This window comes from Pteronotus mesoamericanus, unplaced genomic scaffold (genome assembly GCF_021234165.1).
Source record: "Pteronotus mesoamericanus isolate MK-2021 breed Mesoamerican mustached bat unplaced genomic scaffold, CSHL_Meso_final contig_74, whole genome shotgun sequence".
Classification (NCBI taxonomy): domain Eukaryota; kingdom Metazoa; phylum Chordata; class Mammalia; order Chiroptera; family Mormoopidae; genus Pteronotus; species Pteronotus mesoamericanus.
In genome coordinates this window covers 43273282-43553929 of record NW_026555247.1, presented here as the reverse complement: position 1 = coordinate 43553929, position 280648 = coordinate 43273282, and the positions used below count along the sequence as shown (strand labels likewise).

Below are 280648 nucleotides of genomic sequence, written 5' to 3'. Positions count from 1 at the left end.
CAAATCAAATTTTTGAAGCTCTTGTGTCCCGAGCTCATTGGTCAGGTCCAGCGGTATGGCCCGCACGGGGGTCCTGACCGGACCTCAGCAAAGAGCATTGCTGTCACTGTCTGTGGCATATATTGTGTTTCTCGTAGGAAATCTACTCCGGAGGGACTGCCCCTCAGACTCGGCAGAGGGCCGCTCCTCCTCTCTCCCGGCCCCTGCGCTCCCGCCCCCGCCTCCCCGGCAGGGCAGGTGCCCGGCAGGGCTGACTGTCCCGGGCTGGCACCCCAGCGCTTAAGCGGGAGGCAGGCTGCTGTCCAGCCCTGTGGGGAGGGACGAGGGGCATGCGAGGACAATCTGGCCCTGGCACAGCGCCACGCTGCACTCGGCCAGGAGGTACAGGGTTCGTTACAAGCGACTCTAAAACTGAAAACGCCCCGGAGCAGACAAGGCCCAGAGACACTTCGGTTCCTCGATAAACTCGGGAAACTCGCCATTTTCTGCCCGGGAAGGGGTTCGCTCTTCATCTCCGGGAGCGTGAGATTTCTGAGAATTTGCAGTTTTTTCATTGTCTTGCACATTTCTGTAGTTGTTAAGAAATTTGTTATTTTCTCCTGACAGTTTCCAAGAACTTTAGCAGGTACGTGGGGAGAGGAGATGTCCTCTCTGTCACCTCTCAAAGGAATGCACATTAGAATCCGAAAGATCAGGTCGCAGAATCGCTGGGATTCCAACGCTCCGTTTGCCGTCTGCCAAGAAGTCCGTCCCCCCGGGCGGCACACGCACCTGAAGAAGGAGCGTTAGATCCGCCTGCGGCCCCAGCGGCTTGCAGTCGCAATGCAAAAGGTTAGCGTCGAATTTTTCTGTATAAACAGTAAGGATATTTTATTATGTTGCAAATAGTGAAGGTACTACGTATTGCTATCGATGAAGTCACACAAACAACCGATGGAGAATTGGTCTTCCGTTAGAACTCAAAGACTCAACTCCCAATTTGTTCCAAATGCCAGAAATGTTACACAAATCTTTTCACTTGTTTTTCCAATGATAGTTAGAAATGCCCGGGGCCTGCACCAAAGTTCCCTACGAAACAGAGTCCGCCTGTGCGCCAGGGCCGGGGCCACTTGCTGAAATGACTCTCCAAGTCGGTGTTTCGCATGAGCGTGGCTGCCGGCCCTCGGGGTCGCACAGCTCCTTGGGCGCCTCAAACGTGGCCTTTGCCCGCCACCCGCCGTCCTTCGTCACTAAGGAGGCGGCACTAGTCCTGCGGGCCTCTGAGCAGCGAAATTGCAGGCAAAACGCGTGACGTTCTGCTTTGCGACGGTGGAGACGCCCTCCTCCTCCTCCTCCTCCTCCCCCCCCCCCCCCCCCCTCCGCGCGCGGAGAATTGCGCGTCTCAGCATAACATGGAGAGGGCGTGCCCACCCACGCGAGAGCCACGCTGATGGTCGTGGTCGCCGCGCACCCGGTGGCCGCGTGTCCTGTGTGCATCGGAGCCGCAGCTGCAAAGCCGCGCGGTCCGAGTGGAGACACGCAGGGAGGCCTGGCGAGAAGCCCAGCTGGGGCTCCCGGCCTGGGCCGTGGCTCGCTGCCTCCAGAGGGCGCCATGGAGTCACTGCGCGCCCGCGGGGGCCGTTGCTGCTTGGTTCTTCAATCTGCCTCCTGCTCCGCGCCGGTGAGAAGCGTCAGGATCGGCTCACAGCTGTCCATCCAGGAGGTTTTCCTCTCTTCTGTGCACGCAAAATGTCAGTTATTCGATGTGAAGCTTCACAGCCACCCACTGCATGTATTTAGGTAAATAAATGACGCTCTTAAAATGAAATCGTAGTAACTTTAATATGGGTAGGTAGAATTTTGTGATATACTTGTTTCCATAGAAAAAAATAAATCCGTTCTCAAGAAATGGGGAGATAGTGCAAGTGCCTTAGAAACAGAAGCACTAAGATGGCCAGTCTGACCCTGGCCGGCGGCTCAGTGGGTTGGAACGTCATCTGGTACACAAAAAAGTTTAGGGTCCGATCCCTGCTCAGGGCACGTGCCTAGGCTGCGAGTTGGATCCCTGGTTGGAGTGCGTGTAGGAGGCAACCGATCAATGTTTCCCTCTCACATCAATGGTTCTCTCTCTCTCTCTCTCTCTCTCTCTCATCGATAAACATATCCTCGGGTAAGAACTGGGGGAGAAAAAAAAAAGATGGCCGACCAGGAAGAGGCGAGGGCCTGGTGAAAAGCTCAGCAGGACCCGCGCCGCGCTCTCAGGCTCGTAGAGCTCCTCAGGGCCCCGGGGAGAGGGGCGGGCGCGGACTCGGGGAGCGGGGCAGGTGTACGCCTTCCCGCACATCCCGGTCACCTCCGTGACCTTCCCCAACCCTCCGTGGTCAAACCTCGTAGCCCCCTCCCTCGCGTTCTTTGCCCCCCACCCCTCTCCCCAGGAGCCCGGCAGAGCTCCCTGCGATGGAATTCGGGTCAAGCGTTCACTTCGCCTGCTGCGTGAAGGCATCAGGGAGACCCTGCAGAGCCACTTGGGGGTCCCGGGACCCACGGTCCTTCCAGGAGAACAGAGCAGGTGCACAAGTAAAGCTCAGTGTCTCCACATGTGTGAGAGACGCCACAATGTGACCGCGGATGACGGCGCCCAGCGCGGCCCCCAGCTACCACGGACTCCGCGGGGAGAGGGGCCGCTCGGCTCCTGCCCTCGTGGCGCTACCTCGCCTCCCACTCAGGTCCCCCACCCTCCACTTCTCACAGCGACTCTCCTACACGTGCGTCCCAGAAGGTCCTGTGTGTGCGAAATATCGTGACGACAGAGAAGTCAGTGGAGGTGCCACTGGGTATACATTCAGAGTCATTCTGGCCACCGAAAGACTGGCCCTGGGGACACCCCCATAAGGCTGTGCTCACAGATCCCTGCCCCGCGAGCCTGCTGTTGCTTGCACCTGGCAGGCTGCTGACGCTCACTGGAAACGGGCACAGGGGACTTTATTCTGACAAATTATCTTCACCTCACAGATGATGACAGACTCACCGGAGTGCAGATTGTATAGCTTTACTGAAATAGGCACCTGGCAGCAAAGCCACTGTAAAATCAAACAACTGTTCTAAGCAAAGGTACATGGCAAATAAAAAAATCACCTCCAGTTTATTTCTAACACAGTTCCCAAACAACACAGAGACTTTGAGGATGCTATTCGTTCAGATTAAACTCACCAACTGGCAAACATCAGGGCCTGGCGTTATTACAGCAGTCAATCAAATAGAAATCTCTGCAGAATAAAATCAATATGCATCATTATAAATTGTTTTTTAGTTATAAGCAATGGTCTAAGATATTTCTCTATTCATAATGCATTTCATAAAAAAATTCAATAACACGGCATCCATATTTTCTAATCAATCACTGCAACTGAGGGCTTCGGATTAATACTTCAAGCTGTCAGACGTGCCTTGGTGGAAGTCGCAGTTTGTCTGAGCACATTACATGAAATGCCGCACCGCAGTGCCTTCTAAAATGCTTTGTGAAAGGCAGTAATGAAGAAGGGGCGACTGTATGCTCAAGCGGTTTATCCTGAAAACAGCCTGATACTGGCTGGTTCATATACTCGATGTCTGTAATCAGGTCCCATCCACATAGTGTGCCTGTAATTTGTTTTCTCGAGAAATAGACTGGAGGACACTCATTTTTATTGTTAGGAGAACGCAATGCGTTGGAAAATATTTAGGTGGTATAATCAGAACACAAAGATCTTTTCTCAGTGATGTAAAAGCACAGTGGGCAGTGTTGCTTGGTTGCCACTGACCGTCCGGTGGCAAGAGCAGAGCATGCGCACCCGCGATCTCTTGGAGGAGGCACCCTCGGCGGCGAGGGCGGAGGAGGTGCGTGTTACTAGGCAGAAGCCTGGAGGCAGCCTGCACATGTAGACGATCCACCTGTGTCTCGTACTTAAACGCGGTGCTCAGGTCTCTGTGAAGTTCAGGTTTTCGCAGTTCTTCCAATGAGCACGGGCCGATCGCCAGCGTCTGAGTGAGTTCACGGCGAGTGGCCGAGAAGCAGCGTGAAAGGGCACAGGTGCAAGTCGGGGGTGGGGACAGACACAAGCAACGGGGAAGCCTCCACGACCTCCCCTCACTTGGCACGTAACACAAGGACACCGTTAGTGTTTGTTCAGATGCTAAAACTCTTCATGACAATTGCGTTACCTTTTGAAGTCAGAGAGCCGTGTGACTCACCCTGGGAGACTGGGAGGAGGACTTCTCTCCCGGCTGGCCTCACCTTAGCTGCTGACTGCTCTGTTCTTCCACGAAGAAGGGCTCGAGCACCCACTGAACAGGAGTGTGGGGATCCACCCAGACCCACATCGAAGCGATTGCCCCGTTTAACTGCAGACACAGAGCCGGAGAGAGCAGGAGAGGACAGGAGCTGGGAGGCAAGCGGCCTCGGGGGCGGGCGGGAGGCGCTCCCGCAGGGGGGGTCTCAGAATCCTGGGTGCTGGCACCCCCCCAACTGACAGCCCCCGACGATGCAGAGCTTCTTTGCTCTTACTTGGTTTAGAGTCAGGAATCTAGAACATACCAAAGCTGGCAGTTTCCAGTTGCCATTCTGCCAAGGTCGCTGTTCATGAAACCCATCACCCCCACGAAGCCTGGACCGTCTCGGAGGTCGCATGGGCAGCGGCCACACCCACGCAGTTCAACGCCAGGTTAAACATTCCCGGATGCTCAGGACATGGATTTAATGCCCATTTAGCCATGGCGATTCGCGAAGCAGAAACAGGAAGTCTTCTAAATTCATTTACAGGGAGCTCTGGCTCTCGGCCTTGGCCCCGGGACAGGGCAGCTGCCGCGGCTGCTGCAGGACCCGGATACACGGCTGTGCACGTGCCAGGCAGGCCCGCTGCCGACAGCGGCCAGGGAACGCGGCTCTTCGAGGGGCGCAGCTGCAGCAACCTCCTCAGCCTCCCTTCTAGGGAGAGAATCCTTTCTCAAATAAACTGAGTGCTGGTGCCGCACGGGAAATAAATCTTCACTCAGCAACTGATCACTGTGTCTGAGTTTGTACAGAAACATCCAGTTCGAGAAACGTCAAGCCTGAGGCCATCTGATGGGATGCGGTTTATCTTTGCGCGTGTTCCTAGGTGTTCCCGACGGAGGGGGCCCCCATGCACGGAGAGGGGACAAAACACGTCGGCCGGCGTCACACACGGGGCAGGCTGTTCTGAAAACAGCGAGTCAGCCTCCGTGTGCCAGCAACCTCTTCCGAGGCCCCCAGGCCCCCTCCTGGCCCCACGGGCCCCTCTCAGGCCCACACACCCGCCCCCACACTCCTCCGGAGCGTCTCCCGCTCCCTGCCAACACTGTTCCTCTTTGCAGACCTACACGCGTTTTCTTGCCCAAAGAGCCCTGGACGCCCCATGGCGCCGTGTGCGCTCAGCTCTGTGTACATGGCGAGAACCATGCTCCCGCGAGGAGAGCCAACAGGGACGCTTCGTCAGACTCCCCAGTGCGTGAAAGCACGCAGGGCCGGCGCACCCCAGCCCAGGAGCCCTGGGTTCACAGGTCGACACTTGAGGTTGGGACGGTTCAAAAGAGCGACCTGAGAAAGACCGCGTGGAGGCTCCTCCCGCGGGCGGCATGGAGCTCGTAGGCCGTGGAAAGATCTGACCTAACTTCTCTTGTGCATTCGTAACGGCTACAGATCAGTCCAGAAGACAACGCACACATCACACGGCCATGGAAACCCACTCCCGGCAACGCCTGTGGGCACCCCTTCTCGCTCCGTGTGACCTTGCTCCCTGACGGTCAAGCCACGTCCTGGTGCCTCTACTGAATTACACGTAAACTAGCCTAGTCTCTGTCACTAAAATAACGTGCCTTTTCATCTACCAGCCCCACAACCAGAGTAATGAAACTCTTTTTGAGTGGTATCGAATATCCTTTGAAGGGTCTGTGAATCACTCTCTGTGGCCCTCGTGATTTTTCAATGAATAGAAAGTGCAGCTCTTACCCGCGAGCTGTGTCATGAGCTGCGTTCGGCTGTGTCTTCGGGGAGCCGGCCAGGTGCTCGGGGCACAGCGCCCAGAGACATAAAGGTGGATTCAGAGACATGTTCTTGCTGGTTGACCTCGGAGCTTTGGTGATTTTTTATTATTATTGTTGTTGTTATTCTTCTAATAATAATTATTATTATTTTGAGGGTCTGAGTGCCTTGAGGGAATGCAGGGGTAAAAGAATTAGAAATTTTAATTTTATCTTTTTTAAAGAAAAGGTCCATTATTTTTCTAATTTAATCTTTACCACAACCCTACCTGCTGATATTATTACCCACAGTTTTAAAAGTAGAAGCGATCATTCCTGAAGGTTTTGGACGGCAGGCGGCCGCCAGCCCGGCTGCCGGCCCTGGGCCCTGCCGCCTCCGCGGCCTGCAAAGCCGGGGGCGAGGCTGAGCTCATCGAAGTGTTGGGCCAACTACTGACTCGGAATGGAATGAAAGACACCATATGAATTATTCCCTAACTGGACAATTCAGTATTTATTACAATTATCATCATTGTTGTTGTTGCTAACATTTGGATTGAGGACTAACGTTCCAAAACATTTCAATCCGGGGACAGGCAGCCTACAGGAGTATAAAATAATATAAAGGGTTATGAATATGTAATCTGTTTAATACATTCAAAATTCAATGAAAACACACTATAGTAAGTCCATTTTTGTCTCTGATCATCCAAAGATGAGAAAGCAGTTCCTCAAAGACACGTGTGGCGGGACAGCCACTGAGCCCGCAGCCATGGCGGAGGGCTCTTTTCAAAGAGAGGAGAGCAGAGAGCCCGCTCACAGCTGCTCCGGGGGTGAGACCCTCCCGTGTGTGAGGCGTCACACACTGTGGCGATGTGGGCCCCGCGCCCAAAGCGGCTCAGGAGCAGGTTCAGCACGTGGTGGTCTTGCCACAGAGGACACAGCCGGCGTGTGCGCGTGTGTTGTAAGAGCAGGTGCATCTGAATTGGGTGCTGCGCCCCAGACACTCCCCACGGCGGGAAAGGACACCTCTCCTGCCTGCCAGGCCCCACGACGCCCTCGCTGCCTCGCACAGATCCGGCAGCGATTGGTGGCGTGATTGTACTGTTACACAATAGATTAAGGAATGCAGCTTGGGCAGCCTAAAAGGAGGGAGGACTCATGGGCCACATGTGGTGACTGCTGCGGGGAGGGGGACATACGGGGACTAAATGGTAATGAAAAAATATAAGAAAGATTAAAAATTTTTCTTCAAAATAATTTATGCATAGAATTATGACATTTTAGTAGCTTGGAGAAATAACTGAAATTTCCTATCACCAGTGAGCTCATAATTGAACAATTATCCCAAAGCAGAGAGCTTCAGAGCGTGAGGTTCCCTGGCAAAGCGCTAAGGGCATTTACAGGGATGAAGAGTGGGTGAAATTAGTTTAATTATCTCTACAAGAACTTTCATAATTGATTGCTTGAAAGGTGAATGTGCATGTCCCGTGGTTGGCTATCAGCGCATCGAGAAGGCACAAGGGACGAGAGCTCAGCCTACGATGGCGATCTGCGGCCTCGCCTCCCGGGGAGTCCGAGCGTCCATTTCCCGGGCGGTGTTTCTCGGCGCCCACCCGACGGTTAGAGAGCCCACCCCCGCCTCACGTCCGTAGACCAGCAGCAAGCTCGGCGCCTACAAAGCTCCTCCTAGATCAAGGCCGGACATGGTGCAGCTTATGACTGTGCTTTTAAATTTACCAAATGTTGGCAAGTGTACAGTAGGGGAAACATAGAATGTAAAAAACATTTCTCCCCAAAACATACCATCCTTATAAACATTGCTAAGGAGAACCCCTGCTATTTCAGAGTTTCGGGTGGTAGTTACGATTTCCTAGTAAAGAGCAGAAAACTAGGATTGTTACAGCTCAAAGCAATTTCCAATAAACGCCATCACCCATTAGTCTTCTTAAAATGAAGATTCCGAAGACGTCTTGTGTTAAATGAACAGGGCCAATGAGCCAATGTGAGCAACTCCCCGGACTGGAGAAGAAGGCAAAGCAGGCCCCCGGGGCAGGCACGCGTGTCTTTAGAGAACTAGGGAGAGCGGCCGCAGCGTGCACGGAGCGCCCCCGCGCGCGCGGCCCTCGCGGGGCGCCGTTTCCGAGCCTTCCCGCCCGGCAGGCGACCGGCCGGCCCCCTGACCGCTGATGGAGAGTGCCAGGAGAGCGCCGTTCAGGCTCACTGAGGAGCATCGTGTTTCAAAAACTACAGTTACATTTTCATTTTAACACCGTAAATACTCTTAAGACCCTCCCAGGAAATGTCCCCTGTCTAGACAGTCCCTGACCTTTATCAGGCAAAAAGGCAAAGTTAGAACATGTACCTTTTTGAAACAGCATTACTGAGATATAATTTACACACCATAAAGTTCATCCTTTAAACTGTTTAATTCCACGGGTTCTCGTATATGTAAAAGAAATTACATTTATAGAATATTACCGCAATCTAATTTCGGGACAATGAGAAAAGCTGATGTCAAGCAAAGGAAGACTCTGTTCCTAGAAAGATGTATTGTTTTGGCTTCAGTTACCCTATAGTGGTCACAGACCGCCCTGTCTTCCTCCCCCAGTAACTGCAGGCCGAAGCAGCCGGGGGTCGCAAGGGTCCGGTTGCGAGGCTCGGCTGAGGTCGCCCAGGAGCCGGCAAGAGCGCCCCGCCCCGCCCCGCCCCGCCCCGCCCCGCCCCGCCCGCGCCGCCCCGCCCCGCCCCGCGCCGCCCCGCCCCGCCCCGCCCGCCCCGCGCCGCCCCGCCCCACGCCGCCCCGCCCCGCGCCGCCGGGAGCACGCGGGCCGCGCTCGGGAGGGCCAATTGCACTGTCTAATAACGCACACGGGGTTTCTAGGACGCCCACTCGCTTCATCTTTTCTAATCATTTTCTAATCTGTTCGTTCTTACCCCGTGACGCTTTGTGCTTGTTTTATCAAACCTTTTCTTAACCGGAAGTCTTCGAACATTTAAAATACGATCTTTCGAAAGTGTCAGTCAGAAGATTAATTTGCGTCTGCTTCTCCCAGCTTCCCTCCTTGCCGTGGGATTTCCTGTGTATCCTTTAATATTTGTCTGTGAACTCGCTCTGGGGCTGTCCATGAGCCTAACTATAGTTTTTAATCTTCGTAGTGATTTTTTTGGAGTTCACCATTCTAAATAAGTGTTTATGTTGCCCTACTGGCTTTGAGTTTGCCAGCAGACCTGACTTGCAACTTATGTCAAAAGGCATTCTTTAGATAGAAAGAAAAAAGCATAGGTCATAAACTCAGGTTTACGTAACATGGAGGAGAGCACTGAAGAAGACTACGTGAAGGTCCGATAAAGGCTGTCATTGTTTTATTTTTAACTGATCTAACAAATAATACTTTATTCAAAATAATAATACCCACAACATCCTTGACTATGGAAGCTTATGTATGCATCTTATGTGTGCTTATACATAAACAAAATGAGTGTTAATACAATGGACAAAGAGAGGAATTGAGTATTTGGCTATTATAATTACTCACACGACCCGTAAGATAGGTGCAAATCTATACTGAAATCTCCAGGGCAACCACTAAAAACTTTAAAATAACTATAACATGTGTTGAGAGAAAAATGGGATCATATCAATCACTCAATTGGAACTATGAAGGCAAAAAGAGAGTGGAAAACAAAAATAGGAACATAGAACAAGGGACAGTAACTATATTAATAATTAATTTAAAGATTGGTGGTCTAGATGAACCAATTAAAAGGCAGAGATTGTCAGAATGGATCAAAAAACAAGACAACTATATGTTGCCTACAAGAAACCGGCTTTATATACAAAGACACGTACCGATTAAAAATAAATAGATGGGGAAAACACATTGTATCAACACTAATCAAAAGAAGGCAAGGGTAGTTAGACTAATTTCAGACTGAGCAGCCTTCAAGGCAAGGAAAACTATCAGGCGTAAAAGGGGGCTTTATATAATAATGAGGAGGTCAGTCCTCCAAGAAGACATAACAACCCTTAATGTGCATGCACCTAACAACAAAGCATCGAATGACGTGAGGCAACACTAATATATTTGCAGAGAGGAATAGGAGATTCCAACCACCGTATTTCAGAAATGTTTCTATCCGGAGGCAGAAAATCGTTAAGGACGTGGCTGAACTAAACAGCACATCAGCTGGATACGGTGGACGCCTACAGGTAGATTAGGGGGACAGTCCCAACCACAGCGGGGTACACGTTCTCCTCAAACTCACACGGAACAGCCACCGAGAAGGACCACACACATCTGGGCCCCAAAACACATCTCCCTAAAGTTAAAAAAGTAGAAATCATACAACGTCTGCTGTCAGACCGCAATGAAAATAACCTAAAAACCAATCACAAAAAAAATGACTGGAAAACCCCCAAAAACATGAAGATTGAACAACACGTATCTAAATAATATGAGTCGAGTGAAAACCTCAAAGGAATTCAAAAATATTTTGAGCTGAATAAAAATGAAAAACAACTTACCAAAATTTAGAGAATGAAGTAAAAGCAGTATTGAGAGGAACATTTATAGCATGGAATACATTAACTAGAAAAACAAAGATCTAAAAAATCAATAATCTAAGCTTCAACCCTAGGAAACCAGAAAGACAAGAGCAAACTACGTATAAAGTGAGCAGAAGAGGAATAAGGGTAGAGGAAAAATCAGTGAAATGGAAAACATAAAATCAGGAGAGAAAACCAGTGAAGCCAAAACGGTGGTTTCTTGAGCAGCTCCGTGTGACCCCAGCTCACGCCTCTTTAACGTAAAGATACTGTCACAAGGGGCAGGCCCGGGACCCCTGAAGGACTCGAGACCGGCTCTGGCCGCTCGGCCATAACCTCTTCTCCTCGCTCTCGGGGATCGGGGTGCGGTGCAGCGCAGAGGTGGGTCCCCCACCCCGAGAACAGGCGCTGTCGCCGCTTCCCCTCACAGGCGCCAAGCAGCTGCGTGGGGGAGCGGCCAGGAGGGAGGCGCAGCCCCAGGGACGGACACCCGGCAGCAGCGAGGCGGCAGGCAAGCAGCCGGGCCGGTGTCGGGGGGTGGCGCCCAAGGGGAGTCACTGGCCACGAGAGGCAGGCGGCACACAAGATGACCGAAAATGTCAGAAAATACCGTACATATAAGATATCAATAAATGTGTGGCAGTAAGACCCAGGTGTTCAGCGTTTGAAAAGGGAGCGACAAACGTGGGGAGACAAGAACCCGCACTGGGGTATTGAAACGAAGCTGGTGCTGCTGGTGCGACCCCCCGGCCTCAGCACAGAGAGGACAGCGGCGGCCCGGTCGCCCGAGCGGCGCACGGCAGGGAGCGACAGGCAGGCAGAGAGGCAGGGAGTCGGGCGTTTTCACTGGTATGTGCACGGATATCTGCGCATTATTTTCACATGTCTCATCCCCCTGCTGTGCCCTGAGGCGGCCCGAGGGCAGGGACGCCCGGGGCCTGAGTCCACCGAGGGGACGGCTCCTAAGCGAGGGTCCCCGCTCACACGGCTGACTGCAAGGCCGGCCCCGAAGGCGCCAGCGGGGGGCGTGTCGGCGGGCACAGCGGCCGGCCCGGGCCCCGCGGCCGCTCCGAGCGGAGGCAGCGTCGGAAGGGGCGACGCCCGCGAGGAACGTCAGCCTATTAAATAAAAGAGGAAACTGCGAGTCCGTACTTATAGGGAAAAAGGAGTAATTAAAAATTTCATGAGAAATGGGACGTTTCGATAGTTTGTAAGTACCCGCCATACACTTAGTAATTACGAAAGTAATTTCAGCCTGGAGACTGGAGGCCGCGGCGGGAGCGCAGCGAGCACCCCCAGCTCGGCGCAGGAGCGAGGCTCGCGCTGCGTGTGGGAGGGCAGGGCAGGGCAGGGGGCCCGACAAAGCCGCGAACCGGAAAGCAGCCCCAGCTGAGAGACGCGCTGCAACACGCCTGTCCCCTCCTCCTCCGACAGCAGTCACCTGGGACAGACACTTCTGCTTCGTTTACCGGGTAAACTAGGTGCCTCAGCTGATCTCTGGCAGGGGGGCTTTCCACAGAGTGAAGAGAACACAGACATCCTTGTCACATTGTCACGCGTGAGCCTGGGGCCCAGGCCAGTCTGGGGAAGCAGCGCTTTGGCCTCTTTGGAACCTGTCCCCGCCAGTCCCGTTTGACCCTTGGCTTCGGGGCCTTTCTCGGAAGCCATCCCGCGCGCATCTTGTCTGCCTGTTTGCTTGCTGTTTGCTGGCTTCGCCCCGTTCCCCATGGTCCCTTACTCAGTGTCCCAGCAGGCCAAGCCGGGCACCTGCTGAATGTCTGGTTTCCAAGGTTCCCAGCCACAAACCTCTCCCACTGATGTCCGCAGGCAAGCGTGCGCGGGCACCGCTCACTGGCACGCGCTTCTCTCCGGGAAGCGCAGGCAGCCCGGGCGGGTGGGCGCCCTCGCGGGCAGGCACGGCCAGGACTCGCTGCCGCAACATGCCGCCACCAGGACTCCTGCCGGCTGCGCCGAGTCTCCTGCTCAGCCGCCTCGCCCTGCGAACTCCTGGGGTTCTGCCAGGGTCTTTGGCAGGACCAGGAGGTGGCAATGATAAGGACCAGGGTCCTGTCCCCGTTCCTCTGCTCTGGGCGACTCCCTGCAGAGCTGGGCATGTGTTTTGCATTTACTTACTTGAGCCTGAGGCCATGACAGCCGGAGGTGAGGACCCGCCGAGGCACACACCCGCACGGGTACCGGGGGGCGGGAGCAGGTACGGCCCTGCCTCGGAAGGCCCTGTCCCTGATGCGGGCGGCCCTGAGTCCACAAGGCCTCATGGCGGCAGGACGGCAGGTCCCTCCCCGGCCACGAGGGGCCCCTCCGGCCGAGGCTGAGAGGGGTAAGAAATACGGGAGGAGGATTTTTAACCTTTAATATCTTTGGCCATTCAACTCACAGGAAAAAGATCATGATGTGGAACTCCCCTTTCTTTGGCCTTAGACTTTCAAAGGGCTACGGAGAAGCCCATTTCTCCATCCTTCGTTTCCACTGCATCCGACCAGACAGGCGTGCACGGACCTGTTTCCGAGCCCACGCGTGGCAGGGCTCCGAGGGACGGGGTCTCAGCCCAGCAGGACGGACGGTGCAACGTGACGAGCTGGGGAGGGAGTGTGGTATAACAGCCAAGAGCCGCACGGCAGAAATTCAGGGCTCTCTGCTGTCGCTCCGTGGATTGTCACTAGTTTGGAGACCGAAACGTGGCCCGCGGGGAACGGGGACGTCTGTGTAGAGGCACGGACAAGAGCACGCGAGCCTCGTTCACCGCCAGGAAGGAAGGGCGCCATCGCATGGCGGCGTGGGCCCAAAGAGGGCGGCGGGGCAGGGGATCCTTGTTTCAGCACGAACACCCCCTCGAGGTAAACAGAACCACAGTGCGTGCGACGGCCTTGAGTTTTTAATGCAGAGCAATATTTTAAAGAGGACCCAGAAGGGTTGCCTGTTCGTTTGTTCTGTTGCTCGAGAAATATAATTTTAATTTTTAGAAGGGTTTAAATTTCCCTGAGGAGCGCTGCCACCGGCTGTTAACACCACCTGGCCACGCGTGATGAATCTCTAGGCCCCTTCCCTGCACACGCCGGTGGCTTTCTTGCCTCTTTGCAGGATGTGGAACTTGCTCAAGCTTTTGTGGAGGATCAAAAATTGTCACCTACTTTGCAGCACAATACTTCTATTTACACTGAGTCACCAGACTCAGGATTACAGACAGTTAATGAGAAATGTAGATGCTCAATTAGTTGCTGCGATTTGAGCTGGTGACAGGATGAAGGGAAGGTGCTCACCCCGAGGGACGCTGGCCGGGACCTTGGAAGTCAAGGGACAGAGATTACGGCTGCCTGAGTCTCCGGCAGCTCAGGAAACTCACGAGTCCTGAGCCACCAGCCAGGACCCCCGCCCGTCAGCCGCCGCAGAGTCAGGACGCCCAGCTCCCGGGGCCGCGGGTTCTCCATCGTAACCGGAACAGGACCGCGCTGGACACAATCGTCCGCCTCTCACACCGGGGCCTCTCGTCTGCCGTCCGCTGGAGCCGCGCTGTTCGCAGGGCCCAGCGTCGGCGTTTTCATGCGCGTCTGGGGTGATGGGCAAATCAGAGACGACCGTTTCAGGACTCTGCCTGGGGTTCGAGACACAAAGGCATCTGAATCCAGGGCGCAGTTAATCAAAACTAAAGGTTCAAATTAAAATATTAACATACATTTCCAGGATGGAAACTGATGACAAGGTGAAAAAAAGGGGGGACTCTATTCCCACAGGGACCCGAACAAGCTTGACGTCGTCGGTAGGAACTCGGAGGCGCTGCGTGGGCTGGGGACGGAGGTCAGACCAAGAGTTGGTGGGAAGGGAACTGGCAGTCAAACGTCACCAGCATCCCGCGCTCTCGCCAGCGTCCGCCACCAGCGAAGCGAGGAGCCTCCCACCAGGGGGCCGCGGGGGCCGGCCGGGCATCGCGCCTGCTCCGGCAGCACTGCGAGCCTCCCTTTGCCACCGGGGAAGCAAGAGTCCAATGGGGAGGGTGGTGAGGACGGAAAATCAAACGGAAGACGTTTTCATCTGGTTCCCATGCCCTCGCCACTCAGTTCCAAATTAGGAAGACACTCACAGAAGCAGATTTTAACCCAAGAACGTGTCAGGAGTGGATAAGGTTTTAGAAGCTCAGCTGTTCAGGAAATTTAGTATAAAAGCACGTTTTCTGCTCGGGGAAGCAGCTTAATCGTTTGGTCAAACTGTAGTTGTTTTTAATCGACAGAGCTCGGCACTGAGGAAGGGAGAAACCAGGGAACCCGACGCGCCCCTCAGAGATCCTCATCGGAAGCGGAGCGGCGGCTGCAGCTGGTGTCAGCGGCGGCTGCACCGTGTTAATGGGAGAAGGGCACATAACTTAATAACCGAGGCAGCCTCTTAACACGGACTTCGTGACGGCAAAGCCATGCCTAACAACCGGGCTCCACTTCCTTGGTGATAAATGAATCAATATGTTCTATTTTTATGGCAGGGCCAGTGCAGCGGAGGGGGCCCCCGGCTGCCCTTCTAGAGCAAAGGGGACTGAATCCGAAGGGCAAGGTCTGGCGTCGGCTTCCATAGTAACGCGGGGGGCGCCTGCCGGGCCAGCGACGGGGACGGCCCCTCCCGGGAGAGCGGCCTCATCCCTTAGGCCTCGTCCGCCTGCAGCAGGGCCACGCCCGGCGCCGCTCGCACGTCCTCATTCCTCAGTCCCTGAAGCGGATGTCAAACGCCTGCCCAACCTTCAACTGCCCCAAAACTTGAGAAATAGAAGTAAGTTAGAGGCAGACTTTTTATTTTAAGGGAAAACACTTTTTTCCCCCTCTCAGATCATCTTAGAATCGGCTCACAGTTTCCTTTGACTTAATGTAACCGTCTCCATTTTCGTTCTTTTGGGAGCAAATAAACACTTTATTTACTCCCTCTCCGCGGGTGATGTTTACTTAGAGGGCCTTTGTAACTTCCGACACAGCTCGTGTAAACAAAATGACGTCCTGAATCATTCCTACGAGCGCACAAGGATCCCAAAACCCAGGCGCTTCCGAACCCTCGCTCTGGCGTCTCGCCCAGCGTTACCGGACACGGCTTCCAGTCGCCAGGGCAGCTGCCGGCGCTCACGCGGCCCCGGAGGCCCCCGCCTCTCCCAGACACAGCGCCCAAGGGCGCCGCGCATCCCTTCGCCGGAGGCTCTGCGAGAAGGCGCCGGCCCCGCCGCTGCGGTTCAGCTGCTGCGGAAGCAGCGAGGGCCGAACGCACCTTGTGCGACCTGGCGGCTCGCCGACTTCGCCGCGTGGTTCAGACATTGCAGCGCGGACCCCGCTCTGCCCTGCGTGCGCGGGGCGGCATCGGACTGCGTGTGCACACGGCTCCCGCGGCTCGCATTCCGTGACTGTGAATGCGTGGCCTACGCGGCCGTTTGAGAAATAAGGCCTCAATGAAACCAAACTCCCGAATAAACACCAGCGCCTCCCTCCCCGGGGGGAGGCCTGACCCAGCGCGGGCACAGAGGGCGCCTCCTGAGGCCGCCCGGAGGGGGCTGCGGGGACAGGTGGGAGATATAAGACCGACGGGGCGGGGGGGCGGGGGGGGGCTCTTGTTCCCATTTACTTTAACCCCCCCCATCTCCTCCTCCCGCCGCCGCAGTACCAGGCCCCGGGGGATACACGGGGGCCGCGCGCTGTAGAAGCCACTTAGCCGAAACACTTCGCGCAATATTCTCCCGAATGTTCTCAGTTCAGTTATCATTTCTCAGATGGATGAATAATGGAACGAATATTCCACTCGGTCGCACGGGAGGCACAAACTAATGCGTCAAACGACCGTTTCCTCTTCGTGTACTTTTCTCTCCAAGCTTCCTTCTTGGCTCCCGAAAAGGGCTGTTCCTATGGAAACAGTAATGTGCTGGTTTGCCCTGAGAGCGGTACATACGGAAAAATGACGGTATGCAAAAAAAGTCTTTCAGTTTTCTGATCTTTTATCCCCAAAATATATATGTAGTTATCTACTTTTATCCATATCAGGAAATTAGACAAAAATAAAATCCAAAGTAACGCCGCTCTTTAAATTAGGCTCAAATATTTTTAAAAGTTCTTTTTCTTAGTGCAATAGAAATTTTGATCCGTGTTTTATTTGTTAGATCATCCATCCGTTCAACAAATATTTATCAAAGGCCTACCCTCTGGCAGAGACGTAGAGCCATCGTTCTGCAGTGCATCTGTCTTCTGTCAGATACAATGAGGCTCTGACAAGGAATGTTCAACGTGTGCTTATAATTCTTCTGTCCTTAAGGAATTAGAATAATAAGAGCATCTTTTAAATTTTTACATTTTTCAGAAGGATAATTTTAAAAGCTTAATCACTGAAAAATGAAAGAAATTACTGCATTAAAACTGAGCTGATGGCCAGTCGCTTACAACCGCCCCCCGCCCCGGCAGGCCTCGGGGGCCCTGCGGTGGCAGAGACGAGCGGAACCTGGCCGCCCGAGACGAGGCTGGGGCCGCCTGGTCCCGTGACATGCAAACGAGCGAAGGGTGATGTCCACACAGAAGTGTATTTGGAATTGCACTTCTTAATAAGTCAGTCTGAGGTCAGTACTCGGAAGTGAGCCTCCATTATTCCTGTATTTTTAATGGTCTATACATGTTCAACCTGCTTCCCCCATATCTGTGTTTACAGATGTCTCACTCACAAGTTTATGGATGGCAGCGCTGTGACTTAAATCGTGGAAGGCCTTGTTTGGACATCCGTCACTGCCGTGCCACGTACTAGATGCTACATGCGTGCATCTGTGTATATGTGCACGTACATCTGTCATAGCCACACACTCTCACGCACACACGTGCGTGTAACCCGCACCTCCATGGAAGCAGGTCCCCCTGGGGACCACTGCACCCACAGAACGTTCTCCTAACCTGAACGTGCGTGTCCTGCCAAGCTGCAGGCGGAGGAAACCCAAGGCTTTGGGAGGGGCAAGGTCATGAGGGTGGAGCCCTCCTCCGTGAGGCTGGTGTCCTCACAGCAGACACCCAGAGAGCTCTCTGGCCCCGCCTTCCTGTGTGGCCCCAACACGCACATGCCCAGCGATGGGATCCCTCCAGGGGACGGTTGTGCTGAGAGCCATGGAAACATGGGCCAAGGCGGCAGGCAAAGCCCGACAAAGGCTGAATGGGAGGCAGCGCTTCCAGAAGAAAGTGGACGTCGGAAAATCAATGAACTTTAGGCCCCGCAAGGCGAAGAACAGACATGCTGGCGCCAGCTTCCCGAGCAAACGCCGATGCTGGTCAGAGAGCAGGCCCCGAGCTACAGGTGTCAGAGGCCAAGCGGCGTCAACAGGAACACAGGAGGCGGGGTCAGGGGCTTGGAGGTACCTTGTCGCCAAAGGCTCACGTTGCTTTCAAAGGCACAAACGTCATTTAGAAATGAATTTTGTGGACATAGGACCATGATCTTCTCACCGGTACTCAAGCTCATGCAAAGCTGCCTTCACCAGACATAGTCTCAGAGTCCGCAGAGGCGCTGAGAAGCCGAACAGACGCCAGTGTGTCAGAGGCAACGTGCTGTTCCGTCACCTCTGCATCCTTCCTCCGGCCACCCCCCACCCTGTGCAGGCCACGGCTTGCCGTGACACCCCACCCCTGGCATGAGGCATTGGGGGCAAGGCCCCCAGGTTCCAGCCTCGTCTTCTCCCAGCTCTTCCCCACGCTGCTACCAGACCAGTTGCCCTAAAACGCATGTTTTACCTCATCACTTCATTGCTTCAAACCTTTCGATGATGCCGATTACCCATAAGATAAACTTCCACCTCTTCTTGGTGATGTACCAGGTGCATCCCCTGAATCACGCTGTGCTTTGGGGTGTCACCTGTCCCCACTGACCCGTGAGGCCGTCCCTGCGCTGAGTTCTTCACACGAGGAGCATCTCACCCCCTCATGCCTTGGTGATGCTGGGGGCTGACCGCTGACTTTCCAGCATGTTGGAGCCTCTGGTCCAGAGAGGAAGTGTGGGGAGAGGTTCTCAGATGCCCTACGAGAGACATCCGCTCACCACCTGGAGTGCAGACAGGGACCCGGAACTGCTGGCGGGCACATTCCGCAGCATTGCCGCTGACGGAGAAGGGCTGATGATGTCCCCTACCCTGCCCGGTACATCCTGTGGCTTCTTTAAAGAGACGACCTTCATCAACATCAGTGTAACAAAAACTTGTTTACACAGGTAAGACACCGGCGCGACTTCCTCCAAACCTGGAGGAGGCTGAGCTCAAATGTGAGCAGCGTCGGCGTGTCTTCAGCCTCAACACCCTCCGGTGGCAGCTGCGTCCGCCGTACCATTCTCTGAACTCTCCATCAGCCGGCAGGTTTCCAACATGCAAGACACGGAGCGTGGCCCGAAATTTCTGGTTGCCAGAAAGGGCCTCGCGTTCCGAGAAATGACCCCAAATCGCCGACTGCATCGGCAACCAGATCTCAGAAAAGAAAATGTAGATTCTCGCTGGAAGCCTCCGTTTGCTCCCTGAATGCGGAGGTGAGAACCACGCGGGGACTCCGTGGGTCGAGGGCGGACTGCACGAGAGGGGTGGGGGAGGGGCCGTTTGGCGCCCGAGTGTTCGCAGTCACAGGGACATGTCCGTGGAGAATTAGCAAGATGAACACGTCGCTTTTGAGAGGAGAAAGGACGGAGCAAAGCAGGAAGGCAGCGCTGCCTTCACAAGATCATTCTCTCATGGGCCATGCCAGCCTTTTAAATTATAAATCAAATAATTAATTAAAGAAACAAAGACATGGCCTAGCTTATCATTAATCCTCATTCCATTCCCACACTGACTCTATTACTTTGTTCCTTTTTCCCCTCATAAATAGAAGACATTACCACCATTATAGGCAATTATTTCTTTTTTCGATTCCTCTGATAACCGAAGAAATAGCCCAGGCTTTCAGAGCTCGACGGACTTGCTTTTGGAGCTGAATGAACCACAGCAAGTCATTGAGTCTCTAGTCTAATTGTCCGTCTCTACGTCCTCGGCGCAACGACTCGAAAAGCCTGCCTGGGGCACAATGGATGCGCCGTAATGGCCTCCCTCCCACCAACACGCTCCGGTGGCGGGTCCGCAGTGAGGCCCGGGGAGGTGCCTGTGCACCAATGCGCATTCGCTAGCACTCAGGGCCGTGGCCGTGGTCTCCATGGTGACTCACCCACTGCCCCCTTCCCAGCCACCTCGCTCTCTGCCTCTGGCTCCCACAGGGTCCTTTCTGGGGTCGCTGGTCTTCCTGTGCTGCCCCGGTGCCTGGGCGTTTTCTGCTCGGAGGTCTGTGAGCGCACTGCCCCTCTGCGCACGCCGTGCCCAGCTCTGCGTCCCTGCGGCTCCCGACCGCCAAGTCCCCGCCCAGGCCCCGCTCCTGCCCCGGGCGCTCTCAGGTCCCTCCCACCGGCGCGTTCCCCTCGGCCGCTGCGCCTGGCGTGTGCTTCTCGCGCCTGCTGAACGCGGGCCAGGAAAGCAGGCCCGTGAGCAAAGCCCAGGCAGCGTCTGCTCCTGGGCGGCCGAAGGGCTACGGGTGGAGTCTTCACTTTCAAAGGGATGGAAGATATAAAGATAGGAGTAGGAAGTTATGACGTGCTGACATCAGAATGTTCGGATTCCAGGGCCTGCGGGTGACGCCCTGCCCACACGATGTCACACCTCCAGGTCCTGTCTGCGCGGCCTCCCTGCCGCCCACACAGAGCAGAGCCGAGTGGAGGCTGCAGAGGTTAACACCTGTCGCTTCCCAGGAAGAATCTGGGGCCTCTGCTCGCGGACAGGCCCAGAGCCCAGTGCCCTTGAGGCGCCGGGGAGCGGGGACCAAGTGAGGCTGCGTCCCCTGAGCGGGGACAGGCCGGCATCGTGCCCCCAGAGCAGGGGCAGTGCCAGAGGGTGACAGAAACGGCACCTCCCTGAGGGACCCTGAGATGCCCGCGAGTCCAGGCGACACCCAGCCTTCGCGCATGACGCAACCGATGGCAGCCAGGAGACACGGGGCCCCTTCGAGTTGTCGCTTTACTCTGAATGAGAGAACTCGCTCAGACCTGTCCAGATGGATACTTCGCGAAGGCGATCCCTTGTGTTTACGTTGGCCGTGCGCACCGCACGAGGCATTCCCTCGCCTACCGGCGCTGGCGGGCTGACGCCTCTGGACCCCCTGCGACCCAGAGGCGTCTGTCTCCACGTCTTTGCACGATCGCATCTGTCTCGCTCAGAAAGCGGGGACACAGCCCGTCTGCACGGCGGTCAAGTGGTCACTCCAGCACAACGCGTTCAAGCTCACGCGCCTGCTGACAGCCGTGCCAGGTCTGAGGCGCGCGCCTTCTTATCTTACCCGGGAAGCTGCAGAGGGTTTGTCGGCCGGAGCACCGAGAGGCTGCTGTGCCCGGCCGCCGCCCCGGGACCGCACTGGTAAGCAACCCGCTCTTCCCTCTTCAGGTTCACATTCAGGAAAACACACTGAGAACGGTCTTGCCTTCCTCATACATCATACGTGCAGGCGACTTTGATCCATGACAACTGACTTTGCTCCCTTTCCCTGGCCCTGGAAAACTTTCTCTCGAAGAGAAAGGCTTCTTTTGGTGTGTTTTTTGAGAATCTCTCTTCAGGAGTGAAGCCTTTATCCGCCCCAAAACAATGCACATCACACAACGGAAACCACAACAAGGGGCCGGCGGGGCCGGCTTGTGCACCGGGGCCTCGAATCACGAAGGCACTCCCAGATTTTAGGAATCTTAAAATGTGAAAAAATCAGCATACAAAAAATGATGAACTATGGTAATAGTTATTACCACTTATTACGTGGCAGGCACTTCTCTGAGTCCATTGTATTTATGAACCCATTTAATCATGATAAAATACAAACCCGTGGACTAGGTAGTACCATTATCCCTGTTTTAGAAAACAGGGAACAAAGAGTGTTTAAGTTAACGAGGGGTACTGTGTGCTCAGACCAATAGTCCCGCTCATTTTTGCAGCCACACAGAGCATAATACTGTTAATAAAAATGGTAAGATCTCTGAATAGTCAAAAAAAAAGAAAAAATAATAGTCTTTCAGTATAACCTCCCAGCACGATTGTCAGACACAGAACATCCAGTTAAATCTGATTTTCAGTCCAGCAAAGAATACTTTTCAGGACAGGTGGGCCCCAAACACCATGGGACACACTCATGCCCCCCAAAATTACTCATTTTCTGAAACTCAGTGTAACGGGCATCGTGTGTTTTCCCTTCCAACCTCGCACACCCGCCCCCAGGGCAGGGCAGAGCTCTCCTCCACAGCCTGCAGGCCTCGCTGCCCTGAGCGGCTGAGGAAGAGCCCCGCACAGTCTGAGCATGCTCGGCCCGTTGCGTATTTTTACAAAAATACATACAGGACTCTTCACGTGCCAGATGCCTTATGTTTATTATTAATCGTCCTCAAAACAGCCTGACGAAGACAGTGCGTGCTCGCGTGGGGTCACTGAAGAGGAAAGCTGAACGATCTCTCAAGACAAGCGGCGGAATACACACGCCCACCGGCTCCCACTGGCTGCAGAGGCCGGCTGTGCACAGTGGAGCCACAGCTCGGGGCTCCCGCTTCCGTCTGGACGGCTCTGAACCCCCGTTCCCAGATGCAGAAGTTGCCCCTGCGCCGGCTCTCCTGAAACAGCGGGGGTGTTGCCAACGTGTGCGGGGCCTGCCTTCCCTCTAATCCCTGACCGGCAGGGGCGCGGTCTCACCGGCCAGCGCCCGGCTGCCTCAGCCCCCACAGGGCGCCGGCCCGCTGACTGTAAACTAGCCGTCCACGCTGGTTCCACGTTCTTCTGGGAGGCCCCGTGGACAGATCAATAGCTGTGAGTTTTCTTCATCGAATAGGGATAAATCCATGAAGCAAAAACATTCACTTTCAGATGAAAGAAAATGGATAGATTTTTGCTCCCAAGCTGTTGACTTGGAGCCAGCCATGGCAGAGAGTAACCTGTGGTTCAGGTTATATGCTGGTTATCTCCCAGACATTTGGCACTTCAAAATTATGTTGTTTGCTTAAATATTCATTGTTTGGGGATTTAAGATTAAAATCAATGAGTTTTAGATGCTTTATTTTAGCTGGGTTTTCATGAAGCCATTGGACGGTATGCTCTGAGAGATCCTCCTAAAACACAGCTCAGATCGGACCGAAACCCTTTGTGACTTTCCATTGGCCAAATTTAAAAGGCCGAGCACCTTAGCGCGTGTGACTCGGTCACTGCGTGCAGGCCTCTGCCACCGCCCTCTCCACCGCGGAGGCCCCACGTGCCCTGCCCACCACCTGCCCTGGGAAACCAGCAGAAAGACCCACAGCAAACTCTGAGTTTTAGGGATGGTTGGTGATCTCATCCTTTTGAAACCAAATAAAGCAAAAAATGACTTTTTTCAACCTGAGGCCATAAGCTTGAAATGAATAAATATACCTCAGCCTTCCATTAAAAAAATACATAAAACTTTCTGAATCATGGTCCACTGAAATTCACCCAAGGTGAGGCCAGATGGAGTACAGGTTCCAAAGGCTCGAATAACATATCCCCCCCCCCCCGAAACAGGATCCCTGTAAGGTTTGTAAACTACACCCCCTGCCCCACCCCCCCACCGCCCCCCACACCCCCCGTCTGAGAACGCAGGAGACACGGACAGGCGGGCCGGCGGAGCGCTGCGGACCTGTTAGAGGCCCGTGCAAAATGCAAGACACTTCTCCAAATAGCAGACGATCGGTCCTGGGGGGATGAATTATTCCTTCTTAAGGGCATTGTCCCTGCGCGGATCCCTGCGTGTTCGTGGTTTTCTTCCACGCTGCCCGTCTCCCAGGCTGATCGCTCCTGTTTGTCTTCCTGTCTGTTACGTCGGACCGAACCCTGGCAGTGCCTACCAGCGGGACATCGACCACCCACGGGCCCCAGAAACGTCCCCCCGGGGACTGCAGGGAGGCCCCGAGCCACCGTGGGGCTGAGGCAGCCTTGGGCTGACAGGGAAACACTGGCATCGGCGCCGCCCTGCGGAGGGCGCAGTGGGGAAAGGGCCACTTGTGTCTTCCAAAAACTGGACAGAATTCAACACCCTTTCATGATAAAAACGTTCAACATACTAAGACTAGAAGGACATGAGCTCAGCACAGTAAAAGCCAGCGTGCCAAGCTCCCGGTTACTATCACGCCGGGCAGTGAACGGCTGAAAAGAGCTTCCCCCTAAGATCTGTATCAAGGCGAGGACCCCCTCGGCGCTTCTGCTCAGCACAGCGCGAGGAGCGGCAGCCGCAACCGCTGGGCGAGGGAAAGAAACGCGAGGCGGCAGACCGGAAGGGAGGGGCCCCGGCTCGGGCGCGGCGCCTCCCCTTCGGATTATTTACGGATCCCGCGACAACCGCCCCGCCCACACAACTAAAAAGAGGGTCGATCCCACGCTAACGGCGTTTACCACAATCAGAGCGGGCGCAGGGAGCTGTGGGATGTGATGGGCAAGTTCATTATTTTGATTGTGGTGATGGTTTCGCAAGTGTCTGGACAGGCCCGAACTCATCAAATTGTATGCATTCAGTATGTGCATTTTTGTTTATCAATCGTACCTCGGTGAAGATATGAAAAATAATAGGGAATAACTGATTGAACCTCACCGTGGAAAGAAAAGACAAGCACATTTCCTACATCCACATTTACTGAGAATGAACCCTGAGCTATTATATTATAGGGGCTGGTGATAAAACACTGAAAGTTTTCGCTGAGTGAAAATATTTGTAAAATACACGTATTATAAAGGGACGGTACTAAAATATGCAAAGTTCTCTTAGAGCCCAATAATAAGAAAACAAACCACCCCATTAAGAATGGAGCCAAAGACCTTTACCTAAAAAGATATACAAATAACAATATGAATAAGATGCTCCAACTCAGATGTCAATAAAATGCAAATTAAAACAATGAGATACTACTACAAATTTATTAAAATGGCTGAGTCCCGGAACACTGACGACGCCAAATGCTGGCGAGGTCACGGAGCAAGAGGAATGCGCAGTCATTGCCGGCGGGGACGTAAAACGCTGCAGCCCCTTTGGAAGACAGTTGGGCGGCTTCTTACAAAATTACTTACACCCCTACCCTATGGTTCAGCTCCTTGGGATCTATCCAAGTGCGGCGGAAACTTACGTCCACACAAAAAACCCGCGTGCGGCGTTACCCGTCATCGCCAAGTTCTGGAAGCGATCAAGGGCTGCCAGCAGGTGAACGGGAAAGCGAACGGGTACGTCCAGGCAATGAGACATCGGCAGCCAGAGCAGTGAGCGGTCGCCACACAACGGCCCGAGGCACACGTGCCTGCGGGTCGCTAAGGAGAAGGGGTCACACTGAGAGGCTGCGTCCTGAGTGGCTCCAACTACAAGACCAGCTGGGAAAGGCGGGAGTGTGGCGATGCGACGAGAGGGGCGGCGGCCTGCGGCTGCGGGGGAGGGGCGGAGGGGCGGAGGGGCGGAGGGGCGGAGCCCGGGGCACGGGCAGGGCCGCGAAGGGGCTCTGTACGTCGTGTAACGGTGGATACGTGCGTGTCTACGCATTTGCCAAAATCCACAGACTGCGCAGCGCTGAGGAGCCCCGACGTCAGCGGGGGACGTCAGTCAGCGACGACCAATCGGCGCCGGTTGCCGCCCGCAGGGGGCGCACCGCGCACGAAGGCAGGGGACGATCGCGGAGGCTGGGCGTGGGGGTCACGCGACCAGGTGGACTCTCCGCACAATTTTTTGTAAACATAAAACTTCTCTAATGCATTGTCTCTGAAAATCTTTTTTAATTTTATCGTGTAGAGTGAGAGGTAAGAGAATAAGATAAACACGGGGGTCTCCCGCCGGGGCACGGACGTGGGTTCGGTGCCTCTGCTTGGAGTGAGGGCGCCGCAGGGGAAGCGGCTGCGGCGCGCGCACGGGAGAAAACCCACCCTGCTGCGCGCCTTACGCCGGGTTTCTCTCAATGCGCGAAGGGCAGCTACGGGGATGGTTTAATTACCGCTTGCCTTTCACTTCTCCGATGGAGGCACCGCTGTGACTCAGCGAAAGGATGCATCGTAGCGGGGCCGCCCGATTGCATTATGGGGAAGAGCCAATAAGGGCTGAGCAGAGTCGGCCCATTCATCACTGCATTATCAATTATAGATGAACCAGAGTTCGTGGCATCCTTTATCACCGAGCTGGGTAACTCAGAGAAGTCCCTGGATATTTTAAAAACAAGATCTACTGGACCGGCATTTAAAATTGTCCTAGAGCCACTGATTTGCTATGCAAACACCGTCTTCGCCTTGGCCATGGGGTGAGCCAGATTGATGGATGAAACCTCGCAGAGTTTTGGAATTTTCACTGAATAATTGGATAAAGCTAAACCATTACCCTAATCGAATCAGCATATTTAAGGAAAGTTTTAAACAGAATGTTTCTTAAAGGGAAAAAGCGACTTTATGAGAGAGGGGAGAGAGCACGCGCGTGCGCGGCACCGCTCTGCACAGAGGCGCAGTGACCCAGCACAAGCGAAGCAGTGACGTGTCCCTCCCCCCAGGGCCCAGAGACCCGGCAACGCACCATCTAGGTGGTGCGGGGACAGGCCGAAAGCCTTGATGGCGTTTGTGGCCGCACGCGTTGCCCAGGCAATTGGTCCTACCTCCAGCTCATAATGGCTCCACAAAGATGCGAGGCCTCTAAGGTCCCTCCACCCCCTGCCCCTCGCCCGCTGCTCCTTTCTGCTCATTTTAGGTAGCGACACCCTAAGTCGACTGGTCTGCAAAGATAGTCAATCAGCACGCAGGTTAAGTACTGGGCTTCTTTTTTTCAGTAAAGAGCTAAATCTATTAAACTAGAATGTTTATGAAAGAAGACTTTGCTTGGATTGTAAGTAAAACCTGGTCACCATACTTTGCTGTGTGTCGCACGCACGTTTTTGCCCAAATTCTTGAGGAAAAAAAAAATAAGGATGCGCATTATACATGGGCAGTACCTGGAACATGGGTGTGCCGTATACACAGCAAAATACGGTAGCTACGAGTTGCGACTTTTCTTCTATCCCTCGTTCGCCAGCTCCTGGTGGCCCGCGCTGGAATTTGGTGTTTTCCAAGGCCGGTGGCCATGTGAAGAGCTGGTCACTGAAGCAGTGACCACGCCACTACGCCGGACGCTCTCCCGCTTGGACTCCGGGTGTGGGCTTGGGGGTCACATGAGATGCTGGCAGAACTGTGTCTTGCGCTTAGTCCACTGTTCGAGGGGTTGGCCCACGCGGGAGCTGAGTGATGGGTAGTGCGGCGAGTTCGCGAGCTATGGTCGTGGTCTAACTCCCCGAGCCCGTGAATGTGACTTTATTTGGGGGCGGGGGGGGGGGAGACTTGCGCTGGTATAATTAAGGATCTCAAGGTGAGGTCATCTGGGATTATCCGGGTGGGTCTGAAATCTAGTGACAAGTGTCCTTATAGGAGACACACCTGGAGGAGAGGAGGAGCCGCGTGAAGACAGACGCAGAGGTTCGAGTGAGGTGGCCACGCGCCCAGGGGCACCTGCCTGGAAGGGGCAGGCGGAGTCCCCACCCTGACCTGGAGCCTGGGGAGGGGCTCCGCCCTGCGGATCCTCTGGTTTCAGACTCCTGGCCTCCAGAAGTAAACTGTACTGTTTTACGCCTCCAATTTCTAGCACCAACAGTCACAGGAAGCTGACACACCCAAGCCGTCTGCTACCATCAGTCACACCTCCTTGCAAAGCTCGGCACGGTCAGGTCTCGTGTAAACCTCAAGCCCTGGCCCTTCTGGGGGCTCTCCCACCCACGAGGCTTCAGCAGTCACTTGCCGTCGGCCTTCAGATTCAGCACATTGTTGAAAATGTTTGAGCAGGAAGTTGGATAATGACAAAGGGATCCCATACCAGTGAAGCTCGGACCCCGCGTGGAGAGTCAGCAGGAGTAGAACCTCAGCGGGGCGAGGCGGGAGCCTGACGCAGCTGAAAGAGAAGGAGCACATCCACGGACGCAGCGGGGCTTCCACGCCGCCTCCGTGGCCGATGGAGCCCCCGGACGGAGACTCAATGAGCACCTGAAAGATTCGACCACTGGCTGACGCACAGGGCCCGGCTGACAGTCACAGACGCTGCACCCACACCACCAGAGCGCGCGGGCTTCCCAGAGTTGCTGTGGGGAGCGCACAGGCCCTGCTCTGGCCGGCGACACCCCCCGACTCCCCGCAACAGCCACTCGGTGGGCCTCGCTCTCGCAGGATGGCTCGCCCCAGTGGGCGCAAGGCTCAGCCCCAGCTCGCGTCCCATCCAGACCTTTCCCTGGCGGTGGCGGGGCGCCCGAGCCTGGACCGTGGGCACCAGGGCCAGCCAACAGCTCCCGCCGAGAGCTGGGTGGGGGGGCGTGAGGGTCTGCGAGCGCCTGGCTGCCACGGCGCCCCTGTGTCCCCGTGGCATCGATGCGGGGCCCCTGAGGCTTGCGTTCCATATCGCTGTCCTCTCGGGGAGGGCCTCGCGATGTTCCTTCCTGTGACTCACTGCCCCGGATTTTTCAAGAGCGGATCTAATGGACAGCTCGCTTGGGGACAGGCAGGGGGCTTAGAACCGACTCCAGCTCTGCAGGTCCCCGGCCCCCCATACGCCTGATTCCGGAGTGGAGGGCCTGTCCGCACCGGCCCCCCAACTCCCCAGAGCTGTCTCCCCGCTGCCTGCACTGCTGCGCGTCCGCTCCGGGGATGGCTCTGTTTGTTTACCTGACAGGCTGTGATATGAGCGATGTCCCCTCAGGAATTACCAGCCATTATAGCAGAAAACACTTGGGGACACTCTGAAGGAGGTTGTGTCAGGGAAATGCAGCTCCCAGTGGCCAAGACGGCGGCACTAACAGCCTCCTTCTCATCCCGGTCCAGGGAGGAGCAAGGTCTGTGTGTGTGTGTGTGTGTGTGTGTGTGTGTGTGTCTTTATGCTTTTGTGTGCATCTGTTTACCGACATTTATACAGTCTATGCGTGTAGAGAAACCTATATGCATATACATAGTAAATGTATCCAGCATAATTATTATTAAATATCACTAATGTATATCGATAATAAATATTTAATACATTGATTTGTGTGCTAAATATTTTAATATATTAATATACAATAACTTGATGTGTTTAATAATTAATGCTCACTATATTTTAAATTGTATATTATCGATATATATCTGATGTGTAAAACACACTTAATACATTAATTACATACTTAAACATATATAAAATATGCACACTTGTTTTCAATGTGTAGAAGCTGGGCCGTTAGGGTGTCACAGGTCCTCGGAGGCCGCCCGGACCGTGCCCCGCAGAGGTTCCCAGGGTCCCCCGGGGGCGAGGCCAGGCCGCACCGGGCTCCTTTGCTTTCTAGCCGCACCGCCACGGGCGCAGGTTGCAGCTCCTTCCAGGGCTGTGCAGAGCGGAGCCGGTGCCAGTGGACACACCAGTGTGCGTGGCGGGGAGTCTCAGCACACAGGCAGCCAGCGGCTTGGGGCTCGGGGGTCCCGGGTCGCAGGCAACAGGAGCCGGGCGGGCGTGTCCTGGGGGCAGGTCCGTGCACCTGCCCGGACCCTGAGCTGCAGGTCGCGCCCTGTCCCACTCGGGGGGACGCCCGCCCTCAGGCCGGCGCGTGTGCTCTGATACTGACCCGGGTCTCGGCGGGGCCGACTGGGCGGTGCAGGCACGAGCCAGAAAGAAGCAGCTGCCCACACGAATCCCGTGTTGAACACCCTCCGAAACCTACGGGGACAAATGGATGTGTTGCTCACAGACACTTGGGTACTTTCCGCCTGGACTGTTGCGTTATTGGTCACAGAACGCGGCCGATGTGCCACGCTGTGCCAATTCCTGAGGCCTTTTGGGCGCAGGAAAGTAATATTCACCAATGTAACTGTGAAAACTTCAAATGTAAAAAAGAGTTGGTAAAATATATTAGAATTTCGCAGTTATGCAAACTAGCGTATCCTGGGGGGGTCTGGCCACAGTTTATTTGCATCTTAACATGGTTTTTATTCATACAGTAATTAGGTAGGTGTATGCCTTATGGGTACAAAGAGGAAGTTCTTAAGTGAATGTGGGCTGAATAAATAATATGGATACTCAACAGAGGCTGCTACAAATTTTGTTAAAAATCTAATAATGCTGAGTGCGACTGGAAGGCAATTTAGAAGCCTCGTTACGGCTCGTTGCCTCGGTAGAAACTGGGGCTGTCTTTGTCTTGGACCATCGAATAATGACTACATGCTATTAGAGACAAATTAAATGTTAAGGTGCGTTTGTCAAAGAATGAATAATATAATAAGCCAACATTTAGGGCATCCCTATTCTGCAAGTTTTATTTTTATTCCAATAAATAAACTGTAAAGTCCTCCAATGTTCAGACCGGTGAGAGTTTGGGGAAGAACAACCCTATTTTTCAAGTGATGTGGAGCCCAAAGGCCCTGCGTGACTGGCCCACACACACGGCGAGTTGGCGGCAGGGACGGACAGACGACAGGCTGTCCTTCTACATACACGTGTCTTTTCATCCGCGTCCCGAGGAGGGCCCATCAGTGTCAGGACGTAGCAGGACACGTCGCGGAAGGAGGAGAATCCTGTTCCACCCAACTCAGAAAGGAGCCTGCGGTAGAGGGCGCTTCGCCCAGCACCCAGGCGGAAGCTGTGGCCGCCGCGGCTGGGAGGGCATGGCGTGCCCATGCGGGACCCTCCGGGGAACAGATGCTCCGCCTGGTGGGGGCGGGGGCGACGGGGAGGCTGCGCATGAGTGGGGGCGGAGGGAGGGCGGGAAACCTCTGCACCTTCCACTCAATGGTGCTATGGACGTAAAACGGCTCTTAAAATGTCAAAAATAAAGTCTGCAGTATAATAACTATGCGCAGTGCCAGGCGGGGGCCAGAGGCATGGGGGCCGCATCGTAAGTTCCGTAAATGGGGGTCCACGGTGGGGAGCACCCGAAACTCACGCAAGATGACGGTGAATGTCAACTGCAATGGACACATTTAAAAACCTATGGGAAATAAATTTAAAATAAAGTTTATTTTAAACGTCCACGAGGGGCTAAACTGTGCAGATAATTGGGTGGAGAGCCGTCTTCACTGTCGGGGAGTTGTCTCGCCGAGGATTAGAGTTCTCTTTAGACGACATTCCTTGGCTGCCGCGAGGGTCTCAGCTCCAAAGGCCGGGCCGTTAGCCACTTTCTCAGCCAGGCCGGAGCCCGAGGTGCAGAGGGCGCCCGGGGGCCTCGCCTACCTACCCCCAGGGTGCCCGGCTCAGCCCTTCGCGTTTCTCCGCCGGGTGTCGTTCGTAAGTCCCGGTCCTCAGCCAAGTCCCACCAGGACATGCAGCCCGGGGTGCTCTGCCCGGACGCGAGGGGCACCTGGGTCTCTGTCCTTCGTGGCCTTGGGACCCGGGGGCAGCCGAGCAGGGGCCAAGGGACCGGTCTGGGCTGCAGGGTCAGAGACGGGAGGCAGCCCGGTCAGTCAGCAGCTGCAAGGACACACTATTCCCAGAGCAGAGCTGTGGTGCCCTGAAGACGGCCTTGGGACACTGCGGAGAGCTGGCCGGTGAAGGAAATGTGGTTAGAAAGACCGGAGCGGAGGGAGGGAAGGAGGGAGGGAGGGAGGAGGGAGGGAAGGAGGGAGGGAGGGAGGGGGCAGGGAAGGGAGAGGGAGGGGGAGGGAGGAGGGAGGGAGGAAGAAAGGAGGGAGAAAGGAGGGGGGAGGAAGAAAGGAGGGAGGGAGGAGGGAGGAGGAGGGAAGGAAGGGGGAGGGAGGGAAGGAGGGAAGAGGGAGGGAAGGAGGGAGGGAGGAGGAGGGAGGGAAGGAGGGAGAAAGGAGGGAGGGAGGGAGGGGGGAGGGAGGGAGGGAAGGAGGGAGGATGAAGGAGGGAGAGAAGGAGGGAGGATGTTGCCGCCCGCGGCCCGGCCAGGAAGGGCTCCCACCTGCCCTTCTTCGCACCCTAGAGGGTCAGATGGTACCTTCCTGCTGCAAGAGATGGGGCACCGTATCCCCCTTCCCATTACTTTCATTTCCGACGTAGACAAAGTATTTGCAGACATATAAACAGAAATGGAAACTCCCACCGTACCGCAGCCTGCGACTCTGCTTCCAAATCAGCTTCCTGCTTTTAAAGAGGAACAGACAGGAGGCTCTGCTAATGAGAAAATTATTATTTATTAACTTAATTTGGAGGTGCATTAAAGCACAGAGCGGAACATAAAAATGACCTAGAATTCCTTGCCGGCCGGTCTTTTGAAAATGTCTGCATGACGTGTGGGCTCTAAAAGTACCTGCAGTAGTGCGTGAGCACGCGCGCGCGCACACACACACACGCCCCGGGCTGGACTCTCCAGCTATCTGTTGCGTGCACATGGCTGCCATGCTCTGCTCTTCTGCAGAAGAACAGGGTTCAGCTTCAGCGTTTTCCTGAGCGCACAGCTACAACCAGGAGTCCTGGGGACGTGCCAGCAAAAGAGGTGTGAGCCAATGTAGGGGGCGCACACTAGACTGGGATACTCCAGTTATGTCAAAGGTGCAGCAAATGGGCAAAGTTCGAGTGATTTAGCCGTGTCCCCGCACATTCCCGCCTGTTGGTGACGATCCCCCCTCCGCCGCTCTCCCTCCCCAGACAGGCACGCAAGAGGACCCGAGAGACGAGGTCAGGCGTTCAGAGAGTTGGAAGAGTAGAACAAACACGGATCAAAAGTTAACTGATCATTCAAAATGATTTGTGCATACCAAACACAGGCCCAGGCAGTGGACAGAGCTCCAGCCAGCGAGGTGCGGGGTCGGGGGTGGGGGGCAGGCAGAGGGGCCGGGGGTGCAGGCGGAATCGGACCCGGAAGGACGCGGCTCCCTCTGTGGCCCCTACTTCCCCCACGCGCCCTTGCTAACTGCCACTGCAGGGCATTTTCTCTGCGTTGAAAGCTCTCTCATCCTGACCTGGCTTCGCCACCCAGGGCGCCCTGGCCAGAGGTGGCAGAACGCAGCTGCCTTTGAGAGGAGCGTCGTAAGTTGCACACAACCAGGAAATTTTACAGGCATGCTCGTTCCAAATCAACTAATGGTAGATTGTTCAATAAATAACGTTAGGACAGTAAGTTATTAACATTAAGTTATAGCACTACAGCTTATTATTAAAGTGAACTCATGAATACCAGAATTGTATATACTAATGTTACTTGTTCCCAGATCTGGTTTTTTTCCTTCAAAATTAAAAGCGCCTTTCTTTTGGATTTAATGACGTATCGGCAGCTGAAACCAATCCGACGCGGCACGACAGGTATCAGGTACCAGATGAGAGGCGGGCAACAGGGCTTAAAACCCAAGCTCAACTCTCAACGGACGGATCTTCCATGCAAAAAATAAATCAACAAGCCCTCAAAGGTCAAGAGGAAATAAAGACGAAGTGCCAAGTGCTCATCCTGGCCCACAAACGCCACCGGACCCGGCCTCGCATCCTCGGTGGCTCCCATTTGCGTGAAGCGGCCCCGTTTTCAACGTTCCAGCCACAGTGAAACCCACCCCCGCCCCACAGGGTGGCGTTCAGACCGCCACCTGCGGCTCTCACGCACCTGCCCTCTCGGCACCTGTGGCGGCGCCCTGCCTGCGCCCACCTCGCGCCTCCTCACCAGCTTCGGGAGCGCTCCTTGCCTCGCAGACCTGCGTCCCCCTGCCCTTGTGCCCGCGGGTCTCCGGGCGTTCCCGGTCTCGCTCACCGCGCTGGGACTTCCTGGTCAACGCGCGGTGTTTTCCCAGGAGGCAGGCTATAAGCTCCACGGGGCAGACATCGCTGGGTTCACGCATTACTGTAACCATAGCAACCAGCACTTTGCCCTATATTTCACAAACAGCCGAGATGGAATTAGCTGCGCGTCTTTATGCAGACACGTTGATGTATCAGGGTGTCGCTATGCTAATGCTACGACACTGGGGAGATTGGCCGGATGAGCCTCATGCCCAACCCCAAGGCTTCACGGTTGGTTACTTGCTTTCTTCAGTTCGAGTTGATATTGGAGTAAAATTGGATCCGCCATGAGTGGCCCGTGCGTGAAAGCGGCACTAGAACGTGACATTTCTCAAGGCTTGTGTTCCACCACTTACTTTAGCTTAACATGGCGACTTGTCTGCTGCTGATGCGCGGGACTGGGACCTTCTGGGTTCCGAATCTACTTTAATGGTTTTGAGGATGCATCTTAATGTCGAAAAATGGTGCTGCTGCTGTTTTCAAGGCCATTTATTCAGTAAGAGGGAAAAAGCATTATCTCAAAAATGCCTTAAATCAGACCCTTCCTAATTCTCTTCTTATAGCAGCGCCCCGTTTTCGGCTGGCGCGGCCTCCGCCCACCCCCGGCTCCGAGGGGCGGCGGGTCGCGCTGCGCCGGCTGCAGCGACGGCGGGGTAGCCGGCACCCTGCACGCGTGCCGCATGGCACCCAGCGAGGCCGCGGAGGACTGGAAGTGAAGTCCGATCCGCCGCAACGTGGGGGCCAGTTTCTCACCCCCAACGGCGGGGCTTTGATTGTGGGGCCGTTCGCTGACATGGGCTGGCCCCTGCCTGTGTGTGTATTCCTCTCGTGGCCTTCACTCTTTAAAATTTAAAATCACCAACTTGCTCTGGAGGAAGTCAGAGGAGACTACTTACTGTAAATGATTCGAATCACTGCTGTGAATGACCCGTAGCACACGTTCGTGGGCATGTATGATTTATAGCCTCTCGCCGTGATTAAAATGAATCTGGTGGTCTTCCTGAACTGGTGTTTATGAAACACACTCTAGTAAAAGAGACAAATTATAGCACCTTCCACATTCAGCACAAACCGACTCAACGCGTTCTTCAGTTTGGCAATAACTGCAATAATGTAACTTAAGAACACAGATATTAAATCTTCCAGCATCCTGTGCCTAGAGGGTAATAGCTGTCCTCTCTACGCACAGACTCCCGGCGTTTTATTCTCTCTCTCCCCTTCCTCTGAGCGATGCAACGTCTTGAGAGGCACCGTCAGAAATGCTGCCTCGATAAGCGACTAGGACGCGCCCCGGGCGCTCGCAGTAGATGTCGGAGGGCAGAGCGGCGCCCGCGTGTCAGCGCCTTCCGTGCCCGGGCGGCCGGCCCCCTGCCCCGCGGCCGGCCCCCGCCAGCCGCCCCGCTCGCCCGCGCCGTGCCTGGCAGCGTGAGGGGCGCTGGCACCCACGGGCACCGGCGAGCGTGTCGGGGAGGGACCCCCGCTGCTTCCTGACGGGCCCCCGGCAGAGCTTCCCTCGGAGAGAAACGCACCCTGTGGGCGCCGCGTCTCCGGCCTGGCCTTCCAAAAGGTACGGTCGTGGGGTCCCGGAGTTGGACGTTAATTTAGCTGCGTGAGGTGCAACACCTCTGCTGGGGACAAGGCGCCCAGACAGAGGGCTCCCCGATGGCAGGAGTCACCACCTGCAGAAGTGGCCCGTCTCCCCTTCACTCCCCGGCAACCCCGGTGCCAGAGCGAGTCATGGGTGAGGCACGAAGAAGGGAGTGTTATCTCCCTGCCTCCATCCAAAACCCACCAATTTTAGCCCTGGCTGGCATGGCTCCGTGGACTGAGCGCTGGTCTGCAAAGCAAAAGGTCGCAGGTTCAAACCCCAGTCAGGGCCCAGGCCTGGGAATTGGGGGCCAGATCCCCAGTGGGGGGCGCCCAAGAGGCAGCCACATGTTTTTGTTTCTCTCCCTCTCTTTCTCCCTCCCTTCCCCTCTCTCTAAAAAAATAGATAAAAATCTTTCAAACAAAATCCACCAGTTTGATAGCAGCAGCCATAGGTGCCCTGGGTAGCAAAGGGCAGGCGGAGAGTCCCTTGTCCCTCACCCCATCAACGTGTCAGCGCGCGTCTGAGGTGAACACAGAGATGGCTCCGAACGCACCCGGACGCTGCGCGGGGACTCAGCCCAGGGGCGCAGGACAGAGGAGCAGGTGAACTGAGTCCAGGGCGATCGCAAGGGCTGAGTGAGAACCGAGGCGGGGCAGGCTCTGACCATCAGGGAGGACGCTGCGGCCTGAAGCCTGGAGCCCCCAGATCAAGTCGTTGAAACCTAATCCCAGCACGATGGTGTTGGAAGGCCGGGCCTTTGGAGGTGATGAATTAGGTCCTGAGCGCAGAGCCCCGACGAATGGAAGCAGCATCTTCCTAAAAGAGGCTGCGGAGCACCCCTCCCTCCTGCGCCCAGTGAGGACATGGAAGAGGCCGCCTCTGAGTCAGCAGGTGGGCTCCCAGCAGCCTCCACGCCCACCCCCCTGCAACTCGACTTCAGGTGTCCCCTCCCAGAGGCGGGAGAAATGAGCTCCTGTCCTTGACTAGCCTCCCGGGCGCGCGTGCGCTGCCAGAGCAGCCCGGGCAGACCGTGGCGGAGGGCGGCCGGTCAGAAGGGCCGAGAGAGGTCCCAGCGGAGGCGACGGTGCCGGCGGGTGGGGGCAGGGCGCCGCCCCAGGGAGGGAGGACAGAGGAGGCGCGCCAGCCGCCGTGCAGTCGTGCCCACGGCGCGGCAGCACACGCTGCGGTTGCTCCGTAGAGCCCTCCCTCGAAGTGGGGATCGAATGTTGTCAGCGCTGGAAGTTGTTCCCCTTTTTAAGTAGTGGCGTACAAAGCTCTGTCCGGGAAAACTCCCGCCGTCATTAACTTAACGAGGACGGTTTATGCGACATCCACGTAACCTGGCAGCCAAGGAGAGAGGGCGGGAACACGCATGTGTGAACAATGACGACTCCACTGTACTTGTCAGTGGGGGCGGTAGATGCCACTGAGATGACTGAGCGAGTAGAACAACAAATCTGTATCAAATTCTGCATTAAACTTAAATGGTCCTCTGTGAAAAATACTCAGATTCGGGCAGCCTTCGGGGACGATGCAATGAGTACAGCACAAATGAAACTGTGGCAGAAACATTTCAAAGACCGTTGAGAACCTGCTGAAAGTGCTCCACGTGCTGGGAGGTCTGCGACAAGCAGGACCCCTGAGGATGCTGAACGTGTGCGGGCTGCAGTCAGCCACGATGGGGGCTCAGCCACGGTGCGGGCTCAGCCACGGTGGGGACTCAGCCACGGTGGGGGCTCAGCCACGGTGCAGACTCAGCCGCCTGCAGCCCAGATTTGGCGCCCTGCAACTTCTGGCTTTTCCCAAAACTAAAACCACCTTTAAAGGGGGAGAGATTTCAGACCATCGATGAATGAGATTCAGGAAAATACGACAGGGCAGCTGGTGGCAACAGGGAGAACTGTGTGAGGTCCCACGGTGCCTACTTTGAAGGGGACGGAGGTATCATTGTCCTGTGTACAGTGTTCCTTGTATCTTGCATCTTCTTCAATAAATGTTTCTATTTTTCATCGTACATGGCTGTATACTTTCTGGATAGGCCTTATATTTTACGATATCATTAAATAGTTGTTACACCTACGAAAATGATATTAGAATATGCATTTAAAATGGCTTTTATTGAAGACAATCTTTACTTACCTACCAAGTCTGCTAACTTTTAAAAATATTTTTCACTTAAAGGAAACATAAATGACTTACTAATGTTATTTAAACATAATTACAGTAATTTTGTGTTTGTTTTTGAAGTTATCTTGACAATGGACGACAACTCCTATGGATTAAGACCTTTTCTCTGGCAAATACAGGGAAGACCGCACAGACTTCTCTCTGTGCAGCGAAGGGCGACATGGGGCTGCCTCTTACCGCCTACGCAAACGGGACAGAAAGTGAAAGGAAAATTAAGGTTCTATCCAGTCCTTTGCAGCATCACAAATTTGGACCCAAGGGTTTGCCGTAGACCAGACAATATAAAAAAAGCACTCTTGAACACAAGATAAATTTTATTCAGTATTCCTTAGAATTATGATCATGATAAGAAACTACAGAAAACGTGAAAAGGGGGGGTATAAATCCCGGGACCCTGCTCTGACTCCCCGAAGTCCCTGCCCACGGTCAAGATCCCCATGTGAGGGCCACAAACCTGCCCCACAATTTGATGTATGGAGCTCAGAAGTTTCAACAGTCCAGTCTGAAATAGCATTGTCTGTACACTGGGTAAGTTGTATGTCTCATGCTGTGTACTTCTAGTCTTAGAGCAGGTAAGCTGTGCTGTGGTGAATAAAATATAGACACTTCAATGTGTAGCTGATGTGCTGTTGCAGTTTTTCATTTTGTATTTTGTGTGTTGCTCGTGTCCTGTAGCCTTATTGAAATCACTTCTCACTTCAAGAAGTTTTTTATAGATTCCTTGGGATTTTCTATGCAATTATATCAGCTGCAAATACAAGTCTTCCTTTCTGATCTTATGCCTTTTGTTTCCTTTTCTAGCCACATTGCAGTGGCTACCGACCTACGTTGAATGCGAGCCGATGTCCTCGCCGTTTTCCTGATCTCAGGAGGGAAGCGTTCAGCCTCCTCCCACTGTTACACGCGAGGTCCGCGGTAGGGCTTCTTGTAGAAGCTCCTTATCAATTTGAGAAAGTTCTGCTCTATTCCTAATGTGCTGAAAGTTTTTAATCATGAATAGGTGTTGGACTTGGTCAAATGCTTCCTCTATGTCGGTTATAATCCTATTTTTTAATAGCCGGTTAGTACGGTGGATTACATTGGTTTGTCCACGCGGATCCAGCCTTGCTTTCTGGAATAACCCTACTGGTCATGATGTATAATTCTTTTTAAACCTTGCTGAGTGTTATTTGCCTCTATTTTGTTGAGGATTTCTTGTGTCTTTGTTCACGAAGACATTGGTCTTCAGTGCTCTCTTTTTTCACTTAACATTTTCTATATTAATATATACTAAGAGTACAATTACTCTTGTATGAAATTCTGGTAATTACTTCTGTTTTTAAAAGCAACCTTATACTATAAAAGGTTGGAAATTGCTTGGCTACATAATCACAAATACCTCTTTTACTTTTGTGCAACCACAATTCGATTTGAGAAAAACACTCAGGCATTAGAGAGCGATGGAAAGACACACCCGATCGAAATGCCAGACGCCGGTGACGTGAAAAAGCAAATGCGCTTTTAGAGGAGAAAATAAAACTAGTTCCCTAAAGCGGGGAAAATCAGTTTACCTTCAGACATCTTCCTCGTGACCTTCGCGGCTCTGAGCAGGGCCTGATGACTTAAAAAGAAAACCAAGCGCAAAAAACTAATTTCATATTTGACATTGGTTTTCAGGAGTCAAGGCAACAAATGGATCTTCCCACAGGCACAATAAATAACTCAGGAATATTGTGCCTGTGAGAACTTTGGGGGAATAAAATATTACCTGGTGAGATGAATCGAGGAAAGAGCTCGTAAAAGGAGAGGATTTAAGAACAACCCAGCGTGCAAAGCCAGGTGTAAACTTATACATGGAATTAGGGTTTCTGAAAGATGTTTTCATGCGATAGAAAAACAGTCTAAAGCTGAAGTGTGTTTATCGTTTTAATCACAGCAACTCCAATTCCCTCCGGCTTTTCATAATCTCTGCTTTTATCTTTTGGTGATCAACTATTTAAAATTTAGTAATTCTTCCTATTTCACTTCATTCTGCAGGGGTGGGGGTGATGCCAATTAAATTCAAGTAAAATTAAAGTTATTAATTTTACTTACAAATAACATGCACAGTGATTTAATTTTTCTAAATTTTATTTTCCTTCCCTCCATCCCTTCTTCCTACCTTGTTACTACGTCCGCTCACTGGGGAGATACCCAGAGTGAGACTCAGAAGACGCTAGGGGTGGCTTTTCTTGATAATGAAATTTCGGATGAATGTTTTACTTTCTTTTTTATAATTTCTTGTACTAATTTTGTCATTTTCACAATAACATTAGGCACTTATTCTTTTAAAAACAGAGAAAGGGGGAAGAAGAGAAAAACATTTTTCAAGTATAGGTGTCAATTTTCCACCCACCTGATTCATCTGTGTTTTCTCTGATGTGTCCCAGTAAAAGTCAAACTAATTTAATTCAACAACACTGTATTATGATCCCGTAATTTGGGAAATGCTTTATAAAATGGTGCAATTATGCCTCGCTTCAAAATAGCATACTCATAAACAAGAACACTTTGAGGAACAAATTTTATTTTTAATTCAAGAAAATCGGTCCACATCACAAATCAAGCTAGATTTCATGCGGAATGCAGAGATAGGGCAATTTCAAAGGATTACAATTGTTACTACATGGAATAATGCAGCTTCTCAATGTCTGGTTTTTGTCTTTGCAAGTTCACTGGCATTCATACTAAATTTATACATGACATCCATGCCTGATTGAGAGAGAACGAGACAAATTTTAGAGAAACGATCTTAGAGAATAGCTGTAACAGCATCTGGTGTTACTTTAACAGCAGCGGAGAAACGATCACAGTAGGAAAGTAAAGACACAAGATACATAGATCTTCCTTAGCCAGGCTGCTGTGCTATCCGAAGATATTTAATCGAAAACCTTTAAACCCAGAGTAAGTCACACGTATCTCTTAGAGATAATAATGTAGTTAAAAATTAGCAGCCGCACAGAAAGACATGCACACATTTATTTAAACATTGAGTTCGAAAATTGACATGTAGCAATTTTGAATATTATATTTACCCCTCCGCATTTTGACAGGAATGAAGTGAACGTACTGGCGTTCTTTCCCACCAAGCTATTTTTTGAAGGAAAAAATTACAATAATCTATGAAAACTTTAAACATAAGTTATCATGCTCCTTCACACTCTTGAGAGCTTTGAAATTTCTGTAACTCAGGTCTTATCACCGTTGAACAGATATTTTTTATAAATCTGCTCAGTGTAAACCAGAAACATTCGCAGCGTTTGGGCTCCACTCAGCCAGTTTTCCCCATGGAACCAGGGAGGTTCGGGCTCGCGCAGGGCCGCCCCCAGGCCAGGGAGGGCAGCGGCCTCCTCCACCGCGGCGGCTGGCCCGCGGCGCCCCGTCCCCAGAGAGCGCGGCGTGCGGGCTCACCTCAAGTGCCCTGCTCAGCAGCTGTCGCGTGGAGGCGGCCGCCTGCTCAGGCGAGGCCAGGGCCCTGGGGCTGCCTGTCCCACCTTGGTCTTTCAAACGCAGCGTCGGTTTGGAGAGTGAGCCGTCCTCCCTGTGTGCGAGGACCAAAGACGGCCTTCCCGGGCGCGACTCCCCAGCAGCACGACACCAGCCCCCCGGGGGCCCCGGGCCGGTCGCCTCTGCGCCACACACCTCGCGCCCAGGCACCCCCGTGGCCCCTTCGCAGGGACCGGAGCCCCTGCCGGGAGCCTGGTGACGCAGGGCCGCGCCCCGACAGGCCCGCAGCGCGGGTGCGGCGCCCCCGCGGTGCCTCGGCATCGCGCGCTGTCCTCAGGCTCGACTTTTCCACCTCCAGAGGAGGAAATACTAGAACGCAGCATAATCTAGAAGCAGAGAAAATCACCATTTCGTCATTTTATTCTTCCCAAGACAGCAAGTAACGGTCAGCGTGCTCGGCCACCCTTTCTCCCGACACGTTAAAGCAAACAGGTCATTACAGGAGCAAGTCACTACCGCGTACTCGACGAATAGCTCGACGAATAACCTAATAGGCAACACTTTTTTAACAGCCAAGAAAAATATAAGCCACTTACACATTCAAAACCTGGGAGAGAGCCTCAGCCGGTATAGACCAAAGTTGACAAATTTTAGACGCCCCCGGAAGAGGCAGACACTCCGATATGTGCACCCATGACGGGGCCGCGTGGCCTCTGCGCAGGCGTGCACTGAATCCGTTTAAGCAAGAGCGCGATGGAGCTCCCCGCGCGTCCCTGTCTGCCCGTGACGCGGCCTCAACGCCCGCATTCCAGAACTCGCAGGACCGCGCGGCGGCTGCGGAGGGAGGCGGCGCCTGGGTCAGCTGTCCTCCCCTGCGGGGGGCGGGTGCCCGGCCCTGGGGCTCACTGACATACCAGAGCCACGGCTGCCTTGTCTTGGGCCAGGAGCAACAGCAGTCATCTGAGATCAGAGTGTCACGCTGAGCCACGCAAAGGCATGGCCGGGCCTGAGTCACGCAGCTCAGCTGTCCACTCCCCTCCGACTCCAGGCAAAGTGGGGATTTTCCTGCCAGGAGTGCGGAGTGAGGTGGTCGGGGGTGCGGGGCCGGGGGGCAAGTTACCGCAGAAGTACGGGGGGGGGGGCGGGGGGGGCGGGGGCGCAGGGGACGACCAAGAAAATGGTGTCCCCTCCCCACAGGCGCAGCAGCAACAATTGTGTTAACAGCAAAAACACGTCCCTTGAGCGCACGGAAAGCGGCCTCCGAGCCCCACACAGCGCAGTGGGTCACACCAGGGGAGAGGGACCATCTCCAAGGCGTCTCCGGGGAGCGCAGCCCAGGAAGCCTGTGCCGCCGCGTCGCCGCACTCACCCGTAGGAAGCCGAAACTGGGGCTTGTCCGTGAGCAAGAGCGAGCACTCAAACACTGCGAGCCTGTCTCCCCGCGTGGAGACAAAAGCCCAGACAAAGAGCCGCTGCCTTTGGCAGTGAGGCAGCCAAATCTAAGGAGACGACATCAATTTTCTTTGAAGTTCGCTGAAAAACCAGGTTTTCAGGCAGCATGACTTCAAAGGCACACGCGCTGTTTCTCCCTGAGCCTGGCGGCAGGGAGGAAAGGCGTGTGTCCTTCCCGGAGAAGACAAGGCGACTCTGACCTGCCACGTGAACTGCACCCGGCGCGAGGGATGCCCGCACCCAGGAGGCGCAGGGCGCGCCTCCGCCGCGCCTCTGGGGCTGGAGTCCTGGCAGCACTTCTGGAACGGCTCGTTCCAGAGACGTGGGTTTAGAGCGCTGCAGCCTGTAAGCTATCATGAGGGTCAGAATTTGTTATAGAAGTAAACATGCTAAACTCTGAAGGAAAGGTGTTGAGTCAAAGCACAGCGGGCATGCAGATTTGCATGACACTCCGGGAGCTGGGGTCCGCAGGGCGGTGGTCTCCCCAGCGCTGGGAGGGGCCCGAGGCTGGGCCGGGCCAGTGCCTTGCGCTGACCTGCGTTCAACGTGTCTTAGGAAAAGCAGCATTTTTTTTAACGCTTCCATCTGTGTGTGTGGGAATCTGAAGAGGAAGATCAGGGAACAGCCGCGGTGCGGGGAACGGTCCCATCCCCGCAGGTCCAGGGGCGCCAGGGGGCGTGCGCAGGGGTGAGCTCGCACACAGAAGGTGTCCCTGCGCCGAGACAGCAGCTTCATGCCCCGCAAAGCGCACGAGGTATGGCTCTCGGGCTGCAGCGTGTCGGTCGCCCTGTTTGAATAAAGTGCAAAAGGAGTTCCATGCAAAGGGCTTGTGCTGAACTTTAAAACACTGGCAGGCACAGGCACACAGCGCCTTTCTGGGCCAGCACCCAGCGAGCGCCCAAGCTGTTCAAGGGTTTCCTTCTGCCTGTCTGTCCAGAGACACGGCAAACGCCAGCCCTGTGCTGGCCGAGCGGAGCTCCCCGGAGCCGGCGTGCACGGGCTTACGGTGACCTTGGTTTTGTTCTAACATTGGATATTTCACGTGCAGTCCTAACTGGACACGGTGTACATCGCACAAAATCCTTTTTTTTTTAAAATTGTCTTGCTTTTGTGTCCTCCTAAAATATATCGAAGTGTTACATTCGGAAAACTATCTTCTAATAGAGGATAATTTAATCCTGTCATACATTTGTCTCGCTGCCAGCGTGACTAAGTGTGAATTTGTCATAAAAACTACATCTGAAACTCCAGTGGCGATGGTTTTAACCCCAAATTGACATTTCCAAAGGGAATAATATTTGGGGTAAATGAGCATTAGGCATCATTACAATTAAATAAAAAAGCATTTGTTTGTACGAGACAGGCTATCCTTGGGTGCACCTGTTCCCAAGACTCGTTTTCTTCGAACGTTATCTGAAGCAAACGTTCAGAACCCTGTCCCCGCGTGGCATAGCCTCACCTCGCGTGACTCACTGAATCCTGACTAGAGTTTGGTCCCTCGCTATTACCATCTACACATCCTCCTCACAGACAGTATTTTAAATTCCATTCAAGCCACAGCTAAGGCCTTGGCCAAGACGCCGCACACTTTCGATGCCCAGTTTCATTGTCTAAAACTCGTTCACAGCCCCCGCCATTAGATTAGCTGGGCCTGGCGCTTTCCCGATCGGTTTCTCGGGCCACTCTGCAAGCCCGAGTTCAGAGGGCCGGTCTCACGGGACGGCGCCAGCGGCCAACGCCCCAGGGTCACGGCCGCCACGCCCCGTGGGCCACCCGGGGTCCCTCCAGGGACCTCGCCATCACAGACGGCGCGGGACACCTTCCAAGCCTCGAGCGGCAAATGCGGCCGGTGCGAGGGATGGTGGCCAAGCTGGGCTCCCCCTCGACAGCTGCGCCTCTGCACACACAGCCACTGAATTAAGGTCAGCGACACTTTTCACTGTGCCCACGGCCATTGAGCAAGACACAGAGCTTACAACGTCACCCCTTCTCTTAAAACCAAAGAACAAAAGCACAAATGTTTTCCTACATAAACCTGCTTCAGAAATACAGATCGTAAATATTCCTGAACGTACTAATGCCTCCTCCTTCCTTCTTCTAGACACAACTGCACACACCTCTGGACTGGTACGGAACTGTCATTTCTGAAGCGGTACGACACAATGCAGCGTTTTCTTTCCTTTGGAAATAGAATTTTAACATGAAACAAAATTCGGAAATGATCTCAGACCGAGGCGTTTCCTCAGTGGATCAAAGCAGTTTGTAACGACAGGCGGAGTTCCACCGAGGCGACGCGGAGGGCCGTGCGGGGCGCGCGCAGCCTCGTCTGACCCTCCTCGCGGCCCCCGCGCCGGCCTCGCCACCCAACGCCCCGAGGGGGGCCGCCGCGCCCCGCCTCACACGTGCGTGCAGTTGGTGGACGGCGGGGTGTCGGGCCGACCCTTGTGGTCCCTGCCGTCACTGAGGGGCGACTCGCTGCGCGCGCGGCACTGGAACACTTGGCGGTAGGCCTTTCGGAAGTTTTCGGAGAGGAAGGCGTAGATGATGGGGTTCACCGAGGAGTTGCTGTAGGCCAGGCAGTGCGCCGTCACCCTGAACAGGAAGGAGGCCGGCGTCAGCGGGAAGACCCCAAACTCGGCCCAGAGGCGGATGACGTGGTGCGGCAGCCAGGAGATCCCGAAGACCACGACCACCACCAGCACCGTCTGCGCCGTCTGCGGGGCAGAGAAGGCAGGCCGTCAGCGCCGCCGGGGACCGCCCGCCGGGAGCAGTGCGCCCCACGGGGTCGCGGGCCTAGGCCCGCGGGGTCCGGGAGGCTAGATCCGCGCTCGGTGTCCGCGCCCTTCGGGCCGCGCACTGGCTCTGCGCGGACTTCTCCGGGACCTGCCATGGCCTCCCGCAGGAATCGTTCGGCCACGTACGTGCGTGCGTGTGAAGGCCGGGACCGTGCTTTCCATCACGGCAGTGGAAAGCCCTAGAGAAGCAACCTGGCCACTGTAAAAACTTCAGCGCTGGGATTATTCCCCCTCCCCACCCCCGCAGGCAGTTTAGAGCGCCTGCGCCCCGCCCCCACCCACCGGGCCCCGCCCCCAGCACCTGCCGGAGAAGCGGTGGCCTCCCCAGATGCGTGAATGTTTATTTGTCCTCCTTAAACTTTGGCAAGTTGAGGCGCGGCCCGTCTCAGAGCCACATCGGTTTCCGCCTGCCCAGCAGTAGCCCCTGGCTTGCACCACAACCCTCCTCGGCGCTCGGAACCCAGCAACCCCGCCCCCGGAGGCAGGGCCCCCTGTGGCTGACAGGGTTTCCTCCCAGGGAAGGACCTCGGCAGGGACGAGCCCCCTCCCGCCCCCGTCCCCCTCCGTCCCCCTCCATCACCCCCCCCGCCCCTGCCTGCCCTCTGGCGCCCGCAGCCCCGCTGGGCGCCCTGCACTCCTCCAGCCAGAGCTGGGACAAGCTTCGGGCCACCTGTCCTGTGCTTCGTCCCCGCAGGTTCAGCGCCTGTTGCAAGGTAGCAGCTACGGAGGTGACGTTGTGATGAACTGAAAGCTCCGCCTCCGCGGATGGAGGCAGGAGACGGTGGAGCAGGTGGCCAAGGCTTGGATCCAAGCCAGGCGAGCGCGGGGGCGGAGGGGCAGGAGATGAGAGGGGAGCTCACTGTCCAAAGGTACCGGGGGACGGATGGGCGGTAACCTGGTTGTCCAACCCGGAAACAAGTCCGCCCCGTGGGCCTCGGCTTCCTCGTCTGAGCCTCGGGGCCGCCTGCCCACAGGTGTTCCCAGGTGGCGGTGGGCTTGGCGAAGACACCTCGAGGCACGAAGCAAACTAGCAGTCAGTCGGCTCCCCTGCCTCGGGGCCGTCTGCTGCAACCCGCTCCTCCGTTGCTGAAGGAGACACTGGTCCTTGGGCCACGGACCCAAAAGCCCCCAGGTGTCTTGGAACCTGCCAACAGGGGGCACCGCTGGCTCTTCCTGAGACAGCAGCAGCATCTCCTGCTTCGCCGAATGAACACCCGCTGGAGCGCCGTGGGGGCTCAGACGAGGAAGCTTTTGCCACGTGCTCGGTTCAGGGCAGGAGCAGGCCCAGCGGTGCCCGGGAGGACCCTGCGGCACCAGATGAACAGGGGACGGCGCTGGGCGCCGAGTAGGGGCGCGTCCTGTGGCGCGTCTGTCGCTGCGTGTCTGTAGGCCGTTCAAACCTCGCCTTTCTGTCATTCGCGGCCGCCCTGATCTTCGCAGACCCATGAACAAGATGATTTTTCTCGATCCGCCCGAAGCCTTGAAAAATGCGGCCGCGTCCCAGTGTGCGGCCCAGCGGGGCAGGGCGCGGAACCAGCGCTGACACACACCGCGTCGTTTCTCGGAGGCAGTCCCAGGAGAGTCCGCTGGAACGCTCCCGGCAGAGCGTCCGCAGGCCTCACTGCGGCCTGCGCTTCCCAGGCCCCTCAGCCCCACGGAGCGGGAGTTCCGGCAGCCGGGACACGGGCGGCACCCTGCAGCCCACCCCGCGCCTGGCCCTGCCCTTCCCAGGCCGCCTCCAGGGCAGCCCCGCGACGGGGCTCCCAGGCCTCCAGGCTGCCGGGGAGGGGTACAGGGAGGAAGCCCCCACATGTGGGCGGAACACCGTCCTCACTCGCTGCTGCTTCCCACGCTGCTGGGAGTCAGAGGTCTGGGCCGGATAACGCTGCCCAGGCCCCCCGCTGGGCCAAGGCCGACAGGCGCTCATCACTGCCCAGGGCACGGCTCGCGCAGAGGCCGGGCCTCCGGGCCTCGCCCGCCCCCCGCCCAGCCCCGCGCAGTCGGGGACGATCACCAGGAAGATTCTAAAAGTCTCAGGTGTTCGAAGAACCACTGAGAAAAGGCACAGCAAAAGCAAACAGTCTTGCCCACTTCAAGTTAAAGACCAAGGGGTCCCTCAACGTTTACAACCCCCGGTGCGCCCCAGAAAGACCTGGAAAAGCTGCTTGCTCGCCTTCCCCGTGAAATGCCAGGATGTCCGGAAGGAACGCCCCCTCTGTGGGGGATGAGGAGGATTTCATACAGTTTCTCCCAGGGTTTGTTTTCCATTTCCTAGGGCGTCCGAGACGGGGCGCCCACTGTGTCTGCACGTGCGTGGCGCTCGGGCGTCTGCACGGAGCCCCAGCGGTGAGGTCGCCTCGGAAGCGGCGTCCCGACCCCCGCACGGGCTCACGGGCTTGGGGCTGGCCTGCCGGCTCCCGCTCCCTTTGCGCCTCACGCTGAAGGCTCCTCTCCTCTTCCTCAGACGCTCTTTGCCAAGGCCTCGGAGGCATCTGTTTTTCCTTCAAAGACTTTGCTCAGACTCTGCCTAATGGAACTCGGCCGGGGAGGAAAGAGGGGCTGAAGGAGGAGGAGGATGAAACGCGTTCTGTAACCCTGCGACGGCAGCCCAGCAGCCTGCCGGTGGCTCGGGAGAGCACCTGCAAGGCGGGGACGGGGCGCGACTCCGTCTCTGAGCCGGGCCGACGGGGCCCCAGGGGTGAAAGGGAGACCCTGGGCCGACGGGGTGACCCGGGAGCCTCGCTCAGCCTCCTCCCGCGGCGCCGTCTGCTGCCGTCGGCCGGCCCGAAGGCTCCCAAAGGCCGCCCCGAGCCCGGGTCCTGCCCGCCCAGCCTGCAGCGGAAAGCAGCCGCCGTGCGGGGCAGCGCGCGGGACGCCCCTCAGGGCTCGGTGCTCTCGCTGCTGCCGCTCTGCGGTGGGGCCGCGTCCTCCTACTGCGTGTCCCCCCCGCGCGGGGATAACTGTGCAGGGGTCCCTGTACGGAGCGGGGGATACGGCACAGAGATGGGGACTGGACCGGGCCCTGAGGAGGAGCTGGAGACAGGGAGGCCGAAGGGAGGGCACCGCCGCCGTGGGATCCCGTCGCGCCCCAGCAGACGCTGAGGGTGCACGCGCAGCGGCGCTGCTTCCGGGGCCAGGACCGGCGGGCCCTGAGCCGTCTGGTCTCTGCCTTCAGGGACTCGCCGCCGACCTGGCTCCCTGCCCCGGGCCTCCCCCTCCCTCCTGCCTGCCCCTCCCTCCCAGGCCCCCGTCTCCCCTCCCCCGCACCTCTCTGCTCTCTCTTTCTTACCCACACCCCCCACACACACCACGCTCTGTTTGTTCTATGCAAACAAGGAGGCAATTAAATCTGTCACAACAGACCAGACATCTGTTCGGTGGCTATTAAGGGTCAGAGGCTGTGAGAAAGGAAGAGGCGCCCTGCCTCCTGCTTCCCGGGGCGAAAGCTCCGCCCCCCCCCCCCGCAGGGTAAGACGGGTTCACACGCTCACGTGCAATAGACATACACAGACACGCGCACATCATACGCTCACGGACACACCGCTACACCCGCACACCGCTACACCCACACACACAAATCTAAACGTCATGGTTGCTGAACCAGCTACCAGTCTGTAGGCCTGGTCCCTGTGAGATTAAGCAGATGCTTCTCTCACCGTGTCTCACAAGCCTGGCTCCCAGCCCTTCCGCCACTGTGTTCTTCTCGGGGACTGTCTCGATTTCTCTGCACCCTCTTCAAATACAGGAACGGAAACAGCCACCGCGTGCAAGGCAGGCACGGCTACTTCAACGAAGCTTTACGCCCGCCCTGTCGGCGGGTCCGAGGTCTCCAGCGTCAGACGGGAGCCGTGTGCCGTGTGCGCGGCGTCACCCGTGTGCCTGTTCCGCCAGCGGGTTGGGCCCGCTCTTCGGGGGGAGCTCTGTGAATTACCCTCGGGGGCAAAGCGTAGCAATCCCTCATTTTTAGTGCATCATTTTCTTGCAGATGAGGAGTGTGGCTCAGAGGACACCGAGAGGGGGATGAGGAAGAAACAGGACCGCTCCGGTGCCCCACGCCTCACGGGCTGCAGCAGGAAGGAGCCAGGGGCCTCCACACCACCGTGCGCGCCGCAAGCTTCTGGGGACACCGCCCAGGCGCTGCAGCGAGGGTCTGGGCAGCGGGCGGCGGCCCGGACGCCCCGACAGACGGACCCTGACGGCCTCGTCGTCCTCGCTGCGCCTTCTGCTGCCGGCCGGCGCTCCCGGGCACGGGCTGGTTGTGCGTCAAAGCCCGGCTGCACTGTGTGCTTTTAACCAAGGGGACCACGTGTGGCCTTGCTCTGGCATTGCTCATGGACGAGGAAAGTCGGGAAGAGCTGGCTGTGCTTCCCTTGGACGGGATTTTTACGATTGAAATAGAATTTAAAGACGATTTAATAGAAGTAATTACGATTGAAATAGAATTTCTGCCAATTCTGTGTCATTCATCATCATAAATATTTAGAAGGGAAAAGAAGGTCTCTTAAGATGTTACGGCTGATGTGTCTGGATAAAAATGCGTGGCTGTAACCTCCTCTCCCCACGTCACACTGTGGAATGATCTCATTCTATTTTCTAAAATCAGGAGTTATACGGGTGGTGTCTGAGTCAGAGTTAAATTAACCCTGATTTGTAAAATAGTTTTTCCCTCAAAATGTGACGTGTCCTCAACAGGGGGGTGTGAGATGCTAACACTCCTCGGAAGTTTGTTTGAACTTGGATTCACGGTAAGGAAGGCAGCCAGGAGGGGGGAGCCGCCCCACCCCCGCCCGCCCCTCCCAGCGGCAGGCTTCCCCACCCCCGCCCCCCGCCCCCGCCGGGGTCCACAGCAGCGCGAGCCTGGGGGGCAGAGAAGCGCTTGGGCTGCAGGGCCGACTGCAACCACGTCCCCCTCCTTGTCACAGCCGAGCCAGGGCCCTCTGGGATCCCGCCGCGGACGGGAAATTCGCGGTGAAGTGACTACAGTTTGTGCAAGTTATGGATGCGGCAGCGGGACCGCACAGTCCCGGCTCCGAGTCCGGGAACCGCGCGGGCCCCACCTCCGCGCCCCTCTGCCCCGGTCTGGGCGCCGCAGCGCGGCCCCCCGAGAGCCCGAGGGCTGACTTTGCGTCCCCGCCCTGCGTCAGGCCATCCTCCGCACACTGGGCGGAGGCGAGGAGGACGGCGACAGCGGACAAACTACGCTCCCGCCAGGGACCGAGGCAACGTATGTTTGTGGTCACCGTTACCTTTTTCTTCGATGCCTCCGACTTCTTTGACATGTTCTTCAGCTTCTTGTGCAGATGATTAAGGACCTGAAAGACACAGACCGTGAAAGTCAGTGTCCTCCTGCGCCGCCGCCGCGGTCTCTACCGCACTGACGAGCCTCGGCAGCGCCGTCGTTCACAACGCCATTCAAACCGAAACTCGCAGGAGGCGACCAAGGAACGAGGGCTGCGAACCGAGAGCTGGGCGCAGAGCCTGCCCGCCAGGCGCTCGAGGGCGTGTCCGGAACGAGCCACCCCACGCCCCGCGCGTCCGTGTGGGTCCACCTTCCACCCGGATTTCCCCCAAGTTGCTGCATTTTCACCCATACCGGTCGGACGCCATGTGAAACGCGCACTAAAGCTAGCGGCCGCCCTGCAGCGCACCCTCCTTGGGGACAAACAAAGACGGTGTCGTCAGGGAGGTCTCACGCGGCCGGTGTTTGCTTTCACGTGTCCTTCCTGCTTTCCCTCCACCGCTGTCTTCGCGACAAGCCTCCTTACAGCAAAATTCCACCCCCCAGGCCTCTTTCTGTCACAGGCCACCCGTGGCCACCGTGCAGAGCTTTGAAACATCCTGCACCTGGGGGACTCAGCCTCGATGCGCGGCCGTGAGCAAGGGTGGCCGTGGGTGCCCTGCTGGGTGTCTCCTGGAGAGATGGCAGCCTTGATCTTAGAGAAGCTGCCCTTGCCGCCTCTCGGGGCCGAAGCAGGAGAGAGGCCGTGGAGCATTTGCGCCGGCGAGTTCCCAGCCGGCCAGCAACCGCTGTGCTGACGCACATGCCTCGCCCGCTGCGGGGAAATCTAAGGGGGACACACCTCCGGGGACTGAGGGTTTTGGATCGTGCGTGAGCCGCCCAGGGAGCCTCCGCGAGGACGCGACCCTGTCCCAGCCACGTCTTTGCTTCCCTCTGGCACCACAGTGTGGAGGTAATTTAATCAAATCAGGTTTCCTGCCACAACCTGCCCCGCGCGCAGGAGGCAGGCCTCTGGGTGATCGGTCACATGTGACAGGAACCGCGGGGGCCTGGCGCTGGCTCAGGGCTGTCATTGCGTGTCCCCTACAGCGCTTCGCCTCTCCCGCGGCTCCGGGCCCCACTTGCTACAGCAGCATCTGGGGTCGCCCTGAACACACTGGCAACGGGTCAGGTGGCTGTGATGCCGCCGGAAACCGGGGTGCCGATCAGCGGACGGAAGGCAAAGATAAAGGGGGGCTTTGGCAGAAGCAGGTGCGCAGGGCCGTCAAAGGGGAAGGTAAGCGCAGCGAGCCGGGCAGCCCGCAGGCACGCGCCTGGCCTGGCGGGCTCCTTGGCGGCAGCGAGACACTGGCCACTGAGGACAAGGGACCAGAGCGGAGGATGAAGGGGAGGCGGCCAAGCGAAACCAGAGAGCGGCTCCTGGAGAGGAGCCGGGACAGAGGAGTCCGACGTCCTCTGCCTCCCAGTGCTGTGCGGGGGCCTCCTCACCCCTCAGCAAACCGGGGGGCCGCCTCCCAGGACCCTCAAGCGCCTACGGAGCGCTGGGGGCGGTTCGGGCAGGAGGCGGCGCGTCCGCTTCCCCGAGCTGTTTCGCTCTCTGGCCCACGCTGCGGGCACACATCAACGCGTCACGATGCGTCCCAGCCACTGGCACGGTCGCCAGGAAAAGGGCAGGAGGGCAGGTGTCGTGGTGGGTTCTGAACACATTTCTTTAGAGGGGAGCGGCGGCGTCCCGGCGGCGCGTCTCCGCCGTTCTGCGCACTGAGGGGTGTGGGGGAGGGCGAGGCACAGGCTCAAACCTGAGCCCGGGCAGGGTGGGCGGCAGGTGCACTGGGGGCTGGGGAGGAGCCTGGCAGGGTGCGCGGGTCACGTGTGGCCGCCACCCTGAACTTCACGTTCAAGGAGCAGAACCCCTAACTGGGGCGCTTCCGCCGGGGGGCTGAACCGAAGAACAGCAGCTGGAAATGAGGCATCACCTCCGTCCACGGCAGCCACAAAACGATCCGGCTTCATGAGGCTGACTTCAAAAGACACCTTCAGTTATGCTTAAAAACAAACTCTCCCCATGTTTAAAAGAATCCCCACGATCACGTAGTTACTGAATTTTCAATGACCATTTTCAAACTCTATGCTGCGATAGAAACGTAGCCTCGTTTACCCCTGCGTCAAGAAGACCTAAAAACTTCTGGGAAGTGAACAGGTTACGCTTCCGTTCTGACCTGTGCAATTATGAATGAAGAGGCAAGTATCCAAAGACTCCCTCTAGTCCCTAGCGGCAAGTCCCCAAGGCCCTCACCGGCGGTCCCCTCCCCCGGAGGACGGGGAACCCCACGTTGGAGCCGTCCCGAGCCGTCCGCCAGCCCCCTGGTCGGGTCCGTGGCTGCGTCCCCCAGCCCCCGCCCTCACCGGTGAAGCGGCCAGGACAGCCCCGGCGGGGCAGCCGGCAGGTGAAATGATCCGGGGGCACGTCACACCTCGTGCCAGGCGGCGCGAGTCCCCGCCCCGCGCCAGCGGGAGACGGGGCGACTGAACCAGCCGTGCCCCCAAGAGCTAAGCCAGCCTATTCTTCTAAATTCCCTACCCCTTTCGGGCGCCCATTCTTCCAGATTCCACCCCAAACTATTTATGACCATTCAGAACAGACACACGTCTGCATCGAAAGATCCGGGGAGGGGAGAACAAAACCCAGGTGGCTCATGTAAACCCTGTTGCCAGAAAAACACTCTGAACTGAGCAAGAGAAAGTGCCGGTGGACCCCACCCGGGAGTCCTGGCCCCGCCATCGAGCAGGGAAGGACCAGACGGAGACACACGGGCGGGAGGTGGAACGGGCAGTTTCGCTGATGGCGCTGCGGCGTGGGGACGTGGGGGCTTCACTCCGGCCGCGGGGGATGAGGCGTGCGCTCGCTTCCGCTCACACAGCAACAAGCTGTGTCAGATGTGTGAGACTTCGGGGGGGCGTGAAACCCTCAAAGGCTGTGCTGTGCTGTTGGTAGAGTTTGCAGGGCTGAGTGAAGGGCAGGGGAGAACGGAGTCCCAGTGGGCGGGACAGGTCTCCGGGCTGGGCCCCGGGCGCCGCTCCCCAGTGAGGGAGTGGGACCTGCCACCGGCACCGCCGACACCCTTGACAGAACCTTCCTCAAGGGAACCACAGCCCACCCTCCAGAGCTCTCAGGGGACCCGCCCCGTCGCTGAGAAGCAGCGCTGCTTCTCCGCCCGGCACACAGAGCTGAACTTCTGGGTAAGATAAAATGCCAGGCTCTGTCCCCGGGGCGGTGGCTTCCGGTAGCCACAGAGCCGGGTCCCCGCGGAGCCTCCCACGCCCCGCTGGAAGGAGCCCCCCCGGAGCCACCGCCTCACGTCCCAGCTGAGTGCCCGGCAGGCGGGGGTGACTGTCACCTGGCAAAGGGCCGGCAGCCCGGAGTGGCGGAGCCCCCACTCCGCAGCCACGCGCAGGCTATCCCTGTTGGAGTCGCTAAAGCCCCGCGGCTGTTCCTCCACCTGGGGACAACCTGGGGCTGCGGTGGCCACGGCCGCCACCTGGAGGGGAGGTGGGACCCTGGGAAGCGAAGTGCACTCTCTCCCAGCGCCCCCCAAACTCCAGGCAACTTTCGCTGCGATGGGGAGCGCTCCCTGCAGAGGGCACAGAGACCTGGCGCAGGCGGCGGGGGCGGCTGCGGGGCTCAGAGAGGGCCCATGGGTGCCCGCCGCCCCACCCCGTCCCCCCTGCCGGCGGTGCCCACCTTGGCATAGCAGAAGCAGATGAGCAGCAGCGGCAGCAGGTAGCCGAAGACGAAGGTGCTCACCACGTAGGCCTTCTTGTGGCGCCGGTCGGGCCACTGCTCCCAGCAGAAGGTCTGGTTGCTGGGGCCCAGGTGGAGGAGGCGCTGGTGGTAGGCCACCGGCGAGGCCATGGCGGCCGACAGCGCCCAGATGCAGCCGACGCCCAGCAGCGCGTTGCGGGACACCCGCAGGGAGGCGGAGCGCCGGGCGTGCACGATGGCCACGTAGCGGTCCACCGACATCGCGGCCAGCGTGAAGATGCTGACCAGCATGGAGACGGTGAAGAAGTAGTGGGTGAACTTGCAGGCGAAGGCACCCAGCACCCAGGTGGGCAGCGCGTACACCGTGGCCTGGAAGGGGATGCAGAAGAGCAGGTAGGCCAGGTCGGCGATGCTCAGGTTGAGGATGAACAGGTTGGTGGTGCTGCGCGGCTTGCCGGGCCTGCTGCGCGCCAGCACCGCGATCACCAGGCTGTTGCCCAGCACGCCCAGCGCGAAGATCAGGCCGAACGCCACGAGCGTGATGAAGTTCTCCACGCCGATGCCGAAGAGGGGCGGCGGGTCTGGGGCGGGGGGCTCGGGCCCGCTCGCGTTCCCCTCGCTGAGGTTCCCCGGCGCCAGCTCCATGGCCCTCGGGGGAGCCTGGGGCGCGTAGGGAGGGCTGCCGGCCTGGGACGGGGAGTGTCGCGGGGCGCCGGGGTCCCAGCCGCGAGCGCAGAGTGCGAGGTCCCCAGCCTGAGCCTCCCCGGTGGCGCGCCCGGGGCGGCGGTGCCTGCCGGCAGCGTCTCTGTGCGGGTCCGCCTGAGAGCTGGACCTTCGCGGGCGGAGGCGACGGTCCAGAGAGAGCAGGGGACCCCCGCCCGGACGCTGCTGCCCGCGGCGCGGCCACTGAGCAGGGGAGGAGGGATGCGCCTGGTGCAGCCTCGGCGGCGGAGCGAGCCCCTCGCTACGCCTTACCGGCCCCGATGCCTGCGGCCGAGTCCCTCGCTGCGGCAGTGGCTTCGCGCTACACCTGTTGCTCCGAGCCGCTCCCTTCCCGCGCGCACCCGGCGCTCGGCGCGGCGCGCACGGGGCTCGTCGCGGTTCGTGGAGAGCGCTGCCCGCGCCTCCCAACCGCCCGGCGCCCGGCTGTTCTAAGTGGTCGGCGGGGCGAGCGCTCTTTCTGTGCTTCCCCGCGGGTCGCAGGGGGCTGCTCCGGGCTCCGCGTCGCAACTGAGACCTACCGAGGACACAGCCCGTCTGAAACCCGCGCCTCCTGGGGGCCGCCCCGTCCCCGGAAGTCACCGCGCGCGGAGACGGGCCGATCCTAAAGGATGGGTCGCCGCCCGCCCCCACCCCCTCGCCGCCAGCAGCCGGGCGCTGCGAGGTGCGACCTGTGGGAGTCCAGCGGAGGCGGCGGCCGGGCTGCGGCCCCAGCCTGGCGCGCGCGAGGGAGGGAGGCCCCGGGGCGCGCAGGCCTCCGCGCCGTCAGCACCCGGCGTCCTTCTCCCTCCAGCGAGGCTGCCAGTGGGCGCGCTCCCTGCCCGGTGATGAAGCCCAGGACGCCAGCGATTGGCACCCGATCCGAGTTCTGTGGAATCCCTAATCCCCACCCTCCCCCGCCCACCCCTGGAGGGAAGAGGCAGGACAGGAAGATGAGGAGCCGCTCCGAGTCCCCCTTATAAACAGGCAGGAGGAAGATGAGAGGGGAAGGTGTCGCGGCCACATCACCCAACTTTCGGTCTGTGCTGCCTGACATGGCTCCTCTCGGGACAGACGGAAGCGCTGGCCTGAAACACTGGCTGCGATAGGGGGGCATGTTTAGCTTCCCCGTGTGACGACGCCCACAGGAAGCGGGCTGCTTATGTGGAGCCCGGAGGGCAAACGCTGGCCTTGGTGGTCACCTCCAGTCCCCCAGTCGAGGGCCAGAGCAGGCTCACCTCCTTGCAGTGTTCACAGGGTCTGTCTCTCACTCACCTCCAGGAGCCCCAGCCTGTGTCCCCTGTGCTCCCAACGGCCCCCGGCTCCAAAGGACTCCCTGAGGCACGGGGGGCGGGGGCGAGGGGGGCGTGGAGCGCAAGGCCGGCCGTGTCTGGGCGGCTGGGGCGGGACACCGCAGAGGTGCCGGCGGCTGGAGGGCAGGGCCAGCGCCGTGCCAAGCTCGCGCAGCCCCCGGCCGGGCCTCCTCTGCCCTGGGAGCTGGGGACGTAAGTCATACGCCATTTCCGTTTCATTGTACCTCCCTGGTTCTGCCCTGCCTCACCTCCACGCGGACTTTGATGCAGTTTGTTGAATGCCCTCCCCATACCAGATAGTTTACCCGCATTCATCGTGGACCCTGGGAAGGAAGGAACCGGCCGAGGAGGCCCAGCAGCCAGGCCTCTCCCCCAAGGCGCCCCACGGGGAGCAGCCTGCGCCAAGCGGCCTGCGCTGGGACCTGCAGCCTGAGCGGCCCTTGTAAGAAGCTCCTGGATCCCTATTTCAACCAATGGGACGGAGGCTTTCCCTGTCTGGTTAGAGTTGTGTGGCGCGTCAGCATTTTCCCCAACCCATGGGCGTGTTTTCATTCTGACCAATCAGGACAGCGCTTTTTGGACCAATCAAATTGCAAGGATTTGGAGTCCTCATTTGCATGAGGACAGACTTGTCGGGGACCAGGGGTGGGGACTTCTCCATAGGCGCCCGCTCCCCGCTGGCTGGAGGAGAGCATTTTCCGAAGACTGTTTCCCTCCTGGAGCTGAAACGCCCAAGGTGTCTCGGGGTCCCAGGCAAAGCGGGGCAGGCCGTCTAGCTGGACAGGGGCCCGGCCCAGGGCCACCTCACAGCCCCTCAGCCGTCTGCTTCACAGCTGAGCTGCTCGCGCTGAATAAAGTTTCCTTCTTCACCACGTGCCTAACGCTTGTTGGTGTTGAGTTGGCGCCAACCACCGGCAGCTGACAATTTAACACCCCCGATTCTCTTGCTAGGAACTCACAACAAGATACGGGGGTTTCTTGCAGGGACTTGTCTTATCCGCACACTTTCCCCTACGAGGATGCCACCAAACCTCGTTAAATTGTCCTGCCGCCTGAGCTGCTCTTGCTCCCCGGGGGCCGCCTGGCCTTCGCCTGGCGGTGCCCCCCGCCCCGCCCCTCGCATCGGGCAGTCCCATTGCTCTGACAGTTGTCTGAGACGAGATCGGGGAGAGAGCGGCTCTATGTTGTTATGTTCTTTGCAACAGGGGACACGCAGCCGCCACCCAGCTTAAAGTAATAAAAAATGGTCCCTCGGACCGTGGCTCCTTCCCCGCGCTTCTCCGATCGCACCGCCCCCTGCAGGTAACCTGCGTTGCCTGTGGGTAGTTTCTTTATACATGTATACACATGCATGTCAATATACACCTGCGTGTGTGCCTAAGTAATGAACTGGTTTTTCTTTATTTAGTGTTACACAATGGGTCTCATAATATCTTCTCCCTTAAGGTACAGCATGCCTGGTATTACTTCAGATATGTCGACATGCTTTGCCCTTCAGTGGCCTGCTAGATAATCTGCAATCTTCCTGTGTCCTGTGATTTAGAGTTTATCTCTTGCAAGCAGCGCATAACTGAATTATTTTAAAATCCAATCTGACGATCTCTAATGTTTTTAACAGGAGAGTGTAGTACATTTACATGTACTGTTATCACGGAACCACGTGGGCTTGTTTTAACATGTTATTTTATGCTTTCCGTGTCCTGTGCCCACACTTCTTTTGAAGCCCTCCTGTCTCATACCTGTTGCATTTCTCTTTAAGGTGTCTTCTTGTGTGTTCGTTTCACCCTTAAAATGGGGGGAAGGAAGGAACTTGTTTCGGCGGCGCGGACTCGCGCTCCTCGGCGGGAGCGAGCAGGGCGGCCGCCTGCGCTGACGGCGAAGCCCTTCGAGGCCCCGGCGTCTCGCAAAGGTTGCAGCTCCGTCCCCCGTCGTGACGGTGTCCCCTGTGTGTCACGGGGCGCCTCTCCCAGCCTCGAGCCTCCCAGTCCCTCCTGCCGCGCGGTCCCAGGTTAGTCCCGCGCTTCGCCATGGAGCTCCTCCAGCTGCCGGACGGCCCCCCAGCCCCGTGGCTCGGGGCGGGGGTGGGGGGGACTCCCGCTCGGCGCTGAGCGGCCACGGCTGCCCCTGCAGCCACGGCTGAAACCTCGGGCCCGGCCCCGCCCACGCGTGTCCTCAGCACCCTGTCCGCTCAGACCACGGGCCTCCTCAGGACGCGTGTCTGTGCACGTCATGGTCTCCGCGGGAGGCAGGGACCCGCGGCCCCGCTGCCAGCCTCCCGTGCCCCCGGCCCAGGGGCGGCCGCGCAGGGGCGGCAGAGCACCCGGCCCCGAGCAAGCCGCCGTCCCTGCGGTCACGGCACCTGCGTGCCGGCGTTTCCACCTCAGAGCCAGCAGGACCCTTGCCCTGGGTCCGTCGTTTCTTCTTTGTTGAATTGCTGTGACTTTATTGCAGTGGTCCTAATTTTTCCCTCCTCCGCCCAGCCCGGCCCCCGCTCCCACGGCCCACCCCGCCCCTGCTGTCCGCGGCCGCGGCCGCGGGTCACTCGTCTGTGTTCTTAGAGTTGATCTTCTCGGTGAGGGCATGTGGTGTTTGCCTCTCACCGCCTGGCCGATCTCACGGAGCAGAACGCGCTCCAGGTCCTTCCAGGCTGCGGCGAAGGGTCGCGTCCCTTCCCCTTTCCTTCTGCTGCGCAGTGCTCCGGTGTGTGAACGCGGCAGCTTTTGATCCCCTCCCCTATGGACAGGCACTCAGGCTGCTTCCAGCGCTTGGCGGTCGTGAATAGCGCCGCGGCCGCCGCGCCCTCCTCCCGCCCCATCCTCCTTCCCCCTCGCCTGCCTGAAGCGTTTGAGTGGACGAAGGGCCGGACGTTGCCTGTGACGCTCCCCACTCTTGGGTTGGTGGGTCAAGTCCAGGCCCCCCTGGGGATGTCTCCCCTCACAGGCCCCGTTTCTCGGCCGCGTGAAAGGGCACACCTTGGGACTCGGTGCGAGAGTCCGACCGCCCTGCCGCAGCCGCACGCCCGGCGCCGGGGTCCGCGCCGGTCAGCTTCCCCGGGCTGACGGCCCTGCGTCTGCCCGTGAGGTGCGGACTCCGCGCAGGAGGCGGAATGGAAAAGAAACACCTGGGAGAGAATACCTGTAAAAGAAAACACTTACAATCTTATCTCACGACGTTTACTTACCCACCTCAGACTGAAATCTCCGCTACGCCTGTGGTTCCCTTTGCCTCGGGCACTAGCACGTGGCTCTGCTGAGCGAGCGGGCGGGCGGGCGAGCGAGTGAACGAGCTGGAGTCGGCAGGAACCAGCCGGCAATACCAGCAGTAGCTGTAAAGACTGCCTTAGGTGCCCTGCGGCAGAACACGTGGGCATTATTTTATAAAGGCGACGCTATTTTCCCCGTTTTCCAGGCCCGCGGCTGAGTCTCAGGAGTCGCACCAGCGTGCGCCGCTGTGAGCGCCGGGTGGGATTTGACACGAGACCGGGCCCGCCCTCCGCGGAGCCAGAGGGTCCGTGCTGTCGGCGCCCCCTGGGGACACGCCTGCGTGGGCATCGTCACGGGCAGCGTCCCCCACGGGAAACCCGCCGGGGTCTCCTCGGGGAGAAGGCACCTGAGCGTGTTTTGCCCGCCCGGCACCCCAGCTGAGCCGGGGCTCTGTCCCACCGCGGATCCGTAGCGCCGTCCGTGGATCACTCGGTGTCCTCGCCCGCGTCAGAGGGAGCGTCGGCCTGCCCGCGCGCGCCAGCCGGGAGACGCCCGAGGCCCGGGTGCGCCGGCCTTCCGGGCCGAGGGCGCTGTGCGGGGCGAGGCGCTAGCCCCTGGGTCCACGGGGCCCACGGCTGGGTCCGGCCGGGCCCGAAGCTGCGCTTACCGGTCATGTGGCACGGAATCTCCTGTTTTGCCAGGGAACTTCATTTGTTTCTGCCGCTGAAAAGTGCCTGCTGTCGCTCTGCCTCCTGGGAGATGGGCACGACACCGCTGTCGAGACGCCAGTGCCCGGCTTGACAATTTCAGTGCGTGAAAGGGAAGAGGGCACGCAACCTATGGAGAGATACTTGAAATCAGTGCTTTTTGGTCCGTTCTCCCGGTTCTGTACTTCCAATGCTGAAATGTTCCATTTTCCGTTAATTTCTCTTTACCCAAATGGAAGGTGATCATTATACTATTCTTTACATCTTTAAGAAAACAAGGCGCAAAGGACAGCAAGGCTCCACGGCACAGCATTTGATGAAACCACCAGTACTATTTACTTGGTACCAAGTGAACATTTCCCTGACCAGATTTTTTAGTTACAGTAGAGTGAAGCGGAATTATAATAACAGCTTGCAATGTTTTCCAAGAAACGTGTTAAGAAACCAAGCGGCAGGGGAGAACACATAACATGATGACTTTTTGCAAAAAAGCAGTAGAAGTCATGAGATATTTCCTTGCGTGGGACGGGGGGCGTCTAGAAACGTACACAGAGCGGGCGGCAGGCGGTGATCCGCCCAGGGCTGGGCTGACGGCCTGCGCAGCGGCTGCGGGCGGAGCGTTCCCGCTCACCTGCGCGCTTCCAGACTTTTTGGTATGACGATTGTGTTTATATTTATGGCACCTTACTATTAAAGTAGACAATGGAAACAATCCTTTCTAAGGATTTTCAAATTCATCTTGATTTTCTGTGGCCTTAACAGTGCTGATCTATCCGATTAGTTGGAACAGTGAACTGGAAAATACGCTAGAGGCAGAGAGTGAATCTTTGGAAGGTAAGTCATATGTGAGGGGAGAGAGGAAGACAAAGGGATTTTTCTAAGAATACGGGGGCGGGGGGGGACCCAGAACCGGCGCTTTCTCTTCGACATAGATTAAAAATGAGATTTGGTCCCCTGGCCTCCCGCCTCATCCCTCCAAAGATCTACCAAGAACAAACACCGAAGGACAGGGGCCATGTCCTCCAAGTGGGCAGGACACTCAGCCCGAGGATGAGTGAGAGGGTCCGCCCAACAGCAGGGGGCGGAGGAAATGCCGGTGTGGCAGACAAGGACCCAGGCGGAGCCGATGGCTGTCAAAGGAGGCGGAAGGAAACCTAACTGGGGTTAGATTCCCATTCAGATTTTAAAGGCTTGAAGAAGGAATCTTTTTTCTTATTCTTTTCTGACACATGAAAGATGGAATGTGAGGTCCAGCCAGAGGGCAAATTGTACATGAACCTATGAACTTCTTAATAGAGGGTTTGAAAAATGTATAATTCTTTGTCTTGCCCAGGTCAACTCAATAGTTCAGATTGATCAACAATGTCTTTTCGTCACCACTTGATGGCAACATAGTTAAACTTCAGGGGCAGGGACAGAAATTCACAGGAACAGGAAAACTCTTTCCGACTCCCCCGAAACAATTGCACAATTGCACGTTTCAGCCTTAGCTTTCTCAAAAACCAAGCCACATTCGCGAGCATTCCCGGGAAGACGGAGGCAAGGCTGCCTGCAGAAAAACTGTAATTTGTCTAGCTGCAGTAATTGGATTTTTACTCAAAGCCATATGTAGAGAATCACAGTGGAATGCACTTAAATTAGGTTAAAATATATCTGCAATGTCATTTGCAAAATTAGTAATACACAATAGTCCCCTGACCTGCTGTTAAACGGATTTGGGATGATGTATTTCTAAGCAATTTTCCATTCAAAGTTTTTAACTCTTATCATCCCCTCGGAGCCTCCTTGTGGGCACCTTGGTTGGGACATGGATCTCCGCCCTAGTTTTCCAATGGGGCTTTTCCTAAAAATACACTGTCAAACAACACGCGGCAACTTAAAAAATATATACAATGCAATGGTGTCCTCACAAAACAGCCATCTGTCATTGAGAAATTACTCATCTCTTTAGCTTCAAAACAGACCAAGTTTACAGAAAGCACTGGTAAGAATTCAAAATAGTAGAAAGAAGGTTAAGTTATTGCCCCCAGCCTCCCACTCCCATGGGAAGGTTAAGGTATGGCCCAGACTCTTCCGTCCCAGGGTTACCCTTCCCTTCCTCACATGACGAGGGAGGAAAACCAGGTGACTCCGCCTGGGCAGCTGCAAGAGCAGGTGCAGGAGCAAGGGCAGGGGCGGGGCCCGGAGACCAGGATTCTCCCCGTGGGTGACTTTTTCAGGTCCCACGCTGGCCTCCGAGGAACGGCGTCGGCCTTCTTGGTACAAGTGTATGTTTATGATGCAACTGAGCCGAGAGCAGATGCAGGAGGAGAGGCATCTGGAGCCATCGTCCTTTGCCTCGTAAAGCCTCCTGTCCTCTTGGTTGGGACACAAAACATTACCTCATCCGCGGGCCAACGGGACCGGGTTTCCACATCGAACATGAAATGACATGTTGAGAAACGAGAAACTTGCTGGTTGGGCTTTCATAACAACTTTTACTGTTACTTAATTGTTAATGGTGCTCTTATTAGTTTATTTCCATCTGATTATAATTTTCTGGAACCATCTATTTCAGGTTCCCCTAATAATCTGCAAGGTCCCCTTCAGCCCAATGACTGTTTGTGGCGGACGAGGCGTGGTCGCGGCCGCACCACGGTTTGACGTCCGCGATTCCACTTGGCATAAATGAGTCTCGTGTCAGGCACAGTATCGTGTAAGGGTTCACGCTTTGCGGGGCTGCGCTGGCCAAGTCTGGGATGGAACGGGATGAACCGAGAGCCACTTCGATGGGTGCTCTTCTCGGGCAGTTGGGGAGGGATTTGGCCCCCGCCCCCGCCGTCCCGGGAGAAGAAGGCCTCTCCGTGGCACAGCACGACTGTCGTGTAGCGGGAAAGGCCCCAGATCCGCGGCGCGGCAGAAGGCCTCTTACCGATGCCTCGTTTTACGACGGCGTTGTTGCTGCCGTGGACACCTGTGCAGCCCACGTGGCGCGTGTTCGGTCCTGATACGTCTCCGCAGATGCAGCAGCCGCGAGGGACTCCTCAACACCGCCACCTGTTCCGCATCTCCAAATGGGCAAGAACGCACCTTAGCAACGACTGCCCTCGTGCCAGGAATTCAAGGTAGTAACTAGACTCGTGACCAGATTGTTTTTATCTTAAAGTGTTTCCCTCGGATCTCCAGTCTAAGTGCCTTACTTGGGGATCATCTGAGAGCCTCTAGGTCCCTGTGGCCCAAGCTTCACTGCCCCCGCCCCTGCCCCCGCCCAGCCAAGCCTCCGGCGCCCCGGGTCTGGTTCACTGCAGTAGCTTCAACGCTGATCCCTACGGCGGGCTCAGGGGGGTTCACCGATTTTGACTCTCACGCGACGGAGCCCCGCTGTGTGGCGAGCGCCAAGTCCGGCACCGGGAGTGGACGCTGGATCCCCGTGGGCTGACACCCCCTCGTTTGACTGGGGGCTGGCGGCCTCGTGGGAGACTTCAAAGCAGGCGGCATCTTTGCTGGCCCGTCGCTTTCAAGCTGAAGGAACACATTTCTCCAAAACGTGCAGAGCACTAGAATTAAAATCAACAGACCTCTGCACGTGGGCTGCGTGGATTAGCGCCGTGAATAGTCTGGGAGCGAGCCGAGGCGCCCAGCAATCGAGCTCGGCCACGCAGCCCAGCACGGGACCCCGCGGTCGCCATGGTTTCAGAGGAGCCGGCTGTCACCTGAGGGGCGCGCTCCCAGAATCTAGCGTGCTGCCCACACACAACGGCCTATTCAAGGACGCCGAAGTGAAAGATAATCAGAGGATTATTTCTAAATCCCCTTACAACGGCCTCTTTGCAGTGCGCCCCGGATCGCGCACGCCGCACAGGGCGGGCCCTGTGACGGAACCTCGACACCCCGCGGAGGATTAGAGAAGTGCGCCATCCTAATCAGGCGACGCGGTGCTCGGAAGGGCACGCGAGTCTCTCCGCTCCTCACCGCCGCGCCCAGCAGCCTGCCCTACCGACTCCCAAACACGCCGGGCGCGCGGGGGCGCTGTGCGCTCTGGCCCCGCGGCCGCCGCCTCGCCCCGCCGGCCGCTCGCCCTGCGGGCATCTCCCCGCGCGGCTCAGGGGCTCAGCCGCAGGGCCCCCTGACCACAGGCAGCGCGTCAGGTTTACAGCGTGTGACCCGTGGTCCCCGTCGGCAGCCGACTTCTCTCCATTGCAAGCGCCGCAGAGGGAAAACCTCCGCACCAGCCCCCTCCGGCGGGAGGCAGCGCTCTGCCCAGAGCGCCGGGCGTTCCGCGAGGATCCCCGATGGACACCCTCGTCACGGGGACGAGCTGCGGACGAGGGCGTGACGGCGCAGGCCGGCACCTTCCCTGCACAGCGCGCACCCTGCCAACCGCGGCCCCGAGCGCCCAGGGGCACCGTCCCACCCGCGCGTCCCACCCGCGCTGTTCACCGCCTTCACGGCAACGGGCCACGCGGAGACAGAAGCAACAGCCAGCGAGAAGGGTGAGCGCGACCCTGAGGGGCCGCGGCCGACGCCCCCCGAAACCCGGCTCGGACACCGGGCGCGCCCTGCGACCGCTGCTCATTTGGGCTGTGACCTTTCGCAGCTCGTCTGGCCCCTCGTTTCTCGCTTGCAAAGCTCATTTTGAAAACTACATAGAAACGCACTCGCCGAGGAGCGAGCACGCGGCCTCGGACCCGCGGCGGCGAGAACGGCGGCGAGGGCGTCCCCACAGCGGCCGCCGCCTGCCCTGCTCCTGCGGTCACTGAGGAGGAAGCGGCTGTCCTCGTGGGGGCGCCACAGCGGGACGCGCCCCAGAGGGCCTCCTGGTCGGGGGGAGGCGGCTCGGCCGGGCCGGGCAGCGAGACCGCCGGTCCTGTCCTCCTGCCCCGACGCCTGCTTCTGCTCCCCCGATCGTCCGCGTCTGCTGGTCTCCGCGGGAGGCAGTCCCCTCACACCCAGGCGGCCCTTCTCCGTCCTCGAAGGAAACGGCCCCTGAGAACTCAGGATTCTACCTTCCGATTAGCAGGACACACACAGGGCAGCGAGGCGCCTCCCGCCCAGCCCCCCGAGAGAAGCACCCAGGGCGCCCGGGACAGGGGGCCAGGGTGGGACAGGCCCGCGCCTGCGCTCTGGGGGCTCCGGGGACAGATGCCACCGTCACCACCCCGCTGCCCTCATCGGCCTGTGGGGGAGGAACGGCTCCCCGAAGGGATGGGACCGCAGAGCGGTGACCGTCTAAGGAAGAGCCCGTCTGGTGAAGGACTCACAGGGCGTGAAAAGGGGACCCCGTGCAGCGCATCAGGGAGCAGAGAGCCAGCGTCTTCGGGGTCTCCCGGAAGCAGCGGCGAGGACCCGCCCGTCGCCGCGGCCCGGCAGCCATGCCGGCACTCGCGGCTTTACTTGGCAACGGCAAGGCTCCGCCCCGGAGCGTGAGGAAGCCTCGGCCGGCGCCGACTGGGCTGCAAGCTCCCGCGGCCCCTTCCTCGAGCCTTGGCCCTCGCAGGGCACACAAACTGAGGGCTACAGTCCTGCAGCACCTCAAAAATATTTTTGGTGCCCCTCTGTCAAAAAAAAAATAAGTGTAATTTGGACTCATTCACACTGGACGGTCACTGTTGCGTTGGCTGTTGTCATTTCTTTTGTAGTTGGCCGTCTAAGGGAGAAGAGGCCAGTGCCCCAGACCGAATGGCCCAGCGTGCACATCTGAGAACTCTGTGCAGCCGGCCGGGTGACAGCCGCCGAGCTGGGGGACGCGGTAAGCCCTCCGGTGCCCGGCCGCCCTCTGCTCACGCCGCCGCGGCCCCGCCGCCGACTGCGGTGCAAGCCTTTGCTCCGATGCTCACGCGCGCAAGGCTCGCGCCCACGTCCCCTTCCGGGCCTTCCCGCCCGTGGCGCGGGCCTGTTTTCGGCAGGCTCTCCAGGGGCGAGATAGGGACACGCTGCGAAGCCCGTCACGGCGTCCTCGGTAGTTCAGTCGCCCGGGCCTCCTCGACCCCGGCTCCTCTCTGAACCGTCAGCACCGGACGTCCCAGAAACGGTCCTGCAGTGCTCACTGTTGATTTTATGTTTACAAACATGCGGTCAGGTTTCCTTTGGATAAAGTCGGGAGGCTGGCCCCCGCCCTCACGCCCCGCCGGCCTCGCCGACAACCGGGCCACCGGGCGCGCGTCTCCCGCGCGGCCGCGCCTCCGTCCCCATGCGGCGGGGCCAGGGAGGACCTGAAACCCATTCCTGCAGCAGGAAGCTGCTGAGGGCTCCCACTGCGTTTGACCATGGACCAAAGCTTCCAAACAACGGCGCTGGAACGCCAGCACGCGCCCCGTCAGCCGGCGCCCCCGCCCCCCGCTCCCAACCGCGCTCTGCCCTGGCGTCCGCTGACCTCGGCTGGCCTCCCCGGTGTGAAAATATCCATTGCACAGGGGAATAAAGAGAATTTTTCATAAAAACAGTGACAGTGGCGTCTGCCAGGGCAGGACACACGTCACCGCGCCTCGCGGGTGGGTTCCCACCACGGGCCAGAGAGGGTTAAACAGCGTGTGGAGTGGCCTTTGAGGCTTGGCTTTTATCTGTATTCCCATCACCAGCAGCAGGGAACTGATTGTGGCCTGGCCGTGTCGGCCGTTGGGGGCAGAATAACCTGGCGTCCTAAGGAACTCAAGGCTCGCGTCAGCACCAAAGTCCCCTCCTGCTCCCGGGCGGGCGCCGGGCGCCCGGCCTGCGAGGCCTTCCCGGCGCCTCCTCCGTCCGCTCTGCGAGCCCCGTCGGTCAGGAGCGCCCCGATGTCCCCCCCAAAGGCAGGTCTTGCCGTCACGGTCAGAGGGCCCGCGGCGGAGGAAACACGCACCCCAGTGTGTGAGTCTCCTCCAGCCACGTAAGCTGAACGTGAAGCTGTACCACGGCTCTCAAAGTCGGAAGGAACGGGCGATTGTCTCATTCCAGCCAGCGCCGGGAGGGAACGCACGATAGCCCAGAAAGTCTGTGCGCCTTCCCACGTTCTCTTGTGCAGCAGGGCGCAGGCCGCTGGTGGGGGCGGGGGGCGGCTCATGCCCACGAGGCGAGGCGGCAGCCTGTTGCCGACCAGGGGCCGCGGTGACGGTGTCTCGCCGTCATGCCTGGTACCTCCAGCGAGTTGGCTTAAGGAGGCCATCACCCTTGACCGAGTGGGGGACCCTGCAGTCATGGGCAGCCTTCTGAGCAAAACCTGTGGAAAACCGAGGTGTATTGGGGAAGGGATTCAGCCCCAGATTGTAGCGTGAGGTCCAGGCTGAGTGTCCAATCTGCCGCCCACCCGCAAAATAAATGTGTTTACGGAGGACAGGCAGACCAGCAGGTAGATCGGGAGCTCCATCCCCGACGGGCTCTGCCCCCGCGGAGGGCGGGACGACCCACGCCCCCTGCTGCACCAGCGACGGACTCTCGGGAGGGTTTGGCGGGGGAGCAGCGTCCTGGGAGCCGGCCCTCTGCAGCGCTGAGGCGGCCTTTTCAAGCCGCCATCCCAGCGCCCCACACCCGCTGCCCGAGTGACTCAGGCAGAAGTGAAACAGCCTCCGAAGGCCCCAGCGTTGTCCCAGGATCGCTCTAGAGGCCTGGCTCACGGGCAACGCCGCCGCGTGCTGTGCCCGGGGAGGCCAGCGCCGCGCAGACGGAACGCGCCCGCCGCACACAGCCCTCGGACGCTGGCCCAGGACACGCCTCGCATTCAATCCATTCAACTGCGCCTTCCTCCCAACTCGATCGCCACGCACTCACCTCGTTTCCCGCCTCCGGCCATCGCAGTTCAAGTCGGCCGCCCCGGCGGGAGCCCCGGCCCTTGGCCAGGGGCAGCCAGGAGCACAGGCAGCGGCTCCTCTGTGTGAGATTTCTCCTGGGAGACAAACCCGCAGCCCAAGGCTGATCCCTCGCTGTTTACGGGGCAGCGACTCCATTTACCAGCCACCCGAACACCAGGGGCCTCCTCGCTCCGCCCCCGGGCCGGCGCCGGATCCTGCAGCATGAGCAGCGGCAGGCCTGGACGGTGTGGCACCTTCTGCTAACCCGGGACACGCGCCATGTTCCTGGCACTCAGCAGCCCACGGTGGCATTGCTGGCGCCAAAGACCCCGCCACCGACCCCATCCCAGCTGCCAGGCCCTGAGGCCCACTGGTAGGATGGCGTTTATAGATATACACGTGCACAGGACGGCGCATGGAGTGAGAGAGAGAGGAGAGAGAGACGGAGATGCATCAGAAAATCTCTGGAAGGGCAGGGCTGAGAGAACTCAGTTCCCACAAGAAACGCTCATACGTAGCTGTGAATGGCCTCGTCCAATTGCCCTTGGGTTGTGTGACCTTGGAGCCAGCCTGCGAAGGAAAAGGGAAGAGGGAAAGGGAAGAATAGCTCATCCCCCTATCACTGCCGACGCCCCTGCTGGGATGCGGCGGAGGCCCCTCTGCTCGGAGGACTCGGCCCCGCGAGGCCCGGGCCCGGCGGCCAGCCCCCAGCTCCGTGGACACGGCGCGCTTCCTGCCTTTGGGAGCCACGGCACGGCGGCCGGGCGCGTGCACACGGCACACAGCTTGGCCAGGAGACTGAGGCTTTTCACACCTCCCCCCGGGCTCGCTGGGCCGTAAGAGGTCATAGTCGCCTTGTCACTCGTGTCTGACCCGAACAAGGCGTGGCTCGCGAGGCTGCCACCTGACCGTAATGTGCCAGGCCGGTGGCGATAGCACACGTGCCCTTCGCACCAGTGGTAACTGTTTCCTTTTACATGGAAAAAATGTGCAGGCACAGAGCAAACACCCCTCCGTCTCTCACGCGCCTCAGCATCGTGCACATGGTGTCTCATTTAATTCTCAGGACCCCCCCGAGGGACGAGGAGAGAAATGTTATCATCACCATTTCACAAGTGGCCAAACTGGGGCTCGGAGACTCACTCACACAGCCAGCCAGGCTCAGGGCAAAGGTCAGAGCCGGCCGTCTGGCTCCCTGTCCATGCGTTTCCCAACGTGAACCTGCACGTGTCCGGGATAGGACCCGAGTGTCCGCCTGCAACGGCACACTCCCCCCCCGGGACGCCGCCCCCGCCCCTGGTGGCCTTGGGGCTCCCGCCTGCCATGAGCGGAGTGGCTGGACCCCCCCCCCCCGGCGGTGGCCCTGGTTCCAGACGGCCGCACAGCCCCGGCCGCCCCGGCCGCCCCGCCCGGCGGCCCAGCCTGACTCCCCCGGGCAGCCCTTGCTGCCAACCCCGCCGAGAAGGAGCAGGGGGCACCGTGGAGGGAGGGAAGGCGACCCCTCCCATCGCCGGAGCTGCACCTGAAGGCGCCCCGTCTGGGCCCCCTTCACCCTCTGTCGCTGTTCACGCTGGGTCCCCTCGACTTGCGCCCAGCAAACAATGGGGTCCAGGGGCGGGGTGTTCTTACGACCGACCTTACACATGGAACCGGCCGAGGGGCCGAGGGGCCGTGACACCTGAAAGGGTCACCCAGGGCTTCAGCCTGTGGCCGTGCAGTGGCGCCCGGGTGGCGTGACCGCAGGACAGGGGGCGTGGGGGAACTCGGGGGGTCAGGCGTCGCAGGAAAGACACGCGCGTCCTCCGCAGGCGGCCGCCTCTGAGGGCAGCGGCGGGAGGACCCAGGGCTCGGGGAGGAGAAGGCCTTCCGCCCGAAGGCGCGCCATCCAGGTTGGGGACGCTCTGGCTCCCCGCGCGCATGGGTCCTGTCAGACGTGAGGGCTCAGGACCCCAGGGGGCGGTAACGGTGTGCGGATCTGGAGCGGCGTGGACGGCCTTTGTTGACGCAGACCTGACCCGCACCACGGCCTGCGCTCACCCACGGGGACCCTCACAGCGGCCCGTCTCCCCCGGCAACGCAGACGCACCGTCTGTTCCCCGACCAGTCGAGCCTCTGCAGGGGTCGCTCTGGCGGCCGCCGGACGGTGCCCGAGGCTCCAGCCCAGACGCGCAGGCACGGACGCAGCCCGGTTCCCTCTGCTCCCAGCAACGAGCAGCAGGTGCTTTGAGAGGTGACGCAGGTCAAAGCCGGGAAGACGCCACGTCAGCGGAAACTGCCGCGGCCACCTCTCCTGCGCAGGGCAGCCAGGAGCTCAAACACAGGGTCGTTTCCTCACAGCCGCGGAGGCGGGGCCCACAAAACCCTCCAGGACAGCAGCCGCGTTCCCCGGAGGCCGAGGGCCTTGCAAAGTGTCCCGAGCCCTGGACCCTGTCTCCGGAACGGGTGGCAGTGCAGCCCCAGGACGACGAAGCACCCGGGCCAAGGGGAGGCCCGGGACTAGGCGGCTGGACAGGTAGGCCGGAGGGCCCCGGTCCTGGGGTTCACGAGTGCTTCTCCCCGGTCGCCGGGCAGCAGAGCCAGGCCACGCGCTAGGGACGGGGGGCTCTGACACCCAGGTGCCCCCAGCACCGGGGACCCACACGGGCGCCCGTTTCTCTGTTCTTGGACCCCGCGCCCAAGCGGCAGAGGCTTTGGCCCCACACGACTGGGGTGCCCCCGGTGCCATGAGCACCAAAGAAGGCAAAGGGGGGCGGCGTTAGGCAGCTGCAGGCCCTGCGGAGCACCCCCACAACTGGGCGTGGGGGCGGGGCCCTCCGCAGAGCGTGCGCGGTGCAGGCGCCTCGGTCACCAGGACCAGCAGCTCTGGGGCCGAACGGTGGGAGACGGGCTCCCTCAGCCGGGGTTGCTCAGGCGGACGCCCTCCCTGCCCCGCCCCAGGGCCACGGTTCCCGCGTGCGGCACCCAAGCGCTACCCACCCCGCAGCCGGTGGCCGGGGACCCCGTCGCTCCGTCTCCCTGCCTGCCTGCGGCTCACCCCGCGGTCTCGGTGCCGCCAGCCATCCGCCGCCAGCGCGGCGCTTCCCTTTCTCTGCGGCCCCTCCCGGTCGGTCGTCCCCACGACCCTGTGCCCGTGGCGGGGTGGGCCCTGCCTCCCGCCCCGCTGCCAGCCTGCCGGCCACCGAATCCCGGCCCCAGCCCTTGGGACCAGCAGGGTGGACACTCAGCCAGGGCTGCTGTGCCAGGGCGCCACCCCCGGGGGCTCCCAACGCAGCAGGGAGCCCCTGGGAAGGACACCGACCTGAGCTCGGCCCCCACAGCCCTGTGGGGTTCGGGGACGGCACGGACCGGCGTCGGCAGGAGCGGCACGCGCGACCGCCGTGGTCGCCATCCCCTCCCGCGTGCTCTCTGCGCTCGGTCTCCCCCGTTATTCCAACCTGCAGAGCTAGGGACCCCCACCCCCAAGCTGCCGGGGCTCAGACCCACGCGCTGCAGGCCGCCTCGCGGCTCAGGCAAGGACAGCCGGCTCGGGGACGGCCTGACCCTGCGTGTCCCTCACCTCCTCTCTGTCTCTCCTGCCGCGGCACTGCGCCCCGGAAGCCCCGCAGTCCTCGGCACCCCACGCCCCTGAGCTTGCTCGGCAGCCCCCGCCTGCCCTGCCCCACCCGGCTGTGCACCCCAAGGATCGCATCGGGGGCCCTCGGGTCTCCTCCGGCCTCACGCAGGCTCCCCGCCTGCCCTCTGGGGTTCTGGGGCGCCCGCGCAGGCACACTGGGCGCCGGCCTGGCCGTGCAGCCGGGGCCTGCGAACAGGCGCTCCCACCGGGGGGCGGGGGCACCGGGGGGGCCAGCGCCGGCAGCAGCGGCAACCAGGGCGGCCTCCGAGGCCGGGGCCGGAGCCGCTGGGGCTAAGGCAGAGCAGGGGCCTCGGGTGTCTGGGGAGGGAGGGGACAGGTCTGAGCCCAGGTCCCTGGCACGGGACACCCACCGCTTCCCTCTCGCCCATGCCCACAGCCTGGAGCAAGAAACCCGAAGCCACGTGGCATCGCACACTCTCTCCCGCGTCTCCGGGTGTGCGTGCGGGCCCTCCCGCGCCTGGCGGCCAGCGCCTTCCGGCTCACGGCCCCGCCCCTCCAGCCCCTGCCTCTGTCCTCTCCTGGCTTCGCCTCTGCCCGTGGCCCCCTCTCCGCGGGAGGGAGCCCCGCGCGTGGGTGAGGGCCCACCCTGGCGCCCGCTCCTCTCGCCCGTCTTTCCTGAGAGGGGATGGAATTGAATGTTTACATCGTTGGGACTCACTGCTCTTAGACTCGCCCGCGTTGCGCGTGGCTGATGGATCCCGACTCGGAGGGTGCCTGGCGAGCACACAGGAAGTGGCCTTCGCCGTCCCCATACGCCTGGCCTGGGGGACAGGCTCACAGGTCTTGCCCAGCACCAGGCCACCCCGCACCCGACGGACGCCCAGCAGACACTCCTGGGTAGTGTCAGGTCGGGTCCCTTGACCTGGCCCCTAAGTCAGCAGGTGCCCTAGTGTCTCAGTGGGGGGTCTCACCCACCACCTCCCACTTTTTACCCCCAGGAGGAGGAGGCTGAGACCCAGGGAAAGGTCTCTGACTCCTCGAAGTCTGTGTGCCCATCCAAACCGCGGGCTTCCTTCGGACCACAAGGACGAGGGGCTCCACGCCACCGGCTGCCCTGGGGCGGCGTCCCTGCTCTGGGAACTTCCTGATCTGCCTCCTGGAGCGTCACCCCCGCCCCAGAGGCGGCCCCAGCTCTCCAGCCCAGCACCTGTGCCCTGTCGGTGGTCTGGGGTCCCCGCAGAGCTGATCTCCACGTGGTCCCAAGGGCCAGCCCCTGCAACCCCAGAGCCTGAGCCCAGAGGACTCGGCACTGAACCTGCCGGGCGGTGGATTCGGGCCAGCCGCCTGCGCCCAGGTTCCTGGTCGCTTTGAGGGGAGGTGCCGGGTGAGGACAGGCATCTCGGGCACTTTCCGAGGCTGAGGAGTCGCAGGTCAGCACGGCTGCCCTCCGGCCCCGCCCTCCCGGCCGAACTGCGCGGGGTCCCCGCGTGTCCCGGGCTGCACGTGGCGAGGCCGCTCCGAGGCCGTTCACTGGGTCCTCCCGGCCCCCGCTACACCGGCGGGGCGGCGGGTGGGGCTCGGCGGTGTTTACCTGGAGCAGGAAGCCCGGAGGGGGCGGGGACGGGCGGGGTGTGCGCGGGCCTCGGAGCCGCGCCGTCAGTCACCGCTGCGCGCCAGTGAGGACGAGCCTCCCGCCCGGCGATCCGCGTCCCCGACCCGGAAGGCGGCGCCAAGGCCCCGGGGACCCCGCGCGTGGGGCCCGGGCGGCGGGGAGGCTGCCTGGACCCCGCGCAGCCCCCGGCCTGGGAGCGGCGAGCGCAGCACGGTGGGTGACTCTCCTGGGGTGGCGGCGCTTTGTCTCCGTGCGCGGGGAGCGGGGGCCCGGAGCGGGCGCGCGGCTGCCTTCGCAACGGACTCGGCTCCCTCCCGGACTGGGTGCGGGGAACTGGGCGCAGCCCCGCAGGTGGCGGGGCAGGTGGGGGCAGGTGGCGGCCCCCCGGCCTCTGGCGCTCGATGGCGCGGGTGTAGACGCGCGTCTGGAATCGGCAGGTCCCCGGCCGGGCTCGGGCGGGGGTCGCTCGGGCGGGGGTCGCCCGGGCGCGCTTGACCCGGGGGTGGTGGTGGGGCGGAGTGCGCGGTGGTAGGTGACCAGGGCCGAAGTGGCCGCTCTGGGCTTGCAGAGACAACCCTGGCGACGAGCCGGCAGGACGGCTGGGGGTTCCTAGGAGCCTAAAGGACGCCCTAAGTCTTCACCTGGAGTGGAGCAGACCATCCTCTTCCCCGCACGGCGGGGAAGCCCGGCTTCCCTTTGGGCTGGTTCCGAGGCTGCGACAGCTAGGGACTGGGCTTCCGCCTTTGCTGGGCCGGTGGGGCTCGGCTGCGCTGCCACCTGCGCCCACGTGCGCCCGAGTGCGCCCACCTGCCTGCCTGCGCGCCGGGGCTGGCGCGGCCCCTCCTGGGCGGGAAGGCCCCCTGGACCGCCCGGCCTGGAGGGGCGGCGGAAAAGTGCGGCGAGCCTGCAGCCGGTCGCGGAGCCCAGGAGGCTCCAGGTCTGGGGGATGCAGGGGCGGGCAGCGCCCGGTGTCCGGTAGGGTCTCCTCCTTTTGCCCCGCGTGGGAAGGCGCGGAGGGGGGCGTTGTTAATAGGTGAGGTTTCTTTGGGGAGCTCGGCGGGCCGCCGGCAGGAAATGGGCGCGCGTCTGTTCCTGGTTCTCTGCTCGCAGTTGCGAGGCTGTGCGAGCCGACACCATGTGACCCCTCATCTCTGCGTGCGGAAGTCGCTGGCACAGCTGGGCGCGTGGGGGTGTCAGCGTGGGGGCCTGAGACACCCACGGAGGCTGCAAAGAGTGTTTCAGGGGAAGCGGACTGGGGCGGGGGGGGGGGGGGGCGGGGGGGCGGGGGGTGCTGACTTAAGGCCTGTGGTTTGGCAGAAGATTAGAGCTGCCAAGGCCCGGGAGGCATTTTGCAGATGTGTGGCCCCCACTGGGCTCAGCCCCACACCCCGCCCCGTGGGCCGCCTTTGAGTGGGTGGCCCCCGTGTGCAGAGCGGAGAGTGCTGGGCAGAGGCAGCCCTTCCCCAAGCGTGGGCCGCCCGCGCCAGGAGGAGGCCCCCCCGAGAGCTCCGGTCTCCACCCGCCCCGGGAAGCTGCCCATCACTAGCCCTGCCAGGCGGGTAAACAGACTCTCGGAGCGGGAGCTGCCCTGAGACGTTCTTGTGAAATGGCGACGCCCAGGCACCCCAAGGACTGAGCTGGTCTGAAATGACTTTTTTTTAACTCCAGGTTAGACAAAAGCCGTTCTGTTCCGATACACTTTGAAAGTCTTTCTCAAGTATCACCTTTCTGCCCAAAGATTAGAAAGTGTAAGGAAAGGTCCTGGTGCTGTGACCTGCGAGGAAGTGCCCCTCCGTGGTTTTGAGCGCAGGCCCTGCTGTTTGGTTTGGTCCGTGGGGACCGCGAGCCGAACGGCCTTTCTTGTAAACCGCCTGCCCCTGCCTGAACCGCCAGCTATTCGTGGAAGGCAGGCCGCACTTTCAGGGGTCATTTCTGTCATTCGCTGTCTGTTCATGGAAGGTTACTTTGCTTGCTTTTTACGTCCTCTCTAGACCCTTTAAAAATGTGGCACAGTGTCAGCGATGGCCTGGGTGCCTCTCCCCCCCGGGGTCCAGGTGGCGTGTACCGAGCACCGAGCATGGCCAGGCTCGGCCGCTGTGTTACCGGCCGTGCCTACCCGGGAGGCTCGGCTCTGCTACCAGTACCCGCCTAGACGCTTGTTTCTGCTGATAGGAGACCGCGGCTCAGAGACGCCCGGGGAACACGGCACTCAGTCCCAGGAGCCGGTCGCCAGCCCCCGGTGGCCGCCCTGCACGGCCCCAGGGAACAGGACACAATCCTGCCCCCCGACAGAGCCGCCTTCCTCTTCCCCTTATTAAAATTCCACCGTGACTGAGTTACCACTCCCGAAAATGTGCTTCCTCCTCAGAGAGATTTGGCTACCCTGGCACGGTCACGTGTCTGTGTGAGTCACCCTCGGCTTGCCTTCCTTAGTCGTCAATAAAAGAGAAAAGAAGGCGGTCTGACTTCTTAGTGTAACCTTTAACCAGTCGTCTGGAAGCGGTAAGACAGTTCTGCGGGTCCGTTAGAGCCACGGAGGAAGCGGCCACCGCTGCACGTGGGAGCACCGGGCTGGCTCGGGGGGCACCCTGGGGCCTGGGGGCGCAGCGGGGCCCCGAGCAGCGGGGCCGGGTCTCAGAGTCGCAGAGCCAGGGGACTCCCTGCAAGGAAGGGCCCGCAGGGGAGGCAGCCGACAGCCACGGCTCAGGTGACTGGCCGGAGGGGGCGGAGCCCCCGCTGAGCTTGGCGGCCTCCAGCCGCGCCTCCCTGGCGTTGCAGCCAGACACTAGCTGGCGCCCTGCAGCTGCTGGGAAGGCCTCAGACTCCGTCACTGTTAAGCACCCAACCCTGGGACCTGAATGCTGCTTTGCCCTGAACCCGGCGGCCACCGCTGCGCAGGTGTGAGGCCCTGCTCTGAAAACTAGATCCGCGGTCCGCGGGTGGGTGGGGTCTCTGGAATGTGTGAACAGTTCTAAAACTCGGTGACAGAAGACACGCCCCGCCGTAGGAAGCCGCGTGAGGGACGGGCTGGTCTGGGAGAGAGGCCCAGTGGCTGAGGAGACGGGAGGGGGTGTCCTGCCCACTCGTCATTGGGGAATTGAACGTGGCGGCGTCGGTGAGGTCGCTCTTCATACCCCTCCTCCCGGCAAACGGTGTGGAATTCTGACGCACACCATTGAGAGCAGGAGGGTGAAGCCGCTGGAGAACAATCTGGAAAAGTGGAGACGGCTGAGCGCCCCCCCCCCCCGGGCCTTCCCCGCCAAGGGCGCCCCGGAGGGAGGCGCGGTCCCTGCGCGAGAGGCGCAGGCACGGGACACACACGGGAGCCAACGGGAGATGTTTTCGGTTGAGGTCACTGTGGACGCGCATGCAGTTGCAGGGAGTGAGGCAGAGAGAGCCATGCGGCCTTCCGAGCGCCTTGCGGGATGCGGAGCAGCATCGCAGCCAGGAGTCGAGCCAGGAGTCGCCGCCGCCGCCGCCCACCGGCCCTCCCGCGGTGTCGGGTCGTGCGCACGCATGTCGTCCCGTGTGTGGTTCTGTGCCGGCTAACACCGTGTAGGGTCGTGTGGCCACGCCCAGTCCCGTAGGACAGTTTCATGACAGGGCCCTTCGTGCTGCCCTTGAAAGCCACAGCCAGCTGCCCACTTCCCTCTCCCTGGGCCCTTGGCACCGCCGACTGGTCCCCGTTTTCTGTCATTTCCTTGTTTTGAGAATGCGACACACGCAAATCCTGCAACCTGTAACTGTCTCAGGCTGGCGTTTCTCAGTGAGCGGGCTCCCCGTGCGTGTATCAAGAGCTCGTTTGTTGTCACTGCGGAGCTGTGTTCTGGGGTACAGAGGGACCCCCGCTGTCGCCGTGCACGAGGACATCATCGTTCAGAGTCCCTTACTGTCCCTTTCCCAACCTCGGGGTCTGCCCTGAGAGCCTCCCTTCCGTTCGCGGTCACGGTGACGTCTGTCTTCTCTCTGTGTTCTGCTACAGAATTATCAGTCCTATTGATTTTTTCCCCCCAAGAACTAGCTTTTTGTTTCATTGATTTTTCTGTTTTTTTCTTGTTTCCAATTTCATTGGTTTCTGTTGTTTTCTTCATTATTTCCTCCCTTCCAGTGTCTTTGGATTTAACTTCTCTTTTTTAGTTTCTCACCTTAGAACTTGGATGATCAATTTGAGACCTTTGTTCTGATGTAATCAGTCGGTGCTATAAATGACTTTCTCAGCCCTGCTATAGCGATGCCCACATATTTTAATAATAAAGATTAATAGTAAAGATTTTGATACTAAAAAAGAGAGAAAAGACAGAAGAGTAGGATTATAGGTATAGGAAGTCTGTCCAGGAGGTATCCAGCCATGTACCATGAAAAATAGACACATTGAGTGAAGAAGATACAAGAAACACTGTGCACAGGACGAGGACGCCTCAGTCCCCTTCCGAGGAGGCACCTGGGGGCCTCACACGGTTCTCCAGTCGCCATCAGCTGCCCCATCGTATTTTCCTCATCTCATTGACTGTCTGAAATCGCTTCCCTTTAAAGGTGATTTTAGTTTTGGGAAAAGCCAGAAGTCGCAGGGCACCCAATCTGGGCTGTAGCGGGGCTGAGTCACCTGGGTGATTGGATGTTTCACCCAAAAACTCTGATGCATGTGCAGGCGTGTTGTGATGGAGCTGCCAATCACCCGTGGCCCACAGCTGCGGCCTCTGAATCATCCGAATAGTTTCCATGGAGGGACGTTCAGGCTTCACGCAAACTCTGATGCAGTTCCTTGTTCCGCTCTCTCGGATGCTTCGAATGCGACAGCCACACAGTACGCCTGCTCACTCAACGGCATCTACCGCCCCCGCTGACTAGAGCAGTGACGTTGCCACTGTTCACACATGCACATTCCAGTGCGCTCCCCTTGGCTGCCAGGTGACAGCGATGTCACGCAGACAATTCTCGTTATGTTAACAATGGCTGGACTTTTTCTGGACAGACCTCATGTGTATTATGACGTGGTCTTCAGAAGTTACAGTAAATGATTTAGAACTTCAGGTATCGACAGAGGTCAAATTCCAAAAAAAAAAAAAAATGTTGAGTAGGAAAGAGTAAGTTGCAAAAGAACAAGTAAGGCGTGATTCATTTCTTGAACAAGTGCATGTGTAATAAATATAGAAACCCAGGAAGGCGGGGCAGGGCCCCGGGCTGGATTAGGATGTTCCCTCAGCCAGCGAGCGCTCGGAGCCAGGGCCTTTCATAACACAAAACAGGCGGCTCTTGCAAACCCTCCTGCATTTTAAGAGTTTCAGTATCTGCCAAGGAGAAGCGTCATGTCAAGAAAGCAGCCTCACTTCCTGTGAGAAAACTGTGGCTTCAGGCCCAAGAAGCGCCCCCTCTCCGGGTCGGCGTCACCCCTTTCTCACCCCCAATCGGCTGCTGACCCAGTTTCAAAACCACTGTGTGTCCTGAGGCGGCTGCCCTTCCTCACGTTCCGTAAGCGCAGGGCTCCTGCCGGCCCTGCTCACTGCCTGCGCCTGGCCAGTGCTGGCCTCGCTCTTTTGGGGGTCAGTGACGTGGGCTGTCCCTCCCGGGGCGCTGGCCCCAGGCCCCGCCCTGCCCCCCCGCCAGCGCCGCCTGCAGGCAGGAGCCGAACGCCCAGGCCCGGTGGCCTCCTCCCGCGGAGCCCACGCAGATGCCCGAGGCCACGCGCACACCAGCAGCCTCGGCCGAAAGCAAACCTCAGCCCCTGCTCGGCTGCATCTGCCGTTGGATCCGGGAACGAGAGGCAACCCGCACGCGGCGCTCCCACCGGGATCAGGCGCGGCTGCTGGCGGGGCCCCACCCAGACCCCGGCCGCCCACCGGGCTGTGGGTCGCGGAGGCACTGGCGCTCCCCGGGCGTCTGCCCGTGGCCCACGCACATTTGACCCAGAATTATTATTGAGTGCAGCCTAGGCCCCGCCTGTGGCTCACCTCGCCCTTGGGGTCGGGCCCGGGAATGTGCGTTCTCACGAGCGCCCAGGTCGCCGCCAAGGCCCAGGGCTCTCGGCGGGGGGGTGGGGAGGGGCGCCAAGTGCCCACCGTCCGTCCCGCGCTGCGCAGGTGGTCTGGACGCGTGTCCGTACGTGCACAACAGGCTTGAGCACATCGAGGAATCCTTTATGCTCACTGATCATCTGGGGCCGCATCAGAAAGAACAACTGCTGGAAAGTAGAGTTCTAGGCTGACGATGCATTTTTTACGTATGTGCTTAGTTGAGATACTTTCTGCACCGTTAGCGGAGAACATTTGACTCCCGGCCCTGTTGCGTGCCGGCATGTCTGACGGGGACATTTATGGACACCCATATCCTTCCTCTGGTTTCTCGCAGAGTTGAAAGCCCACATTTTTGCTAAACTAAGGAAGCGTCCCAAACAGCAAATGCACGACTGACTTTTGAAACCCGCTACCCGTGTGCGGGGTGTAGCATCATGCGCGACCAGGACGCAGACATGAAGCAGACGGGGCCTTGCCTGAAAGGGCTTTGGGGTGTGACGAGGGACCTCGAAGGCCACAGACAGGATTCCCGAGGCAGAATGGGGGCTGAGCGCCCCAAGACGTGTGCGGCAAAGCTCTGCGGGGCTCCTGAGGGGCTGCACCCGGCGAGGAGGGAGGCTCTGCTGCTGTTCGGAATCCACGCCGGGCTGGACGGCCTCTTCCACCCTGGACACAGGCGGCCCCCAGCCGCGTGCCCATCCCGGGCCTGTCGGGGCGTCGAGCCTCGGGATGACGTACGTTTCGGAGCCGGGACGGTGCCCAGAGCTTCCGCGCGTCGCTCCGTGCCGCTGTGCGACCGGCCACGCGGCTCTGGGAGGGAGGCGACGATGCGCTACTTTTAAATGTCAAAGCCGATTTTCGAAGAGGCAAGACGGACCGCTGACCTTCCCAGCCCACCTCGTCCATTTCAGGGCCGTGCCGGACAGTGGCTGCCGCGCCAGCGGACACGCGCCCACAGCTGATGGCCCCGGACGTGGGGTTAGCGACGCCAGAGCAAAGCGTGCTGCAGGAACGTGGGACAACTTTCCATGAGGAAGGAGCTGCCTGCCCGAAGCGGCCCCCCATTAACAGAAAACCCACTCGATTTGCATGGGAAGGTTGAACGGGTCCCTGGTGGCATCTCTGTCGGGCTGATGTGCTACTGGCACGTCACCGGGTCTTCAGTCCCTGGGGCTGCGTCTGCTTTCAGGACACCGGCGGCAGAGGGGCTCGGAATGTCCCCGGGCTCCCTCGCAGAGTTGGTTCCTGGCCTCTCTCTGTGTCCACGGGGTCAGCGGGGGCTGGTTCTGCCGCCCCGAGGCCCAGCACCTTGGCGTCCTTTTCTTAGGCTAACCTTTCCGGTCGCTTCCCTGGGGTTCCGCGCCCCCGGCTGGGGCGGTGGGTTTCCTGGCTAATCGCGGACGCTCGGGGTGGCGGTTAGGGATTCCCCGGGGAGAGCAGGTGTGGCGGGGCAGAGAGGTGGGACTTGTTCCTTCCTCGAAGCAGGGGAAGCCCAGCCCAGACCGGGCCGCTGGGCTTTGCGAGAGAGGGGGCCGGCCGGCCCGGGTGTCCGTGCGCGCCCGCACACGGGGGCCCATCCGCGCCGGCAGCCAGGCGGGTGGCCAGGACGGGCTGCTGAGGCCCTGTCTGCCCGCGGGCTGTGCGCTGACCTGGATTCAGTGCTTCTGTTTTAACTTTTGGACGCAGCTCGCAGTCGAGCGGAGGCTCTAAATGAGCACTCGGGAAGGCAGGCAGTCATCCCTGCTGATGCCCTCCCAGCCGGAGGGAGGGGTTCCTACACACTGACCAGTGATGCCCACACCCTGCGCGGCCGCTGCTCGTTGCTCGCAAGTCCCCCTCGGCCTCGGGAGGGCAGCGCCCCGTCTCCCTGCTGAGGCCTCTGCCTGCGCCCTCGACCGCGGGCACCTCGCGTGGCCGTGCACGGGGAGGGCCCCCAAGGGTGCCGTCAGGGCTCGGGCCTCCGCGCCCGCTTGTCTGCCCCCCGTGGAGGTTCCGGTGCCAAGCTCGGGGGAACAGGTCTGCGTGCAGGGGGAACAGGTCTGCGTGCAGGGCCGGGCACCCCCACCCACACCGAGCCCACTTCCTCCCCAGAAGCAGCCTCGCGATCGGCGGGGGAGCCCCACTTCCGTTCTGCGGTGGCCTGCCTTCCTCCTGCACATGGCTTCCGTTTCCAGGGCACGCACTGCCCGAGCCAGCCTCAGGCGCCAGGCTCCTGTGGAGGCTGTGGGGACCGCGCTGCGGCACCGGCTGCACCTGTCCCCGCCCCCGCCCCGCCGGACTCTGCTGGGGGTGACGCCGCCGTCAAGGGCGGGCCTGGAGGCCTCGGGCAGGCCAGCGCTGCGGGGGTGTCTGTGGGAGCAGGGCCTGGCTTCGGTGCGTCTTTTCCCAGTCACTTAGGTGTCTGCTGAGCGCCTGCTGAGACAGTGCCAGCCGCTGCCGCAGGTGCTGGGCACCGGCCACGGACGATCCTGCTGTCTGGTCGTCACGCCTGCTCCCTGAGGGCGGACCGCGGCTCCAGGTCTCGGTCTGGGTTTCCTTTCTCGTGATGCCCTGTCCCCTAAAGCAATTCCAGGCAAAGGAATGTCAGGCTCGGCCTGAGGGTTCTCTCCTCAAAGCCACAGGCTAGGCGACGTGGGCGCAGTTGTCCCCTGGCGTCCTGAGGACACGGAGGAACTGTGTGTGTGTGTCTGTGTGCTTGATCATGTGTGCGCATGTGTACACGTGTGTGAGCGCCCTGCTCCCTCCGCGCTTCAGCACCGAGCACCTGGTGGACACGCTCTCGCGTTCAGCGGGGCCTCCAGCTTCTGGGGCTCTGCCATCAGCGGTCGGACACCAAACAGGCGGCGCTGCCTAGGCCTGGTCAGAAACGCTTGGTTTTTGAAGCTTCTGAGCTTGCGGAGCCGCGTGGTGGGTCCACGCCTGTCCCCGTGGGGGTCAGAGTGCCGTCACTGTTCCAGCCCCCAGCCCGGCCCGGCCCCTGCTTCCTCCAGAAGGACAGCCACCGCGGCTCGGAGACTCCAGGGGACCGTGCGAGGCAGCCGGCTGCTGGTGGCAGCAGGGACGGGAGTCCAGACCTCCCACCCCGAGCCCTCGTTCCCCGTTTCTTCGCACGCTGTGGTCCATCCTGCACTGTCTTTGGACGTGACCGCGCGCCACCTGGATTCTGCGATTGGGGCCGTGTAAGAAATGTGACGGGGGGAACATAAGCAACATGCCACTGTCTTGTCGTTTCCACGTGGTGACAGGCGCCAAGCAAACAGGGTGTGGTGAAGGCAGTCCGTGGAGACGTTTGTGTTTCCGGCCCTGCGCCTTCCTCTCCTGCAAGAGGCGTGCCTGGAGCGTCTTGGTTTTGACGGAGCAATGAAATTACAAGGCCTCGGCCTGGTGGCGATACGTCCTCGCCTCCTGGAGGGACACTGACCTGCTGGGGCCTCGCGGGGGCCACTGGAGCAGCCCACACTCAGGACACAAGCTCGGCCGCAGTCCGGGTCCGTAATACGTGGCATGCGCTCTGGACGTCTGTCACGTCCCTGTGCATGTGAGTGCCATTTTTTCAATAACAGAGTTGTGAAGGGGACCTGACTCCCTGGCGTGTTCCTGTAATGCTTTGTTTTCCGTCACCTGCGAGAGTTCTCACGTTGAAGGGCTCATGGGCGTGGCGTCACCGGCCCTGGGGCCCGAATGGGCTTCGAGTCCACAAGCACAGCTGCGGCCGGGCCGCCGCCAGGCCCACGCTGCCCCCCCGGAACTGCCGTGGGGACTCGGGCCCCACTCCCTCTGACCCGAGTCGTGGCCCCCGCGACCTGAGGGGTGCGGGGGGCAGACTTCCGAAACCTCCGCTCGCGTGGGGGAGGCCCGCGCCGCGGCGTCCCTGCGGCGGGTCCTGCGGCCTCTCAGCATCACGCTGTCTGGGGACCCGTCTGCCACCCTTTTCGTCAGAGAGAAGCGTCGCTTGCTCGCATCCTCTCTGTGTCTGTTCTCCGGAGCAGCAGCGACTCGCCCAGGGCAGCGGTGCTTGTGCGCGGGAAGACACGGTCCGCGGCGGGCGAGCTCTGCGCGCTGCCTGCGGGGCCACGGCGGGGCCGCTGGTTAGAATCTGGAAGGTTTAGTCCAACCAGTCCGGGGCTCCAGGACTCGGCGGCCTCTGTCTTTGTAAACATGGCGTTGGTTTTAGTCGGACTAGTCGGACTGGAGCTCCTCTGGCCCCAGGCCACGTGCTGACAGGCGCCCGAGATGACACCTGCCTGCCCCACCCAGTGACAAAGAGCCGGCAGGCCCGGTGCGAAGGGATTTACAAGTCATTCTGGAGGTGACTGGGGTACACAGAGTCACACACACATTGTTCTGCCCTCAGTCACTGGCCCTGGCCACAAGCAATGCCCAAGAATCCACACTTCCTCTGTCCCGGGGGCCGGTGTCTGGGTCACGTGGCACACCTCGACCTGCGGTGACGGCACCTGCATGGCCACGTGCCCTCTAATTGCCATGTCAGTGTCCTGGGCCGTGTGGCACGCATGGGCCTGCAACAAGGCCACGCATGACTCCCCGTGTGGCTAAGGAGGGACACGCCCTGAGACGGGGGTGCAGGGCGGCCGCCGAAGGTCCAGCCCGGCCAGGGTCCGTCCCCGCTGACTCACGGCGTGTGTCCCGGGCGCTGTGAAACATTAACCAGCTATTTCCACAGCTCCTCCCGGAAGTGGCACTTGCCCTCCGGGTTTCGGGGGTGGGGGGGCCGCCCGGCCCCGCCCGCCCTGCACCGTGGGGCCCGTCGGTCGTGACCGCGGCCTGGGGCACACCGGCTGCCTGTGACTCCGCTTCTACACGGAGCACGTCCTGTCTCCAGCAGAGCTGAGGGCAGCTAAAGCTGTCACCTATCCGGCGCTTAGGGACACTTACTTCAACAGGAGATTCTGACAGTCAGTCTAAGCGAAGCATGAACGAGCCACGGCTCGACCTGCGTCTCTCCTCTAAGAACGTGCTGCTGCAGTTGACACGGCGACAGGAGAGAACACCCCACGCTGGGACCGCGGGAAGGCAAGGGGCTGCCGTAACTTGGGTAACGCCTTCACCTACAAAGTCAGCTGATGCCGGGAGCGGCAAGTTCAAGGGCCCGCAGCCGGATTTCCAACAAACCCCATTTTTCACGCAATTCCGTGATTTTCTTTTAAAATGGCTTTTGATCACTCTAAGGCCGAGTCCTGTGTGCTGTACATCCACTTACATTTTCCAAGCCCATTGAAAACAAAGCGTGGTGATAACTAGGTTAGTGCCTGACACCCCGAAGGAACGACCCCCACCCGCCGGACGCCCAGCTCCTGCTTTCTCCGCAGACCCCCCGAGGGGGCGGAGTCCGGGCCCAGGCGGGAACCTCTCTGCTCACAAGAGCCTGCGGAGCACCGGCCGGGCCGCGTCCTGCGTGGGCGTGAGCGTCTGAAGGGGGCACCGACCGCGGCCTCTGGGGGACGTTCCGGGCTGTCCAGCCTGTCCGGCTGCTCTCACCGCGTCCGGGGGCCTGCGGACCAGGAATCGCAGTGGCGGAAGCGGGTCTGAGGTCGAGGCAACCGCAGGTCCAGTGTCCGGTGAGGGTCCCCTTCCTGGGCCACCAGGAACACCTTCTTGCTGTGTCCCCCCGTGGCCCGGGGTGAGGCCGCAGTCCGGGGTCTCTGTGGTAAGAACGCGGACCCCACCGGTGAGGGCCCCTCCCTCGCGGCCGCGCCCTGGCGAAGGCCCCGCCGCCTCCCCCAGCAGCGCGGGGACGGGTTCCTGCCGATGAGCATGGAGAAGGGGCAGACGCGGACCCACCGCACGGGCTTTCGGGGACTCTGCAGGGCCCGCGCGTCCCCGTGGAGCTGAACCGCCACCAGGAGCTGGTGACAGCACCCTCTGTGGCCTGCCGTGCGTCCTCTCGCCTGAGGCCTGGCCGTGAGTGTCCAGCCGCTTCCTCGTCACACGCACACGCCCTTCGGGCTCCCTCCCACCCTGGGGCCTTGGTGTGGCCCAGCCCTCCCCCGGCCGCGCTCTGTCCCCCCACCCGCCGCAAGTGCCCCCCGTGTCTCCAGCTGCACCTCCCGCTCCTGCCGTGGGTCTTCCTTTCCTCGCCGCTTCCCTGGAGTGGCGGTTTCCAAGGCAGTCAGCTGTCTCCTCCCACAGCCTGGAGCCCGGAGTCCAGATTCCAGGTGTGGGCAGGGCTGTGTGCCTGGCGTTGCAGGGTGACCAGTGCGTCTCTGCCCCTGCTCGCCAGGCACCTGCTGGGGGGAGAGGGACCAGCCGCGCGGAGGTCTCACCCTGCCCTGACCCTCAGCAGCTGCTCTGTGGGCTCCCCGCTCCCCAGCCCAGCGAGGGAGCCCTTGTTACTTGCCCTGCGGGGAAACTGAGGCTCGGGCAGGTGAGTTACCTGCCCCCGGTCTCCGGCTGGAGCTTGGATTGGCACCCAGGTCTCCGCAGCCCTGCGTGCACTTGGAAGAGTTAGAACCCTCTGCAGATGTCGCTGGTTCGAGTGTCTGGCAGCTGCTTCTGCTGCCGCGCCCCCAGCCTCTGCGCCGCCTGCCTGCTCCTGGGGTTTCATCTGCGCCCAGGTCTCCGGGTCTGCGCCACGGAAACAGCGGAAACCTCAGCGCAGGGCGAGCCTGTGACTGGAAACGCAGCCCAGCGGTGAGACAGGAGGGCTCTGCCATCGGTCGGCGACCCCTCGGCACAGCGGGGTAACCGGGTCGGTGTGGGGCCCGCGGTCCAGAGACCGCACCACAGTCTTGCCTGGGATTGAATTCCAGCCCACGCAGCGCGTGCCGTTCAGAGGGCGAACCCACACGCCCTTCCCACTCCCACCTGCTTGTCATCTATTATTTTGCCAGCAGCTCTGGAGACGCCTCCGAGCCGGCCTGGCCCCCATGCACGTTCCACTCTCTCCCTCTGTGTTCCTCCTGCTCCCCGTGTTTGGGTAATTGAGACCCCGGAATGAAACCAGGGTGGCCCCGACCTCCCGGCTCCCCGATGGTTCTCACAGAGTGCGGCGGGCTGCGGGCGCGCGTCTGTGCCAGGCAAGGCAGGGTGGCGGCCTCCTGCAGCCTGACCATAGCACCCTGTGCCGGTGGGAGGCGGTCACACGGAGCCGGCTGCTGTCCCCGCATACGTGGTCTCCTCACGGAGGGGCGGCCCGAACGCGTCCGGCGCTCAGGGCTGATGCTCAGGGGCCATCTCCCCACGGACGAGGCCAGAACCTGCCCACCCCGCGTGGTGCATCAGAAACGCCAGTCACGTCTAACTGGCTTTGCGCACGTTCTAAAGTCCGACCCAGGCCTTGGTGACTTGGGTCTACACTGTGCGACCCACAACCACGAGTTCTCTGAAGGTGGATTAGGGCCCCCCAAGCGTAACCTCAATGTCTGCTGTGCAAGCGCGCGGCGGCGTGGGCCGAGCACGTCGGACGACCGTCTGTGGTCTCTCCCGGGGCCCCTGTGCGTCCGGGGTCAGGCTTCTGCTGCGCTTCCAAGTCCCTTCATCTGGAACATTCTCCCTCCCTCCGCAAGCAGCCCCAAGTGCTTGCAGGTCCCGCGTGGCTCTGGCTTGGCTCAGTCCTTAGCGTTTTGTCTCCTGGAGGAGGAGCGTTGCGGGGGAGGGGTGCTGCCGAACCCCCCGTGGGGACCGAAAAGACGAGGGAGAGGACCAGACCGAGGAGGCAGGTGCCCCGGGGCCAGAGGCCGTGGGCCCGCAACGCTGCCCGGCCGGGAACAGAGATGGTGACGTGACTTTGTGCTCCAAGGGGAAACACCCTCAAAAGTCCCAGCTGTCAGCTTTAATGAAAAGAGGTTGCATGTCTCTCCTGCGCTTCATTTAGAACAGACGAATGCTTGTGTCTCACACAGGGAGGCAGCCCCAAGAAAGTGCGGGGCGTTGCCAGTCTGGGCTCTGCGCGCACCCCGAGCGCTCGCGTTTGCTTAAAGCCGTGCCGGGGCGCCTTCGCTCGGTGCCCACTTCGCAGGAACCAGTCCGGGGCCCGCTCCGGGGTGACGGCTGCGGCTCGCCACGCGTGTCCTCTGGCGGGTCCAGGCCCCACGAGGCGGCGCCGACGTCTGCCCTCCCGTCCTCGCAGCCGCCCCTACCAGGGCCCCGTGGGCCCCCACCTTCCCCCGGGAGACTGCCCCCTCCAGGCGGTTTTGGCCACTTCTAAGTGGACGGAGACGCCGGGTGGGGGAACCGCCTCCTGCACTGGAGCCAGCGGCAGGGCTGCAGACGCCGTCTCTCACTGCGCCGGACGGTCCTGGTTGGCGCCGTGACAGGCGTCCCGCTTCCCCACCCCCTCCCGGCCCCGCCCCCGCCCCCCCCGGGCGGTCACCCCCCTGTTCCCTGTGTCTGCGTGTCCTGGGCATGTTTTTTTTGGCTAACCCCTCACCTCTCGGCCACGGCCCCCTCCCCTCTGAGCTCTGACAGTCTGTTCCCTGCTTCCGCACCTCGGTTTCTATTTGGTTTGTCAGTTTAGGCTGTTTATTAGATTCCACATGTAAGTGAGATCATATGGGGTTTGTCTTTCTCTGACTGGCTTATTTCACTGAGCATAATACAAAACTGGTTTTTTCCCCCCACTCTGCTCACAAAGCACGAGGGGTTCACGTGACCCCCTAGAGCTGGCGTGTACTTGTACATCAGCAACAGAGTTGCGTCTTCGATTCCCCGGGCGCGTCGGCTCGCTGCCGCCTGAGCTGCGGGCAGCACCGCTCTTCCAAACTGCCTCCCCGGTGGGGCTGTCCCGCACACGTCCCCTGCCCGGTGCGGTGGCTGTTTGCGCGCGGAGTGTGACAGCATGAGTCACCCAAGAGGCGGCCAGAACTGCAACAACTGTGGGGAAGTGCAGATAGTCCCGTTTTCTGAAGAGCGCCATCAGGGTTAGAAAATGATTCACTTCAGCGGCCTGTGAAGAGGAGTCATTCTGGGTTCAGCAGAAAGGCGGGACCCACGTGTCCTTCGGAAGAAGGCATCGTGGGAAATGGCCGTCTGTCACGGTCCCGACGCCGGGGTGCCGTGGCCGGCGGTCGGCTCCAAGCAGAGGCGCCGTGGGCCCGGGGTCTGTGCCGGGCACGGATGCACTGAGATGGGCGATGGACCTAGAACAGGTTTTGGCTCAAGCCTTCCGCTTTATGCTGTTTTGGAGAAAAGATACTGTCAGTTTGCTGCTTGTGCGTGGGTTAGAAAATACAAACGGGAAACTCGCTTTTTAAAAAACTTTTCCCTAACTTCCCCGCCCCTGGAAATTCTGCAGATTCTGGGCGCACGTGTCACCTCTCGCTTGCCGGCTCCTTCCTGCCTCTCAGTCGGTCTCGTGACGTGGCACCTGACCGTGAGCCCCGACACCGTGTGTGTGTGTGTGTGTGTGTGTGTGTGTGTGTAGAAACCGCCCCGACACGGCTCGGGAAGGGCTGATTGTTTTTCTCACGAGGAAACACCCTGAAACGTGTCTGTCCCCGAACAGGACAGGGACCGGCCACTCTCGGCCAGCCTGGCCATTTCCACTCCCAAGGCGGGCGCCGCCGATCGAGCTGGGGGTTCTGTTTTCTCTGCTCAGCCCGTCTCCCAGGAGCGCTGCCCTGGCCGAGAAGCCACACAGGAAACCCTAAACGTACCGTCTGGGGCTTAACCCCTTCCTGTTTTCTGTCCTTCTGCAGCTTGATCGGCTCAGGATGGGGAACCACGTGGGGAAGCGAGAGGCCAGCGCCGAGAAGGGCCACAAGGTAAGACACGGGGGCTGCGAAGCCCCCCGCGCACGCCTGTCCGGCGACGACGCGCCGTCCTCTGGGCGGGCACCGCGGCTCCAAGCCCTGGAGGTGCCCGGGCCACGCCCGGTGCGCCGGCGGCCGCCGCAGCTCGCGGACCCCAGAGGCTTGGCCGCCCAGTGCCAGGGCCTCCGCAGCCCTTTCCACACACGACGGCGGGGCGTTTGCAAAGCACAGAGAAATAGGAACAGGGCGAGGGAAGGCCCCGCGAGGCCTCCCCGCCAGCAGAGAGCACCCCCTCGCACTTCCGGCGTAGCGCTGGCCGGTGCCCACCTCGTTCCCCGCCTGGTTCTGACGCTCGGCTGGGCCTCCCGTGCCCGGGGGGTCTGGGAAGGGCGGTGCTCAGCCCTGTGCCCGCTGAGCCGCTCGCAGTGGGCCACACGCCACCAGCACCCGGCCCCCGGTTGCCTCCGTCCCTTCGTCCCCTGCTTCCCTGACACCGAACGGCCCCTTCAGGTGAGGAGCAGACAAGCCTGGCACTGTGCACAACGGGGAGGCCCCTCATGGGGGGGGGGGGCTTATGTGCGTTACCCGGCACGTGAACTCATTGCATGATTGTGTGTGTTACAAGTCAAGATCAAGGTCAGTTTGCAGAACGTCAGGGCGCTGAGGGGGGCCCCTCCCTGCACATGGAAGTGGTTCTGGGGGCCCAGCGCACCAGCCCGGTGGAGCGTCTGCCCCGGAACCCCTGTGCACGGCTCTTGGGCACGTCTCCGGTGAACGGCCGCGACTTGGCCGCGGTGGCCCTCCTCTGACCGCTGCCTGGACTCGATGTCTGTGTCCGCCACGTGGGCAGCTTTCCGTAGTTTGCTTTCAAGCCTTCATCTCAAGCCCGCGAGTGGTCCCGCCGGTTGCTGTTCACGTTCCACCTCAGCTGCGGTCGCAGCGGCGCTACCGCGCTCCCCCACCCCGAGGATTTCGGGCCCCCGGAGACCGGGAAGGGATCTGCGCCTTCATGGAGTCATCACTGATTCGGGGCCCCCCCTCCCATTGAGAGGGGGACCGACTTCAGACACGACGATGCTGGTTCTAGTGAATGTCGGGTGGGGAATGATCAGAATTTTCTAAACTGGTCATCTGGCTGTAGTGCGTCAAACGCTGAGCTGGGACCCGTTCGGTTTCTGGGCGAGCCCGGCCGGGGACAGGGCCTCCCCCGGAGGGTGGGGCCGAGGCTGCCGCTGAGTGACAGCCCCACACCAGGGTTCTAAGTCAGGGCCGGCTCACCACCGGCTCTGCGGACCTCACTGCGGCTGGCAGCTTTCTTCCTGCTGCTGGGCACTGGGGTTGGTCCGCCTTCACCGAAGGGAGATGGTGAGGCAGCCGTGTAGCCTACACTTACACGTCTGTCCTGAAATCTTTTAACTTTCTCATGATTTAAAAACAGATCCAAGACTGGGAGTTGAAAAACGATGGTTCCTGGAAGCAGCTGTCACGTCCGAGCCTCTTCCATGAACTCTTTTGTTAAGTTGATAGCAAACAGTTGCTGCTTTTCCAAGGGAGGGCTCTGTGAGGTCGCGTGGCTGGGCCGCACAGTTAAACGTGACCAGACTAGAGAGCAAGGACGTGCGCACCCGCCCAGTGAGCATTGGAGGAAGGTTCTGGAACACGCCTGGCCTCCGGGAAACTCTGCAGCCTCCCGTGCCCCCATTTCCTGCTCCCCGGAGGGATTGGGGTTTCCCTTGAACGGTCTCTTCACATCTGAACTCTCGGTCACGGAACTCGGTCCCAGCAGGAGCGACCTGGGCCGAGGGAGGTCAGCGCGTCTCATCATTTCTCTCCTTCCCACGGCTGCCGCCGGAGAGGCTTCAGACCGGGAAATGTGAGGAATAAAAACCAGCGCAGTGTATCTTGAATAACTTGAAAATACTTGTGCAATTTCCAAAATAAGTGAAACCAAGTGATGGACAATTAGAAATTCTGAAACCCTGACAAACAGCAATCACTTTGAAAACCTGCCTTCACCGGCAGGACCTGCGTGCCCCGCGCGGCCTGGGCTCGGGCTCCCAGAGGTCCTCCCACCGCGCCTGTCCGCCCTGCGGGACTTCTCTGCGCAGTCAGCTTAAGGAAAAGGGACTTCGCCCTGAAAAACAAGATCCGTGAGCGTGCAGAAATTAGATCCCAGCCTGAGTGTCAGAGCGCCGAGGGCCGTAGGAGTCTGTTGATGCTTCAAGTTAAATTGATTAGTGGCCGTCGCTGTTCCCCGGAGCCCAGCGCGTGCCAGGCGGCGCCGCAGGCCCAGCGCGGCCTCTGCGCGGGGAGCCAGGTGTTCAGGCAGGAAAGCCCCCGCCCTGGACGAGACTCTGCGGCAGCAGCGTCGGACTGATGCCCCTGGACACGAGGCTCCCCGTCTGCAGATGAACGCGGGGCGCTGAGGGAACCCCCCCCTCCCCAGTGGGTAGACTGAGTCCCTCCCTTGACTGGAAGATTCGCTTCCTTCACAGCCACTGGGGCCCCTGCCTGGCATGGCTGACACCCCCGCCCCGCCACACCCTGCTCAGAGTTACTCGCTGCTGGGTCGAGGTCAGCTGGGTCCCGCCACACCCGGCCCAGGCGCAGAGGGCGCGCGCTCCCGTGAGCTCCGTGCCCGCCGTGCGCCCCCTGCTTTTCTCCGGACACCGCCCACCGCTGCGCGCGAGCCGCCCCCCCGCCCCCGCCCACACGCAGGAGCTCACCGGGGAGGGTCTGACTCTGTCCATCCTGATCGCGGGCGTGTCCTCTGGTCCCCTTCTGGGCAGCCTGGCGGTGGCCAGTGTCCAGCGCGTCCCCTCCCCAGGCCAGGTGGCTGCTGGCGGGCTGTACCTGAGGACGCCAGCCCGCGGGCCCCAGGTGGGCACGGTCCATGCCCACCGCCGGGACAAGGGCCCTCCTGTCCCCGCGGCCGGCACCGCTGCTCTCTCCTGCCTCCTGCACCCCCTGAGCGTCCTGCTGGAGCAGGCGCTGTAACCATGGCGACCTCACTGCGCAGGAAGCCAGCGCTGTCGCCATGATGACGTCACGGGAGGGGAAGCCGAATCCCTGAGATACTCGTTTGCTTCCCTCTCCAGCCTCCAGCCTGGGCCTTCCTGTGACGGGGCGTGGCGCCTCTGAGCCCCGAATTCACCCCCAAATTTTCCCTTCCTGGGTTGATTGCAGTGCGTTGGCCGTTGCCAGCGCCGTCTGTATAATTTCCACTTTCTTAGGCAAGTCACGTAAACAAGTTGGCTTGAGAACTCGAGTAATTCTTAGGTTAATCATAGACTATATATTTAAGAGCTGAAGGAACTGAAACGTAGAGGCCTCTCCCTGCAGGCGCGCGCCAACCCCGCCTGCTGCGCGGATGCGCACAGACACCTGCGGCGCAGCGGGCGCGCCTGGGAGGCAGGTGCAGACGGCAGGTGTGCGCGGGCTCGCTGGCCCTGTGGGCGAGCTCGCCGCTCTCTGTTCCTCGTGCGCGCGGGCGCGCGCTCTCTATTTCTCTATTTGTCTATCCATCTCCCTCACACCTCCCCCTGCCAAGAATTCCTCCGGACTCCAGGGGCCCAGCAGGAGACGCCTTCCCACAGGCACCAGGTGCATTGGCGGGGCAGCTGCCCTGTTCCGAGTCCCGCCGCGCAGGCGCTGGCCGCCGCGGGGGTCCAGCAGGAGTTTCTGCTATGGAGGGAATGTTCTGGGTCTGGGATGTCCGCTGCCCAATCATTAGACACACGTGGGCAGGAAGCACAGGGCAGGTGGCTAGTCCAACTGGAGACCCGCATTCTTAATGCTATTTATTTTAAACAATTTAGATTTAAATAGCCGTGTGTTCAAGGGACTGCATAGCCCCACTGGATGCTGGACATTCATCACCCCAAGTCCTAGAGGCCCCTGAGTATTAGCTCCTTCCTGTCAGTGAAATCGGGTCTTTCCCAAAGCCAAACAGTTCCAAGTGCAGAAGTTAGGACAATGTTGCTTTCGGAAGGGGAGGTCCTCCCGCAGCCACAAGCACATGTAAACTATCGTTGGTCTTGCTGAGATTGTCAGTCATGAAACGAGAGAAGGTCTGAGCCTGAAAAGCAGCATTTCTCCCGAAGGTGCCTTTGCCGAGAGGCCACGTTCAGGTTCCTGATGAGGTGAAGGATGGGTCTCACAGATCCAGGGGGCGGGCGTCTGTCAGCACTTGGGGATGAAATTCTTGAGACGGCCGCGCTGGTTATTAAAGTTCAGGTGCCTGGTCTGGGTGTTGACAGAGCGGAGACAAGCTCCAGCCTGAAGCATTTCTCTGGCCCCAGGAGCGAGTTGGAGCAGGTTTCTCCCCCGAGCTCCGCCCTCCGATCGCAGCGGCCACGGAGCGCGGCTCCGGGAGAGGGCGTCTGCGGAGACCAGGGGCAAGACGCAGGCGGGTGTGTCCCAGCGTTTCGAGTGAGGAGCCCGAAAGGCAGGCGCCCGAAGGTTCTGTGCGACTGCTCCCTCTGCTGCTTCTTCACCTTGCCGCGCTGGGACGCACCGTAAAATCTGGTTTTCCTTAAGAAGGTTTTACTCCCACCTTCTCCGAAGTATGGAAAATGTCAGAAGATGGGTAACAGAGAAGGAGGCAGGGATGCTCTGTGGCCTTGGCTGCCCCCGGAGGGCAGGACCCCGTCACCGGCTCGGCACCTGGCCTGTCGCTCAGCAGTCTCAGAGGGCGGCAACCCCCTGCCCATTTTGTGGTGAAGGAGGCACGCGGAGGGGGCGGGACATTCGCGGAGCCGGGCGCATGTTCGGAAAAACGGTTAACGCTCTGATGTACCTTTGTGACTGTCTCTTGTGCAAAATGTGTCTTCCTTCCCAGCTAAACGTCTGGCGCTTCTGCCGCACCTGCATTGCAGGAAGCGGCTCAGCACCATGCACGGGCAGGAGACGGGCTTTTACTCTGTAGCGCTCAGTAGGGCGGCGTGTTCCCTTCTGGTCCGGGCCTGAGCTCCCGCAGCCTAATCCCGTTCTCAGGGACGTACGAGCTCCTCGCGACCTGAGCGGCGCCCTTGCGCCCATCAGCTGTAAGTGCATTTGAATTAAACGGCACGTCACGCAGTCGGCTGCCCCCCTCTCTGTCCCCATGCCCTTCCCAGTGTGACTGTCCTCCTCATCCTTCTTGACCAGCTGTGAGAGCAGTCGCTCCCAGGACTAAACGCCAAGACAGGCGCGGCCCTGGAATAGAAGCTGGTGCGCTTGCGCACAGAACGGGCCTGCCGGTGGCGCTCCTGTGGCTCCAGTGACGTCTGTTGCGTTGGCTTCCGGAGGCCCCTGTGTCCGTTAGCCCCGGGGCTCGCGCGTGTGCACGCGTGTTCGAAGGGCACTGCGGTCCCAGTTAGAGGCTCCATCCCTCTCTAACCCTGTCACGCCGTCCCTGCTCTCAAACTGGTCTTTGAAAAGCGGGGTTTTGATGACCTAGCGTGTACCTGCGTGAAAGCCATGCTCCGGCAAGGACCCCGCCGCCTGCGGTTGCGGGGCTCGCTGCTCCCTGATGCTTCTCTTTGTCTAGACCAGGGAGGGGCTGTCCGTCGGGGGGGCCCGCCCACCCCCACCCCAGGGGGGACATGCGTCCATGTCTGGTGGGCACAGCTGCAGAGTGCCACCAGCCTCCCCTGGGTAAGGACCAAAGATGCTGCTGAACACCCCACCACACACCGGACAGCCTGCGCCCCCAGCCGGGGCTCGCCCAGCCCAGGGCGGCCCCCACCCTGCGCCGAGGGGCCCCGGCCGGGCAGCCGAGCCTGCCTGGCGTGGACGGCCCGTCTGCTCTGACTCCGCACCACGGGAGACGCGCCCGCGAGACGGGCCACCTGACCTGGTCCTGGTGTCCCTGTCTGTCCATGTTCCTTGGTTCGCTCCCCAGAGCTGTCAGCGCGGTGCTAGTGTCTTCTGCTACTCACGCAAAGGCAGCCTAGAGCAAGAACGAGAGAGATCCTGTTTTTCACAGAACAAACCCAGAATGCTGAGCGATGTGCTCAGTGTTATAAAACCTGTTTTTATTACCCGCCCCCCACGCACGCACACAGTGGAAGGAAGACTTGCGATCTGACCCCTGCCTCCCGGGGGCCCCGGGCTCCCTGGATCCTCGCCTTTGGGGAACCCGCTGCCCTGTGAACTGTGGGAAGAGTTCAACACCCATCCCCCGCGGCTGTTAAGTGCAGTCTGGGGTCTTCGGTTTGAGCCAATTAGGCTTCCCTTGAATCTGACCAAAGCAAGTCCTTGTGGGGAGCAGACGCTCACCTGGCAGCACGCGGTGGGGCACACAAATGCCCCTTTGGGGGCCACATTTATGATCCCAGCCACGTCAAGAGGAAGCATTTGAAAGGCAGTGTTTCTCTAAGACATGCAAGAAGTACCCACTCCTGTATTTAAAGGAAATTTAAAAACCCTTCGAAGGCTGGAGCCGACAAATTCCATCCCGCGGTTTCCCGTCCGGGCCGCTGCTGGGCGCCGTGAGCTCCGCTCGCGCCAGGGACGTGCGGGGCCGGGCTGGGCCGGGCTGGGCCGGGGCCCCCTGGGGACCGGGGAGCAAAACGAAGCGCTGGGCGTGCAGCGCATCGCTTAGTTCATAGCGACTGTCGTGCCAGGACTATCGCGCCGCAAGCCCCATCTGTGTGAGGACGTGCTTTTAAACCTGACTCATCACGGCAATGTTCCCTCATTGCATTTTCCCTCCAATTATTACGGAAAAGTCAGGGGACTCTTCTGCAGGTCAGCGCACACGTACGAGGGCTAATGGAGGGAAAATGGGCACAGACAGCGAGAAGGAAAAAACCCTAATGGCTTCAGACGCACTCAGACACCTGCAAGCAGAGACCCAGCGCGGGGATGCGGGGACACGGGGCCCCGTCGCGTCTGCCGGATGCCGGAGCGGCTTGCTGCGTCCCGGAAGCCCTTCTCTCTCTCTCTCTCACGAACATTCCATCGCACTCGACACACGGCATCTGGGTTTTGTCTCTTCTGCGTGGAGGCATTGCATTTACTGAAAACGTGCTCTTCACAGGCATGTTTCGTCTCCGCGGGCGAGCAGCGGTAGCGGGCCTCGGAACACGCTGCTGTGTGGACAGAAACCAGTCCCCGGGTTTCCACGGGCGGCGCGCGCTTCCCCCGCCCCACCCGCCCACCGTGCGCACGCAGGTCGCCGGTGCTGAGAGGGCGCCAGGACCCGAGGCGGCGGGCGCAGCCGGAGGTCCTGCCTGTCCCCTCTACTCTGTCCTGCTCTCAGGTAGAAGAGGTCAGGGGACACACTGTCGCCGTAGGTCTGACGGCGCACGGGGCGGGGTGTGAGCGGCAGGGTGTCTCCCTGTCCGGCCTGAGCCGCGGACCCGGTCCCAGAGGCTGCGGCCACCTGACCAAGCTCCTCCCTTTGCTGCGAACGTCCAGCTTTTACTATGACCCTGAAACACCCTCACCTCCGAGACTCGGCGTGACCTCACCCACCACGAAGAGGGAAGGACGCGGCTCGCTCTCGTAGGAAGAGGCCGTAGGTTGGAAGCGGGGGGCTGATTTCAGATGTGAAAGCACAGAAACTACCTCCGTGTGAATAAAATGGGAGCTAGATTGTATGAATGAATTAGTTCCCAAATAAAACCATTGTTTTGTGCGTAGTGAAGACTATACTGATACCCGCGTAGAACAAATGTGGAACAAATACGCAATGTGAATTTATAGATGAGAAAAGAAACTACGGAGAAATATTTTTCTGTTCCAAGGTTTCCTCTCTTCTAAAGTTAAATAGGAAGACAGGAAAGAACAGACCGAGCCCCCGCGGCTCCCGCTGCGGAGGCAGGTGCTGTGCTGTCTGTCGGAACGGCCCTCAAGCCGGGTAAAGCCGAACAGCTTTCTCCGCGGCCCTGGCGGGGCCCCAGGCACTGTGAGGTTCAGGGACAGAAAGGCGAGAAGGCAAGGTCCCCGTTGTTATCAAGCAGGTGTCTGTGACGACGTCACGTCTCGGGGGAGTCAGGAAGGACACGGGCACAGGGAAGCCACGGAGGGGCTGAGGCCGGTGGCACCGGCCCCCCGACCCCTGCGGCTCCAGGGCCAGGAGGCAGGGGAGGGGCCCGGGCGAGGGACGGCAGGGAGTCTGTGGCTTGTCCTCCTAGGAAGGCTGTGGATGTTTGTCCCCGCGCCCGGGAGGGCCCCGGCTGCACCACGTCCCCCACAACCCCGGGAATTGTTTTCAACTTCGTCAGTGTGTTAAAAACAAAAACAAAAAAAACAAGAAACAACCAGGGCCGGGGTTAGAGCCAGCTCATTTGTCGCATCCAGGACGGTATTCAGCTTCTTCCGTGTGAACGTGTATCCCCTGGGCCGAGCGGAGGCTTGCGTGCTCAGGCCGAGGGAACGGCCAGAGTCCAGGCTCCCCCCCGGAAGCCCCCCGGGGCCCAGGCGTGTCAGACCGTGAAGGCCCCCTGCGAACGCGATCGGTCGTCGGCGTGGTGCGCGTGAGGGCAGAAGCACCGGGAGGCATTCTGTTGATAACACCTACTCTGTTTTGTTCTCCAGGACGGCGAAGCCAACAGAGCGGAGTCTGAAGGAAAGCGGGCCCCTCGCGAGCTCTCCCGGGAGGCCTCAGGAGACAGCGATGTGTTCGGTACGTGACAGCGTGGCGGGGGACACGGCTGGGCACGCCAGCCGTGAGCAGGGGCGCCCCGTCCGGGGAGGCGGGCACGCGGGTCGTCTGTGCCTCTCTCTGTTCTCGGGGTTGAAAGCGTGACTTTTCCTCCACCTGCTCCTCACGGTCCCTTCACCCCAACGCGACCACCCGGGGACTGGGATCCGTGCCCTCCTTGGTTTTGCCTTTTTTGGGTTTATTTTGCACATTTTTTTGTACACAGACACCGGGCGGGGGGAGCCCAGATTTTCCCTTCTTGGCGATGTTTCTCCGACTTGCTTGCTGGTGGGTGGGCGTCAGGAAGCCGGACGGGACCCCCAACGTATTGCGGACGAGGATGTGACGCTGGCCCGCAGCCCGGGACCGGGCGTCTGTTCCCGCTACAGGAGCGACCGGGGAGGGGCGGGGAAGCAGCGCCGCTCTGCCAGGCGGTCCTGTTCCGTGCGGCCAGCGACGTGGCCTGCCCTCCCGTGCGGCCGCCCCGCTCCCCGGACGGAGCGGACGGGGTCTCCTGAGGTCTGACGAGAAGGCGCGCGGCCCCACCTCGGCCTCGTGACAGTCACCCTGGGCGATCCACCCAGGACCCCACGGGCAGGCGAGACTCTGGGCGTGAGTCGCAGGTCCCTGAAGTGGCAGGAGAGGGCGCCGTGAAGCCCGAGGCCCCGCCGTTCCATCCCGGGGAGGCGGAGCCACCCAGACGAGGTCCAGGTCCCCAGGGCCGCCCAGCGGCTCGGCTGCTGCGGGCTGCTCCAGGGAGCCTCTGCCTGGGAACCTCCGAAGGGAAGGTTTCCCTACGCCCTGTCTGTCCTCCCTCCTGTAGCCCAAATGCACACGGATGTAAACGCACCCAAGGGAGGGACAACGTGCAGACGCCCAGCCTCAGGGCTTTAAATGAACAAGAGGGGCTTTTGTGCGCGGTTGGTCGAGCGCACTTACTGCTACAGCAAACCTCGCCTTTATGCCCCTCCCCCTGGCTAGTCGCTTTTAGGGTTGTGCGCAGCCACGCCAGCCCTCCTGTCGCTCTCAGGCGCACACTATGTGTGTGCGCAGATCTGGGGCGTGTCTGCCGGGTTCCGGGAAAGGGCCCGGGCAAAGCCTGGCCCTGAACCGAGGAGCCCGGCGCGGCCCCCCAGGTGCTGTTGCAGGCGGCCCTCGCGCACCTTCTCGAACGGATGCCGGGCGCGGAGCGCCGCCGCGCCGGCCTGGACGCAAAGGCCGGTGGAAGTGCACGTATTTCCGTCGAGTTGCAGACTTGGAGTTATCCCTTCGTGGCAAGAGTAGCCACAAGCGGACGGGGGCCTGCGTGGTGTCCCGCGGCTCCCTGGAGCCCGAGCCCCTCGCCTGTCTGTGGGAGGAGCGCGCCTGCCACGCTCTCGGCTGTCCCTCGCCGTCACCTCCCCACAGGCACAGCTGGTGCAACAGAGGGGAGGGGTCTGACGACACCCTCCCTGCGTCCGACCGGCACCAAGAGGCCCGGAGCCTCAGGGCCCCGCCGCACGGCCGGGCGCTGTCTGCCTTGAACCTGCTCGCCCGCCTTCCGCCAGCTCCCTGGAGCCCAAAGACGCCCCGGGCCGCAGGGGCCGAGCCGCCGAGTTAGAGGCGCTGCCCGCCTCCACTGCGGGATGCTGGAGAGGGCACGCGCCGGTTCTCTTTAAAGTGCCAAGTGTCCCCCACAGGCGACCCCGAACGAAGTCAGCAGCTGACCAAAAAACCAAAAAAAAAGGAAGAGGAAAAAGAAAGGCCTTTCCGTGACCAAACAGAAATGCCCCGCGTGGGACGGGGAGCCGGCCTTGGCGATGTCCGCAGGCCACGGGCCCTCAGCTCCCGTGGGTCGTTTCGTCCTCACGTCAGAGGCATCGGGGCCGGGAGGAAAGAGCAGAGGCCGTCGCCTGCCACCGACTCATTCCTGCCGGTCACACGGCCCCCAGGCTCCGTGTGCTGCTCTGCCGGCCCGAGCGCCCTCTGCGGGCTGAACTGGGGCCCTGGAGAGCCTGCGGGGGCCGGGGGGGGGCCGGGGGGGCGGAGCCCCTGCACCCCCCGCAGGCCGCACAGCAGGACCGGGCCGCGTCCTCCTGGCCCATCGCTGACCTGGCGGCGGGCGCTCCGGCTTTGTTGACTTTTCCATCTCATGGGAAAATCCCGCGGAAGGGCTGGTTTAGATCTAAGCAAAGAAGATGCCGGAGCGCCTTCTGAATCGCTTTCCGTGGCTGATTTTCGGACAGCGACCCCCGAGGGCGGTCTTGCCTGAGTGACCCAAAGAGAAAAAGAATGTTTCCAGGGTGTTGTCCCCACGTTGGAGGAGGGCGTTATGTTGCGGGCAGACTGTCGCTAGGCTTCTCTGAACCGGACACCCCACACGTGACCCACACCGTCCTGGTCGTTGGAAAACCTGGCAGGAAGGACGGTGCCGTCGCCCGCCCTCGCCGAGGTCCCTCCTCCGGGGTCCCTCCTCCGGGGCTCAGCCGAGTTCAGTGCCCTGAGCGGAGCCTCACGTCAGTCGTGCTGACCAAGGATTGAAGTCCCCAAAAGAGGGCGCCCTGCTCTCTCCGGAAGGCCTGTGGCTCCCGCCCCAAGGGACGCTCGGCTCCCGAGTCCGAGCTGCGAGGAGGGCCCTTCGCGCGGGATGAGGCCTGGCCAAGCCCCCAGGGTCGTCGGGGGACGTCTGATCAGGAGGGTGCTGCCTCCCGGCTCCACGGACGGCGCCTCGCAAGGCTCGGTCGTGTGCTCGCTGCCCACGGGGCGAGATCCTGCCAGAAACCATGGGGAGCCCGTCGGCCCGTCTGCAGCCCGACGGCCCTGGGGCTCGAGAGCAGAACTGCCACCCGCGTGACGGCCCCCCGTCCGGGGCCCCCCGGCGCTGCCCCGCCCGGCGCGCCGCCTCCAGTGCCGGCCGCCCCCGAGCCCCGCCAGACCTGCAGCAGCCTGTGCAGACGTTTGACTGTGTGCGTGGGACCTTTTCTCCTTTTGCCGGATTTTCTCTCTGAGGCTCATTTCCCTGACGGTGACGAGGTCCCGGGGGCCTGGGCTGCAGCGTCCGCCATGATGGAGCGACAGGGACGCCCCCTCACCCCCCACCCTGTCCCCTCCTTCTTCTGAGACAACCTCTGTACCCACAAAAGAAGCCACCCAGACCACGTGTCCTGCGGCCACGCGGGCGAGGAGCATGTGCGTGTCCGTGCAAGCGTGCACTATGTGGGCGGGTGTGCACGTGGGGGTGTGTTTGCACACACTTGCTCATCAATGACCCTTCAATGGACAGATCCCGGCAACACCCCATCAGTTACTTTGCTCTTTGATTTACGAGCTGCCGCGGTTGCCCTCGCTCCAGTGTCTCCATAGAAACGGGGTCTGCAGCCAGGGCTGCTGTTTTGGGTTCCGTTGTTCTGACCTGGAAATGTGAGTCCACCTGGCGGTGAGGCACCCCCCCCGCAGCCCCCAAGGGTCGAGGACAGCGCCCGGCTCCTGCCTGAGGCGCCCCGGGCCCGAGTCCTCCAGTGTCCGGCTTCCGCCCGTCCCGTGCCCCTGCCAACGGCGCCGCCCTGCCGGCGTCCCCGGCGACCTCGAGTCCAGGTGGGGACCGGGGAGCGGTGGGCTTCCCTAGGGACGCAGGTGGGGACTCGGCGGGGCGGTGCCCTCGCAGACACCAGAGGTCCTGCGGGCGCCCCGCTGCCTGAGGCCACGTCAGCCCGGCGCAGGGGACGCTGGGCCAGTTGGCTCCTGCCGGGCCCTCTGCGCCGAGGAGACCGAGCTCCACTTTCACATTCTCAAGACCGAGGTGTCTCCAAGGTGGGTCCCGGCCCCGCCCGCCCGCCCGCCCCTGGTCCTGGCCTTCAGCGTGCGGCGTGCACCTCGGGGTCACCGAAGGCCACCAGGGCCACAATGGGACAAGTGAACGACTTCCAGAACAAAGGGACACAGGCCTCGCCGGGGCACAAACAGCAGCTGCGATGGGCGTGGCCGGCGGCCTGTCCCTGCGCCGGGCCAGGACTCCGACGCCCCGCGCCCGCTGGGCCTCGGTCCCGGTTTGAAAGTGCCCGTGTTCCGTTCCCGCGGGAGACGTTGCTCTTTCGAATCCCCCCTGTGGCGCTGCAGCACCGTCCCCCGCCCCCGACGCCACCGCGCCCCACCCCGCAGCCGGGAGGGGCCGGCCCGGGTCTCATTTGCTCCGGTGACGGGCGGGCAGCCCCCACCTCCTCCTCTGGCCCCGAGAGCAGCGCCGTCCGCGCTGGCCACACTGGGGAAGCCTTTATCGGGGCAGAGGGAGCAGCTTCCCGGCCGGCCGCCCCCACAGTCCCGCCCGCCCCGCGGGGGTCGGAGGCCTAGGGCGAGAGTCCGGTCCGTCCGGGCCCAGCCCAGGCCCCTGCCCTGTGTCCCGGCCGCCTCGCCGCCGCCGCATCACTGCGCTCCACGGGCGCCGCTGCTGGGCCCGGGGCCCCTCGCCCAGCACCCAGAGGTTCGGAAGCAGCCGCGCACCTGTGCCGGCAGGCGACCTCCGCCACCTGCACTGCGGGGACAGTGGCCAGAGGGGTGGCGGCGGCTTTCACCACAGACGCTGGGCGCGACGCGGGGCCCGCAGGTGTGACGCGGCCCTTAAGGACATAAAAGGCAGTTCGGAGCTGGTCTCGTCCGTCGCCAGCCAGCGAAACGTGGGCGCAGGGATGTCATTTCCGCACATTCTGATCGGGACGTGTCGTGTTGTGTCCAGGCCGTTCCTACCTCGGGGCTGCGGCGCCGTGATTTTCCAAATTATAGGTCGTTTACTTAAGGAGGCTGCGTCTCTCAGCAGCGACCGTGCCCGGACGGCAGGATCTCACGCACTATCCGATTTCATTAGAAAATTCACCTCTCGTTGAAACTTTTTTTTTTTAATTGCTTTAGGAAATTGTGTCTTAATGTTCTGTTCCTATCTCCTGGGGCCTCTGTTACAGACAAGGCGGGCAGGTGCCAGGCAAGCCCCTGGCAGCCCCGAGAGCTGAGGTTCCCCCGCACGCTGGGCACGAGCGGCACACGGAGGTCGCGTGCTAGGGGCGGGCCGATCCGCGAGCGGCACACGGAGGTCGCGTGCTAGGGGCGGGCCGATCCGCGAGCGGCACACGGAGGTCGCGTGCTAGGGGCGGGCCGATCCGCGAGCGGCACGGAGGTCGCGTGCTAGGGGCGGGCCGATCCGCCTCCACGATCCGCGTCCCTCTCAGTCCACTCCGGGTCCGCGTGGAATCACACGGACACGCCACCACCCCCACGTGACTGCCCAGCCCATTGCGATGCACGTGGAGATGAGAAGCTTCAGCCCCACGACCCCCCGCGCAATGGAGCCGGTTCGTGCTCTGCCGTGGACATTTGTGGAGATTCAGGAAAAGGGACTTGGCAAGGCGCCCCGGCCCTGCAGGGAGTGACGCTGGCCCAGCCCCCGCCGCGCCCCACCCCCTGGGGCCTCCGTGGTGCCGGGCAGGTGACACCGTGCACAGAGCTGCGTCCTTTACCTGCTCAGACACCAGGGCCCCTGGGAAATTCCCCAGGACTTGTAGGGAAGGACGTCAAACTGTCTCTGTGATAGAAGTGAAAAATGTCACAGTGAGACTTGGGAGAGTTGTTTCCTCCATTTGGGAGAACTTGGGAATACACACACATCCATACGTGTGTAAGAATTTATCACGACACATAAACGCTGACTTTCTATGATAATTTCCGTATGAAAGTGATCAGTCTACTCGAGGTTCTTCAACAAAACATGAATATAGGTTACCGTAAGGACCCATTGTGATTAGGTTAGAATTTTCATAAGTGAATCTTTGAAAGTATCTTTCCACTAAATGAAGAGATGGGGAACATTTTCCATGTCTGCCGTCGGGTACCCTATGAAAGGTAAATGGTATCGGATTATATGATCATGAACAATTATTCCAAAACGATTTCCAATAAAGAAAATAATGAACTCACGCAAAAAAAAATAAAATCTAAAAAACTAGTATGCACTTTGCTAAAACAACACATACCTAGAAACAGTTACAGCAGCAGATGAAGAGACTTACAAACATCTTGGACTGTCTCCTTCATTCCCTTATATCTAACTGAGACACCACCTTTCCTCCATCTGAACACTCATGGTTTACTGCCTGAGGTTTTTTCTTAAGTATTTCACAGAATACTCCTTTACATGAAGGGTTTGCGAGTTATTTTTATCTGTACAAGATAGCGGTGGCTGCCGCTGGCTGGTACAGGCCGCGCCTCAGGCTCCCCCTCGGAGCCGGGGCGTCTGAAAAGCAGACATTGTACACAGGCCCAGCCCTGCTCCAGACATTGGACAGCATTGTTCCTGGGGCTTCCAGGGACAGAAAGAGCGGCCGCGCAGATCGGCAGCTGTCCCCAAGAAAAAAACTAAAAGTAACCCTCTCTTTACTAAACGACCCAGGAGCCACCGTAGCGGCGAAGTTTTACGTTGTAGCCCAAGGGTTCTGCCCGCAGAACAGAATGTAGCTAGGCCGTCACTGATGCTGGTAGTTGCCTGGGTAACATGATAAACGTGTCCTCTGAATACCTACAAATGTGTTTAGAGGTGTGATGGTTCGACTTGACACTGCCTTTTGGTGAGGAGGAGGGACACAGCCACACAGAGTTAAAACCGAACGCCGGCTCCTGGTGCCTTGGAGGGCAGTGAGGGCAGGGGCCCTGGACGCGGGCCCTGGGCCGGGCGCAGGCCGGCGGCCCTCCCTTCTTCAATTCGGGGGCACGGCGGGTCGCCGTCGGACGTTCCTGCAGCTGCACGCACGCGCCCCGGAGAGCTCACAGAACGTCCGGCGTCCCCGTTTCACGGGGATTGTTGGGTCCTTATCTCTGCGGCGGCAGCTGCAGCCCGGCCCGGGGGCTGGCGCGGCTGCCATCGGTAGAGATGCCACACCTTTTTGCTGGTCGCAAACAGATAACGTGGGTTCTGTTGCACAACCCTCCTGGTGGGGGGGAGGGGGTTCCCCCCCAAGACTTTGAGTGGCACTTCTTCCAAAATAAATCATCTTGGGTTATGTGATTATCTAGCAACAGACTTCAGAAGTGACAGGGCAGAGGAAAGAGAACACGAGAAAATGCTAACACTTGGTTCTTGGAGTCGTACAGGACACACGTGTCCGTGAAGGGCGCAGAGAGGCGCCTCCTCTGTGTGGCGGGGGTTTCTAGGTCACACGTGATTCTGCATGAGCGCGTCCCTCGCTGCGTGGAGCGGCTTGCCCGGTTGAAGCGGCGTGAGGAGAGCGAGAGGGGAACGCGTGCCAACGCAGGCAAGCGACGCAGGCGCTCCAGCGCCCGCCCAGCTCAGCTCTCTTTATGAGAGGGCGTCGGGCATGCGGCGTTTGTTCTGGGGGCGCGACAGGTGCTCCACGTTCATCTCGGTGTTTCTTCCCCCCTGGTGTCCTGGAGATAAGTGAGCACAGCTGCTCCCCGCCCCCGCTGTCACTCACAGCCCCTCCCCCGCTGTGGGCGTCCTTGTGCGGGAGCAGCTCTTGCCCGGCAGCCCGGCGGGGGGGCCGTTCGCCCACAGCCACCTTCCGAGTCTGGGCCTGGGGCCCCTGCTGAGGCTCCGGCGTGGCCCTGGGGTCTGGATTCGATACAATGCACCCCAGAGGACTGGCTTCCTTTCGGCAAGCACACACGATCTTCTTGTTTAGAAATAACTGTCATTCGCCTTCTTCACGAAGCTAAACCCAACACACCTGTTGGAAGCCACCTCCCAGGCCCAGCCGCGGCGCCTCAGCCATGCAGGTGACGTGGTGCCGCAGCCCCTTGCTCCCGGGCTGCGAGCGTGCGCCCAGCAAACGCTGGCCCCAGACCCCAAAACGTGGCTTCTGGGGGTCTGGCCCCGACGGTCACATCCCAGCCCGCTCAGGCCGCACCGACGCGTCGCTCCTCAGGGCTCCGGTCAGACTGTGGCTCACACAAGGACCGACGGCGAACGGGTCAGGCGGTGCGGGCCTGTGGCCCGTGGCGGGCCAGCTCGGCTCGGCCTGTGGGCGTCGAGTTGCCTGGGGCACATGTTTCAGCTTTGCTGGCAGCACGTCTCTGCCTCAGGAGGAAGTAGGAAGCACGGGACATGGCCCAGGTCCCCGGGCCCCGGGGGAGGACAATGGGCCCGTGCCGGGGGTGGGGGTGGGGTGGGCCCGAGACCATCCAGAGCCAGGACTGGACTCCTCTGCCTGGTCACGCGCCCGGGAAGAGGACCCTGCGCCGGAGAGACACTGGGCCCCACGGGGAGCTTGAGCCTGGGCCGAGCTGTCCTTCCTGGGCAGCTCGTGGGGACCTGGCCGCTGGCAGGCGGCGGCAGCCCGAGCCCTCGGCCAGGAACGGGGTCCTTCCCGGTCCCGCGCAGCCCAGCGAACGCGGGGAAGCTTTCAGGGCGTGACACTTGTAGCAGGTGGGCCTGGGACACCCACGCAGGCCTGAAGCGCGGTCTTGGCTTCCTCCTCTCCCCTAATCAAACCGGCGGCCGCTGCCACGAGGCCCGGTGGGAGGCGCTCAGAACCGCCTGGACGGACCCCAGGGACGGAGGGCCGCACGGAGTCCCAGGGGAGCAAGTGGCCGGGGCTGGGAGCCGGGCCGCCACGGCCTGCGTCCCCGTGGTCGTGGAGAGTCGTGATCCTTGGGACAGAGGGGCTGTGGGGCCCGCCCGAGGTGCGCGTGGAACAGGCCCCGCGTCAACCGCGGGCTCTTTGTGTTTCAGCTCCTCACGGCGACGCCGCCCGGGCCGGGAAGCCAGGCGCAGGGACCGTCATCCCCGCGTGGGGCGCAGGGACTCGGGCCCCACGAGGGGCCCCCGGAGCCGCGGCGCGACCTGCTGTGGGAGGGCGCGAGGGGCGAGCCCTTCGGAGAGAATAAAACTACGTGTTCCCGGCACACAAAGGAGGCCTCAGTGCGAGCCGGGTGGGCCGATAAGACTCGTTTGTGCAGAGGTTCTCGGGAGCTGCTGCGGGAGCCGGGCGGGCGGCCGCGTGCCTCTCATAGATGCAGGATTTCTGCCATAGCAAGGCCCAGCCACGCCGACGCCTTTTGTTTCCCTCCCCCTCCGCGGTGGCCCCGGGCAGGCCCGCCGGGGACAGAGCTGCTCTGCAAACAAGGAGGGTCCTCTTCAGCCCTGGCCCACACGGGCGAATTCCAGGCCCGCGGCCCCTCTGCCGGAGCGGCTGACCGGCCTGGCCGTGGGCTCGCAGGCCCTGCCCCCGAGGGAACGGACAAGCGGGCAGGAGACGGTTTCCGGAGCAGAGGCAGCCGCCCCGCGGGGCCGAGCCCAGGGAGCCAGCGTCCTTGGGAGCAGGCCTGCGCGGGGGGGCCGGGGCAGGGCCAGCAGACGGGCCGCCGCCGCCGTGAGCAGGAGCCCCTCCACCGCGACTGCCTCCAGCAGCCTCTCCCGCGGTCGCCGCCGCCGCCGGTGCCGCCCCCTGCCTGCTGGTGCTGCCGCCGTCGCAGGCTGGCGCAAAGCCACCAAAGTCCCCCGGGGTTTGTTCTCGCCCCCCGACCAGGTAGCTGTGTCTGTGTTGAAGGGCGTGTCCTGCGGCCGGCGGCAGGGTCTGCACGGTGGTGGCACGTCGTCGGTGATGCTTCTGCGACGTCACGCCCCAGCCTCACGCCCCAGCCTCACGCTGTCCCGCGGGCTCCGCGCCAAGATCGGTCTCCATAGACGCTGGGCACCAGGCTTTGATGTGATTGACGCTGATATTAATTCACAAATTAAAACTGCCCCCAGCCTTCCAACAGCGCCGCGCGGCCACAGAGTCCAGCTCCCCGGGCCCCGGGTGTGCGGGGAGAGGCCGCTCTCAGAGCACAAAGGCCCCTCTCTGCGCCTCACAAATGGCCGTGTTCAGGGACACAAAGCCCAACTGTCGAGAAAACGTTCGCGTTCAGCTGCGCCCGGGTTTGGTCAGCGTGTTTAACCCGGTACAATGCGGGGCTGTTTTCCTTTCCATTTGCATTCATTCCTATCAGCCAGAGTCCAAAGCACAGCTGGAAAATCGGGCCGTTTCTGGGGAAACCTGTAAATTAGCTTTGCGTCCCTGCAGAAGCCCGCAGCTCTGTGCTGGCCAGGGTCCCCACGTGGCTGCGACACGGCCAGGCGTTTCGACAGTGTCCCCGCGGGCAGAGGCGACCCCGCGGGCATGGAAGGCACGCGTGTCCTGGGCGCCGGGTTCCAGGGCCGGGCCTGGCTGCGGGGGGCACCGACCCCCTCCCGGGCGAGGCCCTGGGCCGACCGCCGGGCCTGGGCTTTCTCGCCTGCCAGCGCCCTGGTTCTCGGCGGCGGGGGATGGCCCTGCTCTGCAGAGAGGCCAGCAGGCCGACTGCCCAGTGGCTGTCGCTCGCCTGCGCTCACCGGCCGCGTGTCCCTGAAGTCTGGTCCCCGACGCGCGCCTGCCGCTGTCCCCTTCTCTCGGGGGGCGGGGCGAGGCCGGCCGCCCCCGCCTCGCCACCCCTGCCCTCCGCGGCCCCCGCCTCAGGCCCAGGCCTCCCCGCGGCCCCCGGGCCGCCCCGCCGGGCTGACCGCGCCAGGGCCTGTCCCGGGGCCCTCCCCTGCGCCGAGGGACGGCCCCACCCCACCCCACCCCACCCCGGGGCGCTGCGGCGCGGTCTCCTGCCACCCGCTGTCCCTCCAGGGGCCTTGCGGCCCCCGTCCTGCTCTGCATCCCTTCCCATTAGTACGTGGCATGAAATTACATACTATGTCCATTTTCTGTGGCTGTTGCAACAAAGCACAGACCGGGTGGCTAAAGACCGCAGGCGGGAGGGCAGGAGGCGGGGACCACACTGCCAGCAGAACCTCGCTCCCTGCAGCTCCCGGCCCGGGTCCGGCCTCCACCTGCCCGTGCGCCTGGCAAGCCGGGGCGCCCCTTGTCTTGCAGACACGGTCCCCGCGGGCACGCGCCCCGGCCTCTTCCCCGTGTGTCAGAGCCCAGGCCCCGGCCGGCTCTCCGTCGCCCCGACCCTGTCCTCACTCGGCGGCCCTTGCAGGCGGCCCTGCTTCCAGACGAGGTCACGTTCCCGGGGCCCAGGGTTAGGCCGGGGACACCCTGCTGTTTGGGGGGTGTTGTTCATCCCGCACGTACATTTTCACTTGTGTTCCTGCGCCCACAACTCACCTTGTTCACCTCTGTGAACCAAACACCTAGCACCCCACGTTCCACTTCTAGGTGCTCAGTAAACGGCGGGTGAGCGGGCGGGTGAATAACTGGGGGGGTGGGGGGTGGGTGGAGGAGTGGATCAGTGGGCAGTTGGATGGGTGGGTGGTTACAGAGGTGGATGGGTGGGGGGCGGGTCCGTGGGTAGACGCGGAAATGACGGGAGGCCGTCGGGCACACACCAGCGGGCAGTGCTGGACGGTCAGGTGGGCGGACGCTGTCCCTGGGAAGCGTGAGTGAGCCACATACTCCAGGGGCGACGAGGGACGCTTGGAGGGGACGCGAGCGGAGCCGACGGACGCTCGTTCACACCTGGCTCGCACCCGGCCTGCGGATTCCGTGTGTTGCCACTCTCGAGAGAGCTGCTGCCTTTTCCTATAAAAAGCCCAGAGGCGGAGGCCGAGCGAGAGGCCCCGCCCCCGCTCCCAGGGTCCCCGCGGCTGAGCGGCCCGCGGGGCGGCGAGACCAGCGAGCCCTGAGCGAGCATTTCTGAGGCGCGAGGCCCCTGTGGCATCCGGGCGCAGAGTTCTGGGCGCCTGGTTTTTTACAAGACAAAAGGCTGCGGGAAGTGCCCTCTCTACAGAGAACACTAAAAACAGCCTTTGTCCAACGAACGCCCCCAACCTTACGCCCCGGTGGCTCTCAGGTCCTAACCGTCCCCTGTCCTGCGCTCCCTGAACGGAGCGGGGCCAGCACGCGGGGGACCTGGGGCGGGGCCGGTGAGCTCCGCCGGGAAGCCCCGTGGGCCTCACCTAGGGTCCCAGATGTGCAGTGGCAGGGCCTCCCGGGCCTGGGGACAGGGAGCTGCCGTGGGGCGGCCTGGGCGGCCGCGGCGCTGCGCGGCGGGGGACAGCGGCGGGTTTTGTAGGAGGCCGGGGGCCAGCCCGTGAAAGCGGCATTGTCCCGGCGGCTCTGCACGGCCCGCAGTCACATCTCCCCGTTGTTTGCAGGAGAGGCAGATGTGGACCCGAACAATGGGCCCCCCCCGCAGCGCCCAGCGGTGACAGACTCCAAGAGCTCAGCGGACCCGAAGAATGCCTGGCCGGACGCCAACCCAGCTGACCCCGGGGGCCGCCCCCACTTGGTCCGCCTCTTCTCCCGAGATGCCCCCGGGAGGGAGGACAACACCTTCAAAGACAGGCCCTCGGAGTCCGACGAGCTGCAGACCATCCAAGAGGACAGTGCAGCCGCCACCGCCGGGGACCCGGGCGTCATGGCGTCACAGAAGAGACCCTCTCAGAGGCACGGGTCCAAGTACCTGGCCTCCGCGAGCCCCATGGACCACGCCAGGCACGCCTTCCTCCCGCGGCACAGGGACACGGGCATCCTCGACTCCCTGGGGCGCTTCTTTGGAGGTGACAGGGGTGTGCCCAAGCGGGGCTCGGGCAAGGTGAGCTCTGAGGCGTAGGGGAGCACGGTAGCGTGGCCGGCGCAGGAGGGAGAGGCGGCGGCTGCAGCGGCGGCTGCGGCTGCGCCTCCCGCCCGCCCGGGACTCGCTCTGAGCTGGAAGGGCCTTCGTTGTCTTTGCTGGAAACGCTTACAGACCCTTGGGGGCCAGGGGGGCTGCCACCCTTGTTGCCACCAAGCTCACCCTCTTTCTCCCCCTCCTCACAAGGGGTGGCCACCAGGATGTGGCCTGGGATGCGAGGACGCTGTGACTTCTGCTCCCCGGGGCAGCGAGGGTGCAGGGCGGAGCCCCCCGCCCCCGTCTGCGCGGCTCCCCAGTCCTTCGCTTGGGGCTTATGGCTGCTGTGGCTTCTGCCGCCCTCGCCTGGGGCACCGACACCGGGGGCGCGCGTTGCCCCTTGGGCTGAGGGCTGCTCGCCCCGCGTTGCTTCACAACAATAATGCGATTGAAGACTCTGGCGCCGCACGGCCTTTGAGTTCGCCGTGAGCAAATTTTTCTCCTTGTCTGAGTGGGTTAGGGGCGCGGGCCGTGCCTGTGAATCAAAGCTGTAGTATTTTCTGATTCCATTGATTTGAATCTAGAGTCTGCGAAGCTCCGTTGTTGAACTGTTCTGCAGAGACTCACGCGGGACAGGGAAGAGCGCGCCTGCCTTGGGCGCCTTCCCCGCAGCGTGTCCGGCGCTGGTTGCGAGCGGGTCCCGTGGGGCCGTGTGCCCGGACCCCCGGGTGGCATTCCGGCAGGGAACGCGTGGCATGTCACGTGACTCGTTCGCGCGTGGTGGGGCGGGGTCGCGGTGGGCGGAGAGGGGCTTTCAGAGCAGCCCGGCTCCCTGAGCCCACACACGGGTCACGCAAACGCCGCTTGTCCTCTGGCCGCGGCCGTGCTCATTCGGGAGGGCCTGTGGCGGGGGGGGCTACGCAGGGGAGCAGGCTGTGGCCCCCCCAGGGGACAGCGCCCGAGGAGGCCCGGGCCACTCAGGTCAACGAGTTTCTGAAACCTACGTTGGTGTCTGACTGCCAGGCCGCAATGACTGGGGATCATGAAATTGTCGAAGGTGACAGGCGCCCGTTCCGCCTGCCGTGCGGGAGCGACGGCCCGGGGTGTCGGGCGCCGGCGGCATCTTTGCCGCCGCCTGAGGCCCCAGTCCCCGACGGGGCGCGCACCATGACTTCGGGTGGACCGCACTTTATGTCTGTTAAGGGCTTGCAGAACTCATTTTCCGGTCGGTTCCTTCTGCGTCTAGTTACAGCCACCTTCCTTCCCTTTGGGGCCGCGTCCGACCCGGAGTGCGGGTCACCTGACCCGTTTCTAACGCCAGCACCCCCGCGGCTGCCTCGCCGCGCAGCCATGTGGCCTCCAGGCCCCGGTCCCAGGCACGTGGTGCTGCCACCTTTGAGACCTTACGCTCCGCTGAACCCAAGGAGCAGGCCAATGTGTCTAAACGGTGCGCCAAAAAACGGTTAAATGTCTGAGGAGCGTATGTTATAAAATAAGCTTCATGTACATGGCATAGTTTAAGTGAAAATAAAATCGTGAAAGCACTTCTCTGAACCACGGTGACTTTATCTCAGAATGGAGATACACACACGTAGGTCTTTTTTTCCTTTATGGGGATTTCTACCTTCATTGCTTTTAGTCTCCAGTACTTTCAGTGAAAAGATTCCTGTTTCAGACGTTGGCGCCTGCAGGGCACGTAGGCTTTTAGGAATCCAGAAAAACCAAAGCGCTTCCACAGCAGCTTTAAAAATGGACACGATGCCCAAGCGGTTGTTTCAGACTTTTGAAAGGATCCGTGTGCTCAGCACTGACTGTCGAATAAAGGTTTTTAAACGACCCAGCTTTGCCCCCAAGGGCCTCGACGTCATCGGGGGCCGCAGGGTCCCCGCGCGGTGGCCCCTCGCGAGCGCGGCGGGGGCGGGGGGGGCACTCCTGGCGGTGGCTGTTCCGCCCCCCTGGCTGGGGCGCACGGGGAGGGGGGCCGCACGCCCCGGAAGCCTGCAGGGCAGGGCGGGGGGCTGCGGAGGGCCCGGCTCCGCCCTGCGCTCGCTGTGCCGTCTGCCTGGCAGCAGCGCCCGGCCCGCTGTGCCAGAGGGGTCCCTGGACGGGAGCACGAGGCGACGGGGATCCTAAGGCCTGGCCATTGCCGCCCATGGAAGCCTGTGCGCCACTTCATCCCCGCTTCCCCGGGGATCGGCTCGGGTGCCTGGGGGGCCCGCGGGCCGGGCTCCGCCGGGCGCTGTGTCGCCCCCACCCTCCCTGGGCCTGGGCCAGAGCTGCCCCCGGTCCTGGGAATGCACCCCACCCCCACCCCCTGGGGGGCGGGGACTTGACATTCAAGGGAAGTGCCTTATAAATTCCCTGAGGAGGCCGGATCTTTTGAGAGGCATCATGAAAAGGGCATTGATAGAGAACACGCTCCTTTGTCAGAAGGAGGAAGAGGGGGCCGCTGCTGGCGAAGGCCCGGGCCCCCCGGCCGTGGAATCTGGGGCTCGGGAGGGGCGCTGGGCATCTAGGGCAGAGGGCGACGCGCGTGGTCTGCGCGGAGAGGGGGCCCCCCGCGGCCTCGCCCTCCCTGCCGTCCCCGTGGAACCTGCGTTGCCAGCCTCAGTCCTGCAGGCCCAGGCCTCGCCGGCCAAAGCCCGGCGCCGTAGCTCACAAAGTGCTTGTCCCTCTTTGTCCCCACGCGGGAAGGTTTACGGGGTAGCCTAGCAGGACCCGGTTTCCCGGCGGGGCCGCAGGTGCATTCCCCCCTCTCGGCACGCCTCCAAGGGCGTGGGAGCCAGCGCCGGCCCTGATGTGCCCGTTCGACCTGCGTGCTTCCCCTCCGGCGCGGGGGACAGGCGTTCCGTCACTCAGTGCCACTTCCGCACCCGTGACAGGATTGTGCGGGGCGAGCGCCTTGCCGTTCAGTGCCACGCAGTGAACTCATCGTGCCGATGAATCCGTGTTCTGTTTCCCGATTCTCTTGCACTGCCTTTTCATTTCATTTAGCCCCATTTTCGTTCTACAGTAGCTTGCTTCCCTGTTGCTAACATGATACCCTGCTGCGGAAGGTGCCCTGTAACCCTGCGGGGAGGGGGACGTGGGGAGCCGGCAGGGGGGACGCCGCGGGAAGCGTGTCCCACGCCGCCGGGGCGTGGAGCCCCAGAGTCACGCCCCGCGGCCGCGCACCCGCTCCGCGCGGCGGGCGGCCCAGGGGAGCCGGCCTCTGTGTGCAGCGGCCCTGCCACGCGTCCGTTTGCCACGCCATCTTTGTAGAGAAAAGCCAAACGCGGCGGCAGGTGCCTCTGTTCCTGCACCCCAACAAAAGCGTTTGGAGGTGGCCCGCAGGAGTTCCCGATCCGCCCCGCCGATCTGTTACTGATCGGCGGTTTCCCTGGCTCAGCCGCCCCCGTCCCCCGTCCCCTGTCCCCGGTCCTGCCGCCTCCCCACGCCCTGAGCGCCTGGGTCGGAATGCCACGCCCCGGGGCGGGGGTCGCGCTGCTGCGTCCTCCTGCGAGCGAGCGCTGTGAACTGTGTCTGTTGATGGCTGTAAAGGCGGCTGCCTCCTGCTGGCTCTGTCCCAGCGTCACTGTGCGATGGAATTTTGCCTTCAATCTGTGCCTCCCTTTTTAAGCACCTATTAAACATGTTAACAGACCGAGCGTGGCGTACTAATTGCCTGTGACTTTTTTCAGTTGTCCTTTTTGGTGTCCCTCCCTTACTAAGCACAGTTGTCACTGGTGTTTCTGGGTCCGGATCCCTCACGACAGGTGAGTCCGCGGGCCCAGCCCCGCTCCCCCTGGGTGGGGCGCCGCCGCCCCTGCTCCTCCTCTCCTCGGAGGCCTGCGGGCCTCGGTCTGCGCTCCCAGCTCCGCGCCGGCCTCCCGTTAGGACCGTCCCAGCTCTGCGGGCGTCTCCCTCAGACCACGCCCTGCACCCGCAGGGAGCGGCCGCAACAGGCCCTTCCCCGGTCTGCGGCCCACACGCAGCCCGGCCGCCCCGTGCGCACAGGGGGGGGGAGCGCGGTGTGAGAGGACCCGAGGGGAGGGGCCCGCTCTTCCTCAGACGGCTTCCGGCACCTGAGACGAAAGGTAAGCTTGGGGCCACGGCCCACGAGCGCAGAAGCGTGGACGTCAGGAGCCCGACCGGCTGAGTCCCGGGCGCACCCCCCGCTGCGGTCCCATCCGCACGCGGCCCCGTCTCAGGGCGTTTCTCCCCCTCGCAGCCGCCGCCGCCGCCGCCGACGCACCCTTGGGGTGCAGGCGGCTCTGATGGGGCCGGGAGCTCTGGCCGCCCTCCGAGGGCCTGTCGCCTGCAGGAAAGCTGCGCCCAGGGCCCCGTGGGGCTCACAGAGCGCGGGTGGCGCTTGGGGACAGCGGGAGTCTCCCCATGAGGTCTGAGCGGCGTTGTCCCGAGGTTCCCACGATGGCCGCACACGCCCCTAAACGCTCCGAAATCATCCTCCTTCACAGGAAATAGCAAAAGGGGAGAAAAGGCAGAGGCAGCGCCCCCGGAGGGCCCCGCTGGTGAGGGCCCGGCCACGGGCCTGCCGCGCGGGGCTGTCCTTGCCCTCGCCCACCAGCCCTCGTCGGGGACAGGGCCCCGCGCCCGCACCCTCCGGGGACGCTTCCTGCTCTTCCAAGCAGCCGGGCACCTCAGCCACCGAGGAGGCGGAGCCACAGCTGCCCCCGCTCCTGCCCCGCTGGGCCGGTGGCCGCAGGGAGCCCAGTGCTCGGCGCCTCCCCGGAACCCCGGCCCGTCCCCGGGGCCGGGGCCTGAGGCCTGCAGCCCACCGCCCGCCCAGCCCCTCCTGTGAGCCCGGAGCCCCAACGTCCACGTGCGGCCGCCCGGGCGCTCGGCCGCCCCCAGGGCACCAGGGAGCGTCTCCGAGACTTTCCTGCTCGTGAAGCAGGACAGTGTCCTCACCAGAGGAGGAATATGTTACAACGTCCCCCTTGGCCTGTGGCCACGTGAGCAGCGTGGACGTACCTGTCCCCTCTCTGAGGGCTCCTGCCCCCCTGGGGACGGCCAGGCCTTGTCTCGGCAGAGACGCCACAGGCTCAGCCCGTAACCGTCCCCACAGGGAACAGCCTCCCCCTTCGTGCCTGTCCCCAGCATCCCCAGGGCCACGAAGCAGGGCCTCCTGGCCCGAGCCAGCTGCGCGGACTCGCCTCTGGCCCCAAGGGTGGGAATGTGAGGACAGGTCTCTGTGTCACGACTCAGTTTATTTCCGCAAATGACCAGCATCTAACCTGTTTACTAAAAATCCACCTTCTCTGTGGCCAATTCAACACCTCCCTGGAAACCCGTGGCGTTGACGTTGCGCCTGGACCGCAGCGCGGTTCTCCCTCCGCCTCCCTCCTCCCTCCCTCGCTCTCCCTCCCTCGCTCTCGGTCCCCATCCTGCTGTGGTCAGTCTAAAGAGGGGACCTCCAGGCCACCGGCTGTGGTCCTGTAGTAACGTCGCCTCGACCACACCGCTTACGGGTGGCAGGGGCTGGCCCGGAGCTGGTGCAATGGCAGCAAATACAATTTAGGGAGATTTATAACCACGGAGTTCAAGTCCACGCATCGCTCCCGCCGAGGAGTATGAAATCCTATTACAACGAGGGAGAGTGCCCGCGCGAGCCGGGCCCCCCGTGGCTGCCCGGAGTGGGTCAGAGCCCCCGGGGCTCCTGAAATGATGTCCTTACCCCGAGGGGGCCCGAAAGGACGGCCACCGGTCACCCCGCGCTGCAGGCACGGTTTCCCGTGTGCATCCAGCGCGGAGGCCGACACACGTGCTATAAAAGAAAGAAAAGCAAAACTGCAGATAAACCAATGGGACCTCTATTGGTTCCACTTCGGGCTACAAGACGCCCTGCCGGGCCTCCCGCCAGCTCAGGGCTGGCCTCCCCACCCGTCCCGGTGGCCCTGCGGGCCCGACGCGGCCACGGCATCAGCAGCGCAGCCACACACTCGGGCACAGGGCCTCGGGGGAGACGCCGCAGGAAAGATCTCCTCCCTGAATCTGTCCTCCTGTTCCTTCTGACAGCTGCCCGCCCTGGAGTCCTCGGGCTGGAGCTGCCCCTTCTTCTTCCCTGTGGCCCCCGGCCCCCGCTCTCGCGGCCTGTCCAACCCCCCGGGTCCTCTTACGTCCGTCCCCGCCCAGCCCTCCTCACCACGCGGGGCTCGACCCGGCCCGGCCAGGAGGGGACGCGGCTGGAGGACTGGGGGCCCTGCCCTCGCTGCCTCACGGACTCAACTGGCCACTCTGTGTCCCTCCGGCAGGTTCCCTGGCTCAAGCAGGGCCGGAGCCCTCTGCCCGCTCACGCCCGCGGCCAGGCCGGGCTGTGCAACATGTACAAGGTGAGTCGCGCGCCAGCCTGCCAGCCGCTCCGCACGGCCGCCCCGCGGGCCTGTGTCCTCCGCCCCCCGCGGCCCCCACCCACACAGGCGCTGTCTGGGGCGTGGTCCTGTCCGGGGGCACCGTGGTCTTTGTTCCCCGGTGCCTGTAAGTCAGGTCTGGCAAAGCGAGGGGCGGCCCCGGGAAAAGCCAGCAAAGGACAGCTGTGCAGGCGGAGGCAGGCCCCCCGCGGTGGAGCCGCCGCCTCGTCCTCGGCGGGTCCTGCGTGGGTAAGGGCTGGTGGCCAGGCCCGGGCAGCGGGCAGGCTCTGGGGTGAGCTGACGGGTTTCACAAGTCCCTGGTGCCTGGGGAGAGGCGGCGCTGGCCCCGGGGGGCCAAGGGTGACTTGGGAAGGTGGCTCGCACCTGCCCGGGCACACAGGTCCTATGAACACTGGCGTCGGGCGCCCACTAGGGGTGGCTGAGTGGAACTCTCACAAGGACAGGCGGCCTTGGGCTGCTCACCTGAGCTCCCGAGCTCCCTGGGCGGGCGGGCACAGTTGTCTCCGGGCGTGGCGGCCCCGCCTGCTCAGGACGGCAGGGAGGAAGGGGACGGGGACTCGGAGGGGGCCCTAAGCAGCCCCGAGTCAGGCTGCCGCTTGAGCACGGCAGGCGGCCACCTCACGCTCCTGCTGCCGCTGACACCGGCCGGCGACAGCAGACACTGCGCCGCCGGGGCGCCTGGGACGGTTCCGACAGAAAGGGCGGGAAACGCGCACTCGCTGGGGGATGGGGAGCGTGCTTCTGCCGTGACCGACGGGCCCAAGTGGGGGGCAGGCCACGCCTGGGGGCTCGCCTTCAAACGCACTGAAGGCCGTGCCTTGCGCTGCAGGAGGCCTGTGGGGGCCACAACCCGCGTTCCCAACGCACCGTCCGGGGGTCTCTGCGCGACTCTGGGCAGCGAGGGGAGCCCGGGCCCGGCAGGAGGTGGGCGCGTGGTCTGGAGCCCCTGCCAGCTGCAGAGGCCTGTCACCCGCCCCCGGAGCAGCGGCTGTGGGCTGCGGCTTCCTGACAGGGGCTGGTCCGTTCAGCCACAGCGGGGGCGGGGGGGGCGCCCCTCGGCCCCTCGGCCCCTCCCAGGGCCGGGCCTCGCGAGGTTGGACAGGACGCTGCTCGCTGCTCGGGCCACGATTCTCCTGAAATGAGTCTCGGGTGTGGCTGTGCTCGCTTTTCAAAGGGCTCCCCACGGCCCCCCGGTGAGAGTGACCCCGCCCCTCCCCCAGGAGGCTGGCGGCCCGTCAGCCCTGAGACAGTCGGCCGCAGGGAGCCAGGGGGCAGCACGGGCCTCCTGTGGGGACCCCAGGCCTGACGGGCGGGAGGGGCCGGCAGAGGCTGCACGAAGCACCTGGTCATGAAGTCCTGCGTGCGGCCAGCTTGCTGCGTTCACCCGGAGCCACCCGGACGCCCCCTGCCCCGGCCTGTCCTCTAAGAGCAGAGCCCCCGCAGAGGGGTGGGGACGCCGTCCCGGAAGCCCCGGCACGGGGAGGGGAGCGGCCAGGGCACGGCGGGGGCGGGGTATAGGGAACTTCCCCCCGACGCCTCACTGTCTCCTTTCAGCAACTACGGGCCGAGCAGGGCCCCTCGCCTGGCCCCCTTCTCCCCCCCAGACCGACGCCTGCCGCGTCTGTGCTGGACGGGCCGACCCTACGGCTCCGTTTCCCCGGGGACGGGCTTGTAGCACCTTCACTGCCGCCTCCCGGCGTGAGGAAGACCTGGGTGGCAGTGTGCGCGTGTGAGCCGTGCGCACGCACCTGTGAGGGGCGGGGGAGGCAAGACAGAGGTGACGGGAAGCTGGAAGCGAAGAGGCCGCCCGGCGGGGTCCCCAGCCACTGCGGAGGGCGAAGCGTCTGTGAGGCCGCACCCGGACACCCTGCTCCCGGCGGCCCGCTCGGCCGGGCCCTGCTGCCCAGTGCTGCCCCCGCCGGCGTCTCCGCACCAGGCAAGCCGGACGGGCGGCCCCCGGCCTGAGAGCCACAGCCCTGTCTTCGGCAGAGGCGCGGCCGCCACGCACGTTGCACCGCGGGAGGGCGCCCAGGGCCTCCCCCGAGAGGCAGCTCCTGCCTCTTGTGAACGCTCCCCGGCCCCCTGGACTCCTCGCTCTTCCGAGGAAGGGGCCGCGCTCCTTGGGGAGCAGACCTAACAGCTGACCGCACCCCCGGCACCAGGAGCTGGGGTGTCGGGCCGAGGGGCTCTGAACCTAGAATGTCCTTCCCCTGTGGTTCGGAACCCCGAAGGTGACGCCTGCCCGCTGACCTTCCAGGGCATTTGTCCTTGTCTCTGCACCTGCAGACGCACCATGAGGGGTAAGAAGGACCCTCTTCCCAGGAGCGGAGACGGGACGCCACCGCACAAAGGGGCTCCCGCTGCGGGTTCCTCAAGGGCCGCCCCCACGGGACTTCCTGGGTGGCAGGGGACCTGGCAGGGGCCCAGTCCTCACACGGGGCCGTGGCGTGGCCGTGGGGACAGGAGGGCGCACAGGTGGACAAACAAGATAACACTCGAGAAGCGGACAGCATGCTGGAGAAGCAAGAAGTCCGAGGGAGAGATGGGGAGGAAAACCTACAGGGGGACCCCCCCCCGGCAGGCAGGCGGATCCTGCTCACCCCGTGCCCCCACCCGCGCAGCCCTGCGCCGCCCCCTCACCCAGCCCGGCCAGCGCCCCGGGGCCTGGCGGCTGCAGACGGGCCCCCCGCGCGTGGACAAAGCACGCGGAGCCGCGACCTAGGAGCAGCCGTCTGCCCTCCCCGGCACTTCCTGCCTCCCGGGCTCCGGCCGCGGGCCGGGAACAGAGGGGTGGCCTCCGTGCTCCGTGTCTGTCAGACGCTCGTGCCGGGCTCCCCAGAGTCTGCTCTGCCCCCACGGCCACCGCCGTGCCGGGGTCCCGGCCTGTCCGGGGAGGGCGTGTGCGGCCCCGGGGTCCCCCCGAGACACTCTCCGCGGCCGGGCCCCGCAGCCGCTGCCAGGCCCGGGAGGCGAGGGTGCGGGTGGCTGAGGGTGCGGACCGCCGCGTCGTGGGGAGCGGGATGGGGACCCTCAGGTCGCAGGTCGGAGGGCCCCACCAGGGCTGCCCGTGTCCTGGACCCTCCTGCCCCCCGCCCCATGAAGCTGCCTTTCATTTTCCACTATTGGAGAAGAAACGTGTTCCCGGAACAGCCAGCAGGCAACCTAAAATCTCTACCTACGTCGAAGGCTCGCTGGCGGATTTCCCCAGCCACAGAGGGCCGCCCGCGGGCTCTGACACCGCGCGGCCTTCTCTGAAGAATCGGCAAGCGTGCGGCCTCGATTAAACGTACTCGGGCCCCTGATTCAGCCCCAAACGTATGTCTGAGCTCGCCAAGAGCAAACGCAAAGGCAGGCTGCCCGTGCCGCCTGATGGGCTAGCGGCCTCTGCCACTGCCCTCCGCCGAGACGCCTGGGAAGCTCTCGCACCAGAAGAGCTGCAGCCGCTTCCCGTGACACTCAGCGAAACAGGCGCCCAGGAGCCGCCGGGCCAGAGACTTCTCGGAAGGGCCAGGACAGGGCGTCACAGGGTCAGCCTGGGGGCCGGGGGGCCGCAAGATCAACGCCGAGTCCCTCTGGGCCGACTCTGAAGGGAGACATTCATAGCTTGGCTTGCAGGTTGCCTGCGAACTTAAGGTGTTGGAAACAGGAGCCGTTTTCTTGGCCTCTAGTCTGCCCTGGGCAAGGGCCATCGGGACATAAAGACTCACGACCCTTTCCTGCCGGCGGCTTCCAGGAGGCCCGGGGAGCGGCCGTTTGCGCATCAGCGCCAGCCGCGCAGGGGAAACCAAGGCGGCCTGCGAGGTGGAGGAGCTGACCAGCAGGGAGGGAGCCCTTCGCCCCGGCCCTTCCGCCGGAGCGCCCGCTCCCACGCAACCTCTGCAGAAGGAGGGCGGAGCGCGTGGGGCAGGAGAGACCGCACGGCAGTCCGTCCGCCTCACGGCCAGCGGGGCCGCGGCCCTCAACACAGAGGCGCTGCACGCACAGGCACAGCGGCATTATTAGCCCTTTCTCAGGGAAGGGTCGTGTTGCTGATTCCGCGGCGCACTCTGCGCGCCGCCTCCCACTGGCGGCCCAAGGAAGAGACGGCGCGGCCGAGGCCGAGGTCCCCCTGGGGCCCCCTGACCGGCCCCGCCGCGGCCCGGGTCTGCGTTCTCTGAGAGCCACGGGAGCGCGAAAACGTCAAAAGGCAGAGTCCTTTCTCCGCTCACCCTCCACGCCCCTGGTGAGACCATCGCTCTGGAGGACAAGGGTCCTGAACGCCGCTCGGTGGACGTTTGCAAACGGCCGCGTGCCACGCCCGGGTTAACGGGGCAAGGGGCAGGGCTGCGTGTCCGTGGGCTGCTGGGCGGGCGGGCTGGTTTCGGTCGCGTGAACGAAACGGACCGGCGCAAGCGGTACAATCACCTTGTGTCAGGGCGCACTTTCCACTCAGAGCGGGACCTGACCAGCCCCTGGTCTCAATCACATGGAAACGTGTCCTTTAACACGATAACCAGCTCGAAGAGTCCCGTCTTGTGAACCCGACTGCCTGGGCTGCGCGGGACCGTGAGCAGTCAGGGGACAATGGGGACTCCACACGCACACTTAGCGGACGTCCACCGGCCCTCACGTCCTCCCTGCGGACGCGCGTGCTGCCAGGCTGTCTACATTCGAACTCCACACAAAGCGAGGCTGCAGACTCTGAAGAAAACAAGCAGCGTGAGCCCGAAGCGGAGCCGGGCGTCCTCTCTGTCAGCGTTGCCTCCCGCCGCGTGTCCGGCCGCGTGTCCGGCCCGTGGGCCTCCCGCCGGCTGCACGTTTCGGGTTGGGGGCCTGCCTGTCACCGCGCGTGGGATCCCCGAGACCCACCGGGCAGAGCGGCCCGAGGGACCAAGCCCTGGACGGACAGTGAGCGCGTCACCCCGCCCTTCGGTGACAGGAGCCGAGGGACAGTCCCCGGGGCAGGGGCAGGGAGGGTGACAGGCGCACATACCCCGTCCTTTGAAAACGGGCAGAGTCACCTTCTTCCTCTTTTTTAACATGCGTCCTCTGGGGACACGGGGAGATTAAGGAAGTGCCAGAAAGAAAACTGTCACGGCTTCTAGCTGCTGGAGGCCACTATGGAGACACGTTTGAGGGGCTCTGCCGGGAAGCCTCTCGGTAGCGTGCGATTCTGAAGCGGCACTGCGGCCGCGTCTCGGGGCAGGGCGGCCTGAACGGGGCCCCGGGGTCGGGTCCCTGTCTCAGGGCGGGGCGTCTGCAGACGCCCGGTGGCCGGGGCTCGTGGTGACGGGCCACCTCTGCCAACAGAGCCAGGGCCGACCGCGGGTTGGGGGACAAAGCCGGTGTGCGGGACAGCTGCCTTGGTGGCCAGCATGCCAGCGCCCGAGGTCACGGTGCCGAAGGCCGGGGGCTCCGCGCGGGGCCGCCCAGCCAGCCCTGCCAGGGAGGTGACGCGGGCGCCCCGCCCTCCTACCTGAAGGACCAGTTTCCCCGAAACTGGCTCTAAACTTCAGTCAGAGCCCAGGGAACAGATGCAGTTTCTGTTCACACCTGTGGCTGGAGGAAGCCGGGGCGCCCGCCGTGCCCCTGGATGCGCGGCTGTCACGCACCCGTCCTGTGTGGGGGGGGGGGGCAGGGCGCGGGCTCTGGGGGCGGTTGCTGTCGCCCCGCGGCGGCCGCTCAGGGTCACGGGCCTGGTGACTCACTGTTGCTGTCTCTGCCCCTCACCTGCGCCCTCCCAGCCGCTCACGCCCGGGGAGGCCGATCGTGGGCGCGGGGCGGCGAGGGGCCCTGGGCCGGGACGCCCAGGCCTGCGACTCCCTGCGCCTCGTCCTTGACTTTGGGACGGGAAGGTCGGTTTAAATGTCTCTCTGACAAGCAGCAGGGAAAGAGCCAGCGCTCTTCCTTAGCCTTCAGCACACACCCCCCAGCGCAGCAAATACGAAATGTTTCAAGACGCAGCGTTTCCCTTGGAGAGGAAATTGGCTCATCCCCGTGTCTGGGGTCAAATCCGGATGCAGGCGGCTGGTGCAAATGCCGCGCCCGTTCGCACGATGCGGCCACTCCAGCCTAAGAAGGGAGTCTGCGCCCCCTCCGGGGACCCGTGGCCCCCGTATGTGCGGGGGACACGCCGCTCCTGGCGTGGAAGACCTCAGGGCTTGCCGCGAATCGGAAGGCAGGCAGTTCGCGGGCGTCCTGCCGTGTGGGGAGCGGAGCCACGCCGCCCAGACCAAGTGCACGCGCGCCCCCTGCTGGGGAAGGGCGGCGGCGCAGGTGCGGGGAGAACGAATGTCCTAACTCAGGGCCCTGAAACCGCCTCCTGGAAACAGCAAGTGGCCTCACGAACAAGTGAAACGGTTGTCCTCTGCCCCCTGGCCTTCCTCCCAGGATCTTTAAAACTTCCTAGGTCACGTTAATTTACCTGCCACCCAGGAGCCGCTGTGCCAGCCCTCCTGAGGAAAAGCTGTTGGACGGGGAAGCCCGGCGGGTGGAGCATGGAGTGACACCCAGCAGGCCCACGTGCCGGGCGCGGCCGGGACCGCGGCCACGGCGCCCGCGGCCCCCGAGCTGCCGCGGGGCCGGTCGAAACGCCTGAGCACGAACGCAAACGAGGCCGCTGCCGCCGCCGGCAGATTTCCTCTACAGACGTTTACATTTTATTTGACTTCTTCATAAGAGGAGTTGAAAAGCTCTAATTTTTGCCAACGTAGATGAATTTTTCAAATTCCGCTGTCCCAGCCGCAGCCCCACAGGCGGGGACATGCGCGGAGTCGGGGGGGCCCTGCCGCGCGGGCCCCTGTCTCCCACGAGGACCTGCTGCGGGGTGGGCCGCGGCGGCCCGGTCCCTCTGGCCCAGCCTCCGCCTTCCGGGGCAGCCACCCCCGCGCCCCCCTTGGCCTTTTCTCCCCCTGCGGACGAGGAGGCGCCTTCGAGCAGGACAGACGTGGACGAGGAGGCGCCAGCCTTGGCCAGTAACCGCAGGGGGCTCAAAGCTTGGGCTCTTTTCGACCCCAGTGACCACGATTACAGAGTGATTCGCCAGAGACCAGCCAAGTGTCTTTACAACTCACTCCGTGACAAGGTCCGTCCTCCAGCAGGGACCCCCAGTGCAGTGGCATCCGGCAGGGGACCTTGTGTGTCACGCGGGGGCGGAGGATGTGGAGGGACGGACGGAGGGAGCCGAGCCGAGTGGCCCGAGGTTTCAGCGGGGACTCTCCCGGCCGCCCTTTGCCCGCCCGCGCCACCCCTCCAGCCGGGACTGGGGGGCCTCAGGTCCCCTTTGCGCCCGGAGAGCCGCATGCCGCCCTCCATCGTCCCCGCATGTCCTCTTCCTCCGGCACAGCGCCCCCCCACCCGACCCCCGGCTGCCACCGCCTCTCCCTCCCAGGCACCGGGCTCCGGGCTCACGGGGAGGCAGGAGAGGAGCACACCAACCTGCTCCCCATACGTTACGAAATACAACAAAAGCGCCTCACCAGGCAGGCCCTGCTCTGCCCAGAGACCGACCGCCAACCCCGGAGCTGCATTGCACGTGCCTGGACCCGGCCACTCTACGAGGGGACAGGGGACCTACGCCGGGAGGGGACCACTGCCTCCGTGCCGGCTGCCCGTCCTGGGCGGCAGCGACGTGGCGTGCGCGGCACCCCGGGAAGGTTCGGCGCCCGGCGGGCAGGCTGGGCAGGGCAGGAGCGCGGGCGGTGTGGGCGCCCCTTGGCCCGGCGTCGGGGGCCGCGGGACCGTCACAGCCAGGGTGGCTCAGGTCAGGTCAGCAGGGGCCGGGTCACACCAGGGCGCTCGGCACAGTGGCTGAAGGTGGAAACAACCCAAACGTTCGTCCCCAGGTGAGCAGTTCGGCAAAACGTGGCGTGTTCACGCAGCGGCGTGTTATTCAGCCTCGGAAAAGGGAGGGAATTCTGAAAGGGTTAGGGTGCGGACGGGCCGCGAGGACACGACGCGGAGTGAACCGCCAGGCACCACGGGACAAGTACGGTGCCCGTCGCCTCTATGAGGAACTTGGGGAGTCAGATTCCTAGAGACGGGACGTGGCACGCGGTGCCCAGGGGCTGGCGGGGGCAGGGGGCAGGGGCAGAGTGCCGGTTTGGGAAGAGGAGGCGCTGTGGGGTGATAGGTGGAGGCGGCAGATGTGGCACTACCCGCGATGCCGCTGAGCCGTGCGCTCCCGCACGGTGAGAAGGTAAACCCTACATGGCATATGTTTTACCACAAGAATGACTTTAAGGGCGACTCCTGCCCTTGCGTGAAGGCCGCGTCCCGTGACCGCCTGGGCGAGGGCGGGAGCTCGGCTGCGTGAGACGGTCGGAGCCCCGGGTAGAGCCTGAGGACGCGCCCCAGGGGACAGGCCACGCGGGGCCCCCTTCCTCCTCTGGAGCGCTGCTCAGAGGCGGCCCCAGCCGCACGGCGCAGGCCACAGGCCCCCAGCGAGGCTGCTCCCGCCACGTCCTTCACGCGTGAGGAAGCGGCGGAGCCCAGCGCGCCGCATGGCTCCCCACGCCGCACAGGGTCGCGCCCGGACTGGGGGTCTCCCGGTCCCTGCGAGGCGCCACCAGAGAGACGGCTCCGTGGTTCCCTTGTCCCCTGACGCCCATTTATATCCTCTGAGTGTCCCTCCGCGAGTCTCACTGGCTGAAGCTGGGGGTCACGTAGAATTTTTTCTTTTTCCCTCCAGAAGATTAAAATCAAGCAGGAGAGGAGAGATGCTTGTGAAAGCCGAAAGGGCAGCTTGATGCCAAAGGGGTGGGCCAGCCTGGAGGTGCCACGTTGCTCAGGGGACAGAGACGGGTGGGGGCGGGGAGACCGACTGAGAAGGGCAGCTGCCTGGGCGAGAGCGTGGAGCTGGGGGTTGGGGTGCACTAAGCGGAGACCCGCCCCCCGCCTGGGCAGAGCCCATGGCAAGGCCATGCCGTGGCGCCGTGTGCCTGCACAGACAGACCGTGTTCAGTGGCTTCATTTTATTTTTTATTGTATTGTATTGTATTGTATTGTATTGTATGTACTAACCGACAGGAAAAGTGGCTGCCTGTGTGTGCAGCTCTGCAAATTCTGGCGCCACACAAAGGCCCCCCGAGGCCTCCCGCCGGCTTTCGTGCGCTCATGGCGCAGCCCTCTCGCCCCGCCCTTGCCCCGGCCAACGCCACGCTGGGCACCTCACTGGGGCTGACTCTTTTGAAAAACGTGCCCAAACTGAGACAGGACAGGAAGGAACCTTCCTGGAATGTCCTCTTCCACCGAGCACGGGGCCTTGGCGATGCCTCAGAGCAGCCGCCCGTGTGGAAGGAGGGCCCCTCGTCTCGGCTGAGCAGGGGCCGCAGCCCCGCGGGCACCGGGGCGGGTGGCGGTGTATCGATTACGAAAGGGGCTGCTGCGTACGTTTAGGAGCAGGTTTTTTTACAATGACATTTTCATGTAGGATTTAAGTTACTTTTTCTTTAAAAATTGGTGATCAAGATATGCATTATAAAAAACACTCCTCAAAATGCCGGATTTTTCTTTTGTCAGCAACAGCAGGAAATAGGATTGTCAGGTCACGTGGTGAGCACACGAGTAGCGTTGGGAGAGCTCCAGACGGCTCTCCAGAGCGGCCGCACCTGCTGCCCTCCCACCAGCAGCCCCCGAGGGCTCCCGTCGCTCCACGCTCCACGTCCTCCTCACCTCTCCGCGTCATCAGTACTTCTTTTTAATTTATTTATTTTTAGACAGAGGGGAAGGGAGGGAGAGAAACGTCCATGCGTGGCTGCCTCTCGCGCGCCCCCTCCTGGGGACCTGACCTGCAACCCAGGCCTGTGCCCTGACTGGGGATCGAACCGGCGACCCTTTGGTTCCCAGGCCGGGGTTCAGTCCACAGAGCCACACCAGCCGGGGCTGATTTTAAGTTCTTTGTCATATATGTGATCTGTAGATATTTTGTCTTATTCTGTAGCTTGTATAGTCATTCTCTTAATATTAAGTGTCCTCTGCAAAGTGCAGTTTCAATGTTGATCAAGTCCAACATACCAATTTTGTTCACGGGCCGTGTTTCTGGTGTCAGGTCTAAGACCTTGATGCCTACCCCAGGTCATGAAAAATTTTCCCTATTGGTTCCTTCTAAAAGGTACAGTTCCACATTGTAGATAAGAGATCTGGGGTCTGTTTTGGCTTAATTTTTGTTTAAGGCTTGGCTGTGGGTCGCGGTCAATGTATTGAGCACAGGCAACCAATTGTTCTAACGCCGTTCGTTGCGAAGACCAAAACCATTCTCTCTGCGCGGAGCTGACTTTACGCCTCCGTCAAGGACCGAGTGGCTCTGCCTGTGGGGGTGTCCCGGGCCGTGCGCTGCTCCGCTGGCCGGCGCGTCTGCGCCCCCAGCACCGGCTTGATGGCAACAGGCAGAGGAGACCTGAGAACCAAGCGGCGGGACCCCTCCCGCGTCAGCCCCCTTCCCTCCGCTGCCTGGCGGCCTGGGCCCCGGCGCGCTTCCGGGCGGTGCTGGAATCCACGGGCCCCGCCGCACCGGCCTCGCCTGGGAGTGGACGGGAAGCGCAGGACGTCTGTCGGGCAGGCGGGGGGGGGACCTGGCCCCGCCACTGTGCCGACCTGTCCGACCCTCGGCTCTGAGCGTCTCCCCGTTTAGCGACTCTTCTGTGAGGTCTCCCACCAGCACTGCTGGGTCTTAGCATAAAGGTTCCTTCTATGCTTTGCTAGATTTGTACCTGCCCCTTTGCTTCTTTGATGCTGTTCCAACAGCGGTCCTTTAAATCGCCTTTTTCTTACCTGTTCCTCATTAGCGTAGAGCGACGTGATTAACTAAACATCTTTAAGCGCCAGGCCGCCACAGCGGTGAGGCAGGGCGCCCCACAAGCAGGAAATGCTCATCGCGTGGCGCGGTCTGGGCGGAGTTGCCAAGCGCCTTTTCCACGAACGCCCCTGACCCCTGACGCCATGGCTTCGAGGGCCTGGTGCCCTCACCACCGTCACGTGTTCCTAAGGAGGTTTCGATTCCTTTCCCCGTAGAAGATTGGCGGCCCATATGTTCAGTGTAAAAAGCACAAAAACAGGTCGTTTTTCTTTGGGCCCTCAAAGCAGGTGTGTATAATTCCCCCGTGAAACAATATTGTCATCTATGTAACACATCACTAACTATCTCACGACATAAATAAGATGTAAGGAGACCCGCTCGGTGCGACGGAACGTCCACTTCCTTGAAAACCTCTGGGGCGCGTTGAGGCTTTTCTTCGTTTGGCCGCGGGGTCAGTGAATCGAAGAGGACGCGGCCTCTGTGACTCAAAGCACCAAAAAAACGGCACAGAGACACCAGGCGACGCGTACGTTGGGCTCTGTCTTTGAGCTGAAGCCATGAGGATGGTGTCTAGTAAGGAACTGCAGCAGGCCGATGAGACATGTAAAAACGTTTGCCTTCGCGGAAGGTGTCTGAGCGGTTTCCTGGCTCGGCCTTTAGCTCTTCACCCTCGTCCCACACCCCCCGGAGCCGTGAGGTCAGACGGGCATCGGGCACAGAGAAGGCCACGGGGAGGGAGAGGCGCGCTCCGGGGCTCCAGTGGGGAGCAAGTTAGAACAAGAAGGGCTGCCCTCCCCCTGCCGCTGACCACCCCCAGACACACGGGCTCCCACACGCAGCTCAGGGCCCGCGCGTCCCCAGAGCGGGTCGGAACCCCGAGTGCTCCGCCGGCTGCGGGCCGAGGAGCCTGCGCAGCCACGGGGCGAGCCCCGGCCCGAGCCCCGGCCCAAGGGAGCGGGCGCGTCAGACTCCGGCGCCCACCGGGCGCCTAGCTGGAGAAAGCTCGCACAGGACACGGCGCGCCTTGAACAGGGGCTGGAAGGGAGCCCCCAGCAGCTGCAGGCGGCAGGGAGCCCCGGCGGGGGCGGGTGCTATGGGCGAGGGGTCCTGTCTGGAAGTGGGCTCCGTCGGCGGGCCCTGGGGGCCCTGGGCATGAGGAAGGGGCTGGCACAGGGTCCTCGTCTGCGTTCCGAAACTCCCTCTGGCCGGGCAGGGAGAACGCCTGGACGGCTGCGTGAAGCCTGGGTCCCCGGGGGACCGGAGCACAGGGAGCTTCGCGCTGAAGAGTGGGCAGGGCCCTCAAAGTGCCAGGGGGCGGAGCCAGCCTCGCGCACTGGGCTGGGCCCACTCGCGGACTCCTCGTTCCCCGCCGGAGAGGTGGCCATCAGCCGGGGCTAAGGCAGAAAGCCGAGAAGGCCGGCCACCCCGATGGCCTCGGGGCCCGGGGCCTCCGTGGAGCCCACAGGAGGTTGTGCGGGCCGCGCGGAAGGAGAGAGGGTCAGGCAGGGAGGCAGAGGGCCCAGCCGCTCGCCCTGCTGGACAGGGAGCGTCACAGAAGGAGCCCCAGCTGTTTCCTGTCCCCCGTGGGGGAGGGGAATGAGTGCAAGGGCCGTCCTGAAGAAAACCTGCCAGGTCTGAGCTGCGTGGACAGGGACGCGTGGGACAGGCCCGGCCCCAGCCCGGGGGTGATGCGGGAAGACCAGCCGCTGGGGAGGTCGCGGGGGGCGGGCCGTGCCCCTGTCGCTGCGTCGCCCCAGACTGGGCGGGCTCAGTGCCCCTGTGACCGGGGCCACTGGCTTTGAGGGACAGGCTGGTTCACGCGATGGGACCCCACAGCTACCAGTGGGCTAGTCTTGGCGGCCGCGGTTGTTCCCTGCGTCACCCGAGCGTCTGCCCTCACACGCACCAGGAGCTCGGGGAAACGCCGCCTTCCTCTCCGCGCTCGCCCACCAGGTCCGTCTTAGACAGCACCCACCCCCGTGCCCTTCTCGGCCCCCGGCCGTGCTTAGGTGGCACTGGGGACCCGACCTGGACTCTGTGGAGGGAAGAGCTCCCGGCTCGGTGACTCTCACAGACGCAGGTCCTGCCGGTCCCAGCCCCCACCCCCGGCCCAGGCACGGCCGGTGGGGCGGCGGCCACATCCTGGCGCGTGCGGTCCCGACTCGCAGCCATCGGGCGCACCGCGGAGTCCGGGGCAGCGTCGGCCGCGACGCAGGGGGACCGGGAGGCAGCCTGTCCTGAGGCCACCGCGGCCTGTCTTTCAGGACGCCCACCACGTGGCTAGGACCACCCACTACGGCTCCCTGCCTCAGAAGTCGCAGCACGGCCGGTCCCAGGAGGAGAATCCTGTAGTCCACTTCTTCAAAAACATCGTGAGTGCCCTTCCACCGTGCGGGGGGCGGGGGGCGCTGTGCCAGGCACGGGGTGCGTGTCCGACCCTCGCGGCCGCCTCAGCCCTGGGCCCCGGGCCCCCACCGCATCTGCTGCTCACCGGCCTTGTGTGTGACCGCAGAACTCACCCTTCTGCGCCTAAACTACTATGAGCGCTCAGTGTAAAAACACGGGCCGTGCCAAACTACGGAGAGAGTAAAACGCGGGCGTGGGGGTACGGTGTTCTGAGGGCAGTGAAAGCGCCTGTGTGTCCTGCGGGTGGTGGACACGCCTCCCACCTCCCTCGAGGCCTTAGAACACGCAGCTCGGGGGTGCCCGCGGCGCAGGGGCCTGCAGCTCACAGCGCGACGCATGCGCCCGCTGGTGCGCGGCCGTCACAGGGCGCCCGGAGGGTCCGTGGCGGCTTGGCGACTCCCGTGCGCTTCCTCTAGGACCCTGAAGCTGCTTGAAAAAATAGTCTTAAGGGAAAAGCAGAACCACAGCCTCCTAATTATGAGCTTTCTGGGCGGCTGACATGTTAAAATGATACTTCCCACGCAGCCCAGTGAGATTTCGGAGCCACACACCTGAGTGTCAGGGGACACATCACTGCCCCCCGCCCCGAGGGGACTGCGTGCCACCCAAGGCCCCCCTCCGAGCCCTGGTCGCAGGGCCCGGGGCTCGTTTTCCACTCCCTCGCACGCTCCAGAGAGTTCTGGAAGCCCGGAGCAGCGCCGGGTGTTCTCGGAACCTCGGGTCCTGCGGTTCTCCCTGAGCTGGGATGGAGGCGGGGGCGCTGGACGGTGAGGGCGGGGGCGCTGGACGGTGAGGGAGGGGGGACCCTCGCCTGGCAGGTTCCAGATGCTGTCAGTCAGCAGACACAGGCCCTCAGGGGTCCCCCAAAGGGGCCGGGCTGCTCTGAGGGGGGGCCTCCCCGCACTCACCCTCTCCTGTGTCCCTGCAGGTGACGCCCCGCACGCCTCCGCCGTCACAAGGAAAGGTAAGGCCCCTGGGCGTCTCCACTGACGGTCATTTATTGATAGATCTTCCTGAAACCCCCACATGTCCCCAAAAGATGGCTGGCCCCCGGCCCCTGCCTCCATCGCCGTGTTGCCACGCGGCTCCCAGGTCCACACACCGACGCGGGGGTCCCCTCCTACAGGCGCGGGGACAGGGCTCCAGGTCCCAGCTCACCGTCCCCCTGCACCCAGGCCCCACGCCCGCCCAGGAGCTCGGGGCTGCCTCCGCCACCTCGGGGGAGGGGCCCACAAGCTGCCCGCGCCCAGGCCGCGTCGGTCGCGTTTCTCCTTCATAAAAGAGCTTCGCTCCTGCCCGGATCGCAAGGTCACTGTGTCTCTCTCTCCCTCATCCAGGGGCGAGGACTGTCGCTCAGCAGATTTAGCTGGGTAGGTGGCACGCGCGTCCCTGCGCTTCCCCTCTCCGTCCGCGCAGCCTCGGCACCTGTGTTCCCCTCTGTTTCAGCTGCCTAACGTCCGTCCGGCACCTTCTCCCTTCCTTCCTCGCAGCCCAGCTTCCCCCCCCCCCCCCCGCCGCATCCCCCCCTTTTCTCTCCAGGGGAACAGCGAGCGGCGTCCGCAGCGGCTGGCCCGGCCCTCCCGGCATCGGTCGTGCCCCGCCTCCCCCTCGCCGGCCACGGGCACCCCCGGCCAGCGCCCCTCCCCCGCGGCTCCCTCCATCAAGGGAGCCCCGCGCTGAAGAAAAATGCCCGTTTTCTCCCCCAGTCGTGTGGGCCCAGGGCTGACGGTCCATCGTATGACCAGCCCCGTCCGCGACAGTGACTTTTCACTGAGGCAAAGCAAGACTAAGGAGAGAGAAGATGCCGACTTCAGTGACTCAGCTTATCATGCGCTAACTCGCCCCGAAGGTCTGGGCTCTGTGTGTGTTTTTCACTGAGAACTCCAGGTCTGACATGGAGCCCTCTGGGAAAACCGCCTTAGGAAGGTTAGGTGTTTGAACACTGAGAACAATTTTTTTTCAAGATTTGTTTATTTTTAGAGAGGGGAAGGGAGGGAGAAAGAGAGGGAGAGAAACATCCCTGTGTAGTTGCCTCTTGCACACCCCCTCCTGGGGACCTGGTCTGCGACCCAGGCCTGTGCTCTGACTGGGAATCAAACCGGCGACCCTTTGGTCACAGCCTGGCGCTCGGTCCACTGAGCCACACCAGCCAGGGCAACACTGAGATCAAATTTTTAATGAAGATTCTAAAGGGGCAAGTTGTTCACTTTCCAAATGCTACTGAAATTTGGTGTCTGAACCAACTTAAAAAGCCTACAGTGTACTCTAACCCAACATAGATGCCTTAGTTACTGGCAAATAGTAAGTGCTGTCTTTACTTTATAAAAACTATAATTTTCAGAATAAGAGGGAAGAATAACCACTAACCTGCTTCCAGGAACGGCATCCACTTGGGGACACCACACTCTTAACCTCTAGCTCAGTCCGCATCCACGAGAGGCTCCACGACTAGGCGTCACATAAAAGAACGAAAGGGGAAAAATGCAGATAGAAAGAGAAAGGAAGGAAAAATAGAAAGAAAGGGCAGGTGGGAAGACACCGCAGAGGAAGGGTGTAGAAGAGGTTTCCTAAAGCGCCCGTTCACTGCAGCATGTTCTGGCGTTGAATTCGGAGCGGACGCGTTTGCTGGCATTTCAGACAAGGGCGCCAGAGCCTCTTCCCCACCCAGCAACTCTGCGGAGGCCCAGAAGTGCGTCTGGACCCTGACAAACCACCGCGACTTTCTGTGCAGCAGGACGCAGGCGCGAGGCTGAAGAGTGAAGCCCAGTTTTGACCCAGAAGCCTTATTTTAGGAACCGCACAACCTGCCCCTTAGCGTTCCAGGCATGGGCTCCGGGCTTGCGCAAAGTCCCGCCGCACGTGCTGGCGGCTGGGTCCTCACCTTCTTCCCGTCAGTCGCCCCCCGGCCGCACCTCCCAGAGAGGCCTCCGCGCTCCTCCCGTGTCTCACTCCCGTCCTACTAACGCGTGTTAGATTCCTCTCCCCCCAGCAGCCTCCTCCTGCCTTTGCCTGCAGCCCCACTTCCGTCTGGGCCGCACTGCGTTTTCTGATAAATTCTAGGTCGTCCAAAGATACAAATGACCAGGAATTTGAAAGGAGGAAAAGTCAAGTACATTATTAATCTGAAAACCAGTTCTTAAATTTAGTTCCCAGAAGCTCTGTCTCTGGAGGAACACGAGGGATTGCGGTGGCCCTCTGGCACGTCCGTGTGAGGACCGATGGCGTCTGCGTGCCGCGTGTGTCCGCCTTTGGTGCGGGGGCCCCGTCATCGCCCCCCGCCCCTGTGTGCCTCGTGGACAGCGCGGGTCCGTGAAAGCCTCAGGGTCCCAGGGCAGCGCCGGCAGCGCCCTAGGAGGCGGGCTCCCCACCTCGGCCACGCCCCCACCCCGCCCCCGAGCCCCTGGCCAACCTTGCAACCAGCCTTCCCAGGGAAGCAGCCCCGAGCGCCCAGTGTCCGTCCCCAGGCCTGGGCCAGCGAGAGACAGAGCACGCTCCGCTTGTGTCGGGGGCCCCGGGCCGGCTGCCCTGGCCCACCCCAGTGCCGCCCGGGGGACAGAGGCCACCAGGTGGGGGAAGCCACACCCTCCAGAGCTCAGCTCCGGCACCTCCAGCATAGCGGGCCAGATGAGATGCTCCCCAAGCCCCCCCAAAACACACCCGTGAACTTAAGAAGGGCTGTCGGCAGAGGGGAAGAACTCGAGGTTCCCACTGGGAGACGGGGTCCCATGGTCTGCTTAGAACACAGGGGTCTGCCTTGTCTGACAGGCGAAGCAGAGGGGCCCGCAGACCCCGCCCTTCTGGTGGGGACCTGGCCCTGCGGCCTGGGCAGCTGGGGCCGCCCTCCTGGGGACCCCCCAGCCATCCACACGCCAGGTCCTCGCCCCCAGGCTGTCCCCTTACTTTCTCACACGGACGTCCCGGTGAAACTAAGGCATGTTAGAAAAGACAGGACACGGGTGCCCTCCGGTGCCGGCAGCCCTTCACCATTGCTTTGATCGCCAAGCAGGGCGGCCGCCAGGTGGAAAAGCCCTCGACGTCTCAGACGGACCCGCCCGGGCAACGTCCGTCCCATCCCGTGGCCGAGACCGTGGGCGGGGGGCGCTGTGCCCGGGTCCGGACGGGCCCTGCGGGCAGGCGGCCTCCGGGACCCCGTCCAGAGCTGCACTCTCCTCTTGCAGGGCGCCGAGGGGCAGAAGCCCGGCTTTGGCCTCGGGGGCCGCGCGTCCGACTACAGATCGGCTCACAAGGGCTTCAAGGCCCACGGCGCCCAGAGCACGCTTTCCAGAATCTTCAAGCTGGTAACGTAGCCGCCCAGGCCCGGGCCCGTGGGGCGGGCGGGGGGTGGAGACGCCCAGCCCTTCCCCGCCTCTCCCGTCGTCTCGGTGGGCACTGGACTGGGTCCCGGCCCCTCGGGGCCTTGCGAGCAGGTGGGGACACAAGGCCACGGCTGAGCTGGGCGGCGGTGGGGGGCCTGTGGGTGCAGACGCAGCTGGAAGATCAGGCGGCTTCCAAGGCAGCCGCATCGTCACCTGCTGGGCCGTGCGCAGGACAAGGTGACCGGGAGGCGGGAGCAGGGAGGCGGGGGTGGTTGGACCAGGAGAGAGACCCCGGGAACCACAGCAGATGTGTCCCATCGGTCATGGCCCTGCGGCCACACAGACCCGGGGCGCGCTTGCTGGCCGAGAGCCCCCGGCCTGGGCCTGGATGAGCCTCGGTCTCCGGCTCCATAAAAGGGGGTGACGTGCACAGAAAGCGCCGTGACGGTACCAGGTGCCGAGAACAACGTGGCCACGAGGGGCCCGCAGGCCGCTCACAGGAACAGCCACTCCGAGACCCTGGACTCTCAGCGTGTCCCTCTGATCAGCAAAGGCTACTCCCGCGCTGGCCCCCCATGGGGCTGGGGTGGTGACCGTTCCGGGTGGGTGGCCAGAGAAGGCCGGGCTGAGCGGGCGCGTTGCGAAGAGCAAGGGCTTGAGGAGCTGGCCGTGGCCTCGGCCACAGGAGAGACCAGCGGGGGACAGGAGGGGCTCCCCACAGAGGGGCCTGTGGCCCTCCCAAGGGCTGGGTGTTGACTCTGAGCCGCGTATCCGGGTCCGTCCCTGGGTGCAAGCGCCACAGCGTGACCGAGGGTTCCGTGCTGGAGGACCAGCCGCCAGCGTCCGGCAGAGGTCGGCGCTCACAGGGCTGGGGTTGCAGTCCCTGGACTGACCAGTAAGGAAGGGTCCTGTGGGCCCTGCAGCCACCATCCAAGGACTTGGGCACAGAGCCCGAGCTCCAGCGGCACAAGCGTCTCAGGGCTCCCGGGGGGAGCAGGGCTCGGCGAGGCCCCCTGCAGCGGAGACACGATGCCCCCTTCACCGGTGTCAGGGCAGTTTCAGCGCTGACTTGAGGCCCGAAGACGGTTCTGCTCGCCCGGAGGAGGGGACGGGCACCTGGAATCCGCAGCGGCTCGACCTTCGCCCCCGCGGCTCTCCCGACGGAATAACGCCCACGCCGCCGCTCCACTCGCTCTCAGCCAGACACGGTGCCCCCCTCCCCACTGGTGCCCATGGGGCCGGATCAAACGCCAGGCTCACAGTCCCTTTTAGGGACCCAGTTGGTCACCTGCTTCCAGCCCACAGGGCATCATGAGGGCAGGTGCCGCCAGGAGCCGGCTCGTCGGAGGCAACGTGACCAGCACCCCGTCCGGAGGAAAACGTCCACAGGAGACCGTGCGTGGCCTCCTCGGGTGGAAGGCCCACGTCCCCGCAGAACGTCCACAGAGGACGCGAGACGTGGCCGCGCGTCGGGGAGGAACGTGCGCCTGGGCCCGGCTCCCACGCACAGCCCCGCACCTCCCTGCGGCTTCAGGCCGGCGTCGCGCCGGGGGCGGGCGTGAGGGTCGCCGGACTCGGGGCTCCGGGGGTCGCGGTCGATGACGAGGCACCAGACGACTCCTCCGCGGACCTGCTTTCAGAGCCGCCGCCGGGGCGTCCGCTCACGCCCGAAGGGTCTGCTGCAGGGGGCTCCGTGACCACTGCCGCCCGCGCTGAGGCGGGGCCCGGTGCGCTGAGCGCCAGGTGACGCCGGTGGCTCACCTCTGCCCGCGGCGCCCGGGGCTCCGCCCAGCTCAGCCCGGGCAGGCGCTGTCTAACTGGCCTGCGATGAAGACGCCAAGGTTTTACGAGTTAAGGTGGAGCGACTGGGCCCGTTACCCACACGCTCCTTCTTCTGGTCGCCTGCCCTCGAATCAGCGCGAGTCCCGCGTGCGACACGTCGGGGCGGGAACACGCGCGGGCAGACGTTGCACACGGGCATGGGGAGCCCCGCGTCTCGGCCCGGCGGCTGCGTGGAGGATCAGGGCCTCTTCCTGGGTGGCTTCTGTGACAGGGTGACCGGTGACTGCAAGGCGGCCAGGCGATCGCGCGGCCAGAGCCCGTGACCACGGACGGCCGCGGGGACGAGAAAGGCCCCGTTCACGCCGCGCACGCGCATCCTTCCCGGATGCGGGCCCGTAGGTCCGTAAAACCCTCCCTGTGGGCAGCGGTTCAGAAATTCTACAGCTGCTACGTAGTTCACGGGAAGCTTCCATTTGTCAAATTGAAACACGTTTCAATTAAGATGGTTTTCATTAGATGTTGTTACTACCTCAAAATTCATCAACCAGCCTATTGTGGTCGCACGGCTGAGTGACACGGAGCAGCCACAACAGATTAAAAATTCCCCCCAAATCCCCCGGAGACTGAGGGCGCAAGGAGAGACATCTGGGGAGATGGTGGGACTCCGGGCGTGTGGGCGACGGCGTGGCCCCTGCCGTTTCTTCCTCGCTCGCTGCTGAAAATCGGCGGTGGGAGGGAAAAGTGACGGAGCGGCCCGGTCAACGGCTGGCGCCGAAGGTTGGGGACGGGGCGGAGACCGCGCCTCTGCCCCGCCAGCGGAAGCCCCGGCCACGCAGGGTTTCCAACTGCCCATCCTGAGACCCGCCCCTGCGCCTGCGCAGAGCGGCCCACACGACGCACGCAACTGGAGACCTAGGACGTCGCCGGGGACCACGCCCCGCCCCCGCCGACGGTGCAAGCCCAGTCCCGCCCCGCCCCGGATCACGTGGGCCAAGGCGTCGACGTGGCAACTGCTGGGCAGAGCGAGGACGAGACGCAGCGTTGGGGCGGGGCCCCATGCGCCCCTTACGCACTGAGCGACGCTGGGACGGGCGTCCGTCCTTGCGGCGTCCCTGGGCGGCCCTGTCAGAAGAGGAGTTACCTTGGGCCACGCACGAAATACATTGCGATGCGTCATCACAAAACAGTCTTGTGATATTTTAAGTGAATTTACAATTTTGTGTCAGGCAGCGTTCACAGCCGTCCTGGGCCGCGGGTTGGACACCCTGCTCTGGGAGAACGACCCTCCGCCTGCGCTCCAGCTCCCACATCCAAGGGGGCCGCGAACACCTGCCTCTGGGCGGGGCTCTCACGCCCCTAAGAGAACCGGTGGGGCTGATGGGGCTCCCGGTCGGCCCTCAGGCAGTTGTAGGCCAGCGACAGAGAACAAAAGCGACAGGTCCCCCATTCTCAACCTGAACCAGAGCCATGGGGGGCAGCGGAGTCCCCCCCGGAGCGGTCTCGCGGCGGTCGCCGGCACGCTCGCGTTCAGCACAGGCGTGCTCGGTGCGCCCACCGTGGCTCGGCTGCGCTCAGGGGCAAATCACCCTTTCAGGGATTCCTTGGGCGAATCTCCTGGAAGTTCAGGAAAAGGCGAGGCTCTGGCGCACTTTTCCCCGAGGGCCTCTCTGGGGGTCTGCCCGGCTACCCGGCGAAGGCCACAGCCCCGAGGCGGCCGGCTGGCCATGTGCGCTCCGGACACTGCCCGCGGGCCTGGACGGCCGCACCAGGGGAACGCGGACTCCGACGAGGCAGCGTGGGCTCTTGCTCACCGTTGTCTCGGGCACAGCGCCTTTCGCGCACGTCTTGCTTTCTGGGGCTCCCCGTCTACAGGAAGCCTCGGAGAGATCCGGTTTTTATTCATAACTAAAGGCAAAAGGCAAAGGCGAGGGGCTCGAGACTACAACTCGAATGCCAAAAAAAGCGCGTTGCTCCCGTGTCCTCCTCAACGGCGTCTGAGCGGCAAACGGCGCCGCCCAGCGGCTTGTGTCTGGGTGGCCGACTTTTCCTTTTAATTTACGACCGTATTTGTACAGAAAACATGCCCATTCGTGGTTCTGAGACCTGCTCTGTCAGAGTGTGTCGACGGCTCCGCCGGGGCGAGGCAGGTGAGGGCGGACACGCAGGGAAAAGACCCCGGCGACCTTGTGCGGCTGAGCCACTGGTGGGTCCTCCGCCCCAGGCCGCTGCGGGGCTGAGGATGCCCTGGCGCTGTTTGCAGACCGCTTCCCTCCGTTGTCTAGCCAAAAAGAAAAAACGGCACTGCTCACTCAGAGCAGAACGAATCGGAGACTGAGCCCCCCAGGACGCCGGTGGGGTCCAGGAGGTGCCAGCTGAGTCCTGGACACTGGGTCCCCGTGGCTTCTCGTACGGCCCTAGAAGGCTCGGTGCTGGGCAAGGACGGATGTGGGCAGCAGAGGGAGCAGTGCCTTCGCACGGCATCCTGTCCGGCAACGGATGGGGCAGGGAACCCCCGTGGTCTGTGGCCAGGCTTGCGGGAAAGGGGGCCCCGGTGTGGACGGGGCGGGTAGCCCGGCCGCCTGACGCTGTGTTTCCTCTCCGCAGGGGGGCAGAGACAGTCGCTCCGGATCGCCCATGGCCAGACGCTGAAGCCCGCGGCCTGCTCCCGAATCCTGTCCTCGGCTTCCTAACGCGCCCCCTGAGATGTTAACACGGCCCCGCCCGCCCCCCACTTCTAGAAATGACAACCTCTCACCTAACGCCTTGGACGTGTGCGCACAGTAGGGTCAGCTCGCCGCATCCTACTGGCATTTTCCGGCCCACAGCCCCACGGAGAAGCGCAAACACAGAACACTTCAACGCCCCCGCCTTCGCGTCTGAAGACAAAGTGTCCCGGAGTTTCATTCCACGGCAACGCGCTGGGCGTCCCGGAGCCCCATGCCCGGGCCGGGCCGCCACCCACTCACCCTCCGTCCTCGGACTTGCTGCGCCCGCTGACCCTTCCCCGGCTTCCGGCACCGCCGTGCAACGCTGCTGTGGACGCCGGACGTGGGCGGGTGGCGGGACTGGCGACCGCGCCCCTCCGGTTTCCTCCCCGCCCTGCCTCACCTCCTAAGGCCCCTTCCCCTCCCTAACAGGACTAGGCAGCGAGTGGCTTCACCCCGCGGGGGCTTCGGTACGTGAGACGCAGGTGGCAGCTTGGAGGAGAGCAGGGTGGCGGCGCAGAGGGCCCGGCGGGCCACTCCCTCGCCGGGGGGGCCGACCTCGCGCACGGCGGACAGGGGACGGCGGCAGGCGGGCTGGGCCGTGGCCTGGAGCAGGCGAGGACACAGCGGGGACCACAGTGGCCCCTACAAAGCACCTGTTTCGTCACCAGAGCCCGGCTGAGAGCTCGGGGAGACCTGCAGAGAGAGAGAGGACTGTAGGAGGTTTCGGGGTGCCACGCAGTGCCGCCCTGGTTGCTGGAGAGCCGACGGTGGCCGGTGGCACGTTCGGCCGGGCAGTGCGCGCTGCAGACACTAACCCTAACCCTGGGGGGGACCCTGCCTCAGCCGGCCTCCTGGGGGCGGGCGCGGCCGGCTCGGCTAGGGCTGCCCCCGCCCCTGATCCCGCTCCTGAATCTGCCCCCGCCCCCGCCCCTGATCCGCCCCCGCCCCAGCCCCTGATCCGCCCCCGCCCCATCCTACCCCGACCCAGCCCCAGATCCTGCCCCGCCTCTGGTCCTGCCCCTGCCCCAACGCTGCCCCCTGCTGGGCCCAGCTGCCATCTGAGGCTGGAGAGAAGCCGCCCTCTGGAAGGTCCCTCTAACATGAGCTGACGCCCCTGCGCCCCGTAACATGCTGATTCTGCGTTTTGAGTTTTAGTGCCTCTTCTCAGCCTTCCCGGCCCCCCAAGGCCTCCTGCCCCCACTAGAGTGAGGAGGGGGCGTGGCCCCCGTAGGCTCCCTAACCCCCCTAACCCCGACTGTTGAGAGTGGGTTTACCTAACGTCCACTAACACACACAGCCTAGGCGACGAGAGGGCGAGGAGACCCAGCCCCGCCTCCGGCAAACCCAACCCCCACACGCTCGCCCCAGCGGCCTGCCTCTGAGCGGGTGCCGGCGGGGGAGCCCCACGCGGACGACACCCCAGCGCAGCCCCGGCTGTCAGGGGGCACCCACACCGTTCTTGAATAGTGACGTGAATAAACTTTTAATGGTATGCGCATGGTGTCTTCCTGTTATTTGGGTCCGCGGTCATCGCGTCTGCACTAACGTTGGGACAGGCCGCGTGGCCACACAGGGCTCGCTGGGTGCCCGCCAGCAGGGCGGCGCCGCCGCTGGGCTGACAGTGACGAGAGCAGGGGGTCGGGCCACGGTTAGGGCGCCGGCTCCCCGACTCACCAGGGAGGGGATTCCAGTTGTCTCTGAGCCGCCCTCACAGACACTGACCAGTGAGCGCCCGCCCGTGGGAACCTTGGATGGGTTATTTTTGCCACATTTTACCTCCCGGAGACATGGACAACTGATTTTGCCAATTTTTGTTGATAGTTGGTTTTGGTTACAAGACCAGCTGAAATAGATGACTTTTTGTTTTACTTTTGACAAAATCACAGGTTCCATCTCAATGGCAGCCACGAGGGGCTGTGTCCCCATGGGGACCCAGACCTCCTGCCGGACGACCGCCCCCCCGTGGCATGGCCACACTCGGCCGTGGCGGCCCCACCAGTGGGCGGAGGGGCTCCAAGCCCGTGGCGACCCCCTTCCCCTTCACTTCTCTACCCAAGCCCTTCGGGCGGGACATTCGGAAAATCATGCAAGATTATTACATTTTTGAAGTGGTCAGTGCCAGGGCTCAGCTCATCCGGGTCCCGAGTCACCCTGTGTCTCAGACGTGCACAGGATGCGTGGCCCAGCGTTCCGGAACCTTCATCAGGAGAGTACTTTCGATCGTTGAGGCCCTCCACCGTAGAGGGGACAGCTACCATAGCCTGGTCACTTAAGAAAGTCCCCTCCCGCCACCCCCGTGTTTATAAACAATCAGCGCGACTCGCCAGCCCCCAAGCCAACGGGAAGCAAGGTGGGGAGGGCTTCCTGCACCCCCCCCCGAGAAAGTCCAGGGATCAAACCCTGCAGCTCTTCGCCCAAAAGCACACGGCGCACCCCGCACCCGCCCGCCCCGCCTGAGACAGAGTGAGCCGAGGCGAGACGTCCTTCGTTCACTCGCCAGGCGCGTGGCTGTGAAGGCCCCACTTCCGAAGGTTGAAAACGTATCCTCCAGGAGGATCAGACACTGTAAGGGAAACCAGCTCCCTCAGGGCTGCGGGGGAGGCTCACGGCCCCGCCTCTCAACGGGCAGACTCGGGTGACGATTCATTTAATTTCATTTCATGCCACCCTCCAATGCCTTACAAACGAAAAAGCGGATCATACCCTCCGGCACAGAAAATGAGACGCCCTCACACGCTTCAAACCCCGCGCCCCTGAACGCACCGCGGGTGGCGCCGCCGAGCGCGGGTCCGAGCCGCGAAGGGCGCGAGAGGCGACGGCCACCTGCAAGCTGCTCGCACTCGCCCGAGGCCCAAATGAGTCCACGTACAGGAGCTTTGAAATGATACAAAAGCTCTTTTTATTGTTCTGAAAGCCAGCACGGTGGCCTTTGGCATAGCTATCCATTTCTAATACAAAACTGGATTAAATAAATATTATCCAATGTATAAATAGACCATGAAACAATGCTGAAGATAAAAAATTCTTTTGTAAATTAAAAAAATTAAAAATTTTCTTCAGTGGTGAATCGAGAATGGATCACTGTGTCATTTTAGAATTGGTCAAACAGATTACAAATCTCAGCTGAACACGGAAGTCCTCTTGCAGCCAAGCTTCACATGGAGACACGACGGACCAGGACACCCGCGGCGGTTACTGCCCGCTGCTCCGGCCACGGCTGCCCCTCGTGTTTGTTCTTAGCGCTGAAACAGTCTGTTAGTCCCCCGCACGAAATGCCACCGCGGCGCCCACCGGGAAGGGGTGGGTGTGGGGGAGTCTGGCGCCCGCCTGTGACCGAGGAAGTGGGTGCGTGCAGGTCGCCAACGGCCACGTGCGAGGCTTCGTCCGGGGGCCGCCCAAGGCAGAGGACGTGCCCTTACCGGGCTGTACCCCACCAGGTCTGCTCGTTCCTCTTTTTAAGCAGCGAAGGAGATGAAGTTTGACTTTAAAAGGCTGACTGTCACCGGATCAGGTGAAGACACTGAGACCCCCAACAGGTACGCAGGCACTTTTGAAACCCCACTCCAAACGCTCCAGAACCTTACATGCACAGAGGGTAAGGGACGGAGGAAAAGATGTAGATTCACTAGTATCACCTGTATAGTTTCACCTCTGCCTCACTTTCCACAATAGACTTTTAGAAAAAGAACTGGCAGCAACGATCGACCCTGGATTAACTTTTTGGTGGTGGGGGGAGGGGCGGGCCATTGGCTTTAAAATAAACCTCTGGGGGAAAATATGGGAAGAGCAGGCAGGAGATCGCTCTAAAAATCTAACCAGAACTCAGTTCTAGGTATCTTACATGTTTTCTTAAAAAGATGTCCCTTACATACACCCGAGCGATCATTTTTCTGTTAAAATACGTGTATCTGCACGAGCTATATTCTCCAGAGGAGAACCCACATGAAACACAGAAACCCGCTCCACCACGCAGAACCGTGTGTCGGCACCCACCCAGTCACACGTGTCACGTGAGGGCTGGGAAGTAGAGCGCCAGGGTGACTGTGAGACACAGATCCCCACGGCCTGCGAAGCGACCGCGGCAGAGGGGCGTGACCTGCCGTCCTAGTGACCAGCCCCGAGTTAAAGGCTGACACTGGGCAACAGCGACACCTCCCCACGGAAGGGGCCCTGGACTTGCCTGTGGGGACAGGGTTTCCCCGTGAACTCGGGGACACGGGGCTGGAGGCCACAGGGCATTCCCTCCCCTCCATGGACCCAACAGGCCGCGGACTCCCCTCCCACGCCCATCTGAGCGCGGAGGCCGGTGGGTGGGGTGGGAGGCCGGCCGCGCAGGGCGAGGGGCCCGGGGCCCCCATTCTGCAGAGGTGGTTCGTTCTGACCCACTGCTGTTCCGTGGGACAACACTTCTCTGTCACCTACTGGAGCGGACAGTAGGCCCACGGGGCTCTTCCTGGGACGGGGGCATCACAGAGTTTGTGGCGGCGGGGGCGGGGCCCTTTCCTTATCTGGACTTCAGAGAGGGGAAAATGTTGTTAAAAATTGCCTGAACTTCGAGTGAGTTCCTGTGCCGACCTTTCTTTTATTATTATTTTTTTAAAATTTAATTTCACTTCCTAACTTGATGTTTTATTTGTCACTCCAAAACAGGCGTGCTAACGTGAGCTGGTTCTAAAAACACAGCTGGCGCCACGCACAACCCTGGCCCCGGAGAGGGGCCGCCCGCCGCTGGCCCGAAGGCGTGCTCGGCCACTGAGCCAGCAGGGCGCCTGCACCTGCAGGGGCCGCAGGCGCTCGCTCCGAAACCTTGGTTGTCCGGGGCGCTCGCAAAGCAGCAGCTTTTGTAACTAGGAGGTAAATCAGACTCGTACAGTACTAGCTTGTGTTGGCCTGCTCACACACTGGGAAAGCTCTCAACTGGATTAGCGATAGATTTTTTTTCTTTTCTTTTACCAAAATAAAAGCAGGCTTTCGCTTTCCCCGGAGCGGGCCTTGACGGCCACCGGCCACAGAGCTGGGGAGCCGCGCGTCCTGTGCCGACCGGAACCAGACAAGACCCTCAGACACTGTGCCGAGGTGACAGTTAACGCTAAAAACAAAGTAAATAAACTAGCGAGAAGAGAATTTTTTCAAAATTCCAATAGTTGCAACTTTGGGGGTATTTGTACACCAAAATTAATCAACATGTCTAAAATATTTTAATACAAAATTATAAAAGAAAGTGCATTAAAAGCAGAACCTTTAAAACTCTGGCAAAATTACAATGATTCTGAACACACGGACTACAGCCAGGCGTACACGCCAACATTCAAGGAAAACCCCAGGATATATAGTGAGTCCAGCATCACAAGAATAAGTCAAATAAGGCTTTTCTTTTTCCCTTAAAAAAATATACAATACACAAAGCAGTTTGAAAAAAAAAAGTAATATTATTTAACAGTTTTCTGACTTAAATATTTTCACATAACAAAACTTTTTATATCACCATCGATGTTACTTATATACATATCCAAAAGTGAACAAGAACAAACAAATCAGGAGACGTCCTTTCAAAAAAATAAGAGTGAAATGTCTCTTTTCTCAGGAACCTGAAACGAGTTCCCCTCTTCATGTACAAAGTCCATACAGTATTTATAATAAAACTGCTCTCTTCTGAAAGCAGGGAGGCAATGAGAGAAAGTGAAGGCAATCATTTCTCAGGAGAACCCAGCAGCCCCCGCTGTGCGTTACAGCGAGAAAGACGCCCGTCTGCCGGGAGAGCGGACGCAGTGCCGATCGGAGTGCTGGGGGAGGGCGGACCAGCGCGCTCTCCGGAACGGGGCAGACGGGGGGGCGGGGGGGGCGGACGGGGGCTTCTATTTACAAAATACACCGTTCGGCCACACAGAGGCCCTGTACCAGCCTATGTACATGTGCACTTATATGTAGAACATATAAATAACCCCGCAGGGGCGCGCCCAGGACTCCCCGTCTTTGGAATGCTGGGGGGAGGCCGCACCCCTGCCCGCACGGGTGGGTTTGGGGGGGACGCGTGGGATGTGGCACCATTGATGAGGCTCGAGAATTCCCTGAAACACACACACACCGCGATGCGCGAGGAGGGGCCGCGGCTGGTCTGGGTCCACGCCTGCCCACGAGGGAGGCTCCGCCGCAGCAACCGGGCCAGGCGCCCCCGCCGCTCCTGCCTGCAACCTATGGCTTGTGCTTCCCGCTGCGCCCGGCCGGGGGCCCGCGGCGCGCCGCTCGCCAGCGTGGGGTTCGCTCGGCTCCCCGCGACGAGGCCCGGAGGCCGCCTTCCGGTGCCTGGTGACTCGGTGTCCGTGATGGAGAGAGAAGCGGCCCAGCCACCTCTCACGGCATCGTCGCTCCTCCTACCATGGACCGAGAGAGTCCGTTCCCGCTCGCTTCACAACGCACAGGGAGAGGCATGGGGGGCCTCCCTGCGTCCTAACGTTCTTCCGAGCTGCGTGCACCGGCCTGACGTCTGCTTCGAAGCGGTGCTTCTTAGGACGGAAAGCTGAAGGGAAGCCTGGCCTCTTCGCTAACACAAAGAAATCACACTGCGCCGGTGAGCCCGTGCTAACCGGACACAGGGCCGCGGAGCAGAGGGCAAGGCTGCCCATTGTAGTACCTGAGTTCAGTGATTTGAAGACGAGTGAAAACGTTCCCCCCATTTTACCCTCAGTCTCTGAAAGACAATGATTCTTTAGATAATTTTAGAGCTAAAAAACTACTGTGGTAACACGTGTAACATTGAAGCTTCCAAACAAATTCCAAGGGCTCCGCTCCCCGCGACATGGAACTCCGCAGAGGTCGGGGGCGGCGCCGCGTCAGAAGACGTTGGCCAGCGCCTGCCACTCGCCGGCGGCCTCCGGCACCACCTCCTCCAGGGGCAGGCTCTGGCCCAGCTCCTCCGCGCCCTGCTCCTGGGGGCCTGCGGGCTCCTGCAGGGCTCCTGTAGGGGGACAGAGCACAGCGGGGCGCTGAGGCCAGGACGGCGCCCGCGGAGGCGGCCCCCGCCGACCCCCGGCCTGGCGCAGGTGAGCCGGTCTGCGTGGTCTGGGCGGGGGCGGCGGCTGCCTGGCTACGACCGCGGCACTGGGCGCATGCACGCACACCCCGGAGGGTTCTGGGCACACGGTGCTGGCGGTGAGGGAGGGACGAGGACCGCGTAGGGGAAGCTTGTCCTCCTGGCAGGACGGCAGCAGGGGCCCTGGTGCAGCGACCCTGCCCCCCCTCACACGCCCACGCCGCGCCCTCCTGCCGCTCGCCGGACGCCCCGCGCCCCACGGGCCGGTGGTCCAGGGTCCCTCCCGGGCCACCCCTCCAACACTGAGTGAACCGGAGGCAGGGCCGCAGAGGTCACCCAGGTCTGTCACGCGCCACAGCCCGTCCAGCTGGGCCCCTGCAGCCGGAGCCCCCGGCCGCCGTATCCCTGCAGAGCACGGTCTCTCCCCACGGGCCCGGCACGGGCCCCGGACCGCCCGCCGGGAGAGGGCTTCCCCCGTCCCTGTGGACGGGGCGCAGCACGGACCCCTCGGGGCCACCCGTGCGCTGGCCGCTCAGGGACACAGGATGCTGGCCACTCGGGGACGGGGGGCTGACCGGTTGGGGACACGGGGCCAGGGCGCTGACCGCGGGGGACACGGGGCCTCACCTGTGTAGCTGTGTGCCCGCTTCATGTGCAGCTTCATGTTGCTCTTCTGGGAGAAGCCCATGGCGCAGCAGTGGCACCTGTAGGGCCGCTCGCCCGTGTGCTTCTTCATGTGCACCTGCAGCGCGCTCTTCTGGTTGAAGGCCTTCTCGCACAGCGTGCAGCCGAAGGGCCGCTCCCCTGCGGGCGGGGCGGCCGGTCAGGGCCCACGCGGGGCGGCACGGCCGCGGAGCGGATGGCCAGCGCGCGGGCTCCCCGGGGCCGCCATCACGGGCTTGCCGCCTGCGGGGCCCAGAGCCCGCCCCATGGGGACGCAGACGAGCTGCCAGAGGCTGAGGACGGGCCCGAGGGTCCTGGGGGCAGGGGAGCAGGGACGGCTCCCGCCCCGTGTTTCGAACCCGCTGGGGTCGCTGAGGACCGTCAGGCCACGTAATGGACAGCAGGCCTGCACACTGACTTTTACAAGGTGTTACCTGCTTCAGGCCGATTCGGACCCCGAGAAGCCGAGGGAAGAGGCCCCGGGTGGCTTCTGCGGGGCGTGGGCAGGGGAGGCGGGCAGGTTGCAGGGGACGGCAGCGAGGAGACCGGCCCTGCAGAGGCTGAGGGCGCAGGACGGTGGGGTGTGGGGCGGAAGGGGCCTGTGGGGGGTCCCTGGGACGGTCGCGGGGACACGTTTCTGTGTGAGCAGTGACAGATGGGCACGAGGCCGGGATGAACAGCAGACGTCCGCGGAGAGAGCGCGAGGGCCTGGGCGGGACGAAGGAGGGGAGCCCGCGGGGCCGCGGGGCCACCGGGCCTGGCCGCTTCTGCCTTCTGTGCTCACGGGGGAGGGCACAGTGGAGGAGGGCACAGTGGCCGCCGTGGGGATGCGGCGAACGCAGCCCTGGGGCTATAAAGCACACGTGTTGCCGTAAACCAGAGCCCCGCTGCCTCAGCCCCGGGCCGGCCCACGGCGGCTCCTCACCTGTGTGGATGCGGCTGTGCCGCTCCAGCTGGCTCGGTTTGGCGAAGGCCTTCTCACAGGCGTCGCACTTGAACACCCGGGGCTTCTGCGAGCTCAGAGAAGGGCCTGCCTGATGGGTCTGCATGTGCTCCTGTGAGAGGCGACACAGAGGTAAGGGGTGGCCGTGGCTACACGGCACCCCCAGGCTGGCCTGGAGGGGGGAGCAACAGGGAGCCCCAGAGGCCTCCCTGACCGCTGCCCGGAGGCTGTCACGGGGTCGTTCGTGGCGGGGCCTGGGGGAGGCTGGGCTCCGCTCTGGCCCGTCTCGGGGACCCTCGCCTGCGAGGGCCTGGATGCTCAGCAGGGCTGGCCGGTGTCTACGGGCCGACCCCACCGAGGCCGGTCTGGCGTTTCCCACTCAAGGAGACCCGGCTGTGGGCCTGGGGAGGCTGCGCCCCGCTTCCATCACATCGTGTCGCCCCCCCCCCCACCCCGGGTCTCCGCGGAAGCCACGCGGCCGGTCTGCACTCCCCCGCCCCCACCCTGGGCTCTGGGGGGGAAGGGCCTGGCCTGCGAGCCCCGTCCCCCAGGAGCGGGTGGGCCTGCCTGTAGCCCTGCACAGGAGACGCGCCGCCGCTCTCGCGCGCCTCGGTGAGCCCGGCCAGCCCCGTCCGGGGGGCAGGGGCGCGGGCAGACCCGCCGAGCACCCTGCGCTGTGGCCCCGTTCCCCTGTGCTTGCTCCCTCGCCCCGGCTGCCCCTGCTCCGGCCGCGGGGAGGCCGCGGCCCCCCTGAAGTAGGCTTGCCGCTGGGCGCGCGCATGTGTGGATGAGCACGTCCCTGGTTTCTGATACGACACGTCACAGGTTTTTACGTCACAGATCCCCGAAGGCCAGCCAGAGGAAGTGACTTGCAGGTATTAAAAAGCCAGGTTCAGTCCTTCGCGTTGTGCGACGCGTTTCAGGACGTCTGTGAAGAAGCTGCACTTCACGCAGAGTCACACACAGGTCCGGCACAGGCAACGGCCCTGTTTGGCTGCACAGCCACGAGCACCTGCCTCCGCACACAGCAGCGTCGCACCCCAGCCCGCCCTGCGACATCCGAGGTGAGGCGTTCAAATTAAACTACGAAGCGTGACACCCACGTTGCTACCCCGCCACTCACACCCTGGCAGGCCTTCCGGCTGCCGGACCCGGTGTGCTACCATACGTGGTTTAAAACACCCTAAGAAAATTTTTAACCACTTTTGTCCTACTTATCTCTCAGAGGATTTTTCTCTATTAAGCAGTATTACTGTAGTTACAATTTCTCTGTTGTCTGTAATGAGCTAAATAAGCGCTTTATATCCCTCGAAATAACCATGAACTGTGAGTATTGATGCTCTTATTTGAGGAACTAGGAGCTGCAGCTGCAGACGCTGCGTGACCGGCTGACGTCACGGGCCGTGCGGGTGGGTCCCACGGGCGCACGGCCGGCAGGCAGGACCCTCCGCCACCCGCGGGCACCCCCGGCTCGCTGCCACGGCCTTTGGGAGGGGAGCACGTCAGCTGACCAGGACCTCGGGCCCTCCCGGCGGGGCGCTGGCAGGGGCCTCCCTGACTCAGGAAGCGGGGCGGGGCCGGCTGCGGGCCTGCGGGCGGACCCCGGATCCCTGGCCGAGGGCTCCCAGCAAGGGAGCGCGGGGCCGCGGGGCCCACTGGCCCCAGAGGATGACGCTCTTGCCGCAAGGAAGCCGTGCCACCCCCCGGCCAGTCCCTGGGGTGGCCTGGAAACCCTGCTCGAGCTCAGCCCTGTTCTCGCCTCCGCCCCATGCACACCCCACCCTTAAGTCAGTCCCGCCCCCGCGGGCCTTCAGGTCACGTCCAGGCATCTGCAGCTATAAACAACGCTGCCACGAACCACGAACGACCGCGGCTGTCCTGTGCCGATTCCCGGGAGGGCGTCGGGCCGGGCACCTCAAGCACAGGCTCCCCGGCGACGAGGCTGCCCACAGACAGGGGCTGCCCGCCTGTCCCCATCTGCCACTCCGGGGCGTGCCAGGCGCCTCTTGTGGCATCAGACACTGTGGCCTGCACGTGAACGTGCCATCGGCTCATCGGTGACCAAACGCCCTGTAAGTGCACCTGCCTCTGCTGGCCTTTCCTCAAAGCCAAGGAGCGAGCAGGCACAAAGGCGCAGCACCGCCGGCGAGGGCGCCTACCTTGAGGTGGGTGGCGCGCTTGAAGGCCTTGCTGCACGCGGGGCACACGTGGATGCGCTCGCGGCCGTGCGCGTCCTTGCTGTGCTGCAGCAGCAGGGCGGACGAGGCGAAGCTGCGGCCACAGTCCGCGCATGGGTGCAGCCGGCCCTCCTTCTCGGGCGCGCAGCCCGGGGTCAGGTGCGCGGAGACGTCGGTCACCTGGGGCGGACGGGAAATGCCGGACTTTACTCCAGGGCGGGCGCACACGGACCCGGCCCAGTGCCCGCGGGTCCTCTCGGGCAGGGCCAGGGGTCTCAGAGCCCCATCACAACAGGACGGCCCCTGCCATGCAGGGATGCCTGGGGGTCCTGCCCGAGCCGGTTCCCAGGACAGAACCTGCTGCTGGAGGGCGGCCCAGCGGCTTGCCCGGCCCCACGCTGCTGCCTCGTCCGCGCGGGCGGGCTCCCTCCTCTGAGCAACAGGAGCTCACCCCAGCGCCGGCCCGTCGGGTCGGGGCAGTAGGATGGGGGCGTGTGGGGCCCACGGAGTGCCGGCTGCCTCGGCTTGGCTGCACCAGCACAGGGGGCGAAGCTAGAGCAGCCTCTGCTTTGGCTGGAGGTCTCTTTCAACAAACCGCAGCATAAACAACTGTCAGCTTTAGTCTGGATTAAAGGGTTCCCCCCACCTGCGGACCACGCCCCTCAGTAGCCTCTCTGACCCTTTCGCCAGAGGGAGGCACAGCCAGCCGACAGCAAACACCCAAACGCCCCCCACCCACACACACGCCCAGAGGACCCCCAGCTCTGCTTTTATAAACCAGCGGTCAGTTGTACAGATGAAGATTTGTATGTGATGACTTAGCGAAAGGAAACTATAAACAATTATAAAGAAAGCCAAGAGAATTTGTCAATGTTTTCACTATTTCCAGTTTGCCAAATGCTTTTTCACAATACTAGAATAGACAGAAATAGATAAAGTTTAAAGAAAAGTAACAATAAACGACTTCGACAAGGTGCTCTAATATCGGCTGGTGCTCCAACAAGGAACAGAACAAAAAGAAATGAAAGAGCGGGAATGGGGCGCGCGAAGGCGAGGCCGCCCTGCCGTGCGCCCCGGGGCTGCCGTGGGACCCCGGCCGGGCGTGCCTGCATCTATGTGACCGCGTGGTAGAAACAACATGGAGCAAGGTGCGTTCGCGGTGAGTGAAAAAGTCCGAAAACGGCTGCGATGAACAGCCCCCAGCGGCCCACAGGCAGCTCGCTGACCGCCGCCCCGCAGGGCCGGCTCGCCCTCCCCACCCGCACGCTGCCACCGCCGTCCGCGGACGGCCCCTGCTGAGCCAGCCGCTCCCGTGAGTGAGCACACGCAGAGCGCGTCCACGGCGCCGTGAGAGCCACGCATGTCTGAGCCCTGCGCCCTGTGAGCCCGTCGCTGAGATGCGTGTGGTCTTGGGGACCCCGAGAGCAATGCGGCCGTTTCACACACCGAAACCCGGCAGGACCAGGGGAGCCCCCTGCGCCGGCCGGGCTCGCCCCTGCGCAGGGCCTCCCCCACGGCGCGCCCTGTCTGCCGAACCTGCTGCGCGGGAAGCCTGGCGCCGCTTCCCGTCGGCGCCGCGGACCGCCTGCCGTAGGGAAAGAGGGTTGAGAGCCTTCTGTGTGTACAACTACCACTCACTAAACGTGTTGGCTCCCAACACGTGCATTTTGAGAAGCAAGACCAGTCCAATGACAGAAGGGTCATGTACGCGCACGTTTGTGTAAGAGAAATCTAACAACTCTGATAGGAATCAGCAAAGGTATTTCAGGAAAACGTACAGAAAGAACCAAACTCAAGTGAACAGCCCCATGAGATCTGCCTAGGGGGCAGGTATAGGAAGATAGTAACTTAAGACCAGACCCACACATCAGGGTTGCTGCGTCCCACTGTGTGGCGCACACGCCTTGGAAGAACCGCTGGCACCCGCGTCAGGCACGCGTGGCCCGGGGCCCCCCGCAGCGCACGCTGCCCTCCACCGTCCCGCACCCGCCGCCCGAGCTGCACGGCACGCCCAGGCCCTCCCGCCGTCCGTCTGCAGTCCGGGTTTTAACGCCGCCATGACCGGCCGTGAGGGACGCGCCATACCTGGTAGGCGATGTCTTCGCAGGTGGCAGGAGCCGGCTGAGAGGCGTGGCTCACGAGGATGACCTGCGGCGAGCCTGTGCCCCCGGCGCCCGCGAGCGAGGGGTCTGCGAGCAGGGCTGGGAACTGCTGGCCCTGCGGACGGGATCAGTTGTTCAGACGCTGTCAGGCGACAGAGCTGGGGCCGGCTCGGAGGCCGGGTTCTCGTGCAGTCGCTTCGGAAAGCGAGGGGGCGGTGCTCGGAAGGCAGCCACCACATCGGCAGCTCTGCTCGAGGTGTGCCCCCCAAACGGGGACCTGTGTCCCCGACGCCCCGCGCACAGGCGTGTACCGTGGCACTCTCCACAGGGCCGGAAAGGGGGAGCGGCCCCCACGGCCCGGTACCGGGACACACGGAGCGTGGGAGCTGCCCCTGAAACACCACTCAGAGTGGCCGACTGCTGTGCGTTATTTCTCACAACTGCCCGCGGATCTATGATGACCTCAGAGTGAAGTTTAACTAAAAAACGTGAATACAATGTAATTCACTAGTGCGCTGTTGGTCCTTCCATTGCAAACACTGAGGATCTGAACACAAGTGCCCTGATTCAACAGGCAGCTGGAGGCGGCGGCCTCACTGCGCATGTGTGAAGGTGCTGGTTTCTGGGGGGCGTCATCGAGGACCCTCCGTTTCTTTGCCACGTTGGGTCCACCCTGAAGTGGACGTCTCAAGGGCTCTCGCTCGCCCGGGGCAGGCGGGCCCTGTGCCCAGGCCGAGGGGGCGGAGCCCGGCTCCGGCTGCACCCGAGGCTTGAGGATGGGACCAGCGGAGGCTGCCAGCGGCTCATGGAGCCCCCGCTGCAGTCGCCGCGGATGGACTGCAGTCGATGGCAACTTCTCTCATTAACCCTGCCAAGCCTTCTGCGTCCTTGCTCGAAGCATCGCAGGAAATGGGACACTCCCCTGGCAGGGATGTGCCTGGCAGCGCGAGGGACTAACCCTTCACCGAGACCTCGGGGGCTACGCGTGCCGCTCAGGGAGCTTGTCTGCGAAACTGAACCTGCGCGCACGTTAAAACCTGGCACGTCGCCGTGGCCGTTGGGGGGCCGACCTTCAGAAAGTTCACAGCGCGCCAGTACGCGCGGCTCCTTTCTGTGACAGTTCCAAAGCACGTGTCCTTGTGTACACGTGGGACGGTGTGGAAGGGGTTTACCTAAAACATTCACCACGGTTCCCTTCGGGTGGTAGATTTAAAACAAAAAATTTTTTACGTATTTTCTTAACTTTCTCGTTTCCCCCTTTCTGTGTTTAACATGTTACTTTTCTAAAAATCGGAACCGCGCCATTTTGAAGGCAACGTTCAGACGACGCACTTCCGGAAGAACCGGGTCGCGAAGTGCCAGGCGCCCCGCGAGGGCTGCCGACGCACGGGACAGGACAGGCGCGCACACCCACCTGAGAAGCGATGTTGAGCGTGACCGTGTCCAGTCCTCCCGAGAGCAAGCCCTGCGTGTCGGCCAGGGTCAGGGTGACGCTGGCCTCGCCCCCGACTGCCGACGAGGACATGACCAGGCTCTGGGCGGAGATGGCCTGCGGGGACGCGGGGGCCGGGGAGGGGAGGCTGCCGGCGGCCGTGCTCAGCTCTAGGAGAAGGGCCGGGCGAGCACGTCAGCGGCGGGGTGGTGGGCACGGGAGCACGGCTGGTCCCGGGCGCGACCGCGTCACCGTCCGCACTGGCATCGTCTGAGCTTCTGAACGTGCACCACCCCCCGAATCTCTGATTCCGGCTTTACGGCAGCTTTTATAGTCCCTAAGGGTCTCCACACATAAACACTCTCTGCTTCGTTAAGTACAAGGGAGGGAAAAAAAATTGGAGGAGGAGGGGCCCTGTCTTGGGGCCGCCAGAGCGCCGGCCGGCACAGGCGCCATCGCCCCGGGCGTCTGGGTGCAAGCAGAGCGGGACTGCGGCTCTTGAACAACTCTCCCTGGGAAGCCGCTCGAGGGGTGATTTGTTTCAAAACCGAACCTCCTCTGCCGCCTCTGAGAGACATGCGACCGATCACAGAGGGGCAGCGTGAAGGGCCATCGGGCGGAGATCCCAGGCGCCCAGTTCCGTCACGGAGCCGAGGCCTCGTGCCCGGGGAACAACTCGGCCGAGAACCAAGGCGTTCGAAAGCCCAGCTCTGACTCTACCCTTTTATTCCTTAATAGGGAAAACCACCGACCGGCTGGTACCTCCCCCCAGAGAGCGGGTGTCCCCGTCTCGCCCCCTCCAGCCCCACCCGCGTGAACAGCGCCACCCAAGACTGGGCGGGGCCAGCACGGGGCTCTGCTGTCCCTGGCCGGCAGCCCAGGGCCCTGGCTCCCCCACGAGGCCTTCGGGCAAAGCGTCCGCCACGCACCTGAAGAGGCCAGCGCGGCGCTCTGGGCGAGGAGCTGGTCGTTGCTGATGGTCAGGGTGGCGCCGGCAGACTGGCCCCCGACGGCCGGCGCCGACAGCCTGATGGTGCCGTTGAGCTCGCCGCTGCCGCCGGGACTGTGCTGGATCAGGTCCTGACCTTTACAGACGGAGAGCAGCGGTGTGAGAGCGGAGGGTGACGCGGTGACGGACACGGGACAGACGCACGACGCGCGCGCACCGCCACGATCGCAGAAAGAGGTCGGAGCAAGGCCCAGCGGCCCCTTTCCCGCCGTGAGGAGGTTCGTCCCCATTTTTTAAGCTGTGTTTTCAGTGGCTTCTGAAGTGTTCTGCTCTAACTTAGCATTTGGGCACTTGGATCACACACTTTGTTGGCTAAAACTTAAGCTTCACTGAAAACATTTCCAAATGTGGTGGACGGCCAGGTGCAGCCAAGCGTGTGGAATGGAACAAAGCGACACTGCCCCCCTCAACGGGCCCCAGGGCTCGCCCTGCCGGGGGCCCCCACGCCGCAGAGGCCCCGGGAGGCTCTCTGGGCCCCGTGCGCCCGCCACCTGTGCTGGCCACGGTCCTGTCTGCCGCTGCAGCCTCTCAGCCCCTTTAACAGGCGCCGCGGCCCAAGAGGATGGAAACAGGGACGTGAGCGGAACAGGCCTGCTGGCGTGTCAGTGGAGACCAGGCCGGACGCTTCGGAAACAACAGACTAAGACGAGCTGCTTTAAAAAAACTCTGCTGTCAAGCCAGGCACAAGCTGCCGAAAACTGGAAGAAAAGCACTGGGGACAACAGGCGGCTGCCCTGGACCACGGCGCGCCAGGGGCTGCGGGCGCGGGCAGGGCCCGAGACAGGCGCACAGCCCTCTGGGGCAGCAGAGCTGCTCCGCCAGGTCCGGGGCTTCCCGTTGGAGCCTCCGTCTCACGCAGCTTTCCACGAACGACCCACTGAAAGACGCGAGGCCAGAGACCCTCGCCGCCCACGTGCAGGTGACGGGGAGAGGCCAGGGGCCCCGCCTCCCACCCGGGCTCCCGTCTCTCTCGGGCGCCTTAGGGACGGCTAACTGCCGGCACCATGTCACTGAAGGAAGACCTACGAGCGCTAACAAATATGCAGGGCGCCCGGTGGGGGCGAACGACTCGTGGGGGGCCTGACGCGAGCCTCGCCGCTGGGCAGGGGCCACGGGGGGCGGGGGGCGGCGCACAGGGCCCTCCGGCCAATCCCGGCACCCTGCGCTGCCGGGGAGCTTACACCCGGCTCTTTGCTTCTCGGTGCCTGAGCAGAGTTCACGGCTTCCCACCTCACCCAGGCAGCTCCGGGGGAACCAGGAGAGCGGCTCTCCCCCGCCCCCCACGACAAGCCATTTACACCGACGCTGCTCCCTCAGTTTGAGGGAGCACAGAGGGACGCCGAGCCCCCGCTCTGTGCTCCTTGCCGAACGCAAATACGTGAGGACAATCACCGACTGGGAGGATCTATCAGCCTTAATTTCTGTTACCAGATTTGAGCAGTGACATCGTTTTCACTAAACCTGAATTGCTGCCCTGACTTACAAACTCTGTGTACCAGCTCCACACAGAGCTGACCGTGCAGAAAAATACAGGTGAGACTTAAGCTGCAGGCGAAAGGATGCTCGGCTCACGGGGAAGGACTGACCAGAGATGGTGAGAGTGATTTCCTGCGGGGACCCCGAAGCCGACGTGGCGGGCCCAGCGGCCTGTGCCAGGACCTGGCTGAGGCTCGAGTTGTTGATGGTCAGCGTGATCTCGTGGGGGCCGCTGGCAGTAGACACCAGGCCTTGTGACGACATCACCTGAGCGAGGTCTTGAGTCCCTGGTCGTCAACAGAGAACAAGACAAAGCTGGGCTTAAAACACAACATTCACCTTTTCACTTTAAAAGCATTTCAGTACAACTTACTTCAAAATGTGGTAGATCTGAAACAGACCCCGTCACCTGTGAGGCCCGCGTCTATAAAGGCACGGAAGCCCCACGAGGCAGGCGGCCGCGGGAGGCCATCGCCCCCGTGGGTGCCGGGTCTGCGTGTGCGCACGGTGCGCGTCGCTTCCCGCGCAGGCTTTACCGACGGAAGAGGCGGTACTACCGCGTCCTAAACCCACACCCGCAGCTCGGGGCACGAAGCCAGCCCCCGCCCGAGGCCCCGGCGGCCCTTACCGCCGCTGCTGGTGGTCAGCACGGAGTCCTCGGACACCGGGCCGATGGTCAGGTTGGCAGAGGTCACCGTGGGCTGCAGGGACAGGCCTGAGAGGGGCTGGATGACGACGCTGGCGGGCACCGGGCTGTCCGCGGCCGGCAGGGAGGCGCCGTGGGAGGCCGCGCCGGGCTCCGCCGCCAGCGGCTGAGCGAGCAGGCCGGAGTGCTGCAAGGTCTGCTGCAGGACACTGGGGTCGATCTGGAAGGCAGCGCGGGGTCCGTGAGGCGGCCCACCCACCGGCTCGCGGGGCGGCGGTGGGGGGCGAGGGGGCCGCGCGGCGTCGCACCTGCAGCGTGATGTTGTTGATGCCGGACGCGTCGATCCCCGAGATCTGCACGTTGGGCCCCACCACGCTGGCTGCCAGCTGCAGCTGGATGCCCTCCAGGGCGGCCAGACTGCCGTCGCTCAGGGACACGGTCCAGTCGCTGCCGGCTGCCGGGGAGGACGGGGCGGACAGGGCGGACAGGCACCAGGACAGGCGCTTAAGCAGGAGAACCCCGTTTTCAAAGAGGGGTTTCACATGCACAAGTTTCATGTGTGTATCAACAGGGCCCGGTCGGTGACGGGTGTCGCCACCAGCACAGGCGCCTCCTGATTTCGCCGCCACCACACACGCCCTGTGACACGCGACGACCCCCTGACCCCCCAGAAGGCCAGGCTCAGAGCTGCGCTGAGCAGCCCGAGACGTTAAACAAGTCACGGCATCTTGTCAGGCTGTGACCCCACCCGCGTCCCGGAAGAGGAAGACAGACGCCCGCCCCACCAGCACGGCGGCCAGCGCAGCCCTACCTGACACGGAGCCGGGGAGGACGGCCTGGCTCACCAGCCCGGGCTGCAGCAGGCTGGGGTCGAACTGGCCGGTCAGAACCGCGTTGTTCATGATCAGCACGCTGGGGTCGGCGGGGGCCGGGCTCAGCAGGCTGGCAGGCTGCAGCCCCTCAGCCGCGCTGCGGGTCGCCGGCTTCCGGGCCTTCCTGGGGTCGGGCTTGTAGTGGCACTGCATGTGCGTCTTCCTCCGGCCGGACGTGCGGAAGCGCAGCTCGCAGTGCGGACACTTGAAGGGCTTGGCTCCCGTGTGCAGGCGCATGTGCACCTTCAGGCTCCCCTTGGTGGAGAAGGCGTTGCTGCAGACGTGGCAGCTGAAGAGCTTCTGGCCTGCGGAGGGGCTGGGAGTCAGCGTGCGGTCGTGGGCGGCGGAGGCGCGAGCGCGCAGGGCAGCCCCTCCCCACAGGCTGCAGGACATAGCATGGCGGAGGCGGGCTCTTGCGCCACGGCCAACAGTGCCAAGGGCGGGCTGACGTCGCAGGTCTGTGTGTTCCTTCCTGCGAGGCAGGCAGCCTGGAGCCGGCAGAGGCAGAAGCCGCCTGGGAGCCTGAGCGCCTGGCCGCGCGCCCGCCCGCCGTGTGCGGGGAATTGTCACACCCATGCAGGCCCACCCAGGGCCCGAAGACCCTGCGAGCAGGAACGTCCCGGCCTGGCTTCCCTGCACTCCTCCCAAAACCAATGCTGACGCTTCCCAGCGACGGGCAGGCCAGGGCCTGGGGCAGGGGCGCGAGGCCGGGGCATTTGCTCCAGGGGACTCTGCCCCCCCTGTACTCCCCCGACGCCAGGCACGGGGGCCGGCGGGGAGCCCCAGGGCGCGGCCGTCACCAGCGCGGCTGCCCCTGCCCTCGGCAGGCGGCATGCGGCAAGGCCTGGGGGCACAAGGCCAGGCGGGCCGGTGCCCGGGTCCTCGGCAGCTCGCAAGCCCACCCAGGACAGACACCGGAGCTCGGAGGCACGAGAGCAGCAGCGCCCAGCGAGGAGGTTCCGCCGCGCACGCTCCGGTATCTGCCTGCGTGGCCCAGTGCGGCCCCTCGGCAGCTCGGCAGCTCGGCCAGGGCAGTGGGGCGCCAGCCCTCGAGGGAGGCGAGGGGGAGAGACTGGCCATGGAGACTGCACGTTAGCATTTCCTCTATGAGATTTTTCCTCCGCGTGAAAACACCCACTCCCTACAACTGCAACCGGGTCTGCCGAATTCCAGTGCTTGCCAAGCCTCGACAGACCGCCCCTCTCCGGCCTCGCTGAGACTAGGAGGTCGGCTTTTTAAGTCTGAGAACACGAGCCGACGTCCCGCGGGACACCTGGGGCGCATCCCTTCTCCTCACCGTTCCGCAGACTACCTCCCCCCGACAGAAGGGAGAAACCCTCTTACAGCCACTTCCCACGGCCCCGGACTCGCACGCGCTCCGTGACTCCGGCCGCGCGCGCCGCACGCGCAGGCCACCCAGCGGGGGCGGCGCGACTCCCACCTGTGTGCGTCTTCACGTGGCAATCCAGGGTGGACTTCACGGTGAAGCTCTTCCCACACTCATCGCACCTGTAGGGCTTCTCCCCCGTGTGGATCCGCACGTGCCTGGCGGGAAGCATCCGCACGTCAGCGTCCCCCGCCTCGTGGGACACACGGTGACGAGCAGCTTCGTGGTTTTCGATTTACAGCTGCCCACACAAATGACACTCACGGGCACCGTGCACCGAACAAAGTTGGCCAAACAAAACCTTTATGCCTCACTCTCCACAAAAAGACACCACCGACAAACCCAAAAGACAACACAAAATCCGCAAAGCCACCGAGGACAGGGCAGTCCGTCCCTAAAACCAAAGCGTCCTCAAGAACCACGAGGCGAGAACCGTCACAGCCCCAGGGCACCACTGGGCTCCACTTTGTTTTGTTTTGTTTTTTACCCAGACCACAGTCCTAGCAGAAGTGAGCACCAGCAACCTACAGGGCAAGTTTCTAAGTAACACTTAAAAAGAACTTGCAAACTCTAAACCAGCTTGAAGCTTAACTCAGGGAAGTCACCGCCCGCTGGTGGACCCGGCTCAGGGACAGCTCCCCGAGGGTGGCGCCGGGGGCCAGAGGGACAGAGCGGACCCCGCGCGCGCCCACCTGACGAGGTCACTGGGCTTCTTGAAGCTCTTGGGGCAGTAGGAGCAGCAGTTGGCGAACCGGGGCTCTGCCTCCAGCTCGGCCTGCCGGTCCTTCATCTCGCTGACGCGGTCCTTCTCGGCCGCCGACTGCACCAGCACCTGCTCGGACACGGTGGCGCTCTCCTGGGGCTGGATCTTGGCCAGCTGCGCCGTCTCCTCCTCCGTGAAGGTGATGACCTCGGGGCGCGCCTTTCTCGCCGCGCTTCGCTCAGGGTTGTCTTCCTCTTCCTCCGCGCACACGTCTAAGCCAAGTGCAGGAATGGGGCGCGTCAGACTCTAGTTTAAAAACGGGCTTTTACCAGAACACACCGGACAAGCACAGACGGCGGAGCTGCAGGGGAGACGGCAGGGAGACTGCGCCCCCGCTGCACCGGGAGCCCGGGAGGGCCACGGGAGGAAAGCCCGCGGGGGGTGCGTCTCGGGGAGGGCCGCGCGTCGGGGACGCAGGGCCGAGGCCAGCAGCGCCCCGGCCGCAGTGTGCGCGGCGACCTCGGGGAGCCACACCCCCGGCCCCGGCCGCCCACACGGGCGGAAATGGTGGCCATCAACCAGGGAGACACAGCCGCCCAGAGGGACCTCGTCAGCAAACCGGCCAGCAGCCCCAACTGAGAGGACTGAGGAGAGGAAAATATACGTTCTTGAATGTGGACCTATGTACGTGAGCTGGAAGGATACACTTACCCCCGACTAAAACGAGAATGAGCTGCTATTAAAAGGTAATGGGAGGGAGACAGGTGTGGTTGCAGGCAGACCGTTCCTGCCGGGAAGGCTGAAGCCCTTGAAAGGAGCTCAACGGAAGCCCTAGCCAAGCCGACCAGGGCTAAAACCAAGCATGCAGCTTTAAAAAGTAACTGAGCGGTTTCTCTGCGAATACAGGGAGAGAGGCGGAGAAGACAGGAGAAACGGGGGTGTGGTGAGGGGCCTGAGGGAGGGGGCGGGGCGGGGGAGGTGACTCCTGAGGGACACAGCGCTTAGCAGGAATTCCAGAAGAAAACAGTGAACCCCGTTCCACACCAGGTCACCCCCGTCTGGAAGGGCCGAGGGGCAGCAGGCCACATGCAGATGGGGACTGGGCCACCCAGGTTGTCTGACGTGCAACAGGCTTGTGACAAAGCGAGGCCAGGCCCACAGGCCGCACGGTCGCGCGTCAACCACACGCATCAGTGCGGGCGGCGAGCCCAGCCTGTCCAGGGCCGAAGCGCCTGCCGGCCAGCTCCGCGCCGCCCCAGGGAAGGACGGTGCGGCACAGGACGGGGCTCCCGCAGCCGCCGGGGGGCGGGACCCGTGTCTAAGGGCGCCAGACACGCCCGGGCGGACAGCCGGGGAGGGGCGGCGGGCTGCGCTGCCTGCTGCGCGCGGACCCCTACGGCGAGGAGCAGGGGTCTCCGCTGCACGCGTGCGCCCACCCAGCGGGGGTCTGGGCGTTCGGCCGCGGTCACCAGGGAGGGGCCTCCCCGGATCTGTGCTTTGAAGAGTGCGTATCGCTTCCCTAACAAGAGCATGAACTTCATAGCGGACTGCACATTCATCACGCTACGCGAGCATCGGCTGGCACGCCGGGGACCGCCAGGCAGACAGTACCTCCCCCTCCGCCGGCCTCCCCCGGCCCCGATGAGGCGGCGGCGCCCGCCTGGTGCCTCCTCATGTGCTTTCTGCAGTGGACGGGCGTCCGGAAGCTCTGCTCGCAGAACGGACACCTGTGCGGCTTCGAGCTCGTGTGCGTCGCCAGGTGCCTGGTGAGGCTGCCGTTGGTGGTGAACGCCGCGCGGCACACGCCGCAGCTAAACGCCTTCACTCCTAGACAACAGCAATGAGGGACAGACACGCTCCGTTATCTCGATGATGCTCAGTGAGCCACGCGACTCAAGCCTGTTCACCAGCCAAGATCGCGTGTCGGGAGCCAGCAGAGGGGACTCTGACCGTGTCTCACTGTGGCCGCTCGCGAAGTCAAAGCTCCGAGACCTTGTTCTAAACGAGTGTCAGTCCCTCACCCCTGAGCTGGCAACGCGCGTGCGGCTCCACCGCAGAAGCGGCGTCCGCACCTCTGTGCTCGCACTCCCGCAGCGCAGGGCAGGCGGGGCCTTGGGACAGCGGCTCCGCGCTCCCGGCTTTATCCTCAGGTCTCAGCGGGGAGCCCCCGGCCCCCCGAGGACAAGGGCCCCAGCCGTGCGTCCCCCTGAGCGCGCTGCCTGTTCTGCCCAGGGCCGCCCAGACCCCCTGAGCAGCCGCTGATCAAGGCGCCGCCCCAGCAAAGTCGCTCACAGCGCGTGAGCCGCCTCTGCTGCGAGGGCCTCACCCCGGCCACCCGCCAGCGCCCCAGCAGCCAGCACCCTGCAGACTTGCCCCCAAAGCCCCCACCGCCTTGTCTGCTCTCGAGCAACACACCCCTATTTTCAGGTAAAGCCTTACACAAAACACTCGTCAATATTGAACAGATATGTTACTAACACGCTAAATGTACTGCTAAATATAAAAACACATTTAACTGCTAATTATATTGCTGTCAAGTAGCGTGTTAAAAAAACCCTTACAATTAAGAGTATACGTATCTAATTTTAAAATGGCATAAGATTAGAACACAACTTTTCTCAGTAAGCAGGTGAAGACAGGCTCAACACCACCGGCCACTAGAGAAACGCAGCGCGAAGCCAGCGTTAGACACCCGTGCCCACCCCTAGGCACGGCCTTAGCGCAAGGACAGACGTGAGTGTGGACGAGAAGCGTGAGCCCGAAGCCCCCGCCCCTGCGGCCGCTGCGGAGGGCAGTCGGGGAAACTCCAAGGTTTCACAGCGCGGGCACCGGCCCGAGCGGTCCCACCGCCCCACACAGAGACGACTGGCGTCCACACAAACCCCTGGGCAGGCGTCCACGGCAGGGCCAGGCCCGATGGCCCCAACCCGGCCGCCAAGTGGAGACGCGGGCGGCGGCCGCCCCCCAGGCGGTGGGACGCCGTGGGCTACAGGAGGCAGTGGCGCCGAAGCCTGCGCAGACGAGCACAAACAGGGCGCGTGCTGGAGCCAGCGACAAAGGCCACCGGCTGTGGCCCCCCATTCCCCGGAGCTGCCCGAAGGGACGGGCGACAGGCACGGGGGGCAGGCCCGTGCTGCCCGGGGCTGGGCCCGCGGGGGGTGGGGGGACCGTGCTGGGACCGGACGGCGGCCATGGCTGCGAGGGCCGCGCCGCCCCCGCCCCTGCCCCCGCCCCCGCGCGCGGCAGACAATGACCTGTGTGTGTCTTCTCGTGGGCCTTGAGGACCCCGGAGGAGACGAAGCCGCGCCCGCAGAGCTTGCACTGGTAGGGCTTCTCCCCGGTGTGGGACCGCACGTGCTGCTTCAGGTGGCTGGACTTCTTGAAGCCCTTGTGGCAATAGTCACACCTGGAACAAAGGCAGGCACAGGCCCCGTGACCGCACGGCCTCGCGAGAGGCGCCGCCGGAGACGGTCTGCTGCCATCGCCAACCCGCCCCTCTGGAAACTACGCGAAAAACCTGAAAGACAGGAGCAGTAACTCAGTGCGTCGGTGTTAAACCTGATCGATAAGCCCTCTCGTCAATCCTGTAATAATTCCCCGGGAGGCACAGTTGACTAATTACAGAGTCTTTCTTTAGAGATGACGAGAAGAAAGTCTGCTATGTGCTCTTTTCTTTACGAAGTCGTAAGTCCTTCCCCTAAGAGTCGAAATCAGTCCTGAGTCAGATGTCCTGTCTGTTTATGGAAACTTTACAAACAGACTCGACGAGAGTTACTTTGTTTGAATCTATGAACAGGCAACATCACACTTTCCCTCCGTTTCAGAACCCATTAAAATCCCTTCTAAGCATGAAGACAATTATCGATTTCCAACTCTCCCGTCACAGGCGGTGACACCCTCAGGCAGCGGCCGCGCCGACCCCCCCGCGGGCCGTGCGCGGCGCCCACGGGTGCCGTCCGTCCGTGAGGCCTTGCGCCGGCGGCTGCAAGCGCCCGTCTCCGAGCCGGCAGCTGCCACGTGTGCCCTTCCAGCCCAGGCTCGAGCCGCGTCCGACCTGGCGGACCGAGGAGCCGCCGCCTGGAGCTTCTCCCCAGACCCCGACCCTGACGACACCGCACCACGCGCAGGCCTCCCCCAGGGGCAGGGGCTCCGTCCGTGCGCTCGCTCAGTCCGGCCGGGCGGCTGCCCCCACGCTGCCCTCTCTCTCACGTCCTCGCCTTCGATAAACCCTGGAGGCTCTGCCCTCAGACCCAGAGTCGTGAGCCCCCACCGCGACGGCCGCGGCGCCCGCTGGTGGCCGCGTGGGCACGGCCGGCACTCGGCGCCCCCGGGGCCTTGGCCGCGTGCACTTCACGCCCGGGGGACTGCTTGTCTCCACCACAGGGCCGGCGCCGGGGGACGGAGGGCTCCCCCGCGTCGCTCGCTGACAGAGCCCCAGGGGCCCGGCGCGGGACGGCCTCCTGGTAACCGCGAGGGGAGGCGGCTGGGGGCCCGCCATCCAGGACCGCCTGCCGAGGTCCCGGGGGAGTCGCGGCCAACGTTAGACTGATCTTACGTAAAACACCACTGCAAAACCCCAAATGAAACATCAGCAGGCAAGTCCCTGAACGAGTGCAAGGGCCTGAGCAGAGGACCAGGAGAGCCACAGAAACCCTCCAGCCCCCCTGCCCGCCCCCCACCCCGAGTGCACAGGCCCCCGGGCCTCGGACTCCTGCTCTCCTGCATTTCTGAGTCTGCAACTTCACGGGGGCCTCAGGGTAACACGCTGCCAAGAGTAAAGAATCTCGCACGTAAGGACACCGGCTCCACGTGCCAGAGGTCTCATACGAGAAACAAATCCTACGAAAACAGAACAAAGAACTGGCTTGGCCTCTCAAACACCACGCGCTTCATAATAACGGCACCACCTTTCAATTTTCAAGAACCTTAATCAAGACCGCTCATTTGCAGTAAGGTAGCTCACACATTTTTAAAGAGAGCCAATGCTAAACAAACAATAACGTTATTAAAACGTCAGAAACTCAAGACAGTCTCTGCAGAGACAATGCTCACTTCACTTCACCCCCCACACACTCGCGTTCGCCTGCGCAAAGTGCACCCCTTTTATTTTCTGTGAACGTCCCTGCCCCAGCCTGAGCCGAGCAGAGACCCTGCCTGGCTTTGCACCAGGGTGTTCAAGCATCCAGAGCAGCGGGCGGTCCCCTGAGGGGGCGCCGCACACCCTGCTGGGTGCACACGGTGGGGGGTGGGGAGGAGGTGTGTGGACGGATGGATTGGTGGGTGGATGAGTGGAGAGAGAAGGGGGAATGAGCAAATGAACGGAGTTTTAAAAATGTCTTTATAGTCACGTTGTGCCTGGCACACAGGTTGTTTTATATAAATCATAGAAGAGCCTCAGACAAAAAGGCACAACATAAACTCAAGTTGTTTCTGCAAAAACGGCAGTGACTTCGAGAGGTGACAGGAAGCAGCTGCCGCGTAAGTCGCACGTACAGGCCGCGCAGAAGGTGTTGCACCCAAAGCTCGGCTCTGCGGCTTATGGGCTGTAGAAGGCCAGCAAGCTAACGCCTTCTCAGCTCCTGCGCTGGCCAGAGGGGTGACAATGGAACCTACGTCCCCGAGCTTTCGAGAGCGCCAGACTGAAGAGCCGTGCGCGGCTGGCCGGCGGCCGGCCGGCGTCTGTCTACCTGTAGGAGCGCCGACTCTGGTCCTCGCTGTCCTCCGGGAACGGGCGGCGTGGTGCCGGCAGGCCCAGCTCCTCTTGGGGCGGCTCTTGGATCAAAGGAGTTGTCTGAAATTCAACAGAGGTACAAAGCAGGCCGCTTGAGTATCTATGAATAAATACAAAACAGCTAACCACCAGGGGAAAAAACACTCACAAATGCAGATTTACAAGAAACTCCAAGTCGTTCGCTGCAGTCACTGGGCCAGATCACCAACGACAATCATTCCCATCCATCTCTTCAATCCTCACTCATTCCCATGAACTCACTTCAACGCAAAGCGTAACCCAGCCTGGCACTGACCTCCCGTGTTGTTCTGTGCATCTGAACGAGGGATCACGCTTCCGTCTGCCCTTGCTGAGGGCAAGCAGAAGGCCTACCCTCTGAGAGCAGTGCGTCTCCTGGCTCGTCACAAAGGCACGCGGGGACAGAGCGGCCTGGTAGCCTTGCGCCTCCGAAGGGCAGCCCTGCCAGCCACAGCCCCCACCCTGCCCAGGTCCAGCCTGCCAGCCATTGGGAGCCTTTAGAGAGAGAGCAACTGCCTCTCTCTAAATCCTTTCCAATAACTATGGAAATTTTCCCCAAATGGAAAAAAATCAAAATCAAAACCTAAACATCTTCCGGTTAACTGACAAAATTTTAAGATTATGCATTTAAATATTTACTTTTAACACGTCAGCTTTCATTATACTTTCATTCTAACATGTTTCTCCAAGCTTCCTGCATAAAAATGTTTGGTTTTGTGACCAAAGCAACACCCCATTCTTCAGGCGGCAGGACACAGCGTCTGCTGGCCGTCCAGGCATTTAACCGGAAGAAGGTAAAGCCTCGTCACGGTAACGAAGTCTTTCAGAAAAATGTCAGCGTTGTAAGAAAAAAGAATGTCCGCTCCGCTGAACATTTCTGTTTTCACGGGCAACACAGTGACCTGTGGCATAAAGGTCAGCACGCCCTCGTGGGCAGCCCTCCTAACGGACGATGACAAACACAGGAAGGCGCTACGGACGGACCAGCACGCACCGTGGCGACAGGCTCAGAGCTGGGAACCTGCAGCAGGCCCGGCCCGTGGAAGCCTGCGGCCAGGGCCTGGGACTCCAGCGTGCTCGAGTCCTGCAGCTGCTGCACCGGGGGGAGCGTGGCCGGTGGGCTGTAGCTGTCGGCCACGGCGAACCCTGCAACAGACGGAGAGTGTGAGCCCGACTGCGGGGCTGCAGCCACGCTTCATAAACGAAGGCGTTAAAAAGGGCTTTGCTCCTTCCTGAATTACAATCAGCAGGCCTCACCACCAGGCACGGGGACCGTCCGCAGCGCGGCCCTGAGGCGCAGAGGCCCGCAGGCCGCCGCCGACACCCACCCCCCCAGCCCCACCGCCGCCCAGCCCCGGTATGGACAGCGGCTGCCAAAGCCGCTTTCCGGAACACGGGCGCACATCACGAAACAACGCACGCGCACACCACCCACGGGAAAAGCTACTTGGTTGGCAGTCAGCGGTTTCGGGGGCCTCAGAAGCAGCACCCAGGTGTGGGCGCGTCCATCCCGGCACTGACCCTGTGACAAGCTGGCCGGTTCGAAGGGCTGCTGCGCGGGCGCCTGCTCTGCAAACTGGTCCATGTGCCCTGGCAGCGTGTGCTGCGGAGCCACAAACCTGTCTGAGGACAAGAGCACACAGAGAGGCGCAAGTTATTTCTGGTCTGCCGACCCGGGGGCTTCGGGCCGCCTTCACAGGCAGCCTTCCCAGGTTCAGCGGGCGCAGGGCGGCCACTTCCCCGTGCACGATGTGTGGCCGGGCTTCCCCTGGGGGCTCCGGGGTCACCTCACGGCTCTTCCTGGAACTCAGACGTCCCTCTGCAACACTCTAAATGCATTACAGTCAACGCCCACGTGAACCCTTTTTGATGTGTACTACTCCGGGCAACAGGATGATAAAAACTACAAAATGCCGCTCGCGGACTAAATACACGTGGGGCCTCCACAGACCCAAAGAGCACACTGGCCTGCGAAGAGGCCTGCGGGGGCCCAGGCCCGGGCCCGATGCAGCAGCTGGGGTGCTGAGCTCGCTGCCCACAGCCACGTGGGGGACGCGCAGCAGGGCTCTGCCGGAGGAGGAAGCACGCGGGGCTCAGGAGCCCAGGGCCCTGCGGGCAGGCGTGCGCAGCGGGCAGGACCGCGCCGGCCGCCCGAGTGCGCTGCCTCCCACACGGGACGCCTGCGACCTCCCAGCCGGCCCTTCCTGCAGCAGGACGTGCTCCCCGTCGTGGGGGGTCCAACCTCATGGCACCTCTGGGCCACGCTGGAAGACAGGTTGTCTCGGGCCACACATTAAACACACAAACACTAACGAAAATTGATGAGCAAAAAAAAAAAAAGGTGCTAAGGAAATTTACGATTCTGTGTTGGGCCACGTCCACTGCCACCCTGGGCTGCGGGCTGGACACGTCCCTGTCAGTTAAGGAGTAAGAGCAGGTTGCTGAAAAGGCAAGGACTGAAAGGCCCCGTTCTTGTAACTCCACGTGCACGTCGACCCCACCACGCACACAGGGGGCTCGCGCCGGGACTCCATCAGGTGGGGACGCCACAGAGCCTGAGGGGCGTGAGGGCGGGCGGGCCAGCACGCTGACCTCCCGCCCCCGTACCTTCGTCGGCCTCCAGCGGCGGCTCCTCCAACGGCTGGCCCAGCGCCTCGTCCTCCGCGCCCACCACGTGCTGCGGCTCCAGGTCCAGCATGGCCTCGGGGTTCGCGGCGACGGCGTCCGCGGGCGGCGGCAGCTCGGTGCTCCCGACCCCGACCTGCATCTGCGTGGGCACTGGCGCGCCCTGCGGGTCCGCGGCGCCCCCCTCGAGCGCGGAGGCCTGCTGGTGCTGCTGCAGCTGCTGCGCGAGCTCGTAGCTTTGGAAACCAAGCAGACGCGCGGGTTAGACACCGCCAGCGGGGCGTGCACGAGGCGGCGGCGCGGGCTGCGCTTCGCTCATTGAATTATAAAACGAAGCCTGCTAAGTAATCGCTGAACTATTGAACAACGTCCTCCCTCTGCATGTTTCATTCTGAAGTCACAATGGCCATCAGTTGGCAACTGAACAGTGTCAACGACCCCGAAGAAGAGCCGCGCTGCCTTGGAGCCTCGCGGGTCTCGGGGATACGGCGGCAGCAAAGGAGAAAAGGACAGTGCCCCAGGGTTCTGAGGCGAAAAAGATCAAAAGCTGCCCGTTTCAAAAGCTGCCCATGTTTCTAAGTAACCCCCCCCCACCCCAGCTCAAACTCGGCAGTGACCTCCAGTTTCAGAAAGAGGACCGCACGGAATGTGATGGCACCCTCTCAGACCGAGGCCGGCATTGTCCCCCCCGGGCGTGTGGCGAGGGGACCGAGCCCCACCCCCGCCGTGGCTGTGGAGGCCGGACCGCGACGCGCGGCCGCTGCGGCTTCCACAAGACCGTCCCCCAGGCCAGCAACTCGTTCTGCTCTGCAAACCCCGCCAAGTGTGCTTCCATCAAGGTCCCCGATATCCCGTGAGTTCAGCGACTACGTCGACGGCCTTTGAGGTAACTCACAGCCACCTGCTGCAGGCACATTACCCAGGACAGGAGCGGCCTGTCCCGCGAAGACACTGTGCTTGGACCCGCACATGCTGCGCCCCAGGTTTGAGGCCAGAGCCTGATCAACCTGCCAACTCTGAACTCGACTCTTAGTCCCAAACAAAATCTCTTCATTTTCTGCTATCAAAAGCAGTCACTTTTCAAAGGCTTTTACCGAGGAAGGGGACAAGAACACAGTAAGGAACCACGAGGACCTGGAAGACTGCAGCGTCTCCGCCCAGGCCCCTCAGTGAGGAGGTGCGCCCTGCGCGCTGGTGGGGCCCGCGTTCCGTGTCTCTGCGGCGTTTCTTCCGCGGCTGCACCACGGGGGCCTCCCTGAGCTGTTCTCAGTCCAAGCGCTGGGCGCCCGAGCTCCTGCCAGCACCGCTCACTGAGGGGTGCCCTGCGAGGCCCACGGGCAGGTCCCGTGCCCGCACCCTCTGAGGAGCACCAGCTCTGCAGGGTGGCGCGGCCAACCTTCCGAGCGCCACCTCAGTCCCACAGCCATCTGCCTCCTGGGGCGCGGTGGCACCTGTCCCCAGCAGTCGGCGTGACCCTCCCCCAGCAGAGGCCACTCAGCTAAAACAGCTGAGCTGCTTCCCAGAAACCGCGCCGGCCGCTGGGCCCCCCACGGGGCCTCGCTCCGGGCTCCCCGCCTCCCACAGAGGGCGCCGCCCGAAGGGCCGCGCGTCAGGTGGGCGTCGCGGCCAGGGCAGGTGCGCCCAGACAACTCCTGCTCGCAGCTCACCTACCCCCGGGTGGGGGATACACGGGCAGAGACCCCTGAGTTAAAATGCCCTCTAGGAGTAAATGTCCTAAGGGCGGAAGGCAAGCACCCTGTGTGACGAGCCTGTGGCTCTTACTCCTCAAGTCTCCTAGGACGGTCACCTCACCCAGGCTCCCCCGTGCCAGCAAAACCCTGTGCCTCTGCGGAAGGACCCACCGAGCGAGCCCCGGGCCCGGCAGAAAGGCACGTCCGCCGGGGCTCGCCGGGCCCTCGCCGCCAGACGAGCGCCTGCTCGGTGTATGAGTGTGCACGTCCCATTCAGCGGGGGCTCTGCGCGGGAACTGAGCACGTGCGCGTGCAAGGCAACACCCTAGACTAAGTGCTGTTCACGCACGCTAACGACACGCCCGCCACACTGCGGTCACAGTGCTGACTAGTCATCTTTTTTGACATCTTGACACAGTCTAGCACGTCATCTGTTACTACCAGTTTTCAAAGAGCTTACAAAAATTTAGCCCAATACAGATGCCTTCAACATCCACTCACAATTAAAATTAAAATTAAAATTAAAAATGCCCGTGGGCCTCCAACCCGCAGTAACTACCCAGGACTCAAAGACAATCCTCCCTCAGACGGCCCCCACCGCCCCGCGGGCACCCCAGGGCCACACGCACCGGTGGGTTTTCATGTGCTTCTTGCAGTTCAGGGAGGTCTTGAAGGTCTTCTGGCAGTAGGGGCACATGTAGGGCCGCAGGTCATTGTGGATGCCCATGTGCCGCCGCAGGCTGCCTCCCGTGGTGAAGGCCCCGTTGCAGAGCAGACACCGGAAGGACTTCAGCCCCGTGTGCGTCCGGCCGTGGGCTTTGAGCACGCCGGCCGACACGAAGCCTCTCCCGCACTGCGAGCACTTGAAAGGCTTCTCGCCTGTGTGCGACCTGAAAGGGGGCGCGGGTCAGGGAAGGGCGAGCTTCGGACGCCCGGGCGCTCCACGACCCAGGACGCGCTCCGTGGCGTGTCATCGCTCGCTCTCATCGCCCCCACCGCCCCCGCCACCCCCCGCCGCCAGCGAGGGCACCGAGACGCGGCGCTAGCGGCCGCCCGAGGCCGCACGCTGGCCGGCAGCTGAGACCCACCGGAGCCCCGCCGGCCCGGCGTCCTGTACTTTTCTCTGGGCCTGTCTTCTCTTCCCCATTGCTCGCACCGAGCATTAACCCAAACTCTGGGAAACACACCTGAAAAACTAGCGAAGAGCCTAATTCTAATGAAACCAACCACATACTTCTTCGACATGCCCTAGAAATTGCAAATACTTAAATATTACAGGAGTGTAAGTAAAATTGAGCAAGAGTTTCTAGATAAAATATCTTCGTCAAGACAGGAATAAAAACATAAATTACCAAGAAACGCCTGGAGGTCGAACGCGGCCCTGGAAACCCCAGGCGCTCACACGGCCGCCTCCCGCCGGCGCACCGCAGGTTCCCGCCGCCGCGGCCTTACCTGATGTGCTGCTTGAGGTGGCAGGACTTTTTATACGCTCGATGGCAGTAGTAACACTTGTACGGTCGATCTGCTTCACTTACAAAATTATTATTAAAATAGCTTTGGAAAAACTGGTTTCTTGGAATGGGCTGGATAAGACCTGCAAACCCGAAGAAAACCAGGACTCATTCACAGTCAGAGCTACTGAAAAGGTTCCTGTCGAACGAGAGCAGCTCAGCCCGGAAGCGGAAAGCGGAGGAGTTGAGTGCCGCGTCCAGCACGGCTCCCAGGTGCTATTTCAGCCGCGCTGGGAACCGGCCCCTTAGAGGGTGCCTCGGACCTGCTGACGGAGTTAACGGGAGAGAAAGGGTTTTCAGCAGAGAGGCCCTACGGTCAGAGTTCGTTTCCGTGGCTCTAGACCCGATTTTTAATGGGCGCCTACACTGGCTTTCTCTGTGAGCATTTGTGGACATAAAACTGACGGAAGTATATCCAAACTCAAGGCCATCAACATTTAAATCCCCTGTTTGTTCAGTATGAACACATAAGGTACTATAATAAACGCAAAAGAAAAATGATTCTGACATAATCTTTTCTTCTGAAAAACTCAGCATTTCACCACAATTTTATTAAAGAAAGATCTGCAAATAGCAAACCGACTGCCGTAGGGTGGGCTAGACGTGGACAAACGGCGCCCCAGGCTGGCGGGGAGGAGGCCGCCGTCGAGCCCTGGTTCGGGAGGAGCGCCCTTGAACCCCTGGGTAGCTGCAGGAGGCCGCGCGCCCCAGAGGGCACCCGGCCGCCCCCGCCCGGCCCCCAGCAGGCCGCCGTCTGCCGGGACCCCACTCGCCCGCGGTCCCCGGCCCTGCCGGCACCAGTACCCCGTCCCTGCCGGCCCACAGGAGTGCGCAACCCTTCCCCTAAGAGCGACCCCCGCCCCAGCTCTGCCAGCCAGGCAGGGTGTCTGCCCGAGGCGCACAGGGCCGGGGGATTCAGAACCGCGGAGAACCGCCCTCCCGGCCCCCCCGGCCTGTCTTCCTAGGCCGGCGGGTCAGCGCCTCCGCGGTCTCATCCACCCGTCCCCTCCCGCCTGCTTCCACGGCCAGCCCCTCGGGCCGCAGAGAGAAAAAGACAAACGAGAGGACTCGACAGCTCGCCCGGATCACATCACTCAGGGCCTGGACTGAGGTCAACCGACCTGCAGGGCTCTGGAAGCTCCTTCCTTTGTCCAAGAGAATTCCGAGCCCCACCCTGACCCAGGCATCACCCCCACGGCCCACTGGCTGCCAACCTCCTCCCGGTTCACGCGGAGCCGGTGGGGCCGCACACCCCACCCGCACCCCGGCTCGAGGCCGCGCCCCGGGCCCTCTCTGCTGCTCACTAGAGCAGCTGCGCCCCCAGCCCCCAGTCCGTCTGCCGCCAACACACACACTCAGCTGGACGAGGGGGCAGCCACGCCGCACCTCAGCGCCACGCGGCCGTGGCGCAATGGTGCCACAAGCCCAGGTTCCCCCGCGCCCTCTGTGCTGCTCCGGCCACACTCCCCTGGACCTCAGCCCCCGCGGCGGGTGCCCCTCGACTTCTGTGTCCACGAATGACGCGCTCTACTCAGTAAGCTGTGACCCTAAAGCCATCGGCTTACACGCCCTCACTGGCTTCCTCTCTCGCAAACCCCCGCCCCCTGCTACCGCTCTCTGGCAGCCTTCCCACGCGGCCACTCCGTCTGTCCCCTGCCCCCTGTCCCCCGCCTGCGCGCCGGCAGCGGAATCCCTCGTCCAATCCCTCGCCAAGCCACTCAGGCAGCCGCAAGTCCTTCGGCGCCTCTGCCACCATTTCAAAGGCGGCTGGAGGGAGAGCCCAAGGTCCCACGTGTCCTGGGGAAGACCGTGGCCGTGTACACGCGAACAGGGCTCTGTCACAGGCAGGCTCGGGGACCTGCCACGCACCTCGTCGGCAATCCCCTGTCCCTCTCTCATCTTTTCAAGTCGGCACGGCCAGCACGGCCCCAAGGTCCTCCAGACGGCCACCAGGAGTCACCGCGCCAGGGTGCGCGGCAACCTTCACACGCTCGATGGCGGCTCCCACGGCCTGACTGCGCGGTCACGGTGCGGCGCCGAGCCTCCGTGTGCCCCCGGGCACGAGTGTTCTGCGACGGACCCCCAACGATTCCATGCCCTTCTCAAGGGGGGGGGTTCCCTACTTTTAACTATGAAAAGTAGTAGAATAACAGACCTCAATTTTTAGATGCTTTGTTTTTTCATCGCTAATAATTTTATAAACACTCAGTTTTTTAAAAAGTTAGGCCAATTATAAGGTCTCTATCTTTGAAAAAAAAAATTAAGGGTGATTTAAACATACATTAAAGGTCCTAAGGTATGGCTCTATGAGGTCCTCTTTACTAGGCTAGCTCAGTATTTAATGTGGGTTTTTTAAAAGAAAATTACTAATCTCCAAAAAAAGTTATAAATTTCAGTTAATTTATATGCCTGAAACCAAACAAAAGGTATCCTTAAAACTTTATATACTTCCCTCTATAATAAAAGAAGAAACAGCTTGATCTTATCCGTGACATTTGGGGAAAATCCAACTTCGCCTTGGAGAAACATTCATAGATCACAAATAGGGAGAGAACGCAAATATTATAAAATGGCAAATTGATGACAGATATATGTAGCAACATAAATTTGATACACCAGGTTAGACAAATGTGTTAAAGAAAAAATAAATGTACTAATATCAATACGATTAAAACATAAACTTGGGGGATCAAGGTTTAAATTCCAAAGACTGGTTCACTTCAAAGAAAAGAAATTTTAAACATCTCTGCCCAAAAAAATGACATTGTAATTCTACACACACGAGTAACCATACAGAGAGAAAAGCAAGGATGTTTAATAGACGTCCTACACGTCTAGAACTTGAAAACCCAGAAGCAGCTACAGGTCAGAATGTTGGGATCGTGCTGACTCCAATATGTCCCTAGTCTGAGCAACACTTTATTTAAAATTGAGTACAAAACACAGTAAAACAGGCTGCATGTCTAGAGAAACACAAGCCCTGACGCGCAATGAACGAAGGATGCTCAAAGGCCAGCCCAGGCTGGCGCCCGCGGTCACACACAGGGACAGGGGGGCCCTGGGGAGCCCCACAGGCTTCCGCGGGCGGGGTCGGGGGGCGCAGGGACGCGGGGCGGGGCGAGCCGCCCTCGGCACCGGCCTGCCCAGCTCGGAAGGCCAGGCCCCGGCTGCGTGAGCACACGCAGGTTGTACCACCCAAGAGCAACACCGCCAGCGTGAAAGCGCTGTCCCAGCTCTCACGCCTGCAGATGCAGAGGAGTCTCAGGGGGACCGGTTTTAAGCTCTCATGCGGCTGTAAAAGGGTTTAAAACTCTCTGATCACACACAGCCGAGTCTTCTGACAGCGGTTCCTAAACATGCGTGCGCTGAATTCCTTGGTGTAGCACTTCTAACACATTCGGGTACTTTCCAAAGTGACCGTGTTAACGCCTGTGTTCTAACTGCTTGCTCCTCCGCTTTCTGGCTACAGCGGAGGGGGTCCTATCTGTTCCCATCAGGAAGCCCTTCTGCTTTAAGTAACGGGACGGAACCAGGGCGCCTCCGCTCTCACTGGGCCGGGCAGCTGTGGGGAAGCTGCCTGACACCCTCTGCCTCTCCGCCGTGCACCATCCAGTCTGCCCCCAGCGGCTCCACGGCCCCTTCTTTGACAGGCCCCCAGGAGCCGAGAGTCCGAGGGGACAGGCGCAGCAGGCAGGACAGGGAAGGGCAGCGTGGAGGCGCGCGCTTGCCACACCGCACGTTCGGCAGCAGGGCCGCCTCCACGAGTCGTCTCCCCCAGAGGCCCGCGTCCCTCACTCGGTCTCAGACCAGGCGCCCCGGAGGCCAGCGAGTGCGGCAGACGCCGTGTGCACCCTGGAAGAAGCCGGCGGAGGCAGTACGCTGCTTTCACTGAGCTAAGGGTTTACAAACCTAGAGAAATGGCAGGGTGTTCACTTGTTTGCGGCACCCAGGAAAAACTGGTAGTGGGAGGGTAAGCGTCAGGCATGAAGGCTAATTCCAGGGCCCCTAAACACACGTTGATCTGGGCTATCTTTGCAGGAGCCGCGCGGAGCACTGGGACCGCGCAGACTGCAGCGAGGCTGAACCGCGTGCTCAGTGCGACTCGACACCAAGGGCCCCTCCCAGGGGCGGCACCCGGAACAAGCAAACCCCCTGAGAACTGGAGCTCCGAGGAATCTCCAAGTTAAAGCCACACAGACAGCAACCTGTCGCACTCAGGTCAGAACTGTAGGATAAAAATATCGAAGCACAGAGTGCGTGCCACGTAAGGGGCGCCTGCCCGCTGTCCCTTTGCAGGTGCCATCAGGAAGCGCTTCCCAAGTGGGACGCATATCCCAATACCTCCGCTCATGCCCATTTCGCTTCTCACCAAGAACCTAATTTCAGAGTAGTTTAAGGCAGAGCTCGGGTTCAAATTGTAATCACATAACATGCTGGCTCACGAAACACAGCAACGCCTTACAGGCGGCCCACTAAGCCCATGCCCCAAACCACGTAAGGGTGGGGACGGCGCACACGTCCCCCTGGCGAGAACCCGCCGCGAGCACCTCACCTGCATCCGTTATGAGGATCGGCTCCTGCAAGGGAATGTCGGGGACGGGGGCGCTGGCCTTGCCCACTCGGACCTTGGCCGGCTTTCGCTGGTGCCGCATCTTCCTCAACTCCGAGTGCTTGAAGTGGGAAGCTACATGAGTCTTCCTGTGGCCTGAGGTTCGGAATTTTTTGTCACAATGCGGACAAGCAAAGGGTCTGACTCCTAATAAAAACAAAAGTACACCGTAGAATCACTGCAGGGAAATACATCTTGACAATTAACGCCAACACAGACCTCTAGTATTTCACTCTCCATGTGTCATTTCATACCTTCGTTTCCTGGCTATTACAAATTAGTTAATTTTCCTTGGTTGCACACAGTGCATATTATAGATATTAAGGAAAGTAGTAAAAGCATTTCAAATTAAAGGCCACTTTTGCTACTTTCAGGACAAAGTAAAACGTGGAGAGTCAGACCCCCAGCGGTCCCCACGAATGGGAAAGCGCGGAGCTGCTCCCGCACCAGCCGCCTCGGCGCCTGGAGCCGCGGGGCTGGGCCCTGCGGGCGGCTGCGCCGGGTCAGGGGGTGCCCGCCCGGGCCTGGCAGTCAGGACACAGGCCGCTGTTAATCGTAACAGTTGCTGGTGACGATGGTCACAACATCCTCTTAACAACCCTCCACGATCACTGCCCTTTTTGAAAGAAATGTCCTTTTACAATTTTATTGGTAAATGAAAAACCAGATTCTAAAGGAGGACAGAAAACGAAACTGGCTAATTTCAGCTGTTTCAAGCGCTCCTCTGCGTGGTCAGCTCAGCCGAGGACCCCAGCAGCTGGGGAAGCTGCTTCTAACAGTCCTGGGTTCCTGGGGGCGACGGACAAAATGAGTGAAAATCAGGCGGGAGGGTGGGTGGCCCACTTCTGAACTGTCCACTGTCGAACAGTGAGTTTTATGACCTGGGCACCCTCCCTCAATTCAGACGTTGAAAGGAAAACTGGAGTCCCACCGCGGAAGCCTTCCTGCCTTCACGCCGGGACCCAAACCTCGGACCCCAGCGCCGGGCCCAGCCTGCAGGGCGGTGAGACAGAGCCTCCTCACACAGGCCCGCGGTCCAAACGGGGCTGGCGGCGCCCACGTGGTCTCTCCTCGCTCTCGGCTCCCCCCTACCCCCGCCCCGGTTCCTCCCCAGGCCCTAGGCTGACCCCCACGCACCGCCCCCGGGGCGGCCGCAGGACCAGCGCAAGCACGTGGGCGTCCTCCGCCGTGAGGACTCTGCCTCGCCTACCGCCGGCATCCACGCACTTGGGTCAGGGAGGGAGGCGTGGGTCCCGGCGGCGGCGCCAGGGGCGTGGCGCAGACTCCGTGCACCGCGCGACCTGGGCGCCCGCCTCCGCCAACAGGTGCGGAAGTGCGCGCAGGCCCGGCCCCGCCCCGCCCCTGCGCGCCGCGACGTGCGCCCCTGTCCGCGCAGCCGCGCGCGCACGCGGTCCGGCGCGCCCCGCTCGCCCCCGCACCTGTGTGCAGGCGGATGTGCACTTTGAGGCTGCCGGACGTCGAGAAGCTCTTCAGGCAGTACTGGCACTGGAAGGCCTTGATGCCCGTGTGCGTCTTGATGTGCGCGGTCAGCGTGCTCTTCACCGCGAAGGCGCGGAAGCACTGGGGGCACTTGAAGGGCTTCTCGTGCGTGTGGATGCGGATGTGGCGCACCAGGTCGCTGGGCTTCCGGAACTCCTTGGTGCAGTAGGGACAGACGTGCCAGCGGACCCCGTTTTCCTCGCGGATGGAGCCTGCAGCGCAAGGACACAGACGCTGTGAGGCCAGACAGCGAGGGCGCGGGGTCCGACTCGGGTCCCGCTCCCACCGCTCCCGCCACCAAGGGGAGCCGGGCGCGCTCTGCTGCCACCGAAGGTGTGAGGTCACACGGGAAAGGCGGGACTTGCCACCATCGCTGCAGGCAGCGAGCGCGACCACCTGGTGGTCCTGAAGGAAACCCCAGCGGCCCCGAGAGCGCAGGTCGCGGCCTGTCCGAGGCCAGCGCGCTACCCGCGCGGACAGCGGACGAACCGGATCGAGAACTGGTACCGGCACGGGCCGCTGCGGCCAGAACCGGAGCCGGGCATGGCCCAGGGCTCCCGAGTCGCCTCTAGGACAAGAAGAGGAGCGACGCTGTGCTGTCCCAGCCTGTCCGAGACCACCGGTGAGAAGAGTACAAGTGCAGACCCAGCAATGGTAAGTCCGCACGCTGCGAGCGGTACTTCATGAACAGGTGAGACAAGGTAGTGTCCGCGACACAAACGAGGTCATGATTAGAATTAAAAGATTCCTTTGTACCTCTAAGTATTATTCAACTTCGAGTCAGGGATAAAGTAGTCCTATTAGGAAAAGCAAGTAGAATTTATGGAAATACAATAATTAAAGTGATTGAAGTATTAAAAATGTTTAAAACAAAATTCGGCAGAATCACTGTTTAATTTTTTTAAATATTTATTTTCAGAGGGGAAGGGAGAGAGAAAGAGAGGGAGAGAAACATCGATGTGTGGTTGCCTCTCGCTGGACCCACACTGGGGACCGGGCCCGCGACCCAGGCCTGTGCCCTGACCGGAAATCGAACCGGGGACAGTTTGGTTCACAGGCCGGCGCTCAACCCACTGAGCCACACCAGCCAGGGCTATTTTTAAATTAGATTTACTCATGTGAGATGAAATAGACGTGTAATGATATAAAGAATCCACTTAAAATCCTGGCGATGTTACTGACACGCATCGGAAAACCCGAACTCCGGAACTGCATCTGCACAGCAAGTCCTCCCTGGAGGGCGGCAGGTTCCTGGAAACTGCGCCTTAAGGCAAAGTGACGTGTGAGGACGCGGCCTGTGTACTCTAGGCTAATTGATACAAAGCTCCTGCAGCGCTTTTCTGGCCACAGAAACTTCGCCACACTTCCAGCTAAAGATTCAAAACATTCCAACGTTAAACAGTGAAGCACAAGTGAGCTATCGTACATTTTAAAAAAATTGACACAGACGAGGAAGACAATTCTTTTCCACCCTGCTAATTCCCGCCGGGGTTGAGGGCTGTGGGGGTCGCAGGCGGCGGCGACGGGGCGGGGCGGGGGGGACCCCCGCCCACAAGCCAGGCCACCCTGCCCCCACTGCGCGGCCCCGCCCCCAGGCTCGCTCCCCAAATGGGCCGGGTGGGGGTGGACGCGCGCGCCGGGGGCGCACCTTGGCGACACGCAGGGCACGAGCCTGAGAAAACCCACGCAGACAGTGGACCTGGCCAGGAATCCACTTTTTTCATTAACATTATAACAAAATGATGTCATTCCAGGATCTGCAGAGCCAGATAGTTTTAGTAGAAAGGAAAATCTCGCGTTTCCTCCTCGCTGCCAGTAAATACCAGGAATTCTCCTCTGTGCATGTGACCTTAAGCAGAGAAAATGTATTTTCCCTGCACATGATGCTCTTTGCAAGACTAATTAGCATAGGCTAGGAAGAAGAATAATTGTGGAGACAAATGTATTTGAACAAAATATTAAAAAGAAAAACAGGGCTATTTAAAGTTATAGCTTATTCACTATTGCTATAATGGAAAGAAAACTTTCTAAAATAAAAATAAAGGACATTTTTTGAGCAACTATTCCAGAACAGAAGCTAAATTATCTTTCTAATCTCATTGTAGAAAATAATATATCAAAATCACTATTATATGAAAAAGTAATAAACAATAGGTATCCAAACCTGTAAGACAAAAAGAAGTGAAACAATGGAAACAACAACAAAAAAAGAAAAAACCATGAGCCAGGAGGAAGAAAAAACAGTAGGAAACGGGACAAGATTTCAAGAGGAAGACATTTAGTTTATGGTCACATTGCTTGAATTAAGGGAGGCTAAAACTTCAGACTGCTTGAAACTAACAGGTAAAAATTCATTCAGAAAAGTGGAGTTATTCCCGAAAGGTCTTACAACACATCAGAAAAGTAAGGTAATGACAAGGCGAGGGGGAGCTATGAAAGAAAGTCAGATCCTGGGAAATCAGGGTTTTTTCCCCAAACGAAAGTGACACTCTACTTTTAATTGCAAGAGATGATATACTGGGACTGTCCCCAGGTCGCACCTACCAACCTGGCCTGCACGCTTTGTGTGGCCGCCCAGTGTCACAAGGCCAACGGCAGCCAGACCGCGGCCCTCGGACAAACTGAGGACCTGGAGGCCGGGCCCGCGCCCCGGGGGGCCCGCCCTGGCCCGGGCAGCAGCCTTCCTCTTCAACCACGGCAGCCCGTCCCAAAGGAAAAGACACACACAGTGTGGTCGTTGTTCAGCTAGGAAGGCTTTTACTAAAACTCAACATCTAGTCTTAACTTTCAAAAACTCTGAAAACAGGAGGAGGTGAATAAAACAGATCCAATCCACTTAGTAGAAAAATACTCAAAGCAATCCTATTAAAATCCAGAAAAAATTCCACGATCGCTGCCATTAATTTATGGTGTTTAGAGATACTAGCCAATTAAATTATATAATAGATACTGTATCAACAATAAACGGTAACGTTATTATTTACAAATGATCTGATTACGACCTAAAAAAACCCTAAATCTCAGAAAGAGGCCCATGTTTTAATATATGAAGTCAGTATCCTTCATATCTGCAAACTAAATCCAGAAGAAAATTTAAAAACTACTAAAATATGAAAAAAAAAGTGCACGCTCTGTTTTTTGGTAGAAAGTCTAAAAATCATGAAGTCACTAGTTCTCGCTGACTAAATCACCTGCATACAAATACCAGCAGGACTTTTCAGCAGTACAGCTGTGGAAGTTTAGCAGACACTTCTAAAGTACATGTGAAAAAATAAATACGTGAAAACAGTCAAAGGTACACTTTCAAAAAAGTGTAGCAGGAAAAGACTGGGCTCCCTATGTACGAAAGCAAGCATACTGTGACGCTAATGCCATTTAGTACGACGACACGTGAATAAAAACACGGGCAAGCGAAGGAGAATAAAGTCCAGAGAGACCCAGCCAATTGTGAGGGGACAGCGCATGCTATAGGTGGCTCTGCAGTCAGTGGGAAAAATAAGACGTAAACAAACGGTGTTTGTGCAGCTGGCTGCCCATCTGGAAACAAAATACAGCTGAGTCAGAGCCTTACGGAAACTCTGTTACAAACACTGATGCTGGCATAAGACAAAAAAAGGCAGGCGTCCCTAGCAGCCCGGGCCACCGCCTCTGCCTGCTGACCAGCGGCCTGCACTGCGACGCCTTTCGTCAGCTCCTCTAGGTGGTTTAGGACGTCCCTGCCAGCCCCGCCCGCCTCCAAGCAGGTGCCTGGAGCCCCCCGCCCGGGGGCCCGCCTTCCAGGGACCAGGCCCCCGGATCTGGGAGGGGGAACCCGGTAACATCAGCCCTGCCCCTGCCCTGCTTTGTTCACGCAGTTCAGGAGGGCGGTCCCAGCGGCAGAGCAGAGGGCAGCCTGCTCTCTGGGGAGAGGCAGGCAGCTTCCCGCCACCAGCCATGCAGCACCAGGCCGGAGAATGTCACTGTCACTGTCACCCAAGGGCATGATCACAGCTGGGAGGCGGGCGGGGCGAGTGTGAAGACCGGTGGGTTTGCTGAGTAGCTCAGAGGTGCGGCACCTCCACACCTGTCCTTGCGCCGTCGGAACACCTGTACCTGGCAGGCGCACACAGAGTCACCTGTGTGCCCAGGGCCACTGGAAGCCATCTGCTGCGAACAGCCAGAACGTGCCCGGCATCTTCAAGGCGAGCCCCTGCCCTCGTGCAGGCGGTTCTAGCAAGCGCTCCAGTAGCCTGACGCCGAAGTTCTCACAAATGACCTAAGGGGCCCTGCCTGGTGTGGCTCAGTGGGGTTGAGCGTGGCCCTGCGACCTAAGGTCACCAGTTCAATTCCTGGTTAGAGCACCTGCCTGGGTTGCGGACCCAGTCGGGGTAGAGACCTGTGTGAGAGGCAACCAATCGATGTTACTCAATGTTTTTCTCCCTTCTACCTTCCTTCCCCTCTCTCTAAGAGTAAATAACAAACACTTGTTTTAGAAACTGAACTAAAGGGGCCCTTCAGAGAGCAAACCGTAGGGGCCAAGTCTCCCCTGCCCACACCAGCGTCAGGAACGCCAGCTGACCCTTCACAAGGAAGCGGTTTTCGGCGCCGTTCACACCTGCCTTCGGAACACGGCTCTGAGCCTGCCTCGGGGCCCGTGCTGGGGTGCTCTGTACGTGGGGGGTAACCTTCCCTGGTGCAGGTGTGCGACAAGTTGGTTGCATGCCGATTTCAATTATTCTCTATGAGAAAGCTGTAAAAACCTATAGCAGAGTTAATCCTGGCACCTTAATTTGTGTTCTTTGAGAGTTTAACTCAAGACCTTTCTAAAGACCATGGCTGTGGAAAACAATGCATTTTTTAAAAACTGCGGAATATAAACTGTTTGAAAATTTTAACTTTCCTTTATGTGTACAGACACAAAGTATGGGGAAATACAGTAAAACTAATTTTGTGTAAATTGTAATTGCATTTCTTTATTTCAACACCAGTGTGTGTTCTACACATTGAATGATTTTACGAATGGCTGACGGAATGATTTCATAAATTAACTGATTTAAAAGCACCAGTGTTACGCATTTTTTATAAAAAAGTATATTTTTTAAAGTAAAATTTAAAAAAATTGGCCAAATTAAAAAATGTGTCATAAAGAAACACAAAGGGAAAAAGAAATGAAAAGTAGTGCAATTTAATCTATAAAGTCAAAAAAACAAACAAAGAAAAAAACAGATAACAGCACAGAGGTCACCAGAGGTAAAGGGGGCGGGGCAGCCGGGAGGGCGAGGGTGGGGGATAAGGGGTGACGGAAGGAGACTTGGGGTGGGGAACACGCAATACAGGGCACACACGATGTATATGATAGAAGTGTACCCCTAAAACCTATGTAGTCCTATTAACTAATGTCACCCCAATAAATTTTTTAAAAAGAAAAATAAAACTTATTAGAATTGCAAAAACTGGCTCAGTACCGTACCTACGGTATTTAACTTATTCAGAAATTACTCTGTGTGACCTTTACGGACTCAGCAGGCGCGACACTCCACATTAAACTGTGGGAGGAAAGGTTCCCTGGAACGCCATTTTGAGGTCCCTATGCCCAGCACACAAGATGGGGAAGGGATGCCGGGGTACAGGCCACCTGCCGTCCCCAGCGGGAGGGGCTGCTGTCGCCCGGGGCTGCAGGAAGTGGGGTCCGGCCCTGCACCGGGCCGCGCCTCCTCAGGGACCGCAGCATAAGCACAGGCGGCGCTGGCGGGCCGCTGGCGCGAGACCCCGCCCGGTTGCGGGTGCCACCCCCTAACAGGCGCGCTGGGGTGGACGGGTGTCCGAAGCGCAGCGCCCTGGGGCCCGCAAGGCCGTTGTGCCACGGACACAACTGCGAGCGGCGGCCCTCTCCCTGCCACCCGCCTCCCTCGCAACCGGCGAAGCCCTGAAGACCAACTGCTCAGGCCCCGCTGTCCAGCTTCACCTGCAGGGGGCGCAGCCGAGGGAAAGGAGGGCAGGGCCGCTGTGACTGCGATTGAGAAACGATTTCACGGCCACGTGTTAACAGCGAGGAACATGTTCTCAGGAGGGGTGACCGGAGATGAGCGGTCACTCCATGCTGCGCAGCAAGAAAGCCCCTGTCCCCCAGACACCTGGGGGAGGCAGAAGAGTTCTAGTCACTACAGAAATATTTTCATGGGAACACTTCTGTCCAAAAGCCAGGAATCTGTCCCACGCGAGGAAGAAGCGGTCACCCTGCCCCTGTGCGAAGAGCCGGGCTGCGTGGGCAGGGACTCGGAAAGGAACGGAAGTGACTCCCGTTGCTCGGCCGTCAGCAGGGACCCGGGGCTGGGAGAGTGGCACTGCAGCGAGCGCACACCGAAGTGGCTACCTGCCTGCCGGAGCGTGGCAGCGAGGGGAGGGGAGGGGCGGCCGTGGCAGCGCGGCCACCGGAGGCAAGGAGGCCACACGGGTCAGGGACAGCCGCGGTCGAGCCCTCAGGCTGGGTCGGGGGAGACTGGAGTCACGGGGAAAAGGCACCCAAGGGAGAGATAGTTTATCAAACGTGTCCTGTGGTTTTTAATTTTAAATATTAAACAAATTTTATCAGCCGATACCATCAATGTTAAAAAAAAAACCTTCAAAAGAAAAAAAAGGTGTGTTTCTCCAAAAAAAAAAAGCAACGCGCCCTCCGAATGTCTACAGATTAAAGCCCACTGAAATTACCAGGGAGAAACGGCGACTTCTTCTTCATGAGCTTCTTCTCCTTCCTGTCCAGCTTCTCTGGGCTCCCCTGCTCTTTCTCCGGCTCCGCATCCACGGGGTCAGCCGGCTCTCCGGGCACGTCGGGAAGGCCCGGGTCCTGGCCCGGCACAGCGGTCTTGGCGTGGCTGGGGTCGCTGGGGTGTGCTGCAGCTGGAATTGAAGACAGCCCACTGTTTTCTAAGGCTTGCTGAGACAGAAAAAACTCGGAGGTTAGGAGATCCAATGGCCCGAACCTGCTGCCGAGTCAGCCTTACCCACAGGACTCTATGCCGCCGCCTAGAACCGTTAGGTCTGCGCTTCCAAGGAGCCATGTGTAAGCGGCACGCCCATAGTTTTGCGGCTGACACGTCCCTTCTGATATCTGACATCTCACCTCCACCCAAACACAGTATGGCAAGCATTATGTTTCTAAATTAAAGAAATTTAAATGAATTAATTTGACTTTTAAATATGTGACCTCAAACAGCTTTGGAAATCAGTTACGCTGGGTTTACTCTTAAGACATCAGATGTCACGACACCCAACCAGCTTGTCCCCACAAAGGCAGAGAGGCTAGTTTTTACACTAAGGACACACTGAGGAGGAGGAGGAGGAGGAGCGAGACTGTCTGCCTGGGAATGAAGACTGGACGTGAAGCTGGCTGGCCAGAACCAGGAAAGGAAAGGGCTCCCTTCTTCAGCCCTGCCTCCTCCTCCGTCCCCTCCCCCCGCAAAGTGCACGTGATGCGCCATAACACTCGATGCGCCAACAGCGCACCCAGACACGAGCACAGAGCTGACTTCATAGAGTTACGGCACAGCCTCGAGAATGAACGAGACATTTCTTCTGTCAACAGGGACAGGCACAAGGAAGTTCTGCCGACCCCATTCTTTCCAAGTAAACTCACAGAAAAAAAGGATTTTTAACTTTTAAAAAATGTTTAGATTAATCATTGAGAATTCTGCTCTGTCCACAAGTAATTAAATGAGCCTATTTTGTTTCACTGTAACCTGTTCAGCTAGGGTAAGAGTGACGAGCCCCCGCGCGAATCTCCCACTATCAACACAGGCCTCTGGCAGGCGTGGTGGGCGGGGAAGCGCGCCTCACCTGCAGGATGTCCTGGCTGATGCCCACGGTGATGCTGAGCTGCTGGCCGGGCTGCGGGGCCTGGTTGGGCTCGGCCGGCCCGGGCTCTGAGAACTCCAGCAGCTGCTGGATGACGTCTGTCACTGCCTGCGAGCTCTGCTGGCTCGCGCCTGAAGTGGCCTGGGCTTCCGTCTGCTGAAGAGGTAAAGTCTGAAACAGCGTGGCCTGAAATGCAGCAGTGTTTTCATTAATAACATAAAAAAGTAGATTAATGTGCACCTCATTTTTTTTTTTTAAAGAAACCGGCACATCTTCTCTTCTAAGCATTAAAATCTAACCATGTTCCAAACATTTTAAATATAATGTCTCACTAATTTTTATGTTTGGCACAAGACTGGCTCTTAAGAGAACATACTCTGAATTTTCTACTACAACAATTTTAAAGTCTCCTAAGTGTTCGCAGATGCTATCAAGTCAAGACAGGCTGAGCACACTGACCTTAGAGGCTGTTAGCCCATTAGAGTGAAAAGGGAAAAGAAATTACGAAATAAATAAAATGAGAAGAAACTCCTGTGATTAAAAATTCAAAAGCTTTCTGGACAACAGGGGCCCTGGAGGAGCCCAGCAAGGAGCTGCTAAGGCAAGAGCTGGTCCGAGTCCTCAGAAACTCAGGCGTCTGAAACACCACGCCACAGGGACGGTGGGGCCGAGAAACGAGGGCCGATCCTGTGTGGTCCATAAGGGTGGGTTTAGGACCCGGCACGCCTGTCAGAGCCTACGGACACCCAGCGCAGCGAGGGGACTTCGGTTCACGTGGCACGCCAGTGTTCAGTGGCAGGCGGTAACAACGGCACCATTGCCACCCCAAGGTGTCAGCAGTGGGGGAACATGGAGACTTCTGTGTGTTTCCCGCTGAATTTTTCTATAAACCTAACACTGCTCTTAAAAATAAAACCTATTAATAACGGAAATAAAGACCATGGGAGAAATGCTTAGGACAGTTAACCCCTTCTCTTCCTCCATAGAAATATGGCAAGCATTTACCTTCAGGCAAAAAAAAAAAAAAAGTGGGGGGATTGCCTAGAAAAGAAAGAAAAACCAACAAACCACCTGGGGAGAGCTCAGTGCCTTTTGTGGCCCTTGGTTCCCCAGACTAAACACAAAGTGTCTTCGGAGTCTCTTCCATTCTGCCTCCCGGGACCCCGGGCTGGGCAGCCGGTTCCCCTGGCCCAGGTGGCCCCGGAGATGAGCCTGCTCCACCCTGTGTGAGAAGTTCACCCGTGGGTGTGGGCCTGGCTGCGGCCTCGCTCCTAAACACAACAGCGCGAGGACCATAAGGAAATCTCTGAAAGAGGGAGCCGGCGGATGAGACCCCAGGCAGGCAGCTCTGAGGGGAAGAGAACTTTTGAGAAGGAAAATGTCAATAGGTTTTGCAGGAGAGTGAACCAATCCAGAAAAGCATGGCTTGAAAAAGAAACAATCCAATCAGGAATAAGAGCTCCCAGAAATTAAAACTTGTACTATCGAAAAATATCAATTAAGAGAATCAAGATGAAGACAAAGAAACCACCATCAAAAGAAGAGCAAAAAGACCAAGAGTTAGAAAAGCAAGATAGAAAACGAGAGGCACCGCGAGCCGAAGAGCCATCTGGGGAGACAGCGCTGGCCCAAGGCCCCACGCCGCCCACCAGGAGAAAAAGGAGGGGCGTTCTCCCCCACGCTGCATTTTCAAGTGTTTATCCAGAGCATAAATTTTAAAAATTATCTGGATTATCATTCCAGGTTAAGTCACTACATCTGCACATTCAATTTGTATATTGCCAAAAGAAATGGTGGAGACTCAACATTTGGTTGATTTACATACTGAAAACTCCGTTTAAAATACTCAGTCCAAAGTAGAATTTTAAGGCTTAATTATCAGGCCCTAATTATTTTCCAATTTCGGGACTTATTTATGACACCCTCCTGAGGAACAAGCCAAGGAGTCATCTCAGACGGCAAACACTGTGAGAAGAGAAGGGACAAGGCGAGCAGTGGGCGGGAGCCCAGCGCTGGGAGCAGACTCTCAGGAGGCCCCTGGGCTGCACGGGAGGAGGCGCCCACAAAGCGCAGTGAGCGCCCCCGGCCACCCACAGCAGCGGCTACAACACCGCCCCCCGGGGCCAGCCTTGGCCCTGTACTGTCCACTGAATGGTGGGAACGAACAGCAGATGGGGCTGAGCTATGGAACCCTACAAAAAAAGAATAAAAGCGTGTGTTGGAAGTCACAGAATTTTAAATGCACGTACTGAAAAACACAATGTAGTTCCCTAAAATCCAAAATTTCAGAAAAAAATTGTCACTTAAGGGAGAAATATATCTTAAAAGGATAGTTGATTTTTAAATTATAAGGTAGTGATAAAGAATATTCCCTAATAATCACCAAAGAATTGCAAGAATCACAATTTCATAAATTAATAATTTTATTTGTCTTATTTTTAGTAGGTCAGGAGACACTCCATAAATCAGGGTCACCTAACACTATTCTAAAATTTAAACGACTGGGTTTTTTTTCCCTAATTAGAAGGAAGTACGACCTTACAGCCACACAGAAAAGCTTTCACAGCACCTTTGTGGTACTGAATAATATTGTACAGAATACTTAATTTTAAAGGCCATAACGGAGACGGCAGGTTCTGGTGCAACGACGCCTGCCCGCCCGCAGCCCCCGGGCTCACCGTGAGCACGTGCGCCGTCTCCGCCGCGCCAGCGGGGTTCTGCACCCCTCCCATGTGCATCTTGCTGATGTGCGTGTTTAAGCTCCCTAAACTTTTAAATACACAGCTGCATTCTGTACAGTTATAGGTAGGGCCGTTCTTGACCTTAAAGAATAAAAGATAAAAAAAGGGTTTTTATACTTATTAGATAAAACACATTTCAGTTAGGACCCATCAAACTCGACCATTCCATTAAAAACGACAGAAATAATCTAACCCTTTAACACTGCTTGTTGCTTTAAATTAGGTAGCTCTTGTATCAGTGCCCCAGCTCTTTAATTAATGCTGCCAGTACAAGAGTAACTGAAATACACAGTCTCCCCAGCCTGGAACTGGTTCCGGCGTGAACATAGTTCTGTTACTGTAATTAGTAAAAGGAACGTGTCCGATGTGCGTTCTCAGTTTGCTGAAGGGCTACCTACGCCCGCGGCCCAGAAGTCCAACCAGCATTTGCGGGATGGAGCGGACCGGTCAGGAGGATGCTCGCACGGTGGGTGGGCCTGTGACCGCCAGCACCTGTGCCCCTGGGGCCCGGCCCGGAGCGGCTGCGCAGGCAGGAAAGCACGGGGCGCACGGGCTCCTCTCGCCGCCGGCAGCCCGCTGGTGCTGCCCCATGACAGCGGCCGCCTGAAACGCTCCGAGGGAGGCTCCAGCTCTTCCTACCTAGCGCCTCGGAATGACCCACGTGAGGCCTCGGATGCGTCCCAGGACTGAGCACTAGTTGGCAACTCGTCTGTGGAGGTGGCGACAGGCGAGCCCCCGCCTTCCTGAGGGCTCACAGGCCACAACCCTGTGACCACGCACACCGGGGACCCCGCAGCCCCCCCGGTGAGCTCACCTCCGAGTGCACTCTCTGCACGTGGGACTGCAGGTTCCCCTTCTGAGAAAAGGCAGCAGGACAGAAGGCGCAGGCATGCGGCTTTTCACCTGTGTGCTTGATCATGTGCGTCTGCAGCGCCCCCTTCTGGTTAAAGGCTTTCCCGCACTCACTGCACTTGAAGGGTCTTTCACCTAGAGAGGGAGGAAAATGAAGGAACACAATCCCCATGGTACCGACTCCTGTTACCCAGACTCGGGACCCCCAACCATCTCTCCAGCCAGGACCTGCCCTGTGACGGCACCCTCGTATGTCCAGCTGCCTACTCCAGAATCTCAAACTTCACACCCAGGTTAGACTGCAGACTGTGGAAGGGCCGGGATCAAGGCTGGGTCTGGCGGCGCCCAGACCCCCCACCTTTCCCGTAAGCCACCTCGCCCACCCCCCAGAGAGCGCACCCCGCACCTGTGTGTATCCTAATGTGCCGCGTGAGCTGACTTGGCTTCTGAAACGTCTTCCCACAGTGCGGGCATGAGTATGTGAATCCACTCCTGTCCACGTTCCGGTTGTACGACCTGGTGCTGGACATCCTAGTGCAACATGTGGGGCTCAGGAAGTTGTCTCCCTGCGCAACACCCTCAACAGGGGAGCCCCCCTCCAGGTCCAGGGGTCAGCTGGCTGGCCCTGACCTCGCTCTCGCGGGACATCGACCCACTTAAGTGCGCCCGTGCCCCACCCACACGTACACACATGTACCAGCTTTCTGTCTCCAATATCAGAAAAACTCATTTTCCCCACATGTGATGAAAAGAGAAATGCTTTGCGTTGGGGAAGCGGGGCTTCGCTGTGCAATCAGACACCAAGGTCTGCACGGCTGTGACGTGTGCACCCGCCTGAGTCTTGCTACCTCGTCCTGTCCTCACATCAACGACAGGCAATGCTGGGGACCTCCTGCCGGGACACCTCTGCTGAGCACCACCTGGACCTCTCTGCTCCGCCTCCTCGGGACGGCTTGGGGGCTGCTCAACTGCAGCATCTCATGGGCACAACCCTTCGCTGGCTCCCCGCTGCCCTCTCTGGGGCAGGAAATGGCAGCTCCCCGACGTGCAGGTCAAAGCCTGGAGCCGGGCCGACCCTGCCCTCGCCCCAACCCTGACTTCACGGGCACCTCCGAAAGCTGCTGGCTTCACACCAGGCCACGTGCAGAGACGCCCCCTCCCGCTGTGCTGACCCAGGGGTCCGCCCATTCCCACCCTGCCACGCGGCAGTCACGCTGCGCCAGAGTCGCTCTGGGTGGGAACCGTCCAGCTGCTCCCATGGCGACGGGGCACAGTCCCCGTTCCCAGGGAGGCCCTGGCCCCAGCCCCCGCCTGCCCGGGCGGCTCCTGTCGCCCACCGCTGCCACCGCATTCCCCTCCGTGCAGCTGCCTCTGAGACCACTGTCCACCTGGTCCCTGCGTCTTCCCTGCTAAGTGGCAGCTCCACGGGTGCAAGGCTGCCTGTCGGCTCCCCCTCGGTCCCGGGAGATGCAGAGCCCATGCGTCCTATTGTGTGACAGCCCCTCAACATCGTCAGTCGTCTCTCCAAAACCTTTGGAGACACGCTGCACGTGCCTGCGGTAGACCTTTATCAAAACGCAGTGTGTGGAGTGCCTGTGTGGTATTTGGGGGTTGAAAAACCATTGAAATAACAAAGAACCGGGTGGGCGCACGTCTGTCACCAAAGGCACAGAGAAGGGAGTGGGAAAGGCAGGAGCAGGCTCATCGCGCGGAGATGCCCGGCCGCACCTGAGAGACGCCTGTGAGACGTGCCACCTGAGGACTGGGAAGGGGACAGTCTCACGGCTGGGGCGGGGCTCTGGAGGGGGAGCTGGGGCCGGTGGCCGGAAGCCCAGTGCCCCTCGCTGCAGGCCCGGAACGGCAGCAGGCTGGCTGACACCACAGCAGCCGTGGAGACCGCTGTCCGGGCGTGGCTGGCCTGCTGGGACAGGGGCTCAGCGAGTGTGAACGGACCGTCACCGGCAGCTGCCCTGAGCGCCGAGGGCTGGGCAGGAATGTGTATTAATGGCATTGAGAAAAGGATGTATCAGTAAAAATACAGAACCAGGAAGAGGTGAAGTCTGCGCTCTGAAAGGCGCATCACGCTCCGCCGGGAACAAACACGCGTGTTTAAACGCAGGCACGGCTGCCGATGCTGCGGGCTCTGAGGCCGGACGACCAGGGTCTACGCCCCGAGCTGTGAACCCTCGGAAAGGCGCCTTGTCTCTCCTTTTAACTTGGTCCCCCGCACCTGCAAACAGGACATGAAGGGGCCGTGGCCTGACAGGCGGTCTTCCTGAGATATGTTTCTATGGGCGCTGAGCACCGTGTCAGGCACATGTAAGTTCTGGCTGGAACTAGCTACCCACGCAGCCCGACACCCCTTTTTAACGTCTGAGCTCATCCTTCCCACTGCAGACTTGAGCCACACGGGGAAAAGACAAACGGACACCACACGGACCCGCCAACACACTGAACTGGTCGCAGCCGGGCCGGCCCGTCTTTCGCGGACCGCGGACACGTGTCCCAAGCCCGGGCCGAGGCCCCTACCTCATTCTGTGGTGGCTCTTCATGTGCTCCCGCAGCTGCGGCGCCGCCTCACACTCCTTCCCGCAGACCCTGCAGGTGTGGGCGCGGCCCCCCGCCAGCTCCTGCCGGTGCTCCTGCAGGTGGACGGCCAGCTGGCTCTGCAGGGTGAACTCGTCCCCACACTCGGAGCAGATGAGGTTCTGTGGAGGGGACACCACCGTGAGCAGAGCCACACTCGGGACCGCGGCTCCTCGAGAGCCTTGGTCCCGCGGACGGCCAACACGCAGGGTGAATGGATGCAGCTTCCGCCCTCCACAAGGGCGTCCTCGTGCCCACGTACGAAGAGGCACAACTCATGTCTGTGTTGGCAGAAGAGGATAAAACGCCCCGGCGTCTGAGCAGAGTGAGTCGTCGCAGGCTGGCTGTTGGGTGCCTGGCGTCTCGTCCTCGGTGCTGTGAGCACTTGGGGGAACCATGGCTGCTGTGAGGGGCGCCGGGCCTGGTGCCCGCGGGTGGGCGGCCCCCGTGTCTGTGGACCCGGGACGCGAGGACACCGGCCCTCCGCTGGCACCTGGGTGGCGGCGCAGCCGCGGGCTGCACACGGCTGAGGGAGGCCGCAGGGTGGCTCTGGCCGCGGAGCCGCTGCCGTGGTGCGAGGTCCAGCGAGCTGCGCAGTCGGAGTCCCCCGACCTGACTGTTCGCTGGGGCGGGGCTCCACGGGCACGGTCCCAACCCGAAGAGCGGGGCCCAGCAGCGAGCACAAACTGCTCTTCCCACAAAACACACAGCCGTTCCTTTCCATCGGAGTTGTTCCTAGTTACTGTACACAACAGTCTTAGAAATGGATGCAAACCCCACCAAAGTGAGGGTGTTCACTGACGCCACTCAGAGCACCCTTTGCAGAAAAAGGCAAGGATGAGGGAAAAATGTACGGAGCAGTCCGGTAATGTCGTCAACTTAAATAGCTTCAGTACTGTTTAGTACTGGCAGAAGGCCGCAGGCTCCCCAGCCCCCCATCCAGCCACCCGGGAGGAAGGACAGAAGCCCGGGGCTCTCCTTGCCGAGCTGCTCCTCGTGCCCCGACACCCGCCGCCACCTGCCTCCCTCCCACTGCTGGAGTCTTTCTCCCCCATTGGGCTGTGTCTCTAGGCATTTCTAGTGGCGGGGGGCGGGGAACTGGGATAAAGGGGCTGCTCTGTCTCAGCTGGGTTCTTACGTGTTATGTTTAAATGCAACTAAAGGCCAGCGATTATTCCTTTCGTTACTAGTCACACGCCACACTCAAGTCAACAGACTGGGAAGTAAAAGCACACGGAACAGACAGGCAGCCCAAGACGCCTTCCTTCCCAGGCCTGGGGGAGGACAGCAGGTCCCCTTCTGCACAGTCACAGACTCCTCAGCTGAACGCTCAGCCACCGGCCGAGGCCTCGAACCCCCAGCCCTCCAATTGCCAGGCGGCTCGCCCAGCGCGCTGTGCTGCCCGTGGGGCATCGACCGAACACGCTCGCCTCCTGCCTCCTTCCTATGCAGCCACATGACAGAGTAACGTTCAAGGGGCCGCACAGCCCGCGGCCATCCGGGCCCTCGCGGGGTGCAGAGCTGCGCGGCTCGCACAGCACTGGGAGCACTGGACTGGCCCTGGAGGGAACAGTGGCCCCTAACTTCTGCCAGCGCCTCGTGTGCCCGGAAAGAGGCGGGGGCAGGCTTCTCTGCGCTCTGCTCGGTCCCTTCCCGCGTCCTCCACACCTGTCCGTCCTGGGCCACTACGGTCAGGGGCTGACCGTCGCTGACCATCGCTTCCCACTCGCAGGGCCCACTGCACAGAGACGGGCCGTCCTCCCTGCTCCCACAGCCAAGTCAAACCACAGGGGCGCAAAAGCCTCTTTTCCCACCATTCCACCCTCTTCTGTGACTATCTGTTGATCTGGAAAAACTGTTATATTTTAAAACAGGGAAGAAAATGTGTGAGGGGCAATAGAAACATCAAGTCAAGTGATTTCCAGAAACACATTCCTCAAAGGCCGCCTCAGGAAAAAAGCAGAGAGAAATAACGGCACGTCCATGTTCCTACCACCCACGATGAAGGACAAACACGGCGGAGCCTCCCCGAGGAAGCCCTGCATCCCACCAAGGCTGGGCTGCCTGGCCGCTGGCTCCCACCACAGGTCCGCAGCCCGGCCAGGCCGCACAGCCACAACGGAGCTGACGCCAGCAGAGGAGGAGCGGCAGGCAGGCACCGGAGGTGGGAGGGCTCCGAGCTCCACCGCAGGGCCATCTAGAAAAGAATTTCAGCAAAGTGCGTGGGAGAGAAGATAGCATTTTAGGTGGGAGGATTTTGAAAATGATGTTTAGAAACCTAAGCACTTGTGGACACGACAGATGACTGTTGTCTCTCTCCTGTTACTGAGAAAGCAAGGCCCCCGGGAGCCCAGGGACAGCCAGCAGCGCAGGGACCCGCGGCCCTCCGCCACGTCTGGGCCGTGCCAGCGACTGGCTGCGAGCGCTCACCTCAGCAGCCTCGGGCTTTGGGGAGCAGGGCTTCGGGGTGGCGGGGCAATAGCGGGACTGAGCAAGCGGAGCATGGAACAGGGAGTCCCAGGCTTGAAAATCCACGCGCACCGGATCCGTGCCCGGCCACAGCTGGACCCGCCGCTCAGCAAGCCAGACACGCGCGCCAGTCACACCACGGGCGTCTGGCAGCGGAATGAGCAGGACGGGGTTTGGCCTCCATGAAAACTCAGCAAGACACTGATGGGGGACAGGGCGCCAGCCTGAGTGAGGCGGGCGACGTCCACTGCGAAGAGTCCCAGACGGCGCTCTGCCCGGGCCAGGGGCTCACCCTCTTCTGTCCCCTCCTCCACCGCCACGAGGAGGGCCTGCTCCACACGGGGCCTCCGAGGGCACGCGGGGCGCTGCGGCCACGCCAAGTCCTTGAGTGTGGTAGCTGTTTTGCGACACTGAGGAAGCGTCCTGTTCTTAGAGGCAAATATGGAAGTATTTGGAGGTAAAGCGGTAACACGGTGTCTGCAAATGCACTTTAAAACCATTCACAAACGGCGGGGGCCGAGCAATCCGGGCAAAGGAGTCACGGCCTGCAGGAGTTCGCCGAACCATCCTTTCAGGTGTGATGTTTTCAAAATAACAAAGTTAGGGGGTATGCTGTAATTATCACCACATATTGTGGTGACACATAATGACCAAAGGGTGACGATTTTCAACCGCCCATGTGGTAGCTGAAACCAAATCTTAGTACCCAATCGTTTTTTGTGGGTGAAAATCTGGTAGGTGACAGCTACAAACCAACAGACAAAAACACGCTTTCCAACAAATCACATGCAATACATTGCTGAAAGCGCCCCCCCATGATATTAGTAAAAATCTAAAACATTTAGGAACAAATTTAAATACTGCCCTGAATCCATATGAACAAAACATTATTATTCTGATGATAAAGACCCAATTCCGTGAGTGCATTCAATTCTCCCCTAGAACAATCTAAAAGTTTAATGCAGCCAAAATAAAAAACTCAACTCATTCTTAAGTAGGTGGAATTCTCAAGTTTACATCAATAACCAGAACAGGAAAATAAGCAGCACACACACACCGGCTTAGCATTCCAAAGGGAGACCAGCAGGACCAGCCGGAACACCCGGGCCCCGCCCTGCCCCGAGGCCACAGCGGGGGGGCGCAGCAGAGGGCGCCTCTTTTGCAGGTGGACAGCAAATGCTTGTCACCTAACTCCCCAGCCCTCAGTGCCTGCTCTGTCCTGGGCTGTTCCTGCAGTCACACCGGCCGGCGCCCCAAGGGCGGCTCACGGAGCTCTGCGGCTCAGGGCGGCCCTGCAGTGGGAAGCGAGCCACGCCGGGTGACCCCGAGCTCACGCGCCCCACTCCCTCGCACGCCTTTAGCTGGTGCACTGCTCAGGGTGGGCCACGCAGCTGCGCCACTGCTGGCGCGGAAGCCAGGACTGGGCGGCCACGTGGGAGCCGGAGTCCTCACTGGGCAGGAGGGACACACCCAGGGACCGGGGAGGCTCGCCTGAGCGGCCGCGGCGGGGGGGCAGGGGGGGGCTGCGTCATTGTGGACTTGTGATTCGGGGACTTCTGGGACGGGGCCTGCACCACACCGGGCATGCGCCTGCACCAAAGGATGTGGTGGGATTTACAAATAGTTATTGTAGCCGTGGGGAGTATTTCCAAGCAAATCACAAGAACCAGGATCTGTGAATGAACAGATTAAAAATTTGAGTGTTTGACAATTTAAAATTTTATGCCGGGGAAGTCGTCTTTAGAAGACTTAATTATGTATTACATGTGACTTTTATGTTCTCTTCCTTTTTGCATTTTCCTAATTTTCTACAGCAGTAATTCGGGTGGAGGGTAATAGTTTTAAAGCAACCGCCATTTATACGTGAAAGGAGACCCCCCGAGCAGCAGGGCACCCAGCCACCCAGAAAGCTGCCGGCACTGCCCGCGGGGCGCCCGGATCGCCGGCCAGCGGGCACGTCTCCCCTCCCGGCTCGCACGTCAGGGGGCTCAGGGGCCATCCTCGCGGGCAGAAAGTTTACTCTTGGCCACTACAGATCTCTACAAAAGTTAACTTCTGTGAAAACCAAAAAGGGGGGCCCTCCTACCCAACGGATACATGTGTTGACCCTCCAAATACAGCACACGCTGAGCGTCTGTACCCCACGTGGTGCTGGCCAGAAAACGCTTCCTCAGGGAACCGCAGACCCGCGGAGGCAAATCTACGAATTCACTCCTTGAAACCCACGCAGAAGGCCCTGCACACTCATTCCTACCCGAGACGTTCCCAAGGATTAGACGCACTATAGAGTCAGTTAACAAAGGACAGGCCGGAATAATTACCTCCTCCTTCTCATGGAGCATAATGTGCGCTTTGAGACTGGCCACTCTGGAGAATTTCTTGTGACACACAGGACAGGTGGGGTCCTCCCCATTGTGGGTACATTTGTGCAGGGTCAGGTTGAATTCAACATTAAAGGTTTGGGGGCACTGGTCGCATCGATGTGGCTATTTGGAGAGAAAAGTCAAGAAGCCACCACGGTCAGCATCATTCAAATGTCATTAACAGGAACTGCAATCTACAGTCTTTCCAAGAAACTCCTGACACCCTGCCAGACCTGACGTCGGTGACCCCCAAACCAACACACCAGCTCCTGGGGGCCATCCCAGAGCACAGCGGGGACGCCCCACGCCCAGGTGGAGGAAGGCCCCCGGAGGAGCGCCGCCCCACAGGGTGCCGGCCGGGTGTCCTGGACAGCGAGCGTGGACCCCGCCCTGGCCACGATGTCCCTTCCCCTGTGACCAGCCACTCTGCTGCAGACAGGGCTGCTGCACATAAGGTGAGTGAGCGCAAGAACTTCACTCGAGGGCGGCAGAGCTGCTCCCTCGGTCCGAAGTGGTCCCCGAGAGGAAGGCGTCCTGCCGCTCACTGGCAGGAGGAGCAGCGATCCCTGGCAGTCCCTTCTCTCTGAGACAGCAGGCCCTGGCGAGGACTAGGTCAGCCTTTCCAGGTCTGTGGCTGTGGGGGAGTGACGCCGTGGGCGCTGGTGTCGGCACTAGCTAGCAGGGGACAGCGCCGCCCCTCCCGCTGGTAGGCGAGCGGCCGTCTGCACCCTGAGCTCCAGGGAAGAGAGCAGGCCGGCTGGCGCCCCAGGGCTCTCTGGCCCGCGCTCTCCTACCCCGAGGGCAGTCACAGCCCCTTGGATTTGCGGTCAGAACCCCCCCCTTTCTGTCAGCACCCGCCCCGAGACACAGGCGTCCCCGTCGCGCCCCATGGGGAGCCCCGTGAGAAGGCCCCGATCCCCGTGGAAGAGTGTCACTCCCAGCCGACGTGCGCTCTTGCACGTCTGAACACCATCTTAAAATAAAAATGTCAAGGGCAACCCCCTGCCGGAGAAAAACACATCAACACGTACCAACTGTGAGCCCACAGAGGAGACAGAAACTACTGACGACAGGCGTGTGTTGAGAACACGCATTCCCCACTAATAAAGACCTGCAGCACACAGGCTCACCAGACAGTCTCTCGCTCTCACTCCCAACCTCCTCGAGGCTACGAGGGCGCCCCTAGTGGGACACCGAAGTCTGCGCTTCCAGGCCCTAAGGCACCCGCCGCTTAGGGACCCGCGCTGCGGGCGAGGGCCTCAGCCACGCGCACTTCCACGGCGCCTGCAGTCCCCAGGCTCTGCCGCCGACCCTCCTGACGCACGTACCTTGTCGTTCCGCTCGTGGTCCCTCATGTGGCGCTGAAACTGGGACTCTTTTGGAAAAGATAGCAGACAGATTTCACATTTATGGAAGTTTGGAGCTTGATACGCATAATTAGTGTTCTCCGCATTCAATGTTAAAACTCCATCTATAAAATTGCATAAGTATAGACAATAAATACCAGTTGTTATTCTCATCACATAAGTAAAATTATTTGGTTATTGTTTAGAAACCAAATTATGTCAAAATTCACGAGAGATTTTAGAGGAAATTAACGATACCTTGAAAGTTTAAAATGGACAAGCTTCTAAGTTAGAAATGAGAAATGACGAGATGACCGAGGCTCAGGACAACAGAACGCCGAGTCCTTCTGGGGCCTTTGGAAACCGGAGACGCACTGCCTGAGGCCTGATGCCCACACGCAAGCCAGCCGCCCTGTGTTCCTCCCCTGCCTGCTGCTTCCTGCCACTTCTACGTCACTCCAAACCCTAGAGGCATTTCACCTTTTGGCGGCTCTGCGAGTTCCTCAGGAATCCACACAGGATCTGAAACCACTCAGTAAACAACACTCCAGTCAAAATATAAAGGTTACTTCACTAACTCAATCTACCTCTGAAAACTGCTGGAAAGCAAGACTAAGTCAAAAGGAGAGGAAACTGCTCTTGGTTAGCTCTGCTTTCAGAAGACAAAGGGTCGCGAAGCCTTCGCGGTGCGCTCTCTGACCCCACTTAGGTAAACAGCTACACACGCAAACGCATTTTCAAATCAGAATAACCACGGGATCATCATCAACATTTGTCATGAACTGAAGATGTTCCAAATCTCTCCCAATTCTTTAAGTGAATGTACTCCACGTCTTAGAATTGAAGCATGAATGTAGGATACATATTAACTGTAAAGGCTAGAAAATCGTCACCCTACAACAGTAGCAAATTTGACCCCAAAATATTAGACTTGAGAAACTTGGGAGTAAGGTCGGGGTTAAGGTGAAGACACTCCAGTGAGCTCAGGAAAGCTTCCTGCTTCTGCCTCCCCCCGCCCCCCGCCCGCTTGAAAGGTGTCCCCGCCTCCTTGGAGCCACCGGCCTCAGCAGGCACAGGGCCTGGGGCGACCTGGCAGCAAAGCAGCTGAGAGCCACAGGACCAGGCAGGCGGATGCCTTGCGGGACATGGGGGCGGGGCCTGGCTGCAACAGCTTCAGAAATTCTTCTGGCAGATTCCCCAGTAAAGCCACCTCCAGCTCCAAGAAGCAGGGATGCAATTCAAGTCTGCAGCTTCACTCACAAGTGCCATTCTCCCACTAAGGAAAGAATTTACCTGATTTGTATTCTATTTCTTCTTAACTATATCCACATTCTATTGAAAAACCACGCTTTCAAATGTCTGCACTAAACGAATAAGGCAATGTCTTCCGACTCCCGAGGCCCGTGACTGCTGGAACCGTGTCCCCGGGTGTGTCACTACCCCCTTCGGGAGGCGCGCACTTAGGACGGAGGCAGCGCAGAGGCCAGCGCGGCACTGCCCGCTCAGAGGCGCCAGCTCCAGGGGAGGTGCTGGCTCGGGGCGGCCCCTGCGACCTGTCCCAACACTTCCACTACAAGAGCGGTGCTCATCTGGGAACACAAGATGGAAAACCGCCCTCACAGTGCAGTGGCCGGGAAAGGCCCAACTGTCCAGGGGCTGCCGCTCCTCTGAAGAGGGGCACAGGCGAGCCGGAGCCTGCGCGGCCCGGGTCACCGCAGGCAGCAAGCCCCCGGGCCTGTGTAGGGGGCGGGGCTGGAGTGGCGGAGGCGAGGTCCCTATTTAAACCGTTCGGTTTAAAGAAACACTTTTGAACCATTATAATGTATTACCTATTCAAAAAAATGAAAGACATAAAATTTACATGGGGGAAAAGGTGGGTCATACACCCCACACCTGTGTTGTATGGCTAAGGAAACTAAGACCCCAGAGAAATTAAGCTACTTGCTCAAAAGCACTCATTCAGCCGGAGGCTGGACCAGCAGCGGCCTCGGCACCTCGGCCCCGACGCTCCCGGAGCGGTGCCTCCAGGCCTCCCCAGGTCACAGCCTGTGTGGCAGGACCCCCATCTCCACTGAGGTCCTTGTGTGGACACAGCGGGTGAACTGGGGTCCCAGGAACAGCCTTTCGCCCCGGCTGGAAGCCTAAGACAGCGTCTGTCCTTTCAGCATAAAACCTATTCAGCTGAGAGCCAGGCCAAGCACCTGGCCCACTGTCACGAGACGGGCGGTTTCCCTGAGACAGTGGCAGTACAAATGGCATTAGCGAGGACCTGCTGTCCCACAAACAATGGGCGCGAACACCTGCTGCCACATCCAACAGCGGTGACGCTCCTACCGTCGTCGGTGGTGGTGGAAGGAGGCCCGACGCAGGAGACCATGCCGCATGACCACCTCCTGCGCGGCTCAGTCAGCGGGCGAAGCCACTCTAGGCGGTCGGCCACAGGGACAGCCGTGAGTCGCGTGAGGGCACTGACTGGACAGGCCATGCTGGCGGCGTCTGGGTGCTGCTCATGCCCCACTTCCTCACTGAAGGCATCACATGTACATTTACACGGACTCTTGTTACGAGCATGTCATCGGGGTGCTGATTACGTGAGAAGGTGATCGCTGAGGGCATTCTCCAGCTGCGGACCTCGCACCGTGAGGAACGGCCTGAAACACCCCCGACAGAGCTCAGGCAGACCCCCGGTCGGGTCCTCATTAAATGGTCCCTAGCAGGGCAGACCGCTGGCGTTCTAACAGCGACTGCTTCCCAGGAACGCGCTCACCTTGACCCAGGTGCTGTCACAACTTGTATTTGGGTCTGTCCATACGTCAGTACCTCCCTGTTTTGATGTTAGACCATAAAGTAAGCGTCAAGTGTACTTCACACTAAGACACTTTAACATGAGTGGACGGTCATTAAAACTGCAGGGTGGCCGGGGCTGCCGGCAACCTTCTCGCAGGCGGCCAAGGGCGCAGCCCCGCTCAGAAAACACCGCCTCCACGTGCTCATAGGAAACGCGCCGAGCGGCCGCGGCCCCCGCCGCACTCCCTGGCCTCCGCGCTCCCCACCACCGCCACCGCGCTCGCCAGCTGCCCGCGTGCCACAGGGAGAGGCTGCTGGGCAGCGGGCTGGAGAGACGCGGGGTGCACAGGGCCTGGGCGGAGTGGCAGGCCGCAGGAAGCCACCGTTGCTGGGGGCCTCCTTAAGATGATCCCCCAGGAGGGCACCGGCCTCCTGTCCCAGGGCTAGGACGAAGGTCCTCGTCAGCTCAGAGATGAGGCGCCAGCGACTGTTCAGGCCGCCCCTGTAGAAAACACTGCCCCTGTCACTCGGGGCCTCTGCTGCAGAGCCCGGGCAGGGAAGGCAAGGCAAGGGGACTTCCGGGACTCAGGCGCAACGGCAGCTGGAGTGGAGTCACAGTTCTCTGCTCAGGGCAATAGCTGGCCGACTGTCCCTGTAAATGGCCACACGGGAAACGCTCTAGACTGTGGATCGGGGGGTCTCTACTATGACTCCTAAAATCTGCTGTTGTCGCCCAAAAGCTACCACAGGTGGTGAGGGTGGCTCGTTCCCATGAAACTTTGTTTGCCAGAAAGGTGAGGCCGTAGGTAGGCAGCCCTAACCCACAGGAAAGGACAGGGATACAGAAGAAAGGTGTGCATTATAGCTCTTCAGTTTTAACTAAAATCTATATTGATGTGTAGAGAGAAGAACAGAACAACAAAAAATCATTCTCCAATATACACAGAAAACTAGTGTCTTGCATCGTCCAAGGAAGCCTGTGTGTAGCATCCACTTTGACCCAGAAATGCATAGAAGTTCACAGCAGCACTTATTTCTAATAGTCCCCAAACTGGAAACAACCCAAGTATCTGTAGGACAAAGGATAAATTAAATGATAGTGTTCACAGACTAGAATACAACTATTAAAATGAACACATCTCTCCATGTAAAAACAGGGATAATCTCATAAGAACAAATATTGAAGGAAGCCGGAAGTAAAAGGGTACATGATAGGAATTCAATTTAGTTCAAAAACAGGTCAAGTCAGTCCATGCTGCCAGAAGTGGGCATTAGAGGACAACAGCTGGGGGCACCTGGGTAGAGGTAACGGGCTTTAAGGCACTGCGTACGTGCCAGGCGGCGGCCGCCTGCGGAAACCCACGGACCTCTTCGCTGACACTCCGCGCCATTGCGAGGCAGGCGTCCTGCCCAGTCAGGACCAGCGCTGGCGCGCGCCTCCACCCTCCCCCGGAATCTAAGCCCGGCCGGGGAACCGGCGCCAAGGGCGCCTGCCGCGCGACGGACTAGCTCGCAGCCCTCCGCGACGCCCAGGGCCAGCGGGCAGCTGCCGGCACCTACGCCTTCGACTGCTTCATGCCTTTGCACCGCGGCCCAACCCCAAGACCCGACCCGGGAGCTGACTTGGGAACGCAGGGCGTGGGCCCTCCGCGCGCCTCATTAGACTACGTGAATTCGCCACTTTCACCCACAGAGCGACCGCACTCCCCTGCGCTGGGAGATTCGGGCGAAGGCACCTCAGTGGCGCAGGCTGTCCCCGCACCCCTCCGCTGCCCTCTCTTCAACCAGAGCGGCTTTTCTGCAGGGCCAGTGGGTCCCAAGCGTCCTGGACGGCAAGATGGAGCCTGATGGAACTGAGCTGGCGAACTTCCCAGGCACCTCCCACCGCCCGGGGCGAGCGCCCCCACCCGAGGCCTCGCGGTGCTGCCTCAGGCCAAGCTCTGGAGCGCAGGGTGGTCTGAAAAGCACACCGACCTTCCTGGGCCTCCAGAGGCCCTTCCTTTGTGTCCAGAGACAACGCAGCAGAGACCCTGACACTGAATCGCCACACGAACTGCAGAATTGACTTTGATGAAGAATCATGGCTTAGTGTGGTTCTCCTGGATCCATTTTATATCGAAGACTAAGATTTGGAACTCATGTTAATTTACTACTTGCAGGATCATATCTTTACATTTTAAGTGTTACGTCATCACACTTTCCTCAAAATTCTAAATACTCTAAGCTCCTGCCTCCATAAGAAGTGCAATTACAGAGAGGGAAGGGGGCTTGTTTATGAAGAAGCCCCTTCATCCTCGGACACCTGCTGTGGCTGGAAAGTGACGATTTCACGCAGGATCTGTCTCCCCTTAACTGCTCCTCACCGACCAGCAGCCTAGTTTTGCTGCTGAAGCCAGCGAGTCACCTGAAGACTGGGCTCTGCAGCCTCTGCCCCCTCGGCCCCTCCCAAGGGCCTCCCTCCCTGAGGGAAGAGCACAGAGTCCCTGAATCCAACCACGAAAACCGACAGTGGCCTGAACTGGCCATCGCAGCAGGAAAGGATGTGTGGCCGGTGTGGCTCGCCGCCTGCCCGCCCCCGCTCTCCACCAGGGAACAGAACTGAGCAGGCCGCCAAGCTTGCCAAGCTTGGGGCGAAGTCAGAGGGCGTTTTTGTGCCATTCTCCTGGGAGAACCCATGGAAGCCGCACGAGCCCCCTGCTGTGGTTCCCACCAAGGAGCTGTTCCCATTTACCAAGGGACAAGTCTGATAACTCAGGTCGTTCTCCCCCAGGGTCATGCCAGGCACTGACGGGCACTCAGTGAGCGTCCCTGGTTGTCTCAGAGAATGCTGACTTCTTCCCTTGGGTCCCAAGCCACCCCCTACTCAGGAAACATCTCTGAGTGGGCCTGCTCCACACCACTTCTGAGGTTTCTGTTTGCCGGCGCTTTCTCTGGGAAGCACAGGCGTCCCTGCTGCCTGGAGAACTGTCCTGCGGGACTACAGCCAGGTCCTGTCTCGGCCACTGCGGCCCGCACCCCAGCCCCCAGGGCAGGCCCCCCAGCCACAGGCAGCGCCCTGAGATCTGTGCTGGGCCCACGAGCCCACCAGCAGGCAGGGCTTCGCACCTGCGGAGGCGGAGCCGCACAAGGCGCACTGTGCGCGCGCCCGACAGTTCAAATCCCGGAGGCAGAGCCGCACACGGCACATGGTGGGCACATGCGTCGGTTCAAATCCCAGCTCTGGCGCTCACTGGCTGGACAGGCCTCCAGTCTCTTTCCCGCTCTGAGCCTTATTTTCTCTATCTGTAAAAACCCACCTACCTTCCAGATTTTTCTTAGAAGCAAAATTCATAATGGTGACAAATAACTTCAGGCTATGAGAAACATGACTAAGGGTGTAAACAGAGAATAAAGATCCTTTCACGCTTTGGTCCCAGGGCCCCTTTACGTCCCTATATGTTATTGAGGACCCAAAGGCCTTCAGTTTACACAGGTTACATTTATTGACATTTGCTCTATTGGAAATTAAAATTGAGCAATTTTGAAATATTTATTCGCTTAAAAATAAACCTATTACAGTTAACAGAAACATTTTTATGAAAAGTATACTCTCCAAAAGAGTAGTAAGAGTGTTCACTTTTGCAAATCTCGTGGCCGGTGCCCTAACGGCAGGCGGGCCCTCGAGTGGGCTGCTGCGCTCGCCCGGCCCGGCGGCAGCGCGCGGCTCCGAGGGACACACTGAGACGCCCAGGGCGGCCTCGCGGGTAGGCGCCGCCGCCGCCATGATGCGCGCCGAGGCCTCGTTGCTGTTGTGCGATTAGCGCAAATGGGCCCCAAGTGAGGGAGCCCAGCAGCGGCGGGACGGCTGTGACAGCGCCTCACAGAGCCCAGCAGCGTGGGGATGCCCGGGTCCCCGAGGCGCCCCTTGGGAACCAATGAGGCAGGAGGAGGGGGACCACTCCAGGAGGCCGCAGCGCTGAGACCCATCGCAGGCACGGGAGGTGGACTTCCCGCGTGGAGACAGCAGGCCCCACACGGAGACGCCGCGGCAGCGGGACAAGGGAGTTGGGCTGGAGCAGGACCCAGGGAGGGGCTGGGCTGAGGCCGGAGTGGCGAGGACCCCCAAGGCCCATGGGCTTCACTGTCGAGGGCAAGAGGAACCCATTGAGGAGCTTCGACCCGGGAGTAGGCCACCTGACAGACATTTGAAAGGGATCCTCGAGGCAGACAGGCCAAGGGTGAGGGGCCACCCTGGCAGAGACCAGAGAGAAGGCCCCTGCGCAGCCTTGGGGCGGGGGTCGGGGCGCGGCGGGGGTGGGGGCGCCGACCCTGGAGGAGCGGCCGGGGAGGCACCCTGGTAGGGAAGCCACAAGACCTCTTGGTGAGAAACCCGGTGGCCATCACCACGTGGTAAGACAAGAAAGCTGCCAAAGTGGCCCTTCTGTGTCCTGAGCCTCCTCCAAGTGACCCAGACACTGCGCCTGGCGTGTCTGGGCAGGAGGCGTGACAAGGTGCAGTACATGAACAGCAGACAGAGCCGGCCACCGTGGCCCCAGCCCCCCGCTGATGACAACCGGGATGGGCAACGCACAGGCCAGGCGCACGTGGCCGGCAGCCGCTCCGCGGGTCAGGCCCGGCTGCAGTGCGCGTCCCCCACGCCCCCCGCTGCCCTGCACCCTTCATGGAGGGCCGCGCGCAGGTGCGGAGCCAGCGTGGGGCCCCGGCCGCGCAGCTGCAGGGGCGCTCGCAGAGCCTGGGCACCCTCACCGCGGGGTAGGGGTCCTGAGTACCCACGGGGCCCCGCCGCCGCCGCCGCCGGGGCGTGTCGGCGTGGGGACCCCACTCGGTCCCCCACGTGAGGAGCCTGGGGCCCGCCCTGCGTCCCGCGGACGCGGAGGGAGCCGCATCACCCCGGCTGCCGGCCCCGCCGCCCCATCAGCCGCTCGTCCGCGCCGGCACCTGCGCCCACAGGCCTCCCCGGCCGGGCGGCGGGGCCGGGCGGGGCGCGATCCCCGCGGGCGGGCGGGCGGGCGAGCGGGCGACGCCGGGCCGCGCGGGGAGGTGGAGGGAGGAGGTGGAGGGAAGGGAGAGGGGAGAGGGAGGGGGAGGGGGCGGAGGAAGGAGGGGGAAGAGGGAGGGGGGAGGAGGGCGGCGCGCACCTCGCCCCCGGCCCGCCGCCGCCGCCGCCGGCCCAGGAAAGTAGGCCCAGCCGGCGGAGGGCCGGCGCCGTATCATTCCGCCCGCGCCTGCGGCCGGCAGTCGGGCGGCGACAGCGGCGGCGGCGGCGAGGCGGAAGGGCGCTGCGCCGTCCCCAGCCCTCCTGGCCCGCTCTGCCCGCCCGGCCCGCCCGGGTTCTCGCCGCCCCGCCCGGCCTGGCCGCTCCCGGCGCCCTCCGCGCCGCATCCGGGGACTATATTCGCGCGGAGCGGCACAGCGGTGGTGGGTCGAGGCCGCTTACCGGTGTCGCCGCGCGCCTTGCTCTCCTTGGGCTTCGGGGGGCGGCCCCGCGGCATCGTCGGCGGCGGCGGCGGCCCACCCCTCGGCCGCACATACACTCACACACATACGCTCGGCGGAGCGCGCACGCGCGGGGACAGGCCGCGGGGACGCGGCGCGCGCCCCGCCGAGCGCGGAGGCGGGCGGAGCGGCCCGGGCGGGCGGCCGCCGAGCCCGGCCGAGCGCCCGCGGGCCTCACGGGGGAAAGGCTCCCGAGCGAAGGAACGGCAGCGCCGGAACCGCGCCCACTGCCGTGGGTTCCATGGCTCGGCGGGCCGCGTTGGGGTCGTTGGGCGCGGGCGCGGGCGCGGGGTGGGGGAGGGGGAGGGGCGCCCTGCGCATGCGCGCTCCGTCCTCGGGCCGGGCGCGCTGGGCGGGCGAGCGGCGTCCCCTGGCGGCCCGGGCCCCGACGGCCGGCATCGCCTGGAGGAGCCTCCCGACGTGTGGCCGGACCGGTCGCCCCGCTGGGACAACCATCGGGGCGGTAAGGAGGAAAGGTGCCCGTTTAACGGGCAGGTGCTGACGGAGCTCCCCAGGTGGGCAGCGGGGCGTGGCAGAACCCCACCCCGGGGGCCTTGCCGCGCAGCGCGGTGTCAGGACGGCCTGGGAGGGCGCTCCCTGTGCGAAGCCGGGGCCTGACGGAGGGGACCCACCCAGCCCCCGCGCGCCTGCCGTCCGCGGAATATGGCCAGTCCACGGGGGCCTCTCGCCCGCCTGAACTCCCGCGAAGCTCTGGCGCGAACAAGGCCCGGCGTATCGGAGGCGGAGGAGGACCGCTCACTGGCTGAGCGGGTCCCGAGAGACGAGACCGGCGGCCTCGGCGTCGAGGTCGCGCGGCAAGCAGCGATCGCTGACTGCGCGCAAGGCCTTGCGAGGAAGTAGAGGGCGCCTGGGACGGCGGGCAAGAAGGACACAAGGAGGACGACCACCACACCGGAGGCTTGCCGAGCCCGGCAGAACCGCGAGGAGAGCAAGAACGGAAAAACGGCAGAGACGCTCTCTGAGCTCAGCCCTAGGGCGCGGCTGCACTGTAGCAGATGGTAAGAAAGGACTGCCCAGGCGAAGGCCACAGGTAACGGAGGAAAAGTCTGAAATTAGCCGAGGATCTCATCTGCCAGGTGCTTTATAGAGCTCCGCTTGTGTTTTCATAGGCTGGTCCAGTTCCTGGAATCGCTGGGCAGATAACCGCATCCTAAATAAAAGCAGCTCAGCCCTTATACCCAACCGCAGCCAGGCCTGGCCACGGGCAGGGGTCCGCAGCCTCCGCCACCTGGTCCGGAGAAAGCTGCCCTCCACCGGACCGGCCCCTGGTCACGGAAAGCGGAGGAGGGGGGGGGGCGCCGGCCAGTGGGATTTAATAATTACATCTGCTGGGGCTAAATCTTATACCATCCTGTAAAGGACCGTTTCACAGATAGTAATGCTGAGGTTCAAAGAACTAATTCAGGCGACGCGGGCTGTAAGCAAATCCAGGTCTCGGGACTCACACCACATCTTCCCTGGCATCCTCTACACCCACTTGCATCAAAGCAGGAATCTGGGGGATAAAGCTGTAGACAATATGACAGGACTTCCGGACGCGCATCCCTGGCCACTTACAGGTCAGCGGGGGCGGCGACTGCCCGTCTGTAACTGTCTTCCTTATTTTGTTCCAAAGACAATTGGAAGCAATTTATCTCCGAGTCACACGATTACATGAGGATAAAGGAGGAAAGAGCAGAGGATGCAAAGGCCGCACCCGAATGAAACCAAGCCCTGTGTAGCTACAGTGGAGGATTGACCTCCAGGCGTCCGAGCCCAGAAGCAGACGTGCCCACAGGACTCCAACCCCTAAGACGCACCTGTGTCCCTCTCACCGTATCCCTGTTGTTTTTGACCACAGTCACACCCAGCAAATATGCCACCAGCGGAGAGAATTCTCCTTCCCTTCCGACGGGGATGCCTTTGGTTTCTTTTTCTTGCCGAATTGCTGGGGCTAGGACGCCGTGCAGTGCTGACTAGGGGAGGCGAGGGTGGGCCGCTCCTCTTGCTCCTGATGGCGGCAGGCAAGCTTGGAGCCTTGCACGGCTGAGTGCGATGTGCGCTGTGGGTGTGTCATAATGTGGCCTTTATTGTGTAGAGACTTTTTTCTATACCACATTGCTTGAAAGGATGTTGAATTTTGTCAAATGCTTTTTCTGCATCAAAATGAAAATATGATTTCTACATTTTCATTGTATTGATGTGGCATATCACATTTATTAATTTGCATCATTTTGTGTTTTTCTGAAAATGTAAGGATGTACACATATGTGTATATATATTCATCGGGGATATTATTGGCCCGTAGTTTTATTTTAGTGTCCTTATCTGGGTTTGGTACCAGGATGGTTCTGGCCTCCAAAAATGAGTTTGTGAATGCTTCCTCTCTCCAATTTTTTGGAAGACTTTGTTTTGAGAAGGCTTGTGTTACTTCTTTAAATGTTTGGTAGAATTCACTAGTGAAATCATCTGGTCCTAGACTTCCATTTGATGGGAAGTTTTCAATTATTGTTTCAATTTTTTTACTCATTATTGGTCTGTTCCAGTTTTCTCCTTACTCATGATTCAGTCCTGGTAGGCTGTATGTACACTGGTTTCCTAGATGTAGCCTCCTAGATTTCTCTGAATTCCATAGAGAGCTGCAGTTTACTTTTTGTTTTAAAGTAGATGGCTATATGGAACATAAAACATATGCTCCCCAGAACCACACAGGGTACATCCCCCTCCCAGAAGTACTTGCTCTCCTGGTACAGTGAGCACCGTCCCCTTGACTTTGTAGCTGTACATTTTATTTAGATGTCTTTAAATAAATGAAGTATTGGTCCCATTTTGCAATTTTTCTTAAAGTTCTTCCGAATTCTTCTGTGTCTTGCATCTTCAGTCAATATTATGCTTGTGAGATTTATTGATGCTGATGCATAGAGGTGTAATTCATTCATTTTCACCGTTGTATAGCATTTCATTGTAAGACTGCTCTATCGGGGGTTCACAGGCTGCATGCAGCCCAGGATGGCTATGAACACGGCCCAACACAAAACCATAAATTTAAAACTTTTTTTTGTTCATCAGTTTTCATTAATGTTTGTGTTTTTAATGTGTGGCCCAGAGACGCCAAAAGTTTTGACACCCCTGCAGGATTCAACTCATTGTTGATGGACTTTCGGGTCATACTGAGGTGTTTTTGGGTTGGTTTTTATTCACATGCTATGCATATTCTCATACTTGTCGTTGGTTTTTTGGGTTTCTTTTTAGTGTGAAGAATATTTGTATATATTATCTTATTTTTTGCTTTCCATTTGTTCCAAGGAATCTATGTTTACTTTTCTCTACTTTCTTGCCTTCTTTTGGGTTGATTTCTTTTCCTCATTCTACTTTTTCCCCTTCACTAGTTTGAAAATTATATAGTATATTCTGCAAGGCGTACCTACATACTTAAAGATGATACAAAAATAGAATGTTAATATTTTTATCCTTTTAATTCATATACTGTTTAATTCTGCTTTTAAACTTCAGAAGATACTTTATTTAGTACTCTAACTTGTCTAAATATACCAATATGTTCCATTATTTTTATCTTCTACGTTCCTTATGTCTCTGACTTCCTCCTGCTCTCTTTCTGTCTCATAGAAGCTTTACAATTTCATTTAGTGACTAATTGAAAACATTCTGTTTTGTTTACCTGAAAATATCTTTATATTACACTCATTCTTAAATACTTTTTCTTTAATTAAATTACTTCTAGGTTGACAATTATTTCATTCCACTGAAAATATGCTATTTTTGGCTTGCCTTCGGTTGTGGGTGATGAAGAATCAATCAGTCTTTGTTATTTTGGTGGTCATATTTTTCAGTGGAAACTTTTGGGACCTCCTCTCAGTCATCAGTGTCTTGCAGATTCATCATGGTGTGCCTAGGTGTGGATTCTTTCATTTATACTGTCAGGGGTCCATTAGGAATTTGGGGGAATGTCTTCTAAAATATGGCCATAGCGCCATTCTTTCTCCTTGAATTCCAACCACATTTATGGTAGGGCATCTCATTCTCCATGTTTTGTTTCTTTCATGGTTTCTCTTTTTCTCTCTGTACTGCATTCTGGATAATTTTTTAGATTTATTTTGCAATTTACCAATTTTACCTACTGCTTTGTCTTCAATTAAGCCTGTCCATTCAGTTTCATAATTCAATTTTTTTATATTTTGTAATTAAATTATTTTTCATTTGCTTGGTAATTTTTCCAACTTTTTAATAATAAAATTATCAAATATGTCAAAAATAGTTGAAAGAGTAGTATAATGAACTCCTGTTTACTGAGTAGGTAGATTCAATAGTCTTAATATTTTGTCATATTTGTTTTTACCAATTTTTTTCCAAACTATTTGAAATAAACTTGAAGACATCATATTTTACTCCTAAATATTTCATTATGAATCTTCTAAGACCACTGACATTTTCTTGCATTTCCACAGTACCATTATTATGCCTAAGAAAAGTACCAGTATCTCCTAATATATTTGATAGCCTATATTCAAATAGTCCCCATTGTCCCTAAAATTTATTTTCCCAATCAGTATCCAGTAAGAATTCATGTCTTAAATTTTTATTGTGCCTCATTTTGTTTTTAACTTCGAGGCACAATTGACTACAGTGAATGGCATATCTTAAAAGGTGAAGTCCGATCATTTCTGATACATGTGTACAGACGAAACCAGTACAGTCAGGGCGGGAACATGACTGATCACCCCGAACACTCCCTTGTCCCCTTTTCTGCTTCTTCCCCTCTACCTGCTCCCCAATTCCCTGGCAACCACTGGTCTTTTTGTCATTATAGATCACACTGTATTTTCTATTATATGTAAATGGAATCTTACAGTATGTACTCATTTCAATCAAAATAATTTGAGATTTATCCATGTTGCAAGAATCCTTTATTTCTGAATATTATTTATTTTTTAATTGAGATACAGTTGACAAACATTAATTTCCGTGGCACCACATAGCGATTTGATCTATGTCTGTATTGCAAAATGTTCACCACACTAAGCCATCCATCACCTCAGTTATTTTCCTTGTGGTGAGAACCTGGAAGATCCTTTAGAAGGCTTCCAGTACACCATACAGTATTATGAACTCTAGGCACCATGCTCTACACTACAAATACAGAACGCTTCACAAATCGGCATGTCTTCCTTGGTCAGGGGCCATGCTGATCTTTTCTGTGTTGTTCCAACATTAGTATATGTGCTGCTGAAGCGAGCACTGAACAGTATTTCATTGTATGGATACACGACAGTTTCTCTGTCCACCCACCTGCTGATGGACATTTGGGTGGCTCTCAGGTTCTGACTTAGCAGGACCCAGACTAGGGTGAGAGAAGCAAGACACCTTGTGCACAAAACTTGAAGAGGCGGTCAGGCTCACATTTGTGCAGATCCTCCTCTTGCCCCCACTTTGTCCCAGCCTGACGACAGACGAAAGCACTGTGAACATTTGTATCAACCCTGGCGTGGATGTGTCCACAGAGGGTCCCATGCTTGGCCTTCATTTTGAGAAACAACAAAGCAGCAAAGCCTGGGTTTTCCTGCCTGTCCTGAGACGGTTCATGGTGCTGCCAGGACGGGGTCTCTGCAGCCCCACCGCTTCCTCCTTTTGAAGCAGGTGGCTGACACTCTGGCTGTGATGTATCAGTGATGAGGTGCGCTTCTTCAACAGAGATTCCACGGCCCACTCAGTAGAGAGTAACTCTGCTGCTTGTTTCTTTGTATTATGATGAAATACACATAGCATAGCGTTTACCGTTTAACCATTTTAAGCGAAAGAGCTCATTGGTATTAAGTACATTCGAGTGGGAAAAGTAACTTTCTTCGTTGACAGTTGAAATATAAAAGAGCAGAGCAGTTCTCAAGACACCTGCGGATCTGCAGCCCAGAGCTCTTCCCACATGGTCTTCGCCCAAACCAGTGTCCTCTCCATTCCCCGTGTTTATGCCCAGATCCCACAGCTCCAGCCCTCCGGAGCCTTGGACTGTTTTTCCTTTATTCCCCGCACCAAGGATTGAGGCAGAAGGCCTATTTCTATGACAACGCACTTCCTGCTCTAGAACTCAGTCGCAGCTCCTCACAAAGGGCACGCCCACCATGGACCAGCCAATCGGAGGTGCTCTTGTCTCACTGTGTCACTACGGCTTCGTGTCTGGTTATGGAAGGCGCTGCCCAGCACCTGTGTCCTGTGGCTGCAGACTAGCTGATTCCTGGGAGGTGATAAATCTTGGAAGGGGCAATTAAATATATCTTGACGCCGCTGCACGGACTGGTCTACTCTGCAGCCACCCCGAAACCCGCCCACCCCCACCCCCATTCAGTGAAATAAGATATAGACTTCGATTGTTGATGTGCACTCAGTAAATCTTTTACATTTCTATTTCCAGAAAGCGTTGCAGGGCAATGTGCAGTGTGAACCTCAGTGGCATAAACTTCTGTCCCCAATGCATAACTTAGGTGTGCACTTCCACTTAAACCCCCTGCGTGTGCTGGTATTCCGTGCTACATGCAGTGCAGCACGCTCCAGGCCTGCCAGCCTCCAGCCTCGGCCAGTAGCGGCGGTTCATCCTGCAAAATCAGAAAAGCTGTTTTCATTTGGGGTGGGAGTGGGAGGGCAGCAGTCTGATCTCTTTTCTCCTGAGCAGATAAATCAAACGGTCTTCATTGTGTTCTCATACTTGGAGGCTGGAAACTCTCATTATTCCATCCTCCTTAAAACTAAGAGGTTTTATGTAAACTGAGCCTTTCTGCCATACAGTTAACCTCAAACAACCCTCTGCACCTGCCCAGGTGCACTGTGAACTACGCCCTTCCGGACACTCAGCTTACAAGCATGCTCCACAGCCAGTGCTCTGCGGGCGGTAGTTGCCCTGTGGGGCTTAAAGACCACCAACACATTTCCTCTCATAGATTCCTCAGAGCGGCAAACAGTAAGCTTCTCATTTCACAGCGAATACGGGTGCCAGGCTATGTGACCCCAAGAAAGTCCCTTCACCTGTCTAGGTCTCAAACGCTAACGTGAGACAGCTGGGCTGGCAGTTCTGGGAGGTCCCCGGGCAGTATGCAGTTTCTAGAAGGCTTTACGCTTCAGCCCTGAAACAACGGACGCCTGTTTTACTGCCAGCAAGAGCCTGGTGGATAACACTTGAAGCCAATGGCCCTTGAGCCCACTGCCAGGGCTGGGCATCCCTGTGTGCCTGTGGACTGCAGGTGTGCGAGTTACACCTGGCCGTAATAATAAAGTGAAAATGCACGGAGGGTTCACCAGCAAACCCAGCGCAGCTTCATTCGTGCAGCTCGCTGACTCCAGCCGCCTGGCTCTGGGAGGTGGGCTGCACAGAGGCAGCCACATATAAAGAGAGGACATGATGCCACCTCGTTCTCCCCAGCGCACCTTCCCCCGGGTACCACTGCAGTACTAAACACCACTGTTTTCAACTGGTGCCAAGACCCCAAAGGCTGAGAAGGCTGCTCCGGGCTCATCCCAGAGCCAGTGCCCCTGAGCTGCTGCTGCCAGTCCACGCAGGGGTGACACTCATCTACAGGAGCTGGAGGCTCCCTCTTCAGGTTACTAGCCCCAGGGACGTGTTTCAGAGGAAGAGAAAGGGAGCTGCGTATTGGGTCGCCACCTGGTGGCAAGGGGTGCCACCAGCACTCCCTCAGGAGCGGCGCAGACTCCTGCTGTTATTACACAGCCTCGGCCTCCAGGGCTGACATAGCCACTGGCACTCACTGGATGCTTGTAATATCCTCTATTTATTGAGCAACAACTCTCGGGTCTTTTTTGATTGATAGCTTTTTTTTCAGATTAACAAAAATGGAGCAGCTGGCAGAGTTCCCAAATACCCTCCCCTCTAAATACAGTTTCTCCTATGAATAATATTGTGCATTAGTGTGGTTCATGTTACATTTAAGGAACCAATATTGATACACTGTTAATAACCAAATCCCACACTTCGCACCCCCGTTCACTGTTGCTGTGGTCCATTCTGTGGGGTTTGACAGTTGCGCTTCCCGTATCCGCCGTTGCGGCATCAGAGAGGATCATTCCCCTGCCTCCAAATTTTTCGTGCTCCACCTGCTCATCCCTTCCCTCCTAACCCTTGGCAGTCACTGCTATTTTGACTGTCTCTGTAGTTTTTCCTTTTCCAGAATGTCAGGTAGCCGAAATCATACAGTAAGTGGCCTTTTCAGGTTGGCTTCTTTCACTAAACAATATGCTTTTAAGGTTCCTCCATGTCTTTATGCCTTGATAGTTCATTTTTTTTTTAGCACTGAATGATATTCCATTGCCTAGATGTACCATAGTTTATTTATCCATCGCCTACTGAAGGACATCTTTGTTCCTTCCAGTTGTTGGTAGTTACTGCTATAAACATCTATGTGCAGGTTCTCGCGTGGACAAGTTTTCAGCTCCTCTGGGTAAACACCAAGGAGTGTGGTTGCTGGACCGTTCAGTTTTATAACAAACTGCAAACTGCCTTCCAAAGCGGCTGTGCCATGCGGCGCTCCCTCAAGCCGTGAACGAGAGTTCCTGCTGCTCCACGTCTTCGTCAGCATTTGCTGTTGTCAGCGTTCGGATTCCAGCCATTCTTGTAATAGTAGGTGTGTAATGGTATCTCGTTGTTTGCATTTGCATTCCCCTGATGACATGACGTGGAGCACCTTTTCATAGCCTCATTTGCCATCTGTACATCTTTGGTGAGGCGACTATTCAGACCTTCGCCTATTTTTTAAATGGGGTTGTTTTCTTATTGAGTTTTAACTTGTATATTTTGGTTACCAGTTACTTATCGAATATGCCTTTTATAATATACTTTAATATATGAAATAAGTACACAGATATTTAAAAAAAGTATTTGTTGGGATATCACCTAAAATAACTTCCTATATCATCTGCAGGATGTATACAAATTTGGGGAAATGTTATTTTAATCTCCCAATTAAAGTGAAATAGCAGCAATAACACAGACTCATTTCTGTGGACACACAAAGCAAAATACTCATAACAACGTCCAGGGAAACTCAGTCCCATGGGCAGCCCCTGTGCCCACACATCTCTATTTTAAAACGCATGGACTACAGGCACAGGAGGCTTAACACGCACCAACATCCTTCAACACCATTTGCCTTGGGAGCACACTTACATGAAGATTTAAATTATATTTATTTCATAATATTCTAGATACCTGTCTTAGTCCACTTAGGCTGCAATAACAAAGTACCACAGACCGGGTGGCTTATGAACAACAGAAACTTATTCCTCCCAGTTTGGGAAGCTGCAAGTCCGAGATCACAGGGCCAGCGCGGCCAGGCTCCACTGAAAACTCTCCTCTGAGCTGCGGACGCTGTCTTCTCACTGTGTCCTCACATGGAGAAAGGAGTGCAGGAGCGCTCTGGGGTCTCCTTTAAAGACACACTGACCCCATTCATGAGGACCCCACCCTCGTAACCTAATCGCCTCCCCAACCCCACCTACTGACACGGTCGCGCTGGGGGTCACGTTCAGTACATGGACCTGGGGGACACAAACATGCAGCCCATGAGCACCGCCTGAATGTAGCCTCTGCCCCCAGAGGCAGGTCTTGGTAATGGCATGGTTTTGGACACGCTGCCTATACCAATTGAGTTTTATTTTCAAATGATGTTTAGCAAAGACTATGTAACTTCCATTGCATTTCAGATCCTTCCAAGAAATATTCTATATAGCGACACCACAGAAAGAGAATTGGATAACAGACAGGAGGCCAGAGTTCTGACAGGGATTTGTTATTTACTTGTTGTGTGTTAAGTCACTTAACCTCTCTGAGGCTGTTTACTAATCTGAAGTAAACAATTGCTAATGTTCTTTCTAGTTCTGCCACTTTTATGATTCAATGATTTTTGAAGCTTACCTTTCTGTAAGGCACAAGAAATGGCTCCATAAAAACACTGCAAAAGTAAGGTATGTCTGACATTTGGCCACAAGAGGAAGGAAACTGAAGCTTTCACTTCATCCTCAGCTGAGACCTGAAACAACGGGGCTGTAGGTGGAAAATCCCCAGCCCGTCAGAGATCAGCGTGGCAGCCAGGTGACAGACACGTGCTGTGCTGATGTGCTGGGCTAAACACTCCGCAGCAGAAGTGAACGTGGACAGAACCCAACGTGAAATCTGCAGTGACGTCGTCAGTCTTAACTGAGACAATGCCACCGTTTCTGGACAGTTAGCATCCAGCCAAGGTGAATCGGCAGCCCAGCCTCAGGAGCTGAACGCTGGGAAAGCCCGGGAGCTGAAGGGTCACCCTGGCCTTGTCTCTAGTCTGTGCGCCAAAGGGGCTCCAAGCCCCTCACTCACAGGTTGAGATGAATTGTAAGTGGCGTGTGGAGAACATTCAGAGCAGCCGAGCAAGCCCACAGCTTCCGGTCAAGGTCAGCCGCTGACGGTGCCCGACGGGCACACTTCTGAGCCTGGGAGCGGGGCCCCGTGTGGGGGCCGGGGGAGGCCCACAGCCCGGCTGCTGAGCACCCCTCCGCCTTTCAGCCCCTCCTTCTCGCAGCCGCCCTTCTTCTGAGGCTTATGCTCCTCGGTTTCCCTGAGAGGCCTCACCCGTTCAGAGCCTGACAGCTTCTCTGGAGGCAAAAGGGGAATGTTGAAAAATTAGTTGAGCCCTAGCCAGTGTGGCTTGGTGGGTTGGGCATCTTTCCACAAAGTGAAAGGTTCCAGGTTCGATTCCCAGCCAGGGCACATGACTGGGTTGTGGGTTCACATATGAAAAGGCAAACCAATCGATATCCCACCCTTTCTCCCTCCCTCCCTTCCCCTCCCTCTAAATAAATAAAAAAAAAATAGTTGAAGCACATGTTTTATGTGTCTTTGAAATATCAAATAGGACCTGGGAAAGACTGTGAGATTTGTTTTCCTCAATCAAAGCAGCACAAGAGAATTCCTTCCATTACTCCCCTGCTTCCTACATAAAGCCTTTTGGGAGGAGTCATGTCTCAGCGTGGCTCGACCATAAGCTCAAAGGCGCGCATGCAGGTGGCAGGCGTGGGAACGCGACCCCAGGGAGCCAAGCGGAAGGAAGGCCCACGCAAGGATATGCTCTCCCGCGGGGGTCACCGTGCCCCCTGCAGGGACTGCAGGAGAAGCCCCGTGAAAGGCAGCCCAGACCATCTCTCAGGGGAACGGGAAGAAAGCCCATGGGGGCGTCACCACGCCCGCGCTTCCGGATGGCACATGCCTGAGGGCAAAGCGGGCTTCTCCGAAGCCCTAGGGCGGCACCCTCTGGACTGGGGGCCACTCCCGGAAGGACAAGTCACTGTCCCCACCAGGGCAAGCAGGCATCCAGCACACCCGGCCTTCCACTCCGTGACCACAGGACTCCTTGCGGGACGGCCCCTTCCCCGAGGGCCGAGCACGTGCCTGGAGACTGCGGGTGGGAGTGAGCGGTAGCAGGGACCCGCTCCGCCTGTGACAGGGAGCCCACGCTGTCCCCCTCCCCCGTCCCTAGGGCTGCTCTGCGTGCAGCTCACTGCGGGAGTGGGTGGCTGAGGCGAGAGGGGCCAGTCGCAGGGGTGGGAGGTTATGTTCGTCTGCCGCGTTCAGCAGAGCCCAGGTGTTTCTTGCAGGGGTCGGATAAACAACGTGAGCACGGATGTGGCGCATGGGGACACGTTCAGCTGAACGCAGGGCGCTCACGCTGCAGCTCTTCTAGTAACGTGGCGTCGCTTCGGATTCCCTGGTAGGGGGCAACGGGAGGAGGTCCGTGGCAGCGACGCCCGCCGGCCCCTGCGGCCGTCAGGCCAGGCGTCAGCGCGCTGCTCCTCCAGGCACTTACTGCCGCGAACCAGGGACCAGGTCCCCCGGGCGGGCGGCACCCAGGCCCGGCTGTCGGCCTCCTCAGCCCTCCCCGCTGGGTTGTGAATCAGTGGCACGTGAGGCCGGGCGCCGCCTGGCTGCCGCTTTGCAGGGCCCCTGGGAGCCTGCGTGGGCCCCGGCCGGAGGGAGAGGCCGGGCGAGAGCACCCTGCGCTGGGGGCGGGGGGAGGCGGGGGCCACCCCCACAAGAGGTGCCTCGGGGGCGTGGCTGCACGGGCGCCACGAAGAACATCAAAAATGCGCGGTAGCTCTCGCGCAGTGGGTGGCCCCCAGTAACAGACAAGAGGAGGCGAGGCTGCCAGCATGAGGCAGGGGCCGCAGGCTGCTTCTGGCCCGGGCGGAAGTCACAAGCTCTGGAACGCGAGGACGAGGGGCCCGTGGTCAGTGACCAGTGTTTTATTTCTGTGGAATGAAGTCTGACACAGCCATGCACTGACACAGATATAGCATGACTCTGTAACTCCATTTCTGTTGACCATGGTCATGTGAAACAGGACCTCAGACCTGGAGATTAAGGCAGAATAAGCCCATTAAGAACAAAAACAGGGTGTCTGAGCATCTAGCAGTCACTGCCCAAAGTCGAGGCTTTTTACTTTACGAGAGACACAGTGTCCCTTCATTACGACCATCCTGCCAAAGAGGGGCGGCAGGACAGACAGAGGGCGCTGCTGCCGAGAGGAGGCGGCGTGGCCCCAGGGCTGCAAGGAGCAGCCTGGTGGCTCGGGGGCCTCAGAGAGCAGCCGCCGGAGCCGCTGCCCGCAGTGACCTGCTCTCCTGACACGTCACTGACCTGTGAGTGGCTTCTGCCACTTCCTGGCTCTATGTGGTCATGGCCAAGTCAGGTGGCCGTGCTAAGACTTTCTTCCATTGTGAAAGCGGGGTCTACCCTCTGGGCTCGTGCAGTGGAGGTCGCCTACGTGACAACCTGTGGGGGTGCCTGGGACGTGGAAGGCAGGCGCCGAGCGTGCTCCTTCTCTGCCTGACGAAGCCGCAGCGTCCAGGCGCGCACCCTGGCTCCGGGCCGTCCCCAAAGCCCCATGTCCCTGAATCACCACGGGGCTGGGTTCCGGCGAGTCCGAAGGAGCCCCCGCCCTCTGCGGGGGCCTTCCTACAGAGGGCTGGCCGGCCCGGGGGCCCTGGACACTGAGAGGGCCTGCAGGCGCCTAACGTGTATCCCCCAGACCCAGGGATAATTCCAGAGGCGAGTGAGGCGCAGGCCGGCACTTGGGGATCCAGGTCTCAACTGCAGAAACCAGGGGCCGCCCATCAGGCCTCCGCACTCCCAGCCCCCGGCTCTTCCACCCCGCACAACATTCAGCAACACATGGGAAACAGACAGGGAAGAGTGAAGTCACATCGGCCTTCCAGCACCAGAGGAAACGGTAATTGAATGAAGTGAGATCCATTTACGACTCCATTGGGAGCGAAAACAGTTGGAGAGCTTGTCCCCAAATGGGTGGGTCTATCTGGCTCTATGGCATCTGGCTCAAGTTTGGGGATCCCCAGGGGTCCTTATCGAGATGGGCAGTTGTCCTCTTGAGCAGCTGGACCTGAGGGACAATGCCAGGCCTGTCACTTCATCTAGAGAAGCACCACACACACTCAAATGCGGTGGGCAGAGGGGCCCAAGCAGGGTGTGGAGTGCCAGGCGCTAATTAAAAGCCGGAAGAGCAGACTGGCCGCAGGCTGAGCGCTGATGTGCTCCCCCAGCTGCTTGCAAAGGAGCCAGCGGGGGCGGCACTCCAGCTCCAGGCGGGAGGGACAGCGCATCTGCTTATATGTTCATTTGCTTACTTCCTTAGTACTAATGGCAAACGGTTCTTCCAAAATGCAAAAACAAACATGAGGGTAAATAAATTCCCTTTTTAATCCCAAATGCTACCATTTGCCAAGAGATAGTGCAGTATCACACCACAACACACAATGCACCGATCTCATTCTGATTCCTAGCGTCACTTACATTCACTTGCGTGTGTGTGTGTGAAGTCCTGCACAGTTTTATCATAGTGTTGCTTCCGTGTCCCCCAAGCACACTGAATGCCTCCACGCCGGTCCCTTTCAGAGCCCACTCACCTCCGGCCCCAACAACCGCTCGCCTGCTCCCCACCTCCAGAAGCCTGTCCTCTTGGAACGGGCAAACCATGGCATCAGAAGCCCCTGGAGCGCTGGAAGCTGGGAGAGACGAGGGAGGAGTGCCCCAGACGCGTGGCCTGCAGGCTGTCGGGGAGGCGTTTCTGTTGTTCCACACCACCCAGTGTGTGGCACTTTGTCGTGCCAGCCCCAGCAAGTCATACGACAGAGAAAAACGGCAAACGTGCACCTGCAGACACGTGGGAAGGTTGTAGACATTCTCCAGCACGGCTCTGTTCTCAGGAGCAAAGACCTGGAAACACTTCACACGGGCCCCCACAGGAACACGGGTTGATTAATTTTCACATGATCGGAAAGCGGCATCCCTGCTGACACCTGGGGTGTTTCTAAGTTTTTCTCTTGTGCGAAGCCTGGTGATGGAGTTGGCCCCTCACAGGCCCACAGGTCCTCCTGGTAAATCAGTCACTATTGTCACCCTGACTGTGCTGGGGCTCGGCCTCTGTCTGTGCAGAAGAGCGTGAGTCCCACCCCAGAGGTGAAGCCCACTCCTGTCACGGCCACCAGCGCACGCAGTGCCCTGCTCCCCACACCTTTGCCAACGCTCAGCACTGACACTCAGGGAAATACCTTGCTGTCTGGTGTAGCCTGAAAGGTACGCGCCATCATATTTTTGGTTTGCCCTGCTTCAGCAGCTTGTGAGGTTGGACTTTTTGTGCTCATTCACTGGTCTTTTCCACTTAATATTTTGTACATTCTTCTTTGGATCTTTGACCGTTTTCCTACTGGAGTGGAGTCATTGGGTTACCTTTTTCTTATTAAGCTGCAAGAGTGTTTTATATATTAGTCATTAGGAACACTGCTACAGTGATTAACTGTAACTCATTCAAACCACTTCACTGTCTCTATCAACATGCTAGAACATTCCCAGCCCCTGGGGAGCACTGGGCCTGCTTCCTCTGTTCCCCAGGACTCGGGAGAGCACCTGTGCCCGGGACTGTGTCCCCAGTGTGCACTCCACGCTGCGGGGCACAAGGGGAGGCAGGCGGGGCCATGGACCAGAGTGCCCGTCTTGCTGCGCCCTGCTCTGGCTCCATCTCCTTCACCGCACAAAGCGCATTGAGACGTCTGCCGGGATTAACAAGCTGCACATTATGCTGTAAGAATTATTTGACATTTCAATTGCCCCGAAGTGTGAAAGGGTTCTATTGTGTACAGATTCAAATCCATCACGAGCTCTCAGGATGTCCTGGTTAGAGGCCTGTTTTTCATTTGCATCTATGTATCACAAGCGGTTTCCTCTCAGACAATGCTTCTGTTATACATCCAGAAAAGGACAACTTGTGTGTGGTAATCAAATCAGTGCATCATTAATTCTCAACAGCACTTCGTCCCTGTGCGCAGATTCTGCAAGGTTTCCTTTCGCTCCCAGGACCAGCGGGACTTCGCCGTGTCCATCAGCACTAGGAGGCGCAACGCAGAGAACGGGTGGCAGCGGGCGCACACCGAGCGGTGGGAGTGGGGTGACTCGGAGGCGCAGGTAAAAATATCTCGCTCTCCCTGGAGGCCAATAGGGAGACTCTTTTAAGAGAGAAAACTCTTTAATAGATGACTCTTTTAAGAAAGAAAGCCATTCGCTTTCATTTCTACCCAAATCGTTTTGAAACACCCTCTTAAAAAGGTTATTTGGTTAAAACACACTTCTTCCTTTTTAAGCAAAACCAAGGTTCGTGGATGAAGAACGGCGCTCCTCCGCACAGTGGACGCGGTGAGCACGCGCCCTCCCCTTGCCACACACTCTGCACTGAAACTGTGGGCAGGCGGCAGGTGACGGAGCACGTCTGCTGTGGGTCACCCCGTCCCCGTGTGTCAAAACATGCTCCGGTCACCCTCTTTCTTCGTGTACTGACCAGTTCCTTGAACAAGAGTGAACAACACTGTTTTATCCAAGTGTGCTCACGCAGCCCTGGGGGGAACTGCCTCCCCGGGGAAGGCACCTGCGGAGGGGGGCAGGGCACACGAGGCTGCCGGAGGGACGCGGCGGGCCGAGGCAGGGAGGGCTCTGCTGCGCCAGGACTGGCCAGGGCACACGGGAGACGGTGGGCTGGAGTGAGAGTGGCTCTCTGCATGGCCGTACCCCCACTCTGCACGGCGCGTATAGGTGCCGCCAGGGCGGACGGGGCGGGGGGCGGGGCGGACTGCTCTCCCGGGCACACGGCTAGAGCCGAGGCTCGGAGAAGGCCTCACATGGAGGACGCCACTGTCCTCGCAGACGAGTGGGGGCTCGTGCCGCCTTCCAGACTCACTGTGAGCACCTCCAGGAAGGAGCTACTGTTGCCTACACAACACGACATGCCTCTGACATGACTAGGGCAGAGTCCGCAACGCTCTGCCCCGACGCTGGCCGGGAGTCGCTGAGTGACAGGGGATGCGCCACTGGGAGCGGGTGTCTGCTCTCTGAACAGCAGGAGCGGACCGGGCAGAAGCACTGTCGGGGAGCTGCTGGTACCGCCCCACCACGGGGAGGACAGACAAGCTGCAGGTACGGCCTCCGGATCCCAGCAGCCCCCAGTCCCACAGGGATGACAGGCTAGGCGACGGAGAGAAACACACTTCCTGCCCTTGGCTTTCAGCAGCATCAATTGGTTGATGGGTAACACGCAATTTAAAACAAAATGAAAAGAAACATAAGCAAGTGATAGCAAGTAGTTACTGCTCATGAACTCGTGACTATGAAAGTCAGTGCCGCCCCCTGTTCTACACAGCTAATGCTTAAAGGGTAGCTACAGCGGATGAGCCCAGGGCTTTAGGAGAGAAAAAGGCCGGGCTGCGGTGTCCACACACCAGCAACGCCAAGTCATGGAGTGCCGCTTCCAGGCAGGTGCGCGCCGTTCAGCTCTGCTCCCTGGCAAGCCTGCTCCACGCCCTCCACCCGGTTTCGCTCCGCCAGGCCTTTGCCATTACAAAGGCGAGTTGAGTGCCTGCTCGGAGCCCGCGCAGTTCCAGAGGCGGGGGCGGGGCGGGGGGAGCAGGGAGGCTGACGTCCCTGCTGGCAGAGGCTGAGCAGAAGCCCCATCCGAGGCAACACGGTGCCAGCAGCGCAGCCTCGGGGCGCCCCAGTTCCTGCCTGGTGCGGCTTCTGGCCTCCGAGTGCAAACCTGGGGAGAGCTCTGGCCCTGGAGGAGCCGCCCTGTGGCTCTGCGCGCGCTCTGAGGCCAGTTGCGCCTCTCCTTGTACTTATTGTTTTATTTTGTACTGGTTTTCATATAGACATGATAAAGTCTAAAGTAAAAGAGGTTTTAACATCCCATTGCTCTGTGTTTGGAGGAAAAAACCCAAACTTAAATGTTTTACTTACTGGCCCCCACCCTCTCTTCTCTTTTCCATCGTATTTTCATTTCTTTTTAATTTTTTCCTTCCTCTGACCTCAAGCTCTCCATTATGTTTCTAACTATTTTAAAACTTCTCAGGATGATTCTGGTTAAACTAGCAAATAGAACACACATGATACTTTGGCATCCCAAAATCCTATCAAAATGACTTTAAAGGGGAAAGAAGTTATAAACTTATGAGGACAAAAAAACAAACAAAACAATAAATTGATCATTCAACTGAAAGCGCAAGCCACCTGGAGGAAGAGTCAAGGCACCACCTGGAACAGGCCGGTGTTTACAGACTCCCAGCCCCCCTCGATCCGTGGGCGCCAGCCACCGCAGCCCCAGTCACCACCCCCCGCACGGCCCCGTGGACGCCTGGAGGCTCCGCTCTCATGGACTCCAGGTACCGCTGAGGACATGGGCGAGACACGGCGCCAGAGGCTGGCAGACCTGGCCTGCGGCCCGTCTCTGTGAATAAAGTTTTATCGGCACACAGCCACATGCATTTGTTTTCACATCGTCTACTGCTTCTTTCCAACCACAGCACAGCAGCATGGCACCGTGGGCAGGGGCAGCTGCGGCAGGGACCTCGAGGCCCACGAAGCTGGAGGCCAGCACCACGTGGCCTTCAAAAAGGGCAAGTGCGGGCTCCTGCCTTAAAGCAAGGACAACAGCCAACCACGGAACTTCCCCTTGGCCTTAGCTCTTCACTCTTCTGGTCATAACTATTCTTATTAAACATGGAAAACTAACTTTGGCTGGTGCCTCAGGGATTCGTCCAGGAGAGACGACAGAAAATCAGGCAGAGCCAAGAAACTCAGAGGAAAGAAAAGATGGAGCAGGGAGCAAAAAAATTATAATCTATAATTAATACCCTTGCAGAGGTAAGAGAATGTGTTTTATCCATACACCATGAATAAGATGCTACAAAGAGGTACATAGAAGAAATTTAAAAAATGTTCTTGGAAATTAAAAACAAAAACAGGAACAAGATAATTCAATAGAAATATTGGCTAGTACGATTAAAGAGATCTCTCAGAAAGTAGAACAAGAAAACAGACATAAATGTAGAACGCCCATTAGAAGATACATGCAGGATCCCAACTGCTGACCACCAGAGCGGCTCCGCAGGCTGAAGGACAAGAGTTCCAGGCTGAAAGGGCCCACCACGCACCGACCCGGCGAACGGCCTCCCACCGGCGCGCCGACTGCAACCGGGGGGCGGCAGTGACAGACAGGCCCAGTATTTCCCAGGAAGAAAGGGAAACAGTAAAACACACAAGTTCCTTTTAAAAATTTCAGAAATCCGAATGCACTGAACTTCTGGAAAACATAATTAGATGCCAGGAGATAATGGGCCAGTGACCTCAAAATTCTGCACAGAAAGCACTGCCACCGAGAGCTGCGTCTCCAAGGGCACTGCTGACCACGCGGGAGAGAACCGGGTGCACACGAGCACACCGGGCCCTGTGTCCGCACGCCTCCCACAGGTGTCCTCTGGCAGAATGTAAGGAAAGGCGCCCCCAGCATCATGAGGAAGGGGAGACGTGTGGGAAAGGAGAGGTGCTGAGGGAGCGAACCCCCCGCTTTTGCCCAGGAGTGACGGGATGAGGACCAGAGCGTGTGTCCGGCCGCCCCTGCACGGGGGAGCTCGGGGATGGGGACGGCCGCCCTTCGGCCCGGCCCTGACGTGCCACGTGCACTGTAAGCGCCCATGCGTGGCTTCTAGGGAAAAGGCTGGAAGTCACCTTCCTGACTTGGGTGGCGGGCAGTGCTGTGTGTTCCCCAAACCATGTTCTTTCCCGGCTGTGCCCACGGCTACCCCGCCCTACAGTCGGGTGGGGGTCCTGCACGTGAGTGGAGCCATGACACCGCCCCCGGCACCTCTGCTCTCTGCTCTCAGCCACCCTGAGGCCGCGAGTGGAGGGCGGCGGCACCTCAAACCGGACCGAAGGAGGCTGTCCCCGAGTCACCACCTTGTACGGTGACGCGAGGGAAAATAAACTTCATTGAGCTCACCCAAGAGACTCAGAGATGGTATCACAAACGACATGCAGAGTGCCCGTGGAAAGATGAGAAAGCAAGCCCATGGCTCTGCCATGACCACATCTTTCTGGAAGGCCTTCTCAGCATGAGACCCCGTGCTCCGAGGCCCAGGTGGCTCTGCCCGTGGACTGAGTGCTGTCCCCTGCACGCTGCTGGAGGAGGCTGCGCGTGGGGGGTGGCCTGGGAGCCGAGACTGTGCGGGAGCAGCCCCCGCCTCTGCTTCCAGGAGGGGCCCCGCTTCCTGCCTCTCACTCCAAGCCGTGAGTTCTGCGCCGCGCGGCCCGGTGGGAAGGGCCCCCCACCCAGAGGCCGCTGCTGGGGAAACCCCTCCTTCAGCGGAGAGGAACGGGGCGTTAGGATGTGCCCACTCTCCCTCTCGCCCACAGGCTCTCACGCTCTCTCGCGGGCACTCACACATCTCACACTCTGACTTACACACTCCCGCACACTCCACACTTGGCTCTCACAGGTCGGCGGCCTCTCGCACCCACGTTTCTTGCACATTCCCTCGCACACAATCTCACAGCCACGCAGCGAGCACACTCGCCCTCGTTCTCACACGCGATCTCACATGCGCGCTCACATGCATTGTCACAACAGCCGCGCACCCTCTCCTCCGCGCCGTCTCACATTCGCACACACACTCTCGCAGACACTCACACGCGTCCTTTACACACACATTCTCTCTCGTCTCCTATGTCTGCTTTTCCTCCGATTCCCATATGTCTGCTTTTTTAGGGACTCTGTAACTTTTCAGTTCAAATATGACATTTTCCATCACATAACCAGAACTAATTTGAGTCTTTCGGTCCCAAGTCAAGGCCTTGAAGAGTGGCTTTAACTAGTCCCGCTTGGGTCTGGGGCCAAGGCCTGTCTAATCAGCTGCAGGCTAAGAGCTGTGGTTGGTTTTAATAAACAGGCACTCTGTCAACAGGAGGCTGTCCCCTGAAAGGGGGAGGGTGCTGAGAGCTCGTCAGAGCCCGGTAAAGACATGGACTACAGCCGTCAAATATGTCCTAAGCGCCAAGACATGGGACATGTGCTAGGGCCTACAGATACTTTGTTCTCTTAAGAGCCTTACAGTCTACGTAGCTACACAACATGGAGCAAAAGAAGAAACTCATGACACGAGGTGGCCCGGAGTTTCAGTTTGGGATGATGAGAAAGTTCTGGAGGCGGACAGCACAGACGGCTGCTCATCAGTGTGAATGTGCTGAATGCCGCTGAACTGACACTTAGGAACAGTTAACATGGTGAATTTTATGTATATATCTTTTACCACAATAGTAAAGGGGAAAAAAAAGCAAGAGAGCAAAAAACATGGCAATGAATGCTGCAGCCGAACGTCCTAGCGGTGTTTAGGGGCCAAAGTCGCTGCCTGGATTCGGGGGGGTGGGGGCGGGCATCCCGCGCCGAAGTCCGCACGAGAATCTGCACTTGGCTTGTCTTCTGAGACGCTGAGAGCCCCACCCAGAAAAGAGAGTATGAAGGTACCGTGGACAGCAGATAGCACTGAATACCACTGGTACCACTGAAGCCTCCAGAAGGTGGATGCAGCTGCTGCCACTATGCAGCCCCTCAAGGAAGGCCCTGTTAGCTTGGCCAGCGTCTGTCGTCCCAGGCAACTCCCCTGGCGAGGCCAGCCCTTGACCACGGCACCACCCTGGAGCACCTTCCCGCTTGGGGATGGCTTCTGGAGCCATTTCTAGAAGCTGTTCTACATCAGCCCAGCGTCTGGCCAGCCTGCAGCTCCTCCGAGGCCACTGCCGGCGCCAAGCTGCAGGCTTCCCTGAGTCCCGCTGCGCTTCCCAGGCACTGGACACCAGGGCCGCCTTGGGTTTCTGGCCAGGGCTCCAGGTGTCCGATGTGCCGGTGCACACACTGACCTCGGCCCCTGGCGTGGGTGCAACAGCACCCTGCAGCCTCCTTCTCCTGAGGGAGGCCTTTGGCTGGCGACAGGAGAGACCCTGTGAAGGAGCAGCCCCCAGAGAAGGCAACGGCTGGCGGAGGGAATAGCGGGGGACACCAAAAACGGTCTCGGGGATTCCACGCCGCTGGCATTCATTCACCAGCCTCGTGTGACAGACAGATACCACTGAGTGCTTGATAAAGAAATACAGAGGTCTGTTCCTCTTCTGCCATCACAGAATGTACCCCAAAAGTTTTCTGGTTGGTTTGTTTAGTAAAGAAACACATCTCTTCCACAGCAAGGCACTCGCTGAAGTAACAACAGACATGATCACCGAATGGGACGCTTGGAGGTTAAAAGTGCTTTTCATAGCAATGCTTACAATCTACTTCAACAGCAAAAAGAAAGAAAAGAGATCTTACCCGAATTTCAGAAGTATTGATAGCAGAGCTTCTGAGGGCCAAGGGAGACATGGCGCTGGGCTGAGACTGGCAGCTCCATCCCGAGAACTGTGCAGCAAGGAGCCGGCCTGGGAGGTGAGGCAAGAGGCCTACTTCACACGCCTGCAGCAGGCGCGATGTCCTGGTCCACAGGGCGCGACAGTCAGGACAAACACATGGCAACGTGGCAGAGGCACGGCTGGGAAAGTGAGTGAGCTGCCCTGGCCTTCCCGGCCACGGTCCTCTGAAAGGCTCCCATCAACCTGCCGGCACGACGCGGCGCCCGCGGAACCTCGGCATCGGCGGCCCTGCGGGGCTTGAAGGGCCGTCCAGGAAATGAAGCCATTTTGATTACATATATTTAAAAAATTGAATTAAGGTATTTTTATCATTTCTGTTGTGCCTGTACACTTACAAAACTATCTTAAAACTGAAAACTTTCAGGTCTTTTGAAGTTAGGAAAGCGTCTGACGGGACTTTAAAATGACACAGGAATGATAGCTATGGTTAGAAGCGGACCAAAAGGATTCTCCTTAGTTGGCGGGCTGGCCGTTCCTGCCTGGGAACAGAGAAGTGACCCAGCAACTGCAGGGTGGGCAAGAGGACCAGCCCGCTCCTCTGTCCACAGACCCTGGAGGAGGTCGCAGAGGCAGGGCTGGTTGAGGGGCTCAGGAGCCAGGGCCCCCAGCCTGCCATCTGCAATTCTGAAGTGTCACTTCTGCCCTGCTTGTCTGTGGTGAACCACCGTCTTTCATCCAGTTTTGATTTTTTTCTTGGGCCTCTCTGTATTTCCCAAATGTTCCGAAATGAGGAGCATCTAATTTTTAATAAAAACAATCAGTGAAGCAGGCAAGCAAGCAAGGTAACCCAGAGGCCATCAGCGAGCTGGACTGTGGCGTTGCTCTCCTTTTCAGGTGTCCTTCTCCCACCTTCAAAGCGACAGGACAGTGGGATGGTCGCTGGGCCCCTGTCCTCTCTGTGATTTCAGGGGTAGCCTATCTTGACAGTGAGGATCTGTCACCCAGGTCCCAAAAGCTCCCTCCCGTCCCTGGGCCCAGCACGCCTGGTGTTTTGACACCCAACAACATTACAGGTCTACCTCCCATGCTGTGCCCAGAGCCCTGACAGACGGGCCAGCAACTGGCTAAGCCGTCCAGGGCAGCCCTGATGCTGACGATGAGGTGAAGATCTGCCCTTCTAAAGACAAGGACGTTTTTTCTCCAAAGGATGCCTGGGGCCGTTCCCCAGGGACGGGCCGCTCAGGGGCTCTGCAGCGTGTGTCGGGCGTGTTCTCTCCGCTGCCCGCGGGCCCTTCCGAGTCATTTGAACAAACCACACTAGCAGCCCTCGAGGTAGAATTAGCTGCTCACAAGTGTCCTGCTAAGCAAGTCCTACCTTCTAAAAATATTTTCAATCCTAATTTAAAATTAGAAAATAGGAATGACATGTTTGAACAATTATTTCTGAGATTTTATTTATGTTCATATAGCAACCAACCTGGGAAAAACCATCTTACTCAAAAAATTGTAACTGCTTGTGATTCTGTTGGAACCTTCTCCCCTCATAGCTAATTTTACCTAACCTCCCTGTTATCATCATCGTAAGACGTCTACAGATTACGTTAGGCTATTTCAAGTTCCCTTAGCCTTGGACCTGGCCACGTCAGGGCAGGACTAGAGCTGTGCAATTAGCAGAGCTGGGAGCAGACCGCTGTGGCTTTCCCTCACGAGGCTGGGCTGAAACACACTGCAGAGGCTCTGGTTTCTGAAGGGGGCTGGGTAATAACTACCCACTGCGAAAGGAGTCTTCAGGCAGGTAGTTGGATGAGATGGCAAACTACCTGCCCGACAGGCAGGTCCTCAATGGCAGAACCACCAACACGCGGGTCAACAGCGGTCCTGGTGGAACATGGCCGTATACAGACCCAGGTCTCCTGGGCGGCTGAACTGATTCAGCAACGCACATGCATGTGCAGCATTTTCATTTTTTTAGGGATCAACTCTCCTCTGAAGTTAAACCTTTTTCTAAATATAGAAAATGAATGCCTACTTAAAGAATTTATAAACTTTACAATAAACCACATAATGATATGCTCTGGTAAACTAGGTTAGCAAACATTTCAAGGTGTTTTTCTTTTTTTTATCCTTAACATTTTCAAATGGACAATGTGAAGTCCTATGCTGTGAATGAACTTATCATGGAGCACAATCCCACAGGTGTGGTCCTAGGAGAGAGTGACACAGATGTCACTGTCTGTCTCAACCCCTGGCCATAGCCCTTGACAGAGGGGCTGTGCCCCCAATGGAGAGCTCTGCCCATGGGTGACTCCAACAGGTACTTTAAATCATCTCTAGATTACTTATAATACCTAATATAATGTAAGTGCTATGTAAATAGTTGTTATGCTATATTGTTCAGGAAAAAACTACCAGAAAAAAAAAGTTGGTACATGTTCAATACATACAGAACCATCTTAGGCCTAACTATATGGTACTTGTCAGCCACAATGTCCCATTCTTTTCCAAATATTTTCTAACCCCAGTTTGATGTAGAATCAATGGATAAGGAGCGCCAACTGTACTGGAAGAACTTACCTACCTAGGGTTCTGTACTCAGAAGAATTTCTTTTTTAAAGTGAAGACCAAATAAAGAGTTTTCAGATATATAAAAGAATTGTTAAGAATTAAAGACAGTAAACCAGGCCCATAAGAACTATCAAAGGACATCTGTCAGGCAGAGGAGACGATGCCAGATGGAAATGCGGACCCGCGCAAAGCAAGGAGGAGCTTCAGAAATGGTAAATATGTGATGAATAGAAAAGAATTTCTTATTTTAAAAATCCCTTTAAATTGGCAAGGATATTTGCTTGAGAATTTGATTCCTAAAAGAATTGTTACAAGTTTGGCTCTGGACATGATTAATAACAAATTTCGAAACTTCCAAAGTTGGTTGCAACTAGTTGACGTCCTTCCACGGACTTGAGAAGGTGTCCGGTCATTTCCGGTTACCCTGTACCCGCTGATCCAATAACAGCCTATTATAACAGAGCGCAGAGTCACAAGGCCTGGCCTTGGGTTCCAGTCATGTCTTTCTTACCTCATGGAAAAGGCAATAAATCTGTTTCGTTATTTATAAACTAGGAACAATATTGTCGCTGAATGATTATGGTAAGAATCGACAAAGAGAATCTTTGTGTGGGTAGGCAGTCTAAATGTTATTACTTCTTTGCCAATGCAGCAGAATCAGGCTGACGTTAACACAAAGCTCAATCTGGAAAGGAAACTGAAATGACCCACCGCCAGCCTCAGTGGTGCGTGAAGAGGGAGAGCAGAACCCTGAAGCGCTTTGCCTTTCCAATGGTGGGACGAGTGAGGACATGCGGAGGGAGCCTGGGAACAGCCGCAACACTACACCGACAAAGGGTCACCGGGGAAAACAGGAGGCCGAGCCAGCCATCTCTCCTGTCCCCGGCCTCAAAATGATGTCCCCCACACCGAAAACAGGACTCTTCAAGCGCCCTCATTCCTGAGGGGCAGCTCTGGTGTAAGGTGCTCTCCCAATAGCCCTCAGGTGGCACGCAGCACACTGTCTCCAACAGGAAGGTGGGCTGAAACGGGCAGTTTGTGCAGTGGTCACAAAATAACCCATGCTTTCCATTTTAGAAATTCCTTGAGCGGTGATATCTTTCAAATGTATCCATGCAAAACGACAGCTACACAAACCCCAAACCCACAGTGGGATATCCTGTCACCTTTAAAATCCTTTCCAGTTTCCAGGAATTGCTCACACAGTTGTGGGTTCTGTCGCTAGCATTTCATCCTTTCCTTCGTGACTCAATTAACGAGCAAATGTAGTTTCCTGGTCCATGTCAAGGTCTCCAATGGAAGTAGTTTTCCTTTGACTTCTCTTTCGCCATTTAAATATCCCATTTCCCAGAATTATCTCTTCCACAGAAAGACGGCATGACAGATGCACCATGCCAATGTCCCTGGAGTCGGTGTGGACAGATTTGCTTCAATCTGTCCACGTTCTCATCGGGGTTCTTGAAGAAAGCTGCGACACCTCCTTTGCCAGGGGGCAGGCTTCTTTAGAGGAGATGCCCAGTAACAGAGGAAACCCCTGGCCTAAGAAACTCAAACATATTTATGAAAATGACAACACAGAATTACCTGAAATTATGACAGTCTCAGAAATGTGAGACATATAGTCACGGGGCCCATACGAAAATTCAGCCTGGGACCTGGCCTCATGAGCATCCAATCCTAAGCAAAGGGGCAATTCAGCCCTGGTCCGATGACTCATTAGGTTACAGCATTGTCCGTACACCAAAATGTTGGGGGTTCAATCATTGGTCAGGGCACATATCTTGGTTGCAGGTTCATTCACTGGTTGGGGCGTGTATGAGAGGCAACTGATTGATTTCTCTCTCACTTCAATTTCTCTCTCTTCCTCATTCCCTCTCTTTCTAAAAATCAATAAACCTATCCTCTGGTGAGGAGGACAATTTGCCTGTGACTTTCCATCTTGCCCTGTTTCTTTTGCAGCTGTCAAGAATGGCCTAGAAATACTACTACTGGAATAGTGATAAGAAGTGTAATAATAGTAACTGTTGGCATTTATTTTATAACCTCTTTTAAAATGCATCAACCAAAATATGGTTATCTCTTGATATGAAGAAAAAGTCCTAAAGCAGAGAGATATAAAAGACACTGCCCTTGTACTGAAAGGAGAGACATGGGTCCTCCAAACAAACTGCTTTGCCTTTCCAGTGTTTGGGCATCGCTCTCGCACCTAAACCTGGAATGTCCCCCGCTGTGAAGGCTGCCAGCGTTGGGATCCTGTGCCTCAGAGGAGCTGGCCTTTTGAAAACACCATTTGAGCAGCAAGAAGAGAATCTAGCAATGAGTCAGGGATGACTCTCACTGAAGTCCTGGCGTTGGCACAGGGCAGCTCGGTGCACACACGGCCCTTGGCAACAGTGAACTGGCTTTTTCAATCCTTTTTCCTGACTGACAGTAGCGTGAATCATGGTGGGTGGTCTGCATTCCAACAGAGACACTCTTGATCCTAATGAATAAAATGTCCCTGTAACTTCCCAAAAAGCCCTTGAAAATACCTTGCAGGCAGTTAATTTGGACATCTGTTGGTCCCAGAAGTGCCACTCTCCTAAGAGATGCTCCCCAGCAGAGGGATCAAGGACGGGTTAACCCACAGCAGCGGAAGGTGTGCACCTGGAGGTCGCCAATCCCTGGCCCGGGAGGAGAACGCGCAGGACATGCTGGTTTCCCCGTCTAGAGGCCTCTGAAGGCCTTGTCCCGTGGCTGCGTTTCACCCCTCGCCTGTCGCCTCCTGGACCCTCGCTCTGGCTCCCCTTCTCACTCCAGCTTCGCTCAGGACCACACACTTCAGATGCTACTACCTATTCCCTGCCCAGGCATCTGCCAGTTCTGGGACTCTGCCCCTCCCCCTCTTGCCTGACCACCTTTTTGGTGCTTTCTACTCATTGAAGGACAATGAAAGGCACTTGAATACCACAGGTTGCTGGGGATCTCACCAAAAAATCTGTCTTTGCTCTGCGTGGTCCACACGCTAGCTTGTCAAGAATGCAGATTCTCAGGCTCACCCCAGACCTACTGCGGCAAGGTCAGCATTGTAGGCCATCTGTGGGCACCTGACTTGTGACAGGTGTTGGGCTGGGTGACTTTCCCTAGCTTTGTTACCTGTGGGACCTAGATGTGTTAACGAATGTAGAAGTCGGTTGGTAAGCTAAGTGTAACTCTGGGTGGGCGCAAACGGAAGAAAAATGTGATTGAGAGAAAGGAAGGGAAACAGCAAAGAGAGATGGAGAGAAAACTCTGTGTGAACATGATTTATATAAACCTGACTCCTTCACACAAATAGAATTCTGAATGAACAAGGGCTGTGAACAGTGAACAAGACCTCAGGTCTCATCAAAAGATACAGTTGGCATTAAGTGGTTTCCTGGTTATTCAATCTGATAAGGAGCTCAGAAGAAGAAGCCTAACAATGGGAAGAGTGTCTACTGACACCTATTTCCTTCTGCTGCTTTGCAAGAACATGGGGTGTTATCAAAACAGTGGGCCATCACGCTGGGGTTTCTAGTGCTATCTCCAGGCACTATTCCCCCCTAATAAAACTTCAGGTTTGTACCTTCATCTCTCCTTTCTATTTGAATGAAAAGAAGGGGCATGACACCTCAAAATATTGTATTTAGAAATATTGCTCCCCCCCCCCCCGTCATCTCTCTCCAAATATTTTGAGACAAAAGGACCAATAAATGTGCTGGGTTTCAGCCATTCACTCTCAGAACTGCTACTTCAACAGGCCCAGTAGTTCCAAAGAAACATTTTATAATTCCAAAGATATGAACTGACACTTTAAAAAAATTAACTTGGGGCAATTTCTTTTTGTGGCCATGTGTGACTTACCACAAATGTCAGCAGTTGCAAGAACTGTCTAAAAATGCCTCCCACCCATGATAGTTTTAATCTTACTAATGGAATGAAAGTCCTGAGGGGAAATGCCGGAAACCCACTAAGCCCAAGGACTGCACTGAGCCCGCGGGAACGCTCACCTCCCTGGGCAAACTGGCGTACAGCGCACTGCCGGCGAATGTGCATGCAACGGCCCCCCGTGGTATTTCACGCCAGGAAACCGTTCTGTGCCCCCGCCGGGGCAGCAGGCAGTCCGGCCCGCCGCCGCACCTATCGCGCTGGGGCGGCTTCCAGTAAAGGGGCCGGTCCTGCTGGCCACTCACTCTGCTTGGGAGCGTTGTGTGCTGAATTAATAGTATCCCCTCAAACCCACACCACACAGAACCTTATAATGTGACTTTATTTGGAAACAGGCCTCTGCAGAGACAATCAATCAAGTCCGCTGGATCAGGGTGGGCCCTAAGTCCAGTCACTGCTGTCCTTGTAAGAACAGGGGGCCATGGACACAGACCCAGAGCAGAAGTCTGTGTGAAGCCACAGATGCACAGGGAGGAGAGGGAGGCAGAGACCGCAGAGACGTGGCCACGAGCCAAGGGACACAAAGGATGGCTGGCCACCACCAGGACTGGTTAGAGGCCAGGAAGTACCCTCCCCAGGAGCCTTGGAGGAAGCAGCCCTGCACGCACCTTGTTTCTGAGATAGTAAATTTCTGTTGTTTTACACCATCTGGTTTGTGTAATTTGTTCCAGAAGCCTTAAGAAACGAACCCAGGTGGCAACCTTTGTACTAGGTGCTTCAAGGCTACGAGGTCTTTAGGTAAAAGGCCTGTGGGCCACGCACTTGATCGTGGGCGGTGGTCCTCACTACAGCACTTGGCACCGCTGCCGGCTGGGCAGCAGGTGGCCACCTCAGCCACACGTGGTGGTCACACAGCTTCCTGCTGCTCAGAGCGTGATTAATCAAACAAGCCAGCGAGCCGTTAATTCAGCACAAGTTCCAAGGACACCAAGAAACGTAGTCTGCTCCCATGTGAAAGACTGGGCTGGGCCCTGGCCAGCGTGGCTCCCTCGGTTGGCGCATCACCCTCCACACCGAAAGGTCGTGGGTTTGATTCCCAGTCAGTGCACATACTTAAGCTGTGAGTTCAGTCCCCAGTCAGGATTGATGTTTCTCTCTCATATCAATGTTTCTCTCCCTCCTTTCCCCTTTCTCTAAAATCAATGGATGTGTCCTTGGGAGAGGATAAAAAGAAAAAGTTAAAGATTGGTATAGGTTTTTTTTTTCCCTGAAGGTTCAAGCGGGGGAGGAAATAAACGTGGTCAGATCTTCCCAGTTGCAGCAGGGTGACCGGACCCAGCAGATGAAAGCATCCTTCAGGATGCACCGCAGTGCCGCCACGCATCCCGTGTAAGGCCAGGCACCCAGGACTGCCAACCTGTGGGCTAGGGAGGCTGAGAGAAGACACATGACCCCACAGGCCCGGGGCTCTGGGGAAGGAGTCTCGTTCCCAGTGGAAAAGGGAGGATTCATTCTCAAATAAATGAAACATGTCCTCTGGTTTGGGGGAAAATGATCGGCTCAGCCTGGTCAATATGTTAACATTTTAGAAGGATTTCTTCTCAGCTCAGCATGTCATGACTCAAAAATTCACCATGGAATGAGAAACCTACAAGGTGGACCCCACTCCTGAGGCCTCCCTGAAAAGTCAGCTCTGGGCTGTTAGCGAATGACTGCACAATCCAGGTATGAGCAAACGTCATAGCCCCCAACAACTGACTAGCAAAGCCCCTAAACTGACCTCCAACCTTCATTCACCTCCCGGAACTTCTGAGAAGGCTCTGCCATGGGACTGGGCCAGATCTCCTGGGACTCGTGCAGACTTCACCCAACCCCAGCCTCTCACACACTCAGATGTGTGCGAGCAAATTCCTGTTAGATGCTGCTCCAGCTCAAGAGCTTCCTGGAAGCCCTGTCACATGTCTCTGACCGTCATGAGCAGCCACGACATTCCTACTGGACCTTCTGATGGCCTGGCAGGGATCATGTTGTTCCCACGGGCAGTGGGAACATTGAGGCTCCAAAGAATCTGGGGACAGTTAGTGTAGAGTCAGCCCCCCTCCCCAATCCTCCCTCTAAACTGCCCCCGGTTCCTCCTCCTCAGAAGGGTGGAGCCTCGCCTTGCACTGAGGAAGCCCCTCCGCACCTCCCCAAACTCCTGATAGAGAAACAGAAGCGCCTGGCATTAATTGCTCTTTTGTTGTCAATGGTGCTGCTATGGTGTGTTTCCCCAAAATCACATTATTTCATCTCCAAAATGAAAGGGGATAAAAGGCTTTTTGTTCTATGCTATTGCTTGCTGCTGCCTCAAGACAACTTTGCAGAACTGACTGATAAGGATGGAAGCTTTGGTTACTGCTGATGGAAATTCAAGTGTCACTTGTCAGATGTATTCTGAGGTAGCAAGGTGCTCATCACCCTCACAAGCTGGGCTGTGAATAACGGTTGATCTTTTCACAATGTTCTTGCCTCCTCTCAAAACAGAATTACTTTAAAGCTGTCACCCTTGAAGTCTCTCTGTTTATTTCCATTTCTGGTATCTGCTTCTTCTATATCTGCCTTTGACTTTGTTTCAAATATCACAAATATCACCGCAGTTCCATGCTCCCTTCATATTCAGAGTTACTTTCTGAATTACACAGAGGTTCTTTCTTTCCCATCCTCACTAAGAAACTTTTGGCTCACATTTTCAGCACTTACCCTTTTTTATTGCTTGACCTTCTCTTTGTTTTGGAGGGCATTCCTAAGAAGCTTCTCCCTAGACCACCCTGGAAGTACGGGGGGACTGGAGACCTTTAGATGCCTTTCCATGAATTTCTGGACAAATGCATTTCTGTGGTTTAGCCTCAGCTTTGAATTTTAAGATGATGCAGCTGAGAAAATGGGCAGAACCTTAGTTTGGACATTCAGATTTTTCTCTTTTCAACATTAAATGAGAAATTTCCTTTTTGTCTCTCCACAGTGGCTCTTTCTCTAAGTGCCGAAAACTCAAGCCATATGTCTCCGAGGCTTTTTACAGACTAATGGAGGGTTACCTACAAACCTGGGAACGCCGGTGCACATTTGTGAGCTGTCCGTCCCGTGGGAAACGGCCATGGCCCAGCAGGCTGTATCATTCCTGTCTCACTGCTATTGGAGGTCTTCTCGCCCTCAGGCCTCTCTTCTCTCTCGACCCGGTTTCCCTGCGCCCTCCCCGCCTCCTATCCTGACTGCTGTGAACGCCTCCCAAGGTCAGCCACATTTCCTTACATTTCCCTTCTCTTAACTAAGCCTCCTTCCCTTTCCTGACTTAACGAAGTCTTTATGGTCCCTACAAACACTTTCTCCCTCACCCCCTCAAGGGTTTCTGGAAAGGATTTTGGTAACAGACACCAAGCCCTGATAGCTAATCCCTTTTTAGGCCTCATCATGCATGCTAACGTTAAATGTAGATGGTATGAATATGCCAATTAAAAGAGATCAACAGAATGGAATAAACAAACGTGACCCAACTCTATGCAAGAATATTGATGATTAAAAAATAATGTCAAAAATTCAGGTCATATATGATTCTCTTCAAGTACCATTCTTGAAATAACTGAAGTATAGATATAGAGAACAGATTACTGGTTTCAGGGGCATGGTGGGGTGCAGGGGCACAGATGTGACCCCACAAGGGCGGCAAGAGGTCTGTGTGTGATGAAACGGTTCTGTGTCCTAGTTGTGGTGGTGGTTACGTGAAAATACATCAGATACAATGGGTTGGAACGCCGCACGCGCTGTACCAATGTCAGTTTCCTGGTTTTGATATGTTACCATAGTATGTACAAACGGTGTGATATACTATTTGGGGAAACTGGGTGAAGAGCACAAAGAACCTCCAGCGCTCTTTACAAATTCCTGTGAACCTCAAATTATTTCAAAATACAAATCCTAAAATCGCCACAGAATTCTATGAGCTCAACCTCACAAACAATTGTGTTTGGATAGAACAAAATACAAGAAATACATATATTTTCTTTTTTTACAATAAAGCCCTGATGACATCGCCTTCTACGGACGCCTTCTAATCGCCATCAGGTTGTTACCGCTCTCACTGGCATCGCAATTCAGCACAAATGGGATCCGTTTCCTTCTTTGGTCTATAAGATAATAACCTGGCAAGAACACGGGAGTTATTAGTAAGCAGTGAAGTTACAGAAGATGTTTGCCTTCTATTTTGGTGAACTGATTCTGTCTCCTTTTCGTAAACACATCACTTATCCTAATGTTAAAGCATGTCCTAGAGCACAGATGTGCTTCTTGTCTGATGAAGATCATTTTCTAAAGATGTGGCAGTGCAGAGCCAGACAACAAGTAGGTCAAGTTTACTCAGTAGGTTACAACTCCATTGGGTCAAGAAAGATTTCAGTCAGATTTGTTTCTTACAGGGAAAAGTATTACAAGCACATCTTAGAGAATATGAAATTTCAGCTTTGCCAAGAGGATTTTTGTTCCTTGTGCCACAGTTTTTCTTATGAATCATATGATCAGCAAGAATTATTGTTCACAATGTGGATTCAGCCTAATTCTCAGCTCAGTATCTTAATGACATTTACACAAAATATTACTCTAATACACTATTTGTTTATCCATATTGCATTTTTTCTCAGAATTTGAAACTCAATGTACCCTGTATATAAAAGTCAGTTTTTCCTAAAAATATTACTTTAAAGTTTAGCACTTTTCTTTGAGGGCTGAGATTTGTGATACACCATGAAGTCAGCCACCTTGGAGGGTGCCTGCTCTCTGCTCAGGAGAGGTGATTTAACACAGAAATGGAATATTCCACTGGGTGATCCCTGTGATTGCTGCTCCACTGGTTGGCTTTTCTTCATTTGTTCAGTATTTATCCGGTCTTTACCTTATTCCAGGCACTATCTTAAATGCTTAAATGATTTTTTCAAATTGAGAAATATTAGTCAAACACTTATTTGGTCTACCACGGGAAAATTATACAGGTTAACTGGACAGTACCCTGCCTTTTGTGAACTGAAAGGCACTGTGATTTGAACATGGGGGTGCGTAGAACTGGGGAACAATTCCAGATATGGTTTTACTAGCCTGCTTGTTCTAGGTGCTCTTGGGGTACTTATTTGCGAGTCACCAAGTACCCAAGGATAAATGGGAGGGTGGCCAGGCCTTCGACGGCCTCCCTGTTTAGTTCAGGGTAAAGAAAATATGGCTATGGTGTGACATGTGACAAGCGTGACAGAAAGGGAGTGCCGAGGGGAGGGCTGAGGCTCTGCCAGGAACCATTAGAGGTCTGGTATAACAGGAAAGCAGGTGGGGGCGGGCAGGAACAGGCGAAGGGACGAGACCCCAGACAGGGCCGTGTGGAGCACAGCTATAGCTCATGGGAACGTGCTGGGACGGGGAAGGGTCTAGGACCTGATGGCTCTCTTGCCTCAGGAAGTTCTAGAACTCCCCCCATGTGGATACTTCTAAAATTCCCAGATCAAGATGTATCTCAGTAGGGAGAAGGAAAACAAGGACCTGGTACCTAAATATCTTGTCCACATTTTCTGTCTCCTCTTCCCTTTTGCATCCTCTCTCAGAACAGGAAGAGAAAGGCTTCAAAATTGCTCCTCTCTGCCATGCCTTCCTTCCGGCCCAGAGAGCAAGACAACTGAGTAGAGGGCAAGACTCCCTGGCTGCCACTCTTTCACACTGAAGGGTCCTGGGAAACATGTGTCTTCCATGCACCATCGTTCTCATTCTCTCTCACCCCGTCTCTGTCTGTCTCTTATGAAGCCTGGCCTTCAAGCCCAAATGTATTGCTAAAGAATCAAACTAGCTCTAAAGTGATGTGAAAACTGGGCTATGACTTAGGGTTCTTGGGGGACCAGTCCTCCTACTGAAGCTCTAAAACCAGGTTTAGAAATTTAGAAGATACATCAATACTGCTTACAATTGGTTTTCAAGTTCCAGATGGTTTCTTTTCCTACACTAATCACTTCTCAACTTTTCCCACACACCCCACCTCTGTAACTGTGCCTTTTAGTCCATTAAAAATAGACAAGAGGTTCCTCATTTAACCACTTCCTCTCAATGGTTTCAGCCTTTGGTTACCCAACACTTTGAAATAACTGCTTAGAAGCACCCAGTTAATTCTTAGCCAAACCCCTGAGCCCAGTTACTGTTTATAAAAATGGAAGGTGAATTCCATTCTTAGGTTTTTCTGAAGAAACCACTCCACATTTGGTACATGCTCATAAATTGTAGCAATTATCATTATTCTACCAAATGAGAACGCTACCACCTTCTTGTATAAAGTCATCATCTATTTCCCACCTGGATGGCTGACACTCTTTACCAGCTTCATCAGGTATAAAATTGGGACTATAATACTATAGCCTCATAGAATTATTGTGATAACAGGTAATTTATGTAAATTATGTAACAGAGCTCCTAATACACCATTTCTTAAAATTTGTTGGTAATAGCCATTAATTGTTTTTAAAGTATTGAGGTTAAATTCATGTAACATAAAATCAACCATTTAAACTGAACAATTAAGCAACATTTTCAGTATCAATGTTGTACAACCACCTCTATCTAGTTCCAAAACATTTTCATAACTTCAAAATAAAGCTGGTTTATTACTCAATCACTCCCGATTACCCCCTCCCCCAACAACTACCAATCTGAGATCTGTCTCCATGGATTTACCTATTCTATACTTTTCACATAAATGGAATCACACTGTATGTGGCCTTTTGTGACTGGCTTCTTTCACTTAGCATAATATTTTTGAGGTTCATCCATGCTGCAACATGAATTGATACTTTTTTTTTGGCTGAATGCTATTCCATTGTGTGTATATAACACCTGTTCATTCACTCATCGATTGATAGATATTTGGGTTGTTTCTATCTTCTGACTACTGTGACTAGTACAGCTATGAACATGCATGTGCATGCATTTACTTGAGTTCCTATGTTCAATTCTTTTGGGTATATACCTAGGAAGGTAATTGTGGGGTCACAATAATTCCATGTTTGTAGCATGTGTGCAAACATTTTTCTTACTCTGGCAAGATATACATAAAATTTGATATGGTAACAGTTTTGAAGTGTATTGTTCATTGGAATTGAGTACATTGTTAAGTGCAACCACTATCCATCTCAAGATACTATCCATCTTCCCCAACTGAAACTATTCCCATTAAACAGTAACTCCCCATACCTCGCCTTCCCCCAGCCCTGGCAAACACCTTTCTACTTTCTCTGTGTATCCAACTGCTTTGGGTATCTTATATAAGTAGATTCATACAAGATCTGTCCTTTTGTGACTGGCTTATTTCACTTAGCAGAATGTCTTCAAGATCCATCCATTTTATAGCATGTGTCAGAATTTCACTCCTTCTAAAGCTGAACAATATTCCACTGACTGGATATACCACATTTTGTTTATCCATTCATCCATCCATGGACATTGGGATTGTTTTCAGGTTGAGTTCCTGTATTCAGTTGTTTTGGGTATACAGTTATGCACCACTTGTTACAGGCGTATCTCCTGAAGAATGCTTCTTTAGCGATTTCCCTGTGCAAACATCATAGGGGCACGTCCACAAACCTAGATAGTATAGCTAGTACACACTGAGTCCGTATGGTCTACCGCTGTTGCATGTGCATTTCATCATTGACCAAAACTTCGTTATGTGGCACATGACTGCACTCAGAAGTGGAATTGCTGCATTACAGAGTAATTCTATTTTTAACTGTCTGAGGATCTACTATATTGTTTTCCACAAGAGCTGCACTATCTTACATTCCTATCAGCAATATACATGGGTTCCAATTTCTCTACATCTTCGCCAACACTTTTTTAAAAAAGTATAGCTGTCATTGTGATATGAAGTATACCTCATTGTGCTTTAGAGTGTCATTTTCCAGGACTAATGTTTTTGAGCATCACGTGTCTGTTGGCAATTTATATATTTTCTTTGGAGAAACATTCACTCAAGTCCTGTCACAATTTTTTAATCAGGGTGTCTTTTTGTTGGGTTGTAGAAGTTTTTTATATACAGGGTCCAGCAGAAGTAATATCTGCTTGAGTATGGATGGTAGGGTAATAATACGGGTGTAATAATTTAAAGTTTTAATTTGAACATTTCACCTAAAATATCATACGGTGTACTTGAATGTGATATTATGTTACCGAATTACATGCTTATGATTTTGTAATAAAAGATTTTATAAGAAAAAAGTGGCATTATTTGGGCCAGACCCTGTATTCTGGATGTTATCCCTTATCATATATATGATTTGCAAATATTTTGTCCCATTCTGTAGGTTTTTGTTTCACTGTCTTTGTAATACACTTTGTTATACAACTTCTTAATTTTGATCAACTCCAGTTTATTTTTTATTGCTGTTTTTGATGTGCTGCCTAAAATTCCACTGCCAAATGCAAGGTTATAAAAATTTACTCCTGTATCTTCTTCTAAGAGTTTTATAGTTTATACCTCATAGTTAGATAACTGACTCATATGTTAACATTTGTATATAGTGTGAGGCAGGGGGTCTAAAGTCATTCATATGCAGATTCATTCATTTCTCTTATTATCCAGCTGTCCCAGCACCATTTGTTGAACAGATCTTTCTTTCTCCATTGAGTGATATTGGCACACTTGTTGAAAATCACTGGGTCATAGATTTGGGTTATGTCTGGGTTTCCAAGCCTAGTCTTTTGATCTATATATCTATCCTTATGCCATTACCACACTGTTTTGATTACTGTAGCTTTATACTAAGTTTTCAAATCAGAAAGTATGAGTCCCCCAACTTTATTCTTCATTTTCAGGATTGTTTTTGCTATTCAGAGTCCCTTGTAATGCTCTTAGAATTTGTTAGGGATTGAATTTGAGTCTGTAGATTGTTTTGTCATCTTAATAACATCTTTCATTCCATTAAAACATGGTGTCTTTCAATTTACTTACGCTTCTTAAATTTCTGTCAGCCATGTTTTGTAGTTTTCAGTACATAAGTGATTCACCTTCTTGATTAAAATTATCCTAAGTATTGTATTCTTTTTGATGCTATCGTAAGTGGAATCCTTCCCTTAATTTCCTCTTCAAATTGTTCACTTTTGGCATAGAGAAATACAACCAGTTTTTGTATGTGATCTTGTACCTGCAACTTGCTGAATTTGTTTAGCGCTCTGGTTGGGTTCATTTATGTGAACTCTTTGGGATTTTTATGTAGGATCATACAATCTGCAGTAGAAATAATTTTGCTTCTTCTTTTCCAATTTGGATGTCTTTTATTTCTTTGTTCTTGCTTAACTGTTCTGGCTAGAACATCCAATAAAATGTTAAATAGCAGAAGTGAAAGAGGGCATCCTTGTCTTATTCCTTATCTTAGAAACAAAGCTTTCAGTGTTTAAGCTACATTTTTAAAAACCTTATTCTTTTCCTCCATACAACATTCACGAGATTTGAAGCCAATTCTACACAGCTTTAACTACCCCTGTAACAGCTTTTTCACTCTTCAAGGGCACAGGTTTTAATACAAAAATAACAGTATTGTCATTTTCTTATTCTAGTTTATAAATTTTATAAATAATGTTCCTAACTGTCTTCCTCAACTTCGCAGGGTTTGAGGTAGCATGCCTCATACAGCTCCTGTTCACCACACATTATGAGCCGGCCCGGACAGAAACTCAAGCAGCGACTTGGCCCAGTTCTTTTTCTAAACAACGACTGACCGATGCCACATTTAAGAGTCCCACCCGTCTGAATATGATCTATTTTTTCTGCATCCAAACCCTCATCTCTCTGATCAGTGGCATCTTCCAAACACAGATATTTCCATGAAAGGTTGAGCCATAAATTTAGTCAGTTATCTTTTAGTTATCCATGCCTTCCGAATTTTCTGACACTAACTGCAAAAATTGCAGTGTTTAGAACACACTGAGATCTTCTACTGCCTGGCTCTTATTACAAATGTCTGCCTAAAAATGTGCTTATGAAGGGCATTCCCAAAGAATAAATTAATGGTGCTCTAGCCCTCCCTAAATTTGGTGCATCTGTTTTGGATTCTGTTCTAATTTTAAAATTTTAGGGTACACAATGCTCTGGTGTGGTGAAATTGCCAGGGCATTTCACACAGCCCTGAACTATGCCAGACAGTTTTAAATAACATGCCAGTGAGTTTGGAAAGACCTACTTTCAGAATACAAAGGGAATGAAAAGCACTTCATTCACTCCGTGTCAGATCTAACAAATAAAGCAAGAAATTACCATCAAAGACTGTGAGGGCAACAGAGCATTAGGGCCACCTACAGCTTATCTACTCCAAGAACTGGGGGTATTTTTTATCAATTTTAGGGAGAGAAAGGGATGGACAAGGGAGAGAGAGAGAGTAGAAAAAGGGAAGAAAGGGAAGGGGGAGAGGGAGAGAGAGAAAAAAACATAAATTTGTTGCCCCACTTATTTATACATTCATGGGTTGATTCTTGAATGTACCCTGACTGGAGATCAAACCCACAACCAGAACTAGGGGTATTTTGATGGAAAGCCTTACATGTATTGCATGTCCGTGCTGTGTCATGTAGTATGCTAGGAGCTCTGCACCTATTATTACAACTCTAAGAGGTAAATAATATCAATCTCTTTTTACTACCCATGAAATAGGCTCAGGAATAATTATCCTAAGGTCAAAAATCTGGTGCATGATAGAACAGGAACTCAATTTAGAGTCTTATAATAACATCTCTGCTCCTTCCTCCATCCTGTGGTTGGCAAACAAGGCCCCGGGGACCAAATCCCACCCATCACCTCTTTTTCGTAAATAAAGTTTTACTGAAATACAGCCAGGCCCCTCATTCAGGCATGGAGTGTGGCAAGTTCTGTGCCATGGAGGTGCTGAGTAGTTGAAACAGGCTGGGCAGTTCACAAAGCCTAAAAATATTTATCCCCTGGCCCTTTTCAGGGGGAAAAAAAATTTGCAGGCCCTTGCCCTCTACAGTAGGACCTTTTCTTCTGAGGTTCTCCATCATACACCTTGTCCCCACCCAATGGGACTCCTAGAAAAGTCTGTGTTAAGTCCCCAAACAGTGGCTCTTGCACACTCTCTCCCAGAGCTGACAGACAGACTTGGGAGGGCCGTTCTCCACATTGTTTAATCACCATCGCCAAGAAGCAAGCCCCTGGTACCCAGCCAGCCTTCAACTCCCCCCCGAGGCTGCTGCCCAGCTACCCTAACCTCAGCACAGCTGCCCTCAGATGACCTGGTGCAGGGCAACCTGCACTGAGGAAGCATCTGGGCCTAGAGCAGGCCCACAGCACTAGGTGGTGCTGTCCCTCTGGGCTTCCCTTTCTGCCCAGATCGTCGTCATCAGAAAGCATGGCCATCTTCCTCAACTACCTGGGGCCAGTCCTGCATGTGGATGTGCAGTGGACTTCAACAGCCGAGGCCTGAATGTCTCTTTATTTATGAGTCACTCACTCCCTGGCTTTGTTTCAGCAGCAACTCACTGCTGGCGTGCAGGACCATTTATAGGTGCCTTTGGAGACCAGAGGCTCCAGAGATTATGGCACTCAGCAGTAAGAAGAGGAGCTGACATGCATGACAAAGCAGCTCTAAAAATTAAGGCATCTGCTCCTTGAATCTACAGGCAAAAAACCCTCAAATCATGCCACCTGGCTTAGCTTTCCCTCTTCTGCATCAAGCTTACTCATGCATAACATGGAAAGAAAGGATAGTGTGAATTTCATGCCAGCTCAGCTGGGAACTTTCTCACCCTTAGCTCCTGAGATGAAGGAGAATATTCCAATTCCTCGGGAAGTTTATCGTGCAACCATTAGAGAAGGAGCAAAGAAGTCAGGCCTCCCCACAGTAGTCCAGTGCCTTAAGAGGCTGTGGACATGCTTGATAAGAGCCTGTTCTTTGCATTCATTTGGAGAGATCCAAAGGCACATTTTATCCCTGCAATCTACTTGCCGTCAACTGAGGACCAGCTATAAATTCTCTCTGCCTGTTTTCCACTTCACAGCATTAAATGAAGGAACTCTGGTAAATCACAGAACACTGGGCCAAGCCGACCACAGACACAGGTCCCTTCCTTTTTTCACCTTTGCCTGTCTGGTCCCCTCAGCTGGCTTAGCAAAGCATAAAGCCAATGGCCACGAGGAACCTGAAGTTAAAAAAATAAAGTGGAGGAATGCAGAGCTCTGAAAAGTACGGAGACATTTATTAGGGACATCATCTGCTATTCAACCTCATTCGTCATGATCTAGCCTGGTTTTCCGATGCACAGATGACACCTGTGTGGAGGACTGTTATCTTCTGGAGTGGAAAAACTATTTTATTCTTCGCTGGCTTCTTTCTGGTCAGAGTCAGGCTCCCTCCAGGCTCCAGAGGGCAAGGGCCAGAGGTCAAGGGTGGAAGTGTGGGATGAGGTCAGCCTTGCATGTCACTACAGACATTATAAACAGGCTCAGTGAAAGAAGCTTGACATCCGAATGGAGAGAAAGTAAAACAGACAATCCCAGATGAGAGGTCATACAAATAATTGCTATTTTATCTTCGTCACATGCTGTGGTTCTGTGAGTTCTGGGGCATGTGATGTTGGAGGAATTCAAACCGTCTCAAAGTGATGGCCGCCTCCTGAAGGCCAGAATCAGGAAGCCCTGGAAGCCGCCCAGGTTCCCCATCCTGCCCGGACACTTGCCGCTTCCACTCCCCTGGCACGGGTTTTGAAGGACCTTCCTAACCGCAGGCTCCGCTTTCCACCGTTCAGACGGAATTTCCTCCACCCCAGAAGCAGAAAAGCCAACCTCGGAGTTGTAGTTCGGCGCGCAGCCGCCAGGTGGCAGCGGTGCTTCACCCGCTCCAGGCTCCGGGGACGGGGCTCGGGCCTAGAGCTCCCCCTCAGGCCACAGACCTCACCACAGGTTCCTGCGGAAGCTGGGCAAGCCGTGCTCGCCGCGCTCCGCGGCCACGTGGCCAGCACGCCGCTGCGAGGGCCCCGGCCCGCCCGGGGTGCGGAAGGCCCGCCCGCCCGCCCCCTCCGCGGTCTCACCGGGCTGCTGAGCAGGCGCTCAGCGCCCCCCACGCCCGTCCCCGCTGCCGCAACCATCGAGGCTGTTCAAGCCCTTGACCTGCGTTTTGGCGCGAGGCAGCGCTCTTCCTCCGGGCTGGGTCCTACCCTGGGCAAACGTCGTGGTGCCCGCCCGGATTCGTAAGGTACCGAACCTCTTCCCGAGCTCATCTCATCGCCAGCCCCGCAGTAGGGCCTTCGCCGCTCTCCGCGGCCCTCGCCCGTCCCCGGCCCGGTTCCAACACAGAGGCCGCGTACTCACCCTCCGGGCCGCGTCCCAGCCGCTCCCGCGGGTCGCGGGGGAAAGCCGTTCGGGGCCTAGCAGAGGTCGCGGCCGGGCTCCGCGCGGCGCCGCAACCGTGCGGGAGCCACGCTCCCACCCAGTCCCGCCGAGCTCGCAGCGCCTCAGGAGGCTGCCGCCTCTCACCTGTGCGCGGCCTCCCCGCGCAGCCAGCTGATTGGAGGGCGGAGCCGGTGACGTGACAGGAGCCCACCGGTCCCGTGGTTCTGGCGTGGACCAATCGCGTGGCCGCCCAGAGCATGATGGGTGAGCCTAGCGCTCGTCTGGTCCCGCTTCAGAGCTGGGCGCCCTTGGGTTTGATTCGAGGGCTCTCCGCGTCCCCAAGGGGCGTGCGGGCGTTTGGGCGGCCCGCCGGCGCGGCTGAGGCCAGCGCCGCCCAGAGGAGGAAGATGTGCGGAGCGGAGCGGCCCGAAGGCCAGCGCGGGGAGACAGGTGTGAGCCACCCGCGGGGACGAGGCACCGGCGGCCGGAAACAAGCCTGCCCGAGAGAGAGCACTTGGCTTCTGCCGCAGGAGGCAGCGCGAGCCGCGGGCACATTGAGTCGCCTCTGCTGAAGGCTGCAGCTCCGGTCCAATGGCGGGCAGGCCGGAGCGCCGCGCTCGCTGCTGGAGCCCGCTCTTCGTGAGCTGGAACCAGCACACCACCGCCCCCCACCCCCGACCCCTGCTCTGTCTCCTGGCCGAGAAGCCGCACGTGGACTGGGAGAGCCGCCGGAAAGCTTAGGACGCGTCCCGCCTCCGCTTCCCTCGGGGGCGGACATGCGGTGGTGAGAGGAAGCAGTTTAGTATCAGGTTTATTAAGGAAGTCTCGCCCTGGACTGGGTGGCGCGTGTGAAGGGGCGCTGCCATTCTCTAAAACCGACTGGAGAAAGTGCATTTAAGTTAACAAAGCCAGGCCGCCTGTGCGCAGCTGTGGGCTCAGCGCAAAAGGCTGGACGGGCTGCTGCGGCCGGAAGACCCTGCGGGGTGTCAAACGAACCTCTGTGGGTGGAGGAGCCCCTGCAAGGCGGCCCAGCTCCCACGGAGGACAGGTGTGCGGGAATGAGCGTTCCCAGCGGAGGAGAGACGACAGGCGAGGTGGTCCGGGGTGGCCTGAGATGGCCAAGGGTGCCCAGGGGTGACTTTCGTGGTCTAGACACAGAGAGCCACGGCCCACACGTCCAGGGAGGCCCAGAAGCTGGTTCTTGAGTCACTTCCCAGAAGCCAGAGCCCCGCCAGACTCGGAGATGCGTGGTGGGTGGTTCTCAGGCCCTGGTCTCCTGTGAACTGACTGTTAGCATTGAAAAGCAGGCGCGGCAGATGCTTTCCTTAGCAGAGGACGTCAGGGCGCTGCCTCGCCCCTGGGCTGCAGCTGTCCGCCCGGTCCTGCCTCCAGCCCTCACAGCGCAGAGAAACGGAAGAAGGATGAGTTCAAGGATGACGTGGAGGCCGGCACCCCTGTCTGATGTGCACAGGTGGAGCAAGCAGTGCAGGAAAGGAATGGATGTATAGTTTTTAAATACTGAATCTCTTTTGGGCATTCGCACTTCCTACCTCATTTACGTCCTCCCTTTAACCCTTTGCCGACCCTTGCTTCAGGCCCGCCCTCTCCTGCGTTCTCAGGGCCATGCGCATCCTGTTAGCTGCAGCCTTTTCTCGGATTTTACTTTGCCAGCTTACATCGAAGGCAACGCCTTAAAAGGGAGGCCACAGAGAGTTCTGCCAGACCTGTTTCCTCTCACATTTCTCTCCTGCAAAGGGAGGACTAGAGGAAAGGGGCCCCCGAACCCGGAGGAGCTGATAGTGTGACTGACTTAGTCCGGACCGTTCTGTGCCAGCAAGCTAAGCACCCTCCTCCTCCTGCCCAGAGCAGGGCAGTCCTGAGCCCACAGCTCGGAGTTTTCGGAGGGAGAGGAAGAGCAGACAGCCAGGGCGAGTGGCTGGATGTTATCTAAACATTCAGGCTCCGTTCTTGCCAGCGCCAGACCTCAGAGTTCGCTGTGGTTTAAACAGTTTAGCACAGAAGGCCGGATTTTCTCAGAGGGAAGGCGGCTGAAGAGGATGCAACCAGGGGAGGAAATCTGAATGCCAGTCCCGTGAGCGGCCTTCGGCAGAGGAGCTGCCGTTCCATGTTTGCCCCTTTCAGGAGCAGCCTCCTCAAACCTGCTCAAGGCCTTTTCCCAGCCGGGAAACCCCCAGGCGTCCCTACCCTTGCCTGGGGAGGGCCCTGGCCATGGTCTCCTGGGGTCACAGAGTTTTTAGAAATTGCAAAAGTAAGGGTTTTTGGTGGTGTTTTTCTTTGAAGAGTTTCCGCTCCTCAGAAATTGTAACAGTTCCAAATTCCACCAGACCTGGAACTAAGCCTGCTCTGGGTTGAAATGAGGCACACAGATCGGTGAATGCACCCTCAAGATAATTAACTGGGGTACAGGAAGAAGCCACTAGAACTCCTTTATCTCTCTCTCTTTAAAATAAAATAAGAAAAACGAACACTGTACAGACGGATCCCTCCCCCTTCTGGGTGTGCCGGTCAAGTGGGGACAGGTAGCCCTGAGGACAGAGGCGGGGGGGGGGGGCACTCACTGGTTTTCTTTCAGTGTTTCCTGTGTGTGTGTGTGTGTGTGTGTGTGTGTGTGTCTATGTGAGAAGCACTTCATTCTTATGACTTGCTCTGAAACACAAGTTGGAGAGAGAGCAGAAAAATGTATTTTTAAAGTTAAAATAAAAATATTTATTTTGCTCACACTCTTTAAAATGTGGTGCTTATAGTAAATAAAGCATTTTTGTGCAGGAATTGTGTGTGTGTGTAATATATATAATATAATGTTTATATAAATATTATAATATATAATATTTCTATAAATTGACCAATCATTTGAGTAGGTGCTCATTTTTTATCTGATGGTGGTGCACCATCCAAAGTGCAGAAATCATAGCTTTAAAAGTATAATGTTAACAACACCCTCTCCATGCAGAAGGCAGGGAACTATGCGCACCAACCGGCCTGTAACAGTTCTTAAGTAATATAATTATTTACATGAAGGGGGCTCTGACCTTTAAATTGTTTGGATTTCCAGCTACTCTTTTAGAACGCAGAGGGGGCTGGGAGAAGCACCTTGGTGTACATTGTGCCAGTCACTTCCGTGGCTGGCAGCAGTCAGGCACCATGGAAATGAAAGCTTAGTGAGAGCGAAAGGAAGGGAGCCGGAAGTGAGAAGGTATCCATGTTGGCTGTGGGGAGTTGATCTGAAAGTGCCGGGGTGCTGGCCCGGGGGAGACGGGGTGTGTCTGTCCAGCAGACAGAGCTGGAGAGGGAGGGAGAGCCCTCAAGGGCCCGTCTCTCCTCGACCTTCCTCGGTGCCCGGTGCCGACGCTGCGCTCAGCCACCCACGCCTCGCCCGCGACAAGCGGAGGGTCCACTGTGTAGCCCGTTGCGTTCTCTCCCTCAGATGAAATGCGCTGGAAATGTCCGCACTGGGCTGCCTCCTTTAGGCGGCTGGGCGCCTCTGGAGGCGGCACCCCGGCTCTGAGCTGGGAGCTGCAGCCGCTCCCCACGTGGGATTTTCGGAGCTTCTGACAGTGCACATCCTGAATCCGAGAGCTCCGGAATGTTAGAGCCAGGAAGGCAGGTTGGAAATGCGTGAGGGCCAGAGGGAGTGCCGGGGCGGGGGCAGGCCCAGGGGCGACTGTGGCTGCAGTAGCCCTGCCGTGCGCGACTGCTCCCCTGGCGTCCGGGAGAGCCCAGCTTCCCGAGCCTGTGTTCCGCGCAGATTTCAGGCTCTGTGTTAGTCGCGATAACCCATGTGCAAACCCTCGCCCCATGTGCCACACCAGCACTGGAGAAACCCACCCCTCCTGCTCTCAGCCCGAATCATGGCCTCATTGGGCGTAGCCCTGGTCCTAAAGAGGGGCTCCGGGGGCACAGGCCTGTGCGTGTTTATTACAGGGTCTCCGCGTGAGGGAAGCAGGACCCTATCACCTTGCAGTTTTCCCTGGTTTTTAGGTTGCTCACATTTAAAGACTTTGGAATAAGAAGTGGATTTATCTGAAGCTGGCCCTTTAAGCCAGGACTCCTTTGTAAGCTGCCGCACTTACGAGGAAGAGGAGCTTTTCACGTTGCTGTAGGCTGGGCCGCCCCTCTGCACCTGCCCTGGGCACAGCGCCTGCATCCCATGGGAGGCCGCGCAGCCCGCCCTCTGGAGCAGAGCCCGCGGCTTTAAAGTAGGGCTCGAGTCCTCGTCCGTGCTTTCAACAGTGTTATGTTTATTTAGGTGTGACTTTTTTTTTTTAAATGTGTAACTTGAGCAGTACACAGGTGTCATCCATGTTACATTTGGTGGTATATTCTTCTGGATGTTGATTTTAAACATGCAACACACTCTTTTTCTTCTTATTTGGGACGACCTAGATTTGGTTTTTTTGTTTGTTTGTTTGTTTGTTTGTTTTTCTCTAAAATGGCACATCTTCCAGGAAGCAGACCTGGTTCCTGTTGCTGGCGGCTGGTGTGGGACCCAAGACCTGGGCGCTGAGCTGCCCCTTTATTGCAACCAGAGCCCCGTTATTTTAATGGGCATTTTACTTCGATCAGAGAAGCTGACATTGTTCATATATTTATTGACGCTTTCCCTTCTTCTGGATATTGTTTTTTATTTGCTTTTCTTCCTACTAGAATGTTGATCATTCTTAATTTGCAAGGAAATCTTAAAACTTCATATTAACACTGACTAATTTTAGCGCATAGTAATCTGGCCCTTGGCTTTCAGGTTTAATGTCCACGTTTGCTGAAGACGCCTGCGCGGGGGGCGGGAGCGGGACAGCAGCCTCTGCAAACAGGAGGACGTGCTTCCGTCTCTCAATCCCGGTTCTCACAGGGAGCCTGCCTGCCCTGCCTCCCTGTATTTTATTTTATTTTTTTCTGCTTTCTTTTAAGGTAGTTGACTCTTTATCAGGATGCTTCTTTTAAAAAAATTTACCAATAACGTGAAGACAAACAAGCAGCTGCTGTTTTGTCCCCTGGCATGTCCGTACCGCCTCCTGGGATTACAAAACCTTCAGATTTGTTGTGCACTTTAAGTGACTAGTAATTTAAATTTCATCTATGTAGATTTCTACCTTGGCAGGAACTCCTGGAAAACAAGCCAGGAAAAGAAATCTTCTGTGGTTTGATTGGGTTACAATTGATTTCGTTTTTCAGGATCAGTGATTTGAGGAAACAGATGAACTGCACCGGCTCACACCTTTTTAATAACTTGAACCGCATCTATAGGCTCCTAACTCTACACAACACTCCAGGGGAACAGACAGAGTGCCCCGCTCTCTGCGACCTGTGGAGGGGCCTATGGGGTGGGGGCGGGCAGTGGGCTCAGCTCCCCCGCAGGGAAGTGCACAGCCTGCGTTCCTAAAAACGGAAGATTCGCCTCCCGAGCAAGAGCTCCAAGTCCTCACCTTGCCAAGTGCTGTTCCAGTATAGCCCTCTCATCACATGGGCTCTGGACTGGTGTCTGTGTTGGGAGAAAATAGTGGCTTAAATACAGGAAAAAACATTTATTCGACACACATTTGTGCTAGAGAAACAAGGCACATCGGCTGCTTGACCTAGTGAGAAGGGAAGCCAGCGCCGTTAGCTCCTTGCTTTTGTGCTGATGTGTGATAATCTTACCTGATTCTAGCCAAAGTTTCAACTCCTGCCCCCTCCCTCTGACTCAAGAAATTATTTCCTTCTTTTTCTCCCATCAGCCCACCTTTGAAGCAAGAAACTTGCGGAAAGGTAAGCAGAGCCGGGGAAGAACAGCCCTGGGCCACCTTCTCCCGGGGAAGTCAAGGCCGAGGTAACTGAAGGAAGCCGGTGGGAGGACTCGTCCCCACGCCACGCGTGCGCGCGCCACTTCCCTCCCCTGGGCATGCCGCGCTCGGCACATTCACGTACACACGCACACGCTCCCACACCCACACACGTGCGAGCACGTTCTCCCACTGGCGCACAAAGCCCGATGCCCACACGCAGCGTGGCCTCCCCTCGCTCTGCGGCACCAATCAGACGGTGAGTCCGGAAGTGACCCACTTTCTCTGTGTCTGCAAAGGTCAAGAGCTGAGCTGAGGAAATAAAGGGACACAAAAAACCTACCCCCTGGAATAAGATCCTTCTGACCCACATTCCCAGCCGGTCTGGCCCCATTTCCCCTGCACCGGGGAGTCGGACCCGAGCATGCCCACTGGCCTCGGCCCCCAGAGGGGGAGGGGGCCGGTTCAGCTGCAATTCATCATGCTGGTTAAAATGGGCAAAAGGGCCAGGCGCCCCAGGGCACAGCTGCGCTCACGCTCCCCACCTGATCTTGCTCTTGGGTGTAGAGGTCTAATTCCTACTGGTTGCCCAGGAGAGCATCCGATGTGTCCACCTTTACAACCCAAACCCTCATCGTGTGGCCGTGGAGGTCACCAACAGCCAATGCACATCCTGTAGTGTGGGGTAAAGCAAGAACAAATAGGACTTTAGGAACTAGAATTAAATTGGAAACACCCAGAACATGATTCCTATATGTAAAGCACATGTCGTAGTTAAAACCACAGGCTAGTACGGCATGAATTTGGGTTATTTTAATTTTGTTGTTTTTTTAAAATTCTCATTTGCAAGTGTCAGAAGATAACCACTGAGAAAGATAACTTGGTCTTCTTGTTTATATTCAAGAACCAACTCAGATTAAAGTGTTCTTTTAAAAGGGCTTGAATAGAGGAATAAATCAGTATTGGTGTCAGTTTGTCTTATTTCACTGAGTCACCATGGAAACAAATTGCTGACCTATTTCTTTTCATACCTCCCAGTAAACAATAGGGTCTCCACTTCTCCACGTATCCTGTTTCCTTTGGACAGGAACCTCTGGCACAGAATGTCTCTGAAGGACTTTGTATGGAAACCTATAGGTATTCCCGACATGCTTGTTGCAGGCGCTGTAAGCCCTTCGCAGCCCCCCGGATTCCCGCCGTGAAGGCACCCAGACGCCCCACGCCGGCCTCAGCGCCCGGGCTCCGGCAGACGCCGCTGGCTTCAGCCCGGGGCTGCAGGACCGTGGCTGCCCCATGCAGGTGTCGGGCGAGCAGACACACAGACTGTCGTGAAAGGCCCAGCGTAAAAAGCCAGCGAAGCTTCACGGGAGTCCCTCCTCTTCCCCGTGGCTCTGTAATTACCGACAGGCAGGAGCGTTCCAGGCGTTCACTGTCCTCTCTGAGCTGCAGATTCAGGAAGGCACCGGCGGTGCGTTAGCATGTGTGCTCCTTCACCTGTCCTCAACCCACATCCTAAATCCGCTTTATACTTGGCTGAACCCAGAAGCTTCTACATGTAGAGGCTGTTCTCTCCAGGGCACTCCCGGTCACCCTGCGGGGCCACCTGGCACCCACACGCCGCGTCCGCCGGTCGGCCGAGTCCCACGTGCCTCCCTCGCCCTCAAGGGCACCCTCCTGCGGGAAGGTCGGGGGAAGCACCCCACGCCTGACTGCGTTTAGCGCCCACTAAACGCAACAATTCTTGTGACCCGGAAAGCCCACCTCTTCACTTGTTTATCGAGCGAGATGGAAAATTACAGAGACGGATTTTTAAAAAGACACATACACCAAAAAAAGACACAAAAGCCACAGCCCCCAACAGCGCTCTCCACAGCCGCAGAGCGAGGAGGGGAAGGTGAGCCCACAGCTCTCCACCTCGCGCATCGCAGGGAACGAGAGGCCGGTGGCCAGAGAGACTAATTTGTATCTGACAAATTTACTTCTAAAATGGGAAAGAAGTCACCACTGCCCTAATATGGCGGTGCCCTCACTCCAACGGTCACTTTATGGTCTTTGCAGAGCCGCGATTTTCCAAACTGCCATGTCTGACACCAAAGCTAGCGTTTGGGAAGCGGGGGACGTCATGAGCATGGCAGGGGCGGGGCGGGGGTGGCTTGCAAGGACGGCCCCAGGTCTCCCAGGCCGCCTGCGCCCCAGCCCTTTGCAGCTTCTCCTGTCAGAAGGCAGAGCCTATTTCATCGCCTTCAAAGCTGAGCTGGCCTCGCGACTCTCTCTGATTACCATCCCATAGAGCAGAAGGGGAGATGCCCCCGTTCTGAGCCTGAGCTTTGGGAGGTCCTGCCCATGCCCACTCCCTTTGGGCCAGGACAGCTGGCCTGGGGCAGCGTGCTGGGGGCCCAGGCGCACAGGAGAAGGGCCGTGGCACCCCTGCTGACCCAAGCTGGCCGCACGGACGTGGCGACCCCAACGCAGACAGAAGATCCTCCTAGCAGAGGCCAGCCTAAATTGCTGACCCATAGAATCCTAACTCAATACACGGCTGTATGTCCGGGGGGTAGTTTGTTACACACCGAGAGCTAACTGATGCATCTCTTCTTTCTCGCTTTATCAACTCCCTGACACGTCCCAAAAGCTCATTTTTACGCAAAAAGCCCTGGCCACAAAACCAGGAGACCTAGGTCCTAGCGCTGACTCTGAAACGCTTAGCTGTGCGACCCAGAACCGCTCCCGTTGCTTTTCTGAGCACCGGTGCCCTCGTGTAGGTGTTTACACAGAAGGTATTTCTAGTAAAAGCATGGGTGTGCGAGAAACAGACACGGCAGCTGGAGTTGTAAGGTGTGCCTGCCGCCATGCGCTCACATCGCCGATTCGCCCCTGGACTCGGCGATCCCCCCGCCTCGCCCTGACACGGGGGACAACACACGCATCCGCCAGCGCTCACGTTGCAGGGTGTCAGGAGCGGGACTTGTATGACAAACATCAAGAGGTGACCCAAACGCCTGCCCGGGAAAGTGGTTGGGCAGCGAGTGGTACCTTTGCACTAGGAAATAGTATGCTATTTCCTAGTTTTTAAAGCTATTTAAAGACCTCTCGGGGAGAATTTTCATAGTGTATTTTTTCATCGACAAGGTAGATTCTAAGGTATAATACCATTTTTGTAAAAGAAACAAAAGAAAATAAAACTCTTATGTGAGTAGATAGTTTTTATATCATTGTTTGGCCACCAAGAATGGTTCGAAAGACATAGACCAGGCTGGTTGTCTGGGGTGGAGGCAAACACTTACACCAGCAAAAATGCTGCAACAACCTCTGTGTTTTGGTGTAAGGGTTTAGTTAATTACGGTACATCCATAGAGTGAAATACTATTCAGCTGTTAAAGATAAAGATATAGAATACCTGAATGCATTTACATATATTAAAAAGAATGATATTAATGAACATGAAACAGTATTCAAGGAAATAAAAATGTGTGATCTCATGCATTTAGAAAATCTTCAGAATAGAAACACACCAAATAACCATGCTTATTTTTAATGATTACGAGCTTGGAAATGGCTTACCCTCATTTTTATGTATGTTTTCTTTTTTCTTTAGTTTTTATGTGTTGGGTTTTTTTTTTTTTAGAGAGAGGAAGGGGAGAAAGAGCGAGAGAAACATGGACGTGTTGTCCCACACCTGTGTGCACTCAGTGGTCGACGCTTAGGTGTGCCCCGACCAGGACTGAACTCACAACCCTGGCACATCAGGACAACGCTCGAACCAGCCACGCTCCCTGGACAGCGTGTCTGCGTTTTCTAACTTCGGTACATTAACGTGTATAAAAGGGGAAGAGGTTGGGCAGCGGCCGAAAGGCTTAGCGATTCCAAGCAGCAGAGGGGCCGGGCCCTTCACAAACGAGCAGCACCTCTGAGCGACAGGGGCTGACAGCATTTGGAATCGGAAATGACGGCCTGGGAAAGGCACCTTGAGCAGGTGGCCCGGGGTCGGGGGAGGGAGACTGGCCACCAGCCATGTTCTGGGTTCATTCAGGGAGATGCGTGAATGAGGTCCTGGGTATTTATAAGGCGCTTTGCTCTCCTGCGGGAAAAGCCGTCGTATGAGATAATAGCGTCTTTCCCACTTGGTCCTCACAAGTTTTCTCCTGATGGACCCCGCGCGGCCTTTTTCTGCGCCCCTTGAAAGACCACCTGCCTGCCTCCGGGCAAGTAAGGGTGGCTCGCCTTTCTCGTTTCTTTAAACCACAAAACCCTGACTGGGGAAAGAGGTTCCCTTCCTTCCTTCCTTCCTACCGTCAATTTTACGAATCAAAACAAGACACTGTTTTACTTCTGAGACTATGTTTGTCCTCAGACGCATGCTTTTCACCGAAACGTCAGCCTTGAATAAACTCTTTCTCACCAAGGGCGAGGCCCCAACCTAGGAGGCGTCTATAATCAGACGGGGAGCTGGCGCAGACAGAGACGGAAAGTGGCCGAGCAGGAACGGGCAGCAGCGGCACGCGGAGAGGAGGCGGGGCTCTTCCACCAGCGGCTCCCACTCGCCCGCGGCCTGTGCGAGTCCCACGCTGTCCCGGCCCCTCCTCCAGAGCTGGACCTCACCCAGCGGAAGGGCCTGGATGGACTGGTGCTCTGCCGGAGTCCACCGCCCGACAAGCCACCATGCAGGGGGACACGTCCGTAAGAGACACGTGGCCTCCCCCGCCGGACGTCTCACCCGCTCCCTGTCCCCGGTGGACGCCGAAGGCCTTGTAAGTGGACGGGCGCCGGTCCGACTCCGTGCGTCCTATCATTTCGTTTTACTCGGGGAAAAGAAAAACATCATTGTTTCTTCCGCTTGGACCCGTCACAAGTCTCGGCACGTTGAAAACATTCCAACGACAGGCCGGTCATTTCGGGACACGCAGCCCTGGGAGCAAGTCTGGCAACGGCCTCGCTGGCCGGCGCGCTGGCTGACGGAGGGCGGCTGCCCTGCGCGCCCTCGCCGCCTCCCCCGCCCTCACGTGGACGCCTGCCTCTCGGCCACCCCTGCTGCGCAGGCCCTGGGTCCGGGCTCTCGCTCTCCCCCTGGACACGCACGTTTACCAACATGAGCGTCGTAGGGGAGAACCTGTCGTGGGAACAAAGCCTCCACACGGACTGCTCAACGCTGGACTCCTTAAAAGCAGTGGTTTAGGGGATGGTTTGTGGTCAGGAGTAACATTTTTTCCCTCAGAAATCACATTCCAAAAGCAGCGAAAACAATCCCACGGTGCAGAAATGTTGCCTTCATTTAACTTCCAGCACTTCTCTGCAGGTAAATCCCCGGCCGGGGAAGCGCAGGTCCTGGGCTTCATCGGGAGGCGACCAGAGAGGCCCAGGGGCGTCTTCCCTGCGGGAACAGGTTTGGCTGCTGGCCGGCCTGGGAGCGGCCGGTGTTCTCATCCCTGTGAAACACTCAGCAAGTATAAAAATAACCTTCATGAAACATACTGTGCGCTGTATCACATTTTGTTATGAGCAGCATGTGCAAAAAAAGTACACTTTTTAAGAAGTTGGATTCTCAGCACAAGCGAGGAGATGACTGTCAGCGTCACTCACGGAAACCTCCGAGCCCAGCGGCCGTGACAGCCGCTGGGACGCAGCTGGCCGGGGGCGAGGGTGGGGGGGAGCGGTGGGGGGAGCTGTGGCTGACTGCTTGTGACTCAGACGCCCGGAGTCCAAGGTCAGGTTAGAAGCAAATGACACAAAGTCTAATTTAGGGATAAACGACTGGAAGGAAGTGGCTGAGCAAACGTTTAAACGCGAAGAACGTCATCCTGGCACCAGGGCTGGAGGGAGCCGGGGTCCCTTCACTTGTGCGGCCTGCCCGCTGCGCCCCCGGGCAGGGTCCAGGAGCCGTCCTTGGAGGGCCTGCAGGCGCTGCGCCGTGGGGGCGGGGAAGAGAGACCAGACAGCTCCCCGCCGCTGGGGGGCTGGGCGGCCGGGGGAGGCGGCGGGCGTCTCCAGCGTGGACCGTCACCGACGACTCCCGTGTGTGCACGTGTCCGGTGCCAGGCAGGCAAAGAAAGGTGCTGTGACAGAGTGTGGCCAAGTCCTCGGGGGTGGGGGAGCCCGAGGCCCTCTGGTCAGCGACGGGCCAGCTGAGACCTGCCCTGCGAGCGGGGACTCCTCGCCCATGCTGACATGCTCTGGGTGCCCGTGCGTTCGCGCGGGAGGCGGCAGTCGGCTCATCGAAGGCCCGTGTTCACACGGGCTCCCCTGGGGTAACCCCTCTGGGCGGAGGCACCTAATTCCAGGGTGGGCAGCCGACGACGACATGGCAGCGGGGAGGGGCGAGGATCCCGTCTGCGTCTTTCCTGCGTCCCAGGACGGCGAGGGCGCCACGGCACCCGGGTTGCCTTCGGCTTGCCCTGCACAGGGATTCAGTTACAGAGAAAGCGCCCACCACCCGCCAGCCGACACCAAGGAGTCAGAGGGCGTTCGCCCGCCCACCCGAGAGGTCCCGGCGGCCCGCGAGGGTGCCCGCTGGACTCAGGGAAGGGGACTCCGGGCCGCCACTCCACCCTGCTGTTTTATCCCCTCCAGCCCAAGTTTCCGCCCGGCTCCAGATGCACAGGTGGATTCCAGGTGGGGACAGCAGGTGGCACCTGAGACAGGTGAGCCGTTTGTACAGCGTCGGGGCCTGGCCACGAGACACCTGCCTCTGAAGCTTCCACTGCCTGCCACTTGCAGACACTTTACTGAGCCGCACACGGGTGGGCCAGGCAGGTGGCTGCCTTCTACCGTGACAATGCCCACTTGTCCGCTGGTGTTTGAAAAACATTTGAGAGTCGTTTCAACCATTTCAAAACACTCCACTTGAAAGCGGGTTTCTCCGGCACTGGAAGTGACTCAGCACTTTTGCATCACTACGGGAGAGAGGAGGGGCGCAGAGGCTCTGGCGCTGGGGGGCCCACTCCCCACACGTCCCCACGGGCAGGTGTCAGCCGTGAGCTGCATGGCCTTCTCCCCGCTCTGCACAGGCGCCGGGTTCCACCAGAGTCCCTGCGGGCGGTCCCGGCGCGTGGAGAGCCCCGCAGTGACCCCACGCAGGACCCGGACGCGCAGCGCCCTTCCAGCTGACACATCGCTCTTCTGCCCTCGCTGCAGGGTCGGGCTCCTGGTGACTCACCGCCCAGGTGGGAAACAATCTCGTGTCCTTGACTCAGTCTTTGACGGCATCGCCTGAGACGCGGCTTGCTGCAGCGGCAGCAAGAGCCCCCAAGGAGGGGCGCGGGCGCCGGGCTCCCTGAGGATGGGGCAGGCACGGGGGCGGGGGGGAGCCTCACAGTAGGAAAACCACGAGGTGGGCGACCGGAGGGTTGGGGCAGGGACCAAGACGCTCTGCAGCCCCGCAGACACACGCACCCAGGAAGGGGCCTCGAGGTTCGGCAGCGCCCCGTGGTTCGGCCCCGCAGCCCCGGCGCCCCGGGGTCCGCAGCCTCGGCGCTCACACCGGCTTGAGGCTGAGCAGGCGGGAGGGAAGCAGGCGGCGGGACCTCGGAGCTAGAACCTCCTGGGGGCTCCCTGGCCTCCAAAGACTGGCTCCGTCCGTTGCCCGCTCTCCCCTGGCCTGTGACCCTGCCCCTGTTTTTGGCAAAATCTCTTCCCCCGATACCGACACCCTCCCACCGGCCTCCCTGGAACACACCCGCCTGCGGGAGCGGGCGGAAGGGCTGAGTCTGTGCGATTTGGGTTTCCCCGGCTCCCGCTCCGGCCCTCAGCGCTGCGGGCCCCATTGGGGTAGGCACAGAACTGTCCTGCCTGGCAGGGGGGGCAGACGGGCCTGAGCCCACGCCCCCAGCGCCCTGTCCGCACCGCCCGCTGAGAACCGTGACTACAAGTGGACCAACTGGGAGGGGGCGTGTCAGCGCGGCAGGGAGTGGGAGGCAGTGGGCGGGGCGGACGGCATCTCTGTGCCTGTGAGGACCCCGCTCGCGTCCCAGGGCGTCACTGTCAGACTCCAGGGGCCTTAGCGATGGCCCTGGGCCCGTGATGCTCCCCCCGCCAAGGCCCCGGCTCTCAGCCCGGACCCAGCACCTTCCGCCCGAGGGACACCGAGGAGCCGGCCCCGCTGAGCCACCCTGGGCCCCACGGCTCCTGCCCCGGCGCCTGCTCGGTCCAGGCCCACCGCCCCCGCTGCGGGGACACGGCCTGCCCGGATTCGCCTCCTGGGGACGGGCCGTTTCCCAAGTGTCCTTTTCAGGAAGCCTGCTTCTGGTGTCTTCCTGGCCATCAAAAAGTCAGGAGCGGAGTAGTCCCCGGGCCGCGGTCCCTCGGATAAGGGCACACTATGACTTGGAAATGACAGGCCCCTGCTCTGGCGAATGCCGTGTGTGCGTGCGTGTGTGGCTGCGTGTGTACATGCGGCCGTGCCTGGGGGTGCTCGTGCGTGCCTGTGTGTGACACACCCGCCACATTTCTTGGTCCTGTCTCAGGGCGGACGCGGCATCGGCGGCCGGCACGTAAGGCCTCCTGCGGACGCCTGGGTCGCGGCCGCAGGGACACCCGTGGAGCCCGGACGCGGTGAAAGCCGCGTGGGAATGACTTCCTCCCCCCGGCGGCGCGAGCGGCGGGCGCTGGCGTCACACCTCGGAACCCGGGAGAGACGCGCCGCGGGCCCGTTCTCTGCTGCCTGCGTCCACCGCTGAAACTCGGGCAGGGCCGGCCCCGACGCTCGCCTCGCTCGCCTGGCAGCCCTCCCGCGGGCGTTCGGCTCCGCTCCGAAGGGCCACGGGCTGCCCATCTCCCTTCGAGGACTGAGTTGCCCCAAAATGACTCATTCTTCAAAAACTGACTCCTGTTTCTGAACAGGGTCTGAGCGCTCAGAGGAGCGGTGAACGGCCCGGCCGTTCCTGTCCCTTTCCTGCGAGGAAGGGGGCGGGGGCGGGGGTCGCCGGGAGTGTCGGGTGGGGAGGAGCCCGTGTGCACGGGGCCTGGCGCAGAAAGGCGTATTCCGATGGTCCCGACCTGAGACAAGTTCTTAAAATGAGCGTCTCTGGACTCGGGTGTTTGAGGACAACGGCACCACAGCGGCAGCCGCGAGCTCCGGGCCGCGCTGACGCCGCCCTGCGGCAGGGACACCGTGTGGCCTGCGACTGCGACTGAGACTTATCGGGGCAAAGATCTGCTGACGTCAACTCCTTTCATAACCCGCATTCGTCGGCAGGCAGAGGGGCCTGGGCCTGTGTCACCGTCCTGGGAGCACAGAATCTGGGTCAGCCTGACCTCCCCGTGGACAGGTGGCCCTGGGATTACCTGCCCGCTGGGAAGAGGAGGAAGCACACGGTGGTGACGAAGCGTTTGCCCCCGCGGCGTGCAGTTCCATGGGCCCCCAGGAGATGGCGGCCACTTTGTGGAAAACAGTCCCTGGGCCTGGCGGCCTCCCTGGGCGCCGAGCCAGCAGCTGTTCGGCCGGCCGCCCGTGGAAAGGCCGGAAGTCGGAGAGGCCGGGGTCAGCCCTGCTCTTTTCGTGAGAGCGGCGTGTCGCCGCGACCCCTCGAGGCGCGATGGCTCGGGCAGCGTGCGGTCTGGCCCGAGAGCCGCGGTGGGGACAAGCGGTCTCACACGTGCGCGGGGACCGCTGCATTCTTTTAGGGATTACCCCCGTCCGGGGAGCGTCTGACCTCTATAAACAATGCTTCACCCTCGCCTGCCGCCTCAAGAGCCAAACAAAACCAACCCCCAAAAGGACCCGATTTCAAAAACAAAAGCAGAGAGAAAATGGCCCTGGGGGTTGCCGAGCCTCCGCCCAGCCGGCCAACCTGCGGGGTCCCCCACACGGCAGGGTTCCCGGGCCCTGGGTGCTCGGGGGCCCCGGTGGGCCACACGAGCTCCCCCGTTCGGTCAGTGTCTGGAGAATTGGAACAGGCTGTGCCGGAGGTGCCTTCCCGGGTCGCAGGGCCGAGGAGCCAGGGGGTCTGCCAGGGTCCAGGGTAAATGAGGGGTGAGCCCGCCGTGCGGGAGCCTGGCCTGACGGTGACGCGGCCCCGGCCGTGCAGGGTGCCCCTCCACAGCAGGTGGGGAGGCCCGCGCGCCCCCTGCCCCGCGCGTCTGGCCTCACAGCGGCCGTGCCTCCGCGCTGCCGCTCTGCTTCCTCCACCCAAACCATTTGGAAAATTAGCCAAATCCTAAGGAGTTCGAAATCCCACTCTCCCCAGTTTCCTTCCTCACAGAGAACGCGGCCCAGGCCGAATGTCAGGTGTCTGACAGTGGTGGGGGGTCTCAGACCCACAGCCTGGCCACCCCCGGAAGCAGGCGGGGCCGCCCTCCGCAGCCCCCTCCAGAGTCCTCGGCCGCCGCCCCTCCCGGGAGCGGGAGCGCGCTGGCCTGCGGGGCTCCAGCTGGGACACACAGCAGTGGGACGCCCCGTGCCCTCTGCCTGCAGGTCGCAGCGGGGGCTTGGGGGGTACGGAGCGCAGAGGGGCCTGGCCGTGCGGAGGGGGTGTGGGGGGGCCGCCCCCGGGTGGGCCCCCCCGGGCCCAGGGCAGCGCCGCGGGTGTTCCTGTGCTCGGAGCGGCCGGGGCGGCCTTGGCCCAGCCGCAGACTCCTAGGAAAAGGAGAGCCTGCCAATTCAGCCCAATTCCATCACCACTCTCGGGCGAATTATATCTAAAAGCACAACATTAGAAGGAGTTCCAGCTGCTCGGCAAAGCGTGGCGGAGGGGACCCTGAGTGAGGGCTTTCCTCTGGTGTGACGAGGCCGTGAACACCGGGACGGGGCACGTAGGGAACCCAGGCCTTGCAAACGGAGTTTCCCAAGCACCCGCCCGAGGGCGCAGGGTGAGAGGAAGAAGGATATTCTGGGAGGAAAGCAGAGATTCGTGGGGCTCACTCCCTTTAACCAACCAGTCAGTAAGTGTTCGGGCGGATGGCGTGGAAGGTGCGGTTCCCAGGAAAGCTCGCCCGATGTGCGCTCTCCGGCCGGGGGAGGTGGGGGGCGGGTGGAGGGCGGTGGGGGCCCAACAGGGGTGGGGCAGGGAGAGCAGCCCCAGGGTCGAGAAGCAGGGAAGACCCGCCAGTCCTGCCCTTTGTCCCGCAGCCTCCGCCCGCCTGGTGCCCTGTGGCCGCACGGTCCACTCGTGGGTCCGGGTGGGGCCTGCGGAGGCAGGGAGAAGGCGCGTGTGCCCGAGAGGTCTCAGGGTCAGACGGCCTCGGCCCCAGACGCTCGGCGCCTGTGGGTCCGGTGGGTCTCCTGCCTGGTGGGCCCCTCGGGTCCGCCTGCGAGGAGCCATCTGGAGGGCCCACCGTCACCCTCGGGGTGCAGCTGGACAGATCTGAGGGGCAGGGACAGGGCGGGGCCCAGGAGAGGCACCGGGACAGCCCTTCAGGGAAGAGCCCCGAAGAGTGGAGGGGACTCACTTTAGGGCCCTTGCCAGGAAAACGGTGACTCCGGCCTGGGCTTAGCGGTAGTCACCGAGGGCAGCATCTCCCACGCTAGGGTTCCAAGTCGGCGGCAGCTGTGGGCGAAGGGCAGCGAGGGAGACAGGTGCAGCCGACGGGGAGGAAAGCAGAGATGGCGGGACCCCGGGCCCACGGGCGGCCCCCGCGCCGCCGCCCCACCGGGCCCGCCCCCACGCAGCCTCAGGGCGCAGGTCTGCACCGGGCCCACCGGAGGGCCGCGGGGTCTCCCGGGCGGGCAGGAGGCCGCCACGCGCCTGTGCCCCTCGGGCCCCGGGGCCTCGGATCAGTCCCCGCGACCAGGCAGAGAACTCCCCGCGGCCCCTCGGGGTCCCCGAGGCGCTTCCTTACCGAACACCTCCCCGCATGTCAGAAAGAGCCAGGGGGTGGCAGCGCCGAGAAGCAATGAAAGGGGTTGAAACTGGGAAGAAGGGGTGACCAGCACCGAGAGAAATGATTATTCAAACCCCTTCCGTGTGCCTGGCGATTCGTGTCAGCAAAGTGTTCGACTGGCGAACTCTAGTCCGGGAGCTTAATCTGAGCTTGGGGCTGAACATGAGGGCGGCCCTCCTGGCCCGAGACAGCACCGGGGGCGCCTGCAGGTTCTGACGGCGAGACTGCAGGCGCCCTGACCGGCAGAGCCGAGGCGGTGGCGCGGGCACGGCCACGGCCACTGCGGTGACAAACGGCTCAGGCCCGCGGCCAGGATGCGGGACAGGGCGAGGCCAGCGTGCGGCCGGGGCTGCAGGCCCCCGTGAGGTGGGGGGAAAAGCTTGACTGGTGTATATTTGCATTCCTTACGTTTCTGATTTATTGTATTTCTAATTATAAGACAGTTGTTGCATCCCGGGAATGTAACAGTATCGAAGCAGAAAGAAAAGTAGCTGGGCACAGCCTCTTGACCAAGACAGACCCACTATTCATACTTAGTCATATTTTCTCCTGGGTCTTTATTCTTTTCTTTTGAAGCATAATTGAAATCACACAGCATACATAATTTTGGACACTTTAAGAATGGGGCGCGGCATCAAAAAGGCCTGACCCGGCCGACACTGCGCCTTGAACGTCCGGCCTCCGGCTGCGGCCCGAGGCAGGGTTTCCTGGGCTTCAGCCTCCCCTCCCTGAGCTCGATCCGGCAGCCTGTGTGGATGGGAGCCGCGGCTCCGACGGGGGGTTGCTCCCGTTCGCCGTGGCGAGAGAGCCAGCCGCAGCTTGGGGTTGAAAGATAAAATCCAAAACGGCCAAAACTCTCCGAGATTTGTGGGATTATGCATGCTGTTTAACTTTTGATGAAAAGCAAATGTCTCTACGTCGTCATGAACACTGCTTCACCAGCGGTCTTCATGTTCAGTTTTCCTGTTCAGTGTCCTGTTCAGTTTTCCAGCTGAGCAGGAAAGCCGTCGCCGCTCAGAGAGCACAGACAGGCGTGGGTAACGCCCACCCTCAAAATCACAGCGAACACAGAGCCCCCGGGCCCTGCGGGGCAGAGGCGGTCGAGCTGCAGCCGTCTGGACGGCGTGTCCTCTCTCCAGGCAAGCAGGCGGCACCGGACTCCAGCCCAGCAGGCTCCAAGGGCGCAGTGCGGGAGGCCGAGGGCCGGCAGGAGCAGCCGGAGGCTCTGCTGGCCCTTGTGGTCGTCTGCAGCCCAGACAGCTCCCAGCAGCTTCGTCTGCCCCCGCCCTGAGCTGTGACATCAGGGAAGGGACGGGCATATGGAGGTCCTCTGCACACTGACAAGGCTCCTGAGAGCCACACGTCACTCGCAGCGACGACGTGGAGGAAGCCACACACCACTAGGGACGTGTGTGCCTTGCAGGCATGGAAACAAAGAGAAGCACATCCCAGAACACGCTTTCCCTGAGCACACACAGAGTGCGTCCTGGCCCCTGGCAGAGCCTGGCCGCGGCTCAGCTGTCTGGGGACCCGCAGACGCTCCCCGCTGCGGTGTACCCCGCCCGTGGTCACATCCAGCTGCAAGTCTAAAAAGAAGTCGAGAACACGACAGAAACACAGTGGACACAGTGCCGTTTAGCCACCGGCAGGATGGTGGCTTCCCTTTTACCTGAGATTACTGGAATATTTCTCAAAACCTTAAGTGGCATATTTTTCAACGTTAATAGAAAGGGTTCACATTTCAATGGAGAGTTTAGCAACACAAACACGCAGTTCCAAGCCCACTAGCTGCCGGGCGTGATTTCCCTGCCCTTTCCTGGCAGACAGGGGGTGGGAAAACACTGTGGAAACCCCATTTCACAACCAGAACCAGACGAAGTACTGGGAAGAGGCCACGGCATCGCTGGAATTTTGGCAAAACCAGTGGGAATGGTTTCTGAAGAAGGTGGGGCTCCCCCGTTCCCACCCCACCCTGCTTTTAGCATTAACCTTTTGGAAATCGGAGCTTCTCGTGATGAGCTAAGTGTGTAAGGACATTCACAGGCTAGAGAAGGTGACAGTTCGGACAGTGTGAGCAGATCGGTAACGATGGCTCACTGTGGCCCTAACCGTGCGTCTTCACGGCTTAGAGAGGTGGGAGGCCGAGGGAACAGGAGAAAACCAGCGAGAGAGGCCGAGGTGCACAGAGCTGCTGCGACGGCGACTTCCGTCCACCCAGTGGACAGCGGGCGGGGCGAGCGGGAGGACGGCGGTGGCAGGCCTCCCCCGCACCCCGTCTGTCGGGCAGGAAGGGGACCCTGGACCACCTACAGGGCCGCTTCCCCGCGGCCCGCCCCAGCAGCGGGGGCGGGGGGGGCGGCAGCCTTCTCAGCCCGGCGGCACCCCGGGGGGCCTTTCTGCTCAGGCACCCAGTTTAAGGGCTGCTTTGCTCTGGGTCGGTTCTTTTTCTTCTGGGACTCGTTCGGGTCGCACTGCCGATTCCGCGCGTTTCCAGGGAAGGTGAGGACAGTCCGGGGTCGGAGCCCGGAAAAGACCTAACTCTCCCGGAACGCGTCGCAAGCCCTCGGGGCTGAGCTGCGGTTCCCTGCCCACGATGTCCCCGTGTTCCCAGGCGTGAATGGGTCTGCCTGGTGATCTTATTTTATGTGACAGACAGCCTGTGGCGCCTGCCAGGTGCCAGGTCCCGTTCTCAGCGCTTTGTGGATAGCGACGTGGCTCCTGCTCCTGTGACAAAGGCCAGGACCGTCGCTGACCCGACTCCACAGACGGGACACGGGGCAGCGACAGGCAGCTGGTCTCCCAGACGCAGGCCGCTGGGGCGCGGGCGGCGTGACCGCAAGTCCGCTCCGCTCTGCTCGCGTGGGTGTGAAGTGTCGTTAAACACGGCTGCGCCGCTGCGGGACAGGCCGTCCCGCTGGCATGGGAGGACACGCGGCAGCCACCTCTGACTCTGCAAAGAGCTCAGCGGCAGCGGGACTGGGGGCTCCTGGCAGCGGAGGGTCACCGCTGCGGGAGCCTGACTCTGCCCCCACCAGCATCTGTGCCGACGCTGTCACTTTGGCCCCGATGCATCATGGGCCCTGAACTTGGGCAACGCTGACCCCTTCCACACGCCCTCTTCCCCAGCGTGGCCGCCCGTCAGCCCAGGGCGAAGCTGGAGCCTGTCTCCTCGGGGCGGCGTGAGCACTGGGCTGGGAAGGAAGTTGGCCGGAAATCAAAAGGGAACATCTTAATTTAATTAGAGAGCCTCCTCGTGGAGCAATAGCTCTGCACCTCGCAGATGAAGAAACGAAAGCGCCCCTGTGGCTGGGGAGGGGCAAGGGGCCGCTGCTCTCCGGGGGCCGCGGCACCCTCGCCTCCCCTGCGCCGGCACACGCCCCGTGCGGTGGTACCTGATCTCCCGAACCCAGGAGAGCCTCTCAAATCTGACCATCGATTTTGTAATGAAGAACCCATTTTTAGTTCAAAAAGTGTTTTTTTTTTAATTACACTAACGTTCGTGAGCACAAAGCTTGATCATTTTTATGACATATATAAAGGCGCATTGCGACTGCCCCCCCGGAAACAGCGGTGTTCGCCATTCAATGTATTTGGAAACAATTCAGTGACGCAGCGTGATTTGTTGGCAAATACATTTTAAAATGAGACGCTATCGGCTGATTGGTTTGGGCTGATCTCATATACTAAAAGATCAACGGGCAGTTAGCTTCACGTTAGAACATCAGACACAGACGAAAAGCTCAGTCATGGCCTATTTGGAATTTTTGCCTTCCATCCTTTAAAAACCACCTGACTCGTCTTTAGAGTGTTTATACTTGCATGTGGCCACCAAGTGCCTCACGCGGGTAGTTAATATGCTTTTAGGTGTGCAATAGATAACGTTCCTGTCTTAAATGGAAGCTATATCATTATTTCATTCTTTGATACAAAAATACACAACGTTATGCCCACTTAGCGGTGTGGGCCGCCCTGCGGGCCTCGTGCACGAGGTGTCTCCACAGGCGGTTGGGACTTGCCACTGGCCGGGCACACCTTTGTGCTCGCGTCTTTCGCTGAGTTTGGAGACCTCCGATGGGTGTTTCTTTGAACATGTCCTCGGGCCGACCTGCTCTGTCCGCCTCCTGCCGCTGTTACGGCAGGCGCGCCCTTGTCCGGGCAGAGGGCCGGCCACACACAGACCGACCCGGGGGGTTTTATCAGCGGACGGGGCAGGCACCTGCCTTCATAACACCCTGCCTGCTCCCCAGGTTCCAGAAGCTTCCCCTTGTGACCAGGGCCTCGTGCCGGCATAACATTGACCGAGGTGCGTGCCCTTTTCATTTTACATCAAGTTTTCCCGTAAAATGTGATGGACACAAGGAGCACAGCCTTGCCCGGGGGTGGTCTCTGGCCGTGGGCCTCAGGACGCACCTGCGGGGCTGGTTCGCCCGCAGGCTCCCCTTCCCAGCCGGGCTGATTCCTGCCACCTTCATTTCCACTGATAGCTTTCTTGAAGTTGACGTTCTTCTGGAATGTTCTTCTTCCATCAAGGTTCCGGTGTGGCTTGGCTGTCCTTTCGTACTGAGGACCAAGGCAGCATGGCCAGATCTGCAGGGCCTGTGGCGGGGTCTGGGGGCAGGGAGCGCCGTTCCGTCCCCGGGGGGCATCGCCCATACGGGGCGCAGGTGAGGCCGGGGTTCCCTAGCAAAGGGGCCTCTCCAGTACCTCCTGGCCGGAGCCCACTCCCTGTGCCAACCGCCGGTGGTGTTCAGAGCACCTGTTGTTTGTTTCCTCCAATGAACAAACCTCCTCTCTCCTGCGAGACAAGAAGCCCGTACCGCGGTCCCCCCTCGCTGCCCGGACGCCGAAGGGCTCCCTTCCAGGTGGGGCCCCTCTGCTCTCTGCGTCCCGTGGACACACACCCTCTCCGGTCCAGCGCCCTCTCCCCTCTCCGTCGATCCCCTGCCTTCCAGGCGCGGGCAGAACACCTCCTTAGCTGCTGCCTTTCCTCCCTGTCCCTTTGTTATTATGAGTAAAACCTTTAAAATTCTTTTGCAGAGGGTTTGGGTAAGGAAAAAAAAGATAGATGCGGACGGTCAACCCACCATGTTCAATGGAACATGTGCTTGCTTTGCTGAAGTTCTTTTTCTTTATTTTGTTTTCTCTTCGCTGCTCTCCTCCCCTGAAGCACTGCACCGGTTATTTTGTGACTGGCTCCCCCCAGGGGTGTCCAGCCCGTGGTGTCCCTGGCCACACTGGAAGAAGAAGAGTCGTCTTGGGCCACACATTCAATACATTGCGACACATGATCACAAAAATACCTCATCACGTCTTAAGGAAATTGACGGTTTTGTGTTGGGCCACCTTCCCAGCCATCCTGGGCCACATGCGGCCGGTGGGCCACGGGTTGGACACCCCACCTACCACCTCCAAGCGATGTATCGTAAGTCGCCCTCTCTCTCCTCCCTGTCAAGGGCCAGGCGCAGGTGCGGCCTCTGAGCCCGCCTGCTTCTGCAAGAGGAGGCTCCCTCTGGGGTTGCCCCCGAGTCCGTTTGGTGGGCGCTGGGCAGCCGAGCGGTTTTCCCAGGACGTAAGGGGGTGGGACATCCCATCGGGACCAGGTGGAACCGGAAGCTGTGGCGAGTTGACCAGCCTAGGTTTCCTGGGAAACCTTTCCAAGGTCTTCCGCCCCTGGGGGCCCCTCCCCCCGGGGTACCCCCTCCGTCTCCAGGCGTCCGCGCTGACGCTCTCCGGCCCGCAGCAGCAGGTCCCTGAGAGACCACATTCGGTGGCTCACGGCTTCCTGCGCAGTGACGCACTGTCTTCCCGGACAACACACACTTCATGCCGGGTTTCCTCCCCGCAAGGACAGGGCTGAGTTTCTCATTAACTTGAAGAAAGTTGTTCGATCATCCAATTGTTCAGAAAGCCGCCAGGGGAGGGGTGCGGGGCGCAGTGGAGACGCCTTCTCTATAACAAAGGGTGATTTTTCTGCAAGTTAGAAACAATGTATATTTCCCCCAGGGAGCAGAAAGGACAGAGATAAAACCCAAGCAGTGCCCCGGGGCCTTTGCAGGACAGCAGCAGCCCCTTCCCGCTCCTGGTCCGGCGGTTCCTGTTCTCACCCTCGGGCCCAGCCACCCGGGCGCTGGGCCCCCCAGAGCCTGCGCGGCGCCCTGGCAGGCTCGGCGACCCCATCTCGCTCGCTCGGCTCTCTCCGGGCCAGGAGGGCGCCACCGCTCCCTTCTGTTCCAGCGAAGGCCTCGGTCAAGCGGACGCCGTGGACCCCGATGATGGCCCGGTCGGAGGGGAGCCTTCCAGCCTGGCCCCTGTGGCCGCGCCCGGCGGCGCAGCTCGGGCCAGAACATAAAAACATTTAGAGTTGTTGAACAGAGGTCCGGTAGGAGAGAGTCAGACTTTTAATCTTTTAGGACCAACACTTAAATCGTACCTCTATTCCTTAATTTGGAACATATGCAAAAGAGCAATTGACAAATTCATGGAGTTGTGTTACCCTGCTGTATTCCCTTTGTGCTCTCCCCAATCACGATGTTGTTAGACGACCAATGATTTGCTTTGAAAAGTAAGGGCCGAGTGCTTTTCACACGAGCGAGGGGAGGAGGGGGAAGAAGACCTCCCGAGGGCAGGGCTCCGGGCCCCTCACGTGGGGACAGGCCGGGCCCATCGCGCAGCTGGCTGACTCCCGCTTCCTCGCCCGGCCCGAGTGGTATACAGCGAGGACGTGCAGGAAGTCCAGTCGAAGCCTAAGGTGCTTACCAAACATCCGTCCTAAAAATACTCCACTCGCCCACCCATGTCCCCTGGCGTAAACGCCTCAGGAGCATCACTGTGACATTCTTGGTAAATATTTTACTTCGGGGCCCACGTATAATCAGTTGCTTCTGAACATCTATTGTAAGTCAGTAGATGAGGGACGAATGTTTATTTTTTCCCAAAGAAGGGGAAAGGGCAGGCTGCAGTTAGAAGGGGGATTGCGGCGCAGTGACAGGGACTTTCTTGGAGCTGTGGGGACTCCTGGCACAACCGGGGATTTTTTCCTGTGCTGTACATCTGGACATAGATTTATTTGAGTAAGAACAATGCCTTTTTGATATCCAGACTTTTTTTTTCTGCCTTGAAATATATTTATGTCTTGTTGATGGATAAGGGAATACGGATGTTAAATTTGTCCCAACTTTTACTCAAGACGACACCCCCCATGTCACACGGAGACGTTTCCAAGCCAGTGCGGGACGGACGCCCGGGCAGAATATCTTCGGGACAAAGCAGACTCTCCTGCCCGGCGCCTCAGGTCAAGCCCGAGCCCACCGCCTCCTGGTCGTCGCACCAAGGCAAGGGACGCCGACTCTCTCCCTGCAAGTTTCACGTCAACTGGAGACAGGCAGAGCCCCTCCCACGGGGCGGTGGGTCCCGTGAGCGACGGGGCGCAGGGTCACGCACAGCCGTAGCTGGTAGTTCCTGCCCCTGAAGGGGAAGCAGAGACCCGCCGGTGGGGGCGCAATGGCCCCGCCCTTCCCGGTGGCCGCGGCCAGACGGCTGTGGCCCCTTTCCATCTCAGAAAGGAAGGGCCTTTCCCCCAGGATGCGGGACGGGACAGAAGCAAGGACAGTGGCGTCTAAGACCTCCTTCGCCATCGGCTGTGAATAAAGCTTTTGTCCCTGGAGGCTTTGCACTTGGCAAGGTGGACCGTGGGCAGGGGTCTTGGAGAAACTCTCTTGGGGACGGGAAGTGACTGTGTCTTCTCGAGGCGAACTCTCTGGCCGTTACCGATGCCCCCGGGCCAGGACGAAATTCTTTTCCTTTTAAAGAAGTTGGAGGCACCAGGCGGAAGACACGAAAAGGTTATAAAGTAGATTTAGGGCCGAGCTGAGTCCAACATTCTCCATTCGCTGGGCAGCCTCCAGCAGCCGAGACCCCCGTCTCCCTGCGGACACCAGTGGCGAGAGGGCGGAGTGGAGGGGTTGGGACCCGGCGTGACATCCATCGTGGGCCGAGCCCTGGGGGAGTCCAGCCAGGCTGCAGACCCCTGGTCCCTCTTCCGGCCAGCTTCATCGCCCCAACCCGTCGTTCACGTGCAGCTAGCAAGGAACGAGAACCTATGAGCCCTTCCTGGGAGATGCCTACAGGCGAAAGGGGTCAGCGAGAGTCACTAGCTGGGCGTAATCCCAGGGCGGCTAGAGCGTTATGGGGACCAGCCCGAGGTTTCCTCGAGGGGGCGGGAGGGAGGCAGGGGAGGAGTGGGGAACGCAGCCCGTGCTGCTGTGTCTTGGGCTCTGTGTCCTCGCAGACCTGGCGGGGGTCTCAGCCCCGGACGCCGCCGGCGCTCCCAGCATTCTCAGCAGCTGGGGGTGACATCACCCCACTTTACGAGACACACGCAGGCTCGGGGTGACACCGCACATCCGGGGTGAGGCCACGCGCAGGCCTGAACCCCGGCAGGCGCGCCAGGACCGCCTCTTGCCAGCATCCGCGCGTGGGGCAAATGCAGGCATGATCGCTTGGAAGACTCTAGTCTGGAGAGCGCGACAGCTCCACCCCATCGCCGCGGCTGCCACCGCCGCTGCCCTGACCACCGCCCACCGGTCCCAAATCCCGCCCCGCACACCCCGGACCCAGCAGGCGGCGGCACCCTGTGGCGCATCCCAGGGGTGGGCGGCTTTTGGAAATCCCGGTGCCGAGAACAGCGATTATCGTTCGCCGCGCGGGACACGTGCTGTGTGGAGTCTGACCCGACTCGCCGGCGCCTTCAGCAGCCCGCAGGGCTCCGCCTGGCACGCAGACGAGACCGCGGCGGGTAAGGGGAGCCCCCGCGGCACGGCCGCCTCCCCGACAGGTCTCCTCTCTCCGAGGGGCTTCGGGGTCACAACAAACCGGCCGGGTCCTGCACCCCACTCTTCCCCGGTGACCCCGCTCGCAGGGAGGTGGGAGGGACGCCTCTCTATTGTAACTTGTGGCGCGGACACCGTTACTCGGCTCCCCCAAAGCACTCCAGTCGCATTCAGGGCTGCTGGCTCACACGGGTAATGGAGCCCCCCCCACTGTTGGGGGGGGTGTGGGCGGCCTGCACATCTGGAAAACCTTCTAGTCATTACCAGGCAGCCGCCCGCCCCCGTGCATTGTGGGTCAGGAGAGCACAGTGTTTTGTAACCATGGAAACAAACTGAGTTTGAGACGACTGGGAGCATCCAGATCACCCACCGTTCAGAGGCGGCAAAGGAGAGAAGAGCAGGAACGTCGCCCAGTGCTTGGGAGGTGCTGCTCCAACACCGAGACGCAGGGTCTGCAGGTCCCCAGCTGCCTGGGGAGGCAGGGCCGCCGCAGCCCACAGACGTGGCCAGCAGGGTCTGCCACTGCCCCTCAGGCTCCTGCCCCCGCCCCGTGCTCTTACTCAGTGTCTCCCTGCAGACTGGACACACCCCCAACGACTCGTGGGGAGCAGCCTGCCCACCGCCCACATCCCCGTGGAGTGGGCACCTCCAGCCCCCACCACGCCCTCCAGGCCGAAAGGTCGGAGGGCTTCCTGGGAAAGGGGGTCTTTCCTCCTTGTGCTGGCACCTTCCTGAGGTCATCACTGAGAGTGACGCTTCCGGCAGCAGCAGCAGCCTACATGGGCAGCACATCCTCTCTTGCCTCCGCCGCAGGGAAGCGGGGCCGTAGTCCACTCCCAACACTGACAGGGAGAGACGTGCCTTTGCAGAGGCCTTCCCAGGCCCCCAGAGCCCGAGGGAGCACGGCCCCGGTCGCGGGCTCCCAACCTCGGTCTTGGAGAGAGGGACCACATGCTCGCCGTCCACTCCCGGCTGCCTCTGTGGGGCTGGCAGCCGCTGTGTGTGGTCAAGGTAGAACCTCGGGGCCACAGGTGGCATCTCCAGAGCCAATTCTTAGTGAGTGACTTACTGGGTGCACGGCTTGGGGTGCGGGGCGCCCAGAACTGCGGCCCCTCTGTTGGGGCTGAGGAGGTATCTGGGGTGGGGGGACGTGGCAGGGAGCGGAGGCAGGGAAAGGAGAGAGCACCCCCACATCTCCCCGGGGCCAGCCGCCAAGGCCCCCCGCCGTCCCCCGGTCTGGGTCTGCAGCCCCATCTCCCGGAGAGGTGGCCCGACCCGCCGCCGGGCCCCTGCCAAGGACGCAGCCTGCGCAACGGTCGCAGGAGCGTGTCGCCCAGGAAGTGGCCTGCGCTGCGGCAATTACTGTCCATTTGTTGCTATGGCATCTCCACGGCCCGTGTGGACCCAGGCACGTCTTGACGATCTTCCGGGCCCATTGACAGAACACCCTGTGCCCCACCGACTGCTGCGCGGCCGCCCGGGCCTGCCTGGCAAGGGCACTGCCACGGCGCAGCTGAGCGTGGCCGTGGCTGCCTCGGTCCAGGGGAGGGGGCCGGGAAGGCGCGTGATAATGACGTTATCCTTGGGACTAAGGAAGCGGGGCTCTAGGTTGACGTCCGAGGAGATCACTTGATATCGCTGAGGCTTTGACATCGAGTTGTCGCGGGTGGGAGGAAAGGGTGTTCTGAGGAACAAGGTGACAGCATTTAAAGGGGGGGCCCGAGGGGATAGAGGGGGGCTCGGCAGCGACTCAGCGACCCCATCTTTGGTTCCCAAAGAAACTACGCAGCAAATTAGTGGACCCATGGCTCCATCTTTTATGTATTGGGGCCTTACATTCAGAGAATGTTTAAAACTTATAAATAATAATGTACAGTAATTGCTATGCGTCTCTAAATAACAATAGTAAAGTGATGTAATCGTTAGAGCCATAAAAAAGAGCAAAATCGTATCCCTACGGACATTCAAAAGTGGGCAGGGCTAAGCAGCGTACGACTGGGGACGCATCGCCCGCGGGAAAACTGTGAGGAGGTGAAGTGAGTGGTGAACACACCACGAGGGCACAGGCACACGGGAGGGGAGACCACAGCCAGGAAGAACGCTGTCCCCTGCAGGCTCGCAGCTGCGGGCATGTGAAACACAGAGCGCATTCTTGTGACTTATTAATTATCGCATCCTTTCTTTGTGTGACAACTGTAAACCGGCCTCCGCCCACCCCCGGGAGCCTAGCCCCCCCGCAGCAGGTGGCTGGGCCCAGCGCCGGCGGGAGCGGCCGGTCCCGGGAGCGTGTGAGGTCGTTCCTTGTGCCCCGTGCAGACTCGAGCGTCTCGGTTTGCGTCTGTGAGCCTGGCGGGGCTGAGCTGGGCTGCTGCTCCACACAGAAAGTGACACGCCCTCTCCCGCTTGGTACACGGGATTATAAATGATTTCCAGCCTAATGGCCATGATTTAATAATAACAAGTATAACGAAGCTGAGTGCTGAATTCTCAAATATGTGTTTCCACGTGAACCAGGCTGACGATGGCAGCAATGATTTTAAAAAAAAATTTAAGAGAATGCGTTGGCAAAATCATACAAAATAAAGTAGGTGATCAATTTTCGCTATCTTTCTTTATTTGATTTCCCTGGAACACCACGAGATCATATTAGAAAGAAAATGTCTACCCTTTCCCTCACGTCTGATTAAGAACGGGCCTGGGGAAGAGGGAGGGAGCGAGACACATTTGGGGTCACAGAACACTCAGCGCCCCCAGGGCCTCAGTCTCAGCCCCGGCTGGGGACTCAGCCCCAGGCCAGCCCGCCTGACACAGGCCTGTCTTCCTGCTCTCCTCCCATGTGACCCTCTCGGGGAGAGCGCGGGCGGGAGTCCGGGACCTGCTCTAACCAAGGAGCGCTGATTCGGGAGGCAAGACTGCGATGTTTGCCCCAAATCTCTGCCCCCCGGCCTGGGTCGCCTCTTGCCCCTTCTCCGTTTGTGGGGAGCAGCGTTTTTAGGGTCCTTGGCGGGGGGACAGGGTGGGTAAAATTGCTAATGAGACTCAGTCACAGATACAAAGGTTTGCGTGCAAAGTGGAATTGGATCTCATGGGAGGAAATCAGGCCGTGGCAGAGGCTGGCTTGGTTTCTTCCTCCGCGCTCTTCCTCCCAGTATTTTTGGACGGCACTCTGTTAACGGCACAGCCTTCCGTGAACACCTTCCAGCTTTTCAACTGTCCAGGTGAGAAGGCCTCGGATAGGTGTCTGGGGCAGCAGGACCCCAAGAAACCAGGGAGGGCCTGCGAAAGGCCAGCGGGGCAGAGGCGTCCCCAGGGGGACAGCGGCTCCGGCCGCACCTTGGAGCTCTGTCCTGCTCCAGCCTCCCTGCTCTGACTGGCTGCCTTCATGACGCGTTTTAGGGCGAGGGATCAGTACCGCGTTCCTGCGGTGGCCGAGCACGATTCCAGGGTACGCACCGGTGACATTCTATTCGTCCCCTCCTCAGCCGGTGGCCACGGGGGCTGCTTCCACTTTGGGGCTGTTACGAACGCGCTCCTCCGGACCCCTGTGTACAAGTGTGTGTGCGGACCCGTCGTCAGCCCTCGCAGGGACGCAGCGAGCGGCGGAGGAGCTGGGCCCTGGGTTTATGGGGTACCGCCAGCCTTTTCCGAAGCAGCTGCGCGATGTTACGTGCCCCCCACAGTGCTGAGGACCCCGTTCCCCGCCGCTGGGCCAGCGCGTGCTGTCCCCCGGCCGCCGCGCCCGGCCGTCCCTGTGGGTGCGAAGGGCGTCTCGCCATGCTTTCGGTTTCCGCCCCCTCGTCGCTAACCATGCGAGTGCTTTTCGGGTGCGTGTTGACCAACTGTGGATTCTCTTTCAAAAAATATTTATCATGCCCTTTGCCCATGTTTTTATTGGGTTCTTTGTCCCTTTGTACTTGTTGGGTCATAAGAGTACTTTATGTGTTGTATATGCAAGACCGTTATCCAGCACGTGATTTGCAAGTACCTTCTCCCATTTGGTGGATTTTCTTTTCAATTTCCGGCAAACCTCTTTTGAGGCACAAACGTTTTCCTCTGACGAAGACCAGTGTAGCTATTTTCATCTTCGGTTGCTTTGTGCTGTGCGCGCTGCGTCTCAGAAAGCCCCGCCTTGGCCCAAAGCCCTGGGACCTGCCCCCGCCCCCGGGTTATAGTTCTGTCCCTCGCACCGTGGCTCTGGGGGGACCCGGAGTTAACGGTAGTGGGTGGCACGGGGCAGGGGTCCAAAGCCACTCCTCTGGTGCTGTCCTAGCACCACGTGTTAAGTCGCCTTGGTCCCCTTGCTGAAAAATCGGTTGGCCTCAGACATGCGGGCTTACCTCCGGGCTCTCATGTCGAGTCTGTTGCTCACGGCCTTGCTCCCTGTCGCTTTACAGGGGTTTCGAGACCAGGGCGTGTGACCCTTCCAACTTCATGTTTCCTCTGTCCAGACGGTGAGGCTGTTTGAGTCCCCTCTGTATGAATTTTGAGAGCGAGTGGGCATCTTAACTTCACTCGGATGGCGACGTGATATCAGGGGCTCTCCAGGAGCTGAGGAGCAGGACTTGCGAGACACACAGAAGCAGGCTGTTCGGGAGCCGGCCGAGAGGGACCTGGGCCATGCTGGGCTGGACGTGCTGGCTGTCACTTCTGTGTCTGCAAACAAATTCTGATGGCCCTTTTGTGGTCACTTTGAATTCCACTGTTTCCAAGTCCTTATGGGGGTGGCCAGAGGGCCGGGTCCTGTGCCTAAGCTTCCGCTGTGTGGCAGGGAGGTGGCATTTCCTTCTTTGTCCTCGAAGATGGGGCTGCAGCAGGTGACAGATTCCACGGCATCTAAACTAACACTCCCTGCACCAGTGGCAGATACTTGACTGTCCCCTCCCTGGCCCGTGCGTCCCTCTAAAGCAGGGACTGTGCCTCGGCCGGCCTCTTTGTCTGCGAGACCCTCCCTGCAAGAAGCCCCTTCCTTAGGTGATGGGACCGCGTCTCCTGTTCCCGGACTCCAGCTCCTGGAGACTGTCCTCGTGACAGAAACACGCACTGAAGCAAGAAGAAAATAACGACCACCTCGCGGCCTGGGAGGCAGGTGTAATTATCATCCTTCCCGCGGGCAAATGAGCAGAGTGAGCCTTCGGAGGAGCAAGTCATCGACACAAGTTCCCATAAAAAGTAATTACGAGGCTGGGCCTTAAATTCCGGTTCCCGCACTCTGAGGCCCACGGCTCCTGTCGCATTGCGGTGACTTCCCAGGTGGGTGACAACTGCTGACAACCTAACGAGCAAAATGTCTAAAGGTGCAGCAGGAGAGTCTTTGGGGGTGGCCAGCAGGTGTCTGAAAACTGGCCCTCCTTGACACGCAGCCTGGGCGGAGCCAGTTCCAGAGCACAGCGCCCAGCGTTTGCGAGGCCGCCCCAGCTCTCCCGGGGGCAGGCTCCGGGCAGATGGCGCTCCCTGGCGCCCCCTGGTTCCCTGAGGTTGAGGCTGGAGGGGGACAGGGCTTCCAGCGCTGTCCCAGTTCACCCCCATTTCCACTCCTCAGCCATCTGCAACTGTAAGCCGCTGCGCTGGCGAGGGAGCCCACCCCGCGACCCACGGGTCCGCCCTAACTGCCCACGGCCGGCCGGTCCGCATCCAAAGCCGGGGCTCGGACTCCCCGGGCCTCTGACCACCCTCTCACCCCAGCTTTGACTCCTCGGTCAGGGTGTTCGAGAGGAGAAAGGAAAAATATTTCACAGTCGGTCCCAAGAGCGGCTGCGCGCTGGCAGAGACAGGCCTCCTCGCTGCTGCTTTCCAAACTCTAAACGCGGACTCTTCCTGCGATGGCCGTCGCAGTCTGTTCTTCTGGGGAAAAAAGAAAAGCGTCAGGCGCCCCACCACGAGGCTTTCTCCCGATACTAATTTTCTTCTTGGTTATGAGACTTTGGTTTGTTTGAACAAAGAGGACCAGGAGCTGTTCGTAGCTGTTTACAGGCGAGGAACGGTGGGGCGGGGAGCTCTGAGGAGGAAGGGGACACCTGTGTTTTTATGTCCTTCCCCTGCAATCAAAACTCGTCCCTGTCCTCTGTTGAATGCCCCTAACGTGTTCAAGAGAGCTCCTGGGTCAGCGTTAACGCAGCTTAAACAAGCAGTGTGACTTAAAAGATCCACTGCCGCTGCCACACACCCCCGGGGGCGGGGCCAGGCGTGGGCCGCCCCGGCGCTATTGTGGGGGGCCACGCTGCCCATCAGGGCGGTGAGCGTTTCTGCCCCACGGGGGGCCTGCGTCTCCCAAGGGACCTCGGCCTTTCCCGAGGTGGCGGCTTCGTGCCCCAACTGGGCTCCCGGCAAATATTTACAGGGCAGAGGAGGGAACACTTTCACTTGATTAAACGTGACGCTTTGGGACTGAGCAGAATCCACTTTCATTTTGGTGATTCTGCTGGAAGTCCTGCCACCTCAGAGCAGAGCGAGGCCTCTGCCTCAGGCCCCGCCGCCCCCCCAACAAGGGGCCTGCCCGCCGGAGTATTTTCATTAAAGGAAAAAGAGTCATCAGCACGACTAGAAAAGGACCAGGTCCTGCGACAGACTCCTCTCCCATGAACCTGATGCCAGTGCTGATCCCGTGTTTGTTCAGCCTCGGGGCCCAGGGACACATGTCAGAATAGTGTCTTTTCGGCCCCCGCGAGGACGGGCCCAGCCAGGACAGGCGGCAGAGCAGCGGGCGAAGGCTGAGCGGGCCTGCGGTCCCGGCCCCAGGCACGGCTGCTTCCAGCGTAGCAGGCAATCAGAGCGTCACCTGGAGGCGCAGTCTGCCCGCCAGAGGTCAGCCCGAGGTCCCCGCGCCAGCACAGGGGGCCGTCGCACTCTTGCAGTTCCCGAGGGAATCGGTGGACGGGCTGGCCCGCAGTTCTCAAACAGAAAGGAACGTAAAGGTGCTCCTTGCGGCCGAAGCCCTGGTGCGTCGCTGTGTCTCGCTCCTGCGCAGAACAGGCTATGTGTTACAGGACTGTTCCTTCCTGGTCAACAATTCACCTGCGAGCGTCTGCAGCGCGTCCGGGAAGCCCCTCCCACGGCGTGTGCGGGCCTCAGAAGCGAACTGCTCCCCCGCGGGGTGCGGAGCGGGGGGCGCAGCGGCCTCCCCTGGCCTCGAGGCCAGGCGACTTCCCCCCGGGGTCCCCGAGGGCGGGGGGCACTGCCCGGATCTGTCGCCGAGCCGGCCTCGGCTGTGGGAGTATCCTGTCTCCTGCCTGGGCACCTGGGGTGGGCTGGGCGCTGGCGGAGGGCGGGCCCCTCCAGGCGCATCCCCAGGCCGAGGGGCCTGGGGGCCAGGGGGCCAGGGGACCCAGGAGACGTGGGTCTCACGTCCGCTTCTGAGAGGCCGCGAGAGGGAGCCGGCAGGGTCGGCCTCCCCACACCCAGGCGGCCTTCCAGCCTGCAGGGGCCTAAGGTCCCCTCTGGGGGCTCAGGAGGAGACGGTCCCCAGGACTGGGGCTCCCGAGGCTCTGGGCAAACAGCATGAGCGCTGACGGGGTGGGGGAGGGGCAGGGAGGGGCTGGGGAAGTGAGGGCTCTCAGGGGGCCTGGTATGCAGGGTTTCCTAATGTGCTTAGGTTGCAGCTAGACCTTGTGTTTTTAAAAGTGAAATTCTGGCCTTTTGCATTTAATCCCAGCTAAAGCTCTTTGATATGTTGACTTAAAAGGCCTTCAAATTGCCAAGACTTTGCAGCTTGGATAACATCTTTGGAAAGGTTAAATGAGTCAATTTTCTAAAGCTTTTGTGGGCACAAGCTCAGGATTCTCTGTCCTGCTGAAGAAGCTGGGTCCTCCCAGCAAATCCCTCCTCAGTGCCTCTGGGCTCCGGGGGCTGCCTCTGCGGGGCCCGTGGGGCACAGGCAGGGTGGGGCGCTGCTGGAGCCCTGCGGGCCTGGCGGGGCCTGCAAGGTGGGGATGGCAGGAAAGGAGGGGGAGCAGCGGGAGGGCGGGCGGCCTGGAGACCTGCCGGCAGGGGGCGCCCCGCCCCCCGCGGAGACAAAGGCCAGGAGCAGGGTCGGGGGGGACGCAGAGGCTGCTCCTCGGTCAATCTGCTGGGGAGGCCGCAGGACCCGGGAGGACAGCGCCTCCCACCACCGCC

At 59.2% G+C, this 280648-nt stretch overlaps 3 protein-coding genes and 1 non-coding gene across 4 annotated transcripts; 1 reads left to right on the top strand and 3 right to left on the bottom strand.

Moving 5' to 3' along the window:
• Positions 1–44397: 44397 nt before the first annotated feature.
• Positions 44398–54443, bottom strand: GALR1 (galanin receptor 1). The gene is made up of 3 exons (XM_054583898.1): positions 53778–54443; positions 50043–50108; positions 44398–44715 (listed from the first exon to the last, which is right to left on the bottom strand). Exons 1-3 carry the CDS (start codon positions 54441–54443, stop codon positions 44398–44400), a joined length of 1050 nt encoding a protein of 349 aa, XP_054439873.1.
• An 18327-nt stretch (positions 54444–72770) lies between these two features.
• On the top strand, positions 72771–139404 carry MBP (myelin basic protein). Its single transcript, XM_054583793.1, has 10 exons — positions 72771–72861; positions 88316–88381; positions 96896–96983; positions 109102–109541; positions 115811–115888; positions 128966–129073; positions 130036–130071; positions 130445–130477; positions 133286–133405; positions 137810–139404. The coding sequence occupies exons 2-10, from the start codon at positions 88331–88333 to the stop codon at positions 137852–137854; spliced, it is 999 nt and encodes a 332-aa protein (XP_054439768.1). The 5' UTR covers positions 72771–72861; positions 88316–88330; the 3' UTR covers positions 137855–139404.
• Positions 139405–144668: 5264 nt separating this feature from the next.
• Positions 144669–204566, bottom strand: ZNF236 (zinc finger protein 236). Its single transcript, XM_054583792.1, has 32 exons — positions 204450–204566; positions 196208–196350; positions 194838–195002; positions 189991–190169; positions 187868–187992; positions 187424–187596; positions 186547–186690; positions 183851–184054; positions 182726–182951; positions 175978–176250; positions 174482–174685; positions 169871–170012; positions 169048–169308; positions 166710–166963; positions 165624–165725; positions 165097–165248; positions 164041–164144; positions 161608–161759; positions 159965–160180; positions 158343–158625; positions 157705–157808; positions 156203–156568; positions 155700–155845; positions 155374–155611; positions 154856–155032; positions 153190–153345; positions 152243–152430; positions 150812–150943; positions 148709–148906; positions 146532–146661; positions 145571–145747; positions 144669–144868 (listed from the first exon to the last, which is right to left on the bottom strand). Exons 1-32 carry the CDS (start codon positions 204502–204504, stop codon positions 144744–144746), a joined length of 5694 nt encoding a protein of 1897 aa, XP_054439767.1. The 5' UTR covers positions 204505–204566; the 3' UTR covers positions 144669–144743.
• Positions 204567–209658: 5092 nt separating this feature from the next.
• Positions 209659–209765, bottom strand: LOC129078944 (U6 spliceosomal RNA). The gene has a single exon (XR_008530015.1). It is a non-coding gene; the product is annotated as a U6 spliceosomal RNA (small nuclear RNA).
• Between the last annotated feature and the right edge of the window lie 70883 nt (positions 209766–280648).

Excerpts from the sequence above, each read along its gene's own strand:
- GALR1 (XM_054583898.1), bottom strand. The coding sequence starts at position 54,443 with ATGGAGCTGGCGCCGGGGAACCTCAGCGAGGGGAACGCGAGCGGGCCC. Across the intron at positions 50,109-53,777 it reads TCTGCTTCTGCTATGCCAAG|GTCCTTAATCATCTGCACAA; the intron begins GTGGGCACCGCC and ends TGTGTCTTTCAG. Across the intron at positions 44,716-50,042 it reads CGGAGGCATCGAAGAAAAAG|ACGGCGCAGACGGTGCTGGT; the intron begins GTAACGGTGACC and ends TCTGCCCCGCAG.
- MBP (XM_054583793.1), top strand. The coding sequence starts at position 88,331 with ATGGGGAACCACGTGGGGAAGCGAGAGGCCAGCGCCGAGAAGGGCCAC. Across the intron at positions 88,382-96,895 it reads GCGCCGAGAAGGGCCACAAG|GACGGCGAAGCCAACAGAGC; the intron begins GTAAGACACGGG and ends TTTGTTCTCCAG. Across the intron at positions 109,542-115,810 it reads CCAAGCGGGGCTCGGGCAAG|GTTCCCTGGCTCAAGCAGGG; the intron begins GTGAGCTCTGAG and ends TCCCTCCGGCAG.
- ZNF236 (XM_054583792.1), bottom strand. The coding sequence starts at position 204,504 with ATGCCGCGGGGCCGCCCCCCGAAGCCCAAGGAGAGCAAGGCGCGCGGC. Across the intron at positions 190,170-194,837 it reads TGCTCCATGAGAAGGAGGAG|AACCTCATCTGCTCCGAGTG; the intron begins GTAATTATTCCG and ends TCCCCTCCACAG. Across the intron at positions 164,145-165,096 it reads GCTCTGAGCCTGTCGCCACG|ACAACTCCTTTGATCCAAGA; the intron begins GTGCGTGCTGGT and ends GTTGAATTTCAG.